Source organism: Pelobates fuscus, chromosome 6 (genome assembly GCF_036172605.1).
Source record: "Pelobates fuscus isolate aPelFus1 chromosome 6, aPelFus1.pri, whole genome shotgun sequence".
In the NCBI taxonomy this organism is placed as follows: domain Eukaryota; kingdom Metazoa; phylum Chordata; class Amphibia; order Anura; family Pelobatidae; genus Pelobates; species Pelobates fuscus.
Genome location: NC_086322.1, coordinates 209173879 through 209462236, shown reverse-complemented (window position 1 = coordinate 209462236; position 288358 = coordinate 209173879). Strand labels below are relative to the sequence as shown.

At 41.3% G+C, this 288358-nt stretch overlaps 5 protein-coding genes across 10 annotated transcripts; 2 read left to right on the top strand and 3 right to left on the bottom strand.

Annotated features, from left to right (window-relative positions):
- Positions 1-62219: 62219 nt before the first annotated feature.
- Positions 62220-68118, bottom strand: LOC134565686 (POU domain, class 5, transcription factor 1.2-like). Its single transcript, XM_063425325.1, has 5 exons — positions 67158-68118; positions 66170-66281; positions 65088-65218; positions 63601-63765; positions 62220-62779 (listed from the first exon to the last, which is right to left on the bottom strand). The coding sequence occupies exons 1-5, from the start codon at positions 67746-67748 to the stop codon at positions 62492-62494; spliced, it is 1287 nt and encodes a 428-aa protein (XP_063281395.1). The 5' UTR covers positions 67749-68118; the 3' UTR covers positions 62220-62491.
- A 63605-nt stretch (positions 68119-131723) lies between these two features.
- STBD1 (starch binding domain 1) lies at positions 131724-139719 on the bottom strand. The gene is made up of 2 exons (XM_063458693.1): positions 138163-139719; positions 131724-133059 (listed from the first exon to the last, which is right to left on the bottom strand). The coding sequence occupies exons 1-2, from the start codon at positions 139667-139669 to the stop codon at positions 132200-132202; spliced, it is 2367 nt and encodes a 788-aa protein (XP_063314763.1). The 5' UTR covers positions 139670-139719; the 3' UTR covers positions 131724-132199.
- A 10978-nt stretch (positions 139720-150697) lies between these two features.
- Positions 150698-186575, bottom strand: FAM47E (family with sequence similarity 47 member E). Of its 2 annotated transcripts, none has more exons than XM_063425323.1 (8): positions 186484-186575; positions 169679-170054; positions 168170-168342; positions 166415-166577; positions 163247-163447; positions 161788-161946; positions 153308-153385; positions 150698-150945 (listed from the first exon to the last, which is right to left on the bottom strand). In XM_063425323.1, exons 1-8 carry the CDS (start codon positions 186537-186539, stop codon positions 150805-150807), a joined length of 1347 nt encoding a protein of 448 aa, XP_063281393.1. In that variant the 5' UTR covers positions 186540-186575; the 3' UTR covers positions 150698-150804. The 2 variants fall into 2 exon arrangements, with proteins under 2 accessions (XP_063281393.1, XP_063281394.1); XM_063425324.1 differs by lacking the exon at positions 186484-186575 and adding an exon at positions 173524-173761.
- Positions 186576-187142: 567 nt separating this feature from the next.
- SCARB2 (scavenger receptor class B member 2) lies at positions 187143-223065 on the top strand. Its single transcript, XM_063458696.1, has 12 exons — positions 187143-187774; positions 203676-203833; positions 204291-204438; positions 206613-206807; positions 207367-207458; positions 209537-209656; positions 210803-210981; positions 213396-213514; positions 218729-218805; positions 219249-219300; positions 220017-220175; positions 222297-223065. Exons 1-12 carry the CDS (start codon positions 187658-187660, stop codon positions 222336-222338), a joined length of 1458 nt encoding a protein of 485 aa, XP_063314766.1. The 5' UTR covers positions 187143-187657; the 3' UTR covers positions 222339-223065.
- A 22589-nt stretch (positions 223066-245654) lies between these two features.
- NUP54 (nucleoporin 54) lies at positions 245655-267725 on the top strand. Of its 5 annotated transcripts, none has more exons than XM_063458690.1 (13): positions 245655-245793; positions 247300-247395; positions 253287-253373; positions 258537-258689; positions 259854-260080; positions 260403-260590; positions 261143-261339; positions 261972-262026; positions 262172-262265; positions 262365-262472; positions 262805-262924; positions 266710-266820; positions 267442-267725. In XM_063458690.1, exons 1-13 carry the CDS (start codon positions 245748-245750, stop codon positions 267568-267570), a joined length of 1611 nt encoding a protein of 536 aa, XP_063314760.1. In that variant the 5' UTR covers positions 245655-245747; the 3' UTR covers positions 267571-267725. The 5 variants fall into 5 exon arrangements, with proteins under 5 accessions (XP_063314760.1, XP_063314759.1, XP_063314758.1 ...); XM_063458689.1 differs by having other exon boundaries at positions 258537-258692; XM_063458688.1 differs by lacking the exon at positions 253287-253373 and adding an exon at positions 249573-249734.
- The last annotated feature ends 20633 nt before the right edge of the window (positions 267726-288358 follow it).

Sequence of the window (288358 nt, the reverse complement as noted above, 5' to 3'; positions counted from 1 at the left end):
GTAAACATTGGTTACTGGCTATGGGGGGGATAATGTATAATAAACACAGGTTACTGGCTATGGGGGGGATAATGTATAATAAACACAGGTTACGGGCTATGGGGGGGATAATGTATAATAAACACAGGTTACTGGCTATGGGAGGGATAATGTATAATAAACACAGGTTACTGGCTATGGGAGGGATAATGTATAATAAACACAGGTTACTGGCTATGGGAGGGATAATGTATAATAAACACAGGTTACTGGCTATGGGGGGGATAATGTATAATAAACACAGGTTACTGGCTATGGAGGGATAATGTATAATAAACACAGGTTACTGGCTATGGGGGGATAATGTATAATAAACACAGGTTACTGGCTATGGAGGGATAATGTATAATAAACACAGGTTACTGGCTATGGGGGGGATAATGTATAATAAACACAGGTTACTGGCTATGGGAGGGATAATGTATAATAAACACAGGTTACTGGCTATGGGGGGATAATGTATAATAAACACAGGTTACTGGCTATGGGTGGGGGATAATGTGTAATAAGCACAGGTTACTGGCTATGGGAGGATAATGTATAATAAACACAGGTTACTGGCTATGGGAGGGATAATGTATAATAAACACGGGTTACTGGTTGTGGGGGGATAATGTATAATAAACACAGGTTACTGGCTATGGGGGAGATAATGTGTAATAAGCACAGGTTACTGGCTATGGGAGGATAATGTATAATAAACACAGGTTACTGGCTATGGGAGGGATAATGTATAATAAACACAGGTTACTGGTTGTGGGGGGATAATGTATAATAAACACAGGTTACTGGCTATGGGGGAGATAATGTATAATAAGCACAGGTTACTGGCTATGGGGGGATAATGTATAATAAACACAGGTTACTGGCTATGGGGGGATAATGTATAATAAACACAGGTTACTGGCTATGGGGGATAATGTATAATAAACACAGGTTACTGGCTATGGAGGATAATGTATAATAAACACACAAAAAAATACAAAAAAATACAAAAAAAAAATGAATGCAGCTTCAGAATTAATCTAAATTGTATGCTGTCTAGGATGTGGGAGGGTCTGGGAGGGAGGGTATGCTGCTGATTGGCTGGAATGTGTCTGCTGACTGTGAGGTACAGGGTCAAAGTTTACTCAATGATGACGAATAGGGGGCGGACCGAACATCGCATATGTTCGCCATCCGTGGCGAACGCGAACACGCTATGTTCGCCAGGAACTATTTTCCAGCGAACCGTTTGGGACATCACTACAAGCAAACTATTAACAGAGTAGGATATCAAAAAAAGTTAAAGGGACACTATAGTCACCTGAACAACTTTAGCTTAATGAAGCAGTTTTGGTGTATAGAACATGCCCCTGCAGCCTCACTGCTCAATCCTCTGCCATTTAGGAGTTAAATCCCTTTGTTTATGAACCCTAGTCCCACCTCCCTGCATGTGACTTGCACAGCCTTCCATAAACACTTCCTGTAAAGAGAGCCCTATGCAGGCTTTCTTTATTGCAAGTTCTGTTTAATTAAGATTTTCTTATCCCCTGCTATGTTAATAGCTTGCTAGACCCTGCAAGAGCCTCCTGTGAGTTCAATTTAGAGATTGAGATACAATTATTTAAGGTAAATTACATCTGTTTGAAAGTGAAACCAGTTTTTTTTCATGCAGGCTCTGTCAATCATAGCCATAGGGGAGGTGTGGCTAGGGCTGCATAAACAGAAACAAAGTGATTTAACTCCTAAATGACAGTGAATTGAGCAGTGAAATTGCAGGGGAATGATCTATACACTAAAACTGCTTTATTTAGCTAAAGTAATTTAGGTGACTATAGTGTCAGACTGTGCAATAAAGGAATTATAAGCATTAGAGTACTCTTTACAGGAAATGTTTAGGGAGGCTGTGTAAGTCACATGTAGGGAGGTGTGACTAGGGCTGTGTAAACAAAGTGATGTAACTCCTAAATGACAGAAAATTGAGTAGTAAAGGTGACTATAGTGTCCCTCTAAACTAATATATATCTATAGCAGTGCATTTCATCTGCTCTGAGCAGGGTTTATAAAAGAAGCTTCTCATTACAAGTGACACTGCAAAAACACCCACTCATTTTCTAGAAGTTGCTCTCATGTAGACCCTATGGAGTAGTATATTGTGTTCATTATGCTATTGTAATGATAGTTTTAATGATATGTGATGTTGCAGGGGAAAGAATACACAGTGCACCTTGCAGCGCTGAACTCTGCTTTGACAGAGGCTCATGATAAGCATGCGCAAGAATGCCAGAAAAATAATGAAAAACTCCATCAGCTAAGTGTATGATTTTATTTTATAATCTCCATAGTTATACCACTACCTGTTTATTGTAATTTCACTTTTAGTACTTTAAGTATCATAACTGCCCAGCCACTTGATAAAAGTTTTCATTTGGTTACTGAGTTTCGGTCAAAATGATAAGGAATGCAATAAAAAAAAAAAAAATTAAACTTATGATAATCTCTTCTAAGTCTTCTTTCTCTCACTATATCACTAGCTACTAGCTCTCTCAAAACAAAACTTGAACGAACACACCCTAACCAACACAATGATTCTAGTTCACTGTCCCACAGTCATCAGGAGATTATGAAAAACTGACGGAAGGTCTTAGATTGGTCTAATTTTGCAGGAAGCTAAATGATTGGCTGACAAAACACCTGCTAGCACTGCATGATGATTGGTCAGTGATTATACTCACAGTATTGGTGAGACAACACTCATTGCTCCACTGTCATTGGCTGCAGTGTCGTGTGCCTGATAACAATTTAACAAATGGAACCGAATGAAAATTTGGAATTGAAACTTTGTTTATGCAGTCATTCGTTAAATATACATTTTGTGTAGTTTTAGACGAAATGACCAAAAACTGAAATTTTAGGTGATTATAACATTTGGCCAAAACCAAATGCACATATCTGAAATATATATTATATGTATGTGTATATATATATATATATATATATATATATATATATATATATATATATACTCTCAATGCATGTTCTTTAAACTGTACCCATCCTCTATAAAGGATTCGTTGCAAGACTGTCGAAAACAACTAAGCTTGGAAAAACAACTGAACAAGCAACTAGAAGATGAAAAGATCACAATTAAGCTAACCAATGAGAAAATCCATAAAGAGATGAGCATGGAAATCCAGAAACTCCAAGATGAGATTAACTCACTGAGAAAAGACAGCGAGCAACAGGTCAGTTGGCATAGGGTATTTCACATTGTGGGAGTCATTCGCTAGGTTAGAATATACAGTATCTCACATTTTTAAAAATATTTTATTATATCTTTTCATGTGACAACTGACAACACTGAAGAAATGACACTCTGCTACAATTTAAAGTAGTAAGTGTACAGCCTGTGTAACAGTGTAAATTTACTATCTCCTCAAAATAACTCAACACACAGCCATTAATTCCTAAACCGTTGGCTACAAAAATGAGTACACCCATAAGTGGAAATGTCCAAATTGGGCCCAATTGGCCATTTTACCTCCCCGGTGTCATGTGACACGTTAGTGTTACAGGATCTCAGGTGTGAATGGGGAGCAGGTGTGTTAAATTTGGTGTTATCGCTCTCACACTCTCTCATACTGATCACTGGAAGTTCAAAATGGCACCTCATGGCAAAGAACTCTCTGAGGAACTGAAAAAAAGAATTGTTGCTCTATGTAAAGATGACCTAGGCTATAAGAAGATTGCCAAGACCCTGAAACTGAGCTGCAGCACAGTGGGCAAGACCATGTTGGTATCACAGGACAGGTTCTACTCAGAACAGGCCTCGCCATGGTCGACCAAAGAAGTCGAGTGTACGTGCTCAGCTTCATATCCAGAGGTTGTCTTTGGGAAATAGATGTACGAGTGCTGCCAACATTGCTGCAGAGGTTGAAGAGGTGGGGGGGTCAGCCTATCAGTGCTCAAACCATACGCTGCACACATTGCATCAAATTGGTCTGCATGGCTGTCGTCCCAAAAGGAAGCCTCTTCTAAAGATGATGCACAAGAAAGACTGCAAACAGTTTGCTGAGGACAAGCAGACTAAGGGCATGGATTACTGGAACCATGTCCTGTGGTCCAATGAGACCAAGATGAACTTCTTTGGTTCAGATGGTGTCAAGCGTGTGTGGCGGCAACCAGGTGAGGAGACTGGGACGCAAGGCAGTATTCCAATATGATATGATAATGACCCCAAATGCACCTCCAAGACGACCTCCAAGAAGCTGAAGGTAAAGGTAATGGACTGGCCAAACATGTCTCCAGACCTAAACCCTATTGAGCATCTGTGGGGCATCCTCAAACGGAAGGTGGGGGAGCGCAACATTTACCAGCTCTGTGATGTTGTCATGGAGCAATGGAAGAGGATTCCAGTGGCAACCTGTGAAACTCTGATGAACTCGATGCCCATGAGGGTTAAGGCAGTGCTGGAAAATAATGGCGGCCACACAAAATATTGACACTTTGGGCCCAATTTGGACATTTCCACTTAGGGGTATATTCACTTTTGTTGCCAATGGTTTAGACATTAATGATTGTGTGTTATTTTGAGGGGACAGCAAATTTACACTGTTATACAGGCTGTATACTTACTACTTTACATTGTAGCAGAGTGTCATTTCTTCAGTGCTGTCACATGAAAAGATGTAATAAAATATTGACAAAAATTTTGTGAGATACTGTACCAAAAACTGATTAGATATTCTGTATGTATTTATTTAACAGTTCTTATATAGTAATCTTATCCAGAGCATTCTGAAAGATTGATCCTAAATAAGGTTACAAACAAAGCTATATATATAATTAGACAGAGATTCTGGTAGAAAAGGAACACTGGTTGCATTGATATTACGTTATCTTTGACATGCGATCAATGCACAGGAATGTTTTGGGGTTTTTTCATGACACAGAGAAATAAATCAGAGTAACAATGAATATAATTTGGAAGTAACTAGTAACTAGAATAATAATCAAACTGCTTCCAGCCATCTGATTAGTCCTTCCTGCTCATATGCCTGACCTCAATAATGACTTCTGTCATTACTAACATTAAAAATAGCAAAGCATTACTCGAATCAAAGCACAGACAGAGCAGCAGCATATCATTTAAACACATATGTTGGGTTTCCCCAAATCCGTGCACTGGTGAGGAGTAGCAGCTTCCCTAATTTCCTCCACTCAATGCCATATAAACCAAGCACACTAACCTGCACACAGGGTGATGACCCCTAAAACCACTGACCTTTTGCCCAAGTTTCCTCTGCTGGTTTTCAGTTCACTACAAATCATACTTTATAGTCATGATATTAATAATCACAAACTGTGTACTTTGTTTTTTTTTGTTTTTTTAGAAGGCAGTTATAATTGAAAAAGAAAAAATTCTGAAAATCACCTCTTCCCAGCTGTCATCAACAAAAGAGCTCCTCGACGAGACTGTTCGGGACCTGCGAGCAAAAAACATCAGCCTGGAGACAGTAGGAAAGGGAGCTACAGATTTGAAAACGCTTTTGGATCAAAAAGAAATAAAGTTAAAACACACTAAGGAGAAATTGAAGAAGCTGCGTTCTCATGCAGAGGCTAAAAAACATGAGCTGGACAACACTAAAACAGATATAGAGAAGATGCAGGAGCTCCAGAATGTTGTAGAGAAGATGAGGGCCAAACTGACTGAAAAAGACCACTTCATAGATGCCCTGCAGCATCAGATAGAGTATCTAGTTCAATCAGTTGGTACGGAAAGGAAGAAAGTTACTGTTTTGCAGACTGAAAATTCCAAGCTACTGGATGAACTGAAGGTAAGATAAATATTATATTGTTATTTTCTTCTCTCTCTCTCTCTTCTTTCTTCTCCTCTTCCTTTTACCCTCCCTTCCTCTTTGCTGTTCTTTTTGTCCCATTTTCTCCGCATCTACTTTCTCTATTACTTAATCTTCAGGTTACTTACTATGGAAAAGTTTAATGAGCTTCAGTTGAGCTCTAGTTCCATTTGACTGGAACCAGTGGCAGATCCAGAGCCTGATCTTGGGAGGGGCGCTTGTAGATTATTTAAAGAAATAATCTGTGCACAATAACCACTACAGCTCTGTGTAGTGGTTATTGTGCCAGGAGTGCAGAGACCTCCTCCCAGAGTAAGTAGTCAAACCGAGGTCCCCTCTCCTTCACTCCCTGCTGGCTGCCAGCACGGTGCCTGCAGACCGTGGAGGGAGATCTCTGAGAGAACTCACAAATCTCATCAGGTCACAATCGAAAAGTAAGAAGACCATGGAGCGCCTCCGGAGCCGGGCATGAAAAGAATGTCTCGCCGCAAGAAACAAGCCAAGATGGCACTGACGACAACCTTGATCAGGCCCAGGGGTCTTTGGCACCAGATACCCCACTTACCCAAGGGCTTATGCAAACTATGCTGGATGACATGTCGAACAAATTACTCACCACCCTGCAAATATCCATCAGGGATTTACGCAGAGACTTGCAAGATCTAGTTATGATAACCTCTGCCATGGAAGACAAGATGGCTGACTATGCTGAAGCACATAATGATTTGGCTAGCAGAGTGGAAGACCTGATGTCTCAAAAGGATGCTTATGAAAGTAAATTAGCAGACATGGAGGATCGGGCCAGACACAACAACCTCTGGATTTGCGGTATAGCCGGAATGGTTTATGTCACTGGACTTGTTACAATTTTGATACCTGATTTATTGACAAGTTTCATTGTTGGATCACTTACATAGAATGACAAGGCCGAAATTTCTACCACATGACACCCCAAGAGATGTTATGGTGCGCATGCACTACTAACATGCGAAAGAAGTAATGCTCAAATCCAGCAGGATACAGAAAGAGTTGTCAAAGCCTTACCATGGAATTAAATTGCTGATATTTCCTCTTCACAAGATCCTTCCATTGGGAACACACCACCTTGTCTATAGGTGGAGATACCCTGTGAAGTTGCTGGTACAACATGATGGCAAAAGTACAGTGATTGCCAAGCCAGACGACGGAGCTCGCACCCATCACCGCTGGGCTATGGAACCGCACACCGCAACCAAAACTTAGCCAAAATCACAGCGAATCTCTCTGATTCTAGCAATTGCATGACCATAAGGTTGTTTTTATGTGATAGTGCTACCTCACCATGGTTTAGTTTGAGTCTGTGATCTTATGTGTTCATCCCTAATATGTTGATGAAAAAGCTCTACAAGGCCTGTAAATAATTCTTAGCCCTGAAGCCTATACTCATAGATATGGCATGGCCTTTGATAGTGGGACTAAAATGCAGTTGTGCTAAAAAGTTTGCATACCCTAGCAGAAATTGTGACATTTTGGCATTGATTTTGAAAATATGACTAATCATGCAAAAAATATATTTTATTGAAGGATAGGGATCATATGAAGCCATTTATGATCACATAGTTTTTTGGCTCCTTTTTAAATCATAATGATAACAGAAATCGCCCAAATGGCCCTGATCAAAATTTTACATACCCTTGAATGTTTGGCTTGTTACAGACACACAAGACAACACTCACAGGTTAAAATGGCAATTAAAGGTAAATTTCCCACAAGTGTGACTTTTTAAATTTCAAATAGTTTCTGTGTAAAAATAGTCAGTGAGTTTGTTAGCTCTGCACTGAGCAGGCTAGATGCTGAGACATAGGGAGCAGAAAAGAACTGTCAACAGACCTGCGTAACCAGATAACTTTATAAAGATGGAAAGGGATATAAAAAGGTATCCAAAGGCTTGAAAATGCCAGTCAGTACTGTTCATTCACTTATTAACAAGTGGAAATTCGGGGATCTCTTGATACCAAGCCAAGGTCAGGTAGACCAAGAAAGATTTCAGCAACAACTGCCAGAAGAATTGTTCAGGATACAAAGAAAAACCAGCAGTAACCTCAGGAGAAATACAGGCTGCTGTGGAAAAAGACGGTGTGGTTGTTTCATTGAGAATAATACGATGATACTTGAACAAAATAGAGCTGCATGGTCGAGTTGCCAGAAAGAAGCTTTTAAAGGCATGCGGAATCTTGTGAAAATTGATGGAAAGATGAATGCAGCATGTTATCAGAAAATACTGGCAGACAATTTGCATTCTTCTGCACAAAGGCTGCGCATGGGACACTCTTGAACTTTCTAGCATGACAATGACCCTAAGCACAAGGTCAAGTTGACCCACCAGTGGTTACAGCAGAAAAAGGTAAAGGTTGTGGAGTGACCATCACAGTCTCCTGACCTTAATATCATTGAGTAACTCTGGGGAGATCTCAACATGTGATTCATGCAAGATGACCATAGGCGTGGGCACAGGGTGTGCCTGGGCACCCTCACACACACAGCAAACGAACAGCACCCTCACAAACACAAAACACCCACACTCAGCACACAAACAGCACCCTCACACAGCACACTAACAGGACCCTAACAAACACTCACACACAAACACCCTCACACACACACAGCACAATACCAGCACCCTCACACACAGCACCTACACACATGCAGCATATATAGAACATGGGGGGGGGGGGTTGCACTCACCTGAACATGCTTAAATGGGGTGCTGCTGGGGGCCATATTATACAATAAACAATACACAAGATCCAGCGCACTCTCCTATCTACTAAACAGCAACTTCAATGTTGACAGATTTTATTAGTTTTTAAAAAAAAAAAAATTTAAAACACCTAGTCTAGGCAAAAAAAAAAAAGAATAAAAAAAAAAAAAGAATGGGGATTTGCAACCCTCCCTGTTACAGGTGCCTCATCTCAGGTCCCTATTTAGCCTTGTACTGCAGAGAGCCTCAGATGGAATTTTTTCCCAAGTAAGTGGGTTAATCTCATAAGAGCAGACATTAGACTGTGAGAGTAGGACCTGCCAAAGATGGGGTACATTGACGTTGTGCCAGGCTTATGCAATGTATGATCATATAATGTAACTAAATCCCCATTCTTTTTTTTTTTTTTATTCTTTTTTTTTTTGCCTAGATTAGGTGTTTTTTTTTAAAAAAAAACTTTTAAAAACGAATAAAATCTGTCAACATTGAAGTTGCTGTTTAGTAGATAGGAGAGTGCACTGGATCTTGTGTATTGTTTATTATATATATATATATATATATATATATATATATATATATATACATACATACATATACATGCGGCGTGTGTTTGTGCTTTATGGTGCACACCCTAATGTAATAGGCTGCGCACGCCTATGAAGATGACCAAAGACTTTGCATGACCTGGAGGCATTTTGTCAAGATGCATGGGCAGCTATACCACCTGCAAGAATTAGGGGCCTTATAGACAGTTTTTACAAAAGACTGTATGCTGTCATTGGTGCTAAAGGGGGCAATACACTGTATTAAGAACTAAGGGTATGAATGTCCTGGTTAAGAGACATTTACTAAGTAGGAAACTTAAATCTCAAGGAGCAGACATAGTGTGCTTGCAAAAGAAACACTTTAAGACAAATGACCATCCGCAAATGTTAACTATGGAGTATCACACACTCACAGACACACAAACATACACTCATACACATAGACATACATTCACAGACAGACACACACACATACACTTACAGACAGATACATACATACATACACACTCACAGACACACACACACTCATAGACACCTACACACACACACACACTCACAGACATGTATTTAACACACTTTGACACAAGTGTTTGCATGACAAGGTCATTTAACAGGCCACGTGTCCTCTAGAATCTCCATTATTATTAGTCTTTATATAGCACAAATACATTGCACAGCATTTGACAATTACAGAAAGGAGATATTTAAAAATATGCAATTGACATACAAAATCTACCAGAGACAAGAGGCGAAGAAGGCCCTTCTTCTGTAGGTAGAGGCTTCAGTAAACTACGCATGTGTACAGTTTTTGGTTGATACTAAAGGAAAATGCAAATTGAAAACAATAACTGCAGTCTAACTAATACTTGTTAAAAAGTTTGTATATATACTATATCCCTGTCAGTGTCAGAATTAATGCCCCCATTAAAGGTCATGAACCATCAGTTGCAATGCATAATTGGGGTATCGTAGATTCATTTTCCCTTCCTCCCTTATGTGGTTCTATATAGCACTCAATGAACATATACATCATATTTTGGAGTCCACATATACTTATACATTGAGGACCAGAGAGCGGTATAGATAAAGAAATCACTTAGTATAAAACAGAGTTACCAAAAAGAAGGTGTTCCATTCACACCCTATACAGTAAACCAAAATGAAACTTGCGTTCCACTGGACCTTTAGCTAACCAACCTTGCAGAGAGAAGTATGTTTGCTCCTTTACTTTGGGTAACCACTGGGTCACACATTTGAAGCAGAACTGACAGAACCCTTGTGATCCCTTAGGTCTCTTATGTCCTCTATTGAGCTCACTGTCACACATGCTTAAGAATACAGTTGGGTTTCTAAATACTATGTGTTTTGATTATTGTTTTCTTTTTAAACATTTGCTTATTTCAGACAAATACTGGGAAGAAAGAGGGAGTAATTCAAGAGTTGGCAATTTCAGCCAGGAAGCTAAAATTGGAAAACGATTGGCAAGTGGCTGAGCTTCAAGACACTCGGTATAACCTTTATAACATGGAAGGTACAGAACAAAACTGTGGTTTAAAGAAGAATGGTCGCATGCCTTGATGGTTTATAATGTAAAGATTTCTGTAAACATTATTGTTGTTATGAGTTGACTCAAAGGACAATCAAATGTTTATAAATTCATGAGCAACCTTAAGGAGATGTGGACTGAGAGATTGCATATATCATTGCATATGCACCAGCACCAGGTAGTGATAAGTGGCTCAGAGCTGAGGAAATTGATGGAATCAGTCCTCCAGCATACTGTAAGACACACTGAGAAAGGAGCACTGTCTGCGTCAGTTCTTTTTGTCTCTGCTCTCTCTTGCTGATTAAATAAGTATGGAGGATACTGGGATGGAATATGTCACGGTGCCTGATCGGCACCTCAGTGTGACCACACCTGATTGATGCAGTCACACTATCACAGTGCCCGATCGGCACCACAGTGTGGCCATGCCTGATTGGCGCGGTCGCACTAAAGGAGAGAGGTTACTCACCTCACCACCAGAGCCTCTCCCTCCATGCAGCTTGTGGATCGGCGGTCGGGTCCAGCGTTGTGAGGGCCGCCGGCCACTGCAAGATGGCGCTAAATAACAACGCCGCCCACAATGATGTCACTAGTGATGTGAATGAGTGCACGGCATCATGTTTTCACCGTGCACACGTTCTGGGATCATGGGACCCAAATTTGCCAATTTAAACCCAAACCTGCAGTTGTTCAGTGCCTTGTCATGGTTTCCATCCTGTTGGTTATCCGAGAACCCGTTCCTGATTCTGATTATTGGTTTTTGATCTTGGCTTGACTTGACTTCCTGTATTTCTGGTATCCCTGACCCTTTGGCTTTGTTCTTTCCGTATTTGTTCCTTTCTGTATTCCTGACCTCGGCTCGTTACTGTTTATTCTATTACGTTAATTCTGACCATTCTAAGGCCCGGTAATATGTTGTTAATGTTTGTATTTGTCACGTGTTTTACTTAATTCTGCGTGTTGGGCCACTGGTGCATCCTGACATTACGACAGGGACATAGACCCTGCAGAGTTAAGTCAACACATGTTGGAATGCTTAAGAAGGCTGGAAGATAATATTCACCGTATGGATCAATTTGCCCAGGCCTTTCAGACATTGATGGCCCGTACTGCCTACCTCCAACCGGAGGATCACCGACCACCTCTAGCTCCTCCTGTTGCTGTTGTACCCATAGTATACAAGGCTCCATCTATATCCCTCTCACCACCCCCTCATTTCAGTGGTAATGATCAGGAATGCTGTGGTTTTCTTAACCAAATCGAGTACCACTTTGAGGCCTTCCCTGGCTCCTTTCCTCCTGATAGATCCAAGATTGGTTATCTGATTAATCAATTGATAGGGAAGGTATTAACCTAGGCAAATCTTTTATGGGAGAGCAACAAATCTATCGCATATGATTATGCTGAATTCCTAGCTAAGTTCAAGTTAACTTTTGAGCCATTAGGTAAAGAAAAGGATGCATAAAAATCCCTCATGCACATAAGACAAGGCAATCGCTCTGTTGCTGATTATGCAATGGAGTTTCGTACCCTTGCCTCAGAGGGGAATTGGACGAACAGTGACCTCGTCACCGCTTTCCCTGAAGGCCTGTTCGATACCATTCTAGATGAGGTTGCTGCCAGAGACTTGCCAGAAAAACTTAACAAGTATATTGTGGCGAAACCAACCTCGCCACTGGGCCCTGGAGAAGCCTGTTTGCTAGCCTCCTACCTGCTGACTATGGCCCCTGGGTTATTTGGGGCATATTGTACTTTATATTGCTGCTACTGGCCCTTTTAAAATCATCGATGGACATATTGGGACTTTTTGGGATTGTGGCGAAACCGACCTCGCCACGTGTCCTTGGAGGGGGCTGATTGCCCGCCTCTTGCCTTTGGACTATAGACCAGACTTTATGGGAATGTGATACCCCAGATAGCTATACCATGGAGCCTATTCATATAATGAAAGACTATGGGAAAGACTTTAGCTCCATGGCAATTGTACTGTGTGAGTAGGATCTGCGCGCTATTCGGTAGTTTTGTGCGCGCAGATCCCAGCTATCTGGGGATAGGTGAAATGTCTGTGTGTTATGTGTAAAAGGTGAATTTATGTATTTTAAAGTGTTTTACTGTCTTTGTGTCCCCATGTGCTTAATGGAGTCTGTCTCTGTGCTGGGAGATAATTGAATTACTTCTCCAGCACAGAGAAGGCCCTGTAAACCTGGAAAGCTAGGGGTTTTAAAAGATACTTTACTAACTTTTGAACCCCTGGTCTGATCCATGCCATTTTTTAATATGTTGTTCCCCTGAATGGATTGATTGTGGATATGTATTTTTATGTGAATGTGATATATGGTTTTGAAGTTACAGATATTGTGTAAAAGTTATGTTTTAACTGTATGAATAATGGGATTATGTGTCACACTAAGGGGAGGGGATGTGTGGGTTGTACCATATCTCGGATTGGTTATTTTATGCCTCCCCCTGGGTGTGGCCTGTATGTGTGAGATGGAAATAAAAGCCAGGCTGGATGAGCCAGTCCAGAGTTCCTGTTTTACCCTCAAAGTGATGTGTCGTCTCATTATTGGGGGAAGGATTTATTGCATGCTGTTCCAGTTGACTGCTAGGAGTACAAGCCTATTTGTATGGTTCCTATTCAATGGTCTACAGCATTCATATGCTTGGGAGAATATAAAGGTTTCTCGGATTCGGTGATTGTGGTGTCTGCCAGAGTGCTTGGAGTCCTCAGGAAGCACTAGGAGCATCCATTAACGGAGGTACTCAGTCGGGGTGCCAGGTGATCCGTTACATTGGTGGCAAGCGGTGGGATGGCGTCCTAGTGTGAGGTAAAGCAGCTCGGAGACACAGTTCGTTTGGAGTTACAAAGTAAGGGTAACGCTAATATTCATACAGCACCCCTGGTCACAGCAAACATGACCTATCGCTTTGAGGGCGACGCGTACCGGGACGAGGTCATGAGACGATTAACCAGATATGGCCCGAATCCTTCAATAGAGGCGGTTATGGCAACCGTGCGCAAGTTGGATGCGGAGAATCGAGCGGCATGGGAATGTGAGTGCCGATTGCGGAGATTGGGCCTGTGGCCAATTGGTCTCTCTGCCCAGCGGCAGTGTGAGTTACAGGGAGCTGAAGGTGTCGTCCTTGCTCCCCAGCGGCAGTCTACGGTTCAGGGAGAGGAGCCTGTTATTCCCTCTCCCCAGCGGCAGCGCAGCTCACCAAGGGGAGACAGTAAGCCCCTCACCAGCGCAGATGGCACCGTGGTCTCTGTGCCCAAGTTACAGGGAGCTGAAGGGGCCGTCCTCCCTCCCCAGCGGCAGTGTGATTTGTTGGGAATTGGGAGCCCAGTCTCCATTCCCCAGCAGCAGAGTTTCCAGCAGGGAAGAGAGAGCCCAGTCTCCTTTCCCCAGCAGCAGGACACTGTATTGGGAGTAGAGACAGTCGGTCTCCCTCCACAGAGTATAGAAGTATGTAGGGGAGAGGAGCTTGCTACCACCTCTCCCCAGCGGCGGATCAGTAAAGTGCAGGGAGAGGAGAGCAGCGTCCTCCCTCCCCAGCGGCAGGCTGAGTTACAGGGGGCAGAGGTAGTTGGTCCTACCCCCCAGCAGCAGCGTGATTTATTGGGAATTGGGAGCCCAGTCTCCATTCCCCAGCGGCAGGCTGAGTTACAGGGGGCAGAGGTAGTTGGTCCTACCCCCCAGCAGCAGCGTGATTTTTTGGGAATAGAGAGCCCAGTCTCCTTTCCCCAGCAGCAGGACACTGCATTGGGAGGAGAGACAGTCAGTCTCCCTCCACAAAGACTGAAAGGATGCGTGGGAGAGGAGATTGTTACCACCTCTCCCCAGCGGCAGAGTGTTCTAATGGGAGAGGAGCTGGTTACCACCTCTCCCCAGCGGCAGCTTAATGTACCAGGGGGAGACTGTAAGCCCCACAACTGTGCAGATGGGACTGTGGTCTCTGCACCTACAGCACAGGGGGTAAGGACAGTCAGTCCTGTCCCCCAGCAACAAGGCTGCTTAGCCAAAGGGGAGACAGCCGGTCTCCCCCTCCAACAGCGGAGCTATGTATCCAAAGGGGAGACAGTCGGTCTCCAGCAGCAGAGCTGTGCAGCTAAAGAGGAGACAGTCGGTCTCCAGCAACCAGGCTCCAACCAGACTACTCCCGTGGTAGTGCTGGCACCAGGACAGAGTAGCGCTGGTCTCTGCCCCCTCAGCAACCCACCAAGGCAGCCTACCAGTCCCCCACACAGCCGTGGTAAGGCACCTGGACATGGACAAGATTCTCCCTTACCCAGGTGTAGTAACCATTTATTGCGGGTGGGCTGTACTGCTGTTTCTGTCTTGTGGGTGGGCTGCTGGACTAACAAGGGCACTGACCGGCAAGAGGTCAGGTACCCTGTTAGTCTGTTTGGAAAAGGGGAGAAATGTGGCGAAACCAACCTCGCCACTGGGCCCTGGAGAAGCCTGTTTGCTAGCCTCCTACCTGCTGACTATGGCCCCTGGGTTATTTGGGGCATATTGTACTTTATATTGCTGCTACTGGCCCTTTTAAAATCATCGATGGACATATTGGGACTTTTTGGGATTGTGGCGAAACCGACCTCGCCACGTGTCCTTGGAGGGGGCTGATTGCCCGCCTCTTGCCTTTGGACTATAGACCAGACTTTATGGGAATGTGATACCCCAGATAGCTATACCATGGAGCCTATTCATATAATGAAAGACTATGGGAAAGACTTTAGCTCCATGGCAATTGTACTGTGTGAGTAGGATCTGCGCGCTATTCGGTAGTTTTGTGCGCGCAGATCCCAGCTATCTGGGGATAGGTGAAATGTCTGTGTGTTATGTGTAAAAGGTGAATTTATGTATTTTAAAGTGTTTTACTGTCTTTGTGTCCCCATGTGCTTAATGGAGTCTGTCTCTGTGCTGGGAGATAATTGAATTACTTCTCCAGCACAGAGAAGGCCCTGTAAACCTGGAAAGCTAGGGGTTTTAAAAGATACTTTACTAACTTTTGAACCCCTGGTCTGATCCATGCCATTTTTTAATATGTTGTTCCCCTGAATGGATTGATTGTGGATATGTATTTTTATGTGAATGTGATATATGGTTTTGAAGTTACAGATATTGTGTAAAAGTTATGTTTTAACTGTATGAATAATGGGATTATGTGTCACACTAAGGAGAGGGGATGTGTGGGTTGTACCATATCTCGGATTGGTTATTTTATGCCTCCCCCTGGGTGTGGCCTGTATGTGTGAGATGGAAATAAAAGCCAGGCTGGATGAGCCAGTCCAGAGTTCCTGTTTTACCCTCAAAGTGATGTGTCGTCTCATTATTGGGGGAAGGATTTATTGCATGCTGTTCCAGTTGACTGCTAGGAGTACAAGCCTATTTGTATGGTTCCTATTCAATGGTCTACAGCATTCATATGCTTGGGAGAATATAAAGGTTTCTCGGATTCGGTGATTGTGGTGTCTGCCAGAGTGCTTGGAGTCCTCAGGAAGCACTAGGAGCATCCATTAACGGAGGTACTCAGTCGGGGTGCCAGGTGATCCGTTACATATATAACTTATATGATACAGATAGATAAAGAAAGGATCAGAAACAAACCAAGAAAAAATAGCACTTTTCTCGCTCCCTGCTTCTCCAACCTTGTTTTCCAAAACCCCCTATTGTAACTGCTGAACCTGAACCTATGCAGTTGGGAGCTATAAGGTTATCTGAAGCAGAGAGACAATTCATGAGGAGTGAGGGTCTGTGTATGTATTGTGGCAAGAAGGAACATATGAGGGTAAATTGCTCAATTCGTCTGGAAAACTCTCGTACCTAAGTACCATTCAGGGACCAGCCTTGGGTGTTATGTATATGTCCCCTACTATGCCTCTTTCAAGACTTCTCCTTTCTGTTACCATTCTGTTACACAACCTTGAGGTCAATTGCAACCTTGGTTTCCAATGGCTAATCAAACATGATCCATGTATAGATTGGAGGAAAGGGGAGATACTAAAGTGGGATGAGGGATGTTGTAACAGATGTTTAACCCCTTAAGGACCAAACTTCTGGAATAAAAGGGAATCATGACATGTCACACATGTCATGTGTCCTTAAGGGGTTAAAACCTATAACTAAAGAATTGGGTACAATCAATGTTCCTACTGCCTCTCCATTGTCCACTACGGTTCCCTCCCAATATGGGGAGGTAATGGAGGTGTTTAACAAGGTATATGCCGATACACTTCCACCGCATAGATCTTGATTGTCCGATAAATCTATTACCTCTATTCTATCTATTATATATACAGGATGCGTTAACTAAGGGTCATATACGCAGCTCCTCTTCCCCAGCAGGAGCAGGGTTTTTCTTTGTTTCTAAAAAAGTGGGCGATCTGCGGCCTTGTATTGATTACAGGGCTCTTAATAAAATCACCATAAGGATGCTTACACTGCACCACTTATTTCATAACTTTTTGACAGATTAGAAGGGGTTAAGATATTTACTAAACTAGATTTAAGGAGCGCTTACAATCTAATTAGAATCAAGGAAGGACATGAATGGAAAACAGCATTTAATACCCATATTGGGCATTATGAAAAACTAGTCATGCCTTTTGGGTTATGTAATGCCCCCGCTGTTTTCCAGGATCTCATCAATGATGTATTGAGAGATTTTATTTATTCCTTCGTGTTAGTATATCTTGATTATATTCTGATATACTCACCTGAGAAAGACATTTACCATGCACAAGTGAAACTAGTTCTACAGACCTTACTCAAGAATGGTCTGTATTGTAAACTAGAAAAAAATCTATTTTATCAGAAAGAGGTACAATTTATTGGCTCTACGATATCTGCCTCAGGATTCAAGATGGATCCCAAGAAACTAGAGACAGTGTTGCAATGGCCTCTACCTCATGGTTTAAAGGCTATCCAAAGGTTCATCGGGTTTTCCAATTATTATCATAGGTTTATTAAAAACTTTCTACGATAATAGCCCCAATCATCAATTTGACACATAAGACGGTTAAAGGTACATTATGGCCAAGAGCAGCCATTAATGCCTTTGAACAACTCAATTCTTCATTTGCTTCAGCCCCTATACTTGCTCATCCTGATCCCAGCAGATCTTTCATATTAGAAGTAGATGCCTCTGAAACAGGGGTTGGTGCCATACTGTCCCAGAGAGAAAGTCATGACAAGCCCCTGTACCCATGTGGCTTCTTTTCTAAAAAGCTATCCCCATTGGAAAGAAATTTTGACATAGGTAACAGAGAGCTATCGGCTACCATATTGGCACTTAAAGAGTGGAGACATATAGTTGAAGGATCCAAAGACCCCCTGATCATCATAACTGATCATAAAAACCTAAAAATGTATAGGGGAGGCTAAAAGAATGTAATTCAGACAGGCTAGATGGTCTCTGTTTCTTTCTCGTTTCAATTATAACATCACTTATATGCCTGGTACTAAGAACATAAAGGCTGATGCATTATCTAGACAGTATGAGACAGAGGAGGAACAGGAGCAAGAGGAAACTCATATTGTTCCTCCTGAATGTATTTTGGCTTCCACTGTCCTTTCTTTTGATACCGGAGAAACTGACGGAAGCCAAGCACAGAGATGGACACAGGTTTCTTCAGGAAGGAAGAGATTCTTTATTCGGTTCACCGATCGGGACTCAGATGGACTAATGTCACCAAAATACAACAAGTTCTGAGCCCCGGACAATAGTGCAGGCTCCTTATATAAGCATGTAACTCCACCCATAAGTAGCTCCACCCACACATTCTCTTACCCAATCAATCGAATAAGAACTAACTTCCTGTTTGACCGCATGGCTTGCCCAGCACAATGGAGGAGGGGAATACTACATCCGGTATTCTCGCACATGATCCGTACACTACTGATCGTATCTTTGCCACGTGCAACCAACCGACCGATACACCAGTATATGCACGTACACATGCCACGTGGTAATCTCGGCCTACTAAATTTATTTTTACCGAGATTCCACCACACTTTGTCCACACCTCTTCTTGATGTCATAATCGTGGCTCAACCTCAGGCACCGAGTAATAAACCTTCAGGTCTCCTGTTTGTTCCTGAGACTGAAAGAAGGACGATTCTTGCTATGTTTCATAATAACGTTACAGCTGGGCATCCAGGTACATGCAAAACCATTTCAGCGGTAACCAGAAAGCTCTGGTGGCCCTCTCTTAACTCTCTCTTATCACTTATGTCAATACTTGCCAGACTTGTGCTGTCTCAAAGGTTCCGCACAAATTGAAATGGGGGTTGTTACAACCTCTGCCTGTGCCTCTCATTCCGTGGTCTCATATAGCCATGGACATCATGGTGGAGTTGTCTGTCTCTAGAGGATATAACACTATACTCATGGTCATAGATCGTTTCTTTAAATGTCCCATTTTGTCCCGCTGAAAAAATTACCTTACTCGCAAGACCTTGCTCAGATTTTTATTAAGGAAATAGTAAGATTACATGGGATTCCTCAAAACATTGTTTCTGACAGAGGTTCTCAGTTCATTTCTCAATTCTGGAAATCTTTTTGTAAAGAATTGGGCATTGACCTGTCTTTTTTTTTCATCGTATCATCCCCGAACTAATGGGGCTGCTGAAATGGCAAATCAGTCTCTGGAAGTATTTCTACGTTGTTTCGTTAACGCTTTCCAGGATAATTGGGTTGACCTCTTGCCCTGGGCAGAATTTGCCCGGAACAACACTACGCATGACTCTTCCAAACTTAGTCCTTTTTATGTTGTATATGGTCTCCACCCTACTATATTACCTTCTGTGTTCTCTGATACAGATATCCCCACTCTGGATTAGCATCTAACCTCTATGAGGAAAACATGGGAACTGGTTCATTCTTCCTTAGCCGACGCTGCGTCCCATTTTAAGCAGCATGTTCATAAGAGACGTAGTGCTGCACCTTCTTATCAAGTAGGGGACAAGGTTTGGCTGTCCACTAGACACATTAGACTCTGGATACCCTCTATGAAGTTCGCTCCTAAATACATTGGTCCTTTCCGTGTTTCACGTAGACTCAATCCGGTGCCGTATGTCCTTGACCTCCCTGCCAACCTTGGAATACCCTGTACTTTTCATGTTTCTTTATTAAAGCCACTTATCTGCAATAGATACAATACTCCTTCCGTGACCTCCCTCCCTTGGTGGTTGCGGGAGAGGAAGAGTACAAAGTCAGTTCTGTTTTAGACTCCAAGTTCTTATGTGGTTCTTTGCAGTATTTGGTGGATTGGAAGGTTTATGCTCCAGAGGAACGCTCATGGGTTCCTGCTGTTGGCATTCATGCTGGACGCCTTCTTCGTTCTTTCCATGCCCAGTACCCTGATAAGCCTGGTCCTGCCCGCCCAGCGGGCGGTCTTTGTGTGGGGGGTAATGTCACGATGCCTGATCGCACCTCAGTGTGTCCGCACCTGACTGGTGTGGTCACACTATCACAGTGCCCGATCGGCACCACAGTGTGGTCACGCCTGATTGGCGTGGTCGCACTAAAGGAGGGATAGGTTACTCACCTCACTGCCAGAGCCTCTCCCTCCATGCAGCTTGTGGATCGGCGGCTGGGTCCAGTGTTTGGAAGGGCCGCTGGTCGCTGCAAGACGGCGCTAAATAATAACGCCACCCACAATGATGTCACTAGTGACGTGAACGTGCGTGCAGTGTTACGTTTTTGACATGCACGCACATTCTGGGGTCATGGGACCCAAATTAGCCAATTGCAGGATTTACTAGGTTATTTAAACCCAAACGTGCAGTTGTTCAGTGCCTTGTTGTGGTTTCCATCCGAGAGCGCGTTCCTGATTCTGATTATTGGTTTTTGATCTTGACTTCCCATATTTCTGGTATCCCTGACCCTTTGGCTTTGTTCTTTCCGTATTTGTTCCTTTCTGTATTCCTGACCTCGGCTCGTTACTGTTTATTCTATTACGTTAATTCCAGCCATTCTAAAGCCCGGTAATAAGTTGTTACAGCTTGTATTTGTTACGTGTTTTACTTAATTCTGCGTGTTGGGCCACTGGTCCATCCTGACAGGATGTCCTAGTTCCGTATTTTCTATCTTGATGGAAAGTACAGAGATAAGGCAGAGAGGCACAAAGAACTGAGCTGGAATGTTCTCTGTAGTTGCAAATCTCATGTTTCACTAAATTGCCAAGGATGAGGTCCAATCCTTGTGCACACACCTTGCACACATCTGCAGTTCTTCTTATATAGATGAGGTATGAACATAAACATCTTGCACGTGCCATATACATTTGTAAAGGCAGAGATCAAATTGTGATCACACTGTGTAAGCAATGTTTTCAGATGTTATGGTCCAAGGAGATCCTCTGCCGTATCTTCTTACACGCAGTTTATATAAGTCACTCTAGCTATAAGCCTGTTTTTTTAGGTGTCTGAAATTTCAAATGTATATGTTGCATGCACAAGTCAATGCCTCCCCTAACAAGTTCAATGAGAAGAGCCACAGATGTGTGCATACACAGTTGGCCAATTACAGTGAATATCACAGTTCACAAAAACTGTAAAGTTATTTTCAATATTTATTGACATGCAAAGTCCATACCTATTACACATATAAACAGAGTAGGCAAAAGTGTAACCCTGCCCCCCATCCTGGACAGGCTAACCACCTGAGTACATGCTCGTGTATGTAATTGAAAACATAATGCACATGTTGTCTGCAAATTTACATAGGATGTTTCTAAGTGCACACAGTCTTAAACAATTTAAACCTCTCCCTAAGCCTGATAATCTGGCCATACATTCTCAGATTCTAAGAACGTGCTAATTCATATTGATAATATTGTCCAAATATTATCCAAAAACGCATAAACCTTGCACAACCACTCTGACATTCTGAGAATATGTAGCAATAAAGACATCTGAACACATAGTAAGACCCCGCAAACACATTTACAGATACACACATATGGACATAAAACTCACAAATGCACAAATGAAGACAAATTGTCATGCCTTAACTACCGGTATTCCTTTGTCTCTTCCGGGTTGACGGAGTTTAGCCACACCCCCTCCTCTGACGCGGTCTCCCCACGCTACATAATGCGACCGCGCCAGATACAAGACGCTGGATTATTAAACAGCGTTACCGCGAAATCAAACCGGCTTAAAGATTTCTCCTACCTCTAATTGTGAACCGAACCGGACTGGAAATCTACAAACCCTCCTTCTCCTCTCCTCGACCACGGCTAGTAACTGGACCTTCCTCATCCTGCTTACAACTTCCCTCCCCGGAGGAGAACTTCGGGAAACCTGATTTTCCACCACTGAGAGCTAAGTCAATTGCTATATCCTTAATAGGAGATTACCTGCTCTCAAACCTGCTACAGCCTGCTCTCAAGTCCGCTAAGCATTTCCTGCTACAGCCTGCTCTCAAGCCTGCTTACCTCGAACTCCAAATCTCATCACTCCTGCTACAACTTCAATTCTATTTTGCTTCCCTTTCCATGAACCTGCAAACTCCAAAGTACTATACTGCATGTATACTAGAAGCTGCTCACTCCGTTTAAAGAAACAGCGAAGTAATTAAAGATACAGTACTTGTATAATCCGTAATTAAAGATACAGTTCCTGTACTGTCCTCTAGTATCCTACTCATCAACCTGAGTTCCAAGGGATCTGCAGTTGTGCTCCATTTAAATACATGTAAGCGTTACACAAATGAATAGCATATGCTCACATGAACGCTCATATAAACACCACACTCAGAAACACTAGTCCCCTCCCCTCCTTACGCAATACTGGGGATGCAGATTTGTGTCATTGACCACTGGGTTTTGTTGAACATTAATAATATTTTCTTTAAAATGCTCTAACTGTACTACTATATGAGATGGAATATGAGGCTGTGAGGCTGTATTGCTGGTGTGGTGAAATTTGACTTCAGAAAATGAGTTTCTCTTTTTGTTTTCTAGCAGCTATTTTATATGTTACTATTTCTGAGAGCTATGCTCTTTGCTCGTAGGTGATATTTATCTCTAACATATATTACATTTTCTTGTCTCCTGGCTAAGTATACCTAATGGTGTACCTTTATTTTTGCAGCTGAATATGCAGTGTTTAAAAGGATGAACCAGATTCAAAATGGCGCTTTTGCGAGGACAAGTGCATCACAGAAAGTTAAAAAAGAGACCTGGAGATAATTGAAACATTGCGTTCAATGGTTTTAGTAATTAAAATGGTTGTTATATATGTATAGGGCTGTTTACATCCATTTTTTTCTAAATATTTTACTCCAAATATAATATTTCAAAACAGAAGCAGAAAATGACAGAAGCCCAGAGAGGCCATGCATTTTTAATATTTCTCTGACATGTTATCTTGAGAAAACAAATTGTTATCTAGAAAAAGCAACTTATTTCCCTTAACCCCTTAAGGACACATGACGTGTGTGACACGTCATGATTCCCTTTTATTCCGGAAGTTTGGTCCTTAAGGGGTTAATATAACACGTTGTTTCCTCAAGAAAATAGAAAAAAAAAGATGAAAATGAAATAGGTCTAAAACATGTTACTTGCGCGCTATTCCAAATTCCTATGTATTTGGGATAGTGCGCAAGTAACTTTTTAATTTGTTTTTTATTGTATGTATTTGTGTACTATAGTCATTGCTGCTGCCCAGGAGTAGTGGGAGTCCGAGTGTAGGGCTAAATTCTGTATATTTGCTTTTGGATTACACAGCCATGTTACAATGCTGCCGTCCAACCCCATGTGTTCCCTATTAAGGGCTAAGGGGACACTATAGTCACCAGAAAAACTACAGCTTATTGAATTTGTTCTGGTGAGTAGAATCATTATCTTCAGGCTTTTTGCTGTAAACACTGTCTTTTCAGAGAAAATGCAGTGTTTACATTATAGCCTAGTGATAACGTCACTGGCCACTCCTCAGATGGCTGTTAGAGATCCCTCCTGTGTCATGGCTGCTTAAAATGCATCCAAACATTCAGTATCTCCACCCTCTGCATGCAGACACTGAATTTTCCTCATAGAGATTCATTGATTCAATTAATCTCTATGAGGAGATGCTGACTGGCCAGGGCTGTGTTTAAATTGTGCTGGCTCTGCCCCTGATCTGCCTCTTTGTCAGTCTCGGCCAATCCTATGGGGAAGCATTGTGATTGGATCAGGCTACCACTTCTGTCAGCAGGCAGTGGGCAGGTCAAAAGGAAACAGGGACAAAGCTTCAGGCTTGAATTCAAGTAAGATTTTACTATATTTAGGGAGGCATGAGTGGGACAGGGGGTCTAGATGTTGGTGTTAACCATATAGGGTCAGGAATACATGTTTGTGTTCCTGACCCTATAGTGCTCCTTTAATAGGTATGTAGAGGGTTATAAAAATACCACCTTTTAGCTTAAAGAAGCAAGGGGAATCATTAGTGTAGGATTCACCTACAAGGTTTTGCCTTTACATGGCAGGTGAGCTTACACTTAAATGGCCATTGGAGTGTTACTAAAAAAAAAACATTTAAATGTACATAGGGGTTTGGGATCGTGCTCAAGTAACTAGTTTCTTTGTTTTTTACTAAAACTCATTTAGACTAAACTCAGCACTATTACTATATTCTAAATGACAATTTATCAGAGTATAATTTCTGGAAAGTGAAACATAAACAAATGCTCTAATTTTCTATAAATCTTCCTCTTCTATACTGAGAGTATTTGCATTCAAAAAAGTAAAGTTTAAAATATCAGTGACACACCTTATTTTCACCTATTGTGATACATAATAAATAATTTGTATACACTGCTAACCACCACTGTCACCCAGATTATTTAGTCTAGGAGGGGGTTGTCATCTGTTTGAAATCAATGTTTTATGCAAAGTGTTAAGTGTCACTGCCACCCAATAAGTGTTTTGCCTTAAGATTCTCCACAACGGTGTAACAAACACTATGGTAGGCATCTCTGGTCCCCATATGTTGATAGCTTACAAATCCCATAATTAGTCCAAGTGCAATAGATGGACAGAGAATCATGAGAGTTGTATTTCAGCAGAAACAGAGGGGGCCAGAATTGAGATGCCTACTCTGTAGAGATAGCATACATTTAACCACGTGTGATCTCTGTGATTGGATGTATGTACCTATATAATTATCCATTCAGAGGTTGCATACATTTATAGACAAGAGGGGACAACTTCTGGTTATAAAATGGTAAGTGTCATATATTAGCATACTAAGGATTAGAAAACAAGAGATCAATGCAATCACGAGACCTCTTTGATTCCTGGGATTCAGCAGCCGTCATTGCTAAATCCACTGTATGAAAAAGTTATAAATGTATCAACAATATGGCTAAATGCCATCATATAGTACAACCTAAAATAGGAAAAACTCACATCAATAATGGTAAATGCCTTGATATTGGTATGTCCTATATTTCCATCATAGGACAGAACATAATAAGCACATATTAAGTAAGTAGAACACAGCAACTATAAATAAAATAGTCAAGAACATTCTCACTGACAAAATGTGGACCTGATTTTGATGGGAATACAATAGTCATGCATATTGGTCTTTTTAGCAGCATTTATTTTTAGAAGAGAATGAGTATATTCCCTACGATTAACCCCTTCAACCGATCACTTTTTGATTAAAACAGTATTACCATAACATTTATTTGATGCAAGGGATGCCTAGCTAGCATATACTATATCATAACATAACAATGTTGTGTATATATTGCTTTTCTGAAAAATTAAAACAAATTAAATTATGTAAATGAACACATTTTAAATTTTTCACTTTTTCGTTAAACCTTTATAAAAGAATATTTGGGGAATAAAAGCTTTATACAGTATACAGTGCTGTTTATCTTGCAATATGTAACACAGGGCCTGAAATGTTATTATGAAAGAAAAAAAATCTTTTTTTTTTTTTTCTCACATACATAGATGCATACAAATATGTGACAAAAAAAGATAAATAAAAATGGTCAGATACCTTGCTTATTGGTATTTGCAAGGACTCTAAAGGTATTACTAGCAGTCGAAATTACTAAAAATTACTACAGAATGTAAATAGTATGTCTGCATTTGAGCATAATGCCCACATTCTTAATGTTAAATAATTAAATTGTAAAATAGAGGTATTTAAAACTGTTCTACAGATCTGTATCAATCTTTGGATTGCTAATGTAATGCTGACAGTGAAATGGTAGAGTCCTAAAAAGTCATCCCTTTGTTGATGGTAAATATTGTTCAAAAGTAAACTTAATAGAAAATATATTTAAAGATACACTATAGTCACTAGAACAACTATAGCTTAATGTAGTTGTTCTGGTGAGTATATTCAGACTCCACGCTCTGAACTTTTCACACAGAGATGCATTGATTCAATACATCTCTATGAGGAGATGCTGATTTGCCAAGCTGGCATTTGGCCCCGCCCCAACCCTGCCTACTTGACTATTTCAACCAATCCAATGCTTTTCCTAATTGGGGAAAGTATTAAATTGGCTGAAATAATCAATTCTGATGATGTCAGACAAGGAAACGGATCAGGGGCGGGGCTGGTGCCAGCAGACATGTTTTATTACCTTTTAAGGGGGGCAAGCCATTTAAAATGGTGATTTTAACACTATAGGGTCAGGAATACATGTTTATGTTCCTGACCCTATAGTGTTCCTTTAAAAATGGATTCCCAATAGTCTATAAACATAAATATAACAAAAATAAACACATTCCTATACTAAATGAAAGAGAAAATACTGTAATACTGCAATAACATTCAAAACAGACATTAAGCATACAGACAGGTTGCTCTCAGTGGGGAATGGCCGTACTGTTTTCAGGAGACTGGCAACTTCTCACACAAACAAATAAGAACAGAAAGGAGTACAAATTTCACATTCAAATGTAAAGGATGCATTTTCTCAAACAGTCCTCATCTGTCAAAAGCGCAGCAATGATGTTTCGCCATCTAGAGGATCAAAAACATAATTGATCCTACTAATCAATTGCACTACAGGACCTGTGACTTTTTGTTACTGGCATCTTATATAATATATTATTCATTGAACTGTTTACTCACTGTCTGCTACCTGCATTGGCCTTTCAACTAGTCTTCACATTTACTTTGTCTTCAAATGAAATTACCTTGGCTTGTCCCTCTCTATAAGATTTAGCTCTATGGCATTAAAAAAAATAAGCTAATATATACCGTGGCGCTAAATAAAGCAGCTGGAACACACTTAGTGGGAATAATCACAAAAAATCCCACAGGAAAGTGAATGCAAACAGTAGAAATAGTGTGCAGCACAGGTATGTGATACCACAGAATAGAGTGTAATACATGCACTGTGGAGGTATATATACCCAGTAAAAGAAAACACACAAATACCCAAATGTATAAACAGAATCAGATATTAACCAGAGATCAGATGCTGGAGGGTTCAATAATATGCCCCTTTTCTGACAGTCTGTTTTCGGGTGGTGGTGTATATAGGCGAAAAATCCAAAAGGTATTCCTCTGTGTGGAGCTTGTTCCTCAAAATGAATGATGTAGAACAGGCACACCAATTACAAAAGCAAATATTCACATTTATTGAACCCTCCAGCATCTGATCTCTGGTTAATATCTGATTCTGTTTATACATTTGGGTATTTGTGTGTTTTCTTTTACTGGTTATATATACTTCCACAGTGCATGTATTAACTCTATTCTGTGGTATCACATACCTGCGCTGCACACTATTTCTACTGTTTGCAGCTCTATGGCATTGGCCAGGTATTTAAACAAAAGTAACGTTACCTGCCCACTGTAATCCCCAATATACATGTACATAATAGAGGATTTTAATTCTACTTAGATAGCAACTAAACTGTACGCTATGCCAGCAATTTTACCACATGACAGGCGGCTTCGTATTTTGCATAATTTTCTTTACTCAAAACTCCAGCAGCACAGATCAATCATCGAATCAGCCAATGAAAACAAAGTAACATTCTCTATATAAGGCCCTGACAGTCCAAACTTCTACTCTTTCTGTGATACTCCTGCTTTGCACTAGTCAGAGTATTTGCTCCTTCTTTTTTCTGTATGATTCGTGTGTATTTCGTTTTACACTTATGGCTTTCATGGTGTTTCCCAAGGTTTCTTATACTCTATGCTGCCCTTCCAGCTGTCATCCCCACTGTTTTGCCTAGCCTGTATGCCCTGTCAAGTTTCTGTACCTTTACTTTGCCATTAGGTTTCTGATATTACTGCCTGTATTTCCCCTGTATTTGGTTGCTTTAGTTTGTCATTAGGCTTCAGGATATTACCCTGTGTATTTTCCGTGTATTTGCTTTGCCTTCTGCCACGGCAGACAGCACCATGCTCGCAGCGCTGTCTACACTTGGGGCTTGCGGGAGTTCTTCCTGCTAGGTATTCTCGGGCGGTGTCCATCTTGAATATTACGAGATTCACGATGGCCATTTTGTTTCTTGTTCTAGTCCATTCGTTTAGTATCTACGGTGTTTTAACAGTAACTAATCTGTACCAGGATACACTATAAGACTTACACTGCTCCATACTGCCTGTCAATACATGGAATCCTCCTGTTACACTGATACCTCTCATTTACTGGTCTGCCTGCACTCCTGGATCTACTGCTACACTGCATACAACTACTACAGGATCTCTCTCAGGTGCTTTCTTTTATTACTACATAAGAAGGATTTATTTGTGCTCTATCAACTGTACAGTTATAATTTCCATTGCGAAGGTTTACCAAACTTACATGTAGAAGTTTACTTACATATAGCTGGCCTGATGGTGCAGTCTGCTTAGTGCAACTGTGTGCATGGGTGAGCCCCCTGCTATACTTGGGAATGCTTCAAACTGGGTTTTTTGCCTTCTTTTAGATCAACAGCAAAAAACAGATGTGAGGAAAGCTGAACTTGATGGACACATGTCTCTTTTCAGCCTATGTAACTATGACATTGGAGGTTCTTCAGCATTACCTTCCTGGGCCTGAAGAAGACAGGAGATTTCCGTCTGGTCATACATTTTCTAGAGTCCCTGGGTTTTGTAGTGAATCTCGATGAAGCTGCTTGAACCCTCTTAAGTCGTATCAAAAATTCAAGATCGACTCAATCTCCTCTGTACCCCTCTTAAAGATTGCGACCATCCGGAAATCCATTCCAGGCAAAAGGGTGCAGTGTCTGCATACGACCAGGGGCGGACTGAGAACCCTCAGGGCCCCCGGGCAAAATAAATCAAGGGCCCCCTTACAGGCCCCACCCATACTCCGCAGCAAGCGCCACCCATGTCCCGCCTCCATGCACCGCCTCCAGCCACACCCTACACAATCTTTAGACACAAGGAACAAAAGTGCAATAATCCCTTCAAGGCCCCAGTAGAGACTACAATTGAGGGCTAATGGGCCATGGAGGGGGGTCTTTCTAGCAGAGGCTATCTGTGTCCTTTAGAGAGTGTCCTTTAGAGAGTGTGTTAGAAAGAATACCCTCCAGGCCCTATTAGAGACTACAATGGAGTCTAATAGGCTTGGAAGGGGGTCTTTCTAACAGAGGCCATCTCAGTGTCCCTGCTGGAAACAGTCGCCTCCCGGCCCCAGTAGAGACTTCAATTGAGGGCTAATGGGCCATGGAGGGGGGGGGGGAATTCTAGCAGAGGCTATCTCAGTGTCCTTTAGAGAGTGTGTTAGAAAGAATTTCCTCCAGGTCCCATTAGAGACTACAATGGAGTCTAATGGGGCCTGGAGGGGGGTCTCTCCAACACTCTGGTTCCTATTCACAATATAGCAACACAACATAGCTCGCTGATACCTAGGCCAAGTTGGCTCCTCTTACCTTAATTACTGTTGCTGGCTGGCAGTCTGTGGGCTTGCTGGAAGGCTGTGGGCTTACTGGCTGCGGCTGGCAGGCTGTGGGCTTGCTGGCAGGCTGTGGGCTTGCTGGCTACTGCCGGCAGGCTGTGGGCTTGCTCGCTGCGGCTGGCAGGCTGTGGCTTGCTGGCTGTGGCTTGCTGGCTGGCAGGCTGTGGCTTGCTGGCTTTAAGCCTAACTGGTGGCCTGTGGGCTGGCTGGCTGGCTACTGGCCAGCCTGTGGGCTGGCTGGCCAGCCTGTGGGCTGGCTGGCTGGCTGGCCGGCCTGTGGGCTGGCTACTGGGGCACTCGTAGATTATTTAAAGAAATAATCCATGCACAATAACCACTACTGCTCTGTGTAGTCGTTATGGTGCCAGGAGGGCCGGGCCCCCCTCCTAGAGTAAGTAGTCAAACCGTTTAAGAACAGTTTGACAACTTACCTGGGGTCTGCTGGGATATGAGGCTGTAGTAGGGTATAGGAGCAGTGGTGCAATGTGTAAGGGGTGCAGTGTGTGTGTGAAAGGTTCAGTGTGTGTGTGAAAGGTTCAGTGTGTGTGAGGGGGTGTAGTGTGTGAATGTGTAGGGTGTGTGGGGCAATGTGTTTACGAGGGGGCTGTGTATGTGTGTGGCAATGTTAGTATGGGGGGCTGTGTGTGTATGGGTGGGCAGTGTATGACAGGGAAGGGGGCAATCGCCCTCCTCTTACTCCCCCCTCCCCCTCTTCTTACCCCCCCTCCCCCTCTTCTTACCCCCTTCTTACTCCCTGTTACAAATGGCTATTTGTAACTGGCCCTTTAAATGAAAAATTGCCCTGCTTCCCTGGATTGTGGAGAAGCCTATTTGCCAGCATCCTGCCTCATGACTATGGCCCCTGGAAGATTGTGCCCCTGAAAATGTATTAACTTTTATTGGTGTGTATGGCCCTTTAAGAACCGTCTTGGGACATATTGTGACTTTGCTGAACAATGCCCCTTTAAGACTATGTCCCCAGACCTGTAAAATAACTTGCCCCTGGCTCTCTCCCACTTGGTTCAGTAAATAGGGCTTACTGGACCAAGTACCACACAGGCGGACCACCCAGAAGTTAAAGTGTGCAGGCAATTTACCTCCCAGGCTGTGAGGTTACTGCAGGTTAATTGCCGAGCGCTGGGTGGCCGCCATTCGGCAGCCGAACACGTGGTGGCGGCCATTTTGGTCATTCGAATGCGGTCAGCGGTGTATGTTAAAGATTCTGTGGAACTAAAATCGTCTACACATTCTGCCGAACACCGCTGACCCTTACCTTCTCCCATACGGAACTTGCAGCTCCAGAGACTAAGTCCCGTTCGAAATGGGACTTAGTCGTTTTTTCGCATGAAATTGACCGACCGCACAGCCCAAATCTATGGAACTGTTTTGGGCAGGAAATTGTGCTTGCGGTCGGTCATAAAGGACTTCCAGCTAACTTTTGATCCACTGGAGGGATTTGGCTGATTTTTGGAAGTGTTTATATCATACAAATCCCCCCAGTAGATAAAAAGTTAGCTGGGAGTCTTTTATGACCGACTGCAAGCACATTTTCCTGCCCAAAACAGTTCCATAGATTTGGGCTGTGCGGTCGGTCTATTTTTCACAGAAAAATGACTAAGTCCCATTCGAATGCATGAACGAGGCCGTTCGTGCATTTAGCTTAGTATAGCAGTGTGTTCAAACTGCCGAACAGGACTTAGTCTCTGCACCTGAAAACGGAGTGTAGGAGAAGGTAAGGGTCAGCGGTGTTCGTTGAAATGTGTAGCCGATTTCAGTTCCATGGATTTGGCTACACATACCGCTGACCTCGTTCGAATGAACAAAGATGGCCGCCGCCACGTGTTCGTTTGTCGAATGGCGGCCACTTTGACTACTTCGGCTGCATCCGAAGTGCCAATTTAAAGCTGCAGAACTGCTCCAATACAATTTAAAGGGGCAGCAAGTCTTTTAAAATCCAATCTGCTAAAATAGTCTTTAACAGGCAATATCTTCCAGGGGCCATAGTCTTAAAGGGGCATTGTTCCCAAAAGTCACAGTATGGCCCCAGGTGGTTCTTAAATGGGCAGCAGCAGCACAACACAAATCCATTATGCCCAAATATTGTATTTAAAGGGCCAAACCTCCCAGGGACCATAAATCACATGGCAAGATAGCAAAATAGAGTCTGCTCTGTTCTGAGTGACTCTGGCAATATACACTTTTAATTTCTATTTTAGCACAAAATGTCTGCCGATATAAATATCCTGACACTGTACATGTCCGACTACTGCGTTACACATGGACAATGTCTTGCCAATCCAGTATATAACCTATCTTGCAACATCACACTATGAACTGAGTACCTCTCAGAAACCTCAAACATTACGTCGGATTGGTACTCTCGTCATTGGTGGGACGGAAGCGACTTGCAGCTATGATAGATAATCTTCCACAAGCTATTCAACTGCAGGGGCCATCTACATGTCAACTTTTTGTCTCATATGTTGGCCGGTTGAACTGTATTTCGGTGCTTTATTGCAGGCTCTATCGACTGGTGCATCTTTTACGGAAATCATGCTTTACAAGATTGGTCTCCCAAAGTTTCCTTTTGGGTCTTTTATTTCCGTACTTCTTCTCATGCTTCCTTCGCTTTACTGTAATCCTAGCGTTAAAAATGCAAAATGCGAAGCCTCCTGTCATGTGGTAAAATTCATAATTGACCTATTTGCCTGTTAATATTGCATAGTACTTGCTTATCGCTGTTATGTTGACATGAATCCATTACCATTACTTTTCACTTATTTCTGTTCTTTTCAGTTTGATCTACGACATCTTTTATCGGCTCTGATCGTCTCTTCGCTACATGCAGAATTTAGTTTTGGAACCATTTTGAATTGGTGTTCAGTTGTTCCATTTACTTTCCTGTTCCAGTTCTATTTGGTTTATAACTACCTCACATCAAAGAAAGATGAGCAAATACTCTGACCAGTGCACAGCAGGAGCAGCACAGAAAGAGGAGAAGTTTGGACTGTCAGGGCCTTATATAGATAATGTTACTTTGTTTTCATTGGTTGATTCTATGATTGATCTGTGTGGCTGGAGTTTTGAGTAAAGAAAGTTATGCAAAATACTCGCCTCCTGTCACTAAAATTAAGATTATAGTTACACTCCATTAGCATAACCTACAATTCACCTTGCTACTTTCAGATAAAAGGCAAAGTCTGTAATGAGACAGAAATTGGTATTCTTATGAACAACCAGAAACTAACCCTAAATATGTTATACTTGTCAATCATTATAACTCCTGTCCTTTGTAATTGGCAGTCAACATAGAGAAAGCATAAAGAGAAGCGGAGAAATGAAACTATGAAACTCCTCATTTGCAATATTTGCCCTAACTTTACCTTGTGCAAAAATTAGAGAGAAACATGAGGTTCGTAGAGTAGCAAAGACAATGGATCAAAGAGAAATTAATTTTGGAATTATCAGTAAAAATGGCTGACACAACATATCAAAAAGGGAAATACTTGGAACAACTCGAGTCAGGTTTTTGTGTACATGTGAAATAGTATATGTATACATTTTCACTGGAAAATACAGAGTTGTATACATGTCTACTCTTTATGTTTGACACAATATGTGCATATTTCTACTTGTAATGTATTGTGTTTGAATCTGTGAGTATAGTGAGTGTATGTAGCTGTGTAAATGCATGCAGGGTTAAAATGAAGTATGAAGTGGTTATGGTAAAGGTGGGGTGAACGTTAGAAAAGATTTAATGCCAGACTTAGATTAGACATTGTATTAAGAGGACTAAAAGTACGAGATGGGTTATAGTTGTGATATAAGGGTGTTTAGAATTATTCTGTTAAGGGTTTGTGTGGGGTTGCATTTAGTACATGATGTGTGTAAATTGCAAGATAAGTTAAAGAGAAGGGTTTGTTTCAGGTTTAGGCTCTGAGTTCTTAACATTAGGACTAAGGAGAGAGTGTGTTTAGGGTTTTGGAAGGATTTCATTTAGGGTTAGGAAAAAGGGTAGTTTAGGGTACAGGCATGTGAAATTGGAAACGTTATTTGCCCACCCTTCTAAGATTGGCATTAGAGCTGCAGGAGATATTATACAGTGTGAATCACTCAGTGCTCTCCTGTCAGGGTACCTGAGGTCTCTACCTCTGGGAGAGGTAGAGACTTAGACGTCTATCCATCCGGACGGTCTGTTTCCCATGTTCCTCGCGGTCCACCCGGTCACATAAACGCCGGCCGCGAGGGAGTCACTTCCTTTTGTAGCATGACGTCCGGAAGTCGACGTCATGACGCCAACCCGGAACGACCTGTCACTCAATTGTTTGGAGACTAATCAGGACTCGTCGGAGGCGTGTCTACCCTTCTGAGCCAGGGTATTTAACAGTGCTTCTCTCATTTGCTCATTGCCCTGTCGTGGTTCTAGCCTGCCTAGTCACACAGTGCTCTGGTATTTTCAGTTATCCCTTTGGTTCCGACCCGGCTTGTTTGACTTACTCTGTTTACCTCTGTTATCCTTGACCCGGCTTGTTCCTCGCTTACCTGTCCTCTCGTTCCCTCGACCTCGGCTTGTCTCTGACCATTCTCTATATTCTCCGTACGTTAGTCCGGCCATTCTAAGGTCCGGTATACATATCCTGTACCTGTTTGTACTCTGCGTGTTGGATCCCTGTCCCGATCCTGACATTACGACAGGGCCAATGGATCCTGCAAGTACAAACAGTCAGCTTGGTCCCTCTGATCCTAGGTTCGAAGCCATGGAACACAGAATGGATCAAATGGCCCTAGCGCTACAGGCGTTATTATCTCGTGCCAATAATCCACCAGAGGAGACACGTACTACTTCTATCTCCCCTATAAGTTCTGGCCTAGAGGTAGCCACTGTAGGTGCCTCCTCCCGCATTACCCCACCAGTACGTTATGGTGGTTCACCTGAGAAGTGTCGTGGTTTTTTAAACCAGATTAGTATCCACTTTGAATTGCAACCTCGTTCCTATCCTACAGATAGGGCAAAGGTTGGATTTATTATCACCTTACTCATTGAGAAAGCTCTGAGATGGGCCAACCCACTATGGGAGAACGATAACCCGTTAGTATATAATTATAATGCCTTTGTAGCTGCCTTTAGAAGAACTTTTGACCCCCTGGTAGAAAGGTCAATGCAGCCAGATTACTGTTGCGCCTGAGACAGGAGAACCGAACACTTGTGGATTATGCACTAGAGTTCAGGTCTCTGGCGTCAGAAGTTAAGTGGAATGAGCAGGCTTATATAGATGTATTTTTGAACGGGCTATCAGACGTAATCCTTGATGAGGTTGCTACTAGAGAACTCCCTGAAAATTTGGAGGATTTAATTTCGTTCATTTCTCGTATTGATGAGCGTTTAAGAGAGAGACAAAACACTCGAGAGAGGAACCTTAGACCTTCCTTTAAATTAGCTCCCGCATTTCAAAGCCCTGATTCCACTACCTCACTGTTTCCTGAACCTATGCAGATAGGCAATACTCGCCTCTCAGAAGAAGTGAGACAGTACAGGAGAAGAGAGGGATTATGCATGTATTGTGGAGTCAGAGGTCACTTACGCCTGAATTGTCCTAATCGCTCGGGAAACGCTCGCACCTAAGTTTCTCTAGAGGACAGGCCTTGGGTGTTTCTATTTTGTCCTCTACTCATAATTATAAAGATCACAGGCTTCTGCTACCAGTTTCTTTAACTTGGGAGAAGGGAGTACTAAAGACTATGGCTTTGATAGATTCCGGAGCTGCTGAGAATTTTATCGACCAAGCCTTTGCTACTAAACACACTATCCCATCCCAGTTAAGGGATACACCCTTGGCCGTTGAGGCCATAGATGGTAGACCTTTACTTGAGCCTGTTATCTCCCGTGAGACCATACCCGTTAACTTAACTGTTGGTATCTTACACGAGGAAAAGTTATCACTTATGCTCATTTCGTCCCCTTCTGTCCCCATAGTCCTGGGGTACCCTTGGTTAAAAAGACATAACCCTATTATCGATTGGGAGTTAGGGGAGATACTCTCATGGGGTCAGGGCTGCCAGGAGAGGTGTTTACGCAGGGTTTCTCCATTGGCTGTAATAAACACACCAGGTACTTCCACTCAGTCTACAGAGAGACAGATACCGTCTCTCTACCAGGACTTAAAAGCAGTATTCGACAAGAAGAATGCTGATACCTTACCTCCACACAGGTCATTTGATTGTAAAATTAAGCTTCTACCTGGTACTATGCCTCCGAGGGGCAATGTATATCCTCTATCCACTCAAGAGAACTCAGTTCTAGAGGAATATATTTGTGAGAATCTAGAAAAAGGATTCATTAGGAGATCCTCTTCTCCCGCCGGGGCTGGTTTTTTTTTCGTTAAAAAGAAGGATGGTACTCTCAGACCTTGTATTGATTACCGAGGTTTGAATAAGATAACCATCAGAAATGCCTATCCGATTCCTTTGATTACCGAGCTGTTTGATGGTTTAAAGGGCTCTAAAATTTTCACCAAGTTAGATCGCAGAGGGGCGTATAACTTGGTGAGAATCCAGCATGGACACGAGTGGATGACAGCGTTCAATACCCGTTATGGTCACTATGAATACACGGTTATGCCATTTGGTCTTTGTAATGCTCCGGCAGTATTTCAGGATTTGATTAATGAAGTTCTTAGGGAGTTTCAACATGATTGTGTTATTGTATACCTGGATGACATACTTATACACTCTAGGGACATTGAGACCCACCACAGACAAGTCAGAAAGGTATTGCACAAACTTCTGCAACATGGCTTATACTGTAAATTGGAGAAATGCAGTTTTGACCAGTCTCAGATAGACTTTCTTGGTTACGTGATTTCTGGGGAAGGCTTTAAGATGGATCCTGACAAACTCCAATCTATTTTAGATTGGCCATTGCCTAAGGGACTCAAGGCGATTCAGAGGTTTATTGGTTTCTCTAATTATTATAGGCGCTTTATTAAGGGATACTCTTCTATTATTGCGCCTATTACCAATATGACCAAACAAGGGGCTGATACTAAGACCTGGTCTACTGAGGCCCTTGTTGCTTTCAAGACTCTCAAAGAACTTTTTGCTTCTGCCCCAATTTTAGTCCATCCTGATACGACTCTGCCGTTCCTACTCGAGGTCGATGCCTCTGAGACGGGAGTAGGTGCTGTTCTGTCACAAAGGTTAGGGGTGGACAAACCGTTACACCCTTGTGGTTTTTTCTCTAAGAAACTATCTGGCCCTGAAAGCAGATATGACATCGGTGACAGGGAACTGTTAGCGGTCATTATGGCTCTAAAGGAGTGGAGACATTTATTAGAAGGGACCTTACATCCTGTTACGATTCTAACGGACCACAAGAACTTGTCCTATATTGGGGAGGCTAAGCGCCTATCCGCCAGGCAAGCTCGCTGGTCCTTATTCCTGACTCACTTCAATTATGTGCTTACTTATAGACCTGGTTCTAAGAACTCTAAAGCCGATGCTTTATCTCGCCAATATGAACCGTCCACTATAGCTGAGCCAGTTCTTTCCTCGATAGTTCCTAAATGTAATATCATCGCTAACACGAATCTCAGGATTCATTCTCCGTTGCTTGCTGAGATCATGAAGTTACAACATCTAGCTCCTAAACAGACTCCTGGGGATAGACACTTCGTTCCTCTTGCTCTCCAACTGGAAGTGTTACGGTGTTTCCACAACAGCAAGGTAGCTGGGCATCCTGGCATTCGCAAGACGTATGCTTTAATCTCCAAAGATTTCTGGTGGCCTGCTTTACGTAAGGATGTTAAGGATTTCATCGGTACGTGTGAGGTCTGTACTAAGACTAAGCAACCTCATACGCTCCCATGTGGATTTTTGCATCCCTTAGAGGTTCCAGAGAAGCCATGGTCCTGTTTAGCTATGGACTTCATTGTCGATTTACCTATCTCTAAAAAACAAACTGTTATCCTCACCGTGGTTGACAGATTCACCAAGATGGCTCACTTCGTTCCTCTGCCTAAACTCCCGTCTTCCCCCGAATTGGCAGAGATATTCGCAAGGGAGATTTTTCGTTTACATGGGATACCCTCCCAAATTGTGTCTGACAGAGGTTCCCAATTTGTTTCCCGTTTTTGGAGGTCCTTCTGCTCTCAACTGGGTATCAAATTGAATTTCTCTTCTGCCTATCATCCTCAGTCTAACGGAGCTGCTGAACGCACCAACCAAAAGATTGAACAATATTTACGTTGTTTTGTTTCTGAACACCAGGACGATTGGGTTGGTTTGATTCCTTGGGCGGAGTTTGCACACAACAATCTCGTTTGTGATTCTACTCATTCAAGCCCCTTCTTCATGAATTATGGCTTTCATCCATCTATTCTTCCCTCGGCTTCTCCTTCCCAAGGGTTACCGTCGGTTGATGTTCATGTTGCCAATTTGAGGAAGTTGTGGGATCAGACTCGACAAATTCTTCTGCACAATTCTATGCTGGTTAAGAAACACGCTGATAAACGTAGAAGGGCGGCTCCGGTGTTTGTTCCAGGTGATAGAGTATGGTTGAGTACAAGAAACATTCGTTTAAAAGTGCCTTCCATGAAGTTCGCTCCTCGTTATATTGGACCTTACAGGGTGCTGACTCGAATTAACCCAGTTGCGTATCGTCTAGCTCTTCCATCTGCCTTACGCATCCCTAACTCATTTCATGTTTCATTGCTGAAACCACTAGTCTGTAACAGATTTTCCTCCACGGTCTCCTCCCCTCGCCCTGTTCAGGTGGAGGGTCAGGAGGAGTATGAGGTTAACGCTATCATCGATTCTCGAATCTCCCGGGGGAGAGTACAATATCTGGTCGATTGGAAGGGATATGGTCCTGAGGAGAGGAGTTGGGTGCCGCAAGAGGATGTTCATGCTCCTCGTCTCCGCAGGGCGTTTCACTTCCGCTTCCCATCTCGTCCCGGTTCATTCCGCCCGGTGGGCGTATCTGAGAGGGGGGGTACTGTCAGGGTACCTGAGGTCTCTACCTCTGGGAGAGGTAGAGACTTAGACGTCTATCCATCCGGACGGTCTGTTTCCCATGTTCCTCGCGGTCCACCCGGTCACATAAACGCCGGCCGCGAGGGAGTCACTTCCTTTTGTAGCATGACGTCCGGAAGTCGACGTCATGACGCCAACCCGGAACGACCTGTCACTCAATTGTTTGGAGACTAATCAGGACTCGTCGGAGGCGTGTCTACCCTTCTGAGCCAGGGTATTTAACAGTGCTTCTCTCATTTGCTCATTGCCCTGTCGTGGTTCTAGCCTGCCTAGTCACACAGTGCTCTGGTATTTTCAGTTATCCCTCTGGTTCCAACCCGGCTTGTTTGACTTACTCTGTTTACCTCTGTTATCCTTGACCCGGCTTGTTCCTCGCTTACCTGTCCTCTCGTTCCCTCGACCTCGGCTTGTCTCTGACCATTCTCTATATTCTCCGTACGTTAGTCCGGCCATTCTAAGGTCCGGTATACGTATCCTGTACCTGTTTGTACTCTGCGTGTTGGATCCCTGTCCCGATCCTGACATCTCCCTGCTTCTCCTGCAAGTTATTTCCGGTGTGAGAGGCTGTAAGTGGGCAAATGGGAAATGATTCCTTCTTCTTCCTATGCAGCCTCACATACAGACACTGGAGGAGCTAGGACAGCACTGTTTTACATCCTCTTTAACTGTTCCTGCAATTCTGTTGTCAAGCATATGAGACTAACTCAACTACAAAGGACAATGGTCAAGGCTACTGGTACTTATCCCCCATCAACAGCCCACCAAAGCTCCAAAAAGGCACTTTATAAGTGGTATGAATAAGGGCCCCCTAGTCTGGGAAATCTTGCCCTGCCCATTGAACACCTTTAAGACCCCTTTGAAATGATTGTGAGTCAGACCTTTTCATTCCATATCAGTGCTTCACCTCACAAATGCTCTTTTGATTAAACGGATACAAATATCCCACAGACAAAATTCTAAATCATGTAAAAATCCTACCCAGAATTGTATAAACTGTTATAACTGCTCAAGTGGGACCAACTCCATATTAATGCCAAGGGTTTTAGAATGGGATATTCAACAAACTCATATAGATCTGATGGCCAGGTGCCCACACACTTTTGGCAATTGAGTTGTTAGTACTCTTACAAGCAATATTAGCTAAAGTGGCTAATACTCTGGCTAGTACTCTTAGCAGGGACAGAGAGGAGTTACTCTGCTCAAAGATAAATGCAGTGTCCAACAAAGGATATGTCAGACCTGGAACCTCCGCAGAAACCTCTGTGTAGTTTATTAGATTCTATTGGCTCTTGTACACATCAATAAGGAAATGAAAAAAAGAAAGAGCTTTTATGAGGTATGTGATCTCATATTTATTACACATATCTGCCTTGTTCACAGTATGGTTTTATTTTTTATTGATTTATTGTAAAATGATTTAATAGACAGTAGATAAATCAATATAAGGAACAGGAAGCAGAGTTTTTGGTCAGTCATACTGTATGAGGCTTTGATTTAATTCCAGAAAATGTGGGTTAATGCAGCATTAATAAAACAGGCGGGGAATGCATTATCCTCACATCATTTGCTAGAAATAGGACAACAGTAGCTACAATAAACTAAACACCCAGGAAGCAAGGAGAAATCAGTAACAATTGGCTATATTTGTATTTTCAATGTATATTTTACAGCAGTACAATCAGTAACAGATTAAATTAATTAGAAGGTCGCAACACGCTAGTGTGCTCACAGAGATACAGTCAGCATTGAAATATATAAATCAAATCCAGAAATTTACGGACCATATAAATAACAATGTATATAGTAATAATTGTAAATTAGTGAATCATGAGTAGGGGGAAGAGGCCTATAAGACAGGTATCACTTTGTGCCAATTCTACCACATTTGGAGGAAGCATTTGTGCTACATGCAGAGGGGTACGGTCAATATATGTGAAGTAGGGGACAAAGGGCACCCTGGTATCTCCAGCAGGAGGGTGATGAATCAGAGTAACTTTTAGCAAGGCATAGAATGCGAGCGAGAGTTTATGTTTCCGTGCATTGAATAGTCTCTTAAATTCTTGCACTAGTGACAAGAGGAGATGAATCTTTAATTACAAAACAAATACATTAACAGTGGTAGTAAGGACATTTTAAGAAGTTTATGTGAGTCCAGAGAGCCTCAAGACTCAAGTGTGCTCTGCATTTGAGTGAATTTTTTTTAAAGTTGTTAGCTTTTATAAACAAATGTGTGGATTTAATACGTTGTGTCAATCAAACATGTACGGAAGCCTAAAGGAAAAGCCAGATTTTTGCCAGCATTTATTTTGTAGAGAAACACTTTACTCTGTAGATAATAGTAGGAGAAGCTTGGGATGTACTGACAATGCAAGTTATAAAATGCTTTCTCAGCATCTAATGCAAGGAAGAGGCTCAGTGTTCTTTTTCAAACTTCACCTGGTTTTACCTGAAGCCTTTCTTTTTGGCACAAAGCCAGCTTGGTCAGAGGCCACTAGCTGGTGCAGTACAGAGTTGTGTAGTGTTAATAGAACTTCGGTTAACACTTTTTTATTCATGACACTTTAGATAAAGCCATTGAATGGTAAAATGCATTACGTGTATCTTAAAATTGTTTTATACAGCTATTTTACTCTATTTTTATACATTATATTATTATTTTTTATCAATAAAAGTACTTTTTTATTGGACCTGTTTGCTGGACTCCTGAACACCTATATATTTGGTGGGGATAATACCACCTATGCCTGTTGGATAGAGCAGTGTTTCCCAACCCAGTCCTCAAGGCACACCTACCAGTCCAGGATTTAAGGATTACCCAGTTTTGTCTAAGGTGTTTTTAGAAAAAAAAGAAAAAACACCCCTTGACAAAACTGGGTAATCCTTAAATATAGGGATAGAGCAATCCTTATATGTTCTACTAAATGTGAGTAGATTTTATCCATTTCATTTTACTTTGCACTCCATAAGGTGTGCACTATTTTGGTTTTGTCTTCCCCTTTTATCTATATAATCGGAGAGAGACCATCACCACCGATATCCAAGAGTGGGGATTATACCACTTCACACAAAATTTGCAGAGACGCTTTCCAGGCCCCGGAACACGTGAGTGCACATCTGTCAGCAATTTTATCCCTATATTATTATTTGATATACTGCACTATATATATTTTTTTATCTCTCTTATATACCTATGAGAGTCACCACAGCCCACTACAAGAGTTTATACTTCACAATATCCGTAGGTGGGGATCATTCCACCAAATGAACATCAGAATAAATTTCATCAAACAGCTAGAATTTAAATACTAATATCACAATCTACAATATTACACAATACAGAAAGCACAGCTACCTGCCTTTTCTCTTTGAAAATGAACCTGTGAGGTAACATCATCAAGATGACATACATGTTTTTTGATGTCATATAAACACAAACAATGTTGCTTAGCAACTGAATTTGGTGACTTAACCCTTTATGGATTCAGACTATTTTCCAACTACAAAACCAACACAAATCCTAGTATTATTTACTTGTTTGTTCAACAAAAATATTCCTCTTTCTCTTTAAGTGTTTTCATACATATAATTTTTAATGCTTAGAGAAGTGGTTCCCAAACTTTTAAGTCACACTTAATATTTCAATATTTTTCCAAGTCAAAACGAAGTTCTAGGTTGCATATCTGTGCAGAGTTGTGGCATATACTGTCACTACAGTATAATATATAGTGTTGGTGTGTGATTGAAGGGGTGCTTGTATATAATTATAGGTTTTTTTATACAGGGTTGTGTTTATATGTAATGTTTGCATTTGATTGCAGGGAGCATTTGTTTTAACATTCCGTCAAACCATTCGCAGAGACCGTTAGTCTGGGGGTGGTAAGGGGAGCTCACAATCTGCTTAATGCCGCAGAGCCTCCAGAGGTGGTGTGTGACCTCGGCGGTGAACTGGGTGCCCGATCCCCCGGGGAAATCCAGTATGAGAGAAGATTCGCATCAGGGCCTCTGCTATCGTTTCTGCATGTATGTTGGTCAGTGCCACCGCCTCTGTGTACCTGGAAGCGTAGTCCACCACCGTCAAGATATATTTCTTGCCGGAGGGACTAGACTTAGCAAAGGGTCCCACCAGGTCTACCGCTATTCGGATAACCGGTTCCTTAATTATAGGGAGAGGGTGGAGTTTGGCTTTGCAAGTATCACACATTTGGCAATACCGCCTAATATCCTGAGAAATCCCAGGCCAAAAGAAATTTTGGGTTAGCCAATATCTGGTTCGGCTCACCCCTAAATGCCCAGATAGCAGGATGTCGTGCGCTATCCGTAGCAGCTCCTGTTGGTACCTCTGGGGTACCACTAACTGCCTAGTGGGGATCAGCTCTGACCCAGCCACTACCCTCTCAGACTCCCTGTATTACAGTCCCTTGTCCCTTATCTCCTTCTAACCCTGCCTGACTAGAGTTGACTCTATCCCTGTATACCTGTAATCTGGGGTGTGTGGTCACCTCTTTCCCAAACTCAGTGGGCGCAGCCCAGGGCAAACACTCTAGGGGCAGGGGTGAATCTCTTACCTGAGCATCTGAGTGTGAGCTGTGGTCTCAGCTGCGGACCTGTTGCCTGGTGATTGCCGGGTACAATTCCTCCGGTGATGCCTGGGGCTCAAAAGCTGACGTAAGCCTCCCCAGGTCATTCCCCAACAGTATTTCGGCTGGCAGCTCCGGCATCAACCCCACATCCATCACTCCAGACCCCACTCCCCAATTCAAGTGTACCCGGGCAGTAGGTAGCTGGTATTCTTCTCCCTAGGCTACCCGTACTGCCACAGTATTCTTGGTGTTTGCAGTTTTAAGCACCAAGTCTCTTTTTACCAAGGTAAGCATGGCTCCTGTATCACGGAACACTTGGACAAGAATGCTGTCTGCCGATGATGTTGGCGCTTATACATGTCGGCCTGTATTGTGTCCGCTTCGTGCAGGACTTCCTAGTGCTTGGCAGTAGTGGGTTGCAGCTCAGGTGGGTGGTGGTGGCCCCGGGATCTATGGAGCCCGGTCTCGGTTCTGGGGGCAATCCCTGCGCATATGCCCCATCTTTTTACAGAGGTGGCACTGGATGTGGTTTTGCGGGTGGAAGCGAGACTGTGGGGCCGTAGCGTTATTAAATTGCCTGGGAGTCGCTACTGGACCAGGAGTTGCTGTTGCGGGTCTGAAGAAGGGTCTGACTGGACCCGTCCCTGCTGTCGGCTGGCATCCAAATATTCATACGTTCCCCTTGCGGCTTCTTTATGTCTGGAGCCAACCCATTAAAAGAATTGCTCCAGTAGCACCAACTGTAACAAGTCCTCCATGGTATGCGCTTTGTTGGCTTTCACCCACCCCAGAACGGCCCGGTGTAGTCGGCAGGCATGAGAATCTTTATCTGCCTTTTTCAGTTTTCTGAAGAGCTTGCGGTATGCCTCTGATGTGATGGTATACCTGGCGAGTATTACTTCCTTTACTCGGCCATAATTTCTTATTTCTTCTTCTGGAACAGTGCGGTAAGCTTCCGCTGCTCTCCCTGACAGTCTGCTTGCCAACAGGGGGATCCAGTCATCAACATCAATTTTGTGTAGGGCACATTGTCTTTCAAAATCCTGTAGGAATGCATCAATATCTAGCTCTGCCTTTACATAGTTTTTAAATGCATTATAGGGTATTTTGGGGTTACCGTCTTGTACCACAGTCACTGTCTGGGTTGTTTCGGGAGTTTGTTGATCCCTTTGCCTTAGCACAAACTCCTGGACCTCCGATATGGTTTGTGAAATAATGTCTGTAGATAGATTTCCCCATAAAAGGACAACCGAAACTGTAACTTCCTTTGAAACTCCGATGGTTCCCGTTCGTGTATCGAACCACTCCATCGGGAACCGAACCGCCGTCCGTTTGGTATTCTGCCATCACTTCAGTAACGAGGGTAGACATTTTCTTGCTGCTTGCTGATATCCCTCTTGCCTCTAGGAGATCCTTTAGCGTGGACCGTTTGAGCTCTGGATTCCAATGCTGCCAACCAAAGTAGCGGAGCCCTAGTCCTAGCAGGGACTCTCCTCCACTGGGTACTCCAAGATATACTCAGGAACAAGCTTTGTGCCTGAAAGATAATTCCCTGTGTAAACTCCTCCAATTATATATCTCTCAAGCACAAAAAAATCCCCAAAATATCCCGTACCGCAATAGTCCCCCAACCATACATAGGAACACCACATTCCCTGATATCCCTGATCTGAGTGATCAACATATCCAAGAATTACTCAGATTGGTTTGGTAAAATGGGAGCAGCATCGTGTGGAAGATTTGACCGGCCAGACATGAGGTGTTAGCCGAAAATAGTTCCAGGAGAATAGGTGCCCTGGACGGTCTCTGTTCGTGAGGTTCCTGTGCAAAAAAAACATACAAGGGAATCTTTCAAGATCGGTACTGTTCGGTACTTTTTATCTCCTGAACGCTGTTTGTGTAGGTGGTTGGGAATAGGAACGGGCAGTGGTCGACAGTTTACCGGTGTTCATGTGAGCTCCAAGCCGAAAATTGTTCTAGGCACTCGATGACCTAGTACCGCTGCCCTCGTTCGGGAGACAAAATGGCCCCATCTTCCCAGCCACGTGTTTGGCTATGCGAAATGGCTGCCACACAGGAGAGCATTCATTAATTTTTTCCCTTGCAGTTTCGCACTTAAGTGGTTGTTCGGGAGACAAATGGATTACGTTCGTATGAAGTTTCCCGAACGGCCAAAGAAGATCCACACAAAATAACCGGCAAAACCCATGAAATGACAGGGGGGAAGATACAGACAGCCAATATAGGGAACAAAAAGTAGCTTGCAAATGTCCATTCCGCTACAGAGAATTCCTGCTTTACTGGATTTGGTAAAGTAGTGGCACGAAGTTCATACTCCGTAAGCATGCGACAGGGCATAGGAGAGGTCTATCTGAGAAAGCTGGATACAGAACTGATTTAGAGGTTTTTGTTCCTTGAGGGATATCAAAGATGACACCCTCTGGAGTAAAGAAACGAGCAACAACATCAAGAGTTCGTACATCAGAAACCCTCTTGCAAGAGATTAAGCAAAAGAGCATTAGCAATTTGGCCGAAAGTTGTTTATCGTCGCTTTTGCCCTTTTCCAAAGTCTAGCTGATTTTCCAACAGGTATAGTACTGTCTCTAGTGTTTTGGAGGAGTGTTTAGCTTCTTTAAGGCCTTGCCGCCAGGTTGAGTAAGAGCAGGTGGGGGTAAAGGTACTGCCGCCTGAGTAGTTGTTGAGCCGATCTCTGCAACAGGGCCTGGGCAAATGTCTGCAAAAGTGAATCAGACATAACCCCCATCGCTGAAGAGTGAATTAAATACTGCATCTCAGCAGAAGCAACAATATCAGCAGATAAATCAGCCTCATCTCCAGAGATAACTAGAGAGGCTTCCAAAGTAACCTGCATGGCTGTTGAAGACTCAGAAGGCACAGAAAGGTCCCTGTCAGACTGCCTCAGAAATATATTGACCAACCTGAGGGAAAATAAAGAAAGAAGAAATGTAAAGTGGAAAGGAAGAGTGAGTGGGCAATTGGTTATCCACACAACTCTTTAAGCCCATGGGCAAAGCATATGCACACCTTCAGTCATTGCTGTGATTATCAGGATGCGCAAGTGGATGGTAACAGATATGGTATTGGGAAAAACAGTATATTAGGCCAAGTACCACCAAACCAAAACACAAACTTATTCAAAATAAAAATGTACATCCCTTTCCTTGTTAGTACCAACTGGATAGAGTGGAGATACTAAAAATCCAAGAACATCACATCTGCACAAAAGACCAAACCTATCACCTCCTCTAGGTGGCATCAAAACCTGTTCTATAGCTTAAAACTGAAGGTTTCCAGAGAATATGACTCCTAGAATGTTTACCAACTGGGGATATGGTATTTTCAACATTAATAGGTCTAATGTGTTCTCTCATGCAAAGCTTTAAAACCCACGCGGTCCTTCCAACATACTGTTTCTGCAAATTAAACATATAATTAGGAAAATAAAATGATCAGAGTTATAACTTAATTTTAAATTCTGCACATGTAAAAGAGTACATAAAGGATGTAGAAATCAAAATATGGTTACATCACTTCAGTGACTTCCACTTTTGAAATTATCTTCTTGATATAACAATATCTCACTCACATTAGTGCTACAAGATATCCTAGGGCAGCGATGGTGAACGTTTTTGAGCCCGAGTGCCCAAACTGCAATACATGCCAACTTTTTTTCCTCAACGTGCCAACACAGCAATTAAACCTGAATACTGAGGTTTACGTTTAGAAAAAACAACTCGCACAGTTGTCCGAACTAATTAACATCTTCTGTTTTAAAAGAACACAACAGAGAGTTCAATTATACAAATTTTAAATAATGATATAAATAGATAAAATTAAGCTTATATTTATTAGTATGTCCAACAAATGCAAAACATACACACAGACTGCTGAACACATTCACACACCGACTGCTTAATACATCCACACCGATACACAGACAGACTGCTAAATACACACACACAGACAGACTGCTAAATACATACACACAGTCCGCTAAATACACACACACACACACACAGCCTGCTGAATACATACACACACACAGTCTGCTGAATACACACACAATCTGCTGAATACACACACACACACATGGGTGCTGTGTGTGTGTGTGGGGGGGGGGCTGTGTGTGTGTGGGAGGGTGCTGCGTGTGTGTGGGTGCTGTGTGTGTGGGGGTGCTGTGTCTGAGGGGTGCTGTTTGTGGGGGGTAAGGGGTTGCTGTGTGGGTGGGGGGTTGGGAGGCTGTGTGGGGGGTTAGGGGTGCTGTGCGTGGTAGGGGGTAGGCAACGCTCCACATAGATTGCTCGCGGGAGGACAGGAGAGCTGCTTCCTAGATCCTTCCCCCTGCTTCTGTGTCCTCCTTACTTTTTTATCTCTTCTTTTATTCCTTAATAAATCATTGGGATATTTAGGTAAAATAATGAATAGGGACTTGCAAAATCAAATATACCATTGTTTAATTATCTATAAATGTTGAATATAGAAAAGCTATTTTTATTAATGGTGCACTCAAGACCCCTAACGCACTTTAGCTTGCTGACGTGATGAATGTGTAAAGAGTGTGTCCTCTTTCTTCACTTTACAAAAAGTGCAAATTTTGTCAAGCAGAAAACTGTCCCTTCCTGGTTTGTTTAACTCAGTGGAACTAAATGCAAGTTGCGAGCAATTTCTCAGATAACCTTTCTTGCAAAGACTTCTCAATGAGCTGTGTTGGGAACTCTGTGATTGGACAACCACAGAAAGTCTGGGCTGGGTTAGAAAGGAAATGGGAGGGGGGGGGGGAAGACTTTGGGCAAGATATCAGAAACTTTTACAAGCTAATATTTTTAATGGACGAGAGGGACACTTTAATTTTGTTATGGGCAAATGCAAATATTGTATTTCTCAAACTATGTACTTTGTCTTTAAGATATATTGCAAACTGACAAGGTGTTAGAAATGGAACACCTCCTCGGCCCCCTGTGACAGGGCTTCTCTCGGCACCCCCCATTTTTGAATACCTGGAGGATCGGCCCGGCACTTAGGGCAGGCGGCTAAAGAGTCACTTGCCCAGCGCTGTGGCCCAGGACAGGGGGTGCCAACCAGGAAATATTCCGGTGAGATCCCCCAGCAGGCCTGCACCCTAGGCAAATGGGATTTGGGACAAAAATTGGGACTATCCCTCCTAAAGAGGGACGCTTGGAGTTATAGTGATGTGCTTGTCTCTGAGCGCAAATACAGGCTACAAGTACTAGTTTAGAGTAAATAAGTCTCCTTAGCACTGTCTCAATCCTTGGGACAGTGAATATGTAAATAATTCATCCTTCTCCCAAATGGTTGGGATAAATCTTATAACATTATCCACCTGGATTCCTGAACCCAAAATTTCTGCTGCCCCTTCTGTTCCTTTCTCATCCTTTGACATTCGCTCCTCCTCTTTCTCCAGACCATTTCTACTACTACCATAGTCATACAACTCCCCACAAGCCAAAACAACCTTGCATGTGGATTGTGGAGACTAAAAAGTAAAAAGTATTTATCTCACTACAAAAACTATTTCAATATAAGAGGGCACTGAATCAGTTGAGAAATGTGAAGGGTCGAAGTGTTCTTTGCTTTTGAAACAGAAAAGGATGTTGCAATATCATGGTAAAATGATGTAAGAATGAGTAAATATAGCAAACGGTTCTGTGTCAAACTCATAGTTCATCATGAGCCAGAATTTGGAAATGTCTTGTTGTCTGGCCAAATGTCAATAATCAGAAAAGGCCACACAGACCGTGTCTCCACTGTTACTTGGACATGTTAGAGGGCTTTGTAATGTCAGCAAAGGGCAAGAATGTATTTGATCCTCATTTCACTAATGTAAAATACAAATGTGGGTGATAAATTCAGGCTTCAGCCCTGGCAGCAGACAGTTGCTAGTTCAGTTACTGTGAAACGTAAGTGGTCCGAAGTATTTTTCCCCATAATTATAAATAGAAGAAAGAAGAGCATTTGATAAGGCATTTAAATTAAATTGTATAAACGGTAAGATATAGATCATTATATTTTTTTAAACTTTGTAAACAAGACCCTTGAGAGTGGATTACAAAAAAAAGAATGTTACATAGATCTTTTATGTTGTCAGACATACTCACAGACATACTCACACACATACTAAGACACACACAGACATACTGACACACACAGAAATGGTGACACACAAGACATACGAGATCCCAACCAAGCTACGGCAGTTTGTGGAGTCTGCGGTGCCTATGGTGACAAGTGCAGTGTTGATGGTCCTTGAGAAGCGCTAGGAGCATCCGTCGGCAGAGGTGTCCGTCACAGTGCGCAAGTAGCTTTTTTTGCCTTTAATTTTTATTATATATAGTTATTTTTGCAATTGACATTAGATGTACAACAGGGACACCCCAATGCAAACCAGCAACATTTAGATTGGGTTGTTTCATTTATGCACATTATTTTACATGAGAACCAGATTCTTCATTTTAAAGGGATAATATAAGTGCCAGATAATACAAAGCTGTATTCCTGACACTATAGCTCCTTCTGCCTCCCCCCTCCCTTGTGTCCCCCTCCTCCCCAGTGGGTAAATAAATTGTAAAAACTCTTTATTTACTTACCTGATTCCAGCACCGATGTCCCTCCGCACTGGGTTGTGGCTCCTCCTCCTCCAACATCCCGTGACGAGCAGGCACTAATGCGCATGGGCGGCAAATGCCACACGTGCATTAGACCTCCCTATAGGAAAGCATTGAATCAATGCTTTCCTCAGGGGAAAAATCTGACACTGGATGTCCTCATGCAGAGTGTGAGTATGCCCAGCGTCACTTACCAGACAAAAGGTCGATTTGAATGCAGGAAGCACCTCCAGTGGCTTTCTGGAAGACATCCACTTGAGGCAGACTTGGAGCTGCAATGTAAACATTGCAGTTTCTCTGGAACTGCAATGTAAACATTGCAATTTCTCTGGAACTGCAATGTTTAACATTGCAGCACTAAGTGCAGTAGGGATACGACACTCAGACCACTTCAATGAGTTGAAGTGGTCTGGGTGCCTATAGTGTCCCTTTAACGTAGCAATCTAAGCTCTATACAACCTACCATGTGCCATGCAGGTGCCATGAGTCTATGGTTTTAAGAAAGACTTTAGTTAAGGTGTTTGACAAAAACATGGACCCCCCTGGCACCCATAGGCTAACCACTCTGCAGTAGTAGAGCAACTAAGACCAAAAAAAAATCCTAAAATTCCTAGCACCTTCTTACATCTCTGTGCAAAAAGATTGCACATTCAGTAAAAGCAGTGTTTGTGAAACATGTATTTGTGTGTGATTTTGAAGATTGCTTGGACTTGGACTCCATGGCACCCATTGTCTATCCACTCTGCAGCAATAGGGCAACTAAGATCAAGATCACTATCTTACGCCTTAATTTTTAGTGTTGAAAAAATTTATATTGCACTGCACTACTTTTGTTTCAAAATGGAAGGTTTGGGGTGAACCTCAGTATATGCCGGTAAAGAAGAGTCTAACTCAAAAAGTTTTTGTATAAATTCATAAAATGTTATGTTCCAAAGAAAAAGACAAACAAACCTATTTATTTATTTAACTATTTTATTATTTATATATATATGTATATATATACATTTACGAAAGGTTCATTGTCAACTGTACAATCTATATACAACTAAATACACAGTCTTAAGGGGAAGTCCAGCGAGTTTTAGATCTAGAGAGAGTTCCTGCAATAAAGGACATGAGGTTGAAAAGTGTTAAAGATGAGGTTGGAAACATAGCAGAATTATATGAAGGTCGTTAACAGAGAGGAAATGCAGCTTGAGAGTTTATTGAGTGGAAGTGGGGTTTGAATAACATGCAGAGGTTAAGGTGTAAAATGATCCTATGGAAATGCATGGAGTTTTTGTTACACCTTGTGTCAGATATGGGGCATTTCAGATGTAGTGGGCAGCAATTGGCGATTCATTTTATATAAGGTGTGAAAAAGAACAAAGAGTTAATAATGATGACATGGGATGGAAGTGGTAGGGTTAAGGCTACAACATTGAACTAAAGTAAGAGTGATCACGATGTGTTAATGCTCGAAAGAGAGGTTTATCTATAAAAAGAGAAAAAAAGAATATGGATATCACATGGTTTACTGAGTATAGTTTCCAGGAGGCATACTTTGCATGGCATGTTGGAGAAATTGTTCGTTTTGGTAATTTATTGCCATATAAGGTGTACGATTTAATCCAGTCATGTCAATTAGGCAGGGTTGTGGTACTGCCACTGGTGGCTTGGCACAGGTTCCTGTGTTAGGAGCTGAACTGGGTTGAGCAAAATTGCCAGATGCTATGGCCTCTTCTTTCAGGCATTTGTTCAGTTCCTTATTTTCCTTCTGACGCCGGTTACAGAACCATGTATTAACAACCTATTGATAAATAACAAAAGGTAATGGGTGGTCAATAAAGGCATTTATCTTATGTGAACGATTCTAATTATTTTATATCATGTGGTCAAATTATTAGCAAATTATTTACATTTAAAGAGACATAATTCACAAGTACCAAGTCTGATTTATGCAGAGCAAAACATTTGGAAAATATTTAATATGTGTAATTAATACACTTTTGTACCAGCAAGAACAATTGCCTCTCGTCCTAGTTAAAACATTTGGGATTATGCATTAAACTGGAATTTTAGACCATAATAGTAGTGTAGAAAAAAAAAACCTTACAAAACTATGGTTTAAATGGCCTCATTGGAAACATGTCCTACTGGCCTTAATTCTAGAGTCTTCATTTACCCAAATAGTGCATGCTGGTATTTAAATCTCTAGAACTCATTGCTCCGTTGCCCTGCCCCCTCCCCGGATCCGCCACTGTTACTATAACAGTTAAGTCAAGGCCAGCCCAAGTTATTGTGCTGCCTAGATCCATGGATGAAATGCTGCCCCCCCACAAAGCCATGCCCATCAAAACTCGCCCACATCCATTATGTTATGCAGTGTGTGTAGTTGATGCAGTGTCTGTGTTTGTGTAGTGGATTCAGAGTGTGTGTTTGTGTAGTGAATATAATGTGTGTAGTAGATGCAGTGTTTGTGTGTATTGTATGCCCATAAAGGCAGTGTTTACATTAAAAAGCCTAGAGGCACAGGCTATAGACACCATAACCACTTTATGCTGTCGTGGTTCTGGTGACTATAGTGTCCCTTTAAATCTGAAGTTTATTTTGAATTCACTCTGAATTCTCACTTTAGTGAATTACTGTAAATTGTAATGTCATAGTAGTTGATCGAAATCTTCTTATCGTTAATACTTACATCATATGTTAGTTGGGTTTCTGTTGAAATGCTTTCGATTTCCACTTTATTGGGATGAGAGAACCGCTTATAATTCTCTTCTAACTTTTGCTTTGTTTTCTCATCAATGAACGTACGTTTTTTTCTTTTTACAGAGTTGTTCGGTTTTTCCCCTCTGTCAACAATCTAGCGGGTTGCAAAACAAAATGCAAATAATAACATGTTAATCACAGAATTAATTTTTTTTTCCAAACTAATAGATTAACAAGTTTTAAAAGAAAAAAAATCCACAATTTCTAATGAGCATATTTCCCAGAGTTAAAGGGGCACTAACACAACAGTACCCCAAGCACCATAGCTACCTGCACACCGAGCATTGATAACACTGCATTCTCATTACCTCCTTTTATCATATCTACTATATCAGCAGTGATTTATTAAAATCACTAGCCATATGCTCATTTCCTACTTCGCAAAATTAAGATATGCTTCTCATTGACATGCCATACACATCCTAAGTGATGATAATAATAGGCTATTAATAATAATAGTGGTTAGAAATAATGGTTATATTGCTATAACTCTGAACTCAGTGTCTCTCTTCAAGCTAAACACTGATCTCTACAGCTCTACATAGAGCTGAAGCCTACAGCATGTAGACTGAACAATGAGTTATCCAACTCTGAAATTCTCATGGCTTAAACAGAGAACTCATCCTGAATCCAAAAACTGAATCCAAATGTCTCGATTTTGGTTAGATTGTCCGTCCTTTGGGTTCCTGTCCAAGTGTCCTGAATTTGTTCCCTGTTGACAGTGTTTGAAATACAGCAGCCACAAAGGCCAAGATTAATTGAAAATGATCTGATCCAATTATAGTTTGTGAAACAAAATTGTTTTTATTTACTAATGTTTTGAGTGCAGTTGTGAAGAGGGGGCTGTCCCTGAGTAGCACAGAGAGAGTGCATTGTTAGATGTGCTTCAGCTGTGTGGAAGCCACTAGGATCATACAGAGTGTGCTTCAGCTGTGTGGAAGCCACTAGGATCATACAGAGTGTGCTTCAGCTGTGTGGAAGCCACTAGGCTGAGGTTCACCCATTGTGGGCCATCTACCTACTTCCCAATCCCATACCTTCCAATGTTGGGAGATATGTGGTTATAGTTATCTTAGGACAATTAATTTCACTGCTGATAATTGTGGAATTTATGATCAACTTGATGTAAATAAATCTTTAGAGTATAAGTCCCTGTACATGCTCTCAAAATTAGAATTTGTTTTACTCACTTCTCGACTAGCTGCATTTGTTTCAACTTCATCGTAAAATCTCTTCAGAACTGGTTTCAGTTTCCGCATATTGGTAAGGGTCAGTTTGACATCCTCAAACTTGGAAATTGTAGTCTGGCTAAAATGTTGATCTGTAACAAAGAATTGTTTGTCGGTTATGTCATAAAAACTTGCTTATTATTTATCACTTAATCAGTTACAATATTAATATTATTGATAATATGAAAATAGCTTTTTTGATTACTTTTTAACCCCTTAAGGACTTAGCCAAATGTACACGGTGTGATCAAAACAAAACGTAAACAAAAACTGGAATTTGCGCTATATGTCTGTTCAGGCGTAATTCGCCTTTTTCATATTATGTGCACCCACACTTAATATATATCATTTTATTCAGGGGAAACAGGGCTTTCATTTAACAAAAATATTTAGGTATGAAACATAATTTAATATGAATAAAATATAAAAAAAATGGGAGAAAATAAGAGTTTTTAAATTTAATGTAGTTCTACATGATATTCTAACTGTGAATGTCATAATACTGTTTGCTTTTACTGCAATAAAATACACATATTAGTATTCAGCGATGTCTCACGTGTAAAACAGTACCCCCTATGTACAGGTTTTATGGTGTTTTGGGAAGTTACAGGGCCAAATATAGCATGTTACATTTTTAATTTTTGTTCACATTGAAATTCGCCAGATTGGTTATGTTGCCTTTGAGACCGTATGGTAGCCCAGGAATAAGAATTACCCCCATGATGGCATACCATTTGCAAAAGTAGACAACCCAAGGTATTGCAAATGTCCAGTCTTTTTTAGTAGCCACTTGGTCACAAACACTGGCCAAAGTTAGTGTTAATATTTGAAAATGCAAAAAACTAATTTGAACGGGGGAGGAGGGAATGGCAATTTTCAAACCAGAGTCTGGTGTTTTATAGTTACACCTCTGGCTTAGAGTGTATTTATCAAACAAAATATATAGAATATGAAATCCATCCATTAATATTTAAAAAAACAATTATTAATAATATGCATTTTAGATAATTATATTTGCTGTAATTAAGATACCAGATTTTCCCTTTAAATATAACTGACTGACTAGATATAAATAATATCTTTCTTAGATTTTTTTTTTAAATTCAATGTATTAGTACCGGTAACTTCTTAGATCTGATCTTACCGTACAAAACTCCTAGTCCGTCCCCAACGTTTTCCTGGGTAAACCCCAACAAATACCTCCGCTTTTTAACATTTTGGGCAAATTGTTTCAGCTCACTCATGCTTGTTGCATCCTGTGAATGTAAGGAACAAGTTTACAACTTTGGGTTAAAGAAAAGATTTTTAATTATTTTGGAAATGTTTAGAGCACAAGAGCTACAAAGGTCCAGATCTCCAGAAAAACATTTTTACTAGTGTTCTGAGTGCAATTATATATCAACCATACAGAAGCTCCAATTACAGGATAGGAAATTAGGGCCAGCATAGATGCATGTACACCCAGATTACAGTAGTCACAGTCTTCTGCTTGGAGCCAACGTTGCCATTGACTTTATGCAGGAGGCTTCTTTGAACTACAATGTTCCATTCTTTATTTATAGATAAAGTAAACCTTATCTCGGATTTGAGTTCATTTTGACAGAAATAAGTTAAAGTATCAGTAGACTATAAAATAGGACATTGTTTCCATATTCAGGCTTCACAAGGAAATCCTGTTGAGCAGCCATAACCCCATTTGTTCTACACCTGCAATAACTATATACTATATAAAAAAAAATACACATTTATTAAGTAAATAGTGAGTCGAACTAAATCGACAAGTTGTGTGAAAAAAATTGGATGAAAGTGGCAAGCTTTAGAAATTCTCTAAATAAGAATATTTGAAAAATTGTTTAAACTTTTCAAAATGTTGGCCTACATTTTTCAGTTGTCAATCCACCACAACGTTATGTTAACTATAAATAATATTAAAAATTAGACATTAAACCAAGCATAACAAATATTTGCATATTCACCACTTTCTACCTTAATGTACTTTTTTAAAAAAAAAAAAAATTTAACTTTTCATTAAATAGTCATGGACAATTTGAGATTTACAAGGAATGTGAACTGATATTCATTTTCTGAATATAACAATAAACTATCTCCAACATTTAGGTTTCCTATTCCATGAGAAATGTTAAAAGTATTTGTTACTAGCTCAAAAATAAACAACATTGCAAAGTAGTCCAAACATGTAGTTAACTAAAGGTACCTCACAGTAAAACAGTGCATGAGTTTGAATTAGTAAGTACTCACCTCAGCATTTGAGACTACTTTTCCAGTGGAGGCCTGTGATATGGTCCTTGTAAGGGTGCAGTTTCCAGTCACAGATATGGTATTTGTAGGAGTGCAGCTTAATGCACTGGATATGGTACTTGTTGGGGTACATCCCAAAGCCCTAGATATGATACTTGTAGGGGCAAAGCTTTCAGGCCTAGATATGGTACTTGTAGGGGTGCCATTCCAAGCACTAGACATGGTACTTCTGGTGGCGAAGCTTCCAGCCCTAGATATGGTACTTGTAGAGGTGACGTTTTCAGCCCTAGATATGGTACTTGTAGGGGTGCCATTCCAAGCACTAGACATCGTACTTCTGGTGGCGAAGCTTCCAGCCCTAGATATGGTACTTGTAGAGGTGACGTTTTCATCCCTAGATATGGTACTTGTAGGTGTGCAGTTTCCAGTCCAAGATATGGTACTTGCAGGGGTGCAGTTAAAAGCCCTAGATAAAGTACTTGTAGGGGTGCAGTTTCCAATCCTAGATATGGTACTTGTAGGGGTGCCATTCCAAGCACCAGATATTGTACTTGTAGGCATGCATCTTTCAGCCCTAGCTAGTGAAGGCTTTTGGTAGTGGTGCATGGGGTAGTTAACTTGCCCCGCATGAGCAGCATAGTACATGACCTGTGGAGAAGTGGGCCGATTCATGCTTACGGGGCTGGTGGCTTGATGGGGAGATACTTGGTTTATGTAGCCAGGAATTTCAAATAGGTTTGGTGGTGGTATCAATGGCTGTCCAGAATTCATTGCGTGGTAAGCATTAGGCTGTGTACTGCTGTTATGGTACTGGGGGACCTGGTTCGTTGTGTTTGTCGTCTGAGGTGGAAACTGCCCGTTATCTTGTTGAAAAAAATCTTCATAGTCAGGTGTAATTTCAGGGTGGGCTTGCATATACCGTGAGCAAGGTGGATAGCCCATGCCAGTAACACCTTGCGTATTTTCTTGATAAGTTTCATATTCAGGTGGATGAACTTGTGGATCACTCCCTTCTTGGTTGGGAAAAAAATATTTGTTTTCCATGGTTCTTGTAATAAACCTCACTGTAGACTAACTAAGCTTTCAGAGAGTTCTTCTTGGAATTCTTCAAATCCCCTGGAGTAGGGTCTGCGCTGGGAGCAGAGCTGCAAGTAAAATCTTTGAAGAAGGCCTCTGGACTAGAGATCAAACTCTAGAAAGCCTTCTATGTGTGTCTCATTCAAACTTTGTCTGGAAACCAAACAAAAGGCTTTTGGTAGAGCAGGTTAGCAGGAAGATGCTAGCAAGAGTTAGGATTGAGAAAAATTTCCTCAAAGGCACTCAAGACAGTGATTCTGAGAGAGTGAGGGGAGCGCTTTAGTAACAGAAGTTAGCTCCACCTCTCTGGTGGGCTTGTTTATTGGCCTTACCTGCTATTGGCTTATTGTCATGAACTATTCCCTCTCCAACCATTATGTAATCTAAATGGCCTCACCTCTCCACCAATCACTAGCCTGTAAACATCTCTTACTTTTTCATTTTATTCTGTCTACCCAGTACTAAACAGTATCTGGATATTTACATTTCAATAGACTGTCTGCCACCTCAGTTTCATCCTATTTATTAGCATATGAAGATGTCTAGTTCAGTGCACACTATTCAAATGAGTATAAATTATGCCTTTAAGGCATGAACCATGTGCCTCATTAAAATGCTAAACTAATTAGTAATTACTACAGGTTGTTTGCAAATATCTCATTGACATAAATCCCATTCTGATTCAAATTACACTGTACTGTCTTCATTTTGATTTACACATCCACTACAAAAACTATTTGTTGTTAGGAGGCCATTTTGAGCCCAGTGGCCATTGAGATGCACAGAATGGCACAATCTAATGTAGTTTTTATAATGGGTATTAAATAGACCTATTAACAATCTATATTGATGAAACAAATGTTTGTAACCATGAAACAACGTTTCTGAGTCACAACTGAATAAAGGTCCATGTCAGCCCTAGGGATGCATACATCTCAACTAGTTATGGAGGTAGAAATGTATGACCATCAGTAATGTTGTACAAATGTGGGGTAATCTGGTCAATAAGGTCAATAACCGAAGGCCCTATATGTGCTACAATAGGTCATGTGTGCAATCAGCTGATTCAACTGTTTCTCTCATGAATAGACTATGAGCCAATTCGAACTTGCCACAACAACTGAGAAAGAAAATGGTGCCTTGGGCTGTTACAATATGTCACTGTGTTTATCACTCTGGATCAATTCTCAGGAAAAGGCACCCCAGAACTTTCAGCCTATCATTCTTGTCTAGCATGGTAGGAATCACACATGATAATATGGAGGTTTGCTAATTATAAGTGAAGCTGGAGAGGGGGAAGTCAATAGGTAAAGGGCAGTGCCTTGTGTTTTATTTTTGTCATACTTTTCCCAAGTTGCTTTACAAAGATAGGGGACAGTGCAAACAGACGTATGCACCATTAGCACTCATTCATTTTCTGAAGCAAATATTAGAACATTTTGGAAAACATATAATACATTTTAAATTAATTTAGATGTCGTGTTATGTCCTTTTTTTCATTAGATCTGACTGTGTGTTAAAATGGTGTAAATATAATGCTTCACCATATAACTATATAAGAACTTACAACAACTGAGCAGCCTCCAGTTGCTTAAATGTACGTAGGGATTTGGGATTGTGCACAAGTAACTTTTTTCTTTTTTTTCTCTTTGTTTTTTATTATATGTTTTGGGGCTGATGTATACTATAGTCATTGCTGCCAACCAGAAGTAATGAGAGTTGGAGCGCAGGACTTATTTTTGTATATGTGTATTTGCTTTTGTATTGCACAAGCATATTATAGTGTTGCCATTCACCCCATATGTTCATTATTGAGGGTTAATAATTGTATAGGGCAGTGGCGGACCTACCATGGCCGTAGGTGTCACAGCTGCGACCGGGCACATAACCCCAAAGGGACCCCTTCGACGTTCAACTGCCTATCAGGTGGCCCATGCTCTTTTGGCCACCCGATGCAATGTATTTCCAAGGCTTTTACCAGTTCAACCGGGCCCCCTGTGTTGAGGTCATCTTGGGAGGATCTAATATAGAGCACGTAAGGGAGGAGAAGGAAAGGAGGGAGTCAGAGTGGGTACTCTGATTCCAATCAGCCTGAGCCAGCCACTGGACCCCAGCTAAGTCACCCTCCTGCACCTAAAAGGTAGGAAACAGGAGGGTGAGTAAAAATTTTGCATGTGTGTGTGTGTTTCTGTATCTGTGTCTGTATATGTATGTGTATCTGTGTCTGTATGTATGTGTGTTTGTATGTATTTATGTATGTGTATCTGTTTGTCTGCATGTGTGTCTGTATGTGTATCTGTATGTCTGTGTATCTGTATGTGAGTGTGTGCCAATATGTATCTTTAAGTGTGTCACTGTTTGTGGCTGTATGAGTGGCATTATGTGCATTTGAATGTTTGTCAGTACGTGTCTGTGTATCTGCATGTGAGTCTATATGAGTGTCAGTGTGTGTCTGTGTATCTGTAAGTGTGTCAGTGTTTGTATCTGAATGTGTGTCATTCTGTGTGTCTGTGTATGTGCATGTGTGTCTGTGTGTATGTGTATCTGTGTAGCTGTATGTGTGTTAGTTTGTGTGTTTGTGTATATACATGTGTGTCAGTGTGTGTATTTGTGCGCCTGTCTCTGTATGTGTGTCTGTGCATCAGCATGTTTGTCCATGTGTGTATCTGTATGTGTTACATGGTGTGGATCTGCATGTATGTTAGTGTGTTTTGTCAGTATATCTGCATGTGAGTCAGTGTACGCACCTGTGTGTCTGTGTAACGGTCACCCCAACACACACACTGTCATCCCCTTACACCCTGCCACACTCACAATAATTCCTCCAATCCTGTCACTTACCCATGCCATACACTCCTCCCATCGCTCTGCCATACTCACCCTATCACACTCACCTTCTCTAACACTGTCACACTTACCCTTCCATTTCTGTCACACTCATTCTCCATCACTCGCCCCTTTTCAGCATGCCACACTCACCCTATCACATTAACGCCTCCAATTCTGTCATACTTATTCCCCCCTACCGTGCCACTCTCACCCACTGGGGCATGAATGTGACACAGTGAGGGGTTGGGGGAAAGGGGAATGAGACGTATGGTGGGGGGCAATTTTAGCACTGGGGCCCAGTGGTTTCTAGTTATGGCTCTGCTTTAGGGGTTTAGAAAAATACCCCTCTGTCTCTCAGAGGTTTTTTTACCTTGCAGCTGGGAACAGCAAGGTGAATTATTAGTGTAGGACTCACCTAAGAGGTTTTGCCTTGATGTGGCAGATAAGCTTACAACTAATGGCCATTGGAGTGATACTAAAAAACCTACAGTTATATAAATGTAAATAGGGATTTGTGATAATGTGTAAGTAACTTTTTTTCCCTTTGATTTTTATTGTATATAATTATTTCTCTAAGTGACATTAGAACAGTGACTCCACTATGTAAACTCACAACACTAACATTGGGTTGTTCCATTTCTGCACATTACTTTACATGGGAACCAGATTCTTCATTTTAATTAATTAATGGCAGATGCAATCTAAGCTTTATATTACCTACAGCTCACTATAGTGATTAAGGTGCCATAATATATGGTTTTAAGACAAACTGTAGATGAGGAGTTATACAAAAACTTGGACTCCATGGCACCCATTGTCTATCCACTCTGCAGCAATAGGGCAACTAAGATCAAGATCACTATCTTACCCCTCATTGTGCAAAGTGATTGCACATTCAGTAAATGCAGTGTTTTTGAAACAAGTATTTGTATGTGGTTTTGAAGATTGCTGTGACCACACATTCTACTTTAGTATCTCTTTTCATGCACTATACCACTTTAAGATGGGTGGTTATAACATTTTATGTTTTATATGTACCGTATATACTTGAGTATAAGACGAGTTTTTCAGCACACCAGCGAGTGAGAGCCCCCCTCCCTGGCCAGCTAACAAGCAGGGAGGGGGGACGAAAAAAAAATATATATATTAATAATAAAAAATAGTAATAAAAAAAAAGTAATAATATAAGAAAAATAATAATATTAAAATAATAATTAATAATAATAAAAAAATGCCCACCCCCCACCAATGCTCTCCATCACACACACACACACACACACACACACACACACTGCATTCATACACACACACACTGCACTCATACACACACACACTGCACTCATACACACACACTGCACTCATACACACTGCACTCATATACACACACTGCACTCATACATACACACACTGCACTCAAACACACACTGCACTCATACACACACTGCACTCATACACACACTGCACTCATACACACACACTGCATTCATACACACTGCACTCATTCACACACTGCATACACACACACACACACACTGCACTGCATTCATACACACACTGCATTTATACACACACACTGCACTCATATACACACTGCATTTATACACACACTGCATTCATACACACACTCACTGCATTCATTATATATACACACTGTAAATAAATATTCAATTAATATAATTTGTTTAGGATCTAATTTTATTTAGAAATTTACCAGTAGCTGCTGTATTTCCCACCCTAGTCTTATATTCGAGTCAATAAGTTTTCCCAGTTTTTTGGGGTAAAATTAGGGGCCTTGGCTTATATTTGGGTCGGCTTATACTCGAGTATATACGATATATCCCTTTGGTATATTGGTATATATTGTAAATTGGTAGATATTTTATGAGCACCATTTTTATATTATTTTAGTGTATCTTTTGCAAGGCTTTGAAGGTTACTGCATGGAATATATTGTTTTTATGATACTTGTATGAGTAATTTTTAGTGTTGAAAATATTTATATTGCACTGCACCACTTTTTTCCCTACACAAAATAGAAGGTTTGGGGTGAACCTCAGTATATGCTGGTAAAGAAGAGTCTAACTCAAAAAAACATTTGTATAAATTCATAAAATGTAATGTTCCAAACCAAGAGACAAACAAACGTATTTATTTATTTAACTATTTTATTATTTATATATATATATATACATATACGAAAGGTTCATTGTCAACTTTACAATCTATATACACAGTCTTAAGGGGAAGTCCAGCGAGTTTGAGGTCTAGAGAGAATTCCTGTAATAAAGGACATGAGGTTGAATGGTAATGAACATTAGGTTAGAAGCATCACAGAAATGTCTTTGACAGAGAGGAAATGCAGCTTGAGAGTTAATAATGATGACACAGAATCAAAGTGGTAGGGTTAAGGCTACAACAGTGAACTGAAGTAAAAGGGATCAAGGTGGGTTAATGTTTGAAAGAAAGGTTTATCTGTAAAAAGAGGAAAATAGAAATATGATTATAACATGGTTAACTGAGTATCGTTTCCAGGAGGCATACTTTGCATGGCATGTTGGATAAATTGTCCATTTTGGTCATTTATTGCCATATAATGTGTACGATTTAATCCAGTCATGTCAATTAGGCAGGGTTGTGGTACTGCCACTGGTGGCTTGGCACAGGTTCCTGTGTTAGGAATTGAAATGGGTTGAGCAAAATTGCCAGATGCTATGGCCTCCTCTTTCAGGCATTTGTTCAGTTCCTTCTTTTCCTGCTGACGCCGGTTACAGAACCATGTATTAACAACCTATTGATAAATAATAAAAGTAATGGGTGGTCAATAAAGGAATTTATCTTATGTGCATGATTCTAATTATTATATATCATGTGGTCAAATTATTAACAAATTATTTACATTTAACCCCTTAAGGACCAAACTTCTGGAATAAAAGGGAATCATGACATGTCACACATGTCATGTGTCCTTAAGGGGTTAAAGAGACATAATTCACAAGTACCAAGTCTGATTTATGCAGAGCAAACCATTTAGGAAATATATAATATGTTAAATTCATACATTGAAATATTCACTTTTGGACCAGCGAGAACATGCTGCCCCCCCTTCCCAAAGCCATGCCCATAAAAACACACCCACATCCATAATGTTATGCAGTGTGTGTAGTGAATGCTGTCTTTGTGTTTGTGTAGTGGATGCAGAGATTGTGTTTGTGTAGTGAATGCAAAGTGTGTAGTGGATGCAGTGTCTGTGTTTGTGTAGTGGATGTAGAGAGTGTGTTTGTGTAGTGGATGCAAAGTGTGTAGTGGATGCAGTGTCTGTGTTTGTGTAGTGGATGCAGGGGATGTGTTTGTGTAGTGAATATTATGTGTGTAGTAGATGCAGTGTTTGTGTGTATTGTATGCCTGTAAAGGCAGTGTTTACATTAAAAGGCCTGAAGGGACAGGCTATAGACACCATAACCACTCTATGCTGTAGTGGTTCTGGTGACTATAGTGTCTCTTTAAATCTGAAGTTCACTTTGAATTCACTCTGAATTCTGACTTTAGTGAATTACTGTTAATTGTAATGTCATAGTAGTTGATCAAAATCTTCTTATCGTTAATACTTACATCACATGTTAGTTCGGTTTCTGTTGAAATGCTTTCGATTTCCACTTTATTGGGATGAGCGAACCGCTTATAATTCTCTTCTAACTTTTTCTTTGTCTTCTCATCAATGAACGTACGTTTTTTTCTTTTTACAGAGTCGTTCGGTTTTCCTCCTCTGTCAACAATCTAGTGGGTTGCAAAAAAATGCAAAGAATAACATGTTAATCACAGAATTTTTTTTCAAACTCATAGATAACAAGTTTGAAACCAAAAATTCCACAATTTGTAATGAGCATATTTCCCAGAGTTAAGGGGGCACTAACACAACAGTACTCCAAGCACCATAGCTACCTGCAAACCGTGCATTGATTACACTGCAGAGGGCTCATTACCTCCTTTTATCATATCTACTATACCAGCAGTGATTTATTAAAATCACTAGCCATATGCTCATTTCCTACTTTGCAAAATTAAGATATGCTTCTCATTGACATGCCATACACATCCTAAGTGATAATAATAATAGGCTACTAATAATAATAGTGGTTAAGAAATCATGGTTATATTGCTATAACTCTGAACTCAGTATCTCTCTTCAAGCTAAACACGGATCTCTGCAGCTCTACATAGAAATAGCAGTGAACTTTGTAGCTCCCTATGTCTATAGTCTTTCTCCTGAAGCCTACAGTACGTAGACTGAACAATGAGTTATCCCACTCTGAAATTCTCATGGCAGGGTTACAGGCCTCCCAAATGTCCCGATTCTGGTTAGATTGTCCCTCCTTTGGGGTCCTGTCCCAGTGTCGCGATTTTGTTCCGTGTTGACAGTGTTTGGAATAAAAAAGCTAAATTTCCTCTTGAAAATGATCTGGCCCAGTTATAGTTTGTGATTCAAAATTGTTATTTATTTACTAGTGTTTACTGTGCAGTTGTGAAGAGGGGACTGTCCCTGTGTAGCACAGAGAGAGTGCATTGTAAGATGTGCTTCAGCTGTGTGTCAACCACTAGGATCATACAGAGTGTGCTTCAGCAGTACTCTCTGCATGGTCTACCACAAGGGGAGGCAACCTTTGGTACTACATCTTCCATAATACCTTACAGCCATAATTCTGTCAAAGCATCATGGGAAATGTAGTCCATCTGGATTGTCAAAGGTTGCCTATCTCGCTCTGCTGGCCATATATACTGTCAGTCAGCTTGGTGTGTTTGACACCAGGCTGACACACCGCTTCAATTGACCAACCCACTCCCTTTAGCAGGCAGACTCATCCATTGTGGACATCGCAAGTGACACAAGTCACTGACAATGACGCTAGGGGCATTCTACGTGCTTCCCAATTCCATATCTCCCAATGTTGGGAGATACGAGGTTATAGCTGTTTTAGTACAAAAAAATTCCACTGCTGATAATTGTGGAATTTTAACAGCAATGACACACTTGATGTAAATAAATCTTTAGAGTATAAGTCCCTGTACATGCTCCCAAAATGAGAAATTGTTTTACTTACTTCTCGAATAGCTGTATTTGTTTCAACTTCATTGTAAAATCTCTCCAGCATTGGTTTCAGTTTCCGCATATTAGTAAGGGTCAGTTGGACAGCCTCAAATCTGGAAATTGTTGTTTGGCTAAATGATTTCTCTGTAACAAAGTAGATGGTTTGTCTGTTATGTGATGTCCAGGTGTTCTGGTTTTAAACAAAACTCTATTATTTATAACTAAATCAATTAAGATAGTAATAATGTTAATATTATTATTAATATGGAAACAGCTTTTTTTCTTTTTAAATTACCTTTTTAGTTCATTATTGACTTATGTTTTTTATATATTTATGTTGACAGCACCCTGACATTGCAACTGCAACCTGAAAAGTCTACAATGAGCATTTTACGCAAACGTGATTCTTTGGTACAATGAAACTGTATCCCAGTGCATGTTTCTATGAGTTTCTTATCTTTGACCTTGCGTTATCTCATATTTCCAAGAGTTGGGCTCATAAATCAAAGACTACTGCATGCCATCAAATTAGGGATAACACCCACATTGAATTTCATTATACCAAAGTGTTGCTGGAAAAAGAAATACATTTGCATTAAATGCCCTCTCTGTGCTTTCTCAAAGGATCAGAGTGAATTAATCACACAAAACTTATAGAATATGATATCCATTCACACATATATATATATAAATATATATGTATGTATATATATATATATATATATATATATGTATATGTATATATATATATGAATATGAATAATGTATCAATAATACATATTTTAGATAATTATACTTTCTGTATTAAAAATACCAGATTTTCCCTTTTAAAATATAAGTTGATTTTTATTTGTGGATTGTTTTAATATTTTTACAAACTGAAAATATAAATATCTTTTATATATATATAGATCCAGAGAACCCCTGCACTCCAACTTCAATAATGAGGAAAAATTACCTGGTGCTCTGGTGGCTAAATAGTACAGGATACAAAATTACCGGCACTCAAGGATTAACAATACTTCAAATCTTCATTTATTTCGAAGACAGAGATCAAATATATATATATTAGTAACTTCTTATATCTGATCTTACTGTATAAAACTCCTAGTCCGTCCCCAACGTTTTCCTGGGTAAGCTTTAATGACTCCCTCAGCTTTTTAACTTTTTGGGCAAATTCTTTCAGCTCACTCATGCTTGATTGATCCTGTGAATGTAAAGAGCAAGTGTTAAACTTGAGGTTTAAGAAAACATTTTTAATTATTCTCCAGAAAAACATGAGCCACACTCATAGTTTGTGATATGAATGAAAGCTCCAATTAGACGATGGGACATTGGGGCCAGCATAGATACATAGACACTCAGATTGCAATAGACTTTATATAGAAGGCTTATTTGAACTACAATTTCCCACTGTTTATTGATAGATAAAGCAGACCTTAACTCAGATTTGAGTTCATTTTGGCAGAAAATAGTTCAAAAAAAGTATCACAAGACAATATAAAATAAGCAATTGTCCACCATATTCAGGCTTCACAAGGAAATCCTAATGGACAGCCATAACCTCATTACAGCCATACCTGCAACAGCTATATTCCAAATAAAATAAAAAGACACATTTATTTAGTAAATAGTGAGTTGAACTAAATCGACAAGTGGAGTAAAAAAATTAGATGAAACTGGCAAGCTTGAAAAATTCTCTAAATAGGAATATCTGAAATATTTTTCCCCTTTTCCAAATGTTGGCCTACATATTTCAGTTGTCAATACACTACAACTTTATGTTTACTATAAATAAAATTAGAATTTAGACATTAAACCAAGCATACCAAATATTTGCATATTCACCACTTTCTACCGCAATGTCCTTTAAAAAAAAATTACTTTTCACTAAACAGCCATTGATACTTTGACAATAAAGCAATAAAGTATCTCCAATATTTAGGTTTCCTATTACATGAGAAATTTGAAAAGTAAATGTTACTAGTCTAAAAATGTTTTTATCAAAGTGGTCCAAACATGTAGTTGGGTGAAGGAACCACACAGTAAAACAGTGCATGAGTTTGGATTAGTAAGTACTCACCTCAACATCTGACACTACACTTCCAGCGGATGCCTGTGACATAGTACTTGTAGGGGTGCAGCTTCCAGCGCAAGATATGGTATTTGTAGGGGAGCAGTTTTCAGCTCTACATAGGGTGCTTGTAGAGGTGCAGCTTTCAGTCCTAGCAAGTGAAGGTTTTTGGTAGTGGTGCATGGGGTAGTTAATTTGCCCCACATTAGCAGCAAAGGAAATGGCCTGTGGGGAAGTGGGCCGATTCATGCTTACAGGACTGGCAGCTTGATGGGGAGATACTTGGTTTATGTAGCCAGGTGTTTCGGATGGGTTTGGTGGTGGTATCCATGGCTGTCCAGAATATTGATAGTAAGCATTAGGCGGTGTAGTGCTGTTATATAACTGGGGGATCTGGTTCATTTTGTTTGTCTTCTGAGGTAGGCACTGCCCGTCATCTTGTTGAATTACTGCATAGTCATAGTTTTGCACATAATGTAAGTTAGGTTGATGGCCCATGTCTGTGATATCGTGCACATATTCTTGATAATGTTCATATCCAGGTGGAAGATGGCGTGAATAAGCCCCTCCTTGGTTGGAATAAAGGTAATTGTTATCCATGGTTCTTGCAGTGAACCTCTCTGTTGGCTAACTGAGCTTTCAGAGAGTTCTTCTTGGGATTCTTCAAGATCGCTGACGTAGGTTCTGCGCTGGGAGCAGAGATGCAGGTAAAATCTTTGAAGAAGGCCTCTGGACTTGAGAAAAAACTCAAGAAAAGCTTGTATGTGTAGGCAGCTTATTCAAACCTTGTCTGGAAACCTGAGAAAAGGCCTGTAGAATGATGGGCTGTGAGAGAGCAGCTTAGCAGGAAGATGCTAGCAAGAGTAGGGATTGAGAAGAATCTCCCCAAAGGCACTGAAGACAGCAACTCTGAGAGAATGAGGGGAGCGCTTCTACAACACAATTTAACCCCACCTACCTGGTGGGCTTGTTTATTGGCATTACCTGTTACTGGCTTATTGTCATTAACTATTCCCTCTGCAACCGTGAGGTAATCTAAACTACTCCCTTCCCCATTGACCTCCTCTCCACCAATCACTAGCCTGTGAACATCTTTTACTTTTTCATTTTATCCTGTCTACCCAGTACTAAACAGTATCTGGATATTTACATTTCAACAGACTGTCTGTCACCTCAGTTTCATTTAATTTATTAGCATATGAAGATGTCTGGTTAAGTGCACACTATTCAAATGAATATACATATTATCCCTTTAAGACATGAACCATGTGCCTCATTAAAATGCTAAACTTATTATTAATTACTACAGGTTGTTTCCAAATATCCCATTAACACAAATCCCATTCAAATTAAAATGACACTGTGTTGTCTTCATTTTGATTTACACATCCACTTAAAAATACTATTTGTTGTTAGGAGGTCATTTTGAGCCCAGTGGCCATTGAGATGCACAGAATGGCACAATCTAATAAAGTTTTTATAATGGGTATTAAATAGACCTATTAACAATCTATATTGATGAAACAAATGTTTGTAAACATGAAACAACGTTTCTGAGTCACAACTGAATAAAGGTCCATGTCAGCCCTAAGAATGCATACATCTCAACTAGTTATGGAGATAGAAATGTATGACCATCAGTAATGTTGTACAAATGTGGGGTAATCTGGTCAATAAGGTCAATAACCGAAGGCCCTATATGTGCTACAATAGGTCATGTGTGCAATCAGCTGATTCAACTGTTTCTCTCATGAATAGACTATGAGCCAATTCGAACTTGCCACAGCAACTGAGAAAGAAAATGGTGCCTTGGGCTGTTACAATATGTCACTGTGTTTATCACTCTGGATCAATTCTCAGGAAAAGGCACCCCAGAACTTTCAGCCTATCATTCTTGTCTAGCATGGTAGGAATCACACATGATAATATGGAGGTTTGCTAATTATAAGTGAAGCTGGAGAGGGGGAAGTCAATAGGTAAAGGGCAGTGCCTTGTGTTTTATTTTTGTCATACTTTTCCCAAGTTGCTTTACAAAGATAGGGGACAGTGCAAACAGACGTATGCACCATTAGCACTCATTCATTTTCTGAAGCAAATATTAGAATATTTTGGATAAAATATAATACATTTTAAATTGATAAACAATGCAGTTTAAATGGAATATTCGTTCTCCAACCATAATCTAATCTAAAAGAGCCAGTACTTTGCCATAAATCTCCTCTCCACCAATCATTAGCCTGTAAAAGTCTTTCACTTTTTCATTTTATTCTGTCTACCCAGTACTAAACATTATCTGGATATCTACATTTCAACAGACTGTCTGCCACCTCATTTTCTCCTATTTATTAGCATATGAAGATGTCTGGTTAAGTGCACACTATTCAAATGAGTATAAATTATGCCTTTAAGACATGAATCATGAGCCTCATTAAAATACTGAACTAATTAGTAATTACTACAGGTTGTTTCCAAATTTACCATTAACATAAATCCCATTCCAATTAAAATGACACTGTACTGTCTTCATTTTGACCTACACACCCCACTTAAAAAAACAAAACTATGTATTTATTATTATTATTATTTTAATTAATTAATCTAGTTAATATTTGTTGATAGGAGGTCATTTGGAACCCAGTGGCCATTGAGTTGCATAGGATGGCTAACACAATCTGTAATTGATTATTATTATTATTATAGGAAAAAAGAGAGAATTCCTAGTATGCCTGGAGGGTACAGATAGAGTAGAACAGTACCCCTACTGGATACTAGTATAGAAAGCAGCAGTCCTGAAATAAAATTTAACTTTTAATAATCAATTTAAAAGTGGTACATGTAAACTAGAAAACAAATACTAGGGACAGAATACTTCAAAAGAGACAGGGCTAGTAGAGCAGGGGAGAAACAGAAGGCTAATCGTTATTGACTTAATCTAATAAACAAAAATAAATGCCACATAAGTGGAATTATTAGTTAGTCCCAGCTGCACTGTAAAGGGGAAGGGGAGAGAGGGGTAAAAAAAGAGATATCCGTGCATACAAATTCCCCAACGTCCCCTCCTGAAGTCTAAGCCCCAATTGAGTCTCAATAGACGAAACTCCTGTCTCCTCAAAGTCTAGTCAGAGTAAACAGCCCTATTCTCTAAGATTCTGTCTCTGCTAAAATCAAATCAAGTATACGATCGAGTGGAGGGTAGAGGGTTGTAAAGTCTTCCAACTATCTATGTCTAGGTAGCTTGTATCTGCCCTGTCTCTCTCCTCCTCCCTCCTCTTTGAAAATTCCCGACGCGCGTTTCGCCGACTTGCGACTCTACCAAGGAGAGTCGCAAGTCGGCGAAACGCGCGTCGGGAATTTTCAAAGAGGAGGGAGGAGGAGAGAGACAGGGCAGATACAAGCTACCTAGACATAGATAGTTGGAAGACTTTACAACCCTCTACCCTCCACTCGATCGTATACTTGATTTGATTTTAGCAGAGACAGAATCTTAGAGAATAGGGCTGTTTACTCTGACTAGACTTTGAGGAGACAGGAGTTTCGTCTATTGAGACTCAATTGGGGCTTAGACTTCAGGAGGGGACGTTGGGGAATTTGTATGCACGGATATCTCTTTTTTTACCCCTCTCTCCCCTTCCCCTTTACAGTGCAGCTGGGACTAACTAATAATTCCACTTATGTGGCATTTATTTTTGTTTATTAGATTAAGTCAATAACGATTAGCCTTCTGTTTCTCCCCTGCTCTACTAGCCCTGTCTCTTTTGAAGTATTCTGTCCCTAGTATTTGTTTTCTAGTTTACATGTACCACTTTTAAATTGATTATTAAAAGTTAAATTTTATTTCAGGACTGCTGCTTTCTATACTAGTATCCAGTAGGGGTACTGTTCTACTCTATCTGTACCCTCCAGGCATACTAGGAATTCTCTCTTTTTTCCTATCATTATTCAGTAGGGGTTACCCCCCAGTCAATTTCAGCAGTCTGACACACTCTCCCTGTTATTTTCATTTTCTTTTTCTAGGCATATGATTATTATTATTATTTCCATTTATATGGCGCCAACAGATTCTGTAGCGCTTTACAATATTATAAGAGGGGGGATTTAGCTTTAAAAAGGACAATTTCAAGAAAACTTCCAGGAATGATAGGTTGAAGAGGACCCTGCTCAAACGAGCTTACAGTCTATAGGATTAAATGGGTAATGTAGTGCAGAGAAAGTAACATCCTACATTTTTATAATTGAACTTTAATATAACTTAGGTAATATCAACAAACACATATTCAGATGTCATGCTATGTCCCTTTTTCCATTAGATCTGGCTGGATGTTAAAATGGTGAAAGTATATTGCTTCAACCAGGCCCGGACTGGCCATCGGGCACACCGGGCAAATGCCCGGTGGGCCGCGGTGGCCATGGGCTGAGGCCGGCAGGGAGATCACAGGATCTCCCCTGCCGGTCTTTGCAGGGCTGGCACTATCCGAGCGCCGGCCCTGCAGTAGTCCATGGCGGGCCGGTGGGGAGATCAGAGATCTTCCTCACCGGCCCAAATACAGTATACTGCGGCCGCCGGCGGGGAGAGAGGGAGGGAGCCAGGAGAGGACCCGGCGGAGCTCCTACTTATAGCTCCGCCGGGTTCCTCTCGCGAGATTCGGAGCGTTGCCATGGCAACGCTCCGGGTCTCGCGAGAGTGAACTCTAGCCTCACAGGCTAGTGTTCACGCACCACTGGACTACCAGGGATGGATGCCTGCAGCAGGATTCCCCCCTCCCAGGCATAAGGTAAGCAGGGAGGGGGGGAAATAATCACACAGGTCACAGCAGCCTCACTTACTCAGACACCCTGCACCCCTAACATACACTGCACCCCTAACACTCACAGCACACACATACACTGCACCCCTAACACTCACAGCACACACACACACACTGCACCCCTAACACTCACAGCACACGCACACACTGCACCCCTAACACTCACAGCACACACACACACACTGCACCCCTAACACTCACAGCACACACACACACACTGCACCCCTAACACTCACAGCACACGCACACACTGCACCCCTAACACTCACAGCACACACACACACACACACACACACTGCACCCCTAACACTCACAGCACACACACACACTGCACCCCTAACACTCATAGCACACGCACACACTGCACCCCTAACACTCACAGCACACGCACACACTGCACCCCTAACACTCACAGCACACACACACTGCACCCCTAACACTCACAGCACACACACACACTGCACCCCTAATACTCACAGCACCCTCACTCACACACACACACACACACTGCACCCCTGACACTTACAGCACCCCTAACACTCACAGCACACACACTGCACCCCTAACACTGTAAAGAAAAAAAGAGCTTTAACCTACATATTTTAACTTTCAGTCCCTTGGAGCAGCCGATAATGACAAAAGGACTAATTATTACCAGACTTTTTCATCAGCCCTCTTCACATTATGTAACTCATATAATGATCTTCCAACCACACATGATCTGTACAGTTTGTAAAGGCACCATAACCACTACAGTGCAATGTATGATGCTTGCTTGTGTCTGGCGCCAGTAGTCATTTTGGAGTTGCTGCCATGATTTTATCACAGCCACACCGTTGACTAAAAGTTTTCTACGGGTTGTGCTATTTTTTTTTTTTTCTGGTTTTTATTTTTTAATTCTTTATAGATTTTAATTGATCTGCTTTGTGGGACAATAAGCTAACCCGTGTGGTGCCACAGGCATAATATACTGTGTGCCAATGTATACAGCCCTGCTGGAGAAAATACAGAGTGAGCATTGCGTTAATACGGAATATCCCTCGTTACGCCCACGTTTATGTGAACCTCAAGCATCATGGGGCTGCAACCTTGCTTTAGGCAGGACAGTCCTGATTTCAGGGTCCTGTCCTGATCTAATTCCCTGGTGGCCCAAATTTGCGTTTTTTTGCGTGGTCCCTGTAGGTTAGAGGCTGGCTGGGATGTGGTGCACTAGCCCTGCATGCTTAATGCCGGGAGGACACCCGGCATTGCACCCCTGACACTCACAGCACCCCTAACACTCACAGCACACACACACACACACACTGCACCCCTAACACTCACAGCACACACACACTGCACCCCTAACACTCACAGCACACACACACACACACACACTGCACCCCTAACACTCACAGCACACACACACACACACACTGCACCCCTAACACTCACAGCGCACACACACACACATCACCCCTAACACTCACAGCACACACACACACTGCTCCCCTGACACTCACAGCACACACACACTGCACCCCTGACACTCACAGCACACACACACACACACTGCACCCCTGACACTCACAGCACACACACACACACACACACTGCACCCCTAGCACTCACAGCACACACACACACACTGCACTCCTAACACTCACAGCACACACACACACTGCACCCCTGACACTCACAGCACACACACACACTGCACCCCTAACACACACAGCACACACACACACTGCACCCCTGACACTCACAGCACCCTCACTCACACACACTGCACCCCTGACACTCACAGCTTCCTCACATGCACACACTGCACCCTCACACACAGCTTCCTCACACGCACATAGCACCCTGATGCAAACACAGCACCCGCTCACACACAGCACACACACACTGCACCCATCACACACACAGCACCCTTACCCACATAGCACCCTCACGCAAACACAGCACCCATCACTCACACACACACACACTACACCCCTCACACACACTGCACTCCTCTCGCACACACACTACACCCCTTACACACACCCTCACACACTGCACAATATGCTTTCCTAGCATTTTTGTCTCCTCGTATCCCAACTATAGAGACACCAGAGACAAATTTCAAGCAAACACAGTGCAAGCATGTTATTAAATTTACTTGTGCTGTGCATAACAAATACAGGGTCTTTTTCTCATGCCAGAGCTCTTCAGCAGAGCTCTGCGCATGGTCTACCTTGGAAGAGCATTGAACCAACATGCTCACTTTGTGATGGGGTGTGCTTGTCATTGGTGATGACAAAACACACCCTATCTGGCCGCGCCCCCTTTTTAGTGGCCCGCTGTAATTAAAAAATGCCCGGGCCGAATTTTCTTCCCAGTCCGGCCTTAGCTTCAACATATTATTATATAAGAACTTACAAAAACTGGCTGCCCTCCAGTTATTTTACTGTATATTTGCTTTCCCTTGTTTTTTATTGGATGTATAGGAGCTGATGTATACTATAGTTATTCCTGCCAATCAGGCGTAGCTGGAGTTTGAGTGCAGGACTTTTGTATATTTATATCTACTTTTGTATCACCCAGCCATAGAACAGTGCTGCCAACCATCCCATGTGTTCCCTATTAAGGGTTAATAAGTGTGTAGGTGTTTAGAAAATTACCCCCTCTGTCTCATTGGAACATTTTTTTACCTTCTAGCTGGGAGCAGGAAGGTGAATGTTAGTGTAGTATTCACCTAAAAGGCTTGCCTTGACATTGCAGGTGAGCTTACACTTAAATGGACATTTGAGTGATACTAAAAAAAAAAAAAACAGTGATTTAAATGTGCATAGGGATTTGGGATAGAACGCAAGTAACAAACAACTTAAATGCAGTAGGACATTATAGAACCATATTTAATTAATGAGGACTGCTTCACACTAAGGGGAGTGACTATAGATGAAAAAATCTAAATATAGACCTGGTCTATCAGGGGATGTAACTTTTGTGTGTTTTTTATGTTTTAAAGGTATTTTGGGGTTTTATAAAAATGTGTGTTTTCTTGTCTGTAGATAATTGAGTTAAAGGGACACTATAGTCACCTGAACAACTTCAGCTTAATGAGGTTGTTCAGGTGAGTGCTACAGCTACCCGGAGCCTTTTTCTTGTAAGCACTGTATTTTCTGAGAAAATGCAGTGTTTACATTGGAAGCTTGGAACACCTCTTGTTGCAGTCAATCAGACGGCCACCAGAGGGACTTCCGAGTTCAGAGGCCCTAAAAAGGCCTCTCGTCCGATGCATTCTGGGTGAATACATCAGACGGGCTATCAGCACACAAAGCACTGTGAACGCGCTTTGTGTGCTGATAGCCTGTCAGCACTGCTGTGGGCGTGGCTTCCTACTCTCCTTCCCCCCCCCCCGGCCCCCACCCCTGGGCGGTGGGTGGGGGCCCTAAAATTAAAAATAAGGGGGGGACCTACTGTCCCCCCCGGCCCCCACCCCTGTGCGGCGGGTGGGGGCCCTAAAATTCACAATAAGGGGGGGCCTACTGTCCCCCCCCCCGGCCCCCACCCCTGTGCAGCGGGTGGGGGCCCTAAAATAAAAAATAAGTGGGGGACATACTGCCCTCCCTGGTCCCCACCCCTGTGCGGTGGGTGGGGGCCCTAAAATTATCAATAAGGGGGGACCTATTGTCCCCCCCGGCCCCCACCCCTGAGCGGCAGGTGGGGGCCCTAAAATTATCAATAGTTTTAGAAAGTGAGCTGAGCTGTCAGTCAGACAGCTCAGCTCGCGAACGCGCATTCCCCACACATGCGCGGTAAAGCGCTCAGGATCTTCATAGGGCGGCTGTCAATGCCGCTCTATGAAGAACGCGATTGGTGCAGCGCAAAGCCGCACATGCGCACCACATCGCGATGACGCTTCTCTCAGTGAAGCGTCCTATTGGGCCCCGCGATTTCGTCATTTTGACGAAAAAGGGGGCGCGGCATGGCTGGGAGCTCGGCGCTGGAACGGAGGTAAGTTTTTAATAGAAAAACACCTCGAAATTGTTTTTTATTAAATGTAAGTTCATATAAAAGCAAGAAGGAAGGCTGGGGGACCCTATGTTGACTATAGAGTCCCTTTAATACGGTACTTGACTCAATTATCTCCCAGGTACATAGGAGGGATTGACCTAGTGTGTATGGGAGTGTCCTGGAGCTGAGTCAATGTGATTGTGTATTTGTTTCTACTGTAGTTTACTCTCAGGTCCAGGGGGGAGTGCCCTTTGCATTGGGACTGTCATAAAAGGCCAAGTGTGGTCCCATTAAAGTCAGTTCACTTCACCCTCAACACGCAACCTCGTCTCGTGATTGTAGGGAACACATATACCTGCTTCGGATTGCTATACTGGCTATAATCACTAGCTCTTGTAAGAGCTACAGAGCTATACCTGCTAGACTCTCTGGAGTAGGAGAGGTCCACCCACTGGAAGCTGGATCCTGGGCTTGGGTCCAGGGTGGGTGGAGGACAGCAAGACCCCAGCTACGGAGGCTAAGGGGCTACGGTGCTTATGGTGTCCAGTGCGGTGCTTATAGTACATCAGGCTACTAGGATGCAGCGATTGGCGGAGGCACCAAGTTGGGGTGCCAGGCGGTCCATCACAGTTAAAATAATAGCTTTTTAGTCATGGAGCTTAAGTAGCACTAGCTATACTGTGCCTTCGTGGGCACCTAATCTTTGAGGTAAACTAACTAACTCTATCTTATTCTGTTCCATGAAAACGGCTCGGTGCTCCCATTCAATAAACGGTCAGTCTAAATATCTGTTAGGTATTGGATTGAATATAGGTATTACTTAGCTATCGCTTCCAGAAGTATAATCTCTGCACACCCATAAAGCTATACCTGCTTCAGATTGCTATACTGGCTATAATCACTAGCTCTTGTAAGCTGTAGCTAAGGGGCTACAGTGCTTATGGTGTCCAGTGCGGTGCTTATAGTACTCCAGGCTACCAGGACGCAGCGATTGGTGGAAGCACCCAGTCGGGGTGCCAGGCGGTCCGTCACAGTTAATATAATAGCTTTTTTTTTTTTTATATTCTTTATTTTTGTTGTGCAGGTAGGTTCATGACAGTATCAAACGCCACAAGAGCGTACTTATATATCTATACAGGCTTAATATTGGCAAGAGTATGTGCACATTTTTTAAAATATATGCAAGATCAATATAACAGGCTTAACAATGGTGAAGTGTTACTGCAATGTAGGTTAGCATGTGTGTGAATTAGGTTGCTTTGCTGTATACTACTGCAGTATTTTGAGTGCTGGAACAAACAAGTCTGCTTAAAAAACTAGGCCGGTGCTTCAATCATAAGGATCAGCAGACCTCAAGAGTATCAGTTAAGTAGATTAGGTAAGTGAGTAGTCTGGCTATACTGGATGGTTAGTACAGTTAACCCCCTTAATCATAGCTGCATTATACATATTAACACAGGACTCCTAGCTTCAGCATCATTAGAATCATTATGGAAATCAAAAGGAGAGGTCTTAGAAAATGCAACACAAGGAAAGAAACATAACATACTTAGAGCTTTGTCAATATGCATGTAGATGTCAGGATAATGGTGACATGGTCAGAGACAGGTTTAGTTACGATCACTGCATGACATGCTTGTCTGGCATTAACTCTTCTAGACATGCAAGATGGAGGATTACGGTCTAATAGAGAGTGGGTGCTTGTGACAGAGTAGATATGCTAGCTAGTATGCGATGCCTCTCTATGCGTGGGACATGTGGGGAGATATTAAAATAAAGGAAAATTAAACACGCTTAACAATTATGTCAACTACATGACTTTGCATTTCTGAGGAGGTCTAACAGGTATACTTATGCCGTATTTACAACTGCTTGGGTGCTCGCTTTAGTTAAGTATCAAGAGGAGCCTGACAGGGAAGAAGGGTCAGGGGAGAGACACAGAGTGGAAGGGGTGTCATAGCATTGGATTATCAATGTTATGGTTCAAACATAGCTGTAGGTTAAACAATGCAGTGAATTCACAGGTGATTTGCTTCAGGGATGTAAATTACTGACTGTGATGGTCTAATAGGTGATCCAGTTCGCAGGTAACCGCAAGGCTGGCATAAACATAAAAAAGTAAAACAGAATTGGGCGGTGAGAAAGTAAACGTAAAAAAAAAGTAAAGAGAGTCTCCAGGGTCCTAAGTAGTGCTGCCGTCAACCGATGCCTTGCGGAGCAGCAATGACGTCCCGGTGTGGTGCTCTATGTCTCGCTTTCGGTGGTCCGAGAGTGCTGGCAGCTGTGTCTTCTGTGGGGTTGTCTGGTTCGTTCATTGGGTCAGTCACAGTCCCGGTTGTAGGTCGTACTTTTGGCTGTAGTTGTGAGCCGCTGCGGGTCCGCTGCAAGTGCTCTGGGGTTGCTGCCTTTTCCGGCATTACCTGTCGGCCATATTGTGCTCTGTTTCTCTGGGGTTGTAGTATCGCCATTGTTTGTAGGTGGTGTGGCCTTTGCTGTTTGCAAGCTTGTGTCGCCTTTTTTCGGGTTGTTGCTCCCGTGCCACTTTTGCCCCCAGCGTGTCTCCGAGCAGCGGCCTTTAATTCAGCCTCTCTCCGTTGCCTGGACGCCTTGGTAGTGGAGTCCGGGAGAACTTCCATGCCCCTTTCCCTGGCCTTCTGTGTCCGACCCCTTGGTGTGCCGTCGGGTGTTGTTGCCGGTTCCGGGGGTCTCTGAAGTGCCTCCAGCTTGGCCCAGAATACTTCAAAAAAGTAGTTGAGTCTGAGCTCGGTTTCGCTGGTGGCGGTGCAGGAGATGGTGGTAAGCGAAGCGTCCGCCATATTTTGGGCCTTAGGTGCGCCGTCTAGACTTCGTGGTCGTTCTGTTTGTGGACGGCTTGTCCGCGGGCTCTTGTGAGGGTGGCCCAGGATAATCCCCGCCGGGCCATAGGGGGGGACGGGGGACGAGGGCTCCTGGCCATGTTTCCAGCCGCTTTTGGTGGCAGGAGAGCGGCCGTCTCTCCCGCGCTTGCCTTGCTTGGAGGCCGTTTCGTGGTATCGGGTGTACGTCTCATGGAATGTCGCTTGATAGGTATCTGTGTATACCTCTCGTTGTGCCCCTACACCGGGTGACCTTTAGTTTTTGTTTAGTCGCTTATTTTCCTTTTTATTCCGTTTAATGTGGTCCCCTGTGCCAGAGCTATGGAGGCTCACGTCCTCTCTGCTCCACGGTCAGTCCCTGCCCCAATATAATAGCTATACTGTGCCTACGTGGGCACCTAATCTTTGAGGTAAACTAACCCAGCTCTATCTTATTATGCTCCATGAAAACGGCTCGGTTCTCCCATTCAGAAAACGGTCAGTCTAAGTATCTGTTAGGTATTGGATTTAATATAGGTATTACTTAGCTATCGCTTTCAGATGTATAACCTGGGCGGCAGCAACGACCACAGTACACATCCGCTCCAATACATATAGTAAAAACAAAGAAAAAAAAGTTTTTACTATATGTATTGGAGCTGATGTGTACTGTGGTCGTTGCTGCCGCCCTGGAGTGATGGGAGTGAGTGCAGGACTTTTCTTTTTGTATTCACTTTTTGTATCACACAGCTAGGTTACAATGCTGCCACCCATCCCATGTGTTCCCTATCAAGGGTTAATAAGTATATAGGGGTGTATATAAGAAATACCCCTTTTTGACTCATTAGAGATATCTTTGCCAGAGGCTCAAGGAAGCGGGGTGAAGGGTCAGAGTAGGACCCGTCTAGGGGGGTCTGCCTTGATGTTCGCAGGTGGGCATTACCTCCTGTGGCCTTTGGAGTAACTAAATTACCTCCATTTGTTTAAATATACATAGGGATTAAGGAGAGAGCACAGGTAACCTTTTTTACCCCTGCCTAGAAAGGCCCACCGGGTGGCCCTCAGTGGATAGGCCACCTGGTGGTTCTCCTTAGTGTGCGGGCCACCGGTTGCGTCGGTGGGCCCATGAGGGAGAAAAATAATTGAGGGCAGTAGGGCCCACAAGGCAGCTGCTTCGGGCCCCCCAAGAGTAACTGGGCCCAGGGTAGTTGCCCAGTTTACCCCGCGTTTAAGACGGCCCTGACAATGGTTGTGAGCAAATGTTTACGTATAGCTCTGAAATTCTTTTTCCTGGTGCCACAATTCCTCAAAAAAGGTTAGGGGTTGTCCCTTAAACCTCAGAACCTTTGCTCTGTAGGCAAAGTCGCTGATTTGCCGATAATGAAAGAAGTCCTGACTGTTTAGTGCATACCTCTCTTTGAGGAAGTCAAGTCTGACAATGTTATTGTCCCATAGAACTAAACTTAGAGAAATAATAAATGGAGATCTCAGAATTGGTATTTTAATGGAACAATATGGCAGTAGTAAAATAAACTTCACTGCACTCAGGTATAGGAAATAGATACAATTTAGCAACTGAGTTATTCACTTTGTTACTTATTCAGTGATTTGTTTTTTGCCAAAATGAATGCAGAAACCAAAGTGTGTCTCTGTCTGCTAATTGAATTAGGGTATCTGTTAGTATAGTAAGGAATTTAGTAATCCCTCTGTGAATATGAATCAGACTCCCATACTCCCTAATTTGATGTACAAGGATGAAAAAAGGATAGTTTATCCCAATAATTGAGTGGGGTCTGATCTTTAACAAATTGTATAGAGGGAGTGATTCACTAAACTATTTGACTAAAATACAGACAACCTACATGGGGATGCTAGGAAATGATTCAACATCTAAATAGATTAAAATAGAAAGTAATGCTGTCTAGAGAGGAGGGGATACGAATGGAGCTGTTAAAGTAGTAGAGTCCACAGTAAGGAGAGAATTGATCTATCGATATAACACATGATAATGATAATATGCTTTGGATTAGTAACAGAGAAATCACCCAATCTGATGATCATCCATCTAAGCTTCACAAGTGCATAGTCTATGCTTTAAAGTCCATGAGTAGAGTTAAATAGTATATCGATTGAGGTCAACAATAACTAAATTATCCAAGTCTCTCAATTCTAACACTTGTAGTCTGGTAAACTTCTATAGCTACCTCTTCCTGCACCTTCATGGGTGCTAAATAATCAGTCACTCCAACAGTGGCGGCTCTAGAATCTGTGAGGCCTTAGGCAAAACTAAAACATGAGGCCCCCACTGACAAAGTTAGTGTTTGGAGGAGGGTTTGTGACAGAACGAGGAGACGTGAGTGTGACAAGATTAAGGCAGGTTAATGTGGCACGATTAGAGTCATTAATGGGACAGGGTGAGTGTGGCAGGGTGAAGAGGGTGAATGGGACAGGCTGATAGAAGATAAGTGTGACAGGGTTGGGGGTGAGTGTGACAGTGTGAGAGAAGGTGAGTCTGACAGGATTGGGCGGGGCGTTAATGTGATACGGTAAGTGTGGCAAAGTGAGGGTGGGTAAGTTTGGTATGGTTGGAGGGGGTGAGAGTGACAGGATTTGGAGGGGTTGATGTGAGTGGGACTGGATGAAGGGGGCTGTGACAGGGTGGGGGGCTGTGACAAGGATGGGGACTGTGACAAGGTAGGGGGGCTGTGAAAAGACCCTACCTGGGAGGGGGGTGACAAGGTGGAGGGGCAATGACAGGGTACGGGGGCTGTGGCAGAGTAGGGGGGCTGTGGAGAGGCTGTGACAGGGTTGGGGAACTGTGGCAAGGCCGAGGGGATGAGACAGGGTGGGGGGGGCTGTGACAGGATTGGGGGGCTGTGACAGGCAATATGGGGCTGTGACAGGGTAGGGGGGCTTTTATATCTTCCCTGGTGGTCCGGTGGATTCCCATGGTGGTCTGGTGGGCTGGTTCTCCGATCTGCAGCCCTGCTGGGTGCAGAGCTGCAGACCACATGATAGGAGTCTCGCGATCTACTGTCAGAGTGTTGCCGTGATAACCTCCAGCTACGCACAGAGCTGCAGACCACATGATAGGAGCCTCGCGATCTACTGTCAGAGTGTTGCCGTGGTAACCTCCAGCTACGCACTGAATGGTTGGGGATTGCAAGACACCTCAGACTGCAGCTCTGTACCTGGTGGAGCTGCCGACAGAAGGCTGTTTTCCCCAGGGCAGACAGTATGGAGGGGCCTCGCACCCGGCAACATATAGGGCAAGCTGCCAGGCCCCCTCCCTGAGTCAAGCCCTCGATTATAGACTGAAGACCTGACAGGTCAGTGTGCCCTGTGGCGATTTAGGCGACCGCAAGGCCCCAGTCATCACAAGGTCTTAGGCGGCCGTCTAAATTGCCTAATTAGAGAGCTGCCTATGCACTCTAATGCTGCTCGGTAGTTTACTTTATAAGAATCCCTTTCCCTCCCCACCCCCTGTTCAGCCTCACAGCATCCCTGTCTAATTCCCTATCTCCCACCAACACCCAAATTACAAAAGGTGAATCAGTGAAAAATTAGTGAATAGTGCAAAGTAAAATTAAAGCAAGTTAACCCGAAGTGCGTTCAGTGCTTTAACAGCACCTTTGTCAGGGGAGAGAGCCGTGGAATAAAAGCTCTCCAGCAATTAGCCTATCACAATCGAGTACTGCCCCCTCAGACTTACATCACTGATGCTGGGGACGGATTATCAGCGTACTCATTGAGTTCGGTAAACTGAGCGGGCAGCTAACTTCCAAGTACCCATTCGACCGAAAACTCAGTTGTTTACATTTTTAACCTATTCAGCCCAATTAATTGCTAATCCTTCTTTGTATATTTTATGTACATGGGATTAGGGCATCATTAGTCCGTTTAATCACCCTTGCTTGTATGTTAATATAGAAAAGAGGTTATATTCACTCAATTTATCATCTAATTTCTGACTAAGAGAAAATTGTTGGGGTCTGCCAATAGATATACTGTGCTTTTTCCCCTCTACTAAATAAAGGAGGACAGTATAAGCTACTGTTAGTGTAACCCACCTGGTCTGAGTCAATCATTGCCTGAAGGAGTGGGTTCAATCTAGCAACCAATATTTTGGTTTCAAGGGCTCCATGTCCTAATTGGGCAGCAATATGATGTTGCTATCATCATCTCTGATGACAGGGGTTCATCCTTCATATCGGCATTAAAGAGCTTGACCAGATGTGGGACAAGGGTATCCCAAAAGGTCTTCTAATACACCCCACTATATCTGTCTGGATATAGTGGCCCTGCAGAGATGAGATAGCCTCAGAAACTTCATCTGTAGTGATGGTGCAGAGCAAGACATTAGCTGTCTTACTCAGGATTGCAGGTAATTGTGACGGTAGTCACATAAACTCTGCCTTTCTCTCTGGCCGCTATTTTAGTAACTATTGGCCTACATTTTCCCCAGAGTTGCTACACCTTGGTCTGGGATTATATGTGGCTGTGCTTGCTGTTGGGAGTTATGGAACAGTATGTTTAGCACCACTTGTGATTTACCAGATATCTCTTTGTCACCCTGTGCCAATTATAGGTGCAGAGTGTATATAATTGTTTATTGCTAAATGTTTTGTGTGCTCTCTTGTCCTGTTGATGCTTTCTACCAGCTAGGCTAGTTTTGAGACGAAATTAAGCTTTGTATATTAGTTCCTTTGGGAACTGAGTGTCCTAGTTGATTTATTCAGGGATCCCAGTAACAGTCTTTGGACCTGTTGGCTGACTGTTTGGTCTCTGTATCCTGGGACAAGTTAAAAAGAGAGTCGAGGGGGCGGCCTGACCTGCATGGCAGTTGGACTCATTCTGAAAGAGCTCCCAACTTAGATAATGATTTACTTGTGTTTATTGCCCCTTGGGGCTCTACTTCTGCAGCTATGTAAGACTTACCACTATCCTGCCATGCCAGATCTCTACAGAAGCAACTGAAATCTGGATTGCTTTTGCAATCCAAGGAGGATGAGGAGAGGTAGTCGCTCTACTGGCTTGCCTGATACTGGACACTGTTGAATCCTACTGCTGACCCCCTTTCCTGGACCAGTGTGTCACGATACTGGGGAACCCAACACGCTAACACACACACAGACACACAAACAGAAAGTGTGCAGTACCGGTCCTTAGAGTGGCCGGGCTAAGCACACACAGAATAGTCAGGAGACAAGCCGAGTAAGGGGAACCAGAAAACAGAATAACGAGAAACAAGCCGAGGTCAAAGGGTAGGAGAAAGTCACAAAGTCAGTATAACAAGCCAGAGAGTACGCAACCAGAAAGCACACGTTCAGAATCAATACTATAAAGCAAAGACCACAACAGGGCACAGATAGACAGGAAAGGTAAGTATTTAAATCCTAGCCTGAATCCTGATTGGCTAACCACCAATCAGTATTAACAAACACACGTGGGGGATATCTATACCCCCCACTGTGTTTGTTGCACTGTAGCTTTAACGCCGGGTCACGTGAGTGACCCCGGCGCTTAGATAATAGTGCCGGCTCCCAGCGTGCAGCGTTAGACATGCTGCAGCTGGGAGGAGGAGAGGAGGACGCGAGCGGCGTGTCAAGAGGAGAGGACGCCGCTCGCTTATCGGTAAGGGGAGAGGGGACTGCGGGCGGCGACGGACCGAGGGTGAGTGCTGCGAGAGGATTGCAGCCTCCCCTCACCGCTGCCCGCGGAGCCCTGACATAACCCCCCCCCTCGAAGACCGCCCAGAGGGCGGGAAGCCGAAGGCTTCAAAGGAAACCGCGCATGAAAGGAGCGGATCAAAGAGGGCGCGTCCAAGTCAGAGACAGAAACCCACGACCGCTCCTCCGGGCCGTAACCCTTCCAATCAACCAGATACTGCAACCGACCTCGAGAGAAACGAGAATCAAGGAGAGCAGCCACCTCATATACGTCACTAGAGACCGCGCGGAGGGCATCGGAACGCCTGAGAGACCCAGAGAACCGATTACAGAGCAAGGGCTTCAAAAGGGAGGTGTGAAAGGTGTTAGGTATGCGCATGGAAGGGGGCAAGGCCAGGGAGTAAGACACAGGATTCACCCTACGCAACACCTTATAGGGACCAAGGAACTTGGGCGCGAACTTCATCGAGGGAACCTTAAGGCGGAGATTCCTAGAGGACAACCAAACCCTATCACCCGGAGCATAAGAAGGAGCCGCACATCTGCGACGATCAGCAAATCTCTTTTGAGTAGCAGCAGCACGACAAAGAGCAGCATGGACCTGATCCCACATCTTCCGTTAGGAGGCGAGGTGCTCGTCCAAAGCGGGCATTCCCTTGTCGGAGAACACACCGGGAAGGACAGCGGGTTGGAACCCATAAGCCACCATAAAAGGACTTACGCCAGTAGAAGAATGAGACACAGTGTTCCTGGCAAACTCAGCCCAGGGAAGGAGATGGGACCAGTTGTCCTGGTGTGCATTCGTGAAACAGCGTAAATACAACTCCACAGACTGATTTGCTCGTTCGGCAGCTCCATTAGATTGCGGATGATAGGAGGAAGCAAACGATAAGGAGACCCCCAACTCAGCACAAAAGCCTCTCCAAAACCGAGAGACAAACTGAGGGCCCCTGTCAGATACGATATCTTGTGGTATACCATGCAAGCGGAACACTTCTTTGGCAAACACCTGAGCCAACTGAACCGCAGAAGGTAGCTTCTTAAGCGGAATGAAGTGCGCCATTTTGGAGAACCTATCCGTTACAGTCAAAATTACTGTCTGCCCATCAGATGAAGGAAGATCCACAATAAAGTCCATGGATAAGTGTGTCCACGGTTTCTTGGGTACAGATAGGGGCATAAGGAGTCCCAGGGGTTTAACATTAGGGGACTTACACTGTGTACAGACACGGCAAGCCTGCACGTAATCTACCACGTCTTTTTTGAGTGAGGGCCACCAAAACTGTTGGAAAAGACCCTTGTAAGTCTTGGTAACCCCTGGATGACCGGCCGTTGTGGCTGTGTGAAATAAAGTTAACAACTTCTTTCTGTCTTTTACTTTCACGTACAGCTTGCCAGTAGGAGTCTCAGAGGGTGCTTGGGATTGGTATGACTTGATACCATCAAGAAAAAGAGACGAGATAACCAAACGGGTAGTAGCTATTATATTAGTTGTGGGTACAATGGGCTCAGGAGTGGAGGTAATAGAATCTACAGGTTCGTACTGGCGGGAGATGGCATCAGCCTTGACATTTCGATAACCAGGCCTGTATGTGATTATGTACTGAAAACGAGAGGATAACCTCTTAGCATCTGCGATATAGGATAGATTTTTATGATCGGTTATAACCAGAATCTTGTGTCTAGCTCCCTCTAACAAGTACCTCCATTCTTTAAATGCCATCACTATAGCTAATAATTCCCTGTTCCCAACGTCGTAATTCTTTTCAGACTCTGACAAGCGTTTTGAAAAGTAACCACAGGGAAGGAGGGGTTCGTCATACGATTGTCTTTGTGACAACACTGCTCCTATACCTGATTCAGAGGCGTCTTCTTCCAGTACAAAGGGAAGGGAAGGATCAGGATGGTGTAACACAGGGGCAGTGGCAAATGCCTTTTTTAGAGTCTCGAAGGCCACAATAGCATTAGGATTCCAAACCCTGGGGTGTAAACCCTTTTTTGTCAGTTTAGTGATAGGGGAAATAATGGATGAGAAGTTTTTAACAAACTTTCTATAATAATTGGCAAACCCTATAAATCGCTGTATTGCCTTAAGTCCTTGGGGAAGGGGCCAGGACAGTATAGCTTCCAATTTTGAAGGATCCATGCTGAATCCTTGTTCAGAAATAACATAACCCAGGAATTGTACAGAAGTTTGGTCGAATAAGCATTTCTCTAATTTACAACAAAGACCGTTCTGCAACAACCTTTTAAGCACCATCCTAACATGAGTATGATCTGTCTCCAAATCCGGAGAATATACCAGTATGTCATCAAGGTAGACTACGGCACAGACATGCAGTAGGTCTCTAAGGACATCGTTTATGAGATCCTGAAATACGGCAGGAGCATTACACAATCCAAAAGGCATGACTAGATACTCGTAATGCCCACTGCGTGTATTGAACGCCGTTTTCCATTCATCGTTCTCCTTGATACGAACAAGGTTATAAGCCCCCCTGAGGTCTAGTTTTGTAAAATATTTTGAACCTTTGACACGATCAAACAACTCCGTAATGAGAGGGATCGGATAGGCATTTTTAATCGTTATATTGTTTAGTGCTCTGTAATCTATACACGGTCTCAAATCGCCCTCCTTTTTCGCCACAAAAAAGAAACCAGCACCAGCCGGAGAGGAGGACCTTCTAATAAAACCTTTAGTTAATGCTTCCCGTATGTACTCCTCCATGACCTGGTTCTCTTTCTCAGAAAGAGGGTAGACCTTACCCCTAGGAGGCATAGTACCCGGTAATAGGTTAATGGCACAGTCATACTCACGGTGTGGAGGTAACTTATCTGCCTCCCTTTTTTCGAAAACCAATGCAAGGTCTGCATATACAGAAGGGACAGAAACAGAAAGTGGTTTAGCTGTGGGCACGTTGAGTAAACAAACGGGACGTACCTGGGCCATACAGTCTCGTTGACAAGATTCCCCCCAGGAGAGTATATCTAAACAACCCCAATCAAGTACTGGGTTGTGTTTAACTAACCAGGGAAAACCCAGAACGATGGTAGCAGTAGGGGAGTCAATTATTTGGAAGGTTAATCGTTCCTTGTGTAAAGCACCCACAGACATAACTATATCTTGGGTTTCATGGGTCACCAGAGGTTTCTCAAGTGGTCTACCATCTATGGCCTCAACGGCCAAGGGTGTGGCCTTTCGGATCAAAGTCAGGGCTGCGGTTTTGGCAAAGTTCTCATCCATAAGGTTGTCTGCCGCACCTGAATCGATCAAGGCTTTGGTTGTTATAGTGGTTTTATTGACCAAAAGAGAAACCGTAATAAACGGTCTGGAGATGGACACATGAGGGGACAAGGTCATAACACCCGAGGCCGACCCCTCTCTGGGCCTTAGGTGCTGTAGTTTCCCTGTAACTTAGGGCAGGTATTACAGTGGTGCCCCCTCTTACCACAATAAAGACATAACCCCTCCCTTCTACGATACGTTCTTTCAGCCTCAGTTAACCCTGTAGCACCCAATTGCATGGGTTCGGGGGATGGTTGCCTAGGAGCGGGTAATGCTAGTAATGCAGTACTGGGTAGAGCAGGTAACACCCGTGTATCCAGCCATCTTTGAGTACGCCTCTCTCTAATACGGTTATCAATAAGGATTACATAGTCTATAACATCATCCAGAAGAACAGGCAGTTCCCTGGATGCTATTTCATCCAGTATGTAAGCGGCCAAACCCTCCTGAAAGGCTGTTACGAGGGCGTCATTATTCCAAACCACTTCAGCTGCTAGAGTGCGGAATTCGATAGTATAATCCGCTACAGATCTGTTACCCTGTCGAACCCTAAGCAGAGCTTTGCCAGCAGAGGCAACCCTACCGGGTTGATCAAACGTGCGTTTGAATGCTGACAAAAAATCTGCAAAGGACATAGGAGACATATTTTCCCACATGGGGTTTGCCCATGCTAAAGCTCTCCCAGACAGGTGGTTTATCAAAAAGGCAATTTTGGACCTGTCGGTGGGATAGGAACGTGGATTCATCACTAAATGGATGTCAATTTGATTGAGGAAACCACGACACAAAGCTGGGTCACCACTATAGTGCTGTGGCGGTGTCATATGGACTACATGAGCAGGAACGGGTACTGGAGTGGCAATGGGTTCGGGCACAGCAGCAGCCGCCTCCTGGACGGCAGGCTGCAAGTGTGCAGTACGAGCCAGTATGGTCTGTAAAGCTTGAGCAAACTGATCCATACGGTGGTCCAAGCCATCCATTCTAGCCTCCTGATTAACTAGGAGCTGGGGTATGTCAGCAGGTTCCATTATGGCCCTGTTGTAATGTCACGATACTGGGGAACCCAACACGCTAACACACACACAGACACACAAACAGAAAGTGTGCAGTACCGGTCCTTAGAGTGGCCGGGCTAAGCACACACAGAATAGTCAGGAGACAAGCCGAGTAAGGGGAACCAGAAAACAGAATAACGAGAAACAAGCCGAGGTCAAAGGGTAGGAGAAAGTCACAAAGTCAGTATAACAAGCCAGAGAGTACGTAACCAGAAAGCACACGTTCAGAATCAATACTATAAAGCAAAGACCACAACAGGGCACAGATAGACAGGAAAGGTAAGTATTTAAATCCTAGCCTGAATCCTGATTGGCTAACCACCAATCAGTATTAACAAACACACGTGGGGGATATCTATACCCCCCACTGTGTTTGTTGCACTGTAGCTTTAATGCCGGGTCACGTGAGTGACCCCGGCGCTTAGATAATAGTGCCGGCTCCCAGCGTGCAGCGTGCCGCTGGGAGGAGGAGAGGAGGACGCGAGCGGCGTGTCAAGAGGAGAGGACGCCGCTCGCTTATCGGTAAGGGGAGAGGGGACCGCGGGCGGCGACGGACCGAGGGTGAGTGCTGCGAGAGGATTGCAGCCTCCCCTCACCGCTGCCCGCGGAGCCCTGACACAGTGGAGTTGATCCTGGTCTACACCCCAGAGGCTCCACTGCCACGCCGAAACCACGCGACACTAACAAGCAGTTATGACCTTACCTCTAAAATGGCAGATGGCCCATGATCATCTGACCCATGTGGTGGGAAGTCGGATGTGGTGAGCAGGTCAACTGAGCTATTTCATTCCTTCTGGGCGAAGCTGGCTGCTCGCATGCGGACTGCAGCTACAGATCTCAAGCTTTACAAGCTATTTTTCCATGTGGTGCTGCTTTTCCTACTCTCCTGTGGGCTATCCGGTCTGATGCAGCAGTCTTTGGTGTGGGACTTTATTTGGCCCCTTTAAGGCATAGGCTGAGGTGCTTTCCTCACCCTTTTTTGCCTCTCATATTATTAGTGGCACTTGTTTTATTTTAAGGTTACATTTATTTTTTTGTTCTTTTATGGAGCATAGTAATGTTTATTAGTATTTGACACATTTTCTCCATGACCTTACATGGGGCCTTCTGGGGTCTTACTCCGTCCTCTGCCATGTTATATAAGTTATCTGCATTACTGTAATTTTAAAAATGGTGCAGTATGTCCGACATGCCAGGTAATGTCTTGTCGATACTTGTTTAAACTACTCTTTGCAATGTCTGTCTTCCCTTTTTATTTGCAATGCACTACATAAATAAAGAATTGTAAAAAAGAGAGCTAGGTCTGTGAATCTTTTTAAAGGCATTAGCTGATTACAGTCTAAGCAGAGGTAGATACCTGCCTGGTTGAAGAGATGAACAAACAAAGGCAGAGGGGGTGATATCTGCCTGGGTGAAGAGAGCTGCAGCTTGGTTGGGTGGAAAGGATCATGAGAGGCCCTAGACAAGCTTTGGCGACTGGGGCTGAAGCATTCCAGTGTCCCTGAAAGCAGTTAGGAAGCAGACTGGGTGGCGGTACGGGATCTTCATCACAGTAACGTTACTGAATTTAAGAATCTACAGGGAGTGCAGAATTATTAGGCAAATTAGTATTTTGACCACATCATCCTCTTTATGCATGTTGTCTTACTCCAAGCTGTATAGGCTCGAAAGCCTACTACCAATTAAGCATATTAGGTGATGTGCATCTCTGTAATGAGAAGGGGTGTGGTCTAATGACATCAACACCCTATATCAGGTGTGCATAATTATTATTCCTTTCCTTTGGCAAAATGGGTCAAAAGAAGGACTTGACAGGCTCAGAAAAGTCAAAAATAGTGAGATATCTTGCAGAGGGATGCAGCACTCTTAAAATTGCAAAGCTTCTGAAGCGTGATCATCGAACAATCAAGCGTTTCATTCAAAATAGTCAACAGGGTCGCAAGAAGCGTGTGGAGAAACCAAGGCGCAAAATAACTGCCCATGAACTGAGAAAAGTCAAGCGTGCAGCTGCCAAGATGCCACTTGCCACCAGTTAGGCCATATTTCAGAGCTGCAACATCACTGGAGTGCCCAAAAGCACAAGGTGTGCAATACTCAGAGACATGGCCAAGGGAAGAAAGGCTGAAAGGCGACCACCACTGAACAAGACACACAAGCTAAAACGTCAAGACTGGGCCAAGAAATATCTCAAGACTGATTTTTCTAAGGTTTTATGGACTGATGAAATGAGAGTGAGTCTTGATGGGCCAGATGGATGGATTGGTAAAGGGCAGAGAGCTCCAGTCCAAATCAGACGCCAGCAAGGTGGAGGTGGAGTACTGGTTTGGGCTGGTATCATCAAAGATGAGCTTATGGGGCCTTTTCGGGTTGAGGATGGAGTCAAGCTCAACTCCCAGTCCTACTGCCAGTTTCTGGAAGACACCTTCTTCAAGCAGTGGTACAGGAAGAAGTCTGCATCCTTCAAGAAAAACATGATTTTCATGCAGGACAATGCTCCATCACACGCGTCCAAGTACTCCACAGCGTGGCTGGCAAGAAAGGGTATAAAAGAAGAAAATCTAATGACATGGCCTCCTTGTTCACCTGATCTGAACCCCATTGAGAACCTGTGGTCCATCATCAAATGTGAGATTTACAAGGAGGGAAAACAGTACACCTCTCTGAACAGTGTCTGGGAGGCTGTGGTTGGTGCTGCACGCAATGTTGATGGTGAACAGATCAAAACACTGACAGAATCCATGGATGGCAGGCTTTTGAGTGTCCTTGCAAAGAAAGGTGGCTATATTGGTCACTGATTTGTTTTTGTTATGTTTTTGAATGTCAGAAATGTATATTTGTGAATGTTGAGATGTTATATTGGTTTCACTGGTAAAAATAAATCATTGAAATGGGTATATATTTGTTTTTGTTAAGTTGCCTAATAATTATGCACAGTAATAGTCACCTGCACACACAGATATCCCCCAAAATAGCTATAACTAAAAACAAACTAAAAACTACTTCCAAAAATATTCAGCTTTGCTATTAATGAGTTTTTTGGGTTGATTGAGAACATGGTTGTTGTTCAATAATAAAATTAATCCTCAAAAATACAACTTGCCTAATCATTCTGCACTCCCTGTATGTTAATCCTCAGTGTGAGCAGCGTTGGCACTAGTATGTGTAGGGGAGTGTTCATATAGGGAGGTACAGTAGTCTCTAAACATTGTGCCTATCCCCTTAGGCAAATTGACTACTTCAGCCCTTTTGACGGTCCAGTTTAGTTCTCTTTCAGGGGTTCTTTCTTGCCAAAACTGTGTCCATCCTATTCGCTTTTTCAAAGTAAAATCTGCAGGCCGGGGGGCGGGGCCAGGACCTGAAACGGAGCGGACGCCATTCTCGCGGGCTCCCACCTTGTAACCCAAAATCCGCCGAAATCTTGGAACCTGCCGGCCATCCGAACCAGAGCACGTCGGAACAGAGTCCAGGCCCACATACCGAACCGGCAGATGCCTTTCCGGTACACTCCGAAGTCCGGGAGTGCAAAACGCAGGCCTAAGGCCTACCACGCGCCAAGCCTGCACGGCCTCGAGCAGCTACTCAGCGGGACATACCTGCAGGGTGATTCCGATCCGGAAAGTGACTTCGAGCCATACAGGCTGGAAACGCCTGAACCCATGGGGAAACGCTCGCAGAAGGCACACATGGGCCCAGGTATGGCACAGGACACCTTGCTCCAGAGGCCAGCACTGCCCAAAGCCGCCACCATGATCCACACTCCTTCGGCCTCACCGGCCCACTCATCAACCCAAACTGACACAGCACTCACAATGCCGGCAAAGACCGCAACAATGGGAGACTCTGATTTTGCCACTAAACAGGACCTACAAAACTGGGTCAAGGACATACAAAAAACGCTAGCTGTTGATGTGGGACGCCTGAAAACCGACATGCACAATGTCAAGGAGCGCGTCCAAACCACGGAGCAAGACATCACGCACCTCAAAGCCAGCATGGCGACCATTCAAGATGCCGTGCATCAACTGCAAACCTCACAACACAGCTTGACGCTACAAATGTCCGCCCTGGAAGACCGAGCCAGGCGAAATCACGTAAAAATAAGGGGTATACCTACAGAGATCCAGGCCGCCGAACTGCCGCACTACGTCCGTAGACTCTTAACCACCATCTTGCCACCGGCAGTTAATCGTAAATTCGGGCTAGACGGCGTATACAGGCTCCCAACCTCATCCAGGATGCCTAACATGCCCACCAGAGATGTCATATTACGATGCGCCTCCACCCACGATAAAGCACAACTCCTGGAGGCAACCAGAGGTAAAACCCCCCTGACCTTTGAAACATCCCAGCTGTCGTTCTACCAAGATCTTACCAGGGCCACGCTACAGTGGCGGAAGACACTATCACACTTGACAAGCCATCTGCGCAACCTGGGAGTGCCCTACAGATGGGGACCACGAAGATCCCTGCTAATCCCCCACAATGAACTCACTCACACGATAACATCGGACTTACCTGCCACCCTACCGCCAGAACCACAGCACGAGTTAGGGGACCCAGCCACCAGCATGCCGTTCGTCCCACGCGAAAGGACAATGTCGAGCCCCCAGACTTGACTACAGCAACCGGAGGACTCACAGGGACCCACGCTACTTGACCGACACTGCTGGGCATAGGGCACTTCTTAACCCTCCCGCATATTAATCTCACCATCATAAAGACCACTGGACTTTTGGGACTAATCGTCCAGTGTTTCTTTCCTGTTTTTCCTCTTTTTTCTTGTTTTCTTGTTTTGTTTGTGTTTCAATCCTAAGTGTAAAGTTTAAATACATAACTCCAGACATGACGAACACAGGATGAGATAAGGCCCTAAGGCCTGCGAAAGGTACCAGCATGCTAACACTCCCCCCCCCCCCAAGGCCCCCCCTGGTTAGGGGTAATACACCACCGTATACCACCATAGACCGCTTCCCATGTAATAAGCTCGCTACCTGACCACGCTATAATACCCTGCAAGTAACACATCGTACACACTCAACCCACTTGTAACCACGCTACTAACATGAGCCTAAACCTTGACTTGTAGGGAATTTCATATTAAGGCTCATAAACCCTGTTAGAATTTCATGCAAAACTCCACAGTGACTAACATCACCCCTCATTCAGTCATGTTAAGTGTAACTGTCAAACGGATATTCACTCTGTTCCCGACTGAGGCGCATATCCCTTCTTTAACTATCTGACAGATTGAAGGGAATGGGCCCGGCTATATTCTCATCGTTTTTTCAGTTATGCCAATGTGCACTATTTTACCACCAATACCTCATTGGAATGGCAGCATACATGCGGCTGACCTAATCTCATTACCGGCTTACATTGTGACCTGCCACACTCCGCATAGATGACCTAATAACATACTTATCGTCTTACCCTTTACTAACCCTGAATATATTAACTTCATCTCATACTTGTCCAGCACGTAACTTGACTTACTGTTCCATGTTTCAGACTGATCCTCACAGGTTTTCCCTAGTTTTACACTCGCATCCTTCGCTTTAACCCCGATGATAACATCACACAGTTCAAAGCTACATGTACAACTGTCGCACCATTCTTGTTGTTGATTTACTGGAAAATTAGCTTGATATAAATTTAACCTGTCGATTTATTCGCCCACAGCAGGCCTACGGGGTTGTAGAGCTTACTGACTCTTTACTTTAATAATCCACCTAGACAGGTGCTGTTTATGGTTATATTTGTTATGCTGTGCTATACCTGTTCTTCACTTTAAAAAAAAAAAATGAGGCTGACGATTCACCATGACAATACGTATTGTGATGTGATATTCCCAACTTGTACAACTTATTACTGTCTTCCCTTCTTCATTATGTACCCTAAACCAAATATGCCTCAATAAAACAAATATTGACAAAAAAAAAAAAAATCTGCAGGCCCACTCTAGATCCCTCGCCATCTAACAAGGCATGTTTAAGAGCTGCCCTCACTACTCTTAGCTTCTCTAATGAACATTTGTGGTGAGCTTCCTGGTGTCTACCTTACGCCTTGTGCAAGGCCTGTTGTAATTCAGGCATCTTTTGCAGTTTGAATACTCTGTTTACTATATGTTAAATGTTTTTCTTTAAAAAGAAAACCATTATTATTATTATACACATATTCTGTAGCACTTTGTAATTATAGAATAGAGATATCTGACAACAAAGAATTCACATACAGAATATTAACAGAAACAAGAGGTTTTCAAATAACTTGCAGATGAGTACCGATGTTTCTAAGACAAACTACAAAATATAACAACACGACAAGAGATAAAAAGGTACTGTGAGTCTATCACAGTACCTCTAAATTTAAGCTAAGTGGGTAATATTTCTGAAAGGCTTTGCCTTTCCTTTAAGGTTATATGTTATACTATAATACATACATTTGTGTGTGGGAAGCACTGATGGCCCCAATTAGTAAACTGTATTCTCTGAAATTATTTCCTAAGCCCTGTGGTTAGTGTTAATTCTTTTTTATGATGTGATCATAATGATAACTCCAAGTCGTCACAAATCTCCTCTGAATCTACTGTTAATTAGATGTAGTATCAGTGGAGAGCTTTCAATAGCAGGTTCTGTAGTTAGTAATGTGCCTTTTAAAGGGTCCTTGAACTACTTCATCTAAATATTATATTTGATAATTGCTTCTCCTTTGGTCCCAACCACTATAATCTGGACTAAATACGTCTGGTAAATCTAATGACTTAACACTCTTGACTTCTCATTTATAACAGTACTTAACACCCTTTAGATAATCCTTTCCTAAGAGTTACGGAAATCTCCCTGGTAATGATATTAGCTCATGAATAGCAAATCCAGCTTTCCATCTGTAGAACTTCTAAAGGACATGGTTTGGTGCTTTCCAAATGTTTGTAGTTTACAGTGAAGGTACTAGGTGATGTTACGTAAATATGAAACACTGTTCTCTTGTAATAAATAGTGGGGTTTTTTTTATTGTTATGCTGCAATAGCTGAATTAAATAAAAGTCTGATAGCTGAGTTTTCAGTTCAACTATTGCGGCCTAAAATATTGCTAACTAATTACTCTACAGGGAGAGGAGAGAACCATGATAAATCATCATGTCTTTGTCCTCTGTCTCATGTGGACCTGGGTAGTCTGGCACTACCATATTTTAATAAATATTATCAGGCAGCAGCTCTCCAGAGGACTCTGGCACGTTTTGCATCACACCAAGTTAAGGACTTGTTTGGAGAGGGATCTATCACTGCCAGAGCTTCCCTGTGCCTCAGTGCTATAGCTACTCTGAGTAGTACGAGTGAAAAAAGAAATAGTATACAAGATAATTACAGATAATAAATCTGCTAAATTGAAAGGGTCCCAGGTGAACCTCACTAACACCCAAAGTAGTAAAACAAGAGACAACAAAGTGGAAACCACATTCAATAAGCATGCAATGTGAAATACAACCTGGAGAATATATCCAGAGTAGAAATATTCTATATAAGAATATTGTGGAATCTAAAATGAAAAAATACAAATCATAGCGTAACACAATATAATTATTATTGTGAAAGTGTGATGCTAGTAGCAAACTCACAAACAGAGATGAAAATCAGGCCTCTCACCCCCTTGGGGTATGTGTAGTAATGGACTTGATAGTAGATCCTGATATATGAATGTCTTCAAAGAAATGGATAAAAAGAGCCATACATGGTGAAGTACATAGAAAAATTACAAAAGATATTTATTGATTGCACTTACAGACATAAAGATGTTCTAGGCATATCTGCACTCTCAGTGAAACTGGATGGCAGTGTAGAAAATGGAACCACAATTCCAATTTGGGCAGCAGAGCAAGCAGAGGAAATGAATAAAATATTAAAAATAAAGAAAACAATTGAGAGTCCAATATCCAACGCGTTTTGTCTGAAATAATATGTAAAGGACTTCTTCAGGGATATGTTGAAAGTCTTGTGTAGAAGGACTTCTTATACCCACAGTAATTCTTCTTAATGCCGTTCACCAGCAGCGTGCGTTCCAACCTGGTGCGCAAAGACGCACTTCCTATGACGTCCATCCGGTATTATGCACATGCGTATAGAAAATCAGAGTTCCAGACGCTCGAACATCGGTCGCGTCATAACGCATGCTATAGAGGTCTAAATACTAAAGAAAAATATACACAACCAGCAATATGTCGCCATACAGACATGAAAGAACAAAAATAAAATAGAATAACGTGAAATCAAAAGATAAATTAAATATAAATGAATTTAAAGAGCATATAAAATATATAAAATGTACAAATAAATACTGAGTAAACAAATAAATATTGAATCAATTAATTAATCCATTGAAAAATTGTTTAGAGTGGATGTATCAATACACCAATCAATTAACTCATATATAAACACCATCTATCTATATGGTGAAAGTAAAAATAATAATAATAATATGTAAAAATACCAAAAGCCACCAATGTACAGATACAGAAATGACAATGTATTATAAATGGGAATGCAGAAAAAAATGGGAGAAAAAGGAGAATTTATACATACAAAATCCAAACAACACATCCAGTGTTCTGAGAGATATATTAAATCAGACCTTGTAAGTCTATTTCAGCATTAAGGCCATGATGTAATGTTTTAAGAGTATATATCCAGAATGCTTTTTGACGAATTAATTCTTGAAGTTTATCCCCTCCTCTACAGCCCAATAAGATGTGTTCTATACCAAAGGCTTGAAAATGTTCCCAACAAAAGAGGGGACATGTATTGCAGTGTCTAGGAACACTATGATAAAATTTTTGATGTTATTAAAATGTTCTAGGAGCCTAATGTGGAGTTTTCGAGTGGTTTTGAGTAGTACTGCAGTGTTTATAGCTGTAACATCTTTTCCACCATACATTAGTTTTGACTTAATGTTGGGGGTAGATCTAATTCTATTGTTACAAACACGGTCATTTATACAAGGACCCCAAGCAACAGCAAATGATCCTGGTGCCTCTGTGCTGGGAGATAATTGAGTGGACTCTCGCTAAACTAATTATCTCCTGGATACCGAGGGCACAAGACAAAAATACTCCCAAAACTTAATAAAACTGACAGGAACCCCAACACATGAAATATCCTCGGATAACTCTGATCCGAGCGCCCATGTTGGCTCGGATCCATGCAAAATTGCGAATTGCCATGGGATAAAGTTTTGACCGGCTTCTAGCAATCTTCATGCCCAAAGGAGTTCCATGATGAATGGGGCTTTGGTCAGTCAAATGTCAGGAGCTTCTGTGGACAAAACAGGGGTGCTTCCCCTGTCTCTCAGGGAGCGATTGTTCCACTTAGTTCCTTGTACCTCCCCTCCAAAAAAAACATTCTCCTGGCTGGTTAGGAAGTGGAGGAAAACGGAGGGGGACGTTGGATAGGAGATGGTATTAGCTGCGGCTGGGTCCTCATGAATCTCTCTGGACTCCTTGTCCAGCCATGGAGAGAGGTTTTCCCGGTTGAGTGGCTTGGAGAGGAGGCTAATGGGAGCCAGGGGAAAATATAGGGGTTAACAAAGGAATACATGTGGTGACAGAGGTGATTTGTCACAGATGGCTTTGGAAGTCTGCTTCCATCTCTGATATGGAATACAGCCTCGGGGTTCCCTGCAGCTCAAAAACCTAGAATTTGGTTTGCATGCACAAAGCTTGTGTTTCTCGACTACCATTGCCCCTAGCACATAACAGAAAGCTTGCCGACTGGTAGCCTAGCGTTTCTAGGTGGGAATGACTTCATCCTGTTTAGTCGGGATGGTTTTAAGCAACTTGCAGAACTTTTAGGGGAGGGACTCACACAACCCTGAAGTCTTTAGCTATGCTGAGTGCTAAAGGGGCCTATTTCTCTCTCTACTTTAACATCACTCTCTAACATTTCTTCTTTCTTCCTTTTATACTTGACTTTGCCATAATTGTCATGATGTAAATTAAGCAATATATCCATAAGAAGTCTAAGTCTAACCAAAGTCTGGCTGGTGGAGGGGTTAAGTTCGAAACCATATGGATGGTGAATCTATGGTAATAGGATGATGATTGGCCACTGTGATGTAAACAGTTACAGTGTGAAACTAACACTGTATTTATGCAACATCCTATGTAAACTTTTAAAACAAAGATTGTAATAAAACAAACAAAGACATCATCTATTCACTAAGGTCCAATTTGTATTGAATTTAAATCAAAATAGTATAGTATAAATAAAAAAACTAAATAAGAATGTAATACTTAAAGCTGGCCTATTTTAGCCTATATTTTTTAATTTTTAAAGTACTAAAATTTGTATTTAAATGAATACACCCCTTTGGATTCCTATCAATTCACAGTTCAGTGAATACCATGTGATAAAATTGCTAATGTCATGATGACCAGGGTCATGTTATTCTTTAAGACGGCTTAGAAGCATTAAAGATTAAACCAGTTATGCTGTTAATGAATTAAGACATAGATTCCATTAAGAGCGTTCACTCTAAAGACCTTGAGAAAAGAAGTGTTCATTTTTAAATAGACAAGCTTATTTTATACTGATCTCCTTCCTATTGCAGAAACATAACTTATGATCAGAAAGGAGAAAAACTGAATTTTAAAAATAGTAATTAACAGAGCAAATTCAATAAAAAAAAAATATGAACTTGGATATTTGCATGCATTTTTTGAAAAGATTTAAACATGTTTCCTATGTATGAAATATAATGAAATGCATCAAATTAGAATTTATGACTAAAATGTATGTTGTTGTTTTGATACCTATATATAATTTTAACATTAAGAGCTATAAGAGTAAAATTTTTGTATTTTTGTTTTTATTTGAAAAGTCGTTATTCACACTAATTAAATAGGTACAGCCACAGAGAACATAGCGTGCGTTTTATACAAAGTATACATGTTTTTGCTCTGTGAAAATGCTGCTTAGTTGGATAAATGTGTTCAAGAGAGGGGACTGACTTGTCACTTTTTATCCCAACACAGAATGTTCGCCAAAGCCCACTTTGCCATATCATGTCTAGAAGGTAGAGCCCTGACTCTCCAAAGGCCGGCAGAGAGATCGAAAGAACTCCCAGTCTTGCCCTGCATACAAATACTATACACAGGTCAAATCGAATCATCCTGAAGATTTTTTTCTCTTAATACTGTATATCTATGCATGCTATGTTTTCCTTTTCACAAATCATTTTGTTAACGAATGCTGTCTACTGTTAATAGTTATCGAACCACATTGTATTGTCCTGAAGATTATTTTCTGCATACTGTATATCTATTCTATACATACTACGTTTGGTTTCTTACGGAACCTTTTGTTAACAATAAAGAAATATTTAACACAAATACTATACACAGGGAGCATGTGGTCTGCTTCTCTGGCAGGTGCAGACCATTAACATTCTGTTGTGGCTGTGGTGCTCTCTGAATGATTCAAAGTGATGCTGACAGGTTACCATGCAACTTTCAGACTAAATCACTGAATAACTGCATGGAGGGGTGGTGCACTTTACATACTCCATCAATTGAAACACCAGGGATGAAATAGCTCCTGTTCCCTGCCCCAAACTAAGCATGGAGGGGTGAATGCTAAGCCAGGGTGAGGCAAATAAAATGATTTGCCGGTATATATAATATTAAAATAAGTAAGAAGGTAGAAAACAAACAGCTTCTCCTAACACAAAATGCAGAGGGACCCATTCTTATCCGCTAAGTAGTCTAGATGTTTCTAGGTAACTGTTTTAGCAATAAGACTTAAGTTAGTCCCCTGTTATCCTACATTACCCAGCAAGGAAAAAGAAAAGATAATTTTTATTGTGAGCAAAAATTTTTTTTAAAAATGCCTAATAATAACTGCCACTGAAATCATTCATCACTCACTAGCAGAATCTAATAGGGCTTTTTCAAAATGTTTTAATTTATATATAATAAGAGGAACAGCCAAGTGAATGGGTAAATAACTCATTGAGGTCAATGGAACCCATTTGGAATGAAAGTGGTATATGCAGAACTCTTTGGATGGACATAATTATTATTATTTAATATTTTTCAAAATATATAAAAAAAAAATGTATATTTTGATATTTGTTTAAATATTGATATATTGTTTTGTACATCTGATGCATTTTTGATATTTTAATATGTTGAAAAAAAAATATGCTAAAAGTTTATCCTAAAATATAACTTATTGGAAACCCTATCAAACAATATTAAATTAAGGCCTCCGACTGCAATGCCAATTCTCATATTCACTAAAGACAAATATGGTCAGAATTCAATCTTCCTAATCAAATAGCACAAGCCAACTGCCACACCAAAATAAATAGATAAAACCGTATGGGAGTCAATAAATACTTGCCACCAATAATAAATATATCACAATAAGAGATGCTTAAATCATTCGTTAAAGCTCCTAGCTGAATTTTTAAATACCAATTTTTCTGATCCCTTAATAAACTTTTCCTATCCATATATGGATTTAAGATACAATTAAAATCCACCAAATATATAATTCTCCCTTGTTTAATGTGATCAACCTTATCAAATATTTTAAGAATAAATTTTGTAGGGGAATGATTTGGTGCATAGACATTAATGATAGTAAAGATTTATAGGATATTAATTTCACAAATTAATATGTGAGATCTACCTTCCGTATCGGCTTCCTGGTGTATGAATTTAAAAGCAACCTTAGCTGAAATAAGCATGGCCACACCTCTTTTCTTAGTATTAGACATAGATGAGGAGAAAAAATATGGGTAATCGTTAGAATTGACCCATTGTATGTCAAAGGAGCACCAATGCGTTTCTTGGACTCCACAAACCATAATTGCCTCTTCTTTTAAAAAACTAAGGAAGATATTTCGCTTCTGGTGTGAATTTAATCCCCTAAGATTTAAATATGTTAATTTTATCAAGTGACCTCCTTACTCCAGCTCCGAAATCCCCCAATAGCAACACCCGAGGACCAAGATGTAAACATCACCATTAAACACATTTTATCAAAACAGCCGCACGTAACAAAAAACATAAAACACCCTTGACCCACTCGCCCAGAGAGAACAGAGTCCTCCCCAATATTGTGCATCACCTTGTATTAGGTGCACACCGACATTAAATGACCGCCTTGGCGGTTAAAAGGAAGTGGTTTTTAATCTTAAACTCCTTGACCCAATTAAGATACCCTTATTTTTCCCTTTTTTTTCCCTTTTTTCCTTCCCTCTTTTAAAAGGCTTGGATTAATAAAGAGAAGTAGAAAGATTATAAATGAGGGTACTCCCTAAAAGAAAAATCCAAAAGGAAGTACAAAAAGGAGGTTAAAGGGGTGGCAAAAAGGGTCTAACCCTGCATTGAGCACAAATAGAAGAAAGTGAGGCGGGATCACCCCGTATCCAAACGAGATAATCCCCCTCAAAACGCCACCCCAATAGAAATCTCTAATAACTTAACAAAAAATAATAAATCAACTTTAATGAAAAAATACTAATTACAATAAAAAGACTAGGAACTCATAATTACATAGGCTCCTGATTTGCTGCAAGAATATAACTATGGCAGCATGTGTCAATAGCATATAAATGTAACAATCTTGCTCTGTACAAAGTAAATTACTAATGGAGACACATGTTGCAAAATATACTAAACTCTGGGATTCCCCTTATCCTGATGTTATTTCTACATGATCTGTCCTCGCTGTCTACAGCTTTCACTTCCAATTGATCAATTCTTCATTCCAGTGTCTTTATTTTTTATTCCATTAGGCTATTTTGTACTAATGAGTGTTCAAGTTTTTCTTCCAAGGAGGAAAATTTAGTATTCAATTTAGATATTTCTTCTTTGAAGGTTATAGACACAGCATAGATTTATTTTTTTAATTTTTTCCAATTGAGCTTCAAGTCATGTGTTTATCTGTTTGACATTGTATTTATCTGTTTGAGACAGACTATTAGGATCATCATCTCCTTGTTTCTCTGAATCCAGTTGGCTCAATCTTAATTAATATTAGCTTAGTATAACAATTCAAGATGTTAAAAAATGTGAAATATTATTTTAGTGCTATTGTTTACAAAATTGAAACAACACCTATATTATTATATCAATATTATTATTATTATTATGATATTTATATAGCGCCATCAAATTCCGCAGCGCTTTACAATAGGTGGACGAACAGACATGTAGTTGTAACCAGACAAGTTGGACACACAGGAACAGAGGGGTTGAGGGCCCTGCTCAATGAGCTTACATGCTAGAGGGAGTGGGGTAAAATGACACAAAAAGGTCAGGATAGTATTAGACTAGTGACAGTTGCAGAAGAGGAATCAGTCAGGAGCTATTAACAGTTTCATTGATACGCTTTTATGAAGAAGTGGGTTTTTAACGATTTTTTGAAGGAGTGGAGACTGGGTGAGCATCTAACGGAGGAGGGAAGAGAGTTCCACAGGAATGGTGCAGCCCTTGAAAAATCTTGAAGGCGAGCATCAGAGGTGGGAGTACGGACAGAAGATAGACGTAAGTCTTCAGCAGATTGTAAGGGCCTAGATGGGACATACTTGTGTATAAGGGAGGATAGATAGGTGGGAGCAGCATTATGTAGAGATTTGAAAGCAAGAACCAGAATTTTTAATTGAGCTCTGTATTTTATAGGAAGCCAAAGTAGGGACAGACAGAAGGGTGAGGCATGGGAGGTGCGGGCTGACAGGAAGATGAGCCTCGCTGCCGCATTCATTATGGACTGTAATGGCGCAGGTTGGGAGCACGTAAGACCACTGAGAAGCGGATTACAGTAGTCAAGGCGAGAAAGGACAGTGGAATGGACCAACACCTTAGTCGCATCTGGGGTTAAGTCGGGGTGGATGCGCGCAATGTTTTTGAGATGGAAATGACAGGATTTGGCGATAGATTGAACATGAGGCTTGAAGGAGAGGTCGGAGTCAAAGAGAACACCTAGGCAGCGAGCCTGCGTCGTGGAGCTGATGGTAGCACCGTTGACTTGGAGGGAGACAGACACAGGAGTAACAACACTTGAGGGAGGAAAGACCAGAATTTCAGTTTTGGTCAAGTTTAGTTAAAGGAAGTGGGCAGCCATCCAGTTAGAAATAGCAGAGAGGCAGTCAGAGACACTAGTCAAGAGGGACGGGGAGAGATCAGGAGAGGACAGGTAGATTTGCGTGTCATCTGCATAGAAATGATATTGGAAGCCAAAGGAGTTAATGAGTTTACCAAGGAAGGCAGTATAGATGGAGAACAGTAGGGGACAGTAGGGAACAGTAGGGGACTGAACCTTGGAGGACACCAACAGAGAGGAGTTGGGGAGAAGAAGCAGAGCCAGCGAAAGAAACACGGAAAGAGCACTGGGAGAGGTAGGAGTAATACGTCTATCTTAATCATTTTTACCCCAACAAATTGGTGTAATAAAAAAAAAAAACTTAGCAACTTTTAGAAATTAAAATAGTATTTGATACTTTTAGAACCATAGCTGAAATAGCCTACAAAACCATCATGAGCTGTACTTCTTCTATTGTATTCGCATTATGTATCATGTGTCTATGTACTATATAGAGAAAAGGATTAGTATCCTGTGTGGTATAATTTTATGCCGTTAGGTTACTTGTGTTTTGAGAGACTTCATTGTTGTAGACAGATAGGAGAATCTTTTCCTTTGCAGTCAACACATGTTATTAGTTGTCAATCGCACATTATATCGATAGCTTCCCCTCCTTTTTTTTTTTAGACCGGACCTCCGTATCTCAAAGTCTTCTTTCTCTTGGTGCACAGCTTGTCTCTACAGTCTTCCCTCTTTTCCACGCTGAAATTGGACCACCTGCATAGCAGTTTCCTTCAGCCGCGTGACATTGCTTACATGCAGCGTCACGTCATCACTCCATACCCTCACCTCCACAGATTTTCTCTTGTATTAAGGTCTACAGGCTGGCCAAGCGCACTCTAGGACCTTAATGTTTCCTCCCCCGATTATTATAGTTACACAGCCAATGGATGAGGGCCGAGGGAGACACTAGGTTCTCATGTTTTAAAGGGACATTATAGTGACCATAACAACTCTAGCTTAAGGAAGCAATACAGTGAGAAAAAAAAAACATTTGATCCCCTGCTGATTTGGAACATTTGTCCACTGATAAAGAAATGATCAGTCTATAATTTTAATGGTAGGTGTATTTTAACAGTGAGAGACAGAATAACAACAAAACAAAAAAACTTCAAAAAAGTTATGAAATGATTTGCATGTCAATGAGTGAAATAAGTATTTGATCCCTTCAACTTAGTGCTTGGTGGCAAAACCCTTGTTGGCAATCACAGAGGTCAGACGTTTCTTGTAGTTGGCCGCCAGGTTTGCACACGTCTCAGGAGGGATTTTGTCTAGCTCCTCTTTGCAGATCCTCTCCAAGTCATTAAGGTTTCAGGGCTGACGTTTGGCAACTCGAACCTTCAGCTCCCTCCACAGATTTTCTATGGGATTAAGGTCTAGAGACTGGCTAGGCCACTCCAGGACCTTAATGTGCTTCTTCTTGAGCCACTCCTTTGTTGCGTTGGCTGTGTGTTTTGGGTCATTGTCATGCTGGAATACCCATCCACTACCCATTTTCAATGGCCTGGCTGAGGGAAGGAGGTTCTCACCCAAGATTTGATGGTACAGGGCCCTGTCCATTGTCCCCTTTGATGCGGTGCAGTTGTCCTGTCCACTTAGCAGAAAAACACCCCCAAAGAATAATGTTTCCACCTCCATGTTTGACGGTGGGGATGGTGTTCTTGGGGTCATAGGCAGCATTCCTCCTCCTCCAAACACAGCGAGTTGAGTTGATGCCAAAGAGCTCGATTTTGGTCTCATTTGACCACAACACTTTCACCCAGTTCTCCTCTGAATTATTCAGATATTCATTGGCAATCTTAAGATGGGCCTGCACATGTGCTTTCTTGAGTAGGGGGACCTTGCGGGCGCTACAGGATTTCAGTCCTTCACGACGAAGTGCGTTACCAATTGTTTTCTTGGTGACTATGATCCCTGCGGCATTGAGATCATTAACAAGATCCTCCTGTAAAGAGTTCCTGTAGCTTTAAGGAATACAATATAGATGTAGTTTGATGAGAACAGTTCCTGTAGCTTTAAGGATGAGACATGCAGATATAGGAATGAGATGAGTTCCTGTAGCTTTAAGGAATACAATATAGATGTAGTTTGATGAGAAGGGTTCCTGTAGCTTTTTTTTGTTTAATTACGGTTTATTGATTTTCAGTTTGGAATATCGAAACAAGGGGTACAGAAGAGAATGGAGGTTAGATACAGGTTGAACATAGTGGGGTTGCATTCAGTTATACATCAGCGGTAAAATGGTCAAACAGTAGTGCTCCTGTAATACCGGAATACCTGTACCGTTGTCGGGCTACTAAACCTGTGGCTGGGGGGGAGATAACAGGGGGTAAGTAGTGGGGCGAGTGGGTAATGGGGAGAGTTGAAAGGGGGGGGGGGTTACCTGTTGCAACTACGCTATTGTGGTGATTCCTTGCGTTACGTCAACCATTGCAGTATGTCCTATTGTGCTATGTTGTGTTGCCTGCTAGCGTGCTGGCTGCTGTGGTTGTAGGCAGCGGGGTTGTGAGGGGGGTTCCCCAATAAGTAAGCCATTTTTCCCAAATCTTGAGATACTTGTCCCTCTTGCCCTGGGACGACCAATGTATGTCCTCTAATTCTCTAGTCCTTTCCACTTGAACTACCCACTGTTCCCTAGTGGGTATTGAAGTTTGACGCCAATACCTGGGTATGAGGGCATTTGCCTCCCCTAGGAGAGTGTGAAGTAGACGTTGTTTATAAGGGTTTAGCTGAGACCGAGGCCACCCTATGAGTATTTGTGAGGGAGATAATTGTGTTCTTAGGGATAGCATTTTCTTTATATCGGGAAGAATTTGGGTCCAGAATGGGCTGATGAGCTTACATCCCCACCAAATGTGTGCCATGTTTCCCTGTGCTGCCTCACATCTCCAACACTGATCGCTAACTGTGGGCCAATAAGAATGGAGCAGTGCTGAGGTTCGGTACCACCTGGTGAGCCTTTTATAGTAAGTCTCTTTACGTGCAACACTAAGTGGGGCTTTTATACCTGACCTCATAACAGATGTCCAGTCGGTAGGGGTCATATGTATGTGAAGTTCCTTCATCCATAGACGCTGAAATGTGTGCGTTGGTGGGTTGCTCGCGTCCAAATGGAGGAGGCAGTAGATGGCTGACAGGGGTCTCTTAGTTTTGTTTCCCTTAGAGCATAAGAGTTCGAATGGCGTTTTAGCCAAGTTCGTCCAGTACGGGAGAACTGAGCCGGTGAGGAAGTGGGTTAATTGGCTCCTGGCCATCGCTTCTAGCATTGTCTGTCGGTTAGCTGGTGTGGGGAAGGTGGTCTGTCGTCAGAATTGCTGCTAGGTCTGGGCAGGGGTTGCCTGTGATTCGGGATAGGGTGATACTGCCGTGGCCATTTTGGAAATCTGGGTTGTTCGCCAATGGGAAGAACGGGGATAGTCCAGGAGACAGACCCCATCCTTCTCTATGTCTTCTCCAGAGTCGAAGTGTGTTGTGGATAAGTGGGTGGCGTGTTGGGGAAAGTTTTGTGAGCTGGCATGTTTGCCAAGGTAGGGTGTGGAGAGGTACTGCCGCAAAACTTTGTTCCAACCCAGACCAGGCTTTAGGTGATTCCACACATATCCATTCCCTAATTCTCGTGAGCTGGGCAGCTACGTAGTATTTGTACATGTGGGGCAACCCCAACCCGCCCTGTCCGGGTGTGGATGTCAAGATGGGGTAAGCTATCCTCGCGGGTTTGTGTCCCCATGTGTATTTCGTTACTAATGTCTTCATGCGCCCGAAGAAGGCAGCTGGGAGGGGTATGGGTAAGGCTTGAAACAGATACAGGACTTTTGGTAAGATCATCATTTTTATTATATTAACGCGTCCCATTAAGGAGAAGTGGGGCATGTCCCATTTTTTAAGGTCACGATCTATAGTGTCCATCAGCTTGGGGAAGTTCTGCGCGTATAGGTCTTTGATCGATGGGGTTAGATTGATTCCCAGGTACGTCAGACCTTTTTGTGACCAGACAAAATCGTGGGATTCATGAATCTGGGCCCGCAGTGACGGCGGTATAGAGATCCCTAGGATCTCGCATTTATCTGTATTAATTTTAAATTCGATAGGGCTCCGAATGTCTCTATTTCCTTCTGTACTTGTGTGAGTGTTTTGAGGGGGTCTGTAAGGGAGAAAAGCACGTCATCTGCGAAAGCAGAGACTTTCACTTCTCCCTCGGGATAGCGGTATCCCCTAATTTTGTCATTATTGCGTACTGCCGTCAGGAACGGTTCTATCGCCAGTACAAACAAAAGGGGTGATAGTGGACATCTCTGGCGAGTGCCGTTGCTAATTTGGAAGGGTGCTGACAGTTGACCATTTACCCTGACCGAGGCCGAGGGGCCCCTGTACAGTGTATGTATCCAGTTTCTCATTCTGGTGCCAAAGCCTAGGTGTTCCAAGACTGCGAATAGGTACGCCCAGTCTACCCTATCGAAGGCCTTTTCAGCATCTATCCCTAGAAGTATTGTAGGGGTATTAGTGGCGTTTGCTCCGTGGATGACACTTAGTATCCGTGTAGTGTTATCTTTGGCCTCAGGGCCAGGCACAAAGCCCGCCTGATCTGAATGGATCAGTGTCAGTAAGAGAGGTTTGATTCGGTTGGCAATTAGTTTGGCGAACAATTTGAGGTCAAGGTTAATAAGGGAGATTGCTACAGCTACAGCATACCTCAGGATTCTTCCCAGGTTTGGGAATGATAGAGATGGATGCGTGCAACATTGGGGGGGGGAGGGAGGTGTCCTGTCGGAGCCCGTTTAACATGGCAAGTAAATGTGGGCCTAAGTCTACAGCTAGGGTCTTGTAATACCTGGCTGTTAGGCCATCTGGGCCGGGGCTTTTGCCCTTGGGCATATCTTTAATGGCTGAGGAGAGCTCCTCTTGAGAAAATGGTGTATCTAGTGCCTGCGCTGATTCTGGTGTACGTTTGTGGGTAATGTTGGCTTTCAGATAGTTTTGGAGGCCGGTGGCGTAAGGTTGTATAGATTATGGTAAAATCCCCTAAATGCCTTTGCTATGTCCTGTGTGGTGTTACATTGCGTCCCCTGGCTATTCTTAATGCAGGCTATAAAGGATTTCTGGTGTTTGGACTTTAGTGCCCTAGCCAACAGTTTCCCGCTCTTATTGCCATGGGCGTAGAAGGTACTTCTCGTTAGCTGGGTTGCCCTGCATGCGCGGAGGGAGAGAAGGGATCTAAGCTCTATCCTGAGATCTGTCAGCTTGTGAAAGATTTCCGGTGTGGGATTTTGTTTGTGCAATGTTTCTTGTGCCTGTATGGCTGCCAATAAGGTGTTCATTTTATGTGCACGTTCCTTCTTGACCCTAGATCCCCATTTGATCAGGATTCCCCCTGATCACCCCTTTGTGTGCTTCCCATACCCATGTGTCCGAGATGTCAGCTGTCAAGTTGTCGAGGAAATAGTTGCGTAGGGTCGTCTGGAGATCCTATATCACTCTCGGGTCATCTAGGAGGGACTCATTGAGTCTCCATTGGGAGTTACTGTCAGGGGAGTCAGGTAGGGAAAGAGTCAGGAAGATCGGGGCATGGTCTGACCAAGTGATGTTACCTATACTTGCTTCTTTTAATATAGGGAGTGATTTGTGGTTTATATGAAACATATCAATTCTAGAGTAGCTTAGGGCGGTTTGGGAGTAGAATGAATAGTCCCTGTCTTGCGGGTGGAGTATTCGCCAACAATCTATCAGCTGGTGTGCGTATAGCGCATTTGCTAAAAGGGTGCGCTGATGTCTTCGTTTATCTATGGCAAGTGTGGTGCTATCTATTGTGTGGTTTATTACCATGTTCCAGTCACCCCCAACTATCACCTCTCCTTCAGCAAAACTTTCTAGTTTGTTCAGGCAGGACCTAGCAAAAGAGCCCTGGTCTGCATTTGGGGCATAGACATTAGCTAGCGTTATCCACGTGCCTTGACATTTCCCCTTGACAAATATGAACCTCCCCCCTGGATCTGTTTTCGTCGTGGTGTCAGTAAGGGCAGCCTTAGCGTTCACCAAAATTGCCACCCCTCTAGATTTGCTTTTCCCAAAGTTGCTGTAATAAGATTGTTGAATATGTTTAGACGGTATCTTATGTTGGGCATCACCCCTATAATGCGTTTCTTGAATAAAGGTGATATCGGCTTTCTGCCTGTCTATTTCTTGGGCCAGCATATTACGCTTCTCCGGGGTATTGAGTCCCCTCACATTGAGGGACATCAGTTTAAGTTGTGCCATCATAAGGATTTGTACGGCTATACTTCTTAGAACGAAGGAGTGTCTACATAGTTAGGTAGGCAACAGTGATGAGGGTCAGGGTAGGTGGGGGTAACCAAAAACTATATACATAGAAACGATGTGTTAGCATCTTATTTACAAGCAGTTGGCGCTACTTTTGGGGACGACTCGGTTGTGTCCACAAGTCGCAACTCAAGCGCCTCTCTGTGGGGGGAGGTGAAACTCAGGCCCTCGTGGCAGCGCCCGATCGGGGGAGGGAAAGTGAGGGAGCATGAGATACCCGTGGGACAGGACTCATGTCCCCATGGGACGGCTATTACCCCATCCCTGTGAATACACCCGGATCCGGGCTTCCTCGGGGCTCCCTGGTGGAGTGTAAAGTCATCTTGGCGGAGCCCTAGTAGCTCGGCTATTAGTTACAGAAAACAAAAAAAAAACAGAAGTAACTGGCGGCAAAACATACATAAATAAATGTAGTTAAATAACTCAATGGCATTGTAAAACTCGGAAACCTGGTTAGGTTTTCAGACATAGGAGCTTAAAAGGATATGCAAGAGAAGCTGTAATGTCCTTCAGGTTGCACCATCACGTATCGTGCTGGACGTCTCGGGGTCCGCTTGGGGTTGTCGCCTCCTTTTTCGTGGTGTTCTCTGCCATTTCGGTTTGTGCTGCTGTGGTGTAGTTGTTAGGTATGCTAATCCGGTCCAATCTTCAATCGCAGCAACGGGTAGACCCAGTGCCCGTTGGGAGTCGGGAACATCCGCTGGTGTGGTGATCGTGTGAGTCCCATTAGAGGTCGTCACGGTCAGAGCATTGGAAAGCTCCACCGAAATTTGAATTGTTTCTCAAGTAGGGCCGCGGTGATCGGCTTAAGGGCCCGCCTGGCCTGCAGGGTAGATGGTGAAACGTCCTAAAAGATAGCGACTGGGGCCCCGTCGAACTTTAATGCTTTGTTCTGTCGGGCTTTGCGAAATATTTCCTCTTTCACAGGGAAGTGGTGGATTCGGCATATTAGGTCACGAGGTTTGTCCCTCGGTAATTGTTTAGGCCTTGCTGCCCTATGGGCTCGGTCAAAGCGTATCACTGTGTCTGCTGGCCTGGCGAGGATCCCATTAAAAAGGGTGGTCAGAACCCTAATAGGGTCTTCTGTGGCGCCCTCTGGGCACTCCAGAATCCCCCTTATCCTCAAGTTGTTTCTTCTTCCCCTGTTATCTAGGTCGTCTAACTTATGTTGGAGGAAGGTTATAGCCTCCTGTTGCTGCGTTTGTGTGGCATGGCATTCCGACCATAGCTGTTCAGATGCTTCCTCTGAGTCTTCCAGGGCCTGTACTCTGTTACCCAGGTGCAGGATATCTGCATTCACAGCCTGCAGTTTTTCACTAAATGATTGCTCCAGCTTCTGGAACATGTCTCTGAGGTCCTTTTTTGATGGCAGTTGGGTGAGCAATGCCCTGATGTCTGTGTCATCCACTGTGCCCTCAGAAGGTGATGGGCTGGGCGGCTGGCTGCCGCGTGTAGCGCTCACGGGCGCCATTTTGTGAGGCTGATGTGTCTCTGCGTTGTCCGTGAAGAACCTCCGCAGGGAGGACTTCGCCGGCGGGTGATCGGTGGCCGGGGTATTCCCCGCGGTGTTGAGGAGTTTCTTAGACGTCATTGCCGCTTAATTTCGCCGGGTGAGGTAAGTTTTATCCCCGATCGGGACGGAGCTCCGCTACTCTGCTGCCAGTTTCGCCGGAGTCAAGGCCACGCCCCGGTTCCTGTAGCTTTAAGGAACGAGACATGTAGATGTAGGAATGTAAAGAGTTCCTGTAGCTTTAAGGAATACAATATATATGTAGTTTGATGAGAAGAGTTCCTGTAGCTTTAAGGATTGAGACATGCAGATATAGGAATGCGATGAGTTCCTGTAGCTTTAAGGAATAAACTATAGATGTAGTTTGATGAGAAGGGTTCCTTTAGCTTTAAGGAACGAGACATGCAGATATAGGAATGCGATTAGTTCCTGTAGCTTTAAGGAATACAATATAGATGTAGTTTGATGAGAAGAGTTCTTGTAGCTTTAAGGAACGAGACATGCAGATATAGGAATGTGATGAGTTTCTGTGGCTTTAAGTAATACAATATAGATGTAGTTTAATAAGAAGGGTTCCTATAGCTTTAAGGAACGAGACATGCAGATGTACGAATGCAAAGAGTTCCTGTAGCTTTAAGGAACACAATATGGAGATAGTTTGATGAGAAAGTTCCTGTAGCTTTAAAGAACACAATATGGATATAGTTTGATGAAAACGTTCCTGTAGCTTTAAGGAACACAATATGGAGATAGTTTGATGAGAAAGTTCCTGTAGCTTTAAAGAACACAATATGGAGATAGTTAGATGAAAACGTTCCTGTAGCTTTAAGGAACACAATATGGAGATAGTTTGATGAGAGAGTTCCTGTAGCTTTAAGGAACACAATATGGAGATAGTTTGATGAGAGAGTTCCTGTAGCTTTAAGGAACACAATATGAAGATAGTTTGATGAGAGAGTTCCTGTAGCTTTAAGGAATACAATATGGAGATAGTTTGATGAGAAAGTTCCTGTAGCTTCAAGGGAACAATATGAAGATAGTTTGATGAGAAGAGTTCTTGTAGCTTTAAGGAATGAGACATGCAGATATAGGAATGTGATGATTTCCTGTAGCTTTAAGGAATACAATATAGATGTAGTTTGATGAGAAGGGTTCCCGTAGCTTTAAGGAACGAGACATGCAGATGTAGGAATGCGATGAGTTCCTGTAGCTTTAAGGAATACAATATATATGTAGTTTGATGTGATGAGTTCCTGTGGCTTTAAGGAATACAATAAAGATGCAGTTTGATGAGAAGGGTTCCTGTAGCTTTAAGGAACGAGACATGGAGATGTAGGAATGCAATGAGTTCCTGTAGCTTTAAGGAACACAATATGGAGATAGTTTGATGAGAAAGTTCCTGTGGCTTTAAGGAACACAATATGGAGATAGTTTGATGAGAAAGTTCCTGTAGCTTTAAGGAACGAGACATGCAGATGTAGGAATCTGATGAGTTCCTGTAGCTTTAAGGAATACAATATAGATGTAGTTTGATGAGAAGAGTTCTTGTAGCTGTAAGGAACAAGACATGCAAACATAGGAATGTGATGAGTTCCTGTGCTTTAAGGAATACAATATAAATGTAGTTTGATGAGAAGGGTCCCTGTAGCTTTAAGGAATGAGACATGCAGATGTAGGAATGTCATGAGTTCCTGTAGCTTTAAGGAATACAATATATATGTAGTTTGATGAGAAGGGTTCCTGTAGCTTTAAGGAACGAGACATGCAGTTGTAGGAATGCGATGAGTTCCTGTTAGACATGGGAAAAAATGTGCATGGGAAAAAGTTTCGGTTCGGCATTCCGAAATTCGGCACTTCGACACTTCGGAACTTCGGCAACTTTGGCACTTCGGCACTTCGGAAATGCGGTAATTTCGGAACTTCGACACTTCGGAAATTCGGGACTTCGAAACGTCTCTTGCAGCCACTTGGTAGATAACTCCCTAATTCCCACGGTATTAGGGAGTTATCTACCAAAAAGGCTGAAAGACATAAATTGGTCTTTCAGCCATATTTACTAATACTAAGTAAAAATTACTATTACCTATAGTCCTCCCCCCCGGCCCCCACCCCTGAGCGGTGGGTGGGGGCCCTAAATTAGAATAAGGGGGAGGACCTAATGTCCTCCCCCTGGCCCCGACCCCTGAGCGGTGGGTGGGAGCCCTTAGAATAAGGGGGAGGGCCTAATGTCCTCCCCCTGGCCCCGACCCCTGAGCGGTGGGTGGGGGCCCTAAATTAGAATAAGGGGGGAGGGCCTAATGTCCTCCCCCTGGCCCTGACCCCTGAGCGGTGGGTGGGGGCCCTAAATACTAATTAGGGGGGGACCTAATGTCTCCCCTGGGTGACTAGGGGTCCCTAAACCCCTAGTCACCCCCCTCCCCCAAAAAATTAACCCCTACCTACCCCCCTCACCCTAAAAATAATGAGGGAGGACCATTTAACTAAGTAACTGTAAAAAAAAAAAACTTACCATTTGATGTTTTCTTCTAAAATCTTCTTTTTTCAGCCCCAAAAAAGGGCAAATAAAAAGCCGTAAGAACCGACGCACTTAAAAAAAATTACACAGCGTGGGAAAATTCCAAATAACTTTCCCACACTGTGTAAAATGACACAGAACACTCTGATTGGTGGATTTCAAACCAACCAATCAGAGTGCTGTGACAGGTAAATGTGAGACTTACCTGTCAGTCTCTTCATTTACCTGTCAGAGCACTCTGATTGGATGGCTTAAACTCACCAATCAGAGTGCTCTGAGCCTGATTGCAGGGCAGGGCAAGGCTTTATAAGCCTTCCCCCACCCCGCAGAGCTTAGTCTGCGTGGAGCCCTCAATGGGTGAAGATGGATTATTTTTTGCGTTCTGTTTTTTGTTTTTTTTGTGTTTTAAGTGCGTCGGTTATTATGGCTTTTTATTTGGCCTTTTTTGGGGCTGAAAAAAGAAGATTTTCGAAGAAAGAAAACATCAAATGGTAAGCTTTATTTTATTTTTTTCAGGTACTTAGTTAAATGGTCCACCCTCATTATTTCTAGGGTGAGGGGGGCAGGTAGGGGTTAATTTTGGGGGGGAAGGGAGTTCCTGTAGCTTTAAGGGATGAAACATGCAGCTGTAGGAATGCAATGAGTTCCTCTAGCTTTAAGGAATACAATATAGATGTAGTTTGATGAGAAGAGTTCTTGTAGCTTTAAGGAACGAGACATGGAGATGTAGGAATGCGATGAGTTCCTGTAGCTTTAAGGAACACAATATGGAGATAGTTTGATGAGAAAGTTCCTGTAGCTTTAAGGAACACAATATGGAGATAGTTTGATGAGAGAGTTCCTGTAGCTTTAAGGAACAAAATGTGAAGATAGTTTGATGAGAGTTGCTGTAGCTTTAAGGAACACGAGTATAAATGTAGTGACTTATTTTTATAAGGAAAGTTCATAAGACGAATCCATATGAATAAGTTCATGTAGTAAATACAATTATAACTTCCAATTAATCTCAGTAGGAAGACACGCAGTGAAAACTGAAGTGCCAATGGAAAGTTAATCATCCAACAATATAACTTGCGTTTATGATGATGAGCTTTACGAAGCAGAGAGAATCCAAAGGTAATCCGAGTCAATTGGAAGCTGAATGGAGATCAGCGGTTACAACAATCCAGGTTCGGTACACGTAATTTGTAGAAAGAGAAAGCTTGTTTGTAGCCGGTCTGATTGATCAGCATTCAGGAACCTTCAAAATAATCAAGCACTTTGAATCTGGTGCAGTTCCTCTAAGTAGCGTGAGGTAGCCGCATCAGAGGAGGCGTGTCAATAGTCAGTGAACCCGGAAGTGTCGGATCACGGCGAAGCCGCTAGTTAAGTTCTGACACTTATGTATATCTCTAGACAGTGCTAGAATGCATACGTATTCTATTTAGCCATACCCTCAATGTTTTTTTTACCATTTGTATTATATATCTTAACTAAGTTTTTTCTGTTTTTTATTCTATACCCTTATGTGTGACGCGATCGGATAAGACGTCACTTCCGCCAACATCATGGGGATCAGCTGAACGAGAAGTAATGACATAAGCCACACCTGCTATTGGTGCAAATCATAAGGCGGGAACCAATAAGGACGAAACCGGCGATTTAAAAGAAGTAGCAAACAAGGAAAGAACTACTCTGATTGAAAAAGCACAAGAACCTGGCAAAACGCGTCTAAGTGAACCAGATACCATTTGTGGACAAGTATTCATATTTATTTTATTTATTTTTAACCAATGTTCTTTAATAATCAAACTTGGATACTTAAGCCCTACTGGTTATTCCTTCCACCTACTTTGGGAAAGAAGGCTTGCCCCCCCTTTAGTGGGCTACAAGTTTTTACACCTAGAGCCCATTTTTTCAGTGACTCTAAGCAAGGTGAGCCGTATATATTATTACTTTTAATTCACTGGATTGTGTTACAAGCTACACCAAGAATTGTATTTTCTCTCTGTGTTTTCTCCTGAGTGTATTTATAAAGAACAGAAGAGGGTCACCTCAACACACCAAGGCATTTGTGGTTTGAGCCAGTCCACTTTTTGTCTCTACACTTGTAAGTTTGACCATTTTATGTTTCTCAAACTCTCCTTTTTTGTACATATTACACTATATATTTTCTTTTCAATTTAAAGCCCAGTCATAAGATTCCATCCTAGTGCTTATACAGGGGTAAGTGTTAATCCTATTTGCACCTTAGCACCACACCATAAGGGTCAAGTAGAGGGTTTTACCTTCTAACTCCTTTCCTTTTTCTCCATTCCAATTTTTGTGGTGGGTTAAGAGATTCCCACATGGGTGTGATAGCAGCTATAATATATGACATTTCTAAATTATTTTTAAGCGCCCTCTTGCACAGAACACTTTTTCACAAAATTGACAAGGTTAATTTGACTGTAGTTTGTTCACTTTCACCTCTTACATAAAAAAGGAAGGTCACATGGATATTAATTTGTTGGATGAGTGGATGACACTGGCTTCTAGCCTTATCAAACATCAATTTATCTGGGACAGTCTAGGTTCACTAAATGCCAATGGAAATCCAGTAGGTATTTAGAATAAATAAAGAAAAGAGTACAAGAATAATCAGATACTGAAAATGTAATAAAACTGGAATGACTAAACAAGAGGCCCTTACTGGTATAAATTTTGGTACACGCACTGTGCATGTGTCTAATAGTTAAAGGACCACTATAGTGCCATACTTGTTTTCTTGGCACTATAGTGCCCTGAGGGTGCCCCCACCCTCAGGGACCCCCTCCCGCCGGGCTCTGGAGAGAGGAAGGGGTTAAACTTACCTCTTTTTCCAGCCCGGACGGGGAGCTTTCCTCCTCCTCTCCTTTTTCCTTGCGACGTCATCGGCTGAATGCGCATGCGCGGCAGCAGCCGCGCGCGCATTCAGCCGGTCGCATAGGAAAGCATTTATAATGCTTTCCTATGGACGCTTGCGTGCTCTCACAGAAGCAAGCGCCTCTAGCGGCTGTCAGTGAGACAGCCACTAGAGGTTTTGGAGGCTGGATTAACCCTCAGTATAAACATAGCAGTTTCTATGAAACTGCTATGTTTATAAAAAAAAAGGGTTAATCCTAGAGGGACCTGGCACCCAGACCACTTCATTAAGCTGAAGTGGTCTGGGTGTCTAGAGTGGTCCTTTAACTAAACGTATAAGCACTGGACTGCAGAGCAGTTTTGTGTGCAGCACATTCTGAGAGGACACAACAAGAAAAGTCGTAAATGTAGGTGTGTAAAATTAGAATAAGGGGGGAGGACCTAATGTCCTCCCCCTGGCCCCGACCCCTGAGCGGTGGGTGGGGGCCCTAAATTAGAATAAGGGGGGAGGGCCTAATGTCCTTCCCCTGGCCCCGACCCCTGAGCGGTGGGTGGGGGCCCTAAATTAGAATGAGGGGGGGACCTAATGTCCTCCCCCCCACCCCTGAGCGGTGGGTGGGGGCCCTAAATTAGAATGAGGGGTATGTCCTTCCCCTGGCCCCCACCCCTGAGCGGTGGGTGGGGGCCCTAAATACTAATTAGGGGGGGACCTATTGTCCTCCTCCCTGGCCGCCAACCCTGAGCGGTGGGTGGGGGCCCTAAATTAGAATAAGGGGGGAGGGCCTAATGTCCTCCCCCTGGCCCCGACCCCTGAGCGGTGGGTGGGGGCCCTAAATTAGAATGAGGGGGGGACCTAATGTCCTTCCCCTTGGCCCCCACCCCTGAGCGGTGGGTGGGGACCCTAAATTAGAATGAGGGGGGAAGACCTAATGTCCTCCCCCCTGGCCCCCACCCCAGAGCGGTGGGTGGGGCCCTAAATTAGAATAAGGGGGGAGGGCCTAATGTCCTCCCCCTGGCCCCGACCCCTGAGCGGTGGGTGGGGTCCCTAAATTAGAATGAGGGGGGACCTTATGTCCTCCCCCCTGGCCCCCACCCCTGAGCTGTGGGTGGGGGCCCTAAATACTATTAGGGGGAGACCTAATGTCCTCCCCCCTGGCCTCCACCCCTGAGCGGAGGGTTGGGGGCCCTAAATACTAATTAGGGGGGGACCTAATGTCCTCCCCCCTGGCCCCCACCCCTGAGCGGCGGGTGGGGGCGCTAAATAAAAAAATTAACCCCCCCTCCCCCGGGTGACTAGGGGTCCCCAAACCCCTAGTCACCCCCCTCCCCAAAAAAATTAACCCCTACCTACCCCCCTCACCCTAAAAATAATGAGGGAGGACCATTTAACTAAGTAACTGTAAAAAAAAAAAAAAAAAAAACTTACCATTTGATGTTTTCTTCTAAAATCTTCTTTTTTCAGCCCCAAAAAAGGCCAAATAAAAAGCCGTAAGAACCGACGCACTTAAAAAAATTACACAGCGTGGGAAAATTCCAAATAACTTCCCTACACTGTGTAAAATGACACAGAACACTCTGATTGGTGGATTTCAAACCAACCAATCAGAGTGCTGTGACAGGTAAATGTAGAGACTTACCTGTCAGTCTCTTCATTTACCTGTCAGAGCACTCTGATTGGATGGCTTAAACCCACCAATCAGAGTGCTCTGAGCCTGATTGCAGGGCAGGGCAAGGCTTTATAAGCCTTCCCCACCATGCAGAGCTTAGTCTGCGTGGAGCCCTTCATGGGTGAAGATGGATTTTGTTTTTTTTGCGTTCTGTTTTTTTTTTGTGGCTTTTTATTTGGCCTTTTTTGGGGCTGAAAAAATAAGATTTTCGAAGAAAGAAAACATCAAATGGTAAGTTTTATTTTATTTTTTTCAGGTACTTAGTTAAATGGTCCACCCTCATTATTTCTAGGGTGAGGGGGGTAGGTAGGGGTTAATGTTTTGGAATGAGACATGCAGCTGTAGGAATGCAATGAGTTCCTGTAGCTTTAAGGAACACAATATGGAGATAGTTTGATGAGAGAGTTCCTGTAGCTTTAAGGAACAAAATGTGAAGATAGTTTGATGAGAGTTCCTGTAGCTTTAAGGAACACAATATGGAGATAGGTTGATGAGAAAGTTCCTGTAGCTTTAAGGAACACGAGTATAAATTTAGTGACTTATTTTTATAAGGAAAGTTCATAAGACGAATCCATATGAATAAGTTCATGTAGTAAATACAATTATAACTTCCAATTAATCTCAGTAGGAAGACACGCAGTGAAAACTGAAGTGCCAATGGAAAGTTAATCATCCAACAATATAACTTGCGTTTATGATGATGAGCTTTACGAAGCAGAGAGAATCCAAAGGTAATCCGAGTCAATTGGAAGCTGAATGGAGATCAGCGGTTACAACAATCTAGGTTCGGTACACGTAATTTGTAGAAAGAGAAAGCTTGTTTGTAGCCGGTCTGATTGATCAGCATTCAGGAACCTTCAAAATAATCAAGCACTTTGAATCTGGTGCAGTTCCTCTAAGTAGCGTGAGGTAGCCGCATCAGAGGAGGCGTGTCAATAGTCAGTGAACCCGGAAGTGTCGGATCACGGCGAAGCCGCTAGTTAAGTTCTGACACTTATGTATATCTCTAAGACAGTGCTAGAATGCATACGTATTCTATTCAGCCATACCCTCAATGGTTTTTTACCATTTGTATTATATATCTTAACTAAGTTTTTTCTGTTTTTTATTCTATACCCTTATGTGTGACGCGATCGGATAAGACGTCACTTCCGCCAACATCATGGGGATCAGCTGAACGAGAAGTAATGACATAAGCCACACCTGCTATTGGTGCAAATCATAAGGCGGGAACCAATAAGGACGAAACCGGCGATTTAAAAGAAGTAGCAAACAAGGAAAGAACTACTCTGATTGAAAAAGCACAAGAACCTGGCAAAACGCGTCTAAGTGAACCAGATACCATTTGTGGACAAGTATTCATATTTATTTTTAACCAATGTTCTTTAATAATCAAACTTGGATACTTAAGCCCTACTGGTTATTCCTTCCACCTACTTTGGGAAAGAAGGCTTGCCCCCCCTTTAGTGGGCTACAAGTTTTTACACCTAGAGCCCATTTTTTCAGTGACTCTAAGCAAGGTGAGCCGTATATATTATTACTTTTAATTCACTGGATTGTGTTACAAGCTACACCAAGAATTGTATTTTCTCTCTGTGTTTTCTCCTGAGTGTATTTATAAAGAACAGAAGAGGGTCACCTCAACACACCAAGGCATTTGTGGTTTGAGCCAGTCCACTTTTTGTCTCTACACTTGTAAGTTTGACCATTTTATGTTTCTCAAACTCTCCTTTTTTGTACATATTACACTATATATTTTCTTTTCAATTTAAAGCCCAGTCATAAGATTCCATCCTAGTGCTTATACAGGGGTAAGTGTTAATCCTATTTGCACCTTAGCACCACACCATAAGGGTCAAGTAGAGGGTTTTACCTTCTAACTCCTTTCCTTTTTCTCCATTCCAATTTTTGTGGTGGGTTAAGAGATTCCCACATGGGTGTGATAGCAGCTATAATATATGACATTTCTAAATTATTTTTAAGCGCCCTCTTGCACAGAACACTTTTTCACAAAATTGACAAGGTTAATTTGACTGTAGTTTGTTCACTTTCACCTCTTACATAAAAAAGGAAGGTCACATGGATATTAATTTGTTGGATGAGTGGATGACACTGGCTTCTAGCCTTATCAAACATCAATTTATCTGGGACAGTCTAGGTTCACTAAATGCCAATGGAAATCCAGTAGGTATTTAGAATAAATAAAGAAAAGAGTACAAGAATAATCAGATACTGAAAATGTAATAAAACTGGAATGACTAAACAAGAGGCCCTTACTGGTATAAATTTTGGTACACGCACTGTGCATGTGTCTAATAGTTAAAGGACCACTATAGTGCCATACTTGTTTTCTTGGCACTATAGTGCCCTGAGGGTGCCCCCACCCTCAGGGACCCCCTCCCGCCGGGCTCTGGAGAGAGGAAGGGGTTAAACTTACCTCTTTTTCCAGCCCGGACGGGGAGCTTTCCTCCTCCTCTCCTTTTTCCTTGCGACGTCATCGGCTGAATGCGCATGCGCGGCAGCAGCCGCGCGCGCATTCAGCCGGTCGCATAGGAAAGCATTTATAATGCTTTCCTATGGACGCTTGCGTGCTCTCACAGAAGCAAGCGCCTCTAGCGGCTGTCAGTGAGACAGCCACTAGAGGTTTTGGAGGCTGGATTAACCCTCAGTATAAACATAGCAGTTTCTATGAAACTGCTATGTTTATAAAAAAAAAGGGTTAATCCTAGAGGGACCTGGCACCCAGACCACTTCATTAAGCTGAAGTGGTCTGGGTGTCTAGAGTGGTCCTTTAACTAAACGTATAAGCACTGGACTGCAGAGCAGTTTTGTGTGCAGCACATTCTGAGAGGACACAACAAGAAAAGTCGTAAATGTAGGTGTGTAAAATTAGAATAAGGGGGGAGGACCTAATGTCCTCCCCCTGGCCCCGACCCCTGAGCGGTGGGTGGGGGCCCTAAATTAGAATAAGGGGGGAGGGCCTAATGTCCTTCCCCTGGCCCCGACCCCTGAGCGGTGGGTGGGGGCCCTAAATTAGAATGAGGGGGGGACCTAATGTCCTCCCCCCCACCCCTGAGCGGTGGGTGGGGGCCCTAAATTAGAATGAGGGGTATGTCCTTCCCCTGGCCCCCACCCCTGAGCGGTGGGTGGGGGCCCTAAATACTAATTAGGGGGGGACCTATTGTCCTCCTCCCTGGCCGCCAACCCTGAGCGGTGGGTGGGGGCCCTAAATTAGAATAAGGGGGGAGGGCCTAATGTCCTCCCCCTGGCCCCGACCCCTGAGCGGTGGGTGGGGGCCCTAAATTAGAATGAGGGGGGGACCTAATGTCCTTCCCCTTGGCCCCCACCCCTGAGCGGTGGGTGGGGACCCTAAATTAGAATGAGGGGGGAAGACCTAATGTCCTCCCCCCTGGCCCCCACCCCAGAGCGGTGGGTGGGGCCCTAAATTAGAATAAGGGGGGAGGGCCTAATGTCCTCCCCCTGGCCCCGACCCCTGAGCGGTGGGTGGGGTCCCTAAATTAGAATGAGGGGGGACCTTATGTCCTCCCCCCTGGCCCCCACCCCTGAGCTGTGGGTGGGGGCCCTAAATACTATTAGGGGGAGACCTAATGTCCTCCCCCCTGGCCTCCACCCCTGAGCGGATGGTTGGGGGCCCTAAATACTAATTAGGGGGGGACCTAATGTCCTCCCCCCTGGCCCCCACCCCTGAGCGGCGGGTGGGGGCGCTAAATAAAAAAATTAACCCCCCCTCCCCCGGGTGACTAGGGGTCCCCAAACCCCTAGTCACCCCCCTCCCCAAAAAAATTAACCCCTACCTACCCCCCTCACCCTAAAAATAATGAGGGAGGACCATTTAACTAAGTAACTGTAAAAAAAAAAAAAAAAAAAACTTACCATTTGATGTTTTCTTCTAAAATCTTCTTTTTTCAGCCCCAAAAAAGGCCAAATAAAAAGCCGTAAGAACCGACGCACTTAAAAAAATTACACAGCGTGGGAAAATTCCAAATAACTTCCCTACACTGTGTAAAATGACACAGAACACTCTGATTGGTGGATTTCAAACCAACCAATCAGAGTGCTGTGACAGGTAAATGTAGAGACTTACCTGTCAGTCTCTTCATTTACCTGTCAGAGCACTCTGATTGGATGGCTTAAACCCACCAATCAGAGTGCTCTGAGCCTGATTGCAGGGCAGGGCAAGGCTTTATAAGCCTTCCCCACCATGCAGAGCTTAGTCTGCGTGGAGCCCTTCATGGGTGAAGATGGATTTTGTTTTTTTTGCGTTCTGTTTTTTTTTTGTGGCTTTTTATTTGGCCTTTTTTGGGGCTGAAAAAATAAGATTTTCGAAGAAAGAAAACATCAAATGGTAAGTTTTATTTTATTTTTTTCAGGTACTTAGTTAAATGGTCCACCCTCATTATTTCTAGGGTGAGGGGGGTAGGTAGGGTTTAATGTTTTGGAATGAGACATGCAGCTGTAGGAATGCAATGAGTTCCTGTAGCTTTAAGGAACACAATATGGAGATAGTTTGATGAGAGAGTTCCTGTAGCTTTAAGGAACAAAATGTGAAGATAGTTTGATGAGAGTTCCTGTAGCTTTAAGGAACACAATATGGAGATAGGTTGATGAGAAAGTTCCTGTAGCTTTAAGGAACACGAGTATAAATTTAGTGACTTATTTTTATAAGGAAAGTTCATAAGACGAATCCATATGAATAAGTTCATGTAGTAAATACAATTATAACTTCCAATTAATCTCAGTAGGAAGACACGCAGTGAAAACTGAAGTGCCAATGGAAAGTTAATCATCCAACAATATAACTTGCGTTTATGATGATGAGCTTTACGAAGCAGAGAGAATCCAAAGGTAATCCGAGTCAATTGGAAGCTGAATGGAGATCAGCGGTTACAACAATCTAGGTTCGGTACACGTAATTTGTAGAAAGAGAAAGCTTGTTTGTAGCCGGTCTGATTGATCAGCATTCAGGAACCTTCAAAATAATCAAGCACTTTGAATCTGGTGCAGTTCCTCTAAGTAGCGTGAGGTAGCCGCATCAGAGGAGGCGTGTCAATAGTCAGTGAACCCGGAAGTGTCGGATCACGGCGAAGCCGCTAGTTAAGTTCTGACACTTATGTATATCTCTAAGACAGTGCTAGAATGCATACGTATTCTATTCAGCCATACCCTCAATGGTTTTTTACCATTTGTATTATATATCTTAACTAAGTTTTTTCTGTTTTTTATTCTATACCCTTATGTGTGACGCGATCGGATAAGACGTCACTTCCGCCAACATCATGGGGATCAGCTGAACGAGAAGTAATGACATAAGCCACACCTGCTATTGGTGCAAATCATAAGGCGGGAACCAATAAGGACGAAACCGGCGATTTAAAAGAAGTAGCAAACAAGGAAAGAACTACTCTGATTGAAAAAGCACAAGAACCTGGCAAAACGCGTCTAAGTGAACCAGATACCATTTGTGGACAAGTATTCATATTTATTTTTAACCAATGTTCTTTAATAATCAAACTTGGATACTTAAGCCCTACTGGTTATTCCTTCCACCTACTTTGGGAAAGAAGGCTTGCCCCCCCTTTAGTGGGCTACAAGTTTTTACACCTAGAGCCCATTTTTTCAGTGACTCTAAGCAAGGTGAGCCGTATATATTATTACTTTTAATTCACTGGATTGTGTTACAAGCTACACCAAGAATTGTATTTTCTCTCTGTGTTTTCTCCTGAGTGTATTTATAAAGAACAGAAGAGGGTCACCTCAACACACCAAGGCATTTGTGGTTTGAGCCAGTCCACTTTTTGTCTCTACACTTGTAAGTTTGACCATTTTATGTTTCTCAAACTCTCCTTTTTTGTACATATTACACTATATATTTTCTTTTCAATTTAAAGCCCAGTCATAAGATTCCATCCTAGTGCTTATACAGGGGTAAGTGTTAATCCTATTTGCACCTTAGCACCACACCATAAGGGTCAAGTAGAGGGTTTTACCTTCTAACTCCTTTCCTTTTTCTCCATTCCAATTTTTGTGGTGGGTTAAGAGATTCCCACATGGGTGTGATAGCAGCTATAATATATGACATTTCTAAATTATTTTTAAGCGCCCTCTTGCACAGAACACTTTTTCACAAAATTGACAAGGTTAATTTGACTGTAGTTTGTTCACTTTCACCTCTTACATAAAAAAGGAAGGTCACATGGATATTAATTTGTTGGATGAGTGGATGACACTGGCTTCTAGCCTTATCAAACATCAATTTATCTGGGACAGTCTAGGTTCACTAAATGCCAATGGAAATCCAGTAGGTATTTAGAATAAATAAAGAAAAGAGTACAAGAATAATCAGATACTGAAAATGTAATAAAACTGGAATGACTAAACAAGAGGCCCTTACTGGTATAAATTTTGGTACACGCACTGTGCATGTGTCTAATAGTTAACTCAACGTATAAGCACTGGACTGCAGAGCAGTTTTGTGTGCAGCACATTCTGAGAGGACACAACAAGAAAAGTCGTAAATGTAGGTGTGTAAAATGCCCCCAATCTTCACTCTAATAGCTGCTAATACTTTTTGTGTGAGATACCTAAAACTGGCCATTAGAAGCCAAAAGTCTAAAATACATATACCAGCAAGTAGCACTCTAAATTTTAAAAAAAATATATATATAAATCAGCAGTGTTGCGGAAGTGAGTTCTGGTCATCGCAAAATCAAATGTTGCAAAACCGCGGGAGGACCCAACTCCCACACAAGGTGGCGGAGACACGCTTTCTAGGGAGAGCTAACCATTGCCACCACCATCCCAGGTTTCTCTACCTGATGTTCGGCCTATTACTGCTGTGACTATGTGCTCCATGATGGCTGAATTTTCAGGTGCTATTCAGGCTAGCATCAAGAATCAGTTCCTGAACCTGGCCTCTGAGACATGAAAAGAAATTCACTATATCGGCCTAGCATTTTATTCATTGTAATAATTGATTTTATAATTTACTTGCTCCTGAGGAAGTCTACATTGTAAGTAGACGAAACGCGTTGAGCTGGTTATTTTAATTCTGCCTGTGATTCCTGTGATCTATCTCTACTTCATACCACCTTGGACAGAGAAACACAGATTTACAGATGGGCGTTTTTACTCCTTACTTCTTGTAAGTGTATTTAATTAAAGTGTGTCTTTTTATACTTTGAAGCATTGCTCTACTATGTCAAGTTCTTTTTTTCTTTGGATCTCAATATCCAAGGGTGCATGCAAACAAAATATCTACTCCAGAAAATTTAAAGAATTATTGACGGGCTTGAATAATTCATACATTTTGTGAGTGCACCATTACTATTAGGGGCCCACATTATTTCACGGTGTTTCCCTATGAGTCTTTTTTGTCTCTGTTTTAACTTTTAGGTGTATCTTGTATTACATATCTGTTTTTGAGGATTTGAGGAATCCTTTGTTACTACCTATGATATAAGGGAAGTAATTACCTTTATTTTAACATTTATTGCTGCACCTGGGTGGTCTATTGGTATATATTATATCTGCGCAACAGACTTCCACCTCAGGTAAGACCCTCACACTGAGGTCCTCCGGAGGCTTTTCTCTAAAGTTAACAATAGTGAATCTTATTATACTGACATATTATGAGAATTATGACATACAACATGAAGGGGCTAAATTCCCCTGTACCCTGTCTACTTTGTCCAGGATCTCAGGAAACACCATACACGCTCACAAAATTCACAAAATATTAACCAACGCAATATCATGCTCTCTCGGTTAACAAATCCAAAGGAGTCTCTTTTTGCATTAGTAAGGAAATAGCTTTTACCTTTCAAAGACATTATATTAACCCCCAAGGGAGATATATCATCTTACTGTATATTATTGGTGATATATCATCACCAATAATATACAGTATACCATGGTTTCTGATAAGTCTGAATGATCTCTCCACTCCATTTTAAACATAATTGACGACTATAAGCAGGGAGGCCTCAACCTTTGCGGGGATTTAAAATGTATCCAATCTGTTACCCAAGATACCTCAGCCACCCTCAGAGGGCGTAGGAAAAAACTTTGGCTACTCAATGCAAAGAATTTTCCAATCTACTCTCCTCCTATGATCTGTATGAAAGGTGGAGAACACTCTATACTGGGGATCGATACTATACGTTCTATTCCAGGGTCCACAATACATATGCACTCCTGGCACAACTTTCTGATCATAAAATAGGGCTTATCTCTTGGTCAGATCATAGCCCAGTATTCCTTGATCTATTTGATTCCAATACAAAGGTAGGGGAACCTTGTGACTAAACAAATCTCTATTAACAGACACTACATTTACATCCACCATAGACAGGGAACTCAAAGATTACTTTACCTGCAATTCTGAGGGAACCACCTGTCACAGTTTGGGCTGCTCATAAGGCAGTAATATGAGGACTGTTCAAAAGACACTCTTCTCAAATTAAGCAACAACACCAAGACACTCTTCTAGACTGTTAAAAACAGATAGCTTTACTCTCCAACCAAACTAAACAACAACCCTCAGACCGTTTAGCTGTGCAGTTTCGGACCTTGTACACACAACTAACTTAAATTAACACGGCCAAAACAACTCAATTCTTACACAAACTCTGGGTGACCTTGTACCATAACATCTGTAAAGCAACAACATTTCTTGCCTCTAGACTCCAAAGTAAACTGCAGGTGTCCAAGATAGCTTGGTATTACTGATTATAGTGGAGGGAAGATCATAAGTCCCCAACAAATTAGTCACCAATTTGCAAACTTCTGCTCAAAGCTATATAACCTATTGGCTGACGGTGTAACACATAACCCAACTGACCAGGACATCCAAGCTTATCTCTCCAAAATGAATCTCCCACTACTTGACCCTGCCCAGTTTGCAGTACTGCTCCAATCAACTACACATCTAAGCTCCTTGATTTAACCCAGAGGCTCCCTCCAGGTAAATCCCCAGGGCAGATGGTCTTCCCAATTCCTATTATAAGAAATTTGCAGAAATTCTAGTTCCACACCTTCTAAAAGTCTTTTACCAAACCACAATCACGGTGTCACTGCCGTTGTAAATGTAACTTGCCACCATAGTCACTATTCCCAAACATGATAAGCCCTCAGACATATGCAAAAATTACAGACCCATATATCTACTTAATACAGATACAAAAATGTATGCAAAAATCTTAGTCAATAGAATGGGTTCTACATTACCTACTATTATCAACGATGGCCAAGCAGGCTAATGGGGAGACAGGGACTAAACTCGCAAATTGACTTTGGTGATGGAGAAACTCATGGGTATTCGCCTGTAGACACAGAGAAAGTTTTTGACCGCCTTGACTGGGCCTGTCTGAGAGAAGTCTTGATGAAGTATGGGCTTCCTCACCAAATAATTTTACAAGTATTTGCGCTATACACCGCCCCCACCGCACAAGTTATGCAAGCAGGCTTTTCTGTTCCCCTTGTCCCCAATGCTGTATGTACTGGCTCTGGAGCCCTTTCTCGAAGACATTAGGGTGCACCCTGTTATACAAGGTATTGCAGTGAGTGGGAAAGTCATCAAAAACAGTGTGTTTGCTGATGATATTCTTATCTACCTTTCCAGCCCGAAGGACTCCCACCCCCTCTAAAAAGCTTGATTCTGGACTATAGCTGAGTATCCTATTACTCCCTAAACACGTGTTAAACACAGGCACGAAGTATGGGACTTCCCTCACATATTACTGAACACTTTAAACATATATACCCCTAGAGTGGAGAAAAGATCCTTTTAAATAACTGGGGTGGGGACGTTCACTAAAAATGCCGTAGATCTTTTCCCCATTATTTGCATTAAAGTCTGGAATCATTGTAAACGTCTTTTAAGCAATTGGGCATCATTATTTTTATCTAGAACAGCGAGAGTGGTGACAATAAAGATGTCGCTTCTGAAAATTATCCATTTCATACTCTCTCAACAGCTTTACCATCTTCCTACTTCAAATCTATACAAAGGACCTATTTAGGTTTGTGTGGGCGGGATCTAGACCCAGAATAACAAATAAACTCCTGCTGGCACCAACCCATCTAGGAGGCTTTGCATTCCCAGATGTGAAGTCTTATTACCATGCTGCTATCCTGGCCTCCGCCCTTCCACATTTCTAATAACTCCCCCCACCACGCAATTGGTCTTGCTTGAGAGAGCCATAGTGAGACCACTAGACCTAGAGAGCTTGATGTGGTTACCGAAGCTCTTTAGACCATCTGCCCTGTTGGCACCCACACAGGTGAAGTTGACTTTGCTGGTGTGGGATATAAATAGATCCAAATTGAGCAACTCTACCTTAATCTCCTTAGAAACTCCAATTATGGCTTACCTATATTGTATCCCTACTTTCCCTGTGAAACAAATGGTGTTTTACACTTATATCACCTAATTACCCAAACTAGGATTAACTGACTTCTTAACCCTGAGGTTGACGTACGACCTCCCACTGACATCACAATTGTCAGACAGCCTGCAACGTAGTGAGCCAACTAAGTTGGGAGTTCAATATAAAGGCTTGCTGATATCCCAGATAATATTCTAAGTGTTGTATTCAACCACTTTTACTCGGTACCTGTGAATTTTATTTCAACAAACTGGTCAACCACTCTTTGTTAACCTTGTTTTATACTACAAAACTGGAACTCTATTACATGTCTTCCTATCATCATGCACAGATTTGGTATTAAGATGTTGCAAATGGCTCTCTATTACCTATGTACGAATTGTTCTGAAATATATTATTTTGTCTACATTGGCTGATTTGCCTCTGTATATACAACATGAGCCTTTGATCTTAATTTGTAATCGGTTACCTCTTATTCTGCTATCAAAATAAAAATAATTTAAAACAATTATCATGCAGGCAATTACAATCCTTTTTACATACAGGTCAGCCACGAGGTGCTTTATTGCCTGACATAAGCCGTGACTTTAATACAAATCTTTTCCCAAGCATTAAACAGCTAATCTCTTCAGTTTGTAAACCGATCTCAATGTGCTACTGGCACCTTTTAAATAATTGCACCCCTTGCTCTGATTCAACACCAGCTCGACAATGGGCTGCGGATCTAAACTGCTCCATCGCCCAAAAACTATGGGATAAAATGATCATGGCAACCAAGAAACTTTGTTGGAACAGCAGAAAAAAATAGTATTGTATAGATCATGGGTAGGCAAACCGGCACTCCAGATGTTTTGGACTCCACCTCCAATTATGCTCTATCAATATGCTGGCCGGTACAGATAGTACATGGTGCCGACGTTCCCTCACTCATCCTCTCTATGCTGGAGACGTGGCCTTGCAGAGGGCAGTATGTTACATGTCTGCTGGCAGTGTACCACATTTACCCGTTGTGTTTTTTTGTGTTTTTTATAATCAACCAATTAATCCTAGAAGTCACAAGACGCACCACTTCCTTTTTTCCTGCTGCACCTACATGAGCAGATACCTATATGTGAACAAAACAGATATTCCATTTCCTCCTGATTGCACAGCACTCTATTGCAATAATCTGGAAAGCCTCAGCAGCTCCAGCTTTCTCCTCTATACTTCTTCCATTGCATAACTGGAGAGCAGTGTTCCCCCAACCCAGTCCTCCTGGACCACCAACAGTTCAGGATTTATGTATTTCCCCATTTTATTCCAATGGAGGTACTGATAAAAACTGGACTGTTGGTGGTCCATGAGGACTGTGTTGAGGAACACTGCTGTAGAGTATACTGAAATCTGCTGTGATGTAAATGTTATTGTTCACAGGCGTTACAGGAAATTAAGACCTAGACTGTCCCAAGCTCAGTCGTCTTTTGATATCACCTGGATGGATGATCTAGTACAATACTTCCCACAGAGAAGCATTGCCATCTGAAGGAACAGGCACAGCAATTACCCTAGTGGCCAAGAAGAGTTGCATAGAGAAATACGATCCCAATGCCTCTCTAAGGGGAGATTTTTTGGTGTTTTGGGTCATTATGACACTGCATGTGAACGCCTTCAGAAAATGAAAGGCATTTTATGGGCAAGTACCTCTAGTTGCGGTCAGACTGGCACACCAACTGACAAGTGTAAGAATCTCCATTTCTCTGTAACAGCAATGCTTCCATTCTCAGAGTGCATGGACTGCTTGTACATTGAGTGATAATGGTTTTGGTGCTTACAGTGACCCTTAAGAGAAAAATAAAATAAAAATAGGTCAGCTATGCTTGTAGTTTTGCTACTCTGGTCTTAAATTTGAAGTTAATTTTGGATTTTCACTCTAGCGAATATCCTTGTATATGTTTCTTGTAGCAGTATACTTGTTTAGATTAACTTTTTCTGACTTGCAGTACGGCTTTACTAGCTTTAACACCAGAAAATTTAAAACTATGCAGATTTGTACTTCCCATTTTATTTAGACACTTCAGGAAAAAAAAACCAAAAAAAAAAAAAAAACAGTATTGAGGGGTAGCTCAAAACTTTAATTTTTCCAACACCATTAAAATGACAGTATTTTTTTTATTAAAATCAAATAAGAGCTTGTTTCTTCAGCTGTAACTTTGGTTTACAGAATCTTATACACACACACACAAAAAAAGGAAGAACAAAAAATTGATTAGAATGCAGGTCTGAAGCCCCAGATATGTTTCAACTCAACTAGTTCACAGATATAACAAACAATGTATATAAAAAAAATATGGAAGTGTGCATTGGGTTCTATCTTCAGTGGCACATTTTCCTAGGATGGAGAGAGGAAAAAAAAAAGCTATTTTTTTTCAATGTGCACAAAACATAGGAATCAAAAACTTTGAGAAAGTATGGAATATCTGAGGTGAAGAAGAAAGCATCAACAAGCTTTCTAACTACTTTATATACTATCTTCAGCCATTAAGCCAAAATGTCCATGAAGTGAACATCCATTTAATTTGTAAATTAATATTTCACTTGACCTTACTCTTCAGTCATTTAACAGAATATGACCATTACAAAGTGCATGACTGTTTAAATTTGTACTTAATGGAACATAAGGATAGGGGTGGGGGGGAAATATAAATAAAAATGTATAAATAGCAGCATTTATTCATGATATTGCAATTTTAAGCTACGACATTTAAGAAAAAACTATTGACCCTGGGCTAAAATATAACTTTCATAATATGGGTCAAAAGGTTGTTTGCCCAACATGTTAACACGCTCTCAATATCCTAGTTGGCCCTGGTAATTATTAAACTAACAATCCTGAATCAGTTGAATAAAGAAGGAAACCCCCTCCTAACTCAGAACATTCCATTCATTGCATGGGGAAAGGTGTTGGTGGAAGAGGAGGATCAAGAGGCCTACTACAGTAAAACTGGGAAGGATATTTTTGGGGGTATGTCACTCAGTGATAGCCCACCACAGGTGAGCATTAACATCATCATGTCCAGTCTTTAAGATTCTGTTGTTACACTCTTCCCAGCGTCTTATCTTCCCATTTTCCACCATCACAAACTTCCACTCCACATTGGTGTCAGAAGGAAGCAGAACAGAATGAGACCAGAAACCATCTTTTTCATAGGTCAGTGGGATATAGTCATCCCAACCACCGAGTTGCTCATGATCACCAGTGACTGCAATGCGTTGAGAGTCCGTGTGAGTGATATAATGCACTTTGAAACCAACATTCACATTCTGTAGCATTGGCTGCACAGCCGCAACCTTCTTCACCTTTACATGATCAGCTTCTGATGGCTTAACGTCTCCGTCAGATAGATTTCCTAGGCCGACAGCATTATCATTTATGTTCAGCCCATGGATTTCAGAAGAATCTTCTTGTTGGTGAGACAAATGGATACAAGTGTTGTCCATCTCTTGTACACCTTTGCTTTTGCAAATATCAATATTCAATAACTCAACAGGTCTAAATTCTTCAGATGTGTTGGCTGACTGGATTGCTTCATGATCTAGTACCTCTCCACACACATCACCATCAGTCATAGCAACACAAGGATCGATAGGAGTTTCAAGACCATTTGTCAAGACATCAGTGATCATGCCACCTTCTGATACTTCAGCAGATTTATACTGGTCTACTTCAATCTTCTCGTGTGTAATAGAATGCCCATTTAACTCCATAGCTTTCTCTTTGTGAGGAGACTCTTTTAGAACTTCACTATTCAACAAATCACTTTGTGTTTCTTCAGCAGTTTCAATACGTTCTGGTTTATATTCTGTCACCTCTTCATCCAGCTCTTCGCCTAGATTGCAAAATAAAATAGAGTTATGCCAGTTAAAATATAAATTAAAATGCCTCAAATTTTAAAATAAAAGTTTGTAAGCCATTGCTTCCTGAATTAGATTTATCATCATATTTCATGCTACAACCAGTTTTACAGAGGCATGTTTTGCAGTTAATTAATAGACAGTATCACTTAGCTAATGTATGTATTAGTCGTCCTTGGTAAGGAAAAAACAAATACACTATAATGCTCTTTAATTTTAATACACATGCTGTGTTTGAAACACTAAGTAAAGCATGTAAATTACATAACTCCTGCAGAGCCATACATGCAGCACACATGTGCTCATACAGACCAAGCTTTAAAATAAATAGTTCTTTATAACAGTGTTCCCCTGCATGTTTAGATTATTGGATCCCTACTTTATAGTTAGATTTGCCTTTTATTCAGGGCCATATGGCCACCACTCCTATTCTGAGATTATCCTAACGGATGATCTCAGGGCAATCCAATGCCTCTCATAGACAAGCCGTGCCCTACTGTGCACAGCAGAAGTCATGCTCACCCAGTTGAATGTTTTCTATAGACCAGAACAGAATCCAGGGCTTATACAGGTGCTATATTCACGGTGTTCTCTTATGGCGAAAAGAAAAACCTTCAACGTTTCAAAGTCTTCAGAAGGAAGTGTGTATAGTTGCTGTCTGACAGCCAGTAGAGGCATTCTTAGCGACAAACGTAAACATTGTGTTTCTCACGAAAAAAAAAGCTGTATGTGTCCCAGTAACCTCAGAATGCAGCAAAATAAATCTATTCCCTCACCTGCTACTCTGCTAATGCATATTATTCACATTCACTTGCCATAGTTTGGTCGGCTATGACAGTCTTAGAGTGCTGGGCTAAACCATTCCCAGTTTATGATTGGTAAGAGTGGTTTATGACCACTTACAAAAGCACACTTCTGTAATGACAGATTATTGCTGGTCTTTTCCCCCCAGTCTTCACTTATCTTCGAATTTCAATTACTGTGTCAATTAAAGGGGTATACCCCCATTTTGACAAAACTGAAACTATGCCACTTGTAAAGTGAATCAAGTGGAGTGTTGCCCAATTATTTCTCCAATGGATTGCATACACGTATCATTGCAATCAGATGCTTTAATAACTTTTTAACTAGTTTTAAATGTACTACAGCTGCCAATATCTTCCAATTTCAGTTAGTAAAGGAATCAAACCCAGTTTAGAAAGCTGGCTTGGAGGAAGGTGAAGTCTACTGATGTCCACATTCCAAATGTAGCCACTGAGTGGACCACATCCAACAGAAGCCCCGCCAGATTTGTTCCCCTATGTATTCCATTAAATGTGCTACTCCAGCAATGAAAACAAAGCATCCAAGCTCCACAAGGTCAAAGAATCTGGGCTCCGTGAGGTCAAACTGAAAACCCATACATTTGCGTGTCTGCAACTAGCCACAACAGCAGAACGCAACCAAACGATCTAGGGGCTTAACGTTTTGCTACCTGCAGCAGTCATATGATGTTCCAGGGGCAAGATAGCCAAGTTTTATACTGCAAAAAGCTGGTGTAGTTTGAACAAAACCCGAACACATGCTCTATATAGAAAATCTGGGTTTCTCAGAGATACAGCTGGTATAGTTATTCTTGGTTTCTGCATAAAACAGAGTGACTTACCATATAAGGAATTTAACATTCCAACTGCTATAAAAAGAAATGCTCAGTCTGTGAACAAGCTAAAGTCAAATCACATTGTTTTGTGTATGAAAAAGCAAGCAAGACACAGGCAAGCAGTATTAACAGAGCATTTAAAATGTAAACATAGTGCAGCGATTATCAGGAATGTTCCGTTGGTTTCCATGGCAACTACTCCACTTTTAGAACACTGTCCCAGAAGTTTCTCATACATACCCTTACTGAGAAAGGGGGTGGAAGGAGTAGCACTTGCTGCAATGGATTAGAAGATACCCTCAAAAAGTCCCGTTTTAAATTAACACTATAGTCACCTAAACAACTTTAGCTTAAGGAAGCAGTTTTTGTGTGGAGATCATGCCACTCAGGTTTTACTACTCAATTCACTGCCATTTAGGAGTTAAATCACGTTTCTGTTTATGCAGCACTTGACACAGCCTGCATTGAAAAAAAAAAAAAAAAAAAAAAAAATCTGGTTTCACTTTCAATCAGATGTAATTTCCCTTAGACAATTGTATCTCTTTCTCTGTATATTGAACTTTAATTACACACAGGTGGCACTTCTTGCAGGGTCTAGCAAGCTATTCACACAGCAGGGGATATGAAAATCCAAATTAAACAGAACTTGCAATAAAGGAAGGATAAACTTTAGATGACTCTTTACAGGAAGTGTTTAGGAAGGCTGTGCAAGTCACATGCGGGAGGTGTGACTAGGGTTCATAAACAAAGGGATTTAACTCCTAAATGGGACAGAATTGAGCAGTGAGACAGCAGGGGCATGTTCTATACACCAAAACTGCTTCATTAAGCTAAAGTTGTTTTGGTGACTATAGTGTTCCTTTAAATCAGATCTCAAACAAGGGGTCCCAAGTCTTATGAAAGGAGGGAAGGGTATTATGGACTATAGCTGTAAGCTTGTCCATAGATAACTCCGTGACCTTGGCAATGACCTCCCTAATTTATGTCCCATCCCAAGGCCATGCTGCAGCGAGGGATGTGGAAGCCACCAAGATGATCTTATTAAATAACTTTTAGGAGTTGTTTGGAAAAACCTTGATTGGGCAGAAAAACAAAATCTACCAGGGGTTCAAATCAAGGAGCTATGGAAGACAGTGGCAAAAAAGGTCCCAATTTCAATTCCAATACAAGGTGACCTTGGGGGGCAGGTCCTCGTGTGTATGCCAGAACCTTGTGTAACCACAATCTCCAACACAGTCTGCTGGCATTTTACCGATCCTCAATACTGCCATCTAAAGAAAATTTTGTACATTTGCTCCTGGGACGCAACACATTGGTTGCTGTACTCACACAGCCTAGTGTGTACAAACATAATTGTAGACAAGAAAAATACTGCCTTTTCGATCAGAACCTTGCAAACAAACTCTCAAATTGGGTAGGTTCTACCTGCACACCCATCCCTCCAAAAGGGAAGATGGCATTTAACACCTGCATGTTCTCAAAGCCTCTAGGATGCATACCAGAGCGAAAAGACCTGTTACAAAACACAGGGGAGAGAGAGAGGATGTTCTAGAATCCAGAGTAAAAACTAGATACCATGGGCATTTCTAAACTTCCTCTTCCTAATTTCTGCATTAGTTTGGCAAGGTGAATGTGCAGTCAGGGGTAGGCAACGTACAGTGCCAAAACAATTTCTTAAAGGACCACTATAGTGCCAGGAAAACTCGTTTTCCTGGCACTATAGTGCCCTGAGGGTGCTTCCACCCTCAGGGTCCTCCTCCCGCCGGGCTCTAGGGGGAGGAAGGGGTTAAACTTACCTCTTTCTCCAGTGCCGGCCGGGGAGCTCTCCTCCTCCTCGGCTGAATGTGCATGCGCGGCAAGCATTTACAATGCTTTCCTATGGACGCTTGCGTCTCACTGTGATTTTCACAGTGAGAAGCACGCAAGTGCCTCTAGCGGACGTCAGTGAGACAGCCACTAGAGGCTGGATTAACCCAAATATAAACATAGCAGTTTCTCTGAAACTGCTATGTTTATAGAAAAAAGGGTTAAACCTAGCTGGACCAGGCACCCAGACCACTTCATTAAGCTGAAGTGGTCTGGGTGCCTTTAGTGGTCCTTTAAAGTTCCTTTATGTGCTAAACAGTGTAGCTGGCTTTCCTGGGGTCCAGTGAGGACCAGACTTGCAAGCTGCACAGCTACTCTACTCAAGTGCGGCTTCCCATGTACAAGTGCTGGGTGGATCACTTTCTCTAAGTGCTGCAATGTGTAAATTTAGGATTGTACCCCACCACCTGCAATCACAGCTCTGTTTGCACAAGCAGATAGCTAAAGTTCCACTGAGACTTCTGATTGGTCAGAGCCTATTTGGCTCTGGCAGCTTTGATTGCCGTGCAAAGGCACCTCGAGTGCCATGCATGGCACACATGCCATAGGTTGCTGACCCCGGGGTAGGTCACATGAGATTTCTGCACAAACTAGCAGCCAAATTTCCCTTGTTTTTTTTTTCATTTTTTTTTTTTAATTTTTTATTTTTTTTAAATTGACATGACATGTCTGGCTGCCTGGGCAAAGCATTTAATTAAATTAACCCATGTGAAGCAACATGCAGATCAGGAAATTCTTCAATAGCATTTACTTTAACTTGCAGAGCATTGACAGTTCCACAATAAAGGGGCCCTATCTATGCCAGACTCCCGCCACACAAAACATTTTATTTTCTGTTCCTTTTTGCAAACCTTTCCTAGTGCTAATAATTCCAGTTTTCAGGATATATTCAAGAAGAAGAACATGGTTCAATACAGGTGTTGGTGATAAGTTATAGGTCTACTTAAAAACATCTTGTTATCCACACATTTTGCAAATGAGACCACATATAAATCAACCTACAAGTCCAACCTTTATAGACATAAAATTTAACTGGTGTAGTTTTAGTCCTTTGAGTACCCACCCACACGTACCCTGGGCTCTTGTATTTATATGTATATAGACACCTAAATCTATATATATTATACATACCTGTAAGTTCCCACACAGTGGCATGATGGACAAATGAGGATACGTTAATGGTTTATTCACTAAACAGTGAACTACAGGGAAAACAATTAAACATTAAATTTTAAAATAGCCAATGTTACTATAAAAAGTAGTGCATTTTCCCAAGTCATTCCAATTCAGTTTGCTATTGAATACAATTCATTGTTTAGTGAATAAACCGCTCAGAATTATAAACACAGCTCATAACAGAGTTTAGCTAGCTAATGACTATGCCAGCAGAAGTTAGCAAGCAATGTCTAGGCAATTATATTGCAGTTAATAGGTCTATCTAGAATGTCAAAATCTTTGAGAGCTTGCAATAATCATCTTTTAGAAGCATTCTTAAAGTAGCAGTACAATTCCAACACAAACATTTGTAACAACAGACAGCAAGGAGTATAGGAGCAGCTGGGGTCACATTTACCTGCTACATGGCAAGTTTCTTGGATTTCTCTAGGGTGCAGTCCCAGCTCTTCATTTTCCAATACAGATTGGGTCTCACCAGTTGCTTCTTGAGCCACAATGGTTGTGTGGAGATCCTGCGATTTGCTCCATGCACTCTCCTGCTGGGACTCCGTTTTTAAGGGGGCACTGAGCTCCTGTAGTCTGCACTTTCCAATTTCCTGCTGGGGTTCTGTGGATAGGGATGTGCTGGGCTCCTGTAACTTGTTCCCTTCATTCGGTTCCTTGGACTCCAGGCTTTGGGATGCCCTGGGCTCCTGGAGCTTGCTCTCTTTGTTCTGTTCCTGGGGGTCAGAGGTTTGGGGTGTGTCAGGTGTATGCAAACTGTTTACATCAACTTCCTGATGGGAATCCAGAGTTTGGGGGATTCTGAGTTCTTGTTGATTGCTCCCCTTCCTATCATGCAGAGACTCCAGAGGTAGGGGTGTTATAATTTCCTGTAGTTTGGTCCCCTCATTATCCTGCAGAGGGGAATTCAGACTATGAGCTGTGCCGAGTTCCTGGTGAGCGTCCACGGTTATGATGAGATTGCTCCCTTCAGTATTCTTCTCGGTGTCCATAGTTAGAGTTGTGCCGAGTTCCTGCTGGTTTCGCTCCTCACTATCCTGCTTTGTGTCCATGCTTGAAGATGTGCTGAGTTCCTGTTGGATTTTGCCCTCTCTAACCTGCTGGGTGTCCATGGTTAGCGTTGTGCCGAGTTCCTGAAGGATGCTCCCCTCACTATCCTGCTTTGTGTCCATGCTTAGAGATTTGCTGAGTTCCGGTTGTATTTTGCCTCCTCCATCCTGCTGGGTGTCCATTGTTAGAGATCTGCCGAGTTCCTGCAGGATGCTCCCCTCTCTATCCTGCTGGGTGTCCATGGTTAGCGTTGTGCCGAGTTCCTGCAGGATGCTCCCCTCTCTATCCTGCTGGGTGTCCATGGTTAGCGTTGTGCCGAGTTCCTGCAGGATGCTCCCCTCACTATCCTGCTTTGTGTCCATGCTTAGAGATGTGCTGAGTTCCTGTTGGCTTTTCCCCTCGTTATCCTGCTGGGGGTCTATGGTTAGAAGTGTGCCAAGTTCCTGCAGATTGCTCCCCTTTCCATCCTGCTGGGTGTCCACGGTTAAAGTTGTGCTGAGTTCTTGATGGCTTTCCCCCTCTACATACTGCTGTGAGTCTAAAGTTTGGGATGTTCCAAGTTCCTGCGGTTTACTTCCCACACATTCCTGCTGGGGCTTCACATTGCTCCCCGCACAGGTGTCCTCACCTTCCTCTGCAATAGCTACCTGCTCTTCCTCCTCCTCCACCACAGGCTGGAGCTGCTTTTCTGGTGACCCTGTTCTTGTCTCCTCTTCCTCCCCTGATCTACCAAACCAAAGCCAAGCGAACAGGGCTGTCAGTATGCCCAGGACCACTGCTGCCCACATGGTGTTATCAGGTCTCCCTGCTGCAGGGCTGAGAGACTGGGAACCCTTCACTGCTTGCACCATCCCTCATCCAGGCAATAACATGAAGAAAGCGGCCGAGGGCCCTCCCATCCCCACCTCTTATCAGACTGGATTAGGAGCAGCTCCACCCATCCACATCTCACTGTGGATCTAATGATGACACAGGGTAATCTCTCTTATATGTCAGCCTGATAGTGCATGTTACCAGTCAGACTGTATCACTCACAGCTTCCTGCTTGTAACAGTAACATATTAACAGGAGCGGTCAGGCAGTTTCTAATTCTTTTTAAGGCACACTCAGCAGGTGATGCATTAAAAGGAAGCTTTGTTGGAACATGCAGCTTTTTTAGTGGCTTCTACTTGCATAGGTAGTTAGATTGTTTATGTACCATGAATGAAACCCAGCAAAGCATTCACTCTATGCATGTACACAACTGCTGTCTAGAATAAAAAGAACCGAGTTACTCCTATACCATAATTAAACCCGTGGGGAATATGGCGTTCCATAGTTTGGCACAGGTAAGCATCACCGTTAAATTATGTGGCTTTTGTAAACTTGCACAAAATGTTCCACTTTTTTTTTTTTTTTTTTATTAAACCTCATGACCTGGAGCACATATGCAGCTGCTGCCTGGTATTAAACAGGAGGCAGACAGAGCTGTACATAATCCCATTTGGCTTCTATTAGGTTGTGTGAGTAGCTTTCATTCATTCATGTTATCTAGTGGGACACTCCAGTCTAGATTTGAACCATCATTTTTAATACAATTTATATAAATAATGCTTTGAAATACATTACAAACAATAAAGACAGTTGTATTTGAAATCCCTGCTTTTGTTTTTGCAAAACTACAGTCTTTGCAGCTCCTGTAATGAAATCCCACCAATGCAGGAAGTGTGTGAGCCAATCACTTGCTTAACTTCCTATATAGCTGGTCATTTTTTTTACTGTAGAAATCAGATGAATTACAACTACCAGTCATTACAGATACAGAATTATTTTTGATGAAAAAAGAGAAACATTGCAGTTCATGACGTACAGGCCCTCTATGGTAAGCTTATACAGCAAAACAAAATTTTGGTTAAAGGAACACTGCTGTAGTTGGTGTGGTGTGGGGACTGCAGGGCTGATGACCGCCCCTACTATTGAGCTTCCATTAGCTCCACTGAGCTAAGCATCAGAGCAAACTCATTAGCTTGCCGTGCTAAGGCTGTTATGAGAAATCACAGGGTCCCATAGACAACCACATTGCGGTATACTGTATGTATGTATGTATCTGTATGTCTGTCAGTATGTATGTATGTATGTCTGTTTCAGTATGTGTGTATCTTTGTGTGTGTGTATCTGTGTCCTTTTTGTACCAGTGCGTGTGTTTGTGTCTATGTTTGTGTATTCCTGTGGGCGGGGTTTGGAGGCGGGCCCTGTGTTAGGGGCCCCAAAATTTCTGATGGCGGGCCCTGGATACGCTCTTATTTAGACTTAAACATACTTACACTGATCAGCCACAACCAAAACCATCTGCCATATATTGTGTAGGTCCCCCTCAAGATGTCAAAACAGCTCTGATGCATTGAGGCATACAATACACAAGACCTCTGAATATGTTCTGTGGTATCTGGCACCAAGACATTAGCAGCAGATCCTTCAAGTCCAGCAAGTTGCCATGTTGAGCTTCCATGGATCGGGTCTGTTATCCCAACAAATCCCACAGTCCACTATACCCATTGATGGCGCTTTCCGTGGTGTACAGGGTTTCATCATGAACACTGACCAGTCTGCAGTTATGCAGTCCCAAATGTAGCAAACTGAGATGCACTGTGTGTTCTGACAAATTTCTCTCATGGCCCGCATTACATGTTTTGGCAATTTCCTAGACGTGCACCAGTTAAATTTTCATTCATACGAAGGAATTCGTACTAAATAGCAATTTTTCACCACTGTTTTGGAGGTGCTCTGAATCTGTTGTCTAGCCATCACTATTTGGCTCTTGTCAAAGTCACACAGGTTTTTTCACTGGCCCATTTTTCCAGCTTCCAACACTTGACATTTAAGAACTATCTCTTCAGTTGGTGCATAATATATCACACACTTTGGCAGGTGCCATTGTAGTGATATAATTAATGTTATTCACTTGTCAATGCTTTTAAAGTTGTGGCTGATCAGTGTAAAAAAAACCAAACATACATTTGCAACATATACACACAAATACTCATTGCCAGACACACACAAAATACACTGCTATATACATGATTGCCAGACATAAACTGCCACACACACACACACACAAACTGTATTTTGCCCAAGGCCTTAGGCGACATTATCCATGGGTGCAGCAACAAAATACCGCCACCAACCCTCACTTCCTCCACCCTGTATTTCACAGCTTTTGCCTCCAATGAGCTTTAATTGCATACAGGAGGCTCCTGCAAGGTCTAGCAAGCTAGTAACATAGTAGCAGATAAGAAATTATAAATTAAACAAATTGCAAAAAAAGAAGTGTAAACATTAGATGACACTTTACAGGAAGTGTTTAGGAAGGCTGTGCAAGTCACATTCAGGAGTTGTGACTAGGGCAGCAATAAAAAAGCGATTTAACTCCTAAATGGCAGATAATTGAGCAGTGAGATTGCCAGTGCATGATCTATACACCAAAACTGCTTCATTAAGGCTAAAGTTGTTTTGGGGACTATAGTGTCCCTTTAAAGAAAAGACCCCACATGGGATAAATTACTGTAACCTAACCTTCATATTCCATCAGCATGTGTGGGTGCCTGTAACATACTTTAAAAAAAGAAACCGATGCAACTTGGTCTGTTCTACACGTGTATGGCTTATGTATGTCTTTAAATAGAAAGCTTGCTTATAATGGTAATTTTACCTGTGACAAATCACCCATGTATATATTCTAAGCAGGAATGCACTCTAACATGACAGAATGAGTATACAAACATGCAACCTCTGCACTATGGTGTCCACAGAATAGAAACACTCAAGAAATAAAAAATAAAAAAAATACTGAATCAGTACTGTTTTAGGGCTCCAAAACATTATATAGGTTTGGTTGCAGGTGTGGGCAGAGGGTATATTAAAAAGGCAGAAAAGTAAGTGAAGAAAATCTCTCACTCACAAAAAACATGTAGCCGCAACTCCAAAATTAAATAAGCATGTGTGGCAGACCTGGTATCATTCCCTGAGGTTGCCAAACAGAATCTTACCTCCCTGTTCGGGAACCAAATAGAACTTGTGTGGTTCCCCTCTTTATTGACTTAGAACACCGACCACCCCTGACTGTTAACCGTAATTAAAAGATTAATTTGAGTGCTTTCCCTGGGTGGCCAATTTGTCTCCCGAACACAGGCAGCGGTACTTGGTCGTCAAGTGCATGGAACTCATTTCGGTCACACTTTCTCACAAACCCCGGTTAAGATGGTACTGCTGCCTGTAAAGTTTCCCGAGCAACTAGATGAACCACGTTCAGGAGATAGGATCTACCTACTGGGGGGAGCATTCGCTACCTAAGTGTCACAGTGTAATACCCCAACACGCAGAAATTAGGATAGCCAGGGACAAGACTAGGAAATAACGTCTTACCGGGACTTAGAATGGCTGGACTAAACGTTTGACAGGGAAAAAGCGTAATCAGAGATGAGCCGAGGTCAAGGTAACGGAGAGACAGCAAAAACAAGAACTAGCCAGAGTCAGGTACACGGTAATCAATCAGATGGGCAAAGATAAATTCAGAGTCAAATACAAAGCCAAGGTCAATATCAGAATAAACAATAGATCAAATAACGCACTAAAGGGTACTGAAACAGAAACCACAATAGGGCAAAGTGGATAGGGCTAGGAAAGTTTAAATATCCTTAACTAACATTTGCTTGGCCCACGTCATGCCCACACCCTCAAAATATGCGTGTGTGGGGGCGTCGTAATGACGTGGGCCAATGGGAGCCTGAATCTAGTTTTGGCTCCCACTGTGCTCCTAGTGCCAGACGGGCCACATGACTGCTCCTTGTGGTCAGGGGGGGAGCGTCCATCAGTGTTCGTACAGGAACCTCCGAACGGAGACAGGCTGCTGTCATAGATTCTCTGGAACTCTTTTGGGTCATTACTTCGTGGCCAGCTGCTAAAAACTTCTCCAGAATAGCGATCTCGCGCCACCGATCCAATCTGAGCACTTTTCGGCATATGCTATTCGGCAATATGAAAATTGTGGGGTTCTTGTAATGTTTTATGTTTTTACAGCGTTTTGTGATATTGTACGTTAGTCCCTGTACCTGAGAGAAAATTGAGTTATCATATTTCCCAGCTCAATAATCTCTCAGACCCAGAGACTCTTGGGCAAAACCCCTGTAAACTTGCTGTAGAGACCCCACTCTATGGGGCCTGTGGATAAAAAGTTGTGTGTGGGCTAATAAAAAAATCAGTTGACTCTGAAAATTGTGTGTCATCCAGTTACTGGGGGAATGGGCTATAACCACTGAACAGCTTTTCCTTCCAGCTCCAGAGGAGATCTTGTATTTTAGGATTGCAGCTCTGCTACAGCATGGATATACTGGTTTCCATCATACTTATAGCAGTTCAATAGGTGCAATAACAGGATTACCTTCTCGGTGCTGGAATCCTCCCAGTAATCAAATGATACTCCACACAGGGCACATTTGTTGATCTGCAATCATAGGAAATCCCCCAGAATACATGAGGAAGAAATCATAGAAAAAATGCACATTTATTAAAGTCAAAAAAAGAAAATACATATGGCAAGATACTAGAACAGCAGTCCTCATGTATGCTGGCTGTATTAGTACAAGTATGTAAAAAATTTAAAAAAAAAAAGGTTATGAGTGAAAGTATGAAGTATAAAAGTTTAAAAAGTCTAAAACCTGAGCAAAGGACCACCCGCAGCTGCAGTACAGAGGGGAGACGACCAAAGACACAGGCCCTATAGAAAGACCAGAGAAGCCATGGATGCGTTTCGCACAACTTTGGGTGCTTTCTCAACCTCTTTTCTAATATTTTGCCATATGTATTTTCTTTTTTGACTGCTGCTGCTCCTGTTTTTTTTCTTTATTGGTTACTTCTTTTAACTTTATCTGTGAACTAAATCAACATGGTTTCTTGGGCTGAAAATAGACATGTGTCCATCAAGTTCAGCCTTCCTCACATTTGTTTTTTGCTGTTGATCTAAAAGAAGGCAAAAAAAAAACCAGTTTGAAGCACTTCCAATTTTGCAACAAACTAGGAAAAAAAATCCTTCTTGACCCCAGAATGGCAGTCAGATTTATCCTTGGATCAAGCAGCTATTAACCTACATATATTGTGTATATATTTTGCAGTACATTGATTGTACCAATTTCACACCATGTTGGTTCATCCAAAACATTTTTATCCATGCAGTTTTTTAGTAATAATAATAATAATAATAATAACTGTGGTTTTTTTTTTTTTTACAATCTTTATGTCTGCAGAGCAGTGGAAAACAGACAAGATGGTAAGTCCCTGCTGCCACTTCCGACGTTCTCTTCAAGGAGATCTACCGTCATGTCCTGAGCCAAGCAATTGTTCGGAAGCACCTTTCCCAGGATAATAACCAGGGCATGTCACCGCCGCCCTCGGTCTTGCATTGTGTGAGCAAGAAGGCTCCAGAGCAGGTAGGTCATGCTGGGGATGCTGGGGTCGATGCCTCAGTAGGCGGGTGGAGTTGTAGCCAGTATGTGGGCCCATACCATTGAGGAGAGCCCAGCGCTGTGTTAACTTCCCATTTCTTCTTCCTTCTCATCCCTCCGGTGGAACGGTGTGATTGCTGCGAGAAGCAGCTTGACGGGCAGGGTGTTTTTTTGGGACTGTGGCTCGTTCCGCAGGGAAGGAGTCGAGTCTCCGCTGATGCAGCTTCACCCAGAATTGCGCACAGACCTGATCAAAGGCTATGAGTATTCATTGCACTGACTTTTGTGGGAGTGTGTCCATTACTGCAGGCCCCAACATGGCAGCCAGTATAGTGATTAGGCCTTGACACTACAAAATGCAGGGCAGCAGGAGAATGTGATAGTGTATCCACCACAACACTCCAGTGGGGACCGGGAAAACCCCCATCGGCCCAAAGGTAGGAGAACAGGGCTCAAGAGTGATAGGCTCCAAGTCAGGGCTGGGGATTGGCCACTTACCAGTCCCCGTTCGAAGCAACAAGCTGCAATTTTAGAAAAGGAGGCAGCCATGATCCTATTTATTGCCAACTCAGGAGGATCAACCCTAATATGTGTGGTACCCAGGGCAGCACATTATTGCAGGGCCCACTGAGCCTCAATTAGGGCTATCTCTGTTAAGGAGACATTTGTCCCTCGTGCTTGAATTTAAGAACCGTGCATTTTCCTGGTGCTTATAGCGCGCTCACTGCTCCAGTGAAACCCAGAACACACCTGATTGCTACTGGATACAGAGGTATGATATTATTGTATACGTCTGTGCCTGATATCTGGCATTGCCTTACTCAAACAGGAGCCATACAAAAAGTATATGATGTAGGGAACTGCACACACTATGTTGTTGCCTCTCAAACACCTGTAGAGATCCAGGGCTAAACAACCCACACTTGGGGCTTCAGCCCCCTAAAGTTCCTCTCTAGCAATGAATCTACTCTCACTGCAGCCACCAGGGAATCCACTCACCTCTCAATGCAAACACAGAAAAATGCACAGATCTCCCACTGCAGCCACCAGACCATCAGGGAAATTCAGACAACTCCCATTGCAACTACCAAAACCACTATGGAAATTCACTTACATCCAACTGCAACCACTGGTCCACTAGCAAAATCCATATACAACCTGGCAAATGACACAAATTGCTTCACAATGCCAGTGTGCAAAAGGGATACATTTTTTTTTTTTTTTTTTTAAATACCCACTGTATGGCTACTACAAATGCTGAGATGAAGCTGCCACCTCCCAAGGGCAGGCCTGCATTGGAAAGTGGCTCACATACAATACATTTAACGTGTACATATGTGCTAAAAATTATCTGACAATTTAAAGGGACACTCCATCACAATAATATATAAAAAGCTTTGTATGAAACGTCTTATTTTCCATTCTTCACATGATTAGAGGGTGACCTGCATTCTCATATAAAGTGCCTCCCTATGCTTCTCTATAAGAAACATCTGATTGGACACATCAAAAGATACAAACTTGGATTATATGAAGCTTCTTTCAAAAATCATTTAGATTTTATTTTTTTGTTATGCTTGGCTTTTTGATCTCAAACACCTAACAGGGAAACGTAGATGTGATGACCCTGATGGTTTAACACAGGGGTCCTCAAACTCCGGCCACCCAGATGTTGCTGAACTACAAATCCCATGATTTTTTGAATTACATACAGGGAGTGCAGAATTATTAGGCAAATGAGTATTTTGACCACATCATCCTCTTTATGCATGTTGTCTTACTCCAAGCTGTATAGGCTCGAAAGCCTACTACCAATTAAGCATATTAGGTGATGTGCATCTCTGTAATGAGAAGGGGTATGGTCTAATGACATCAACACCCTATATCAGGTGTGCATAATTATTAGGCAACTTCCTTTCCTTTGGCAAAATGGGTCAAAAGAAGGACTTGACAGGCTCAGAAAAGTCAAAAATAGTGAGATATCTTGCAGAGGGATGCAGCACTCTTAAAATTGCAAAGCTTCTGAAGCGTGATCATCGAACAATCAAGCGTTTCATTCAAAATGGTCAACAGGGTCGCAAGAAGCGTGTGGAAAAACCAAGGCGCAAAATAACTGCCCATGAACTGAGAAAAGTCAAGCGTGCAGCTGCCAAGATGCCACTTGCCACCAGTTTGGCCATATTTCAGAGCTGCAACATCACTGGAGTGCCCAAAAGCACAAGGTGTGCAATACTCAGAGACATGGCCAAGTTAAGAAAGGCTGAAAGACGACCACCACTGAACAAGACACACAAGCTGAAACGTCAAGACTGGGCCAAGAAATATCTCAAGACTGATTTTTCTAAGGTTTTATGGACTGATGAAATGAGAGTGAGTGTTGATGGGCCAGATGGATGGGCCCGTGGCTGGATTGGTAAAGGGCAGAGAGCTCCAGTCCGACTCAGACGCCAGCAAAGTGGAGGTGGAGTACTGGTTTGGGCTGGTATCATCAAAGATGAGCTTGTGGGGCCTTTTTGGGTTGAGGATGGAGTCAAGCTCAACTCCCAATCCTACTGCCAGTTTCTGGATGACACCTTCTTCAAGCAGTGGTACAGGAAGAAGTCTGCATCCTTCAAGAAAAACATGATTTTCATGCAGGACAATGCTCCATCACACGCGTCCAAGTACTCCACAGCGTGGCTGGCAAGAAAGGGTATAAAAGAAGAAAATCTAATGACATGGCCTCCTTGTTCACCTGATCTGAACCCCATTGAGAACCTGTGGTCCATCATCAAATGTGAGATTTACAAGGAGGGAAAACAGTACACCTCTCTGAACAGTGTCTGGGAGGCTGTGGTTGCTGCTGCACGCAATGTTGATGGTGAACAGATCAAAACACTGACAGAATGCATGGATGGCAGGCTTTTGAGTGTCTTTGCAAAGAAAGGTGGCTATATTGGTCACTGATTTGTTTTTGTTTTGTTTTTGAATGTCAGAAATGTATATTTGTGAATGTTGAGATGTTATATTGGTTTCACTGGTAAAAATAAATAATTGAAATGGGTATATATTTGTTTTTTGTTAAGTTGCCTAATAATTATGCACAGTAATAGTCACCTGCACACACAGATATCCCCCTAAAATAGCTCAAACTAAAAACAAACTAAAAACTACTTCCAAAAATATTCAGCTTTGATATTAATGAGTTTTTTGGGTTCATTGAGAACATGGTTGTTGTTCAATAATAAAATTAATCCTCAAAAATACAACTTGCCTAATAATTCTGCACTCCCTGTAGATAGACAGAGAGTTCAGCAACATAATACATTGGAATATGCTAGCACCCTCTATTGGTTGTATTGTATATTGCTTTCTGGATTGTACACAGATGTATGCAATTTACCTGTTTTTTAAAGCTGGATCATGTGATGTTAAATGTTATCTGACATGTGCTGGGTCTCAGAGCATCAGTTACAAAAGTTGGGTTCATTAGAGAAAAAGAACACAACTGTTGAATCTATTAATTTACAACACAACTTGTTGGAACCTATGCACTAGATATCACATTAAAGGGTCACTAACCACTATAACAACTTTTCATTATTTCAAAAGTTATATTGCACATAAGAACCTGCACCTACTCTCCCCAATGAGAATGACTTATAACTGCAGTAATTTGCCAAAAAAAAAAAAAATCATGTTCGCCACATGTGCATCCTGGACTGATCCCTTTCTCTTCTCGCTACTTGGCACCTTGCATAACCTCTCTGTAGGACGTTTGTCATCAAGCATAATTTACAACAAACAAGACCAAGATTGGCAATGCTGCCATTACGTCTAACTAGGGAGTTTCCCATTTTTGGCTTTTACTGGGTCAGAGTTCTTGTGTGACATTCCTTCACAATATATATTGTATGCACGTACACATTGGTACAATAATTAATCTCTTCTGTGGCCTCTCAAGAGTCCAATTATTTGCACCTTGTTAGCTATGGTAGTTGTAATAGTTTGCATTTTTATGTTTTCTAGTTCATGAGATGGAAGTCTGATTGACCTTGCCCATATTATGCTCCTCATCATTTGTGTTTAGGCAGGCTGGAACACAGGAACACAAGGCTCCCCCTGTGGATGACAGCAGTTGTTACAAGTGTAGACACCATTTTTAAGTTCACATTTTGATCCAGCTTTTGTTCCTCAAATTATGACCAAGTGTCTGCTCACATTCAGCCTGTGTACCTGCCATGTCTAATATACATGCCGTTCCTGCTGAGTTAATGTTTAAAATTCTGTGTGTTCTGTTTTCCTTTTCATTGTTGTTTATTTGCCTACCTTCTGTAATGATTCACGTGGACATTGATAGGCTTCTTTACTGAAGTGGGAATTCAAAGTAAATTTCACATTTAAGACCACAGCAGCTGAACTGAAACTGGCTGAGAGAATTTTTCCAGTTCAGCTATTGTGACCTTAAATTTGATATTAACTTTGAATTCACCTTGAATTCTCAGTTTAGTAAATAGCCGAGAGAGAGAGTTTTCATATTGCTTTGTGGATTATCTGAACACGAATACTGTGACTAGAATTCCTTCATTCGATCCTTTCACAGCCTCACTTATGTGGCAGAGAGCTCTAAACCAGATTCTTGGCACACCTTGAGCAAATTGTTACACAATGTCCACAGCTATAAATGCAGGCTAGTATTTTATGACAGATTGGACGTTCATGAAACTTTTATAATATTTACAAGAGGTGGGTGATAAAACCATAGATATAATGGATGGATGCCAGTTCTCATTACCTGTGAAAAGCAGATCTCCCAGGAAGCTTTGCTCCCTCTTTTAGTCCAGATTTATACCCTTATAAGGGGTATATTATATATTATGCCCTACCATGTCTTAATGACCCGAATACAATGTGCTACTTTAGCATGTAATGGTTATAGTGCCTAGAATGCCCCTTTAAATGATAGAATTAGATATATTCCTCTTAATCTAGAACAAAAAAAAGTATTTTATTTTATTTTAGCTGTCACTTTAAAAATAATCTCTCTTGGCAGAATCTATCTGCTAACCAAACCTTGATGAGTCTAACTTTAAACTTAAGGTGAAACGCTGATGTTGGTGAGAACTACAGGTGAGTTTCTGCTAGGTATATCCCATATTTTCTTTGGTGCACACGCAAATTTATTTTCATCAACTAGTCACTGTTAAACTGAACTAGTGCTATCCCTAACTGCAACTACCTAAAAACACAGCAGTATATAATATATTGTATACAACATTACATTGTTCAATAATAATAATAACAACTCAACAGTCTAAGATAGAAGATTAAAAATGAACAAAAAAACTGAAAAAGAAAAAGATAGAGAAATAGACGTAGTACCCTAGGTATGACCCAAACATTAGTGAATGCATTTGTCTGCATATAGTTTATTTTAGATCATTACATTTGGAAGCATATTTCCAATCTGAATCTTTAAATCTGTATATTTGAGGTTCGCTCTAAGGTTGAGTGACCTATATAGAAAGCTTCTAATTTATGATGCTGTCTTCTTGGGAGGAGGCTGAGCCCATTCTGCGCCAGGTGTTTCTAGAAGAGACTGCTCTGGAGTCCTTTGAGACAACATTTTCTGATGGGCCAGAATCTGTCTTTGAAAATAATTTGGTAAGAAACTAAAATAAAGAGAAAAAAAAGAAATAATTATTTAAGCATAATAGCACATGTTTATCTAATAATAAAAAAAAGGATATTATTATAATAAATAAAATAGATTTTGTGTGGAATACTGAAAGAGAAAAAAAAAGAAAAGAAATCAAAATTAGTTCAAATTGACTAAAAACATAGCTAACTTACAGTTATTTTACTGCCATTTTACCACGGCTATGGGTTATATACTTCACTAATTTCAAGGTGTAAAAACATTAGAAAATGAATCTAAGCATCTTAATAATCATCTAAAGTACTGTGACCAGTTCTTTCTGTAATCTCTAGCATGTAAGCTCATTGAGCAGGGCCCTCAACCCCCTCTGTTCCTGTACGTCCAGTGGTCTGATTATGTGTCTGTTAGTCCACCCATTGTACAGCGCTACGGAATTTGTTGGCGCTATATAAATAATAAAATAATAATAATAATAATAATCTGATCATGTATCACACCAGTACAGTCAGGAGTAACGCTGTAGCAGCTATTGAAAACACATTTTCTATTTTAGGTGAGTGGAAAGGGCAAGCATGCTGGAAGTATCCATTGACTACTGATCTGCTACAAACAGCTTGTCTAACTGGACACCACTCCATCCATACTAAGACTACATATCCATTGCACAGTAATTTACTGATGCTCAAACAGACAGCAGACACCATGCTACCTATCTGCCTCCATGCTACAACCTGCTGATGTACTTAAGTCATGAAAAGAACTGGTTTATATTTGGTGGATTTAAACACGATCCCATGGAAGATCTGCATGGGTTTTGGAGTGAAGGGGCTGAGGTTTAAAATCACAAGTGAAAGTTTGCTGAGCTGAAGTGAAAGTTAACTGAACTGTTTGTATTTGATTTTGAAATTAGTTCCTCAAATAAACATTTCTCTAAAAATTAACTACAAGTTGTATTCTGTTCTAAATTAACTAACAGGAATGTATCTCATTCTACCATTTAAAGGGGCAGTTTAACCATAACCACTACATGCTAAAGTAGGGGATTGTATTCAGGTAATTAAGATGTGGTAGGGCATGGTATAAGGTTATTAAAAAAAAAAAAACAGGACTAGAAAAAGGAGCAAAGTTTCCTGGGGGATCTGCTTTTCAAAGGTAACTAGAATCCATCCAATATATGTATGCTGTATATACTATATAGACTGATCAGTCACAACATTAAAACCTCCTGCTTAATATTGTGTAGGTCCCCCTAGTGCTGTCAAAACAGCTCTCATGCACTGAGGCATGGACTTAGCAGCAGATCTTTGAAGTCCTGTAAGTTGCAAGGTGAGGTCTCTATGGATTGGATTTGTTGTTCCAACACATCTCACAGATGCTCAATTGGATTGAGATCTGGGGAATTTGGAGAAGGCAAGGCAACACCTTTAGCTCTTTGTCGTGTTCCTTAAACCATTCCTGGACATTGTGTGCAGTGGCAGTATCCCTCGGGAAGAGGCAACTGCCATCAGGAAACATGGTCTGCAACAATGTCTATGTAGGTAGTATGAGTCAAAGTAACATCCACATGAATTCCAGGACCCATGAATTCCTGACAGAACATTGCCTAGAGCATAACACTGCCTCCACTGGTCTGCCTTCTTAACATAGTGCATCCTGCTATCATCTCTGCCCCAGGTAAATGTATAGTGGTGGACGCTAGTTATCATAGGCCCTCAGACTGGTCGACTGGCTATGTAGACCCATAGGCAGAACACTGCATTATACTGTGTGTTCTGACACCTTTCCATCATGGCCAGCATTAAGTATTTCTTAAAACACAGTAGCTCTTCTGTGTGATTGGACAAGGCGGGCTAGCATTCGCTCCTCCACATGCATCAATAAGACCTTGGGCACCCATGACCCTGACACAGGCTGTCCTTCCTTGCACCACTTTTGGTAGATACTAACCACTGCACACTGGGAATACCCCACAAGACTTGCCGTTTTGGAGATGCTCTGACCCAGTCATCTAACAATCACTATTTGGCCCTTGTCAAAGTCACTCAGATCTTTTCACTTGCCCATTTTCCTGCTTCCAACACATGAAATTCAAGAACTGACTGTTCACTTGCTGTCCAATACATCCCACCCCATGACAGCTGCCACTGTAACACTATAATCAGTGTTATTCACTTCACCTGTTAGTGGTTTTAATGTTGTGACTGATCAGTGTGTAAATACTGTGTCTAAAGGCATGGTACAAGAGGGTGCAGGGGATTAGTTTTAATAGAAGTCACGCTCAGGCATGAGTACAATTGTAATCCTTACATCAAAGCATCCAATTGTAAAATGGGCATCCAAGCACACAACAACGCAGTATAAGAGACTGCACTCACCTCTGGTTTTCTGTAGCCATTCTTTTCTGTGAACTCTTTAAATGCCATGGTTCCATGAAGTTGTAACAATTCTTCATCCTACAAAATTTATAAAATTGGTATTAATAGAGTTAATTTCAATTTATTAAAAGAACACTCCAAACGCCATAACCATTACAGCCTGCAGCAGTAGTTATGGTGCCAGAAGTGTCCTTATGCTCACACCTCCCCCATTGTAAGTAGTCAAAACATGTTAGCCACAGTTCCCCACTTCCATTATAGCCTTCAGAGAGCTAGACTATCTCTGAGCTAAGCCCAGCAATGCAGAGTTTAGCTCATTGGCTCACAGCGATCAGCTGACACTCTCAGCCAATAAGTTGGGCCTGACCCAGAAGAGCTAAGAGAAGCTTTACAGAAGGAGATTCTGACTCTCCGGTCTGCAGAGAGGAAGGAGGAGTGTCACTCGGTAGACTGCAAGTAAGAAGCCAAGTGACTCTAAAATGGTTTAACTAACAATGGAGGGCACAATAACCAGTAGAGCACACTGCTTGGAGTGGTCCTTTAACCAAGAATTAGTTAGTTTGGAAACAACACAATCAAAGACATTTGGGCCTAACACAAGGCTTTTGTCCAAGTCTTCATAAACAAGTGGATGACAAAACTTGCCATATGTAAATATTAACATTTTATCTCAAATTTATAAAATAAAAGTTAATCTAAATCAGTGTTCCTCATTGTGCTGCTCATGGAGTCGTTAGTGGCCTCACCTACAGATGCCTGCAAGCACCACCACCATCTAAGCCAGGATCAAGTAGAAGACTGGACCAACCCATCTTCTTCCCTCTCCTGTTCCGACAGATGTAATTAGGAGCAGGAAAATAGCACAGACAGAAGAGAGAAGGCTGAGAGGGTCAGTGGTAAAATCTGAAATTTTTATGGAAGCACCTCCCGCCTCCGCTCATTGTTGGTGGATGGGGGCCCTAAGTAATAAAAATGGGGTATCTATTGTTCTCCCCAGCTACCACCTATTGGCAATTTTTTTCTTCAATCTTCTTTTTTCAACCCCCAAAAAAATTCAAGTAAAAATCCAGAAACTCCGTTGAACTAAAAAAAAAAAAAAAAGACCCAAACACAAATACTTTTTTTTTTTAAACATGCAGAAAAAAAAACCCAGCAATAAAAAATAATCCATCTACACCCAGTGAGGGCTCCGCCTATACTGAGCTTTACAGGGCAGGGAGAGGCTTATAAAGCCTTCCCATGCCGAGCAATTTGATTTAGAAGACTGATTGGTTGGCTTAAGCTAACCAATCAGCGTGCTCTGACTTTTAAATTTGGAGCCTTGCAGGTAACCAATCAGGTAAGAATTGGTACAGAAGACACTCGACATGTGTTTCACCCAGCAAACATCACCGAGATCCTCAGGAATGTGTGCAACCAACCAACCAGGGTTGCACTCCTGAGGATCACGGTGATGCTTGCCAAATAAAGCGCACTTTGAGTGCAGTGCAGCAAAGACGATTGTATGACTTGTTCATCGTACATACTTAAAATTTTGTGAGGTTTACCTTTTCAATCAGATGCACACTGGTGGCTGACATATAAGTAGGGACCTATTACCGAGCTTCTAACATGCAGTTAGGGAACAGCCGACCCGTGTGCTCTTTCCTCCAGGGAGTTTAGAGGGATTATGAGTTTGTCTGCTCAGTTGTTATTTATTTATTTTTTATTTTTTTTCACCAGCCTGCCTTTTTACTTTCTTTCTGTATTCCTCGCTATAATTAGGATAAAGCTTTACTTGATAACAGTGACATCTAGTGGACATTTGTAGCCACTGTTGGATTTGTATTTATTACATCGTATATTGTTAAGGACTGATACTTATGGTTGCAACTTTTATATAACAATATGACAATGTATTAAACGTAACTCCTAAATGAATGTCACTTTTCACTGCTCCTATGCTGATAATAGTAGGCATTATGGATTCTGCCATTTAGATTAACATTGATACTTTATACTGGTCCTGGAATATGACGTCATTCCAGCATCACTAAACTGCGTGCGTGAGTGAACAGGAAGACTGAGTTCCAGAGAGAAGATCAGGGAGAGGCCCCGCACCAGCTCCCAAAGGTAGGGAGCAATAAATAAAATGATGTGAGTGTGTAAATGTGTGTGTGTGTGTCTGTCTGCCAGTGTGTGTGTCTGTCAGAGTGTGTGTGTCTGTCAGTGTGTGTTGGTCAGTGTAGCGATGGCGGTGGCTGGACAGTAGAGGACCTGGAGGTGCACGGAGGCACGCACCACCACGTCACATTCTGACGTCACAGGTTTCTAAGGAGTTGCAGGAGGATCCATTTGGATGCGGACGGAGCCATTGAGGGTACACCAGAGGCCGGGCTCCGGAGTCGCATACTGGCAGCGGCAATGTGAGGGGAGTCTGCTTGTTGGCTAATATGGTTTGTTTTTGTTTTTTTGTTTTTTTAAACAAGGGCTGGAGTTTAATAGAGGGGGTTGTTTGGATTTAGTATAAATGGGGGAGGGGAGCTGGGATTTAGTACAGAGGGAGGGACTGGCATTTAGTAGAGGAGGATGCTGTTTGTTTGTGGTTTTTTTTTATATACTGTACTTTTCAAAACAAACCTACATTTCTATGAAAATTTAAGGTTTTGTTTTCTTTGCGGGCCACATAAACTTAAACCTTGTTCATGTGGCCCGTGCTAGCCTTCGAGTTTGACACGCTTGTTGTATATGTTCATGATGAGTAGTTTGTGGTATCGTGTCCCTATGAATGTGGGCTGTGTATGGGGGCTGCTTGTGGAATTGTGTGTGTGGATGGAAATGTCACATAGTGTGTTTGGTGGTGTGTGTATGTGTGGGGCTAGTGTATGTAAAAGCCTGCATGTGGGGTTGTATGCATGTATGTGGATTGTGTGTGGTGTCAGGATATTTATATCGGCAGACATTTTGTGCTATGACAGAAATTAAAATGTATATGGTCAGAGTCACTCTAAACAGACCAGACTCCATTTTGTTATTTTCAAGTTAACAAAGAGACATGAAATTTCTATCCTTTCTGTAAAACTAACCACTTTGCCAGAGCTAAAGGAATGCATAGTATAAACAAATCAAGTAATAAGAAATAAGAACGGGGGATGGACAGACTGTTAGCTAAATGCTAATGGAATATAATCAATTCTAAACCCATTTGTGACAGAGAAGATTAAATAATTAAATTTTACTTTCGATATTGTATAACGTCCCATTGTAGAGGTCATATTTAGTTATAACTGTCATATTAGAAATTATAGCAGAATTTGCCAGACACATAGTCTGAAGAAAGCCCAAAGAAACTCTTGAACTGACAGAAAACTTGAGTTATAGACAACTATAAAGATAAGGTAAATGACGTCAAAATAGCCACCAGGAAAAGTTAACTCTTTCCTGGATAGGAATGTTTAGTGGGACGCGACTGCCCTCTATCGACCAAATACTTAAATTGTTATCTGGAAGGTAACCACACCCCCAGTGTTTCTATTGGTCTATCACCTAGTGAATGTTTCCTTTAAAAGTTAAGACAAAGGGAGAAGTATGCAGAGAAAGCAAAGCAAGGAAGCAAGAGAGTGAGCAGTCGGGGGCAAAGAGTTGGAAGCAGGCTAAGTCAGGAGACAGAGAAAGAGACCCATGACATTCAAATTCCTGAGAATACCTGCTAATCGGATGAAAATATCTACTCAACTGGTAAATATGCTGGATTCATTTAATTAATCTAAATTAATTAAAATTTTCTAATAGCATGATATATGACTGGATAAATCACGATCAGATTTCGATATTTAGAAATCTTAGTTAACTAAGAAGTATATGATTAAACATTCTATTCTGCAGATAGAAAAGATTAATTATGTATTTAATGTGACATATCACATGTTAGCATATCGTGATATTTATCCAGGTGTATTGATTTGCTCTAAGTTAAAATTCAAGTTAAAATTCTGCTTATAGAACATGGTAGATTACTCTTATTGGATGGTTCCAGGAAATGACTAATGAGATGGTTTAAATGTTGTTTTATTTAAAATCACATGAGAATAGATCTTAATTACCTAGGAGGTCTAGCCAGCATTGAAAGGGTTATTCTAACTGTCAGCTAAAGTTTTTATGGCTATTCGCTGGAAGCTTTCTCTGTGTGAAACTTTCACTTTCTTTCTGTGAACCGTCATAAATCTTCTTGACAATTGGCTGTGTTAGCCAGTGAAATGTATTGCCATTGTATTGCATACTATGTTATACTAAATATTCATTGATTATTATCACGCATGTTACATATTATTATTATTTAAATTGTCACAATAAATTGTATCTATTTTCATAACAAATTGGGATTTTATTTATATGGAATACATTTCACTTACACGATAACGATCTTTGGGATCTGAGAATTGAAATAGTGGGCAATTCTCAACTGTTTACTATTATTATCCCATAAATATCCCCACAGTGGGCTGTTCGTATTATTTGTATAAGGGAAGGGGTTATTTAGCATTTCTGTGTATATCTAGCAGTTTGAGTGGCTTCCCTGGAGTCCAGTCGGGACCATGATGGCCAAGTACTGGTCAAGGAAGGAGCTGCAACAGCAGATGCGGGCTGCTCTACTCCAGTGTGGATTCCCATTCACAAATGCTGCAAAGCATAAATTGAGGATTTTCCTTCATAACCTTTTCGTATTAGCAGATATCTGAAGTTTCACTGGGACTCGTGATAGGTCAGACCCAGTTTGACTCTGGTAGCCTTGAGTGCCGTACAAAAGCACCTCGAGTGCTGTGTATAGCACATGTGCCATAGGTTGCCTACCCCCACTCTAATCATTCTATTTTTCAAATGCATTAACTAATCAAATGTTTAAAATTAAAGGTATTTGTTTTTAATCAAAATTTAAAAAGGTTAATTTTTAAATAAAATTAAACCACTTATTTAGGGTTTATTTTCTTTAGGGATAAAGGAGTTTATTATCTCAGTGGAACCATTTCCTTGGGTAGTAAAATCACTGAATGGATGCACTATTTATTACACAGAAAAAAAAGAAAGCTGTTCCAATCTCTTGTGTTAGGCTCAGACTCCCTAGAGGTGCCTCTTGTTGGAGGAGTTGGTGATCGTGAGCAAAGGCCATATTTATACTGCTAGAATTTTATTTATCCTAACTGATAATCAAAAGATGACCTGTAAGTGAGAATTGATGGGAATTCAAAGTGATTTTTTTTTAATCTAAAGTCAAAATAGCAGAAATAGGGGGGGCGGGGCCTGACCAGCATGGCCGACAGACGTGTGCGGGGTGAGCTCCCCACACAAACTCAGCTAAACTGGGCACAAACTATGATGCTATCCCCAAAACAGCAATCAACGAGAATGTACACTACAAATAACCGATGGGGAGCACTACTAGACGACTCTGGAAACTCACCCACCGCTCAGAAGCCAAACGCCACTCCTGAGGCCTACTCAGCCGGAGGGACCTGTGGGGGGAGGAAACGGCCGATCCTCCAACCCGGGACCACCGGGCAAACACAATCAACCCGTTCCCCCCCCCTCTGGACCGGTGGGGGTAATCCCGGTCCCTGCTGGAGAAGAGGCAGCCGAGAATACTGCATCAGAATATGACGCCGCTTCCCGCTCCCGGGCCGCAACCAACATGGGCGACGGAGCAAGGGAACATCCTGAAACTACATGGGAAGCCAACTTTAACGCCACCTTCGACAAGCTATGCGCAGCATTCTGGAGTAGGATAGCTGCACGGGCAAAGCAGACACAGCCCCAGACAGTAACCCTACAAGCGACTAGCCCCACCAAACCAACAAACGCAGCCATGCACATGGACGATGCGGCAGTTCCCGCCATGTGTACTTCTTCTGGGCTGGGTACCCACATGGAGACATCTCTCCAATGCCGGCCATACACCCGGGGAGCCACCCGAGCACCGGAAGCACCCTGGGCCCATGACCCTCAAAACGGGATCTATGGCACGACGGCGCAGGTTCCCTTTAAGGCCTCAGGCCGAAGACTGGTGGCATGCAGACTCCGCGAGACCGTGAGCAACTGGAAACAATCCAAGCCCAGGCACGCCAAAAGTCCTCCTGCCACAGAATAACCAGCTAGAGAAACACCGCTGACCCTTACTCGAGAGTGGGATGGACAAGGTCCCTCATTGCGACCTGATTAACTGATCCCCCAAGACCACCACATTATCCCGCCATGCGGAGTAGGCTGAGGACACTTACCATTGTTTGTGCCTGAACCGGCACGGAGACACGCACAGTGCGCAATAGTCTGCTTGGACCTGGTGAACCTAATTGCAGCGTGTAATATAGCATAGAAATGTGAAGCTTTAGACTCAAACTATAAAAGTGTCATTATTACTACCCAGGCATTATAACCACAGGGGCACTAGAAAAAATGTGTAAATAATAATGTTTTGCATATGCCCAGCATGATATTTAACCCACTGTCTTCCCTTACCTATCAATCTATCCACTCTATGGCTCATAAAAGTCAAAAGTGATGCGGTGTTCGCTAAAACAGAATTCCTGAACCCAGCAGATTTTTCACTCCACATACATAAGTACCACATCCAAGCCATGTTTAAGCCTGAAAGTCACTATATATATATATGTCTTCTACTTAGCACACAGGTTAGAATAGAACCTAATGTTATACCGGTTTGTATCTCGACATGTTAACCTTGCTAGCTACTGCACTCAAAACACCTACTTACCTAACCTGTGATCTACTATTATACTCATTATAAAACTTAACATAGGCGACCTAGCTAAGCAACCAGCATCATTACTTAATTTTATCTCACTCAATCTTCTTTGGACAAATCAACTGTTTAGTTCAGCTGTTAAATATAAAAATTGTGCAAATTATCATGCCACTGTGTACCATGTATGAAACTTGAAATACGCGATTGTGGCGCCTGTTGAAATATTGTGTTTATCTGCACTACTAAAAATAAAGAATTAAAAAAAAAAAAGCAGAAATAGAATCATAACAGACTTAGACAATTTTTCCAATTCAGAAATTTTGCCCTTAAATTTGAAATTCTGTTTGAATTCCCGACAATTCTCATATCAGTAAATAATTAAAAATTCCAGCAATAACCATTTCCAAGAGATACTTATTCACTAAAATCCAAAAGTAGCAAATTGAAATCAGAATGTCAAACTTGAGTCTAAAATGTCTGATTTGGAAAAAATCTCCAGTTCAGCTTGGCTATTTGAATCTAACAGGTCCAGAGGTTAGTGTCAATTAATAGTGTCCATTGTGAAAGTGGATTCATACATAATTAAAAAATCTATAACAAAGCACCACAGCTTCAGAGATGACAGCATTCAACCTGCATTAATGATAATTCAAGACTCAAACTTACATTGTTAATTAGGTCATAAAACAAAATACATTAAAGGAACACTATAGCTTTAGGAATACAAACAAGTATTCCTAACACTATAGTGTCCCATTAACTGTTTCCGCCAACTCCCCCTCCCCCAAATTAAGTAAAAACTTAAGGTTTACTTTACCATTCCTCCCTCACCTTGCTGATCAAAAAAGTACAAGTGCAAAAAGATAGCCACGATTTAGAAGTTGAGTCAGAGCTCCCTCTACTGATGAATCATGTTAAAACATTCTCCTTATGTGAACTAAATCTATAAAATTAGTTATATGACAATATTTTTATTTAAAAAAAAAAAACTTTTAGATAAATACTACCAAAAGTAAAGAGAAGAATAGGTTATGGAAGAATAAAAAAAGAGGTATGACTTTACTTCTGTTACTACACACAGGAGGCCGCTCCAGGCTCTAGCAAGCAATTATCACACTGTACAATAAGGAAAGCTAAAAGGAAATGTCAGCAGTTTTTCAGGAAATGTGTAGAGAGAGTGAGTCACAGGCAGGCAGTGAATGTGTGGCTAGATCTGCACAAACAAAGTCATTTAACTCCTAAACGGCAGAGAAATGTGTAGTGACACTGCAAGGCCATGATCTATACACTATAACTGCTTTATTAAGTGGAGGTTGTTTTTTGTGCTTTGAGTTTTCCCTTTAATAAACTGGACCATAAAGCAAGCTGTATGCAGAGGGAAAGTGGGGCCCGCGACTGTCACCCCCTGATGGCGGCCCTGACTATGCATGCTTATCAGACCTGACTTTCATTCTACATTAATGTTCTTAGACTTTTAGGGAACCATTTCAGAGACAGAACTAGTTTATGGTTCTCATTAAGAACAGTGACTATTGCGCAATATAATAATATAATCACATTGTGCAAGGACAATCCTTGAGAGCAATATCATTTTCATTTTCATCTGACGACAAAAAGAGCTAATAACAATAATATTATTTCTAATAGGTTTTTAAAAAGTATGTAATTATTTTGTCTTTGTACAACGTGTATGATTGTTGGTAATAACCATCTTAGTTTGTAAATACTGACTCTAATGACTCACCTTTTGGCTTAACTTGTTCTTTGAAGCAGGGCTGTTGTCTAGCTCTTCTGAACTTGGGTTCTGTAGTGGTTCATTAATTTTATGTTTTTTCCAGGTTTTGGGATCAAGATACCACGCTCCGTATCTAGATTTAACATAATTAGGATGGTAAGTTGCCTCCTGCAAGAGAGATCCATTTATTAGTAAAATCTCTGCAACATTCAGAAAGAATAGGACCAATGCATATAAATTAGCTGACATATTGACTTAACAGTGAGAAATGCCAAGGGACTTTTTAAGGATTCAGCATTGAGACAGTTAAGAAATTAATCTGTGTAACAGCCACTAATTTCGATAAACACTGCATATATTTTGAGTTGTATTGATTACATCCAAATGCTCATTTTACCCTTGAGGATTAAACACTTCACTAAGAAAATATTTAAAGTTCATTGTTTAGATTTTACATAAACATGCACATACACACATATGTATGCACTTAAATTGCAGCTGGGGGCAAGCCGGGTATGTCCCATTTCCGCTCTGTGATGAGAGAACCCTGTACTGCACAATGTCAATATGTGTGCAGAAAATAAAGTATTCTATTTCAACACTACTCACCATTCTCTAATATCAAAAGCAGTAGTATGAGAGTTAAAAGAACAACGTAAGTACCATAACCACTTCAATATATTTAAGTGGTTATGGCACCTGGAGTCCTTGGGTGCCAGGTCCCGCATCACTATTAAATAATTAACACACTGTTTAGCAAAGATTCTCATTCCCTGGCAGCCTGAATCCCAGCCTCCAATTACGATATGGTGGAGACGGAGCTATGCTTCCACCTGCACCATACCAAGGATTGGGGCAGTGATTGACTGAAAGTACTTAGTTGCTGCTCTCAGACAATCACTATCCGCAATCCCTCATATGGTGTGAAGTGGAGCATAGTTCCGCCTCTGAGGACCAAGAATCCCTAATAAATGGTGTGTAAACCGTTTAATAATGACCTGGTACAGACTTCAGGCACCACAACCAATTCAATAGTTTGCAGTGGTTATGGTGCTTACAGTTTCCCTTTGATATATCTCAGCAGGTGGGCATAAATATGCTGACTCTTTTTTCCTTAACCTAATATACAGGTGTAGGGGGATTTATTTGGGAAAAGACCATATTAGCAAGAAGAGCTAACACAACAGTGACATTAATGTTCTCACAGTCATTGCACAAGATCTAATGTGATTATGGACTGTCTCTCACTGCTTGTGGTGTGCAATCCAGTCTTGTTACAAACCACAGAATAGATGAGACTTGTGACTCATCTCCTTCCATAATAGTCTTAGTGAAGGAAAGCTTTTAAACAGACTAAAATTGTAGGTTTCCAAAGACACTACATATATTATTAACTGGCATTCAGCAATTTTAAATTTAAAACGACTACCTGTGCTCTGTAAAAGGATTTTTTTTTCTTGGGTCTTACCGGAGACTGATGTTGAAGCTTGGAGCGAGAATGTTTTAAAATATTGGGTCGAGGTGTCAGTCCCACAGCCTTTCTTAGCTCTGCAGGGACGTTGCTCAACTCCACCACATGGATTGGTACACTGAGGGCTGGTTTAGTATCAAAGTCACTGGAAAATAGACTGTAGACTGAGGACTCATTGACATTACATGACTCACCACCCTACGAGGAGAGGAAGCAAAGGACTATAACACTGTTCAAATATGAATTACAATAAAATAATGATTTCAGCAAAGCCTAATGCTATTAAAACAGAGTTTTCAGTTCTAAAATTTACAACATTGAACAAAACATTGGAAATCACCTATAACTTGCATTAACATATTTTTCAAGAGAAGCTCAATGTATTTTACATTTATATTAAGTGTTTAGTAAATGACAGTATAATCCAAGTCAGACAAGGCAAAGCCAGGGCGAACATTGCAAATTAAGAAAAGTAAAACATTTTGGTTCCTCTCTGTTTATTTTTTCTATGCTGACTAGTGAACGCCAGGTGGAAAGGATAGAGCTTGTAACAATAACTGGCACGGAGCTATGATGGAGAGGAGGGGATTTCTTTATTTATTATTATTATTATTGCAATTTATATAGCGCCAACAGATTCCGTAGCGCTTTACAATATTATGAGAAGGGATTTAACTATAGATAGGACAATTACAAATAAACTTACAGGAACAATAGGTTGAAGAGGACCCTGCTCGATCGAGCTTACATTTACAAATGCATGTCTGATAAATATAGGGATGGGTAAACTATATTACAAATTCTGGGAAGTGACATTTCCCCTTTAAAAATCAAAACCCAGTGTCATTGGAATGTGTGACTATGTTGTTAAGTGATTTTTTATATAATCCATTACAGCTTTTATAACTTTTATAATTTTGAGCATGATTTTTCTAACTGATATATTTTGCTTGACATTATGAGTACAATTCATGCTGCACCTACGATATCAACCCAATGTAGTGGAAAGCGATGAACCTTTAACTGAACCAAATCTTAATAAACAAAGTTATTTCTTTATTTCTATTGGAGAACAACATAGGTGCACCCATAAGATACTACATATGTATGTTTCTTGCAGGTTGTATGCGGAGAAAGAAAGCTCCTCCTCTTCGCAAATGCGGGCTGCTCTTTGGAGTTAACGCACCTTCTCTTCAGCTCACTGGCCCAGACATCTTCACCTTTTATCCAAAAGGAAATCTTTCCCACAGGTACTAATATGCAGTCATTTAATATGGAAAGATTGATTACACTCCTAATTTGGACCGTGGACGTGTTGCTAACAACTTATGGGATGATCATGTAAATGCTTGATCATAACTCTTCCTTTAACTTAAAGCACAGCCAACAGGAAAAGCATAATATATGCGCTCGGTTTGCTCATCAATAAGTAATCACGGGCTGAGCTCTTCATACTATACACTAATAGCATATAATTGAAACAGGAATGTATAACATCCGTGTACCCTTCATTCAATACTTGTGCTACACAAAACTTGTTTCTAAACTTGTGTGCATAAGGAATTATGCTCATACTAAGGAACATAAGAACATGAATATTACAAGATATTTACTATGCAAACAAAAAAAGGTGGTATTTAATGACAAGAGAATTTCCACCTAATGCACTCACAGCACAGAATACAAATATAATCCATCTAAGGGGGCACGCCATTTAGGATTCCATCGTGAAATGGACATGTCATTGAGAACAGTTCTCTCAATAATCCATTTAAAAGGACATACACCATTTAAAATTCCATACTGAAATAAAAATGTTACTGCAAACTGTATTCACAATAGGCAAACACACTGATCTGGAGATGTGTTTTTTGTGTAGCTTTAGAAGCCTTTCAAGAAAGCAGATTCTTGGTTGGATCGTAGCAAAATATAATAAAACGTGCAGTGCTTAGTATGAACACATTATGTATGTGAAGAACTTCCCAAGTTAATGTTCCCCTTTTTACCGAACGAACTATACTTCCCTTGATTCGGTACTTTATTTCTCTCGAACACTCCCTCCCTGGAAGCTGGCAGCCGATCGCTACCAGGTGCATTTAGCCACAAACCCTCCAGAACTATTTTTGCCCATTCCACCATTCCTTTTCCAGTAACCGTCACCCCCTGTTTTCCCCCCTTTCCCGGCCCGCCAGGAGAGCAGCAATTGGATGGAAGGCACCCTGGGCTATGATGATAAATCGCTCCCTGAGAGCCAGGCGAAGCCTACATTTGTTTGACTGACTGCAAGGACAATCCTCGTGGAACTATTTTGGGCTTTGGCCACGTGTGCGGTCGGTCAGAACTCTACCCCGGTGGCGATTCTACTACACTACGTGGATCTGAACGTTATTTAGACAACTTGGTCTATCTGAGGATATATAATATGTGGGAGTACCTGTCGTTTTTCCTTGTGTTTGGGGGGTTTTACTAGTTGTACCTTGTGTGTCTGGGAGATAATTAGTTAAAGCCTTATCAAACTCACTTATTTCTGGGGGGCTTTTACTGTACATGAATAGGGACCCCATGCTGGGGGCTATGTAAATAACCAGATGACTTGGCCTCAATAAAACCAGTTATTTTTTACCCTTGATCAAGTCTCAGCTGTTTGGGTATGCGACAGGGAGAGAGCGCTATATTCACTGGAGCCTTGTGGGAATGGGGGGGATCTTCAAACAAACGTACCACTCTGGGTACAGACGGTTCGTCACAATGTATCTTAAAGAACAATATGTGTGAAAGTCTTTAGATATATGTATTACAAAAATTAATATAAGTAATTTATTGGTGATGCTAAAACATCATGCACCAAAATATATATATAAACAATTATTTACAAAGAGATGGAATTGATCTTTTATTTGTATATTTAAAAAAAGAGTAATTGCCCTTCCTTTACCATTTTGTTTTCATGCAGGTGTGACTAGATCTTCAAAGACAGAAACCTAAATGGCAGATAATTGAGCAGTGGGACTGCAGGGGTATGATGTATACACCAAAATTGCTTCATTAAGCTGAAGTTGTTAAGGTGTATAAAGTAACACTTTAAGTATGAACAGATGGGTGTGTGGGAAGACAAGTTTTGTAACTACTGAGCTAGATTAGGTGGATGAACTAATAGAAACTTACCAAAGAAGCCACCCAGTCACAGAACTCCTTAGTCGCATGCTTCATATTCTCATTTAATGCTGGAGTCAAGCTTTGATTTGTTCTGAGACTCTTCTCCTCTTTCAACGATTCTTCTTTCTTAGAAAGCCATGTGTATGGATTCTTTTGCCTGGACTGTCCACTTCTACAACGAAACACAAAACACAGATTGAACGGTGTGCTTTGGATCAAGAATGTATTTTGTTCTTTTAAAGTTTAATGTAGTTCTGGTGAGTATAATCAATATCATTTTACTGCAAACAGTGCCTTTTCATTGCCCCCTGGGGACACCTTCAGTGGCCACTCCTCAGATGGCCAGTGGAGCAGCACTGCCATTATCTTTCCTCATAGAGATGCATTGATTCAGTGTATCTCTATGAAGAGTTGCTGACTGGCTAAGCCAGCATTTGGCCCCGTCCACGTCTTGCCTCCTTGCCTATAGTGTTACTATAATAAATACATTAATAAAAAGAGCTCTTTTGAGCATGGTCCTCATCAACTCATTGTTCCTGTAATATTTTGTTATTGTCTCATTTATGATTACATTTCCCTCTTTATAATATTGTTAAACACTGCAGTATATGTTGCCTCTATATAAGTGCCAGTAATAATAATATTCTACAGCAAATATAGAAAGTATCTGAGTTTGTGGGAGGTAATGGAAGTTATGGAACTTAATCTTCCTCAGTAGTTAGAATTCCTCCATAAAAATGAAAGCACTGCCCTTGCAAGTTAGGTGCAACACCAAGATTTATGATACTGATACATCAAGCAGATCAATGAGCACTTAAACTGAGTGATAAGCCCCGACCTTGAATATTATCAACATTACAAGATGCATTAAGTACAACTAATCAACATGTATAGCCATATACAACTATTTAATAGCGAAACCTAGCTACACAGAACAACTTCCTCTGCAAGACATGTTGGCTAAGCTTCCTAAAAGAGATGAAACCCCATCCACATACTCAACAATCTTGGGATATGCACTAATATCAGTGTGCTGTCTTCTCTTTCTGAAGCTGGAGGGACATATTAGAGTTACTCCAAGCTCCATACCTACTTTAGTGCTTTGAAGTGGTAACGGTGCTTGGAGTCTGTATGTGCAGCATTTCAGTTTGAAACACTGCACATAAAGAGTTAAAGCACTATGTTGCCAGAGCTGTTTTGTCAATTCTAAGCAGATTTGTAATCTGGTTCCAGCACACACAGCATGCTCATGACAGACAACCAATGGTGGCACACTCCCACCCACCTCAACCCGTCATCCAGGATGTCCCTCAACCTGCAGTCAAGCAGAGTTTAGTCATTGAAGGATGATTATGCTGCCGGGAGAACTTGGGCTACGGGTGGGATCACAGATACATTTCAGCAGGTTATCTTTATTATTTTTACTTGGGGGAGGGTTAGTTTAATAAAAAAATGGTTTATGGCTGGAGTAAGAGGAATAACCATGCAAATGACAGTTACATCCCCAAAATGTAATATACAGAGTAATTTTAACCCCTTAAGGACCAAACTTCTGGAATAAAAGGGAATCATGACATGTCACACATGTCATGTGTCCTTAAGGGGTTAAAGACAAAAAATACAGTACATACTAGTAAAACCAATCATATAAGAATGGCACATGAATGTCATTTGTTTGTCTTTTCCATTTGCTACAGGTGTATAAGAAATTACCATCAGATTATGGTTAACCTAGCTGGTTGCAACAACACCTATAATACCTACAATGCGGACTGTCTGCTACTTGCGAATGACTTCACACTCAACGCTTCTTGCTGTTCTTTATAGGAAGTGCTGAATTTATCATCTTCCAGCAGATTATCTTCAGCTTTATACGACCCTGCAGCACTTTTCACGCGCATCTCTGGGTCAAGGATATCCACTATCTCCTCAAATAACTTTAAACAAATAGCAAAACAAAAATAAAAAATTAGATAGCGTTTTCCAAAAATACACAAAACTAATTAAACATGTATGTAGTGCTTACAGACATAAACAGAGAAAAAAAATACAAGAAAACAAAAAAATACTACAAGTTGCAAGTTTTGTTCTAACAGCTTTTGTTCTAATTTTACTAAAACTTGATTATTAAATATTATTATCATCATCATTTTATTACACATTGTGAGTCTTGTCCAGACAGCTCTGAACCTAAGGAGTAGTGAAATTTGAGCTTACTATATGTTTAACCAACTAAAAATTCAAAGCAGTTCCATAGCAGCAGTTACAGGTGGTTGTCAACTAAATTTACCATGATGCTCAGGAATCCTGTCCTGCCATGATTTAGTCATCACTGCCTAGACTAGAGGATGGATCATTACACATATTGCACCATCTCTTACAATAAAAATAGTGAGAAAGGCAGTAAGTGTTTGTCCCTTAAAGGCACACTACAGGTATCCAGACCACTTTATCTCATTGAAGTAGTCTGGGTGCAATGTCCCTGTCCCACTCATTCCTGCAATGTAAAACATTGTAGCTTTACTCCGTAAAACGACTCTGGACGTCATCATGCTCTGCATGAGGACGTCCAGCATCAGAGAAAATCCCATGTGAAAGCATTGAGGCAATACTTTAATATGGGTAAGTGAATAAAGGGTTATTCAATCCTTTACAACTTGGGGAGTGGGGCCACGGGGGCTGAGGAACATTTTACTGTTAGAAATACATCTCTGTATTCCTAGCAATAAAGTGATCCTTTAACCTCTTAAGGACCAAACTTCTGGAATAAAAGGGAATCATGACATGTCACACGTGTCATGTGTCCTTAATGGGTTAAGTAAGTTATTAGTGGATGCTGAACAGTTGGGACTAGGAATTCAGACACCATGGTTTTAGTTATATAGTACGCTTTTATTGATTGTTCCATTTTTAAGCCTATGTCATTTTAGTAAGTAAAGCTATTTTAATTGTTTACTATTCTGTAGATCAATGAAGGTGATTTTATTACATTTATTGAAGTGCACTGTTTAATATTTTAATATTGTTGTGCATTTTGGGAGTGCATTACAAGGATGGCACCTGGTGTGTGGGTTAGAGATCGGGTTGGTGTATAAGAATTTTGGTGTTGGTTGGTGTCATTTTATGTTATTGTTTTGATTTTTTTTTTTTTCCATTTCATTTTAGATAATGCTTTAATGAGAATCTGCATAATGTGGCCTGACCACAATGGTTTTCTCAGAGAGTATTGCATTTCGTGGGTGCTTTCATAATCAGTACATGCCCATTTCTTACTTCTGGTGGCACAGCTTCCTCTAGATGAGGGTAGAGAGCCAGTGGGTGCTGCGTTAGACCATATTCTATCTGTGCAATGTACTCTCTGCGAGCCTGCTGCTGGGGGAGAAGTTTGGAGAAGCAGGTTTGTTCTTTTGTGAACCTCTTAATGGGCTTCTTCTCAGCTAAGTCAGTTTCATTGGTAGTATTGTGCAGAACCGGAGATGCTCCTTTGCGAGACGGAATAAAAGAAGTCTCTGCAGTGGAGGGATAGCCGTCTCGAAAATCATCCAATCCTTTAGGAAGGAATGACCAATTGTGACTGTTAAGACCACCAGAGAGTTTCAGCTTAGTTCTGACATCTTTGACGTGTGCTTTATAGAGCCTCTCCTTGTACCTATAAAAAAAAAGCAAAAAATAAATTATACAATGCATGTTAATTTCAAGAGTTTTTTTGATTTCTCATATTTATGACATGATAAGCAAAATATTAATTATCAAGCTTTTACACTGAACGTTCTCTTCTTTTCAAGGATTTTCTGGGCTATAGATGTTGTTACTATCACTGACCAACTCAAACGTGGTGTCACTATCAAGAGAATGAAAAGCTAAATTGACCCTGTCTGATATAGAAACTGCTATTGCCATGTTTAACCCCTTAAGGACACATGACATGTGTGACATGTCATGATTCCCTTTTATTCCAGACGTTTGGTCCTTAAGGGGTTTTAAACAGGTTCTAACTAAGTAATGTATGTCATCTACGGAATTACGCCAAAATAATGATGCAGACTGATAATTTTATGCTATATTTTTTAAAAGAGGTAAGCTAAGTGTAGTGGTTATGGTACAAATATCTGTGGGTGCCACATTTTTTTGTCAAATCATTTGGGGGTAGTTTGGTAAAAACTGGGGCTCTTCCTGTCACCCAGAGACCATCTCCTAACCATCCTAATTTCAGACATTATTAGTGTAAATTCTACCCTTTTTTGGTCTTAATGTTGATTTTGAGTTGTGTCCATTTTTATTCAACAATTTTGCACAATCTCATCTTCAATTTTTTTCTTATATTTAATTACATTTCTTGCTTTTTATATAAAGTTTTTTATCTCATAAAAATTAATAACTATGTGCTTAAACGCAATAACTTTTTTATTTTTATATTTATTCTTATTTTATTTCTTATTGTCTCCTCCACACTCAAAAGTATATCTATTTTTGGTTGAATATGAAGGTTTATACTATACCCATATTCCAATTTATTCTGATATCATTCTTTTATATCAGTACCCTATATTAATATGTATGGGTATTATATTAAATTATTGGTTTAATATTTTGATATAGACCTATGTTTTTTTAATGTATTAATTATGTTTGTGTTTTTTGAGCAACTATAAAGGACTTTTGTTTAGCTCATTTTATCAATTAAGATATCAGAAGCACGGATTTAGAAACCAAATGAGAAAAATGAAGCATGCTGGGATTTGTAGGAACAACTAGAGCCCGGAAGTGATGTATCGGCAAATCAAGCCGAACCGGAAGTAACGCGACGACGCAAAACCGGAAATGAAACCCAGCTGTACAAAAAAAAAATTGTTTTTTTAAAAAGGCGCGAGGAGATGATTTCAAACCGGACACCAGCAGACTTACAGACACAGACTGAGGAAGCCGAAAAGGACGGCGAAACATGTTTCTGACTGAGGAGGATAGAGGATATTTAGTATTTATGCATGCCACTTTTACATGTATTTTATTTTCTGTTTAAATAAATTTTAATTTTAAGCTACTTATATTCCATCTCCTCCTCATATTTGGTATCCGGTTGAGGGAAGTGTCACCTCTTAATTGACACTTATGCCTGCAGTACTTAGAGCCAGTTACTAAAAGGCTCTATAAAAGGTGAGCACTGAGCTTATATATATTTTGCACCATCTGGTTTAAGATAATCTGCACCAGGAAATCTCTCTTGTGCTTTATTTGGAGATACAATCCACAGACAGAGGGAAGAAAGGAACAACCCCTATCCCTATGTGTTACTGCCTACCTTAAAAGGCACGTTGGTCGATGTGTTTAGAGCCTATACCCCTATAAAAGGCTCTTTACAATGTGAGTTTCCCTTTTTTATTTATGTACTTTCCACTAAAAGATTACTTGACAGTACTACTCTATATATCTCTTTTCGTGTTTACTTTACATGCATACCCCGTGTGTACTGTAAGGGATAAGTCCATAAGGAGTACTATTATCACACTTCTTGCGCTGCACTTATATCAAGTTGTTTTGAAGTTTGTTGCATTCTGATTCACTGCTTGGTATTTTGTTTTCTTTTGGTTTCACAATTATAGTGGTTTTGGAGTATCCACTAAAAGTGCACATAGCAGCTACAACAAATAATTCTCACTAAATAACTATTAAGCGCCTTTATTCTAGCCACGTCCATTTTTGTATCTTTCTATAAATTCTAGCCTACTCTGATGGCAGTCACGGGCTGGGAGCTCAAGTATAGGTAAGCACAGTGATCTCAGAATTGATACTGATAATATTTACAAGTGTAAATGTATCAATGCTGAGAGCAGGATGGTCTCTGGATGTCAAGGAGATAATAGATCATGTTTATGGTGTATACAGCGCTTCTGTAACAAATGAGTTAAAGTATATGAAAGGTCAAACGGTCCTTAAGAACCAGAACGCTGCTTAGTAGGCAATATCTAAAAAAAAAAAAAAAAAAAATGGGTAATGGCGTAATCCAGTTATCATACTCTGCCAAACTACATTCATATGAATGACTATATTCTTATTGTATATGTATAAATTAAATTCATTTTAAAAGTATCTTGACAAAGCCATTTAAGAAGCAAAACACAGATTTGGCTATTTATTTTATAAATGTTATTTTCATGTTAAAATGGAACTGTCACTTTTCTGAAAGCTAAAGGGTTACTCTAAGCACCATGACCACTTCAGCGAAAAGCGCTGCACATACAGAGTTAAATAACTTTGCTGCCAGAGTTGTAACTATCTCCCGTAGCGTCATTAAGCTAATGTTAATTCCGTGAGTGACATCACCAGAGGGAAAAAAATCAGGATGTAGGGAGAACTTGGTACTGGTGTTGGGATTCCAGGTAAGTCTATCCTTTATTTTTATACAAGGTGCCAAGGTGCCAGCAAGGATTACTACAATTAAAAACAGTGTTTTACTACATAGAAAGTGGTGTAGTCACACAATACTGGTGCAAATATAAAAGTGAGTCTGATACATTTTATACATAACTTCCTGTGTTTCTTTGATTTCTCCAACAATGACTGTGTTCATATGAATGAAAGGGGTTTATAAGAATTATTGAAATGGAGCCATGTGGAGGTACTTAGCTTCAGTATAGATGAGGATTGCTACATTTAATGTTACAGATTTGTTAAATATAGAGATATGTAAACATAGTATTAAAAATCTTGGGAAGAAGCCTTTTAACAGATAGTCAGATTTTTTTATACCATAAACCTATATAAATCAAATATGCATAGTGTGTTATGAAATAATCTCTGAATATTTTGTGGAGTAAAAATAGACCAACGTCTGTCAACTAAAGATAATTTCTCACTTGATTCAAATTTTGTAAACACCTAATTAATCCAAAACAGTTTTGAATATGGGTTAATTTGAAATGGTTAAGATATGGGCGAATAGTTTTCTTCAAAGTCAAATCCTAAGGAATATATTAATAATGAATATAAAAATGTCAAGCTATTGCTAGCCGATCAAGCAACCATCGGGCCAATTTTGAAAAGTAAAATAAAACGGCAGTCCTCTGAACCCTCATTTAAGCTAATTACATTATATTTATTTTGTCCAAAATTTGACTTACCATGGGAAGCGAGGGCGTGTATCAGTATTCATATCCCATGTACAAGAGACAACTCTGAACACTGAGCGAAAGCTCTAAAATGTCAAGTAAATTGGTTAATCAAATATAATCACTCAGGTTTTACCAATTCCCACTGAGCTATATTAATAATAGAATAGGGCACGAATCAATCAGTAATAGCCGCTGTAAATCTGCATGCCATTGAGGTTTCACAACATTCTATCTCCATGGCAACACTTCCCACCCGCAGCAACCACGCGCTTCTTTAGAACGTCAGCTCCAGACGGAAGTGAGCTCTTTCTAATCGTACAGGGAGAGAGATTCTGCACATCTCATTGTCAGACAGAGACAGCGATCGTGTCTTGGGGGAGGAGAGCTGTGGTCTAACCTGCAGAGGCGCAGTGGAGATTGGTTATAAGGAGGAATTCTGGGGCAAAGTTGTAAAACAAGATCAGTCACCAAGGAAACCAGTGGAATGCTACTTTTAGAACTTTGCCCCAAACTGACACCTTGGTAGTCCCACTCCATTACAATTCATAGTGTGGTTTGATGTAAAAAGTAGTAAGGGTAGTCTTTAAAAGTGAGTAGTATGCTAGGTCCCAATTAGGATTGCCTGCAAGGCACAACAGGGTACGGTGCTGGGTGGGTTTCTTCTGCTCTGCAGGTGGTTTCCTGATACACCGGATTTAGCTTATCTCCTGGCACCATGAGGTTTATGTAGTGCACCACTTTACCTGATCAAGGTAGCAGAGTGGGGTACAGAAGACTAAAGCAGCATTACATGTGCTCAGCAGGGGTTAATTCAGACCAACACATTAAAGCAAAATAATGCATACCATAGTAAGGCACAGAAAATATTATATTAAAAACACAGACTCAGATGTGTGCTGAAAAGACTGTCCGTGTAGACTCCTGCATAGAGGTTCACAAGGGCATCGCAACAGCCGTTACTGATGCCCTTGTGACTGGTAGCAGTGTGTGCAGCAGCTGTGAGCCCTGAATAACCCCCGCAAAGCACATGTGTACCTAGTCAATTGACTAGGTACATTCTTTCAAAATTGTATATGACATTGCTTTTTTTTTTTTTTGCCTGATTTGCTTGCAAAACCTACATGTTTGCTTTCATTTTGCCCCCTCAAAAGTCAATAGAGTTCTGGATCTGATTGATGCAATTTGAAGCCATTTGGGTTAATTTGCGGTTTTGCTAGTGTCAGAATGTGTATGTTTTATAATGAAACACCTTTTCATGCTGCAAGGTGAATTGGCAAATTTAGTACTAATCTCTAAAGCAGTTTTTAGCCAGTGTGCCTCAAGCCACCTCAAAGTATGGGACAAACACCTTGCCTTCAGGGTTGTAAAGGTTGATGCATTCCTTAAAATGTATATATACCCCATTCCTGGTAGGTCTTACTCTAGCGCTCGCGCGTGCGTGTGTAAACACACACATACCGCAAGTATAATTGTAAAGAAACCTGGTATATCCAATACCTATTCGGTAGTTTCCTCCCGAACGGCCAGAGTAGCAGTGAATTATAACTCTCCGTTCGACAAAATAAAATAAGTAATTCCCATACGAATAACAGCTTCCCAAGTAGATTCCCTTAGTAAAGCAGACAGGTACCCAAACATCAGCCAAAGTCTAGATGAAGGGTATAACATAACTGAAGTTTAATGATGCCACACTGGCTTTTATGCAAGTTCCCGTGCAAGGGGACCTCCCACAGGAATCATACAGCCAATCAGAAACAGAGAAATAGTTAAACACTCCCAGTATAAACATATAATTCCCTGCCCTAGACCTGGAGATAATTAAGGCTGATAAAGTAGTAACTTCATTATCTCAAGGCAGAAAAATCACAATTTTACCCAACTTTTAGAACACCCCTTAAAACATAAGGTATCCCCTGATAGCCCTGATCTGGGTGACCAACATATCCAAAAATCACCCAGATCGGTTCAGGGGTTTTCGAATTTCATGGATGTCTTAGTTGACTGGTTACCCACGAGGCTCCTGCCGAAAACAGTTCCACAAGGTTTGGTGTTTTTTGACGGTCTCATTCGAAAAGTCTTAAAAAGTGAATAAATCCACGAACAGTTCCCCCTGGCTCCTAGCAGCGATTGTTCCCCTCATTCGAATGCACAAAAGTACCGAACAGCGCTTTTATTGCTGTTCAGGAAATGAAGATCCTGCGTTCGTGTGTTTGGGACCGGTGTTCGGGAAGTCGAGTGTCCGATTTTAGTTCCAGACACTCGACAATCAAGTCCCGCTGCCTTTGTTCGCACAAACTAGATGGCCGCCGTTTTCTCAGCCAGGTGGCGTTCAACAATACGAACGGCGGCCGCACAGGGAGAGCGCTTAGTTGAGGTACGCTTTGAAGTTAACAAGCCAGGGGGTGGTCTCTGTTCGGTAGTTACAGCTACCGAACGAAGGGAAATAAAATAAACAAAATGACTTGGTGATTTCTTCACAATAATTTTTTTTAATTGTTTATAATCTGTATACACACAAACATCAATATGACACATACATTAATAGACATGTATATATGCATACACTTGAAAATAACACACAAAATGTAACAAGGGTTTCACATTTGTCAAAGGGATATTCAAGAAATCTTTACTTTTAGGAAGTGAAAATCTGAACTGCATAATTTAGCATTTTTTAAAAATTCTCCAACTCAGCTATAGTGACAGCTTGACTATTTCAGCCTAGGTTTTGCAACAAACATTCTTAGTTAGTGAATAACTGCCTGTCTCCCAGTCTTTCATGCCCTGGTATCAAACAATATCCAATAAAGATTGCCCTTATCAGATTTAGGACTAAACAAAACAACATATAGTTAAATTCGACGTGCACCAGAATTCAGTCAATGTTTCACTCCCATTACTGGACTTTTCACAAGCCAGTAGGGTTATGAGGATGAAAGGCTGACTGTAAGATGTTGCACATCTGATTAGAATAAAGCAACTCACCTGTTTATTCTTTTCTATACTGTGAATGTGTACATTCTTATTGATTAAATAATTTTCAAGCTTTTAAGTTTTTTTCCCAACCGTATATCTAATTCAGCTGGCACAAATAATGATAGGGCTAGTATACAAATGTTTCCAGGGCTGCTTTTTATTCAAAGTCAGGCCCTTTCCCCATCCTCCACCCATAGGGTTCTGCAGGGACTTGCTCATCATAAAAACATGGAAGAGAGAGATTAGGTAATGTGGGTGTGTGCCATATAAACAAGACAATCATAAACTAAGATCTGAAGGTAAGCTGGTAAACCTTGAGTCACTTGTCCCCATGCAATGAAATGTGTGGGGGGAGGGGTATTGTGCTTTAACCCCTTAAAGGACCACTCTAGTGCCAGGAAAACACTCGTTTTCCTGGCACTAGAGTGCCCTGAGGGTGCCCCCACCCTCAGGGACCCACTCCCGCCGGGCTCTGGGGGGAGGAAGGGGTTAAACTTACCTCTTTCTCCAGCGCCGGGCGGGGAGCTCTACTCCTCCTCCTCTTCTTCCTCGCAACGTCATCGGCTGAATGCGCATGCGCGGCAGGAGCCGCGCTCGCATTCAGCCGGTCGCATAGGAAAGCATTCATAATGCTTTCCTATGGATGCTTGCGTGCTCTCACTGTGATTTTCACAGTGAGAAGCACGCAAGCGCCTCTAGCGGCTGTCAGTGAGACAGCCACTAGAGGCTCTGGAGGCTGGCTTAACCCTCAGAATAAACATAGCAGTTTCTCTGAAACTGCTATGTTTATAAAAAAAAAGGGTAAAAGCTAGCTGGACCTGGCACCCAGACCACTTCATTAAGCTGAAGTGGTCTGGGTGCCTAGAGTGGTCCTTTAAGGACACATGACGTGTCTGACATGTCATGATTCCCTTTTATTTCAGAAGTTTGGTCCTTAAGGGGTTAACAATGAAAGGCAACATTTCAGCATTACCATCTGAAGACTACAATGTGTCAAATATCAGATATATCACATGCTTTCCAAAAAAACAAACCATAAAGTAGAAGTGTGACATTTCATAGACAACATAACATCAATTTATAATAATGTAACATGTTTTTATATCTAGAAAACGTGTCCATTTAAAAAAAAAAAAAAATTAAAAAAACATTACATTTTAGCTTAACCCCTTAAGGACCAAACCTCTGGAATAAAAGGGAATCATGACATGTCACACATGTCATGTGTCCTTAAGGGGTTAAAGGGCCACTCTGCACCACAAAAGGACTTTAGCTTGCTCAAATGCTTTACATGTGAAGAGTGTGTCCTCTATTTTTCATTTTACAAAAAGTTCAGATTTCAATAGAAATTGGTAATTTTTTAATTAACCTTTACTACATCCAGTCCTGTTACTTCCTGGTTTGTTAAGCTCAGTGGAGCCATGCAAAAACTTCTCATTGAGCTGCATTGGGAAGTCTGTGATTGGACAGCAACAGGAAGTCGGGGTGGGATTAGAATGAGAGGGCTTGTAAACATAGAAACATAGAATGTGACGGCAGATAAGAACCATACAGCCCATCTAGTCTACCCAATCAGGCAAGAGATATGCAGCTTTTACCAGCTCTTTTTAGATATACATAAAATTCAAAAATGTGTAATGAACCCTTTAGGGACTGAGCCAATTGTACAATTTGTGATCAAAATAATCCGTAAACAAAACCTGGAATTTGCGCTATAGGTCTGTTCAACCATGATTCACCTCTTTCATATTATCTCTTATATAGTGATGTCGCGAACACAAAATTTTCGGTTCGCGAACGGGAACCAGGCGAACCGCCATTGACTTCAATGGGCAGGCAAATTTTAAAACCCACAGGGACTCTTTCTGGCCACAAAAGTGATGGGAAAGTTGTTTCAAGAGGACTAACACCTGGACTGTGGCATGCCGGAGGGGGATCCATGGCAAAACTCCCATGGAAAATTACACAGTTGATGCAGAGTCTGGTTTTAATCCATAAAGGGCATAAATCACCTAACATTCCTAAACCACAATGGATATGGATTGACACCTGACATGACATATTGACACCTTGACATATGGATTGACACCTGTCCTCAGAGACCCTGATACACACTGACACAGAGCAGAATAGGGACTGTTCCCCCTACATAGGGTCACCTGGCAGATATGGATTGACACCTATCCTAAGGATCCCTGATACACACTGACACAGAGCAGAATAGGGACTGTTCCCCCTACATAGGGTCACTTGGCAGATATGGATTGACACCTGTCCTCAGAGACCATGATACACACTGACACTGAGCAGAATAGAGACTGTTCCTCCTACATAGGGTCACTTGGCAGATATGGATTGACACAGAGCAGAATAGAGACTGTTCCCCCTACATAGGGTCACTTGGCAGATATGGATTGACACCTGTCCTCAGAGACCTAATTGTGTAATAATGGTAATACTATTACCTATTATATAATATTGGCAGGGGCAAGGAAATTCCCTCTAAATAGATGGGTATAGGCAGAGAGTATGGAGACAGGAGTGATAAAGTGCTGAGCTACTCATTTCCCGTTCCTCCTCCTCAGTGATCTCAATGAAGGTATATTCTTCCCCCCAGCCACGTACAACACCACGGGTACCAGATAGGTGACAACGAGCACCCTGGGATGCCTGTTGTGGTTGGTCTTCCTCCTCCTCCTCAAAGCTACATTCCTCCTCTGACTCCTCTTCCTCACAATCCTCTTCCAGCGTTGCCGCAGGTCCAGCAAGCGATGCTGATAAGGCTGTTTCTGGTGGTGATGGTGACCACAACTCTTCCTCTTCCTCTTCACGCTCATCTACGGCCTGATCCAGCACTCTTCGCAGGGCACGCTCCAGGAAGAAAACAAATGGTATGATGTCGCTGATGGTGTCTTCGGTGCGACTGACTAGGTTTGTCACCTCCTCAAAAGTACGCACGAGCCTACAGGCATTGCGCATGGCAGTAACATGGCAAAAAAATTCCCAGCTCCCCAGAGGCTGTCCTAGCACCCCGGTCATACAAATATTCATGAACGGCTTTTTCTTGTTGGAGCAGGCGGTCGAACATTAGCAGTGTTGAATTCCAACGTGTCGGGCTGTCGCAAATCAAGCGCCTCACTGGCATGTTGTTTCGCCGCTGGATATCTGCAAAGTGCGACATGGCCGTGTAGGAACGCCTGAAATGGCCACACACCTTCCTGGCCTGCTTCAGGACGTCCTGTAAGCCTGTGTACTTATGCACAAAGCGTTGTACGATCAGACTACACACGTGCCATGCACGGCACATGTGTCAACTTGCCCAACTTCAATGCCGCCAACAAATTTGTTCCGTTGTCACAAACCACTTTGCCGATATCCAGTTGCTGCGGAGTCAGCCACTTTTCCACCTGTGCGTTCAGGACGGACAGGAGTGCTTGTCCGGTGTAACTCTCTGCTTTCAAGCAAGTCAAACCCAAGACGGCGTGACACTGCCGTATCCGGGATGTGGAATAGTACCTGGGGAGTTGGGGGGGTGTCGTTGATGCGGAGCAAGACGCAGCAGCAGAAGAGGACTCAGCCGAGGAGGTTATGGAAGAGGATGGAGTAGGAGGAGTAGAGGAGGTGGCAGCAGGCCTGCCTGCAAGTCGTGGCGGTGTCACCAACTCCTCTGCAGAGCCCCGTATTCCATGCTTGGCAGCCGTCAGCAGGTTTACCCAATGCGCAGTGTAGGTGATATACCTGCCCTGACCATGCTTTGCAGACCAAGTATCAGTGGTCAGATGGACCCTTGCCTCAACACTGTGTGCCAGACATGCCATTACTTCCTTTTGCACAATCGAGTACAGGTTGGGGATTGCCTTTTGTGTAAAGAAATTTCGGCCGGGTACCTTCCATTGTGGTATACCAATAGCCATAAATTTTTTGAACGCATCAGACCCTACCAGCTTGTATGGTAAAAGCTGGCGGACTAATAGTTCAGAAAAAACAGCTGTCAGACGCTGGGCAAGGGGGTGACTTTCTGACATTGGCTTCTTACGCTCAAACATGTCCTTGACAGACACCTGACTGTGGGCAGATGAGCGGGAACTGCTCAAGGCGAGAGACGGAGTGGCGGATGGTTGAGAGGGGGCAAGGAGGACAGCAGTGGTTGACGTGGCTGAAGATGCTGGACCAGGAGGAGGATGGCGGCTTTGAGTTTGTGTGCTGCTTGTACTCATGTGTTGATCCCATAGGCGTTTGTGATGTGCGATCATGTGCCTACGCAAAGCAGTTGTACCTAGGTGGGTGTTGGACTTCCCACGACTCAGTTTCTTTTGGCACATGTTGCAAATGGCATCGCTGTGGTCAGAGGCAGACACACAAAAAAATTCCACACTGACGGCATTCTGGTGGTGGACACAGCATGCGTTGATTGGCGTGCTGTCGGGCTGACCCCGGGTGCCGATGCATGCTGTTTGACTGTGCCACTAGCTCCTTGCGACGACCTCCCCCTGCTTCCAACTCGTCTCCTCCTCCTCCTCTCTGTCTCCCCATCTGAACTTTCGCCCTGTTCTTCTTCTTGCCGAGCGGGCACCCACGTGACATCCATGGACGCATCGTCATCATCAACCGCTTCACTTGTATCTGACAACTCAGCAAAGGAAGCAGCAGCGGGTACAACATCATCATCATCCCACCGTACGTCCATGTGTGTAATTCTGCCTGCCTGAGACATATCCCTGTTATCTACATCCTCTTGCAATAATGGTTGCGCATTACTAATTTCTTCAAACGGATGTGTAAATAACTCCTCTGACATACCAAGTTAAGCGGCTGTGGTGCTAGTGTTGGTGGTGGCGGCAGGCGGGTGAGTGGTATCTTGAGATGTGCCCGAAGCTAAGCTGGAGGAGGATGGTGCGTCAAGGTTCCGAGCGGAAGCTGTAGAAGATTGGGTGTCCTGTGTTAGCCAGTCAACTATGTCCTCAGAACTTTTCAAGTTCTGGGTACGTGGCCTCTGAAAACTGGGCATTATTCTAGGGCCAAAGGGAATCACAGCACCATGACCACGATGGCCCCTGCGTTGTGGCCTGCCTCTGTCTGTCATTTTTTTTTGGATTAGTGGTACTATGCGTGCAAGCTACTGTGAGACCAGATATGAGTGGCAATGTGCACTGGCAGAGGTTGGCAGAGTACACGCTGAAGGCCTGACACCCACTTGAAGTACACTGACTGCTATTAGCTTACAGTGAAAAACTATTTTGCTTTTTAAAGGCACGCTATTGTGACACCAGATATGAGTGGCAAAGTGCACGCTGAAGGCCTGATACCCGCTTTAAATACACTGACTGCTGTTAGCTTACAGTGAAAAACTTTTTTGCTTTTTAAAGGCACGCTATCATGACACCAGATATGAGTGGCAACGTGCACTTACAGAGGTTGGCAGAGTACACGCTGAAGGCCTGACACCCAGATGCTTGCAGACAACTAACTGCTATTCAATCTATTACAGTGAAAAAAAATTTTTTTGTTTTTAAATGCAAGCTTAAGCTATTGTGACACCAGATATGAGTGGTGGCACTGGGCAAGTGGGCACAGTATCCACTGTGAGCCTGACACAGAAGCTGGCAGACAACTAACTGCTATTCAATCTATTACAGTGAAAAAATAAATTTTGTTTTTAAATGCAAGCTTAAGCTATTGTAACACCAGATATGAGTGGTGGCACTGGGCATGTGGGCACAGTATCCACTGTGAGCCTGACACAGAATCTGGCAGGCAGGCAACTGCAATTACATTACACAGAAAAAAAAAAGCCGACTGATGTTATAGCCCTAAAAAGGGCTTTTTGGGGTGCTGTTCTTACAGCAGAGATCAGATGAGTCCTTCAGGACTGTAGTGGACACTGAATACCCTAGCCTAGCTATCAATTTCCCTATCAAATGAGCAGCAGCTACACTTTCCCTCCTCTATTTAAGAATGCAGCTTCAGAATGAATCTAAAATGGATGCTGTACAGGAGGTGGGAGGTTCTGGAAGGGAGGGTCTGCTGCTAATTTGCTGGAATGTGTCTGGTGACCGTGAGGCACAGGGTCAAAGTTTACTCAATGATGACGAATAGGGGGCGGATCGAACCGCGCATGTGTTCGCCCGCTGTGGCGAACGCGAACACGCTATGTTCGCCAGGAACTATTCGCCAGCGAATAGACAGCTATTCGCCAGCGAACAGTTCGGTACATCACTACTCTTATATTATCATCTTTGCACACACATTTATTACATATGATTTTGTTCAGGTGAAACAGGGCTTTCATTTAATACCCAATATTTATATATGAATCATAATTTAATATGAATAATGCCTAAAACAAAAAGTGTTAGAAATTAAGAAATGTTGTTATTGTTTAAGTTCTGCATGACATTTTTTCTGTGATTGTCATAATACTGTTTGATTTTACTGCAATAAAATACACATATTTGTATTCAGAAATTTCTTACGAGTACAACAGTACCCCCATGTGCAGGTTTTATGGGTTTTTGTTTTAAACTTACAGAGGTCAAATATAGGGCTTTTCTCTTTTCTATGTTTGCACATTGAAATTTGCCAGATTGGTTTGTTGGTCCTGTGTTGCTTTTGAGACCGTATGGCAGCACAGGAATGAAAAGTAACCCCATCATGGCATACTATTTGTAAAAGCAGAAAACCCAAGGTATTCAAAATAGGATATATCCAGTCTATTTTAGTAGTCAGTCACAAACCCTGGCCAGAGATCATAGTTGGTTTTTGCATTTTTTTACACAAAAACTGCCCTGTCACTGATGATATCATCAGTATAATACATTTTACTGCTCTAACACACTCATGTTTGTGGAGCGTAATGTCTCACAAATACAACAGTACCCACCCCTCAAGTACAGGTTTTGTGGTGTTTTGGAAAGTTTTAGGGTAAAATATTAAATTAGCCAATTTTGAGATGATATGGCAGCCCGGAAATAAAAATTAACCCCACCATGGTATACCAAAAGTAGACAACCCAGTGTATTTAAAATGGGGTATGTCCAGTCTTTTTCTAATAGCCATGGACAAAGTTAGCGTTCATATTTGTTTTTTTAATTTTTTTATACAAAAACTGCACTTTTACTAGTGATATCGTTGTGATAAGTTTTACTGTTTTGAAACACTCATATTTGTGTTCAGTGAAGTCTCCCGGGTAGAACATTAGCCCCCATGTAGAGGTTTTATGATGTTTTGGAAAGTTACAGGGTTAAATATAGGGCTTGCCAAATAAATTCTCTGGACGGTCTGCCTGGGTTGTCAGGCAGGTCTCTCAAGCTATAATTATAATTATGTAAAATTAATAGTTAAATATATATGTAGAATTTATTTGCAATATATATATTGTGAGGAAAGTGTTCTCATAGGACTCAGTAGATGCATTTTCAAACTTTTATTGTGCAACAATTTAGTACACCAAGATAGGGACACTATCTTGGTATACTAAATTGCACTATAAAAGTTTGAAAACGCATCTACTGTGTCCTGTGAGTGCACTTTACTCGGAATATATGTTTTGGCTCAAGTAAGCACCCAGGCAAACACAAGGCCATGAGAGTGAGTCCTAGACCCACGTCGAGAGACACACACTGTATTTTGAGATATATATATATATATATATATATCAAAGTACATTATTAGTTATGTTATGTAATATATTAGTGCTTTAATTATTTTATGATATATATATATATTTTATTATTTAGTTGATATATTTTTACTTTTTTAAGTGCCTGGGGCAAGCAGCTCCATAGACACCAAATGCGGCCATGTGATCATCATGATCACATGGCCCTGGAGGGCTGGAGCTGCTGCAAGGGAGACTGCGTGGGCTGTCATGCAGTCCCCCTGACCGGGATCACCATGGATCACTGGTCCAGATGAGTACAGAGTGGCAGGACGGCGGGAGGACAACTGGGCATACTATGCCGTCCTATGGCATTTAGGCCCACCCCTTTAAGCACAGCATAGTATGCTTGTAGTCCTTTAGGGGTTAAAGAATGCAGACATGTTTTCATTGGGGGTATATCTACTACACAGTGATATACACACACACACCACCCCCTCCCCCCCCTTTTTGAAAAAAGTCCAAGGTGGGGACAAAATTTCAATATTTGTCAGTTGTTTATAATACATTAATTATTATTAGTTGTTGTTGTTTTTTTTTTTTTTTTGCAAAGGCCTTTGAGTGCACCATATTTTGTATGTGTCTCTTGCATTTTAAGATGTGTTTAGAGTTTGGCAATCATAATACACCTCAAAAATAAATAAATACAAAAATTATTATATATATATATATATATATATATATATATATATATATATATATATATATATATATATATATATATATATATATATAGATAGATATATCTCAAAAACCATAAAGGTTTTTGGGTTTTTGCTTTCCAAGCACTGCCAAGACTCAATAAGCAAACCAGTAACCAACCTCATACTGATGATTTGCATTAACTATGAAACAGCTGTCCATGAGTGGTTTACTGTTTTTGCATCTTTTCCTAAGTTGTGTTTCAAAGCTGTTGTATACTGCAAACACAGACTCAAAGGAATCCATGTTTAAAATGGAATGAGGCAAAAATTTAATTCTTTGTTAAACTAATTGGCATATGCCCACCTAGAATCTTTTGCGGTAGTAACATCACTGCAGATTTGTGATTTCTGTGGAAAAAACAAGTCTTATGGCTTGACTGGTGTGCAGATGTTTGTTTAACATTGTATTAACTAATATATATATATATAAATAAAATGTTATTTTGTGTACAGCGATACTGAAAAAATTCTTCTATAATTTCTCATTTATTTAAAAATGAGGTTATATCCCTGCTGCTGCCTTTAAAGGGTTACGCCAAGCATCATAAATTGTAGTGGTCATGGTGCCTGGTGTCTGTATATGCAGTGATTTCCCACGAAACACGGCACATAAGAGGTGCAGCTCCAGCTCTTGTAGTGTCATTGGGGCCTGATTAGCCAGCCTGGAACAAGAGTTCTGGCTGGCAAATGTCAGTTTTGTGCATAGTGGTCAGCCAATAGACGGAACCCTCTCCCCCATGTGCCTCCCTTGTTCTCCTCTCAGCCTATCTTCTGACATCAGAGGAGAAGGATCTGGTTGCAGGGAAGTTTTTGATTGAGAGATAGATACATATATATACACACACACACACATCTGTGCAAACATATACAAGTCAGAAAACATAAATGCAAAACAGAAAAACACAGACTAACTCATGGGATATAGCTCTGAAATGTGTCATATAATGGGAGCCATTCTTAATTATAGTCTCCGCAACAGAATTGATGCATGACCACTGACAGATAACAGTGAAATATATGAAACACTTAACAACAGTGAAACAAATGAGGCAGGTATTCAATATGCTTATGCTCAGTATAGGCTGGTCCAGAATATAATCAACCAACGCAGGGAGGTATCCAACAATGATTGGGAGAAAGACCTGAGGAAGTGTCACCAGCAATGCAACCATGTCATCGGTGATGCCTGTAATGGTTGGTTCCACCTAGACAAGGGGTGGGTGAGGCTGTCCGCCCCTTACTGAGAGGACTGCCTACATGGTTGTAGTGCCCTCTGTACAGCTCAAGCGCATCCAATAATGTCCTCACACTGTGTTGCCGGAGGACAGTTCAGTGGTGTTCCCAGATGGGGACAACAGGGAACTAAAGCAGGAGAGGACCCAGAAATCAAAACTTTCCCACCAAAACCGGGACTGTTGGGAGGCATACCTTTAGGAAGGTGGGGCAGCATTCCCACAGTTTTGTTTCAGAACAAAATTAAATCTATTGCTGTAAGGACTAATGATGTATAACTATGTATTAAAAAAAAAACTTAAATCCCCTCTCCCTCACTTTTATTGGTTGGCAAGGCTATGTTTCTGCTTTGATTATGGTTTTGAGCAGGGCATGATGTCTTATTGGGTCAAGGGTTACCTGAAGAAGACCAGCCAGTGGAGGGGTTGAGGCAGCATCCAACTATATTTAAACATTACCAGCCACCACTTTTCCTGCTGCTTTGGAGAAAATGCTACTGGCAGACATGGAACAAGTGGATTACAGCTTTGAGGGTCCTTTACTGTACATGGTGTCCTGGAAACCGCCTCCTCATCCTCCTCAGCTGAATTAATAATACATAATGACACTTACAATGTAGAAGTGTTAACTTGGATAGCAGTCCTTAGCTGGAACAGGAAAACAAAAAGGAATATACAGGGTAAATGTCATGGTTAGTGCCTGAAAATTGATGGCTGTGTTTCAGACAAAGCTTTGTACATATATATATATATATATATATATATATATATATATATATATATATATAAACGCATTTCACATAACTTCAACACATTACATTATATGACACAAACATCACAATGCTCTTTGAGGCTCAGGCTACAAATGAAGAATACAATAATAAAACCTGTTTGTTTAAGCAATAAACTTGCTACTTTGCATTCTGTCAGTATGTAACCATATGGGCTGGGGAGTGGATCAAGTGACTCTGTACATGCAGTCTGATAATGAGTGCTCTGGCAGAGATGGGGTTATTATAGTACACACAGCACCCGAGCTGAGTTCCCATTACATTCGTCACAGCCCTGCGACTCACACAGGGAAGGAGGAGAAATGAAACTCAGCTGTATTATTGAAGAAACCCATTGCACAACAAGGAGGGAGGGAGCCAGCAGTGCCCGGCAGGACTGACCTATACCCTACATACTCTGCGAGGGTATATATAAAATAGCTTATATCCAGCCTCTTGCAGGGATTGTATGACTACCGGCTGTAACCTTGCAGAAAGAGAAGGGGGCAGGGAGTTGGCACTAATCAGAAAGCACACAGGAGCAGCTCAGACATACAATAATAGACCCCAAGAGGGCACAGTAATTACATTTATAGTAGAGCATTGCCTGGCACACACAGGGTGCACACTGGGAGCTGTGTGTGTTTCCCTCAGGGATTGCTGGATTCAGGGTGTGGGTCTTTGTCCTGGCTCACACAGTGCTCTCTCTCAGTCTCTGGCTGTAGTTGCCTATTCTGCTCACTAGCCAGCCCCAGCCTGACGGTGCCCAGTGCCTGATTTCTGAGTGTCACTGTGTGGGCAGCCATGGCCAGGTGGACGATATATGCGACTGGCACCCTGTCCCTGCTGCTACTCATCGTTAGCATTGCCTTGCTGATTGCTCACACCTTTATGGGCATTGTTGAGGAGAAGATCAAACAGGTGAGATGTTCTATGTGTATCTTGTGTGCAGAGTAATGGTTTCATTAACCACCTACAGCTATTGTTTGTCAGTGTATTCTAGTTGCATGGACCCTCTTTATGCCTAATATCAGTTATATTGTACTAAAGTGTGAGCTGGTCCACGTGGACCCAGTTATAGGTCATTGAATTTTATGTCTGGCTGGATAACTTGGTATTAGTACCCCAACATTGACCAAACAAAGTGCAGGGAAACAATGTACACACTCTTAAAGGGGAACTCCAGACCCCTAAAGAACTATACATTTGCTGTGTGTGTGTGTGTAAAGTGTGTGTCCTCTCATTTTACAAAAACTGCAGATTTCAATAGCAATTAATTAATTAAAATTAAAAGAGGCATACATTACTCAGAGCACCTGCACTGCAAAGATTTATCATTGAGCTACATTGGGAAGTCTGTGATTGGACTGTCACAGAAAGTGTAGGCTGGGGGCAGCAGAGGAGATATGCAGTTTTTGCAAGGTTTATTTTTTATTTTTTAAATTAAGATCTACCCCCAATGAAAACAAAAATGCATAATTACATTTAATGCTTGTTTTCGTTGAGTATATCTACTAAACCGTTTTTTTTTATTTTTTATTATTGCATTTGGATGTGCAACAGAGTTTTAGCCTAGGGTATTTATTCAGGCTATTTTATCACTGTTTAGTTTTTTTCCTTTACACATACCTGAAATTCAGGAGTTCCCAGTGTTTATGTGCAGACTTGTTTGAGAATGAATTACTTATATTTGTACAATGAAGCCAAGATAACTTTACCTAGTGCAGATGGGTCTAACCTGCCACTTTAAGTATTTTTCATGGGTTTATAGACCCTCATCTTCCATATTTTCACATGATTAATTGGATTTAAATGTGTAGCACTAGTGTAATACCTTTGTGACATGGTTCATGCTGTTTGCTGCAATGACAGCTATGTTCCCAGGTCATGTGTGCAGTTTCAGGCATACAAACAAGCACTTAAAGGGACTTTATATTTAAGAACCAGCCCCATATTTATAATGGCATATAAATAATGCATTATTTATTTATTGTAAATGAAGTAAAAATTTATTAAATATATTTCTATAAAGGGTTTCTTGGGGACGATGTAGTGGGCTTACCTACACTTGCAGGCAGATGCCTCCCACACCAGCATTATTCAACCTGAACTATTGATCTTACCCATAAACCTCTGTCCTTTTAGGTGCTTATAGGATAATGAATGAATCCCTCATTCCCAGTTATCACATAAAATGATTGTAACTGCATTACAACAAAAAACAGCCTTACTGGGGCTGTTATCAGTTAATGCATAGCCCAGTTCACTGCACAGTAAGTGGCTCAGCTCTCTCCAGCCATGGGGGAAACTTCCCTATTATTTGTATTGCAAGTACACACTGCATATACATAATGGACAAAATTATCACAAGGCAACCCAAAACTACTGTCATCAGCTGCCTGGTTGACCGTCTTTCCGCTGTCTCTTCTCTATAAGAAACTGTCTAAGCAGTCATGCATAGTGTTTAAACCAGGGGTCCTCAAACTCCGGCCCCCCCAGATGTTGCTGAACTACAACTCCCATGATTCTCTGGCTATGTAATTCAAAGAATCATAGGAGTTGTAGTTCAACAACATCTGGGGGGCCGGAGTTTGAGGACCCCTGGTTTAAACTGATATTGAGTTCCTCCATTTTGCTTAGCTTAGTTTTCTTACCATATCGGGCAAACATAATGAATGCACTAATGTCTATATGTAGATTCCCCATCCCCATACATGAGTGTTGTAGTTCTGCAACAACTAGAAATCTACCTGTTGGCCACCACGATGGTGTAATCAGTAGCTAGGAGTAATTTTAACCCCTTAAGGACCAAACTTCTGGAATAAAAGGGAATCATGACATGTCACACATGTCATGTGTCCTTAAGGGGTTAAGCAGTCTTTGATTTTTTGCTAAGCTCAGAACACTAGCACATTGATGCCAGTTAAAGGAGGTTCTTGGAAGTGAATCACTGCCTAAGTCCCAGCGGAGTATTAGAGACATGGCCTGGCAGTCTAATTAACTCAGTATCCACAGAAACACTCTCTGATAAGTAGTGGAGATTGCTCTGTGACTGGCTCCGGTTTACATGACGTGTGTTTCAGCAAATAAATTGTAGGCAAGAGAGGAGATTTATCAAGGCAAAAACATGTGCTATTCTAAGGAAAGAGTTAAACAACCACAGTGGAAACCAATAGAATGTCTCAGCATTGAACACTTCACACCCAGAATAGCTTATTCCTAAATCTCCCCCCAAAATTGACAGGCCTCACCTGAAGATTATTATACCATTTATCCTGCGATATTTTAAAATAGCAATTAGTTTGATGATTATAGATACCATTTTTATTACATTGTAACTTTGTTTCATATTGTGTTTAATTTTATTCACTAAAGTTCAAATTGTATCAAGTTGAAAAAGTGGCAGCACATTCTGTGACTAGAGCCAAGTTAAAGGATTTTTTCCATATTTTTTTTTTTTCTCTTCATTCAAACTTTAATTTGTTACAACCCAGAGTTTAGTGAATGGCCTGCTTTGTCTCTCTGGGACTTGGTACTTTGTTATAAATAGTTGTAATTGCCATCTTCTGGTGATTGTTACTCTATCTACTTGTGTATCATGAAAATATTCTGCAGTGCTGGAATCTATGAATAAAGCCTAGTTTGACAAACATACAGATACAATAGGATATAGTAGGTTTAGAGTGTCTTAGAAGGGATAGTTTAAAGGGAAACTCCAGTGCCAGGAAAACTATCCGTTTTCCTGGCACTACAGGTCCCCTCTCCCTCCCACCTACCATCCCCGGTTGCAGAAGGGGTGAAAACCCCTTCAATAACTTACCAGAGGCAGCGGTCTCTGCTTCTTCCTCCGCCACTCCTCCCAGTGATTTGCGTCGGCTGGTGGGCGAGACTGATCCCGCCCACCGGCCGGGGAGAGCTAATGCGGCTCATTAGAGCTCCCCATAGGAAAGCATTGAAAATGCTTTTCAATGCTTTCCTATGGGGAAATGAGCGACGCATTAGCTGACGCATTTCCTGTGCTATGGACACAGAAGTGCCCTCTATTGGCTGTCTAGTAGACAGCCACTAGAGGTGGAGTTGTAGAAGTTGAGGGGGTTGTAGAAGTGGGATTGGGCAGGGTTTTTTTAGAAGGGGGACTTGGCATGGGTTTTTGTAGAGGGGGCAGGTGTTTTGTAGAAGGGGGTGGGGGTTAGAAGGTTTTTTTTTTTTAATGCCTACTACTGTTGTATATCTGTTGTATGTATGTGGGTGTGGGTCTGTGATTGTGTGTGTGTGTATGTATGGATGTGACTGTGTGTATAGGTATATGATTGTATGTGCGTGTGGGTCTGTGATTGTATGTGTATTTGTGATTGTGCATATAGTTCTGTGATTGTATGTGTGTCGGTGATTATGTGTGTATAGATTTGTGACTGTGTGCATAGGTCTGTGATTTTCTGTGTGTTTGTGTATCTGTGGTTATATTTGCATACGCATATACATGTGTATGTGTTTAGTAGATAGCTCCCTAATTTGATATCCTTAAATATGCCAATCCCACACAAGGATAACAAACCAGGGAGTTATCTACTAAACAATTGAAATATCAAAATTAAGAAAAGGCTTTTTAAAGATATATTACTTATGTACATTATCTATAATATATATTATATATTTGATGTGTGGCCCAAGACAATTCGTCTGCGCTCAGTGTGGCCCAGGGAAGTGAAAAGGTTGGAAACCCATGGTATAGCGGGTGTAAGATATAGAGAAACACACAAGTAATGTGCACATTTGAGACAAACACTCAAGTGGACATAGAATAGGGTGAATAACATAAGTTGTCATGAAGTCTACAAAGAGACACAGGCAGGGGGGATGGATAACAGTTAGAGGGTATGATAGAGGGTGTAACTTGTGTTGGGGGAGAAAGACCAGTGCATGGAAGTTAAAGAAGTAGGAGACATAAGGGCAACCTTAAAGAAAAAAAAAATAGACACACACACACCAGCATCCTCACAAAGACGCAGATATGAAACACATTGATGCACACACCAGTATACCTATAGATCTATATTCACCCTTCCCACCTACCTGCTTACATCACCTTATGCATTCACATATACACACCGGCACAGCATAACAAAATCTGTTGTTGATGCCACATAACTTGCTGAGTGCCTCTGACTTACACTCGTTCTAGGGCAGGTATGCCAAGAGTTATGCTCCAAATGTGGCATAAAAGCAACCAAAACATAGCAGACAAGGACACTAAGGATGGAAAACAACTCAAATAGCTTGCCTTTGGTGCACCCACACTCAGTTCTCACGTGTCATATCTCCTTACGGCCTTCGCCGCTCCTTATCCCTCTGTAGATGCCGAACCTACCAATCTATCCAGGAACAGAGTGCTGTGGCATTAATCTTTTTGCCTTTTTACCAGGCTACTTATAGAAAAAAACACATACTTTCACGTGGGGCCTTTGCCGTCTGATCACTGATAAGGACAGCAAGATCTATCAACTCAAGCATTGCTGTTCCAGTGGTCCCTGTGATTGTCTGCTGAATCACAGTCTTCATGTGTACAACACAAATTGAATATTGGACTATCAGTTGATCACTGATCATTACACACATAAAGATACACAAACTACACACATATAGACATTACACATAGACAGATACACACACTACACAGACAGATACACACTACACACACACACTACACACACACACAGTTACATACACTACAAACAGATACACACAGATACCTATGCACAGAAACATACACTACACACGGATACACCAGGGTCGGATTAATATAGGGGCTGATGGAGCTGCAGCTCCAGGCCCAGGCCCATGGACCAGGCCCATTGATTTAAAAAAATAAAAATAATAAATACATTTTTTTTTTACAAATTTTTTCTTTTACACACTACCCTTAGGGTTGCCACCTGCCCAATATTTATTTGAGGCTGCCTGGCCGGTACTGATCTTGCAATACAAATGCCGGTAGTTTTCTCAGTATAAACCGAGATTACTCTGCAATACCCAGTAGGGGTCACTGTGTGTGTGGAGAGAGGCAGGGATAGTAAATTACAGCATATACCTGCATCTCTCTACTCACTGATCCGCGGGGAGCAGCTACACAGCACAGAGAGTCCAGACAGCAGCTCCAAGCCTGCAGAGACAGCCTACAGCTCAGAGAAGTGAGGGATGGGGTAAAGGCTGCAGGGAGACATGGGGACACTGAGACACTAGGAGACACTGTGAGACATGGGGACACAGGGAGACCTCTGGGGACGCTGAGACACTTGGGGACACTTGGAGACACAGACACACAGACACACATGGGAACACTGAGACATTAGGGGACGCTGGGAGACATGGGGTTACAGACACCTGGGGACACAGACAGACATGGGGACACTGAGACACTTGGGGACATTGGGAAGCATGGTGACAGTGAGACACTAGGGACACTGGGAGATATGGGGACACAGACACTAGGGACACTGGGAGATATGCGCACACAGACACTAGGGACATTGGGAGACATAGAGACCCTGAGACACTAGTGACACAATGTCCCCAAATGTCTCAGTTTGTCTCCCAGCCAGTGTCCCTAGTATTTCAGTGTTCCCATGTCTCCCAGTGTCCCTAGTGTCTGTGTGCCCATGTCTCCTAGTGTCTGTGTCCCCATGTCTCCCAGTGTTCATAGTGTCCCCATGTCTCCCACTGTCTCCCAGTGTCTGTGTCCCCATGTCTCAGAGTGTCTCCCAGTGTCCCCAAGTGTCTGTGTCCCCTAATGTTCTAGGGGACACTGCTGTTAGGTTGTATGGATTTACTTGAAAGCATGAATAGAGAGAGATTGGCATATTCTAAAAGAATCTGAGTTTTCTTATAGCTGCATCCTATGAGTTTCCCTCCGGCAACATTTACACCAGATACATAATGCTTGAGAGGTATAACTGTTTTAGTGTTTCTGGTCGATAAGATTCTGTACTTAGGCCCCTCATAATTGTCACCAGCAGTCCCACTGGGCTCTTAATCTGACCCTGGGATACATCCATTAAAAAATTGGAGCCACCCAGAAGCTTTTTACCTTCTGCTGGCTGTGGCTGGTGGGAGTTGGGGGCCTGCTCTCCTGGTCTGGCCCCATCCTCACGACTCCCTCCTCCTCCCGCACGGCACAGTCTTGGTGTGTGACCTGGGAGGAAGCGACACACTGTCACTTCCTCCCAGCTCTCCCTGCGGATAGAAGGGGCCCAGTCGCGCTGTTTAAACGCCACAGCGCATGACCGAGCTCATCATTGCACATGTCCAGGGCCACCCGATAGACCTTCACACAGGTTCCTGACCCTTGCGCTGAAGCTGCACCATCGCTATGGGTTGGGAATTCTTGTTTTAGGTGCCGCCCCTGTCAGTGTGCTGCCTGGAGCTGTGACTACACAGCAGTCAATGGACAGGCTGGCCCTGGCTGAGAGTAACTGATTTCAGATCACTTCCTTTTAGCAGTTATGAAGGAGAAACCATGCAGAAGGAGAGCAGCTGTCTGAAACATGTTCCCTTGCCATGTGCCTGGCCATCCGTGTCCCCATTCCACCAGGGAAGTCCCTTTCCTGCTGCTAAATAGTAAGCAAAAAAGATTTTTGCTAAACATGACATCATTGTCATGTATAGTTGTAGTAGTGTGTCCTACAGTTTGTCTCCAGCAGTGTGTGTGTGTGTGCGTGAACCATTGTGTGTGAGTTCAGCAGTGTATGTGGCAATGTGTAACTGTACCCTCGCAGTGTACATTAGAGGGGTGCAACAAATACAAAAATTTTTTGCACGTATACACCGTATAACAGAACCCACATGGGTATTGAAAAACCACAGGAACCCATGGATTCTAAAATGTTATAACCCTCTCTTAAAAAAAACCTGAGGTCACTTACTTTGGGCTCCGCTCCCCCTCTGTGATCACTCCTCCCCGGAGCTGCAGCACCAATACATAACATGGCAACATACACAAAATCAATAAAAACTAAAAAGAAATAGGACCAGCATGCCAAGGGACTTCAAAGTCTTGTATTGGAACAGTTCTGCTAAAAGCCTACTCCTGCTATACAGGATACACCTGTTCTTTCACTCAGCGCTTACTGTTGTAGAATTCAGTGTTAGGAGCATATTTCAAAGTTATACTCCTGACACCATAACCAAGGAGAATTTGTGTGCAGTCCCATTGTTATTTGTTAAATAGTTTTAACCGGATTCTCCAGCATCCAAAGCTTACTGCCTGCCTGAGACATCATAATGAAAATATTTAATTTCCTCATTATCTGTCCGAAATGGTGACATTGTGCAGTGATAGACTCTGAACACTGTCGTATAGGAGGATTGGACTTTAGCTGGTTTGCTGTTAACCCTTCAGGGCCATTGAAATGACATAGGCTCCCTTTATTTAATCCAGTGATTGCTTCTTTGTCAAACTTCTTAAAAGAGAAAACAGCTCCTTAACCGCCAGGTCTGTGTTTCCTGGTTTCTACAAGGGAGCTTGTAGGCTGCACTTTGGGTGGATGCAGTTCTCTTTAAATACTCCCTTGTGGCACTGGATCAAGATGTCAGGGTACCTGCGGTCTCTACCTCCGAAAGAGGTAGAGACTTAGCTGTTCCTCCATCCAGACGGCCTGATGGCTCCCTTTCCCACGGTCTATCCTGTCATGCAAGGCCGGCCGCGAGGGAGTGACTGCCTTTTACAGCATCTAGGCAGGAAGTTGTCATCAGGACACTCCTCCGGAACGACCTGTCACTCAATTGCTGCAGGACCAATCAGGACGCCTCGGAGGCGTGGTTACTGCTCTGAACAGGGTATTTAACAGAGCTTCTTTCATTAGCTCATTGCCCTGTCGTGGTTCTAGCTTGTTCTAGTCACTCAGTGCTTGTGTATTCTATTATCCCTTTTGGTTTTGACCCGGCTTGTTTACCTTACTCTGCTTATCTCTGTTACCCTTGATTCGGCTTGTCTCTCGCTTACCTGTCTTCTGTTACCCTCGACCTCGGCTTGTCTTTGACCATTCTATACTGTACTACTTACGTTAGTACGGCCATTCTAAGGTCCGGTATACGTATCTGGCTACTGTTTGTACTCTGCGTGTTGGATCCCTGTCCCGATCCTGACATTACGACAGGGCCAATGGATCCTGCGAGTACAAACAGTCAGCTTGCCTCTCCTGATCCTAGGTTTGAAGTCATGGATCACAGAATGGATCAGATGGCGCTTGCGCTACAGGCTCTATTATCTCGTGCCAATAACCCACCAGAGGAGATACGTAATACCCCTGTTTCTCCTGTCGGTTCAGGTCTAGAGGTAGCCACAGTGGGTGCTTCTTCTCACATTACCCCCCCAGTACGCTATGCTGGGGCTCCTGAGAAGTGTCGTGGTTTCTTAAACCAAATTAGTATCCATTTTGAATTGCAACCTCGCTCTTATCCTACAGATAGGGCAAAGGTAGGATTTATTATCACCCTACTTATTGAGAAAGCTCTGAGATAGGCCAACCCATTATGGGAGAACGATAACCCATTAGTTTATAACTATAACGCCTTTGTAGTTGCTTTTAGAAGAACATTTGACCCTCCAGGTAGAAAGGTTAATGCAGCCAGATTACTGTTGCGTCTGAGACAGGAGAACCGAACACTGGTGGATTATGCACTAGAGTTCAGGTCTCTGGCGTCAGAGGTCAAGTGGAATGAGCAGGCGTATATGGATGTATTTTTGAATGGCTTATCTGAAGTAATCCTTGATGAGGTTGCTACCAGAGAACTCCCTGAGAATTTAGAGGATTTAATTTCGTTCATCTCTCGTATAGATGAACGTTTAAGAGAGAGACAGAACACTCGAGAGAGGAACCGGAGACCTTCTTTTAGGTTAGCCCCCGCTTTTCCAAGTCCTGACTCCACGGTATCTTTGCTTCCTAAACCTATGCAGATAGGGTATACCCGCCTCTCTGAGGAGGAAAGACAGTACAGGAGAAGAGAGGGTTTGTGTATGTATTGTGGAGCTAAGGGTCATTTACTCTCGAACTGTTCTAACCGCCCGGGAAACGCTCGCACCTAAGTCTCTCTAGAGGACAGGCCTTGGGTGTTTCTATTTTGTCCTCTACTCCTAATTATAAAGATCACAGGCTTCTGCTACCAGTTTCCTTAACTTGCGGGAGGGAAGTAGTAAGGGCTATGGCTTTGATAGATTCCGGTGCTGCTGAGAATTTTATCGACCAAGCCTTTGCTAGTAAAAACAATTTCCCATCCCAGCTTAGGGAGACACCCTTGGCCGTTGAGTCCATAGATGGTAGACCACTACTAGACCCCGTTATCTTTCGTGAGACCATACCCATTGAGTTAAATGTTGGTATCCTACACGTGGAGAATTTATCTCTTCTGCTCATTTCGTCTCCTTCCGTTCCCATAGTTCTGGGGTACCCATGGTTGAAAGAACATAACCCTATTATTGATTGGGAGTTAGGGGAGATACTCTCGTGGGGCCAGGGTTGCCAGGATCGGTGTTTGTGCAAGGTTTCTCCATTAGCTAATATTTTAATTCTTTATTTTTCTTGTGCATAGATTAACATTAAGCGTGAAGAGTCACAATAGCATCAGCAAGCTTGACCATAACATTACAGATTGTGACAGATTAGCTGGCACTTTTTTTGTTTTTTACATGAAAATATCGAACGAGTAGGCATCAAATAAACACGCATTGTTTACGAGTAATAAACAATAGTGGGATGACAGTTAACACATATTAGACATATTGAGTAGGCTGACAATAACGCTGTCAAGGAAGAGGTCTCGTAACATGCTACACTATAATTATTAATACTGTAGCTTAATATGAGCACAATTTTATAAATTTTGCAATAGCTTGACTTTCCAGAGTAGACTAATAGCAAAACTAAGCTAGTATAACTAAAACTAAACAGTTGTAAATGAGAGCAGGGCTGGTCTCCATGCTATTGGCATTGTATCAGCGCCTAGTAGATTATGGGATATGTATGCAATAAAGATGGGCATATAAAATATAAAAACGATGACAATAAGGGAGTAATGCTGGACTTCGAAAAAGTCTGATGAGGGCTTCTCCCGGCACAGCTGCAGTACGTCTCTCAGGTCGCCAGGCCTCCAGCTGTCTTCCCCAGACCGACTCCCGCCCACTGTCCGAGCCCCCCGTGGCGCTGTGGGCACTCAGGAGCAGAAACTGTCCACTTGACCCCCACACCTTGAGTCCGCGGGCCGTCCACTCCCTGCACCTCCCCATAACCACCCAAGACTCATTGAAACGCGTGCCCCAATGTCTCTCCCGGTGCCGGCCACATACTTGGGGCCGGCGCACACCTCTCCCGGCCACCGGTCCACCAGAAGGACTGCGCAGACCCACCCCACAGGGCTCTCAGCATCAGGGACAAGGCTTTCCGGGGACCCCCGACCCAGAAGCCGGGGCACTCACTTCTCCAGTGGGCGGGTAATCAGCGCGGAGGATCCATCCGGCGGTCAGCATTGCCGAAGTCCGCACGAGCCGTCCTGATCCGCTCCTCATGGTGAGTATTTCTCATTGTTACTCCATCTCCAGCCGTACAAAGGTGCATTTCAGCCGGTCCTAAAAGAAGAGGCTCCATAGTAAGCTCCTCCGCTTCTGACTCCATCTCCATCTGCTCAGGTCTGCTGGCGGGCTGTTCTCCAGACAGCTTGTGTCAGTATAGGCGAACGGGTATGTTCCAGCACGGTGCTCCCGTCGTCCGGAGGGCCGTCGCCATGAGGCCGGGATAACCCCCGCCGGCCAAAGGGGGGGAGCAGGGGCCGCACCACCGGTGAGCACTGTTCGTGCAGTCTCAGTCTCTCGCTGTGGGCATCCATGATAGGGTAACCCGACTTCATCGGTCCTCTCTCATGCTGCTTGCATCATGGCTCCCAGCCGCGTGTAGGCCGGGGATGTCGGCATCCCCCTTCCCGGAATGCCTTTGGTGGCCCGCGGGCATCCCACGGAAGCTGGGGTAATGCTCTCCACCATGATTGTGAGTATGTCGGCTTTGGGGCGCTCTGCACCCGCTTTTTGGCCACTTTAAAGTGCTCGGGTCTGGAGCTGAATCTTGTGGCGGCCTGTCCGCCCGGCGGCCCGGCCCCGCCCCCCTCCATTAGCTAATATTAACATACAGGAGAATCCTACTCAGTCCACAGAAAGACAAATACCAGATCTTTACCTAGACTTAAGGGCAGTGTTTGACAAGAAGAATGCCGATTCTTTGCCGCCACACAGGTCATTTGACTGTAAAATTAAGCTTCTACCCGGGACTATGCCTCCGAGGGGCCATGTATATCCTTTGTCTGTTCAGGAAAACTCGGTTCTAGAGGAGTATATTCAGGAGAATTTAGAAAAGGGATTCATCAGGAGGTCTTCTTCTCCGGCCGGGGCGGGGTTCTTTTTCATTAAGAAGAAGGATGGCACGCTGAGACCTTGTATCGATTACCGAGGCTTGAATAAAATAACTGTCAGAAATGCCTATCCTATCCCACTGATTACCGAGTTATTTGATTGTCTTAAGGGCTCCAAAATCTTCACCAAGTTAGATCTCAGAGGGGCTTACAATTTGGTGAGAATCCAGCAAGGTCACGAGTGGATGACGGCGTTCAATACTCGGTATGGCCATTACGAATACACTGTTATGCCATTTGGACTATGCAATGCTCCTGCAGTATTTCAAGAGTTGATTAATGAGGTGCTTAGGGAGTTTCAGCATGATTGTGTTATTGTTTACCTGGACGACATACTAATACACTCTAAGGAGATTGGACAGGTCAGAAAGGTGTTACACAAACTTCTGCAACATGGTTTATACTGCAAATTGGAAAAGTGCAGTTTTGATCAGTCTCAGGTAGACTTTCTTGGGTACGTGATTTCTGGGGAAGGTTTGAAAATGGATCCTGGTAAACTCCAAGCTATTTTAGACTGGCCTTTGCCCAAAGGACTCAAGGCTATCCAAAGGTTTATTGGTTTTTCCAACTACTATAGGCGCTTCATTAAGGGTTACTCCTCTATCATTGCGCCTATTACCAATATGACCAAACAAGGGGCTGATACTAAGTTCTGGTCTGAGGAAGCTCTTGGTGCTTTTAAGACTCTCAAGGAACTTTTTGCCTCAGCTCCCATTCTAGTTCATCCTGATACGACTCTGCCTTTCTTGCTCGAGGTCGATGCTTCTGAGACAGGAGTTGGGGCTGTTCTGTCTCAAAGGTTAGGGGTGGATAAACCGTTACACCCTTGTGGTTTCTTCTCTAAAAAAATTTCTGGGCCTGAGAGCAGATATGACATCGGGGAGAGGGAACTGTTAGCAGTCATTAAGGCTTTAAAGGAGTGGAGACATTTACTGGAAGGGACACTACACCCTGTTACTATCCTAACGGATCATAAGAACTTGTCTTATATTGGGGAGGCTAAGCGCTTGTCCTCCAGGCAGGCTCGCTGGGCTTTGTTCCTCACTCACTTTAATTATGTACTTACGTATAGACCTGGTTCTAAGAACTCTAAAGCCGATGCTTTGTCTCGTCAATATGAACCATCCACTATAACTGAACCACTTCTGTCCTCCATAGTTCCTAAGGGGAATATCATCGCGAACACGAATCTCAGGATTCACTCTCCATTGCTTTCTGAGATCATGAAGTTTCAGCATTTGGCACCCAAACAGACTCCTGGGGATCGACACTTCGTTCCTGCCGCTCTCCAACTGGAGGTGCTACGCTGTCTCCATAACAGCAAGGTGGCTGGGCATCCTGGCATCCGCAAGACTTATGCGCTGGTCTCTAAAGATTTTTGGTGGCCTGACTTACGCAAGGATATTAAAGAATTCATCGGGGCATGTGAATTTTGTACCAAGACCACGCTACCCCATTCGCTTCCATGCGGATTTCTGCACCCTTTAGAGGTTCCTGAAAAGCCTTGGTCCTGCCTGGCAATGGACTTCATTGTTGATTTGCCTATCTCTAAAAAGCAGACTGTCATCCTCACTGTGGTAGACAGATTTACTAAAATGGCTCACTTCATTCCCTTACCTAAACTCCCATCTTCGCCCGAATTAGCGGAGATATTCGCCAGGGAGATTTTCCGTTTGCATGGGATACCTTCCCAAATTGTCTCTGACAGAGGCTCCCAATTTGTTTCCCGTTTTTGGAGATCATTCTGCTCCCAACTAGGCATCAAATTGAATTTCTCCTCTGCCTATCATCCTCAGTCCAATGGAGCTGCTGAACGCACTAACCAAAAAGTTGAACAGTATTTATGTTGTTTCGTTTCAGAACACCAGGACGATTGGGTCGGTTTGATTCCTTGGGCGGAGTTTGCACATAACAATCTCATTTGTGATTCTACGCATTCTAGACCTTTTTTCCTGAATTATGGCTTTCATCCTTCCATCCTTCCTTCGGAGTCTTCTTCTCAAGGGATACCGTCGGTGGATGTTCATGTTGCCAATTTAAGAGAGTTGTGGGATCAAACTCGACAAATTCTTTTGCACAATTCTATGCTGGTTAAAAAACACGCTGACAAACGTAGAAGGGCAGCACCGGTGTTTGTTCCTGGCGATAGAGTATGGTTAAGTACTAGAAACATTCGGTTAAAAGTGCCGTCCATGAAGTTTGCTCCTCGATATATTGGACCTTACAGGGTACTGTCTCAAATTAACCCAGTTGCGTATCATTTAGCGTTGCCTAATGCCTTACGCATTCCTAATTCATTTCATGTTTCCTTGCTAAAACCATTAATATGTAACAGGTTCTCCTCCACGATCGCCCCTCCCCGCTCAGTTCAGGTGGAGGGTCAGGAGGAGTATGAGGTCAATTCCATCGTTGATTCTCGAATCTCCCGGGGGAAACTGCAATATCTGGTCGATTGGAAGGGTTATGGTCCTGAGGAGAGAAGTTGGGTACCTCAGGAGGAGGTGCATGCTCCCCGTCTCCGCAGGGCGTTTCACTCTCGATTCCCTTCTCGCCCTGGTGTATTCCGCCCGGTGGGCGTATCTGAGAGGGGGGGTACTGTCAGGGTACCTGCGGTCTCTACCTCCGAAAGAGGTAGAGACTTAGCTGTTCCTCCATCCAGACGGCCTGATGGCTCCCTTTCCCACGGTCTATCCGGTCATGCAAGGCCGGCCGCGAGGGAGTGACTGCCTTTTACAGCATCTAGGCAGGAAGTTGTCATCAGGACACTCCTCCGGAACGACCTGCCACTCAATTGCTGCAGGACCAATCAGGACGCCTCGGAGGCGTGGTTACTGCTCTGAACAGGGTATTTAACAGCTTCTTTCATTAGCTCATTGCCCTGTCGTGGTTCTAGCTTGTTCTAGTCACTCAGTGCTTGTGTATTCTATTATCCCTTTTGGTTTTGACCCGGCTTGTTTACCTTACTCTGCTTATCTCTGTTACCCTTGATTCGGCTTGTCTCTCGCTTACCTGTCTTCTGTTACCCTCGACCTCGGCTTGTCTTTGACCATTCTATACTGTACTACTTACGTTAGTCCGGCCATTCTAAGGTCCGGTATACGTATCTGGCTACTGTTTGTACTCTGCGTGTTGGATCCCTGTCCCGATCCTGACACAAGAGGAACATTTACAATAATCTGCACCCACCAGAGATGCAGACCACAAATTCCTCCCACTGGACCACCAGGGACCAGATATTAACCCACTGGGCTACCAGGGAATCGTATGATCTGCCCCCCTGTCCAAGGTAAGCAATGGGCAAAACATCATTTTTAAATTGTAGGTAGGATGGAACAATCCCCGCCCCCATAAACCCACACACTACTTATTGATGCACACAGTCACCCCACACACATGCATATTTTGAAATGAACACTACAAATACTATAATCACCATAGCCTACTTTAGTGTTAATGGTGCTAGTAGTACCCTAGTGCACTCCCCGATTAAGCAGCTATACCACTTAAGAACTGTTGGACACCTCTGCCACTGAGCCAGGCCTGGCCATGCAGGGTTGCACTCATTATCTGAAGGTGTTCATTAGTTGACACGATTAGCTTAAACTCTGAGACAGTCCTTCACAGCAGGACTCTGTTCTCGGCGAGACCCCAGTAAGTAATTCTCAAACTGTTCTACACTATTTCTACATGTTAATAAATATTAACGTTCTCTAAAATTCCAAAAGTAAGAAAAGTGGAAGAATTCCTGGATGAAAACCCTAATAAAATGGGGTGCGCACACCTATTGCTAGATTTAAGGAAACTCCAAGCAGCTTATATTCCTTGCATATGTTCTGGGCAAAAGGTTTATCTGCACATAGGGGTTTATCTCTAATAAAAAAAAAAAACGTTGCATTCACATTCACTTTTGTACCAGTTTTCTGCACATAGGCAATTTTCTTATGTATAAAACTGTTACTACAACTTTGTGCCACTTTATTTCCTATTACAGATTTTAGGCTTTTTCTTTTCTCCTACTGATTTTACTATTGATTACATTCACAAAATACAACAAATAATAGTAGTACACATGCCTACCAAACAATTGCCCGGGTTCACTGCAGGCGTCATTGAGGATGTTTGCCTTGGTTGGGAAAGTGTCCACAAGCAGAGCAAATCAGTGATTGCCGAAGGAGGAGAGTGTGTGGACTTGGGAGGAGTGATCACAGAGGGGGAGCGGAGCCCAAAGTAAGTGACCTCAGGTTTTTTTTAAGAGAGGGTTATAACATTTTAGAATCCATGGCTTCCTGTGGTTTTTCAATACCCATTTTACTGATTACCGAAAGCATTTATTTATTTGCAAGAAGCTCTCACAGGAACCTTTTTCTTTCAGGCCACGGTCCTAAAAAATGGAACAGAAGTCTATGAGGATTGGGTCAACCCTCCACCTCCCATATACATGCAATTCTACTTTTATAATGTCTCTAACCCATTGGAGGTTCTATCTGGGGAGGCACCAGTTCTTCAAGAAGTTGGCCCTTATACTTACAGGTAAATATATACAGAAATAATTCTGTTGATTTGTATGGCTGTTTAAAGTTTTATTCATTCAAACAGTTGGGAAGCCCTTGCTTAATTTCAATATATAAAAAATGAATTAAATTGTAGGGTGAGAGGGAGAAGACAGCTATCTCCCCCTTGTAGGTGCTTTGACTGCAAGGGGGAATATTTTTACATCTGTTACAATGGTCAATATGCACAGAATTGACCTACAGATTGCTAACCCAATGACCACTTCTAAAAGCATAAGTGATCATGGTGGTTGGCATAACCCTTTAAAGTAACTCAGAGACATAATGGTCTGAGATATAAAATAATTACTGCTGTCTTTAGATGTTTTTCAACTGTAAGTCTCTGCTGCTATTAAATTGAAAATCTCATCACTATTATTTTATTGATTATATCAATACATGCTTATGTTAGTTTACATTTATTTTGCTCCTATTAGGGAATATCGAATCAGAGAAAATATTGTGTTTCATGAAAATGGCACTACCGTGTCAGCGGTTAATCCAAAAACCTACATATTTGAATCTGACAAGTCTGTGGGAAATCCTCAAACAGACCTGATCCGAACACTGAATATTCCTGTTGTGGTAAGTTGCGCTGAGAGACGTTCGAATAAGAGGAACCTCAAACATATAGCATGTTCTTTTTGGGTCATCATTTATACTTTGTCGAGCCAATTAGATTAGAATTGCATTGGGGTTCTTCATTAATTGGGACATAAGTGACAAGTTTATTTAACATTTTAGGCTAAAATAGCAAAGTTTACATTTTTGCTGATTCAGTATTGTAGCGTGACCTGGGTAACCCGGCTGGTTTTTCTTTCCCCAGTAACTGGATGGGACACAGTTCCAGGGTACAATCTTTTACCCTCTTTATTAGGGCACGCAGCCTTTTATGCACAGACCCCCACAGGGGGTCTCCATCCACACAACAAAATCCCAAGCAGGAGGGGGCAGGGTGACAGATAACCATCTCCCGATACTAACAGGACACAGGGACACACATGAATACACATTACATACAAGGGGGATGGGAAGGGGGTACAGGGTTAAATAATATTGATGAATAGCCCCGGGCCCCACCTAAGATCCCTGCAAAAAGCGGGGCGATTGGATGTACAGAGCCCGAGATATCAGCGTTGAAAGTCTGGGGCTTGAGGCTTTGTACATCCCCAGAATTGGTTCCATGTTGTTGCTTGGTTTAGCCCGGCGAATTCAAACTTCACGCCTAAACCAAGCAACAACCAATCATCTGGAAGTGCGCAAACCAAATTGAGCCAATCAGCGTTCGGGGGAGGAAGAAGTTTTGCCGCCCAATCCGAAGAAAGGGCTTGAAACTCGGCTGCAGCAATCGGTGCTCGGGATGAGAGGGGCTTCGCCGCCCAAACAGAGGAAAGGGAGCAAAACCCTGTTTCAACAGGTGCTTTGGTTGCTTTCATTGGTTGCCGACGTCCTGCAGCGACCAATCAGCGCTCACTCGTGCCGACCATCCAGGAGAATGGCGCAAACCCAGTTTGAATGGACACTCCTTCTCCCATTGGTCAGCACGGACTTCCACGCGGTGAGCGGAGGCCTGCAGCTGCGAGACCAACTCACAGCTCCAGAGATTCCCCGCTGGCATGCGTCCCTCTCTCCGGTGGATACCCACACTTGGGTATCTACAGGAGAGGGCGTTTGCCTGGGCAGCCACGAGCCTAGCCTCGTAGCTCCCAGGTTTGAGGGTGACAAGTGATTATAGCTCCGTTAGCTATCCCTGGCACCGGGATCGAAGACAGTGTACGCAGGCCGGTTCAGTATTCGAATGCTCCCCCTGGTGGATGTTCGGTGATATGAACCAACGGCCACCCAGGGAAAGCACGCGCCGCTCGTTCCCTGGCGGTCTGCGGTTTTCACACCTCGTTAGCGAGGTGTGAACATTCTAAGTAAACGTTCTAAATTGAGTGCCGGGGTGGTCAAAAGGTGTTTTGCAGGATTCATAGTCAAAGCTACAGAGAGGGGAAGATTAAAAAGGGGAAACAGACATTCTAGGAAGGCACATCCACACATATACACAAGGGCAAGTTCTTCACAACTCACAATCTAGTGACTTTCCTGAATGTGTTTGATTTAGTACACTAGAATAGAGGGATAACCTGCCCCAGGATGCCCAGCTTATCATTGACTTCTGGGTTGAACAGAATGTATAGTGATACTGTGGAAATTACACGTTCACATTATCAAGATCAGTGAAGAGGGGCAGTCTCTGGGTGCCAGAGAGAGACTCATTTGTTTGTGATACCAGTCCCAGACAACTTGGAAAAGAAAAAGGATGTTACCCATAGACGTCTGGCAGCATAACCACTTTACTTAGCTGTTGTGATTATATTTTCCCCTTTAAGAGTAATGGGTTAAATCAGACAATACCCATTTAAGTATAAATGAGAATTCAGATTTAGTTCTTTATGGATGTTTTATTTATAGAGCTACTAGAAAGATATACTTATTGGACAGCAGTACGCCTAAATGGATTGTATAATTAAAAATGACCCTGTATGTTTTAAATCTCTGACCAGCAGGAGTTCATTGGCTTTGTTACTCTATCACCAATTCCAATGATCATATAGAATGATTGAAACTGGATTATAAACTCTTAGCCATACTGTGTCTGTTATTAGTTTATACGCAGCCCAGTTCTCTGCTTAATGAACTGGACTGTGCTATGGCTTCCACTGAGCCCTGGTAATATTTGTTCTTTATTCATCTCTTCCCCCTTTTTACATTAGACAATAATGGAAAAGTCCAAAGATAGTCTATCTATATTAAAGCAAACATTTGAAGCGGCACTCAGAATTACAAAAGAGGGAATGTTCATCACTCGTTCGGTTCACGATTTGCTGTGGGGCTACAGGGACCCAGTTCTTGCTATGATTCATGCCCTGTATCAAAATATTAGTGAAGATTTTGGTCTGTTCTACCAGGTAAGCTGTAAGCTTATTTACTGTTCTTAGTTCTTTTTCAACTTATTTATTTTATATCCTGTTAGATATAAATCTCTACTTTGTTACTAGATGACAGGGAACAAATATGTTACTGTCTCTCAGTAAATACCACAATGGATCCACTCACCACATAGGTAAATAAATTTCATCATGATTGCACTGTGTATTGATGAGCAGCATTACAGCCATTCCCATCAGGAATCGGTACATGTGTCATACACACATACACACACATATATATATATATATATATATATATATATATATATATATATATATATATGTCTATCTATCTATCTATCTCTGTATGTGTGTGTATCTATCTCTATCTCTCTGTATCTCTATCTGTGTGTGTGTGTGTGTGTGTGTCTATCTATCTATCTCTATATTTGTGTGTGTGTATATATATATATATATATATATATATATATATATATATATATATTCAATTTCTTTATTATTTTTAAAGGTAGGGGACTGAACCACCAAATTACAAAAGACAATGTAATTGTACTTTTTTTTTTTTTTTAAAAAACAGATGAACGCCACAGGTGATGGTAAATATGAATATCTGAGTGGGTCAGCAGACTACATGGAATTTACCCAGATTCTGGAATGGAGAGGAAGCAAGTAAGAGTATAGCATCTTTCATCTTTGTCCAGAGTCCAGTGGTAAAGATGTTGCCTTCAAGAAAAACTATAATTTAAGTGATTCTCCTGGCTTACCTGTGCCTAAAAAGCACATCATCATTAGCCAACTTTGGTCAGAATCACTAATGGCCATAGACAATGCAGTTCACTGAAAGCTAGTGCATGGTCACAAATGCTGACGTAATGTCCAAACACCAGGTAACTCTAAACATGCTCACAAACATGCTCATTCAAGCGGTGTGTTGTTTTGCAACACTTGTAAACCAGTGGACAATTAGTGCAAAGAACTACAGCCTTTGAGAAAGGCGCTTTTCGTAGCGCAGAAACGCGTTAGGCAGGCAGATAATGATTTTATAACCACGGCACTATTTTTTTGTTCACACTGTTTGGGGTGTTTAGTTAGGGAAGTAGGAGTTGGAGCCTGTATGGAGCGATTTATAGGGAACGTATAACCGTTTTTCATGGCTAAATTTCACTGATGACTGTCTGCTAATGTAGATAGTGTGAGACCAACTGCCATTCTGGTCTTATCTGGACATTCAGTATAGCCAGCACTGGGGCTGGATGGGGTTTTATTACGTGCTGCACTCTCACTATTTAGGATTCCTTTGGACTAACTTACCAGTATATATTTACTAGCTATACTGGTCTAGATCCATGTGTTTGAGGGTTTCTCTAGCATTAGCTACATATTTTCTTCTTGTAGCAAGAGAGTGTTTTCATCTGCAATTAGTAATCAGCATGAGTCACTAGGCAACACTGATTAAAGCAGGATCCTCTAGCATAGCCACTATTGGGGCTCGTATGTCTCTGATTGGCATACTGATTCTGAGGATTTATCTGCATTACTAGTCAGTGCCTGGGTGTCTCTTTAGCTCAAGCTTTGACTACAATTCCTGTCCGCCCTATATTGGGAGTATGTTTATTTGCACCTACTAGTTGACATGAGTTACTATGTAACACTGTTCTAAGCACTATCCTCCAGTGTAGCCACTATAGAGACTTGTATGTCTCTATATTATCATTGGCAATTTTGCACTGAGGATTTATCTGCATATACTAGCCAGTGTGAGTTACAAGTATGCTCTATTTTTAACCCTTATTAGGGTCTGAGTATCTATTTAAACAACAGCTGGTACTATCACTACTGCCTGCCCTTTATTGAGAGGTATTGGTGTCTCTCTCCTTTATATTTTCATTCGGCAGGGTGTATATTTATACAGCTATATACTCCTGTCCATACTCCTCCTATAGCTCCCTGAGCTCCTTATATCTCCCTTCCAGAGTGGGTTATTTATTTGTTATTATTATTTTCGTTCATTATCTCTTTTTTGTTCATGATTTTGTATACCGATTAAATAATTATTAAATTTTAACAGACAACTGAGATCTATATCTCACCAGTGTTTCCTGGACTTTCGGTCCTAGGTTTACACTTCCTTTTCTCTTTTTTCTATACAGTATAAGGGTTATCCCCTACTGAGATATGATCTGGACACACTGAATTTATCCCCGTCAGGGTTTTTTTCTCTTTTTCGTCAATTAGTGCAAAGAAACAAAGAAAATTACCCTTTTAACACTTTATCTGTAGACAAAAAGACACCTCATATCTTACCCAGTGCAACACATAAACACAATATCTACAGAACAAATCTAAAAACGACATAGTGCAGTATTGTCTAAAGTTTAGACTCTAAATAGCACAGCCATGGTTTGCCGTGATGCTTAGACAGTACTGCTCTGTATATTTGTTTGTGTAAATCTGTGGTCTCCAACCCAGTCCTCATGGTGTAGATATTGTGTTTATTTGTCAAAGCATATTTAGAGCTGCACTCTTACAGTGCAAGGGTAAGCCAGGAGATAATTCTAATTTATGTGTGAGCATTCTAAATGAATACACATAGATGAGTTATTACATGCAGTAGTCTATTTTTTACATGCAAAGGTTGGGTTAGGTGGGATTGGGCCACTCAATCGTCAAGTGCGTGAAGGGCTATTAGCTTTGTACCTTTGTCATGCCCTCCTTTAACATTTTAATTTTTCTTTACTGTTTATCAGATCGCTTGAGTGGTGGACATCTGACACGTGTAATATGATTAATGGAACAGATGGTACCTCCTTTCATCCACTGGTAGACAAAGATGACACTATTTACATATTTTCATCAGACCTGTGCAGGTAGGGAGCGTTGTGTACTTGGTTTTGGCTTCAATTACTTTGTTTGGGAACAAAAAGGATGCAAAAAAATTTGACCTAAATATTACAGTGAAGAAAGCATAAAGATTGCCAGAGCACGAATCAAATACCTGTTATGTACCAGTGTTAAGGACAACCCAATCCAATGACTTGGCCTTTCCAGACTTCAATCTTATAATCCCTAGAACTTGTATGGAGATTTAGAGGCAGCTTTCAGGTATAATCCCCCATATATAGACAGTATAACAGATAAATAAGTTGCTAGGCACTTATAACTTTGTTTAAGGATTGGATTTATTAGTAGCCAGAATAAGCCATTTCCCCCCAAAAATATTAAAATATCATATTTTAAAAAAACTATCAAAATATTACAGCCATTTGGAAGGCTTTAAAAACAATATTAAAGTGAAGCCTTTGTTTCTGTAATGTAAGTGTACTGTATTCATAAATGTCTCATTGTTATAGGGTTCATTGTGAACTGACCCTCTCAGCCAATGAATAATGTCCAACCTCATACAAAATTGGTATACTAATGTGGAAGTATAATCTTCCGCATTAGTACAGCTGTGCAGGCCAGAAGAACCTGTGATACTTTGGTACCCTATGTGCAATTTATTTTGTGCTCCTATCCTGACACAAATGTGCATTTATTTAAAAAACTTTTTTTTTGTAATGCAAATAGAAATTTTAATGTAAAGCCATGTGCATATTGTTATTTATCAGAAAAACATTTGTAGAAAAATATTTGAGTACATAATCAGATAAGAGCAGGTTATATGTAACAGAATTAACTCACATTCTTTCATTGATTCACAGAGCATTTTAAATAGCATAATTTGAGCATTCAAATGTGCATTTTGTTTTCTAATTCTATTGTTCATCCAAATCACCAAGTAAACAGAGAACAGGATATTTTATAGGCTATAGGCTGAGATGTAACTCTGGTCTTGAATAGGATGATATTTTAGATCCCCTTTAGTTTACAGTTGCATGATGCTTGAGCTCTCCCTTAGTAAAACATTTGGATAGTTTTTTTTAGTTCACCTTTAGTATTACCGTTACACAGTATTTGAGATCACATTTAGTATTACAACTGGATGGTATATGAGATCACCTTCTCTTTTTCAGAACATTGCCCACAGTTTATGAAAGTAGCAGAACGGTGAAAGATATCCCAGTGTATCGATTTGCTCCTTCCCAGAATACATTTGCCAATGTGTCTGTGAATCCTGATAATGCAGGTTTCTGTGTACCAGCAGGCAATTGCCTTCCATCTGGCCTACTAAATGTCAGCAAATGCAAGCAAGGTATGATATTGCTTAACAACAGAAAATATGATGATGTTTTAACTCATTCACACAAAAATCAATAAGTAGTCTAACATATTATAGTTCAAACTAGTTTTTCACACAGACAGTGAAACTAAAGTTAAGGGAAACCGCCAATCACCATAACCATTACAGTATGCCCTCCTCCCAAGTTAAACAATGTTAGAATGACTTCTTATCTGGCATCTGCTGGGCGCCTATAAAGCTCCTATAAAGAGCTAGAAGCTGATTACTCTCAGCAACTAAGCTAAGCCTTGCACCACTTAGTAGAGAGCTTCTACTTCTCTGTGGGAAATAGTGGAGGCCGGGACTGGACCCCAGGTAACAAGTGAATTTGTTCTGAACCGGTTTGACTCCTTATAATGGAGTATATACACTGATACATGCACACATGTACAAACTATATGCATGCATACACACACTGACACACAAAGACTTGGCCGACATACAGTCACAATGTTTGTCTAACGGTGTATCTGGCTGTGTGCTTTTCTGACTGACTGTATCTGTAAGTCTGGCACTAGGTACATATGTATGTGCCTGATAGTGTGGGTATGAATGTGTGTCTCTGTGTCTGGTAATATATGTGCGTGGGGTGGCTGCTTGTGGCCTTGATTTGTGTTTTGTGTAAATGGCTATGCTGTGTTTTGTGTGCGAAGTAAGGGATACAGAAATTCCAGATGATATTTCAGCCTTGTTGTTCCTCCTCAGTGAGGCACAACTGATACCCCTCCAGGCAAGGTGAGCAAAGGGTCCATGGCTAGTTTACCCCTATACCATAGGGAGAGTAAAAAAAACAGTATGCAAGACAATACTAAGCGCGGAAAACAGCTCAAATAACTTGCCCTTCGGTGGTTAGTTCACAGGCAGGTTTTAGCTCATCTTGTTCCATTACAGAGATAATCTAAACCATTGCCTGTCAAGCTGAACCCACACACAAGGGCAATACGAATCCAAAATGCAAGCTGGTTTCCTCTACACAAGAATTTTAGCACCAACTCTGCTGCATGGGACCCTAAAAAGGGGCATATTGCAAATAACATTTGTATGCATTAAATATACTTTGCTTACAATCTTAAAAGTTGTGTATACACGATTCTGGAGAATGGTTCTATGGTAATTGTGTATATGCGATACCCTTCGTGAAGGGGGTTAATAACTGCAAATCTGTAGGGAGTGATGCTTCATCATTAGATGGGGAAAAGGGGTAAATACTGCTTGAGTTTTCAACCTTTTATATATGCAGAAACATTCCCTTTTCTAATGGCTACAAATGTAGCATAAACATGTTTTACTCGTTTTGATCCTTCCGATGACTTTTTTTTTGCAAAGGCAAACTATTCTGGGCAGCTGATTGTGTTCTGATTCATGGGATGCAAAGCAGAACTGGCACACTTATCATTTAAAGATTCCTCGCCCAGTACCAAACCATCAGTAGACCACCCCCAAATCCCTGATAACAAAAGAAAAGACCAGACACACAAAAAAACACAACACATAGACATTTTAATCCAGATCACAGAGTGACTTTTACAGCCCCTGATAAAGGCCCATTCCTGGGGGTGAAACATTGCCACCCTGATCAGGAAGTGTCTCTGTGTTACATGATTTTGGGTTTGGTCTTTTCTTTTTCTATGCAAAGTGGAACTACTTGCTGTGGGAGAAACACCATGCAGTACTTACAGTTGTGGCTTTGTCGGCTTTGCTGCCGACCTGGAAAAATAAATGAAAATAAACACTCACTACACATCTTACTATACAAATAATTCCCAAATCTGCAGCTCTAAAACACTGCTTCTTTAAATGTGTGTAATGAATGACCAGTAAACCTAAAATTGAGGTACAGGTGTCAGCAGCAGTCTGAGGTGAGATAACAAACTTCTGTATTGATTCAGCAGGAATATCCATCAAACTATCAGGAGTTAAAACCTCCAATAAAAGGAAACGTACACATAGTAATATTAAAAATATAAAATTTATATAAATTTTTAATAAAATGCCAAAATAAAGTCACATGTAAAACATAAAACATTGTTGGTAAGTTTGCTGCTGTGACTCCTGACAGTGCTGGTGTAATATTGTAATTGTAATACGTTGTGACGGTGGGGTTGACTTCAATAAGGAAATTATTGAATTCTAGCTCTTAACTAGTGAGAAGATGAAAATTGCTAATAGATGCTAAAAATAAGCATTAGGGGGTGACAAATAAGGTATTGGTATACTGAGATATGTGAGGAAGGATATTGTCCTAAAGCCTAGAACACTAGTCTCTTCAGATCTGTTATTGTTTTGTGTTTTTTTTTTTGTCTTTATATGTGATATAATTGACTTTGTAAAGGTCAGACCTGGAGAAAAAGACCTCAAATAGAACCAGTGTTTACTTCTTTTAACAGGTGCTCCAATTATACTTTCGTCCCCTCATTTTTACCAAGCTGATGAAAGTATCGTTAAGAGTATAAGCGGCATGAATCCCAAGAAAGAGAATGATGAAACGTTTTTGGATATCAATCCGGTAAGATTGTGTAATAGCGACATTATATTCCACTTTATACAGCGTGTGCCAAAATTCAGAGTAGTGTTTGAGGAGCTAAAAACTTTTTTTTAATTAATGAACCAATTTCAATGATATTACACACAATGAATGATTAACGTATGGTGATTTGACTAGGTACCAAAGCTCCATTTGCCACCATGCACACTCTGACTCTTTAGATTGCATTGTAACCATGTATTTTTAGACATGCTACCATACAAAAGGTAAGTTGTCCAATTTAAAGGACCATGTGTAAACACCATAACAACTCTGCATCATTATTTTGGTGACTCCAATCTGTAAATAACATTTTGATAATGTTCAGCAGGTGCATGTAGTAAAGGCTAGATAAGCTTAACAGCACCCAATAAAAGCAGTATGAGTAACACAGTCAAAGGTAAAAGTTCAATAAAGCTATATCCCGCCATAGTTGCCAAACATGATAGTACATCACAAACAAATGGGAGAACCACACTTTATATTTTTGTCGCTATTGGAAAAAGGAAAAAAGACATGGACAGTTTGGTGGAGGAGTGATGGGGATATGGACCTTTTGTATAGGCAATGAGTGTAAGAAAGAATACGAGATGGGGACAATTTTGGTGGAAAGGGAGGCACAACCAAAGGTTGGCCCCGCACAGCTCCACCTATGGTCTACATATTTCTATTCATGCATTTTCCCACATGATCAGCAATTAAAAAAAAGACAGTTATGTATATTTGCCCAGGGATCTCTCCATGTGGGGAATGGAAGAGGGTGGTTGTGAGGAAAAAAAGTGCAATCCCACCTACTGAGATTCCAGAAATGGATGGTCAGCTGGGTTTCTTGTTTTTAAGCAAGGAGGGAAGTAAATACATTGCACTCTGCTTGAAGAAGAATGCATACTGTTATACGCCAAGTGAAAGACAGAAAGGTCCCTGGTATATTCTTATTCCTTGAATCTTAAATATTTCCATTTTTTTTTTTTATTCTTTATTTTGTCTTGACACAACATGTTACATACATGGACTTGCACGGATTAAACATGAGTTAGCGTGGTTCTACATGGGTTAACAGAAAATAACATGGTTTAATACAATCATTCAACGGACATGCCATGGGATCTCTGGAATCACATTGTGGACATGTTTTCGTGTTGTTAGTTATTATGTGGCTGTTATATATTAACATACATATCTGTAACTCCGGTCTGTGTGACCTATTCGTGTCTTGCTAGTGTTAGGTAAAGTTCGCGCCCTGCCTATGGCAAGTCACAGGTGTTGTTAATGGCTATACAGACGCGAATATTTCCATTTTTTTTGAGGGGGAGAGGGGTTAGGGTGAAGTGGGATTGAAAATATTCCTTTCATAACTGTGCTTTTAAAATCCATGGAAGAAAGGTTATGGTGTTCCTTTGAAAGGAACTGTTTTGCAGTAATAAAAAACTTTCACACTCTTTTTCTGACTTATTGTCATAAGATATAGAAATGATTAATAAACTGACTAAATGTACATGTAACAAAGCCTGGTATGTCCTTTTCACAAAGTCACGCTATTTCCTTCCCTAATTTCCTCCCACCTCAAAACTATGTTAACTAAAGGTTGCACTCAATTTGGCCTTCACTCACATGTTGTTTTACATTTGTCATCAACACATTGTCCGAATTTTAAATTCAAAGGGAAAACTCCAGCTCCAGTTCATTCCAATGTAAATGTATTTTCTACATAAAGCAATTTAAAGAAAATCAAGCAAAATTGCATTAGATTTTAAAAAAATTTAATTCTTTATTTTTGTTGTGGAATAAAGCATCAGTAAGTGAACTATTTAGGCATTTGTAATCCACATTTTGTTTGTGTTTTGTTTTTAGTAAATAAGTGCATTGTGCACAGGCAATAGCCAACAATAGAAAACATGTGATAACAGAACATGTCCTAGGCTAATAAAAAGCATTTGTAAATGAAATAATGCATCACTCTGGGGCCATTGGGAGAATTCTAGAGAGAACTTCTCTGAGCTGTGGTACATGTGGCTCCAGTGTCAGTGGTATGAGCAAGCTGATATTTAGAAGGGGGGAGAGAAAAGGTATAATCCTGACTATAATGTGGGGAGAATATGACCAACGTATGAGGTTACTACCGCAGAAGCTGAATGCCATTATCATGGGTAGTGCTATAATCTGTGTAGACAGGGAATATGTAGCCCTGTCTCGAGGCCACTTTAGCCATGATGCCAACCAACACCACGTCTATCTAGAGGGTGGAGTGATATCCCCTTATTGTGTCTGAGTACTTGCAGTTACATATAAGAAAATAAGTATCAAAAGGAAACCTATAACGAATTAGTTCTACAAATGCAGTGGCTCGGTGAATTGCAAATCTAGGACCTGTGGCATGTGTCAGGCCTGGGATAATGACGTGCATCCTGACTATTCATGCAGCTACTAACAAACCTAAGAATGTGACATACATTTGTCACAATAGGAATAGAAACTTAAGCAATGACTTCTATAGAGAATGGGCCAGAGGGGCACAACACAGAAGGAGTAATTAGCCCATCAGCAATGCCAGATACATACATTTCTGTTGGTTCAGTTGGCCGGGCCCACAGCAGTGGTAGAAGGACCTTCCAGCAGCTTGATTGGGGTGATGTTCTCCACATTCCATTGTATATTCTGAGGTCTGTCCCTTAAATTACCTGCTGGTGGAAGTAAGCCCAGTGTAAGATAGAATTTATGACCTTCTGTTAGAGAATAAAGCTTGTGGATTGTCATATCCATGGTAACATGTAGGAAGTGTGGTTTGCCCCAGTGATATGGAATATTTTTGCCCTGTAGTACTACGAGTGTGTTGCTCGAAGGCCAAAGTGGGTGAATTTCTGATTTCCGCCATAACTGCCATCTTGTCTAGATGTGTGACAAACTGTACTATAACATCTCTGGATGTCTGCAGTGATGGCCGGCCCTGCGTGCAGATCTTGTAGAAGTTGTCTATGAGTATGCGTTTAGCCTGCTCGTGAGGTAGTGAAGTGTTTGTAACAGGCATCTCATAAAATATGTCGGCTCCGTCTGATCCACTGTGTGAGGGATGCCCCTGATTTTAATATTTTTACGGCAGCTGAGATCTTTGTATTCTGCTAGCCACTGCGCCATATTCGAGTGGGACAGCTTAATCTTCAATTTGAATCCTCCCTGTGAGCGTAAACATGTCCTCACGCAGGATCAATAAGTCTGCCTTGAACATAGCACAGATGTAGCATTTTGATATTGCTCTTGATGGCTGGAGTGTTGGCTTCCTCATCTGAGGAAAATGCAGTAGTGGGGATGTCATCCAAGGTACCCTTTCCCCCATACTGTCACCCTCAACCTTTCCCCCCACACTGTAACCCTCAACCTTCCCCCCCACACTGTCACCCTCAACCTTCCCCCCACTCTGTCACCCTCACCTCCCTCCCCATTGTCCCTCTCTCCTCCCCCCCACACTGTCACCCTCCCACACTGTCACCCTCACCTACCCCACATTCACCATCACCTCCCTCCCACACACTATCACCTTCAGCTCCTGTCTCTGTGTATTTGTGTGTCCTTTTGTGTCAGTGTGTGTGTGTGTGTCAGTGTCTGTGTATTGTGTGTAACGTGTCATTGTGTGTGTATTGCTGTGTCAGTCTGGGTATTTGTTTGTCTGTGTATTTGCATATGTGTCAGTGTGTGTCTGTGTGTGTGTGTGTTTCAGTGTTCGTGGAAGTGTATACACTACACAAAAATGCACGCCTACATTCACACACATACTACAGCTGATTGCCATGGTGTGCCAACTCTATGCCTCTAAAACTGATTTCCATGGTGTGCAATTTGTATGCCTAAAGCTGATTGCTATGGTGTGGCAAGGTTATGCATCTAAAGCTGCCATGATGTGCCAAGTTTATTCATTTTTAAAATATGCATTAAAAGCTAGTGGGTCTTGAAAAAAAAAGTCAATAGTGGGTCTCTGCCCATAAAAGTTTTGGAAGCCCTAATTTAGGGCTTGTGTAAGTTGCTTGTGCATTCTTTACCCCGAAGTGCATAACTTTGCATTTTTTTGCATTAAATTTAATCTGAGTGCCCAGTCCCCCAGTCTATCTAAATCCCTCTGAAACAACAGTAATATCTTGCTCACATTGTATTATTTTACAGAGGTTGTGTCATCTGCATTCCATAAACCTTTTCCCATCTAACAGAAACCTTGCCACAATTTCTGTTACACTGTTGCATAGCTCCATTTACAAGTTTTAGTAAACATAGCTGCTGTGAGCCACTATCTCACAGGCTTCTTGATAGAGCAAACCTTTCAGAGGAGGTTGGGACATAAATAATGGGTGCCTCGGCCCCCCTGTTGCTTCGATTAGCTCTACACCTGCATGGCAACATTTGTCACACATGAGGGAGTTGATTACTATGTAGCGTCATGGCATTCTGGCAAGAAACCACACCTTGGGATAAACTAAACTGAAGGACACATGGTACTACAACCTAGCAGTACAGTCAGGGTGGTCCAATGACAACAGCATCTTGCTACATCAGGAAAGGAACAAGTGAAGAATATTTACTTATTGTGCCCAAGTACAGTGTATAAATGTTGCTAGGTTTAGTGGAGGGGAGTACATACAGTCTTTGTAAGCCTCTTTCCGACAGGAATTATACAAGCCCCCTGGATAGCATTTGTGAGGGTCCAGGTGATGCTTCATAATAATCAAATGTTTAACTCAGAAGAACATCTAGAGTGAATTCTCTAGTATGTCCAGAATATAATAGGTTTTATGAGCTAAGTTTATTAACTACTGCCCCTAATATTTAACCCCTTAAGGACACATGACATGTCTGACACGTCATGATTCCCCTTTATTCCAGAAGTTTGGTCCTTAAGGGGTTAAATGAGTTCTATTGTTTTAACAAAATCCATTACTGTATACATGCAATCTCCCAAGCTGTATATATGCAAACATATATTTTAGGAATTGGTCACTTTAAATATTGCATGGGGCTATCTTAATCTAAGTAATTTCCACAAACATATGTGAGGTGTGAATTGTTTTCGCATAAAAAGAAAAAAGTACACCATTTGTCCACCACATATATTCAAATTGCCGTAGACCGGTCCTGTCTTTTACAAAAATTGAAAATATACTTCCAATGTCATTCTGCTTATGGTATTAAAATATTATTTATCTTTTTCTCTAGCTCACTGGTTTATTAATTCAAGCTGCTAAACGAATTCAAATCAATGTTCATGTGAGAAAAATTGAAGGATATGAAGCGTGAGTATTATATACACTTATGTGAAATAATCCGACCTTAAAAAAGATTAAAGGTGGCCACTGTTGAACTAGTACAGCAATAAAGTATGAAGCCAAGTTACTCTCTGACACTACACAGAGGGCAGTTGTAGTGGATTTTACACTACACAGAGGGCTGTGATAGTGCATCATAAAACTAATGTTGATCTGCCCCCTCAGACAGGGCCATGGTAGTGAATGAAAGAATAAGACCTAGAAGAAAAAGGTTGGTGTATATCTTGAATTGGCTACATCAATTAGAACATTGACTTATGTTTATTGTGAAATATCCCTAGGCCCTTCAATGTCAAATACTCAAAAGATGCTCATGTGTAAAATTTGTCTCTTTAGAAACAGTCCAGAAATGTGTAAAAATTAGGAGTGTAAAGTATCTCAATTAAACATTTGCCTTTTTTATTTTCCAGTGTTACACAAAACATACAGACTCTGTATTTCCCTGTGATGCATCTTAATGAGGTAAGAATACCCATAAATTGTCTAGCAGAAGTGTACACACAATTTTTAGTATATCTGCATAGTTGCCAACAGTTCTATATTGGGTACTCTCCCAGCAAATATGGGTCCTAAGGATCTGTACCACATTTTGAAGTCTGCCAGCAGATCATCAAATGTAGGAGGAAGCTGAGCAATAGGGCTTTTCCCAGAGGACTTCAGCCGCCCTCCATGCCTGGTCTGTTTGCAGGGATAGAGGTGGGCTACCCCTTTTGATGGGCAGTCCCACCACTGAATGCCAACTCTGTTTCCTGCTCACCTCTGTCCCGGAAGGTGGGCAGGGAATGTTGTCAGGTATACGTGACCTAGGATGATTTTTTATTTGGTTGTCTCCTTCCCATTATTTTCTTTTTTTCACTAAACTAGTTTTTTTAACTAAAGAGTTTACCTAGTGAAGTGGCAACTGAGTTGCAGACTATAGGAAAAAATTGTAGATTTCAAAAGATTCTCCAACAGTGGCCTATTTTTTATTTTTTTTTACACTCTATTAACATAAGGCCCTAATGCTACACATCGTCCTATACAGTAATAAAGACTAATCAACCTCTGCGCTGTGCGTTAGAAACAGCTCCCTCTCTTCTCTGCTCTCTTTCCTTCTTTTGCACTCCTCTTTTTCTCTCCCCATTTTGTTTTCTCAGAGTCTAAAAGTTACATGCATGTGTTTTTTTTCTTGCCCACAGAGTGTCCTGATTGATGACAAATCTGCAGAGAAACTGTCAAAGATTCTCTTAACTTCCAGAGTCGTATCCAACATCCCCTTCATAATCATGGCGATTGGAATTATATTTGGTATAGTATTTATTGTACTGGTTTGCCGAACAAACCGAGACAGGGAAGAGGTAAGGACCACTGAATCTATTTAAAGAATTCATGATAGTGCTAAGCCTATTAAAATAATAAATAAATAAATCATTTTACAGGTATGAGATTAACCATAGTGGCTGACATGCCAGCCATACTGATGTTTACATATATCTTCATATATCTACACTAAACAAAATTATTAACACAACGCTTTTGTTTTTGCCCCCATTTTTCATGAGCTGAACTCCAAGATCTAAGACTTTTTGTACGTACACAAAAGGCCTATTTCTCCAAATATTGTTCACAAATCTGTCTAAATCTGTGTTAGTGAGCACTTCTCCTTTGCTGAGATAATCCATCCACCTCACGGGTGTGGCAAATCAACATGCTGATCAAAATTCTTAGAGCTTTGAGTTCAGCTAATGAAAAATGGGGGCAAAAACAAAAGTGTTGCGTTTATAATTTTGTTCAGTGTATAATCATATTGGGAAATGCAATAATTCTGAGTAGTCTGTATTCTGTACTCATGGATAAAAGTGATACTAGTTGCTTTGGGTTTTTCCATACATGTTATTGCTCTAAGACAGAGGTCTCCAACTATCACCCACTGGTCCTTACTGGCCCCATCTACATTCTTTGCAGCCTGCAGGGCTGGTTTTTAGGTGTCCAGCATTGTCTATGTGGAATTCTGAGCAAGTCTTGAAAGTGAGGGCTCTTTCGTCTCAAAGGACTCTCCACTGAGGTTTCGTTATACAGTGGTTGTGCGTTAAGTGCGAATGTCATATCCCTGCTTTCCTACCGCACACTGTGTGGCAGATCCTCATTGGACAGTTTTGTGAGAAGTAATGTCTCTCACAGATCCCTCAGGATGGGACTTACATGATTTTCCCTGTATGTATCTGCATGTGCCTATATTTGTGTATGTGTATTTGTGTAACCGTTTATATCTGCCTATATGTGTATCTGCGATTGTGTTGCTATATGTCAAGATGCTATAAAACAAGCAGATCAATACTCCCAGATACACAAACACACATTTTTATACATGTACAACTGCTGTAATAATTGTGTGTGTTTAAGAGGGGGGGGGGGGGGGGGGGCGGGGTTAATGCATCAGGTTTTGTGTTAATGATGGTTAAGGTATGGGTTTATTACAGCAGTTGTACATGTATAAAAATGTGTGTTTGTGTATCTGGGAGTATTGATCTGCTTGTTTTATAGCATCTTGACATATTTATCAGTGTGTGGGTGTTTAAGAGTATGGATCTGTGGCCCCTGCTTTGTGACCAAATCAAATGCAAGAGACTGTCAACAAACAACAAGAACAATTGCAAATGTTGTCTGTGTCTGTTCTTCAGCCTAGTTCACTGCAATTGTGGTTAAGAGAGCAAACTGAAGGTGATTATGTAACCTTCCCTCAGTACCTCCAAAGCTTCCATGTTACCGTAGAAAAAGAACTCTTGGTCACTACATTTTTCTTTGGGTTACTTAACCTGTCTGCCATATGAAATTAGCCCAGGAAACAAAACCTAATTAAAGTTTAGAAGACTATAGTGCACATGTTCCATGTGTGACTAAAAAAAAAAAGCATGAGGGTCATTGTTGTGCTCATATTTTTGCTATTGACATGACCACCATCTTTTCTTGCCACATGCAATAGAATCCACTATGAATTAAACGCACACGTGTGACCCACTCTATATTCTCACACTTGTGATGTTTTAGTAACAGAGCTCCAGTCCTCTATGAGCTGCAGACAGACAATGGAAGAATAGCATCGCTGGCTTTCTGGGGCAGGTATTACATAATTTAAGTTGATGTTGCGGATTTATAATGGTAATTTCTCAAGCTGCCTATGTATTCTATATAAATCGTAAAAAAATAAATTGAAGCTCGGTCAGCTACTTTCCAAACCAAAGTCTCGGGTCTATTGATCTGCATAGTAATAATGTCTGTAAACTGCAAATGAATAAGAATTGCATCATGAAAAGGGCATATTTTATACATTTGTTATTGTGGTTGGAGCATTGTTTAATCATTTATTTATTTATTTTTTTGAATGAAGACCTAGTTAGCTGGGCATTGCCAAGTGTTAAGACATTATTTATAAGGATACTCTAACACATACATCTGTCTTCTCTTTTTAAATGATTTAGGGTTCTGAGGAAGAAAGGGGACCTCTTGTAAGAACATCCTAAAATGCCTGATACACCGCTTATAGACTATGCAAAATAGCCACAACCTGCACTACTACAAGAGATGATGGATGGTCCTTTACACTGCAGATACAGAAATAACTAGTGGACAAGGAAACCGTGGAGTCCTTTCTTAAGCTACATTTGTTTTGTCCTTCACTCTGTATAGTTACAATTAATAAGTATTTTACAGTAATTTGGCATGCTGCAGCCCATGTGCCTCGTTTATTAGATGATGCTTTTAATTTGTTTTACATTTAGGGTATATAGGTTAAGCAATGCAAGATATTTTACATTTGTGTATAGAATAATACTGTGACTATTAAAGGGAAGTTAGTCTGTTCTCCTTAGGAGAGATGGATGGCATGGCTGTAATTAATCTGATAAGAATTGGTCACTAGGATTTCATTACTTTGCCACTAGATCAGGGGTAGGAATCCTTTGGCACTCCAGATGCTGTGGACTAAATCTCCCATGATGCTTTTCTAGCATTATGACTGTAAGAGTATTTGGGAGATGTAGTCCAAAACATCTGGAGTCCACAGGTTACCTAACTCTGCCCTAGATCCTCTTTCGTGGCATGCTTGATCTCAAAGAATGTATTACAGCCAAAACTCTCTTTATAAGTTCCATGATCACAGAAATGAAGGCATTGGCCAATACTCTTTAGAACAGATATGCTCCCATTGTCCTCTCTAGATAAAATCTTCAGCTGTTGTCAGACTTACTGGGATCTTACTGGGACTTACTGGGATCTCTATGATTAAACAGAACATTTTCTTAACCAAAGGGCCAACTCACACTTTATTGAGCTACTAAGAGTTCTGCTGTTATTCGCTTGGACAGTACAATCCCCATCTGTGGATATATGTAGCTCTGTTGTACTTGTCGTCCAATATATATGGAGAAAATAAAGCAGAGAGAGGTCATATGGTGTAGTATTTTTATACACAAGATAAATAATAAAATAAGTGGTATCCTACTTACAATATACAGATAAATTGCCTGCTCTGGTATGGATAGCCTTGGTGGTATTATCCCCACCTGGGATATGCAGGATAAACCAGGAATGCAGGAAAAATGGAGTAGTAAAATAATAAAAGATGATCTTTTAAAATATACTTTATTAATATATAGTAAAAGTAGTGTGTGTGTGTATAGTTACATAGCTGAAAAGAGACTTGCGTCCATCAAGTTCAGCCTTCCTCACATATGTTGTTGCTGTTGATCCAAAAGAAGGCAAAAAACCTAGTCTGAAGTGCTTCCATTTTTGCCACAAACTAGGAAAAAATTCCTTCTTGACCCCAAAATAGCAGCCAGATGCCTCTTCGGATCAAGCAGCTATTACCCCAATAATTAGAAATTATATCCCTGTATGTTATGTTTTTGTAAGTATTTATCCAATTGCAGTTTAAACATCTGTAGTGACTCTAACAAAACCACCTCTTCAGGCAGAGAATTCCATATCCTTATTGCTCTTACTGTATAAAAACCTTTTCTTTGCCTTAGATGAAATCTCCTTTCTTCCAGCCTAAATGTGTGACCTCGTGTCCTATGTATAGCCCTGTTTATGAATAGATTTTCAGAAAAGGTTTGTACTGGCCCCGAATATTTTTGTATAAAGTTATCATATCCCCTCTCAGGCGCCGTTTTTCCAAACTAAACAGATTTAATTTTTGTAACCTTTCTTCAACTAAAATGCTCCATTCCTTTTTATCAATTTTGTAGCTCATCTCTGGACTTTTTCTAGTGCCATGATATCTTTCTTTAGAACAGGCGCCCAAAATTGCACAGCATATTCAAGGTGTGGTCTTACCAGCGATTTATAAAGAGGCAAAATTATATTTTCATCCCAAGAATTTATGCCCCTATTTATACATGACAAAACCTTACTGGCTTTAGCAACTGCAGATTGACATTGCATATTGCTGCCTAATTTGTTGTCTATAACAATTCCCAAATCCTTCTCGTGTGTGGTTATCCCTAATTCACTACCATTTAGTGTGTAAATTGCTTGTGCATTCTTAACCCCGAAGTGCATAACTTTGCATTTCTCTACGTTAAATTTCATCTGCCATTTTAGTGCCCAGTCCCCCAATCTATCCAAATCCCTCTGCAGCAAAGCAATATCCTGCTCACATTTTATTACTTTACAAAGTCATCTGCAAACAATGATACATGGCTTTCAATGCCTATTTCAAGATCATTTATAAATATGTTAAATAGATAAATAAAATAATATTGGGAATAAGAGTAAGAAATCCTTCCAGTACCAACAATTAACACATTTCAACCGGCTGGGCTGTCATTGCATTTCCTGGTTTATCCTGCATATCCCAGGTGGGGATAATACCTCCAAGGCTAAGTATAGCAGAGCAGGCCATTGCTCTGTATATTGTAAGTAGGATACCACTTATTTTATAATTTATCTTGTGTATAGATATACTACACCATAAGACCTCTCTCTGCTTTATTTTCTCCATATATATTGGACGACAAGTACAACAGAGTTACACATATCTACAGACAGGGATAGTATTGTCCAGGCCAATAACAGCAGAGCTCTTAGTAGCTCAATAAAGTGTGAGTTGGCCCTCTATACACTTTTATAAAAAAAAAACATTTAAAATATTGTTACATATTGCACTATTTGTTGTCCCTCTTTTTTTCTTTCGAGGTTATTAAAAGCTTCCAAATACTACTGTACACCAATTCAATAGAAGTATATGTATAACGTTCACTAGGGAACCCTAACACACAGACAGGACAGAGTAGAGAGAATTGCAATACCGATCCTTAGAATGGTCGGGTTATGCAAAAAAAGTCAAAAAACGAGCCAAGGTCGAGTGAAACAGAGAGACGGAATAATGAGAGACAAAGCCAAATATCAGTAACCAGGAAATCAAAATAACAAGTGCAACGCTCAATGGTAAACAAAAGACCACAACAGGGCACTGAGGCAAGGGAGAGGTTAGCTTATTTACACACAGGGTGTGTCTGATTGGCTAATCTCCAATTAATGTTAACCACAACATGTGGGAGGAGTTTCTTCCCTCCCTTGGTCTCTGAGGTCATCACTGTGTGGCTGGTCACATGACCGGGTGCAGCACACATATAAGGAAGCTGCTCTGAAACGTGCAGTGTCAGACACACTGCCAGTCTAGAGACAGGGACCAGATGACGCCGCTCGCTGTGATGAGTTAAGCAAGGTCCTCGCGAGCGGCGCGGGGGCAGGGGACTTGACAATATGTTGATATATGTATTTATATTAACACAAGATTGTGGTACACTTTCCCACCCCATGGGGCGCAGTTTATCACTCTGTTTGACATTTTCTGTATTGTTTGTGAGATCTTGGGAATCCTCACAGATTTACTGCTGCCTTTCTTTGCATTTTTTTGTAGTGAGCACTTATTCTCTGTTACTTTACATTTCATTTTATCTCATTTGCACTCAGCTCTCACTTTTAATCTATTTAGTATTAAACCAATTTTGAGAAACTGAATGAGTGTCCCGGCTTCCAAAAGTGCCACTGCCACTGGAGGTATGGCTAAGACAGAGATTACACACTTATTTTTAGTCATAGAGATTCATACCTGCAATTGCACTGTGATAGGATGCAAGCAGTCAGCTAACACTCTAAACCAATCACAAAAGGGAAAAAAAAAACGATAACTTGACAATTTGTTTATACAGTTTTACAAAGCCCATAATTCTAGCTTAGCGTAACCTTTTTGGATTCATAAATTGGGTACTAAAATGTTTTTCACCATTCTCAAGAAAAGTCATTCTTTCACCAGGCTCAGCCCTTTGATTGCCAAATTCCTAGACTTAGATGATTAGTTTGGGTGAACCTCACTGGACTTGAGTTGATTATCTTGGGAAACCACCAAAACCATTTAGTATTGAACGTACTAAAGTTAATCACATTTATTCTTAGGTTTGGCTTTGACTCTGGTTTTGATAACATTTGATGAGAATGATCAGATTTTTATTTGATTGGTATATGTTTGCTCTAGCAATTTAAGAATAGGTACGTAATCTTGTGTGAACCACTTCTCCCATAATGAACAATAATTTAAGCCTTTATTGACTACACCATACCTTTAAGGAGGTTATGAAGCACAAATAATTGTGACATTACTATCAATGTTAATATGTCTGATGTGACGAGTCAGTAACCAATTAACTGATCCTATCAGAAGCATTTATGACTGTGTTTATCCTTCAATATCAGACTTTGTATCAGATCTAACATATTGCATGGCATGTTTCCTTGCTTTATTTTTTTTTATCCTGTTTTACAACTAAATAAATAAAATATTTGTGATTTTTTTTTACTTGGAAAGTACATTTTTTATAAGGGTAAGAAGGGTATACATGAATCCTAACAGTGTATTTTTCACAAATTAAATGAGAATGGCAAAAATAAGTCAACCTATGACTATGGTTTAGTTGGAGAATGTTATCTATCACCTATTTTTCCCTAAATTGTTCCATTCTGAATTAATTATCAAAAATGTAAGGTTTAGTGAATAACCCTCTAAATTGGGTTTAACCCCTTCAGGACGGAGTCAATAGTACACGTTCTGATCAAAACAAAACGTAAACAAAAACTGGAATTTGCGCTATATGTCTGTTCAACCGTAATTCACCTCTTTCAATTTAAATGCACCCACACTTATTATATATCATTTTGTTCAGGAGAAACAGGGCTTTCATTTCATATAACATATTTATATATGAAACAATTTATTATAAATAAAATTAAAAAAAACTGTGAGAATTTTTTTTTTTTTTAATTTGTAGTTCCGCCTCACATTTTAGCTGTGAATGTCATAATACTGTTAGGTTTTACTGCAACAAAATGCACATATTTGTAATCAGCGATGTCTCACGAGTACAACAGTACCCCCCATTAACAGGTTTTATGGTGTTTTGGAAAGTTACAGGGTCAAATATAGAACGTTCCATTTTCAAATTGAAATTTGGCAGATTAGTAATGTTACCTTTGAGACGGTATGGTAGCCCAGGAATGAGAATTACCCCCATAATGGCATACCATTTGAAAAAGTAGACAACCCAAGGTATTGAGGTATGTTTAGTCTTTTTTTTTTTTTTTTTTTTAATTCTTTATTTTTTGTTGTGCATGAGTTAACAAATTTTCCTGCATCATCACATTAAACAAATGCAGAAAATAGGCATCATTCACAATGAAACATATGACATGAGGTGTTAAACATTTAAAACTATTGCTTTGTTCCATTACGCTGAGTCGGCACATTTTTATGTTGCGATTAAAGTACGTTTAAGACAGCTACACACATGTTTACTAATACAGTTTGGGTTCAAGTTGGTTATGCGTGTCCTAAGAATGCAAGTATTTAGTTTGTGTGGTCAGCATGCGTTATTCAGGTGTGTGCAGCTATGTGAGAGCGTTGGTATGGTATATGCTTGCGAGTCACAAGTGTATGAAAAAAGAAATACACGTAGTATTTGCCAGGCAGGCAGGTTTGGCCTCATTAAATGAGTAGTTGACAGGCTATCTGAGAGTGTGATAGATGAGTACAGTAAGGCATTACACAAGTATGAACAGAATATTATGGGAATGCTAAATCAAAACAGTCGAACAGTGAATATTTCTTTAAAGTCCTACATTGTAAGGGAGTCTCTGTTTAGGAGGCTGCAGTGTGGCATAGACAGCGTCCTCAGCAGCAGAGGCTTTAAGTATGTACCTCAGTGATTTACTGTCAGCCTATGCCCAGCACCGGGGGAGATGTTGGGGATACTTTGGAGTCCTCCTGGGGCATATTATGGTGCAGCGTCGCTGGTTCCAGGGGCTGGCTCATCCGCCCGTCGTTGTGAGGGCCTGCTTCAAAGCTACAGGCAAGTGGAGTCCCCTTCCGATAGTCTGGGGCTCTCCGTGATATCGGGTGGGTCCGGAGCTGTGAGGGAAGCTTGCCAGTTGTTGGTGGCGTTGTGGGTCTCGGCTTCATGCTGTGTCTGTGGGGAGCGTGTAGCTCACTTCGGGTTGGCATCATTGCGCAGCGCGATCTCGCTTGTTTATGTGCAGGCAGGAGGGGTCTCCATCTCCGGCGCCATGTTCTTGGTCTCGTCGGACGGGAGCCCGTGCGGCTGTGGCGGGTATGTGCGGGTTCGCCCTTGGGTGAGTGCACTGACTCTGCGTTCTGTCTCTCTCTGCTTGCCAGTTTTGCCCAGAAGGCGTCGAATAAGGCATCAAGCTTGTACTGGAAGTGGTCCCTTTCAGTGAGGTTGTGGTCACATGTGTCGCCCGCCATTGTATAGGCCTGTGTAGCGAAGGGCTGCCTGTGAGGCTCTGCTTTCAGCACTCGTTGTAGCCCTGCTGCCTGGAGAGGTTGGACCGGGATCACCCCCACCGGTCCTAAGGGGGGGGAGCGGGTAGGCAATGGCTCAGTACCCCCAGCCTTTGGGTAAGGAGAGCGGCCGTCTCTCCCCAGCTCCATCGGCCTTAGGCCGCAGCCTGCCTCCTGAGGTCCAGGATTGCGGGAGAAACTCGGGTCTGGTGTCGGTAAGATTACCGGGGTGCCCCCAGCTTGGGTAGCGTGCCCCGGTCTCATTTCAGGCTTGGTATCAGTGAGTTTTCCCCCTAAAAGTAGCATGTGTTGCGGGAGCTCCTCCGCCATGCGACTATACAGCTTGCAGGTCAGGCCCCGCCCCCCATGTTTAGTCTTTTTTAGTAGCCACTTAGTCACAAACACTGGCCAAAGTTAGCGTTCATATTTGTTTTTGTGTGAAAAAAGCAAAAAACTAAGTGGCTACTAAAAATGACTGGACATACCCCATTTGCAATACCTTGGGTTGTCTACTTTTGCAAATGGTATGCCATCATGGGGGTAATTCTTATTCCTGGGCTACCATACGGTCTCAAAGGCAACATAACTAATCTGGCAAATTTCAATGTCAAAAAAATGAAATGCAAGCCTTATATGTGACTCTCTAACTTTCCAAAACACCATAAAACCTGTATATGGGGGGTACTGTTATTCTCGGGAGATTTCACTAAACACAAATATTAGTGTTTTAAAACAGTAAAACATATTACAACAATAATATAGTCCATAAAATTGCCGTTTGTTTGTAAAAAATGCAAAAAACTTAACTTTTACTTAAAATATCATCGTTGTAATACAATTTACCAGTTTGAAACACTAATATTTGAGTTCAGCAAAGTCTCCCGAGTAAAACAGTACCCCCCATGTACAGGTTTTATGATGTCTTGGAGAGTTACAGGGTCAAATATAGTGCTTGCGAATATAATTCTCTGCACTTTCTCCTTGTGTTGTCAGGTATGTCAATCAAATTTTAATTAATCAAATGACATAATTATGTTAAAAAATTACTTAAATATACACGTAGAATTTTAATATATATGCATTTATAGGTATATATATTCTACGTGTATACTAATGTAATCTTTTATGTAATTATATGTATTTATCTCTATATATATATTTGCGGTTATTTGTATTTTATATATAGATCGATATATATAGAATGTCATTCTAAGTGTATTCTGTTTCCAATATATATATATATTAATAACAAAATACATTTAGAATGAAATTACATATGAATATATAATTTATTTTAAATTTTGTTTCAATATTTTATTTATTTATTTAATTATTTTATTTATTTATTATTGTAATTATACGTATATATAATATATATGTATATATATAATATATATACATATTATATATATGTAACGTCATTCTAAGTGTATTTTAATACTAATATATATACTAATATTAATATTAAAATACATTACGTATGACGTTACATATATATATTATATATATAATATATATAAATATATTATATATATATAAATACTTTTATTTTATTTTAACATGTGTATTTAATTTTGTTTTATACTTTCCTACCAGCAGGGGGACTGTCTAATATTTTAGACAGTCCCCCTGCTGGCAGATCCATAGCCAGCTATAGGGGGCCATGTGATCGCTCTTTGAGAGCGATCACATGGCCCCCGGGGGCCTCATTTGCCGGAGGGGGGCTGCCTGGGCTCTCAGGCAGCCCCCCAGAAGAGGATCGCGGCGGAGGTGAGTACACCTCTGCTCCTGGGGCTGCAAGCCGTTACGGCGTTCTATGCCGCCACAACGGCTTTTAAGCCCTTTAAAGCCGCGACGGCATAGAACGCCGTAACGGCGTTAAGGGGTTAAATAACAATATGTTAGTTTTATTAATCACATAGATACTAAACATTTTTAAACTTCTGACCACCATTACTAAAACTCTACCTGCGATCTGTGTAGATATCTCTATAAAAAGCCAAGACACTATATAACATCTATATATTTGACAAATATCTACTTTGAACTTGGAGTGCAGAAAACCATCAGCAGAAGAAAATAATATACTATCCGGGTTATTTACTTAAAGGACCACTATAGTGCCAGGAAAACAAACTCGTTTTCCTGGCACTATAGTGTTAATAGGTCCCCCCCACCCTCATGGCCCCACTCCCGGCAGGCTGAAGTGGGAGGAAGGGGTTAAAATCTTACCTTTCTCCAGCGCCGGGCTCCCTCGGTGCTGGGGACTCTCCTCCTCCTTCTGACGTCGCGTGTGCATTCAGTCCGTCCATAGGAAAGCATTCTCAATGCTTTCCTATGGATGCTGGCGTCTTCTCACTGTGAAAATCAGTGAGAAGCACGGAAGCGCCTCTAGCGGCTGTCACTGAGACCGCTACTAGAGGCTGTATTAACCCCTTCAGGAAGGAGTCAATAGTGCACGTTCTGATCAAAACAAAACGTAAACAAAAACTAGAATTTGCGCTATATGGCTGTTCACCCGTAGTTCCCCTCTTTCAAATTATATGCACCCACACTTATTATATATCATTTTGTTCAGGAGAAACAGGGCTTTAATTTATCATTAACTATTCATATATGGAACATAATTTATTATGAATAAAATTAAAAAAAAATGTGAGAAAATAAGATTTTTTTTTAAATTTGCATTTCCGTCTGACATTTTAACTGTGAAATGTCATAATACTGTTAGGTTTTACTGCAAAAAAAATGTACATATTTGTAATCAGCGATGTGTCACGAGTACAACAGTACCCCCCATTAACAGGTTTTATGTTGTTTTGGAAAGTTACAGGGTCAAATATAGAACATTCCATTTTCAAATTGAAATTTTTCAGATTAGTAATGTTACCTTTGAGACGGTGTGGTAGCCAGGAATGAGAATTACCCCCATAATGGCATAGCATTTGAAAAAGTAGACAAGCCAAGGTATTGAAAGTGGGGTATGTTTAGTCTTTTTTAGTAGCCACTTAGTCACAAACACTGGCCAAAGTTAGCGTTCATATTTGTTTTTGTGTGAAAAAAACAAAAAAAGAATATTTGGCCAGTGTTTGTGACTAATGGCTACTAAGAAATTACGAATCCAGCCCTCTGAATCTTGTAAAGCCGGCATTCGACCTTAGGACTGGAGAGGACCTGAAGTGGAGGAGAGGGAAGTGTAAAAGGGGATACTACTTCCGGGAGGCGGGGCTTAGGTCGGTGAGTGTTATGTCAGAGTGTGATGATGCGTTTCGCTGATTTGCTCAGCTTCATCAGATCCACCCTTACTCTGACCACAGTCTCTATGTAAGTCCCTCTGGTGGGCGTGGTTGCCCCAAAAGTCTGCAAATAATGCGATATGATCGGCTAAAATGGAAAACACTCTTTTCATAAAGGTGTACAAGCACCTAACCCTAAATGCATAGTGAAAGGGAATGTTAACTAAAATGTAAAAAAATGTCCCAAATGAGAAAACAATATAATTAAAATATCCATAATGGTAAAAAGGCGTGTATATAGAAAAACACACTCTACAAACACACATCAAAACAAAGCATATTAAAAAAAATTATAAATAGCCCCACATTATATTATAATAAGAGTAAATCAGCACACCATTTCATAATAGTACATAGTACATATACCATATCTACTTATGTATATACAGTATCTCTCAAAAGTTAGTACAACCCTCACATTTTTGTAAATATTTTATTATATCTTTTCATGTGACAACACTGAAGAAATGACACTCTGCTACAATGTAAAGTAGTAAGTATACAGCCTGTATAACAGTGTAAATTTGCTGTCCCCTCAAAATAACAACACACAGCCATTAATGTCTAAACCGTTGGCAACAAAAGTGAGTACACCCCTAAGTGGAAATGTCCAAATTGGGCCCAATTAGCCATTTTCCCTCCCCGGTGTCATGTGACTCGTTAGTCTCAGGTGTGAATGGGGAGCAGGTGTGTTAAATTTGGTGTTATTGCTTTAACACTCTCTCATGCTGGTCACTGGAAATTCAACATGGCAACATAGAACTCTCTGAGGATCTGAAAAAAAATAATTGTTGCTCTACATAAAGAGGGCCTAGGCTATAAGAAGATTGCCAACACCCTGAAACTGAGCTGCAGCACGGTGGACAAGACCATATAACGGTTTCACAGGACAGGTTCCACTCAAAACAGGCCTCACCATGGTCAACCAAAGAAGTTAAGGGCACGTGCTCAGCATCATATCCAGAGGCTGTCTTTGGGAAATAGACATATGAGTGCTGCCAGCATTGCTGCAGAGGTTAAAGGGGTGAGGGGGCAGCCTGTCAGTGCTCAGACCATACGCCCCACACTGCATTAAATTGGTCTGCATGGCTGTCGTCCCAGAAGGAAGCCTCTTCTACCGATGATGCACAAGATAGCCCCCAAACAGTTTGCTGAAGATAAGCAGACTTAGGACCTGGATTATTGAAACCATGTCCTGTGGTCCGATGAGACCAAGATAAATGTATATGATTCAGATGGTGTCAAGCGTGTGTGGCGGCAACCAGGTGAGGAGTACAAAGACAATTGTGTCTTCCCTACAGTCAAACATGGTGGTGGGAGTGTCATGGTCTGGACCTGCATGAGTGCTGCCGGCACTGGGGAGCTACATTTCATTGAGGGAACCATGAATGCCAACATGTACTGTGACATACTCCTGCAGAGACCGGGCTGCAGGGCAGTATTCCAACATGATAACGACCCCAAACACACCTCCAAGATGGCCACTACCTTGCTAAAGAAGCTGAAGGTAAAGGTGATGGTCTGGCCAAGCATGTCTCCAGACCTAAACTCTATTGAGCATCTGTAGGGCATCCTCAAACGGAAGGTGGGGGAGCGCAAAATCTCTAAAATCCACCAGCTCTTTGTTGTTATGGAGGATTGGAAGAGGACTCCAGTGGCAACCTGTGAAGCTCTGGTGAACACATTCCCATGAGGGTTAAGGCAGTGCTGGAAAATAATGGTGGCCACACAAAATATTAACACTTTGGGCACAATCTGGACATTTCCACTTAGTGGTGTACTCACTTTTGTTGCCAACGGACATTAATGGCTGTGTGTTGTTATTTTGAGGAGATAGCAAATTTACACTGTTATACAGGCTGTACACTTACTACTTTCTTCAGTGTTGTCACATGAAAAGATATAATAAAATATTTACAAAAATGTGTGGGGTGTACTCATTCTCGTCTAAGGATATATGGTGGTTGGAATGATGGTGATCCTCCAGATGCCAATGCAGGTTAGTGTGGTGTATATATAGGAGGTAAAAAGAACAAAATAAACTCCAATGGTGCAGTAAGTACTGATATATTGGGTAAATAGTTCAAGCCTTTCTATTTCGATTAAGCACTGCCCTTTGTACCTTCACCAAAATCATTGTGAGCCTATTAGCAGATAAGAAAAAATGGTATAGTTATTTTTTACTATTTGGACAGCATTCCTTTTAATTCTATACCATTATCATCTCCGTATCACCATCTTACTAAAGCACGGTTGGAAGATAAATGTAGCCAAGAGCCATCTTGTTCCAATTACTTAAAATGATCTAATTAGGAGCCCTCTTCAACTCCGTCCAAGACAAAGTCCAGCCTTCACAGAACAGAGGAAGATACCAAAATAAAGTCAGCGCAAAACATTATGAGCCTTTTGGGAATCATGTCCTCAACTATAGGGCTGACAAGTTGGGCCTAATGGAAAATGAGACCATTTCAAGATCTTTTCTGAGACAGTTCAAGACAGGCAACATCCTCCCCAAAGTTAGTCACTATTGAAAAACAAAAAAACATATACAAAGGGTTCCCACTAGGAGAAGCTCCTTGGATCAACTTGACAACAGACACCAGCCACTGGGGATGGGGGTGGGGGCTATTTTCAAGATCAGATAGTACAAGGAAAATGGAAAGCATCAGCCTCAGAATTACCATTGAATGTGCTGAAACTTCTAGCCGTCTTTAAAGCCTTAAAGACATTCAAGAATTTCCTTTATCAAAAGGGGGTGAAAGTACGACAATTCTACAGTAATACAGGAAGTGCAGAATTATTAGGCAAGTTGTATTTTTGAGGATTAATTTTATTATTGAACAACAACCATGTTCTCAATGAACCCAAAAAACTCATTAATATCAAAGCTGAATATTTTTGGAAGTAGTTTTTAGTTTGTTTTTAGTTATAGCTATTTTAGGGGGATATCTGTGTGTGCAGGTGACTATTACTGTGCATAATTATTAGGCAACTTAACAAAAACCAAATATATACCCATTTCAATTATTTATTTTTACCAGTGAAACCAATATAACATCTCAACATTCACAAATATACATTTCTGACATTCAAAAACATAAAAACAAATCAGTGACCAATATAGCCACCTTTCTTTGCAAGGACACTCAAAAGCCTGCCATCCATGGATTCTGTCAGTGTTTTGATCTGTTCACCATCAACATTGCGTGCAGCAGCAACCACAGCCTCCCAGACACTGTTCAGAGGTGTACTGTTTTCCCTCCTTGTAAATCTCACATTTGATGATGGACCACAGGTTCTCAGTGGGGTTCAGATCAGGTGAACAAGGAGGCCATGTCATTAGATTTTCTTATTTTATACCCTTTCTTGCCAGCCACGCTGTGGAGTACTTGGACGCGTGTGATGGAGCATTGTCCTGCATGAAAATCATGTTTTTCTTGAAGGATGCAGACTTCTTCCTGTACCACTGCTTGAAGAAGGTGTCTTCCAGAAACTGGCAGTAGGACTGGGAGTTGAGCTTGACTCCATCCTCAACCCGAAAAGGCCCCACAAGCTCATCTTTGATGATACCAGCCCAAACCAGTACTCCACCTCCACCTTGCTGGCGTCTGAGTCGGACTGGAGTTCTCTGCCCTTTACCAATCCATCCATCTGGCCCATCAAGACTCACTCTCATTTCATCAGTCCATAAAACCTTCGAAAAATCAGTCTTGAGATATTTATTGGCCCAGTCTTAACGTTTCAGCTTGTGTGTCTTGTTCAGTGGTGGTCGTTTTTCAGCCTTTCTTACCTTGGCCATGTCTCTGAGTATTGCACACCTTGTGCTTTTGGGCACTCCAGTGATGTTGCAGCTCTGAAATATGGCCAAACTGGTGGCAAGAGTCATCTTGGCAGCTGCACGCTTGACTTTTCTCAGTTCATGGGCAGTTATTTTGCGCCTTGGTTTCTCCACACGCTTCTTGCGACCCTGCTGACTATTTTGAATGAAACGCTTGATTGTTCGATGATCACGCTTCAGAAGCTTTGCAATTTTAAGAGTGCTGCATCCCTCTGCAAGATATCTCACTATTTTTGACTTTTCAGAGCCTGTCAAGTCCTTCTTTTGACCCATTTTGCCAAAGGAAAGGAAGTTGCCTAATAATTATGCACACCTGATATAGGGTGTTGATGTCATTAGACCACACCCCTTCTCATTACAGAGATGCACATCACCTAATATGCTTAATTGGTAGTAGGCTTTCGAGCCTATACAGCTTGGAGTAAGACAACATGCATAAAGAGGATGATGTGGTCAAAATACTCATTTGCCTAATAATTCTGCACTCCCTGTAGTCTACATAAATCACCAAGGAGGTACCAAGAGTCTTTAGCTGGGTCTAATGGTATCTTCAGGGACTAGTGGCGATCTATCTACCAAGCTTAAACAACACAGTGGCAGATTACCTGAGCAGGCAGAAAATAGACCAGGGTGGAGAATGGTCTCTATGTCGCAAAGTCTTTCTAGGCTTAGTAAAGAAATGGGGCCTTCCTCAAAATGATCTTATGGCCAACTCAAGAAACATCAAGGTTCTTTTCCAGGAGCTTTACCCTAAAGCCAGCGAAAGGAATGCGCTATCTTGCAAATGGGGCTTTAGTCTGGGTTGTGCCTTTCCCCAGTATCCCTTTTAGCCCCATTCCTCAGAACACTAAGCCAAGAAAAAGTGACAGTCATCTTTTTAGACCTTGGTTTCCCATGCTACAGAGCATGTGCCTGGAAACTCCATGGGAACTTCCACAAACACCCAGTCTTCTATATCAAGGCCCAGTAAATCATCCAAACCGCTCATCTCTAAATTTGAGGGTATGGAGGTTTAAAGGGAGAGGCTAACCAACAAAGGTTTTTCTCCAGCAGTGGTAAACACAATGATGCAAGCCAGAAAACATTCTACTTCATCCACCTACTACAGGGTATGGGATGCATTTCTTGCCTGGATTCCACCAAAATCTTTGGATGTTCTCAACCCTTGTAAAACATTCTGGACTTCCTACAAGCAGACTTGAAAAAAGGTTTATGCTACAATACCTTGAAAGTATATATCTATGTCCAATGTTAAATTGGCATTTGATTCAGATTGCTAGATTCCTAGATTCCATTCTGCAGTTCTGAAAATACCTCCGTTAGACTTATCTTTTGTTCTAAAAGCACTTTAATCAAACTCTTTCGAACCCATTGAATCCGTTTTTCCTCACTTATTGATTATAAAAACAGTTCTCTTGGTAGAAAAATACAATACATGTGGGAATCAGCTGATATACCTAAAAAATAATAAATAAAAAGAACATAGCATAATATAGTTAGTGGAAATATAATATTCCCTGCTAAAGATTGGACTCACAAGAATTTGAAGTTATATGCGTTCTATCATGGTGCCTCCCCCGATAGTCATAATGCTTTATCAGTGGGTAAGTGTGTTTTATTTTCAATTGCTTCCAGTGCTGACTTTATAAAATCCAGATTGTGGACTGAACCATTATTACTGCTGTGAATATACAAACTATATTATGCTATGTTCTTTTTATTTATTATTTTTTAGGTATATCAGCTGAATCCCATGTGTATTGTATTTTTTGGCTTGTTTAGACGAAACAATATTTGGGAGGTGTTCGGTGGGAAGCTGCTTCTGTTAATTGATAAGTTAATGTTTTTATATCTTTTGTTTTTTGTTGTATTATTTCTCTTGGTAGCCCTGGCCTCAGGCAAGCAAGTATCAGAACTGCAAGTGCTATCCAGAACAGAACCCCTTGCAGTCTTCCACCATAACAGGGTCATCCTAAGAACTGTTCCAGAATTCAGGACTAAAGTCACATCATCTTTTCATGTTAATGAAGACATTTTTTTTTCCATCTTTAAATGCAACCACAAAAGATCCATAGGATTCAGACGACTTATCACCATTAGACCTGTTGAGATGCCTTAAGATGTATGTGGACAGATCATCTAATTGGAAATTCATCCAAAAGACTGTTTGTAAATCCTAATGAGGCAAGAAAGGCACTGCATGCTTCTAGAGAAGTCGATTGATAGTGTCAGCTACAATTTAAGCCTACAAGGCTGCTCAGGTTTCAGTTCCTTATGAACTTAAAGCCCAGTCTATCAAGTCCGTTTCCTCCTCCTGGGTTGTAGCTGCAAAAGTCTCTCCGAACATAATTTGGAGGGCACCCACCTGGTCCTCTATTAATACTTTTATCAGGCATTATTAACTGGATGTTAGATCGGCTTAGCTTGATGAGTTTGGAGAAAGAGTTCTTTCCGTTTCTAATATTGAAGTTATTACTGGTTTGATGTGTTCACGTATGGTTTTCAATACACTATTTGAGCATTAATTTTGTCATTATGTTTTTCTTTCCCTTCCTTTGTATTAGCTTGGGTATTCCCATGTTGTGCTGCCATGGATATGGTCAGGAAAAGAGAAAATGTATTCATACTTACAGTAGTTTTCTTTATAAAACAATAAATAAGGTGCGCTGTGTCTTTAAGACTTAAATTTTATAAAACATTGCAAAACCGTATAATGATTAAAGTGCATATAAATATAACAAAAGTGTCACTGTGCAAAATTTAGTGATGAGCACTCCTTTGCCAAAGTGCTTTAAGTGAAAAGATATGTAGAAAACACTTACAACAGTGTCTTGTTAGAATTGCAGGCAACATTGTACCATCCATGCTAATACTCAAAGATAAAAACACAGAAAAAAAACATAGTGCAATCTTTTATAAAATATTGTAAGAGTAAAAAGTAAAGAAGCACTTACAAATAGAGAGCAGGTAGGGAACCACATGCTCGCACTAGCTTTCACAAAAAGGTGATCCCCGTTTGCTAATTAGCTATAGACAGGCTATAACTTTTCTCAGCTTACCACAACAGATGGACTAACCTCCGCGCATACTTCACTAACCTATACCATTACCCTCTTCAATCTTTACGTCAGCGCACACGCGCAAAATTAAACAGCTAAATGGAGGTCATACACTAACGTAGTAAGCCTCTGCGTAGGCTAACTTTGAATACATATGCTTATTTGCTTAACGACTGCCTCTAATAACACTGTAAGAATTACCAATAGTATAGGACTTAACTTTAATAGACCTGCTATAACTACTACTTGAGCCTCGTGAAAGCAAAAGTGCACTGTTTACTACCTGCATTGAAATAATTTGTATGACTTCTGATACGATTTTAGTACAACGCACCATTTCAAGCCTCGCAGGCCGCGTAACTGGGCAGTATAACTATTTGTCATAAGCATGTTAACGCGTTAGACATGTATAATCCTGCAAAATATATGCCAAATTATATTGTATTGTTGGGCACTCACTCTGATTCATATGCCTCTGCGTAGGCAACCACATGCTATAATTCCGCACTGTACTCATCTTCAAAGTAAAATAAAACATACCGTATATACTCGAGTATAAGCCGACCCGAATATAAGCCGAGGCCCCTAATTTTTCCCCAAAAAACTGGGAAAACTTATTGACTCGAGTATAAGACTAGGGTGGGAAATGCAGCAGCTACTGGTAAATTTCTAAATAAAATTAGATCCTAAAAAAAATATATTAATTGAATATTTATTTACAGTGTGTGTATAATGAATGCAGTGTGTGCGTATGAGTGCAGCGTGTGTGTGTATGAGTGCAGCGTGTGTGTATGAGTGCAGCGTGTGTATGAATGCAGTGTGTGTGTGTATGAATGCAGTGTGTGTGTGTATGAATGCAGTGTGTGTGAGTGCAGTGTGTGTGTGTATGAGTGCAGTGTGTGTATGAGTGCAGTGTGTGTATGAATGCAGTGTGTATGAATGCAGTGTATGAATGCAGTGTGTGCAGGGCCGGTGCAAGGATATTTGCCCCCCCCCCATATGTCCTGACCTCCCCTCCTCCTCCCTCAGTGGTCCTTACCTCCCCACCCCCGTGTTCCTTCACCCCCCTCCCCCAGTGGTCCTGACTCACCCCTCCCCTAGTGGTCCTTACCCTCCCCTCCCCTAGTGGTCCTTACTTCCCCCTCCCCTCCCCTAGTGGTCCTTACTTCCCCCTCCCCTCCCCTAGTGGTCCTTACTTCCCCCTCCCCTCCCCTAGTGGTCCTTACTTCCCCCTCCCCTCCCATAGTGGTCCTTATCCCCCCCTCCCTCCCATAGTGGTCCTTATCCCCCCTCCCTCCCATAGTGGTCCTTATCCCCCTCCCTCCCATAGTGGTCCTTATCCCCCCCCTCCCTCCCATAGTGGTCCTTATCCCCCCCTCCCTCCCATAGTGGTCCTTATCCCCCCCCTCCCTCCCATAGTGGTCCTTATCCCCCCCCTCCCTCCCATAGTGTTCCTTTTCTCCCCCCCTCCCTCCCATAGTGGTCCTTATCCCCCCCCTCCCTCCCATAGTGGTCCTTATCCCCCCCCTCCCTCCCATAGTGGTCCTTATCCCCCCCTCCCTCCCATAGTGGTCCTTATCCCCCCCTCCCTCCCTCCCATAGTGGTCCTTATCCCCCCCTCCCTCCCATAGTGGTCCTTATCCCCCCCTCCCTCCCATAGTGGTCCTTATCCCCCCCTCCCTCCCATAGTGGTCCTTATCCCCCCCCTCCCTCCCATAGTGGTCCTTATCCCCCCCCTCCCTCCCATAGTGGTCCTTATCCCACCCCCTCCCTCCCATAGTGGTCCTTATCCCACCCCCTCCCTCCCATAGTGGTCCTTATCCCACCCCCTCCCTCCCATAGTGGTCCTTATACCCCCCCCTCCCATAGTGGTCCTTATACCCCCCCCCCCCTCCCACAGTGGTCCTTATACCCCCTTTTTTAATTATTATTATTATTATTTTTTATTATTTCTTATTTTATTTATATTTTTATTTTTTTTTCGTCCCCCCTCCCTGCTTGATATATGGCAGGGAGGGGGGCTCTCCTTCCCTGGTGGTCCAGTGGCAGTTCAGTGGGGGGGGAGAGGGGGGCTGGCAGAGCTGTAACTTACCTGTTCTGCAGCTCCTGTCAGCTCTCTCCTCCTCTGCGCCGTCCGTGCAGCTCCTTCTATCAGCTCACACTGTAAGTCTCGCGAACTTACACTGGGAGCTGACCGAGGTGCTGAACGGACGGCGCGGAGGAGGAGAGAGCTGACAGGAGAGGTAAGTTACAGCTCTGCCAGCCCCCCTCTCCCCCAGTCTGTATTATGGCAATGTAAATTGCCATAATACAGACCTTGACTCGAGTATAAGCCGAGTTGGGGTTTTTTCAGCCCAAAAAATGGGCTGAAAAACTCGGCTTATACTCGAGTATATACGGTATTTAAAACAAATAGAGAGCAGATGAGCCTGCTCTAACTTTCAGCGTGTTTAGACCTCAAATAGGGTCAGTGATGCCCATTGGCCCTAATCAAACATTCACACACCCTTGAATGTTTGGACTTGTTACAGACACAAATTGCAATCAGTGTCTGTGTATAAATAGTCATTGAGTTTGTAAGCGCTCATGAGGATGCACTGAGCAGGCTAGATACTGAGCCATGGAGAGCAGAAAAGAACTGTCAAAAGACCTGCGTCACAAGGTAATAGAACTTTATAAAGATGGAAAAGATATAAAAAGATATCCAAATCTTGAAAATGACAGTACTGTTCAATCACTTATTAAGAAGTGGAAAATTCAGGGATCTCTTGATACCAAGCCAAGATCAGGTAGACCAAGAAAGATTTCAGCCACAACTGCCAGAAGAATTGTTCAGGACACAAATAAAAACCCACCAATAACCCCAGAAGAAATACAGGCTGCTCTGGAAAAAGACGGTGTGGTTGTTTCAAGGAGCACAATATGACGATACTTGAACAAAAATGATCTGCATAGTCAGGTTGCCAGAAATAAGCATTTACTGCGCCAATGCCACAAAAAAGCCAGGTCACAATATGCCCGACAACACCTTGACACGCCTCACAGCTTCTGGCACACTGTAATTTGGAGTGACAAGACCAAAATAAAGCTTTATGGTCACAACGATAAGCGCTATGTTTGGAGAAGGGTCAACAAGGCCTATAATGAAAAGAATACCATCCTCACTGTGAAGCATGGTGGGGATGGTATTCACCTAAGCATGGTGGTGGCTCAACTATGTTTTGGGGGGGGTGAGCTCTGAAGGCACGGGGAATCTTGTGAAAATTCATGACAAGATGAATGCAGCATGTTATCAAAAATACCAGCAGACAATTTGCATTCTTCTGCAAAAAGGCTGCACATGGGATGCTCTTGGACTTTCCAGCATTACAATGACCTTAAGAACAAGTTGGCCCTCCAGTGGTTACAGCAGAAAAAGGTGAAGGTTTTGGAGTGGCCATCACAGTCTCCTGACCTTAAAGGGATTCTCCAGTGCTAGGAAAACATATTAGCTTTCCTGGCACTGCAGTGCCCCTCTCCCTCCCACCCCCCATCCCAAGTTGCTGAAGGGGTTAAAACCCCTTCAGTGACTCACCGGAGTCCAGCGCCGATGTCCCTCGGCACTGGTCAGGCTCCGCCTACTCTCCTCCCCCACAGACGCCAGCCGGCGGGGGAGACCTAATGCGCGGCGATGCCCGCGCACTAGACCTCCCCATAGGAAAGCATTATTCAATGCTTTCCTATGGGGATTTTGGCGACGCTGGAGTTCCTCACATAGAGTGAGGACGTCCAACGTCGCTTAAAACACTTTTCGTGTTCTGTCTGACAGCCACTAGAGGAGGACTTAACCCTGCAAGGTAATTGTTGCAGTTTATAAAAACAATAATTACACTTGCAGGGTTAAGGCTAGTGGGAGTTGGCGCCCAGACCACTCCTATGGGCAGAAGTGGTCTGGGTGCCTGGAGTGTGCCTTTAATATCATCGAGACACTCTGGGGAGATCTCAAATGTGTGGTTCATGCAAGACTACCAAAGACTTTGCATGACCTGGAGGCATTTTGCAAAGAAGGATGGGCAGCTATACTACCTGTATGAATTAGGGGCCTCATAGACAACTATTACAAAAAACTGCACGTGGTCATTGATGCTGAAGGGGGTAATACCCTGTATTAAAAACTAAGTGTATGCAGATTTTTTAACAGGTGTCATTTTATTTTTTCTTTGTTGCCATGTTCTGTTTTAGGATTGTGCCATTCTGTGGTTCAAATATTATTATGAAAAGTTTTCAATGTACAGTATATTTGGGAATATATTAGTTTTCAATCTGAGAAATAAAGGGGTTGATTTCTTAAAGGACTACTATAGTGCCAGGAAAACAAACTTGTTTTCCTGGCACTATAATGTCATTAGGTCCCCCCCACCCTCAGGGCCCTCCTCCCGCTTTCGCCAGCGCCAGGCTCCCTCGGCACTGGTGACCTCACTTCCCCCTGCCGACGTCAGTTCCGAATGAGCATGCACAGCAAGAACCACACGCAAATTCAAACTGCCCATAGGAAAGCATTACTCAATGCTTTCCTATGAACATCTAGCGTCTTCTCACTGTGAGAATCGTGGAAGTGCCTCTAGCGGCTGTCAGTGAGACAGCCACTAGAGGCTGAATTAAACCTCAGTGAAACATGGCAGTTTCTCTGAAACTGCGATGTTTACAGCAGGCAGAGTTAACACTAGAGGGACCTGGCACCCAGACCACTTCATTGAGCTGAAGTGGTCTGGGTGCCTATAGTGGTCCTTTACGGGGACTGTTTAAACCCAAATTCTGATTGTTATTTAAACCCAATCTGTTTTTCATGTTCATTAACCCCTTAAGACCGGAGGGCGTACAATTACGTCCTTTTTTAAGCGGCTCTAAACGCCGCCGGGCGTAATTGTATGCTCTCCGTTTTTTTTTTTTTACTTACCCGGTCGCCGGCAATCGCGGTTGGGGGAACTCCCAGGGAGCCCCCCGCGGCACGTCCGCCCTCTTCAGCCCCCCCGGGCCATGTGAGAGTAAGGTCCTTGCGAGGACCTCACAATCACATGGCCGGGATAGCTGGCTGCAGCAATGCCAGCAGGGGGACTGCCTGCTGGCTGGAAATCAAATTAAAATAAATTAAATAAGTGTAAAAAAAAAAAATATATATATATACTTAGATCATTATTATATATATATGATCTAAGGATATATATACACATATCCACACACACACACACAATGTCTAGGTGTATTTTAATATTAATATATATATAATTATATATATATATATTAATATCAAATTACACGTAGACTGATACTGATTAAATATATATATAATTATTGTTATATATATATATATATATATTTATAATGTAAAAAAATATGTAAATACGTAAAAAAAAAATTAAAAATAAAATATAAAAAAATATATAGATGTGTTTTATTTCGTTCTAACTGTATTGTGATATTAATATATATATATTTATATCAAAATACACGAAGAACGAAATAATATATATCTATATACATAAATATATACGTATATATCACTATATATATACCTATATATAAATAAAAAATATTAAAAAAAATATATATATATATACATATATTAATTTTACACATATATTTATGTAATAATTTTACATAATTAGGTATCCTAATTAATTACAATTAGCGGGACCTGGACAACCCATGCCGAAAATATAGGGAATTTAATTTGCTAGCACTATATTTAACCCTATAACTTTCCAAAACACCATAAAACCTGTACATGGGGGGTACTGTTTTACTCGGGAGACTTCGCTGAACACAAATATTAGTGTTTCAAAACAGTAAAATGTATTGCAACGATGATATCGCCAGTAAAAGTGACGTTTTTTGCATTTTTCACGCACAAACAGCACTTACACGGACGATATTATTGCTGCAATACTTTTTACTGTTTTGAAACACAAATATTTGTGTTCAGCGAAGTCTCCCGAGTACAACAGTACCCCTCATGTACAGGTTTTATGCAGTACACTGTTTTTATGCAGTAAAAGCAAACAGTATTGACATTGACAGTTGACAGTTAAAATGTCATGTAGAACTAAAAAAAATCTTATTTTCTCCCATTTTTTTTCATATTAAATTATGTTTCATAGCTAAATATTTGATATTAAATGAAAGCCCTGTTTTCCCTGAATAAAATTATATATAATAAGGGGGGTGCATTTAATATGAAAGAGGTGAATTACGGTTGGACAGACATATAGCGCAAATGCCAGGTTTTGTTTACATTTTGTTTCGTTCACAATTTGTACATTTGGCTGCGGTCTTAAGGGGTTAAAAGTTATATTATTTAAAAAAATATATATGTTTTAAGATAGAGTGAAGGGTGTAGATCTGTGCTACACCATTTAAGAAAATATTTATTTAAAAAAATAATTATATATATATATATATATATATATATATATATATATATATAAAGCACAAGAGAGATGTACTCAAGGTAATTGAATGAAAAGTAATCCTGTCTTTGATAGCTTAAAATTTGAATAAACAGAAAATACAATAAAAGGAGTAATGGAGGTCCACACTAGTAGCCCAATAATTCAAGACACGTTTTGCCCGGTTGATTCCTCAGTTGGAATCTTGGTGAGTCTGCTGAGCTCCTTTCCCCATGTGCGGTGGAACGCACTTCCTTCTTCCTGTTTCTGTCCGCATGGATGCTCCGATGGGAACAGCTGTTGGTCTGGGCGCGTGCGCACTACGTTAGGCAGCCGTGCGTGACCTCTTGAGATATGTGTGTGAACCTTACGTCGCTCCGCCTTCCCCTGGCCGTCCTCGCGCTGCTCGCTAGCTGGGGATTTTGAAAGTGTCAGCGCGGCGGCCTTACACTGCCTGTCATGGCCTTCAGCTTCGGCTCCACCGCGGGGACTGCGGCCAACCAAGGTGAGACCCCATCACACCCGCCCGGGCCAGGAGCGTGACTGCCGTGTGTGAGCAGATAAGGGCCGGGCTGCGACACGAGGCCATGCATAGACCGGGGAGAGTCCTGGCTGGCTGGGGGGCCCCTGGGAGGGTCTGACCGAGAGCCTTTCACTGCTCACTCCTGATCCGAGTCCCCATTGTGTGAATGACTTTTTTCTTTTCTTTTGCACAGTATCGAATTTAGCAAGTCCAGGACTCCTTGTTCTGGTTAAAGGGACACCCCAGGCACCCAGACCACTTCTGCTCATTGGAGTGGTCTGGGTGCCAACTCCCACTACTCCTAACCCTGCAAGTGTAATTATTGCAGTTTTTTATTAACTGCAATAATTACCTTGCAGGGTTAACTCCACCTCTAGTGGCTGTCTACTAGACAGCCACTAGAGGTCACTTCCTCCTTCATAGCACAGGAAACCTGTGCTAGAGTGTCGCTGGACGTCCTCACGCTGTGTGAGGACCTCCAGCGTCACTCATTTCCCCATAGGAAAGCATTGCAATTATTTTATAATGCTTTCCTATGGGGAGCGCTAATGCGCATGCGCATTAGGTCTCCTTGGCGAGTGGGCGGGATCTGTCTCGCCCACCGGCTGACGCAATGCGGAGGAGGAGGCAGCGACGAGGGACATCGTCGCTGCCTCAGGTAAGTCACTGAAGAGGGTTTTACCCCTTCAGTAACCGGGGATTGGTGGGTGGGAGGGAGAGGGACCCTCCAGTGCCAGGAAAACAGATTGTTTTCCTGGCACTGAAGATTCCCTTTAAGGATGCCCCAGTGATGCTATTTAATGACGCTGCCTGTGTTGGAGTTACACCTCCATCAGCAAAGTGGTGAAAATCTAAAATGTTCAGCAGTTCACAGTGAAATGCTGCAAACACAGACTCCGAGCAGACCACTTCAAATCACTGAAGTGGTCATGGTGCTTGGAGTAACCCTTTCAAGGGAGGAGGAATTAGGCAGAGGAGGATTAGAGTGGAGACTGACAAGTAAGTGAATTACTTTAAATTGTCAATATACTTCAATATAACTTGTTAAAATATACATCAAGGCTTCATATACACTAAACAACATTTTTGGTGAAAGTTGTCCCTGAGCAGAAGATCCACTCATCACAAAGAATGAATGGATCTTCCTTATAAATTGATTGCAACCTTTGTCTGTTTAGAAACTACAACTTCCGTGATACTTTTTATTCTACAGACATTCTAAATGCATACAAAGCATCATGGGCGTTGTAGTTCTACAACATCTTGGAACCTACCTTTTGGGCACCCCTGCTCTAATGCTTATTTACAAGTCACTGCCGTTCCAAGCCACTCTGAGCTAAGCATTAGTTCTGGGTACTCATTGAACCACCAACTTTACATTGAAGCTAATATGGTACAGGGAGGGAGTAACCTTTTAACTATGGAACTCACAATACGTGTTTTTATGTTTGACAAACTTTCTTACATATTCTGTCTCTATTTCTTTAGGTACAGGATTCTCTTTGGGCACTTTTACTCCCAAAACAACTGCATCAGGTTTTGGTTTTGGCACAGCCACCACTACTGCATCAACTGGTTTTGGAGGTAAGAATAGATAAAGGCTTTGGTCATTTGGAAATTATGTAAGCAGATAGATTTTTGTGATAGTTTTACCCTCTAGAATGATTGCTGTTCTAGTTTTGTGGTACATCATTAGAAATACTTCATGCAAGTTTGTCATGTCTTATACAATTAGGTGCTTTTTAATTACAAATAACACATAGCTTTTAGCATGCTATGCCCTTCCTCCACTTAGAAACTTCATGTTTATATGAAAGCATGGCTTGTGAATTACCTTGTTTATAGTTTTAGAAATTCTGACCTCCTAACCCAAACCCTTGATTGTAAAACGGAGGAGAGAGAAAGGTAGTGCCAGGAGTATTTTGTGAATTATTATATGTATATAATCTATATTTTAAAAAAATATATAAAGTTATTGTAAAATAGAATATAAAATACAATACAGAGTGCAAATATAAATGTCCACAATGGAAACAATTCCACTTGCAAGGGAACAGTCAAGTGTTAACAGAGGTAGTTTTCTTATTGGTAATTACGGGTAAGACGTGGCTTGGAATCCGTTTGTGCATATAAGACAATAGAAGAAAAATCCCAATGGTACAGTATGTATATATAAAACTAGCGGAGTAAACGGTAATATAGATTCTACTCACATTTACCAGAACTATGATCAGCTCTAGTTATGACAGCGTATTATACCCACTTCTAGAATATATGGGTAGGTGTGGTTCTCAGATCTCCCAACAGAATAACATCAAAGGGAACCAGACCAATGAAAAACAAAAATAGAACGGAATATAGTGCTCTCTGTATATGTAAAGCCAGGAGTACAAAAAAATAATAATTAATAATAATAATAATAAAAAATATATTACTCAAATTTGGTTGAGCAAACTTACTTCTCGATGGATAGGGTGCAGGTGGCTTGATTCTTTGGTGAGGTCCTCACTGGAGTAGATAAGCAGGATGCTGGGCAAGTTAAAATTAAATTAAAATTATTAAAGGAAAGGAAATATGACACAAATATAGTGAAAAAATAGCCAATATCTTTTGATTAACATAAATTAGAAAAGATTCTACAATGCATTTCGCCATACATGGCTTTATCAAGTATAGATAGTAAGCTTGGCAGACAGAGGTTTATATAGGAAGTGACAGTCAAAACAATTTTAAATTTTGGCACCAAAATGAGACAGTACAAACAAACAAATTTTCAATTGTATAAAAACATCTTTCATTTATATGTATTATAAGGGCATAGTCCAACTTAAATGTAAAAATAGAGCTTTAAACTAAAAAGCCAGGCTGCAGTTGATCATGTGACTCGCGACTCCAGTTTCGCGTCATGTGATTTGCCTTATGGTTTATGGAAATGTAGGCTGGCACTACGGTGCATCTCTGCGCACACAAAAAAAACCCTACGTCACGGTGGGTCTTTGTGCATCTCGCAGGGGCACTAACACATGTGGTTCATCTTTGTGCATTACACATGCACCACTGAGGGAGGTGCATGCGGGGCTGTCCTCGGATCGTGTGTTGTAGCGCACTGTGTGCGCCTGCGATATCTGCACACTGGAACGCCCAAATAAATGGAAGGTCCAGAGGCTGGGACGCTACGTGTTTAGGCAGTGTTAGATTTAGGGAAATATTAACGGCCATATTGGTGTAATGAAAAATAACAGAAATAAAAGATAAGTAAAGAAAAAATAAAAGTATATAAATAAACATAAATTATAAAATATATACATTTATTTTATTGCTATGGAATGATATTTGCTGCTTTAGTGCACATTTGCAATGCTTCTTCATTTACAGACAAATCAGTGGAAGAATGCTTTAGCGTTCCACCATTTAGTAAATGCATCCCCTAAATCCTGACATTAGCGTATCACCAACTCTGTCAATTCTCTGTCACTTTGCTTGCTGCCTGTCTCCCTACTTTATCTTATCTACTTTTTGGCACATTTGAAAAGTATTTTCCTTGTTATTTTGTTTTTACATTTGTGTATTGCAAACTTCAAAATAACACACTTGTTTACGGTAGGGTGACATTGCAGCATATATGCATTATCTTTTTGTGCTAATTATATACCACAAACATACACAATGATTTGTGTAATTTAGCAATATTTGCTTCTTTTCCTTTTTCTAAGCTTGTTTCTAACTCTTACCAACTTTTCTTCATGCTTCCCATGCATCAGGATTTGGAGGGCTTGACTCTGCGACCTCCAGCAACAGTGGGTTTAACTTTGGGGGGTTCGGGCTAGCTGCCAATCCCACATTAAACTTTAATGTTGGAAATTTCAGTGTTGCAACTGCTCCAGCACCACCCTTCAATTTTGGTAACAGCCTGGCAAATGCAGGTAGAGATAAATGAATATATGTGATGTTTGTCATCAAATATTCAGTGCAGTGGTCCACGAATATCCTGTAAATAGTTAATGGTGTTAGAAGCTGTAGCAGTTTCTAGGTTTTCTTTATGGCAGTACAATTTTAATGTTTTGTCCTTTCACTATATATATGTTATAATATATGATTTTCTGTATTGTAAGCAATAAAAGCTAACTTAGTTTTATTTTTTGACAAAATAAGTCCTAGGACTAAAGCGTTTGCTCAATCTACTTGTTCTGATAGGTAGGTGGTAGTGAACCTAAAAATTACCAAAGGAAAATTGTAGCTTGCTTTATCAAAAAATCAAACTAAAACTGAGACAACCTCACGAGGCCATGCTTCGTTACCGAAAAGGCAGTGCTTACACTGCTGAGCCTACAAGGTCAATCACTTTGTTCCAGAACCACTATGTTAAACTGTAGTGCCTAAAGTGCCCCTTTAAAAACTTGTCTTTGGGAATATAGTGTGGAGTGGGATAAGTAATGTTGTGTGTAGGTTATGCATAGTGTGAGGTGGGATAAGGAGGAAGTGTGTATTTGTGTAGTGTATGTAGATGATGTAGTGTGTGTTTGTATAGGGTGTGTATGAAACATGTTGTGTGGGATATGGATGTAGGGAACACACTATAGTGTGGTATAGGGATGTAGTTTGTAAGGCACCTAGTGTGGCTGATTGTAAGACCTCTTTAAAGTGGCCAATTATATACAAATATTATATAATTTGAGGGTATGTTTTATTTATACTTGGTATTTTCTATGATTACACTGGGCATTTCATTTTTATAGCCATTTCAGCACAACTTTTTGGATATTGTAAATCACATTATATCAAGCAGATTTTAATGGAACATTCTGTGACATTGTAACTAAGAACTTTGTTCTTCGTTCGCTGGTGATGCCCCCGCATCTCTATAGACCAGGGGCGGGGAACCTTCTGCCCTCCAGATGTTGTAGACTACATCTCCCTTGATGCTTTGCTAGCATTATTGCTGTAAGAGCATTATGGGAGATGTAGTCCAAAACATCTGGAGGGCAGAAGTTTCCTTAGAAAACATGTCCTTTGGATTGGATGTATTGTGCATTACAGTCTTCCTACATATGTCTATTGGACTAGCGAGTGCACAGTTTATGAAATGATGAAAATTTTTGATACTATGTTATCAGGCAAATCATTTGTAAATCGCTTTAATTGGAAATATGCATAGATTTTGCTGGTCAATTAAATGCTTCATTTATCACACATACGTGACGAGTAGTTCAAATCTGTTTTATTATCAGCACCAGTTATTCTTGGACCACTGTACTTTTTATCACAAACATTCCACCAATCTGTTACCATCCTGAATTTCAGTCACTTAAAGGGAGTGTTCACCTTTTTCATTTGTTTGTGCAATACAGGTTGATTTGTTTCATTTGTTAATGTATTGTTTAAATAGTTTTTTGTTGAAAACTCCTCTGCATGTGCTATTGCTAACAACAATATTCATTCTTCCATCTTGCTACATGTTGTCAGCCAAGCAAATAACCATGAAATACATTTGTGGTTATTTGTATAATTAATATATGCAGTGTTAAAATTGTGGGCAGGTTTATTTCATTAACCTACCCTAAACAAGTGAGTATAGTGTTTGCATGTCTGTCTGCCCATTCCAATATCTTGGATTTTAATGAATTCATTTATTTATTTATTTTTAGATAGTTTAAACAGGGTTTCTACTAACCCGCCTAAAACATGCTCATCCCGTCACTGTTGTCTAGGTTGGATGAAATTAACTTTGATAATGCGAAATTATTAATTTTGTGTTCTCAAGGTTGCTCAGGTTGGGTTATCCCTGGGCTTGGAGGCAAGCCCCTGTTTATATCAAAACTGAAACTACTGGATATTGTCTGTATCCAAAATAACCACTACAGCTTGCTCAAATTATTGGGAGCGAGGGGGAGGGAGCGAGGGGTGTGTGTCTAAATAGTGCCTTGAGAAGCGAAGCTGTACTGGTGCTTCATGCACTTAAATATTGTATCTTGCTCATTAGCATGTGTGTAACTCTTCATTTTTGTGCTTGTGCCAATAGCAAATAATATACAATAATCTACTAACTGTCAATTGGTGATGGCAACAGGTGGCTGGGGTGTGCTTCAATAAGTGTCACTGTTGAGAAGGTTTGAGAGGGATGTATATACATGGTGATCATGCACCAAACTCTTCTGTGATTTTCTGGTAAAAGGAACACTATGGCACTAGGTACAAAAACCTGTACAGATACCCCCAACATGTGCCTTAAAAAAATCTATGAAATTAAAGTTTTACTCACTATTTTTCAACACGAAGACTCCCTCTGCGCTGCTCATCTACTCGCCTCCTGCAATGTCATGGAAGAGGCAGTAAAATACTCCTCGTAGAAGAGCATTGGGGACCTGATCGTGTGCACATCTAACCTTTTCCTATGGGAATGCATTGTATGTAATGCTACAAGCTTCGGAGTCACAAAGCACCTCAAGTTGCTGTCAGTACGACCGCGACTAGCTGTGGATTTTACATTGCAAAGTAAACAAGGCAGTTTGCAAAACACTTTTTTTACATTTATTTTTTATTATATATATATATATATATTTATTTTGCAGGGTTAAAAGGATAGGACCAATTCATTGAGATTAAGTGGTCTGGATGACTTTCATGTCTCTTTAACCTTTTTACTACTATTAGAGAGCAATACATAGTTTTTCAGCTTTGTGCAGGTAAGTTTATTCAGTGGAAAGTTTATGGAATCGGTCGGTTTAGACTGATCTATAAAAGGTGAGAGTGATATAATTGAAATAGCTAGTTAGATTGTAAATTTAGTTGTTGGGTATCTGACTGTTGATAAGCTTATGTGTGGTGGTCAGGATACATATACTTGTTGGTACAGTGATTGAATATTTGTGATTTTCTCCTAATGGGTGTTTAGTTTCCCCTATAATAAGTACTTGTATATCCTTTTTGGAGTAGTTTCATTATGCTGATACCCTTCCAAATTAGACATGGACAGTTGGTAAACTGTGATGGACATGTCATATTTGCACTGTAATTTCCCCAAAAGAGACTGGGGCTACATGTCTAGTGGAAAAGTGGTGAAATTATAAACACAAAAATAATCCTGGATTGTTTACATGTGACAAATGTATGCTTTTGTCCATATTTATTTAGAATAGGTTGTTTTGGAGTGTCCGTTTAATGGAGAGTATGCATGGCAACATCTTATGGTTGTTTTTTTGTCAACAACTGTTCTGTTATCTCTTCCTCTTACCATCTCTCTGTACTGGGATAATTGATGTCTGCAAACTTCACACCTGCAGTTTACTGGAGGACTGACTAAAAGACCAGCTAATTTAACTATTTATATAGATTATCCTTTTCACGCAAGTTCTATTTTTGGCTCTCCTGCAATATATATCCGTTTTTACCTTCAACGTGCTCATGGAAATAGGCAAAAACCATGCCCATTTTATTTCCAGTTTTGCTACATATTTTCATTGTTCTCTTTTCTTGAGGTGGTTTTGGAGGTTTTGGTAGCACGACAACTACAGCTTCAGCACCTGCATTTAGCTTTTCTGCTCCTACTAATTCAGGCACTACAGGTAAGTCAGAACTAAGGGGAAAGTGTTACTTCCAATTGTAATTATATTAAAATTAAGGTTTTTCTTTTCTTTGCTTGTTTTACATTTGGATATATTCCTTTTTCCTGTTGTAAATAAACATTGCTGTGTTCACCTGGTTTTTCTATAAGTTTGCTTTGAGGATTTGGTGACATGACTGCATTAGAGTGGCCAATATAAACTCTCCAGTCCCTATCGTCGTAGAAAACAGCCAGAAAAGTACATGAATGGAATTCTTTGTAACATAGAATGTGACGGCAGATAAGAACCATTCGGCCCATCTAGTCTGCCCAATTTTCTAAATACTGTCATTAGTCTCTAGCCTTATCTTATAGTAAGGATAGCCTTATGCCTATCCCACGCATGCTTAAACTCCTTTACGGTGTTAACCTCTACCACTTCAGCTGGAAGGCTATTCCATGCATCCACTACCCTCTCAGTAAAGTAATACTTCCTGGTATTATTTTTAAACCTTTGTCCCTCTAATTTAAGACTGTCCTCTTGTTGTGGTAGTTTTTCTTCTTTTAAATATAGTCTCCTCATTTACTGTGTTGATTCCCTTTATGTATTTAAATGTTTCTATCATATCCCCCCTGTCTCGTCTTTCCTCCAAGCTATACATGTTAAGATCCTTTAACCTTTCCTGGTAAGTTTTATCCTGCAATCCATGAACCAGTTTAGTAGCCCTTCTCTGAACTCTCTTTAAGGTACAGTACTGCAAGTGAGGTCTCACCAGTGTTCTGAACAATGGCATGAGCACTTCCCCTCTTTCTACTGCTAATACCTCTCCCTATACAACCAAGCATTCTGCTAGCATTTCCTGCTGCTCTGTTACATTGTCTGCCTACCTTTAAGTCATCAGAAATAATCACCCCTAAATCCCTTTCCTCAGATGTTGAGGTTAGGACTCTATCAAATATTCTATACTCTGCCCTTGGGTTTTTACGTCCAAGATGCATTATCTTGCACTTATCCACATTAAATGTCAGTTGCCACAACTCTGACCATTTTTCTAGTTTACCTAAATCATTAGCCATTTGGCTTATCCCTCCTGGAACATCAACCCTGTTACATATCTTAGTATCATCAGCAAAAAGACATACCTTACCATCAAGACCTTCTGCCATATCACTAATAAAAATATTAGAGAATAGGTCCAAGTACAGATCCCTGAGGTACCCCACTGGTGACAAGCCCAAGCTTCGAATATACTCCATTGACTACAACCCTCTGTTGCCTGTCACTCAGCCACTGCCTCACCCATTCAACAATATTGGAATCCAAACTTAAAGATTACAGTTTATTGATAAGCCTTCTATGTGCAACAGTGTCAAAAGCCTTACTGAAATCTAGGTAAGCAATGTCTACTGCACCACCCTGATCTATAATTTTAGTTACCCAATCAAAAAAATCAATAAGATTAGTTTGGCATGATCTCCCTGAAGTAAACCCATGTTGTCTCTGATCTTGAAATCCATGTGTTTTTAGATGTTCAACAATCCTATCCTTTAACATTGTTTCCATCACTTTCCCCACTACTGAAGTAAGGCTTACTGGCCTATAGTTGCCCGACTCCTCCCTATTACCTTTCTTGTGAATGGGCACAACATTCGCCAACTTCCAATCTTCTGGGACTACTCCTGTTATCAATGATTGGTTAAATAAATCTGTTAATGGTTTTGCTAGTACACCACTGAGCTCTTTTAATAGCTTTGGGTGTATTCCATCAGGTCCCATTGACTTATTTGTCTTTACTTTTGACAGTTGAAATAGAACCTCTACCTCTGTAAACTCACGTGCAATAAATAACTAATTTATCCTTTTTCTTAATTGAGGTCCCTCTCCTTCATTTTCATCTGTAAATACCAAACAAAAATATTAATTGAGGCAGTCAGCTAGACCTTTATCCTCTTCTACATACCTTCCTTCTTTTGTTTTTAATCTAACTAATCCTTGTTTTACTTTTCTTTTCTCATTTATGTATCTAAAAAAGTTTTGTCCCCCTTTTTTACTGACTGTTCTATTTTCTCTTCTGTGTGTGATTTTGGAAACTCTTATAACTTGCTTAGCCTCTTTCTGCCTAATCTTATAGATCATTCTGTCTTCCTCACTCTGTTTTTTTTTTTTTTATAATTACTGAATGCTAACTTTTTGTTTTTTTTACTATTTTGGCCACATCTGCGGAGTACCACAGTGGTTTCTTGAATTTTTTGCTTTTACTGACAAGCCTAATGCAATTTTCTGTTGCCTTCAGTAGTGCAACTTTTAAATAATCCCATTTCTCTTGGACGCCATTTAAATTGCTCCAGTCTGATAATGACTCCTTTTACACATATTCTAATTTTAGAAAAGTCTGTTTTTCTAAAGCATAAAACTTTTGTTTTTGTATGGTGTGACTCAGTCACTGTTCTTATATTAAACCACACTGACTGATGATCACTGGATCCTAAACTTTCACCTACAGTAATATCGGATACCAAATCTCCATTTGTTAACACTAAATCTAGTATGGCCGCTTTACGAGTTGGCTCCTCAACGACTTGTTTTAGAGACAATCCCAGTAGGGAGTTTAGAATATGTGTGCTCCTGGCACAAGCAGCTATTTTTGTTTTCCAATTCACATCAGGAAGATTAAAGTCACCCATGATGAAAACTTCCCCCTTCATTGTCATTTTAGCTATTTCCTCAACTAGTAGATTATCTAACTCTTCAATTTGTCCTGGGGGCCTATAAATCACACCTACACAAATTACTGTGTGATTACCAAATTCTAACAACCCAAACGGACTCTATGTTCGCCTCACTAACTTTTTATTAGGCTTGATTTTATGCTATCAGGGCCACCCCTCCCCCTTTCCTGCCTTCCCTGTCTTTTCTATATAAAGAGTACCGTACCCTGGTATTGCTATGTCCCAGTCATTTTTCTCATTATACCATGTCTCAGTAACAGCGACTAAATCTACACTATCAGTTGCCATTATTGCCACAAGTTCATGGATCGTATTCCCTAAACTGCGAGCATTTGTAGACATGACTCTAAGCTTATCATTTTTTAACCTACTTGCTACAGGCACCTTCTGTCCTTGTTTTGGGGGACAATTGGATTGATGTTTTATCACCCTTTTGCCCCCCCCCCCCCCCACCCCCTCCTAGTTTAAATACATCCTAGCAAAACCTCTGAACTTCTCACTGAGAACATTTGTTCCCTTTTGAGAAAGATGCAAACCATCTTTTTTGTACAGTTTATTTCCATTCCAAACAGAGCTACCATGAGAAATAAAGCCAAATCCTTGCTCCCGACACCATTTACCAAGCCACAAGTTAAAGTCCCTAATACGCATCCGCCTGTCGTTCTGAGTGTTATGCACAGGCAGAACTTCAGAGAATGACAGTGTGGAAGCAACCTGCTGTATATCATTGGCAAAAACACTAAAAACTTCCTTAACCTCTGAAACCTCATTGCAAGCCAAGTCATTTGTCCCTAGATGGACAAGTACATCCAATTTCCCTTCCTGCTTTGCTCGCTTAACAATATTACTGATACGTCTCCTGTCTCTGTGAGCAGTAGCTCCGGGAAGACACCTCACAAGACCACCATTGTCCATCTCCACACCTCTTATGATGGAATCCCCCAACAAAAACTGCTTTCTATTAGGCCTCACCAAAGTCTCCACAACACCACTAGCCTCAGTGCCTCTCTCCACAACACCACTAGCCTCAGTGCCTCTCTCCACAACACCACTAGCCTCAGTGCCTCTCTCCACAACACCACTAGCCTCAGTGCCTCTCTCCACAACACCATGTATTTATTTTTAAAGGGACACCAGTCACCTGAACAACTTCAGCTTAATGAGGTTGTTCAGGTGAGAACAATGGCTTCCTGCAGCCCTTTTCATGTAAACACTGTATTTTCTGAGAAAATACAGTGTTTACTTTGGAAGCTAGGAACACCTCCAGTGGCAGTCACTCAGACGGCCACCAAAAGGAACTTCCGAGTTAAGTGCTGCCTAATTCGCATTCATCACGTTTGATTTCTTCATGCTTGGCTGACATCAGACGTGCTACCAGGACAAAGGAGGCACTGTGAATGCGCTTCCTGTGTCCTGTAGTAACCCTGAGCCTGTCAGCAATCAGAGCGGACAGTGTGAGAGATAAGGATCTCCTGCACACTGCATTGGCTTGGGCTGACAGGCAGGAGACCGAGCAGGAGGATCTACTGACTTCAAATAGTAAGTAAACTTATTTTAAAAATTGTGAGTGTGTTTAACAATATTTAATTACAATGTGTGTGTAGAGGTATCTCTATATAATGTTTGCATATAAACTTTTGGCTTAGAAGGGGTGTGGGCTGAGATGCGAACGCGCACATGCGCGGCAGAGCGCTCAGTTAATTTATAGAGCCAGCATTCAATGCCGCTCTATGAAGAACCCATTGAGAGAAGCGTCTGAGCCCTGCTATTTTGTCGGTTTGATGGAAAAGGGGGCGTGGCCTGCCGAGGAGCTTGGCACTAGAACGGAGGTAAGTTTTTATAAGAGAAAAAGCACTCGGATTTGGCAAAATAATATAAAAGCAAGAAAGAAGGCATTGGGACCTGTCTTTCTTGCTTTTATATGCTCCTTTAATATCTAAAATAAAGCCCTCTCATTCTCTTTTAATCTCACTGTGTGGGCAACTTACCACGTTACCCAAGTAACAACCATTAACGTGTTGATGAGCCCAGAACAACCAGTGGGGTGCCTGACATGTCATGGTGTTAAACTCCCTCTAGAATTCCATGATAGCAGGGATCTCCTGTAAGTGCTGTTGCTGGTTGTATCTTTATAGAGATGTTCAGCAACCTGACAGTCTGAGTCCTGCTGGGGCAATAGCTATGAAAGCTGACCATGACTGTTTTTGCTTTTTTTTTTCTCCACTGTGCTTACATGATCAAGATGTGAGTCTGCCTATTCATTAAACGTGGACGAAAACCTTATAGACAAACCTTCATTTACTGTACTACATCATATATGGTGCTCACAAAATTTCCCAGATGTTTCTCATAAGATACATTTGTGTGTCTTTTTTTTCTTTCCCCATCAAAATATACGTTTGGCGTTTATTCTGTCATTAAATACCAATTTTCATGAACCTGCCATTTCCAACAGGGCTGTTCGGCGCTGCACAGAACAAAGGTTTTGGTTTTAATACTGGTTTTGGCGCAACTGCAACAAATACAGGACTGGGTGCAGGTCTAGGAACCGGTTTAGGATTTGGATTCAACACTCAACAGCAGCAGCAGCAGCAGCAACAACAACAGAGTGGTTAGTATGAAAATGGTGTTTTGGCTTGTAATTTTCTGATAGTTCCGGTCTGTCAAGTTTGTCGTTGGAATTAAAGGCAGTACTAACTTGTTTATGTTGATTATATCAACATTTCCAGTCAACCTGATCAATATCGGAAGTTGGTTATATCAGTATTTTATTTTATTATTTGTACCAAATTAAACTTCAGACTATATACTTCAGACTATTATACTTCAGACACTAGCACCTTTATAGTGACTGTAAGGCTCTACCTTGTCTTATGTTTGTATTACATTCAAGGCAATTCATTTGCAATATAGTTTCGTTTGTGATGCAATTAATCACGCATGGAAAAAGAAAATTCAATCTTTATTCTGTATTTACATTTACAGTGAAAGATAAGACTGAATCGTTGATCTTTCAGGAAGCCTGTCACTCCAAACATATATATTAATATATATGTATATTTTTTTTTCTTAATGCAGTCTTAAAGTTGTTCTTCAAGCTTTTTAATAGTTAATAGAAGAACGCTCAGAGCTTTTTAAAATAAAGTTTACTTGCCTTAATCCAGCACGTTGTTCCGCACACCCCCTTCTGACATCACGTGAGCCATATAGAGGTCCAGTCAAAAGCTTTTCATACAGAATCCTTTGATTGGACCCTTTTACTAGCTCTAGGTGGGTGCTCTGAGCTGTGGAGGGAAACGAGAAGGTAAGGCAGGTGGTTAAGAATAATAACTGAGGGGCTTGGGAGGAGGGAGGGAAGAGAAGAGAATCTCCATTGCAGGCTTAGCCTGCAAGAGAGATGCAGTTCCATGCGTTGCCTATGTGCAGTGAACGCTAACAACATGCAAATTTCGCACAGAATTGATATTATGTAGCCCATTTCTGGGCTACCTAAGTCATGTGTGCTGGGGATGCACAATATCTCTGGATGTGCAGTGTTTCAAACAGAAACACTGCATATCCATACTCCTACCACCTTGACCTCTTCAAAAAGCAAAAGTGGTTGGAGTAACCCTTTAAAAACTGGTTTGCCATCATTGTATATAGTAGTGATGGGCATCCATGCGTCAATGGCACTATGCAGGTTCCTGTGAGGGAATAGACCATCCCTGTCGCCCATTGCATATACAGATTGTTATACCATTTTTTTTCTTCTTCTTCTTTTTCATTGCAGGACTTGGTGGTCTGTTCAGCCAGCCTGTTCAGAACAATGCTCAATCCAACCAGCTGATAAACACTGCAAGTGCACTTTCTGCACCTACCTTACTTGGAGATGAGAGGGATGCCATTTTAGCAAAATGGAATCAGCTTCAAGCTTTTTGGGGAACAGGCAAAGGATATTTCCACAACAACATACCTCCTGTAGAGTTCACACAAGAAAATCCATTTTGTAGATTTAAGGTAATTGGGCACTTATGTAAATTAAGATTTGTGTTAGACACTTGCCAATACTTTGTTAGACTTTGTATTCCAATCAATGTGTCTGTTGGTTCTATTTGCACATTTAACCTCGGTATGGCAATTGAACAGGTTATTTATGGTAATATACAGTTTGCTTTTTTCCAGATCATTGCATTTAATGCTACCTAAATTTTCTATTATATTAATTACATAAATTACTATGCTTTATTTTGCAAACCATGTATTATTTTGTTTCCATTTACTTACTGATACCTTGTAATGGAATATATTAAGTTCCTTCTAATGGATTATTTCTGTGCAGGCCGTTGGTTTTAGTTGCATACCTAATAACAAAGAAGAAGATGGCTTGGTGGCATTTGTGTTTAACAAAAAGGAGTCAGATCTAAGAGCTCAGCAGCAGCAGTTGGTTGAAAATCTTCATAAAGTCCTTGGAGGGAACCAAACACTCACTGTGAATGTAGAAGGTGTTAAAACGATGCCTGATGACCAGTAAGTAGTACAATCAGTTTTATACTTCATGTAAACTAGTTACTGTGTTGGACAAAAGGACTTGTATTTTCATAATGCTGCTCTTGATTGGATGTTTAGACCATGTCATCTGGCATTCAGATAACGGTCTACATAGTACTGATGCTATTGTTTAATGTACTCATACAGACAATTTTACTTTGCATATAAATACGCTCTCAGGGTTTCAAAGTAAACTCGCAGGTCTTGGTAAATGGGCTGGGTTTCTGCCCTGCCAAATGGTGTTCTTGCTCTCACAACTAGACTTTCTGAGGCCCAGGCTCTGTTGGAAGACCCAGCTCGCTTATCTTACATGACTCTCAACTCTCCTAATCACGTACATTTCACTTAATTCATTTTTAAATATTGTTGAAATAAGATTTGTGAGTTAACATATTCTATTTGCTGACACAACAATTAGAATGAATGTCTTTCTTTGCAATGTCTTTTTGATTTCTTAATTGGTTCTAAGTCTATGTACAAACTCTGGACTGTATATAAACGTGATTTATTGTCTTTTTTTCCCCCCCCTAGAACTGAAGTTGTAATCTATGTTGTCGAAAGATCTCCAAATGGCACGTCTAGGAGAGTACCAGCCACTACATTGCACAATTATTTTGAACAAGTAAATGTTAAAGCTAACCTGCAACAGCTGGGAGTCACGCTTACCATGGCCCGAACTGAGCTTTCACCAGCACAGATAAAGCAACTTTTACAGAACCCACCTGCAGGTCAGTATTGTCAGTAGTGACCTTGCTGTTAGTAATGCTGTGAGCTTTTCAGCAAAATGGTATGACCTGTGTTTTCTGAACTGTGCAATGCTTTTTTCTTTTTTTTTGGTTTTGTTTTTTTATACCCCAGTTGGATGGCAATTGTAATCCAAGCTAAAATGGCTTAGTTGCCTCCATAACTAAAACAGGTCACTGTTAGTCTATCATCCAGATTTGACAGTATTGATATTGGTAATGCATTGTACATCCTGCATTATTATTACCAGGGCAAGTCTTTGGATGCTGGGGACAACCCTGGTTTCTTTTCTTTATTTTCTGACTTATTACCTGCAGCATATTACTTTTACATACTAACTGGCAGAACTTTTCATATGCTACTCAGTTTGTACAGGGTGGGGGAGGAAGATGGGAAATCTGATGACAATGTATAACTTAACTCAAGTTGAATTCCTTTGACATTTTAAAATTTATGCTAGAAATTAAACATTTGGACTCAGTCTTGGTTTGATAGGAATAGAAATTAATTTCCATTCCTGCCTTTTGATGAGATTTGCTAGCATCAAAAGTGTTTATACGCTTAAATTCAGTATAAATCGGGAAACACTGTTTTGATTTACTTATTTATTTTTTAGGTGTTGATCCAATTATTTGGGAACAAGCCAAGGTGGATAATCCAGATCCAGAGAAGTAAGTACATATTGGTTTTATAGTATTTAGTTCAAATATCTTCTCACCAAGTCGCACAGTGCTTAAGGGTTACAGGCAAAGTAACATACAAGTTAGGCAGCCAACTGCTTGTAAATATTGTGGTATGTGCTTTACTTTAACACAGATTGATTCCTGTCCCAATGGTGAGCTTCAAGGAGCTTCTACGCAGACTTAAGGTTCAGGATCAGATGACAAAGCAACACCAGTCCAGATTAGATGTAAGATTTGAATTTAGTTGTGTTCCATTCATCTCTCCCGAAAAGGTAGTAAAAGCATTGTAGTTTCAGCCTCTATTAACACTATTCTTCTCAATGTAGATAATATCTGAAGACATTAGTGAACTGCAGAAAAATCAAGCAACAACAATGGCCAAAATTGCACAATATAAAAGAAAATTAATGGAGCTTTCACATAGAGTTCTCCAGGTAAATCTTCTATAATTTTATATTGTTGATCCAAAATGTATTCTGTTCTATAATCAGGCTTAAGCATAAGAAAATGGACTAAATGTTTGTGTGCACAGATTACCATGTAGTTAGGCATAAATGTGGGCAGATTTTATCGATTTTTGTAGATTCCATCTACCAACTTCGTTCTGTTTTTAGTTGTTTATTTTCTCTACATAACCAGTGTGGGATGTTCTTGAAGATGCACTTAGATGTTTTGTTACCTTCTTTATATAAAACATGTTTAGAAGATTTACATAAAAATCACATAAATGTTGAGTTAAATGATTGATGACATTTTTATATCGTAGGTTCTAATTAAGCAAGAGATTCAAAGAAAGAGCGGCTTTGCTATACAGGCTGAAGAGGAACAGCTCCGTGTGCAGTTGGATACAATCCAAAGTGAACTTAATGCTCCGACACAGTTCAAGGTATGGTCGCAACATGTTCCAGTTTATACTGAAAGCCAATGGTCTTTGTTTGCTTGCTGTTTGTTTTTATTTGTATGGTAAACCACATAGAGGCATTTCAGAAATTACAGTCTTGCCTCTTGTGGTACTAAATTTAAGGGTGTAACCTTGCTTTGTATGCATGATAAGTACTCTATTATTGTCAATTGCTCAGCAGTTTGTCATTATTTATCAACTTGGTTTCATCAAAGCAAGTGAGACCTACAATAACAGTAGCTGTTGAGGGTCTTCATACTAAATAAAGTAGGGTAATATGTGCTTTTGTCTGTTTTCCAGTAGGATTTTATGCAACTTAATGAGAGTAGAATTATTACCCTGGGCATTGATGTGAAAGGTTACCATTGTCAATTTTGCCCCTGCAGTCTCGCTGCTCAAGTCTATTCCATTTAGGGGTTCAATCACTGTTTATGCACCCCTTGCTACTGATGTAGATTAATTTAGAAATAAACAAATATGTTTAAATGTCTATCTGTTCCTGTCCAAATCTGAGATGATTAAATTGCGTATACGCAGAAGTAAGCTCACACTGACACATGGAGTTCAGGTTAAAAGCACTTCAGAAAATTTAATGCCATCTGGTTGGAAAACAGTTATGCAGACCTTTTTAAAGGCAAAATGACATCATCATTGAATATCAGATAATAACAAATAAACATCATTAATTGGATTAAATGTTATGTGACTATATCAGTGTCCACCCATCAATATTATTAATTGGCTCAGGGGTTTGAGTGACTAGCTGGGTGTCCTCCCACCGGGAGGTGGTATTGTTCTGGACAAGGGTGTGGACAGAAGGCTCAGGCGCCATTTTTCCCAGCATGAGTTTTACTCGGTGGAAAGGGGGGCTTGAGCGTCATTTTACACAGTCAGTGATGTCAGGTCTTGTGGTCAGGTGCAAGGTTCTTTTATGAATAGAACATTTCATTAGTACAGTGTATGTCTTTATAGAAAATACAGTCTCTGTTCATTGTATTAAATGTACTGGGAAATTCTGTCATGTAATGTAGTTTAAGATGAAGAATCTGTCAGGTAATGAGGACAAAATGGAGGGTTTGTCACAGTGTGAGGTTAAAATGGAGTTAGTACAATAATTCAGTACAAGTTCAATAAAGATTTTTAATAATTCTACATCACTACACTTTCCATGGCTGTGACTTTTACAGCCTTCCTACACACTACCTGATTTAAATTTTTTTAATTTTTTTAAAAAAGATTATTTTATTGCACGCCGTGTTTTTTATTTAAACTTTCGTACCTCCTTTTCCAATAGCCTATTAGAGCCCACAGCAGCTTCCGGCCTGTAATTAAAATCAATTCATACACCAGGCAATAAGAACTTCTAAAGTAAACACTGTGCTTTAAGATCTGATGGTCAATGAAACTGTTTCTTTCATGTTGGCCCTGTAAGCCACAGCCAAGAAAGTTATGGCAAGGACTGCATAAACAGAAACAAAAGTGATTGGACTCCTAAATGGCAGAAAAATAGCCAATGAGACTGCAGGGGCATAGTCTATAAACCAAAACTGCTTCATTAAGCTAAATGCCAAAAAATACTTGTATGCGTTACCTGTATATCTCAAGTTGGCTTTTGGGTGTTCCTTTTTGGATTAGAAGCTCAGTCATGTTTAAACATGACCTTGTCCATCTAAAACCACTCCTATCTTCTTTGTAATAATTGTTTTCCTTTTTTTTTTTATACCTCATTATTTTTATCATTAATATAATATTGTTCTATTATTCTCATTTTTATTTATTTTTCATTATAGTGATTTTTATATTTTTTTATTTTATTGCTATATTAAAATTTTTCTTTTTATATTTATTTGTATTTTTATCTATTTTAAGTATTACTTTGATTTTTATTTTCATTTTTTGTAAATACTATGGATTTACTCATTTTCATTTCTCATATTTTATATAATTTTTTTAGAGGAAGATATGCTACTGTCTACAGATGGACATGACTATAAGATTATCTTACACTGAACAAAGTTTTATAAACGCAACACTTGTTTTTGCCCCCATTTTTCATGAGCTGAACTCTTTTTCTATGTACACAAGCCCTATTTTTCTCAAATATTGTTCACAAATATGCACTTCTCCTTTGCGAGATAATCCATCCATCTCACAGGTGTGGCATATCAAGATGCTGATAAGACAGCATGATTATTGCAAAGGTGTGCCTTAGACTGGCCACAATAAAAGGCCACTCTAAAATGTGCAGTTTTACTGTATTGGGGAGGTCCTGGGCATGTCCGAAAACCAGTCATTATTTGGTGTGATGTTCAGCTGTATCCCATTTTGCTATAATTTCTATGTTTACGCAACTATCCCAAATTTCCAAGCTTGACGTGAAAATGAACACAGATGGGCTATATTGGTGCTTAGAGAATCCATTTAAGTCTTCAAGGACCCATGTTAGGTGATGCCTTATTATCATGACAGTACTGACATTCATATCAGTCCTGAAGGAATTTGTGTAAGGCATTCAGTGGATATACTACATTAACATGGTAGCTAGAATATTTTTCTTAAATTCAGTTATATTAAGCTCTTCATCCTTTCTTTTTCTCATCATCCATAAACAGGCAGTATATGTCCCATTATTCTCTGCTTCTCACATGCTTTAGTTACCTATTCTTTAAAGGTAGTATTACATAACTTTTAATTACAATTCCTCAGGATAGACTGCAGTATATTTTGTACAGTGACTCCTTCAGTGCTTTATATCAGGTGGAGAGTAATCTAGGAAAAAAGGAATATATTTAGTGTATTTGGATTACAGTAACAACTGCAATAGCAGTAATGAGTGAGTTATTAATTTAATAGCCGATTAGCAGTATACATTTGGAAAAAGTTAAATGATGTCTCCATCCACATAAACGGTTGTCATGGTAGGGAAATACAGCCATATTGTTTTTCTTTTTAGGTCCATTGATTGTTATGCATGGTTGTGTTAATGTCCATTGTACTGGACTAGGTGCAACTATAGTACACTTTGTTTCCTCATGGTGTTATACCCCACAAAGACTGCAATGCAAACTAAACCTTGACATTTTAGAAGATCTGGAGTGCAGAGTCCCAAGTAAAGTTTCTATAAGCTTTTGTCCATTCTCAGAGTTCTCATATTCTTTATTTTTTGTTGCAATGCATTCGCTTGGCTCTCCCAAAGTTAAAAGGGTAATTCAGACGTGGACCATGTGCTCACTGTGCCCAGAGGGGTATGAGCTACACATTACTGACGAGGGCCAAAGAAGGCTGAAACAATCGTCTGGGGTTACTGTATCTCTCGTGAAGAGATAATTTACCAGCATTTTGATTTTGGGCTGCCCTCATGGGTGGGATCAGTCTGATGTGCTTTGGAATATGTCCCCTCTGTAATGGCACAAGTGAGCAAAAACAATTTTGATACCTGAGCGTGGATCTACTGAAGGGCAAGTTAATGAGTTTCTCTAAGCTTTAGTCCATTCTCAGAGTTCACATTCTTTACCTTTCTTAAATAATTACATTTTGTATTGGTAAATGGTGCAATATACTAATACACAGTTCAGTATTAATTTTACATTTTATGGATTAATGAAGCTGTTCTCAAAGAATAGATTGGCTGCTTTATTGGCGCCATGTGTTGTGCGTTTCATTTGTTTTCTATAGTTTGTGGGTGTTTTAACACAGTGTGGAAATTTTTATTTTATGTGCGTTTAGTACAAAATGGAGTGCCGTTTTAAGAATTGCTTTTTTATTTTCAGGGGAGGCTAAATGAACTTATGTCTCAAATCAGAATGCAAAATCACTTTGGAGCAGTAAGATCCGAAGAAAAATATTATGTAGATGGAGATCTCCTGAGAGAAATCAAACAAGTGAGTCATTACTTAGAGCTTTGCAATTGTTCAAATTGTGTTTCTGTACTAATGAATTATGTTGGGTTCCAAATTCATGAATATATGACATGTTTAGCAGTATTCAGGACCATAATAATGTGTACCTCGCAGCCTTCTAGAATAAAAATACCCATGAGTTTAAAAAAACAAAAAAAAAAAACAAACTTTTCTGGGTAAAGTTTTTCGCTGTGGTAGGGGATTGGGTTATATTCTTTTTACCACAAGATTCTTATTGTTCCCTTCCCTAAATTGAAAACCTGTAAAGTACCATATATTCCTATAAATGTGTTTTTATAGAATATTGTTTTTTATAAGAATTTAAATAAAAATATATGGATGTATAGAGAGTGAGTTTTCATAAATTACATAATCCTGCCACAACACAATAACAGGTTAGGTTGCCAAAGTGGGACCTGCCAAAAATGGGAGTACATTGGCTTGTGCAATGTATGATCATATACTATAACTAAACAACTTTCAGTGTGTAAGCCGGATCCCAGCAGTGTGTGTTTATTTTTCCATTAAAATTTTGGTACTGTATGTAAATGTAAAAAGCCCTGATTTCATACACTGAAATTTTTTTTTCCTTTTAATTTCTAGCACTTAAAACAACAGCAAGAAGGACTAAGTCACTTAATTGGAATTATCAAAGATGACCTGGAAGATATAAAGCTCATTGAACATGGACTGAATGACAATATTCATATTCGAGGAGGAATGTTCAGTTGACCAGGCAGCACTAATTACTTTTAGCTGAATATCTGAAACATACATATTGTCATTCAAGCTTTAAGAAGAACTCTCTCTACAATAGACTGATTGGATTACTGTAGTCTTCTTGCAATGCCATAATGCAAATAAAACCGCACTTATTTGCAATTTAACTAGATTTTGAGTAGTGTTTGAAAATGCGTCAGATATTCTGACCGGGTGGAAACAATTTATGCTCTGTGTGTTTTATCTGGCTTCTATATCTATTAACTTTGTGGACTTGAGTTGTGGCTTTTGAAAGAACACTTTTGTAAAGCAGCCTATGGTATAGAGGGTGGATGCAAGATAAATCTCCAGCTGTGATTTAAAGAATTTCCTATTCAGGGACTGGTAAACTTATATAAGAAATATGACTTTTCGAAGTTTAGTTATTGATATTTTGCAAGAACATCTGTAATATTAATGACTTCATGACTTTTTAATATTAAAATCTGTGATATATGTGCTATAGTAGTTTTCTGACTAATAGTTCCTATAAATAAATATTTTTCTTAATATGTGTGTTGAGCATTTAATATAAAATACTTTTTTTTTTTATTATTTTCTTTATCAAGTTCAATACACAATTAGTACATTTGAATTCCCTTTGTGTTGGTTTTTACATATTATTACATACAAAGATTATAATACATTCAATATTTGATATGTTTTATAAAGAGAAAAAATAGAAACCCTCCAACTAACCCCCATCCCTCTGCTGTTGACCGGAGAGTACCACTCAATTTTTTTTAAATTAAAACAATCTTTCAGTAATTTTGTCATGATCTGCTGTTTCCTAACATCCAAGAATCATCCCAATCATATAGAATTCTTTTTTTTTCTTTTTGAATTCATAACCCTCTCTACATCTTTAATTGGTGTATTAAATGACTCTACTTCTTGCCAAAGTGGAGTGTCAGTTGTCCTCCATATAACACTTTTTTAAATTTTTGTTATCATTATTATAATATGAAAACAAATCTTAATGTAAATATTTTTTTTCCTAGTGTTATTGGCATTATAGCCAGGTATAGAAACATGGAATGTGATGGCGGTTAAGAACCATTTAGCCCATCTAGTCTCCCCAATTTTCTAAATACTTTCATTAGTCCCTGGCCTTATCTTATAGTTAGGATAGCCTAATGCATATCCCACGCATGCTTAAACTCCTTCTCTGTGTTAACCTCTACCACTTCAATTGGAAGGCTAATCCATGCATCAACTACCCTCTCAGTAAAGTAATACTTCCTGATATGTTTAAAGGACCACTCTAGGCACCCAGACCACTTCAGCTTAATGAAGTGATCTGGGTGCCAGGTCCAGCTAGGGTTAACCCATTTTTTTTATAAACATAGCAGTTTCAGAGAAACTGCTATGTTTATAAATGGGTTAATCCAGCCCTCAAATCCTCTAGTGGCTGTCTCACTGACAGCCGCTAGAGGCGCTTGCGTGATTCTCACTGTGAAAATCACAGTGAGAGCACGCAAGCGTCCATAGGAAAGCATTGATAATGCTTTCCTATGAGACCGGCTGAATGCGAGCGCAGCTCTTGCCGCGCGTGCGCATTCAGCCGAATGGGAGGAGAGTCGGAGGAGAAGAGCTCCCCGCCCGGCGCTGGAGAAAGGTAAGTTTTAACCCCTTTCCTCTCCCCAGAGCCTGGCGGGAGGGGGTACCTGAGGGTGGCACTATAGTGGTACTTTAAACCTTTGCCCCTCTAATTTAGGACTATGTCCTCTTGTGGTTTTTCTTTTAAATATAGTCCCCTCCTTTACTGTGTTGATTCCTTTTATGTATTTAACCCCTTAAGGACTGGACTTTTTTTGCGATGTTGTACATTTGCGACCAGGCATCTTTTTGACACTTTTGTGGTGTTAGTGTTTAGCTGTAATTTTCCGCTCTCTCATTTACTGTTCCCATTCAAATTATATATTGTTTTTTTCAGGACAAAAGGGGCTTTCTTTACATACCATTATTTATATAATCTCATGTAATTTAATTTTAAAAATATGATGACAATTTTAAAAAAAATACACGTTTTTTTGAATTTTATGTGAAAAATCTTTTACTCATCTACAAAAGCGAATGAAAAAAACTGCTAAATAGATTCAAAATGTTGTCCTGAGTTCAAAAATACCCCGTGTTTACATGCTTTTTGCTATTTTTTTGCCTGTTATAGGGCTATAAGTACAAGTAGGATATTGCGGTTTCAAAACATACATTTTTAAAATGTATCAATAGTGACGTAACACTATTATCTGTCATAAATTGCTAAATATCACCCCACATGTACATATTTTTTTAAAAGTAGACAACCCAGGGTATTCAATATGGGGTATGTCCAGACTTTTTTAGTAGCCACTTAGTCGCAAACACTGGCCAAAGTTAGCGTTCATATTTGTTTGTGTGTGAAAAAAGTAAAAAACTAAATTGAACGCTAATTTTGGCCAGTGTTTGTGACTAAGTGGTTACTAAAAAAGACTGGACATACCCCATTTGCAATACCTTGGGTTGTCTTCTTTTGCAAATGGTATGCCATCATGGGGGTAATTCTCATTCCTGGGCTACCATATGCTCTCAAAGGCAACGTAACCAACCTGGCCATTTTCAATGTAAAAATATTTGACCTATATATTTGACCCTGTAACTTTCAAAAACGCTATAAAACCTGTACATGGGGGGTCCTGTTCTACTCAGGAGACTTTGCTGAACACAAATATTAGTGTTTAAAAACTGGAAAATGTATCACAACAATTATAGCATCAGTAAAAGTGCTGTTTGTGTGTGAAAAATGCAAAAAAAGTCACTTTCACTGACAATATCATCGCTGTGATATGTTTTACTGTTTTGAATCACTAATATTTGTGTTCAGCTAAGTCTCCCGAGTAAAACAGTACCCCCCATGTACAGGTTTTAGGGTGTCGTAGAACGTTACAGGGTAAAATACAGTGATAGCAAATTAAATTCTCTGGACTTTCGGCCTCGGTTGGCAGGCAGGTCCCTTAAATTGCAATCAATAAAATAACTTAATTATGTAAAAATATTACCTAAATACGCACGTAGAATTTAAATATATATGCATATTTATATATTTGAAGTCTACGTGTATATTTATATAATTATTTATGTAATTTTGTATATCGACATATGAATAGTTCGCATTCTTTTTATTTATTTAAATATACATAGATATATATACAATTTCATTCTAAGTGTATTTTGATATAAATATATATATATTAATATCAAAATACAGTTAGAATAAAATTTCGTATAGATATATAATTTTTTTTCAATTTTTTATTATTATTTTTAATTTTTTTAATTTAATTTAAATTATTTATTATTCGTATTTTATAATAATATATATATACAATATATATAGTTATTATATATATTATATATATACGTGTGCAAATTAATTATAAGTGTATTTTTATATTAATATATGTACATATTAATATAAAAATACACTTAGCATGACATTATATATATGATATATAGACATATATTATATAGGTATAATATATGTCTATATATCATATATATACACATATATAATAATATTTTTTTTTTTATTAACTATAACTTATAAATTTTTTTATGATTTTACAGTTGCAGGGAGACTGCCTGTCAGCACAGACAGTCCCCCTGCAGGCAGAGTCTAGGACACCTATTGTGACCATGTGGTCGCCCTGTTGGGCGATCACATGGCCCCAGGGGTCCTAAACCGCCATGGGGAGCCTGTCTGGGCTGCAGGCAGTCTCCCCACAACGGGAGCACCGCCGATCGCCGCCGGGGGAACGACGGCGATCGGGTAAGTACATTTTAAATTTAGGACGGTTCAGGACCGTCGTCGGTCGGCAACGCAAAAATGCCGATGACGGTCCTGAACCGTCCTGCGTCCTCAAGGGGTTAAACATGCTTTCCATTACTTTCCCCACTACTGAAGTAAGGCTTACTGGCCTATAGTTGCCCAACTTCTCCCTATTACCTTTCTTGTGAATGGGCACAACATTCGCTAACTTCAAATCTTCTGAAACTACTCTTTAATAATTGGTAAAATAAATCCGGTAATGATTTTGCTAGTACACCACTAAGCTCTTTTATTTTATTTTTTAAATTTTTTTTTGGGTTGTGCATGGGTTAACAATCACATCTGCACAGCCACAACAGCTGGCGCAGTCTGAGCAAAGGTATATCAATTAACATAGATGTGGCTTCAAATACTGACACTTTTTTTTTTTTATTTATAAGAAAGGTATATGCAGTTAGTTACAAAGATCTACACATATCATATCATACAGTCTAGTTTAAGCTAAACTAGCTAGGTTGGCATGCGTAAAAATTGTGAGATGCTATGTGGCCGGCTGTAAGCTATGCTATAGAGAAGTGTATCTAGTACAAGGTCGATCCACTTCCACAGATCATGAAAACAAACAGAAAGGTTGAACAGAAGGAGAAAGATTTTAGATGTTGAGTGATACCTCTGGATCAAACTGCCGCCTAGGAGAATACTGCGGGTCAGATATTTACGGGTGGGGTGTAACTAGGCTACTGTGCGTGGAAGGAGATAAACACATTGCAGTGAGTTTTTACGCCTGACTGTGGCAATATTGTATGTGGGTGGCGATTTAGGTTAGATTCAGAAGGGGGGGAGGGGGGTGAAACTACGGTCGATAGCCCACTTGTTCAGGGGTGTGTAGTATATACACCTGCATTTTGTGGTAATACTACTATTTAAAACTGTAGAACCATTTAAGCAACTGGGGTAACCTGGTGCATTGCGGCATATTGGTTGGCATGCTTCAGGTAGTCCCTGCAACATTATGATCGTACTTGGGTCCGCGTGGGACGAAGGGGGGGTCACCCTTTCTGGGTTCCATCAGTCATTAAACATGATTTGGGCAGAAAGGCAGTTGAATATTATATACGAGGGGATCAAAATATCTCTGAGGAACTAGGCAACTTTATTCTCACTTCTATCACTTTCATACTGGAGCACAATTGTTTTATGTTTGACAATTTGTTTTATTTACAGATCACAGGCACTGCCATGGGGACCAGGTTCGCTCCCAGCTATGCCAACATCTACATGAGAAGATGGGAAGAACTTACGGTGTGGGCTTGGCATGGATGGGGTCGAGACCTGGTCCTGTGGCGGAGATATATAGACGATGTTCTTATTATTTGGCTAGTATCAAAACACTTGTTTTCTAAGTTTGCTGAGTTTTTGAATACCAACACATATATTTTAAAATTCACCCCCAAATGCCATCATAGTGAAATACATTTTTTGGATGTGACCCTTTCAAACAAAAACATGGACATAGTTTCCAAATGTTATTTTAAAACAACAGATGGGAATAGCTATGTTCACAGGCAAAGTTGCCACCATGAGCCTTGGCTCTGAGGCATCGCTAAAAGCCAACTTACAAGGTTCAAACGTAATTGTACCACTTTGGACAATTTGTCATGCCTTAATTATGGTATCCTCTTACTTCCTGGTTCCACGGAGCTTAGCCACACCTCTTTATGACACGGTCTCCCTATTTAATCCGACCGCACCAGCTGATCGACGCTGGATTATTGAACTACGTTCCGTACTCACGAACCGGCTGCAAGATCGTTGTGAAAGCCCTCTGTTACCGGACCGGACTGGAAGACTTCAAGTTCCCTTCACCTTTCCTCATCCACGACTAAAGCTGAACTCTCTCCATTCAGGATAAACCGCCTATGAGGAGATCTCGGGAACCAGTGTTCTATGTGCCGGAAGCTAAGTAAAACCTCTGTGATAAGCGTTGCATCTCAAAGCTGTTATTTCTTGTCTCCAAGGTCCTTCGTTAAAACAAACCCGTTACAGCTAACTTCAACTCATACTTTGTCTCAGTTAGCTGCATCTGTCTTGCTTTAGTTAAAGTCTATGGAACAGCTATTGTAACTTCTTTCACCTAAATCATTAATACTACTAAAGGACTATTTCTGATTCAGTGTCTGCTAATGACTACTGTTTACTACTTAAAGCTACAGTGCCTATAATTGTGGACTTCAGTTATCGTTTACTATTTAAAGCTACAGTGCCTATAATTGTGGACTTCAGTTATCGTTTACTACTTAAAGCTACAGTGCCTATAATTGTGGACTTCAGTTATCGTTTACTACTTAAAGCTACAGTGCCTATAATTGTGGACTTCAGTTATCGTTTACTACTTAAAGCTACAGTGCCTATAATTGTGGACTTCAGTTATCGTTTATTACTTAAAGCTACAGTACCTGTAAATTGGAATTAAAGTCAATACCTTTTACTTTTTATAATAAATATTCAAACTATAAGAAATCTGCAGTTGTGTTCCTTCATAACAAATGTTTAGACGTGACAGAATAATCCAGCCATTGTAATGGATCCAGCAGATTTCGATTCTACTATAACTACGCTGAATCAAAGAGTTGATACACTAGCCCAAGGTGTGCAAGACCTGCAAGTTACTAACGAAAGAATTCTCACTTATGTCAGAGATCTACAAACTCATACTCCTCATACTATTCTGCACTCGGCTAGTGATCCTGCTGTATGTAACCCTGAAAAGTTCTCTGGAGATCGTTCAAAATACAGGGAGTTCATCAACACCTGCAAATTATTAATTGCTTTGAAACCTAGATCTTATCCTACAGAAAGAACCAAAGTTTGTTCGGTTATTTCCTTTCTAAGAGGTGAACCTATGTCATGGGCCCATTCCTTTCTGGAAAACGATGACCCCATCTTAGACTCACTGGATGAATTTTTTGAAGCCATGTCTCTTCTCTATGAAGATCCTAACAAACAAGCTACAGCTGATTTAACAATCAGAACTCTACAACAAAGAAATAGACCCGTTGAAGATTACATTGCTGAATTTAAAAGATGGGCAGTAGAAACGCAATGGAATGACATCACATTGCGCAACCAATTTCGAATTGGTTTATCTGAAGCTGTAAAAGATGAACTATCTAGAACAGAACTCCCTACTACTTTGATCGCTCTAATTCACTTATCAATCAGCATTGACAGAAGATTAAGAGAAAGAAAGGCAGAAAAAGCCCTTTTACATTCTAAAGACCGTAAACCTTTTAATCCCTCAAAAGCTCCAGAAAATACTTCCTTACCAAGTGAACCTATGGAAATAGGGGTAATAAGAAGTCCTCTCACTCCTGCAGAGAAGAACCGAAGACGTCAATTAAACCTATGCATGTATTGTGCCTCTCAAGATCATCTGGTTTCTGATTGTCCCTTATTAAAACGGACAAAGGCCGGTAGGCAAGCCTATACCTCTGCGATCTTCAGTGCACTCCTCTCAACACCGCCCACTCCGTTCACACCTATATCCCTTGTATTACAGTGGGATAAGGTGAGAATTGTTACTGAAGCTATCATCGATTCAGGTGCAAATGGAGTATTCATCGATTCAACCTTTGTAACAAAGAATAAAATTCCTTGTGTTCGAAAAACCATTTCTGTTCCTATTAAAGTGATTGACAGCTCCTTTATCTCCTCGGGACCGATTCTTCATGAAACCATCCCTCTAAAGGTAACCACCAATCATATTCATACTGAATTTCTAGTATTTGATGTTATTCCATCACCTCTCTATCCCGTTATAATAGGGATCAACTGGTTAAGGAACCACAACCCTCAAATTTCTTGGTCTCCTTTCTCTCTCACCTTTAACTCACATTATTGTAAAGAAACATGTTTACAGCAAATTCCTATTCTTCAGATCTCCAAAGAACCAACCATACCTTCTTGTTATTCAGACTTTTCAGATGTCTTCAGTAAAAAAGAAGCTGAAACGCTCCCACCTCATCGTTCCTACGATTGTCCTATAGACCTCATACCTGGTGCCCCAGTACCTTTTGGGCACATCTACCCTCTCTCTGAGGCTGAATTGCAAATTCTCAAAGAATATCTAGATGAAAATCTACGGAAAGGGTTCATTAGACCCTCTAGTTCACCTGCTGCCTCAAGTATGTTTTTTGTAAGAAACAAAGACCAGACTATACGTCCTATCATTGATTACAGAGCCTTAAACAAAATAACAGTTAAAAATCGTTATCCTCTTCCCCTCATCAATGAACTGGTTGAACGATTGAAAACTGCTACCATCTACACTAAGCTTGACCTTCGCGGGGCATATAATCTCATGAGGATAAAGGCTAATGATGAATGGAAAACTGCTTTCCGAACAAGATATGGCCTCTTCGAATATCTGGTGATGCCTTTTGGCCTCTGCAACGCCCCTGCAACTTTTCAACATTTCATAAATGATATCTTTAGAGACCTATTGGACGTCTGTGTCATCATTTATTTAGATGATATTCTCATATACTCCAACACTCCTGAGGAACATAGAAAACATGTCAGATGGGTGTTATCCAGACTCAGAACTCACAAATTATTCGCTAAACCCGAAAAATGTATTTTTCACGTCAAAGAAATAACCTTCTTAGGTTATGTTATCTCCCCTCATTCAATAGGTATGGATAATTCAAAAGTCGATTGTATCATCAACTGGCCTGTTCCCTCTACAGTAAAAGAATTACAGCGATTTCTAGGGTTCGGCAACTTCTACAGAAAATTTATTAAAAACTATTCTGAGATAGCTCACCCACTCAATCAACTTAACAGTAAAAAACATCCCTTCGATTGGAATGAGAAGGCTCAAACTGCCTTCAATGAATTAAAGGGAAAGTTTACAACAGCTCCTATTCTTCAACTTCCAAATCCTTCATATCTTTATGTCCTTGAAACGGATGCTTCAGAAATTGCAATTGGAGCTGTCCTTTCTCAACACAAAACTCCTCAAGAACCTCTTCATCCTGTCGCCTTCTTCTCACGATCATTATCTCCTGCCGAAAAGAATTATCCTACAGGAGAAAAAGAATTATTAAGTATCAAAGTGGCTTTAGAAACCTGGAGACACCTTCTTGAAGGCGCTCAGAACTCTTTAATCATATATACTGACCATAAAAATCTCGAATATCTTCACTCCAATAAAACACTGTCTGCTCGACAAGTAAGATGGAATCTCTTTTTTTCCCGGTTCAACTTCCAAATCGTCTTTAGACCTGGGTCTAGAAACAAAAAGGCTGATGCCCTTTCCAGGATCCATAAAGACACTAAAATTGAACCTCCTTCGCCTAAAGTCATTGGAATCTTATCTTCTCTTATTGATGACATTAAAGATCTCAGTGAAGATGCTCTTGAACTTCCTAAATCAATTAAATTATCCAAGAAAAACGGTCTCTACTATTTTAAAGACCGGATTTATGTACCTCCCTCTTTCAGAATTAAAGTACTCGAATTTATTCATGATTCTCCTCTGGCAGGTCATCCAGGTATAAAAAAGACCCTTGAATTGTCTAAAAGATACTATTGGTGGCCTCGTCAAGACCAAACTATTGAATCTTATGTCAAATCTTGTTCTGTATGCCAAAGATCAAAACATGTCCATCATCAACCATTCGGTCAATTATTGAATTTACCAATTCCTGAACGACCTTGGCAATCCATTTCTATGGATTTCTTGGTAGAATTACCTCCTTCTCATCATCATACCACCATTTTAGTGGTAGTAGACCGCTTCACGAAAATGTCTCATTTCATTCCTTTAAAGAAGTTACCCTCATCCTCTGAACTTTCGAAAATATTTCTTGATAACATAGTTAAACTTCACGGACTGCCAGACGAAATCATTTCAGACCGAGGAACTCAATTTACCTCCAAATTCTGGAATGCATTATGTGCCACTCTTCATATCCAACGTAAACTATCATCTGCATATCATCCTCAAACAGATGGACAAACTGAAAGAGTCAACCAATGCTTAGAACAATATCTACGATGTTATTGCTCTCACTTACAAGACGATTGGATAACTTGGTTACCTATGGCAGAATTCGCATACAATAACTCTTTTCATACCAGCAGTAAAATGACTAAATTTCTATCCAATTATGGATTTCATCCTTCCTCATTTCCTGCTCAGACAGTTTCTTCATCTAATCTCTCCGATTCGAATCAAATCTCTCATATGTCCTCTTTATTCAAGAAATTGCATGAGAATCTAGAATTGGCCTCCTCCAATCAAAATAAGTTTTTTGATACAAAAAGACAACCTTCACCTTCTTATAAAATCGGTGATCTTGTCTGGCTTTCCTCAAAGAACATCTCTACAAATCGTCCATCAAAGAAGTTAAGTTCTCTTTTTCTTGGTCCTTTTCCAATAATATCGGTTATCAACCGTAATGTTGTTAAATTGAAACTTCCACCAACTTTAAAGCTACATCCTGTTTTTCATGTGTCCTTGTTGAAGCCTCATCATCCTGACCCTTTCCAAAGAAATGTCACTACTTCTCCTGATCCCATATTGGTCCAGGGTGAAGAAGAATACGAAATTCAAAGTATACTGGATTCAAGGATCCATCGTGGCTCCTTACAATACCTCATCAGATGGAAAGGATATGGAATTGATGAAGATACATGGGAAAACTCCTCTGTCGTTCATGCTGACAAATTAATTTCCAAATTTCACAAGCGTTACCCTTCTAAGCCAAGTCAATAGCACCCAGAGGTTGCTCATTAAGGAGGGGATACTGTCATGCCTTAATTATGGTATCCTCTTACTTCCTGGTTCCACGGAGCTTAGCCACACCTCTTTATGACACGGTCTCCCTATTTAATCCGACCGCACCAGCTGATCGACGCTGGATTATTGAACTACGTTCCGTACTCACGAACCGGCTGCAAGATCGTTGTGAAAGCCCTCTGTTACCGGACCGGACTGGAAGACTTCAAGTTCCCTTCACCTTTCCTCATCCACGACTAAAGCTGAACTCTCTCCATTCAGGATAAACCGCCTATGAGGAGATCTCGGGAACCAGTGTTCTATGTGCCGGAAGCTAAGTAAAACCTCTGTGATAAGCGTTGCATCTCAAAGCTGTTATTTCCTGTCTCCAAGGTCCTTCGTTAAAACAAACCCGTTACAGCTAACTTCAACTCATACTTTGTCTCAGTTAGCTGCATCTGTCTTGCTTCAGTTAAAGTCTATGGAACAGCTATTGTAACTTCTTTCACCTAAATCATTAATACTACTAAAGGACTCTTTCTGATTCAGTGTCTGCTAATGACTACTGTTTACTACTTAAAGCTACAGTGCCTATAATTGTGGACTTCAGTTATCGTTTACTATTTAAAGCTACAGTGCCTATAATTGTGGACTTCAGTTATCGTTTACTACTTAAAGCTACAGTGCCTATAATTGTGGACTTCAGTTATCGTTTACTACTTAAAGCTACAGTGCCTATAATTGTGGACTTCAGTTATCGTTTACTACTTAAAGCTACAGTGCCTATAATTGTGGACTTCAGTTATCATTTATTACTTAAAGCTACAGTACCTGTAAATTGGAATTAAAGTCAATACCTTTTACTTTTTATAATAAATATTCAAACTATAAGAAATCTGCAGTTGTGTTCCTTCATAACAAATGTTTAGACGTGACACAATTATTATCAACAAGCTGCCATTATAAAAGATAAATAAACAAAGAAAGGTTATAAAAAACACCATATTGAAATAGAGATCAAAAGGATTGCAGAGATAGATAGAAATGAATTAATGATGGACAGACCAAGACACCTTAACAATAAAAAAAACGAAATTCGAACATACCTTTACTAGATATAACACTGATCATTTTAAAATTAAACGAGCAATATCAAAATATTGGCCTATCCTCCGAGAGGTAAATATAGACCACCCAGGTGCAATAAATGTATAATACAAAAAGATAATTACTCTTTGGTTAGGTATGTGAAAGGATTCCTCTCAATCCTCAATATAAGCGAAAAAACAAGAAATACCTAAACATATAAACAGAGAAAGCAAAAAAAGGACTCATAGGGTAATAACATTGATTACAATGAAATCCTTATTTAAATGTTGCACTCGCAAAATGAGGGAATATTCAGGCTCATCAACAGTGTGGACAATCCCACGGATCCATCGTTATTCAAATATCCATTAATGCATGTAAAAGATATAAACAGACATAGTACAGCGCTGATTTAAAAATATTCATACGCTTAGTTGCACTTACAATATACAAGAGGTTCAAGAGCCCATCAATATAACTCTGTGTTCTTCGGTCTTAGTGATGTAGAAAAGAGGAAGGGATCTTCACAAATATACTTGGCAAAAAAAAACATATATATTTAAAACAAAATATTAAAATATAAACTCTACATGTTTCGTCTAGTAATCTAGACTTCTTCAGGAGTAAAAAGTCATGTAGTCAGGGCCACCATCAGGGGGTGACAACCATAACAGTTGTCACTGGCCCGGCGGCCCTGGGGGGCCCGGCCGCCCGGGCCCCACCGGGTAGCCCACACACTTAGGGCCACCCGATGAGCCCCCTCCTTCAGGGCCCCTTTAAAAAAAAAAAAAAAAGCAGCCGCAAGTGCTGCTGGGAGGAAGTGGTCACTTCCTCCCAGCTCACTCCGCGCGGGAGGAGCGCGCGCCCAGCCGTGAAGAGGGAGAGCCAGGCAGTGAAGAGGGAGCCGCGCCGACTCCCATCATCCCCAGCCACCCTCCTGCAAAGAAAAGGTAAGAGACAGGAGGGTGGCTGGAAAATGAGCTGTGTGTGCATGTATGTATGTCTGTGTATGTCTGTGTCTGTCTGTATGTGTGTGTCTGTATGCATGAATGTATGTCTGTCTGTATGCATGCATGTATGTCTATGTATGTATGTCTGTCTGTATGCATGTATGTATGTCTGCATGCATGTATGTCTGTGTGTCTGTATGCATGTATGTGTATGTATGTCTGTCTGTCTGTCGGTATGTGTATGCCTGTATGTCTGTCTGTCTGTCTGTATGCATGTATGTCTGTATGCATGTATGTCTATGTATGTATGTCTGGATGCATGTCTGTGTGTATGTCTGTATGTATGTCTGTGTGTATGTCTATGTCTGTCTGACTGCATGCATGTATGTTTGTGTATGTCTGTATGCATGTATGCATGTATGTCTATGTATGTATATATGTATGTATGTATGTATGTCTGTATATCAGTATGAATGTATGTCTGCATATCATTATGAACGTAGGTCTGTGTGTAAGTGTGTATGGATGTCTGTATGCATGTATCAATAAAGAGAAAAAATGATAGGGTAGATACAAAGCTTCACAAAACTCATGCAAAGCATTGGAAATAGTCCTATAAATGGCCTACCTCAGAGCTACAAAGTTGGGGTAACCCAGAAAAGATACACAAAAAAGGAGACCCTTGAAACAAGGGGATCCTGAAAAGCAGCTCTGGACACAGAAAAGGCACTTGAATGCCAGGTAACAGGAAAGGAAGAGAGAAATAATGGGTGGGGGGAAAGGGAGAGAAAGTAACACTACACAGTCCCCCGAACCTCCTTAATGTACAGCTTCCTAAATATAGGAGCAATTAAATGCCCACCATAAGCAATGGGGAAAAAAGGAGGGTCCCAACTCTCATAATGCTGCCTAAGAAAATCTACTCGTGGATAACAACCACCAGGACCAAAGGCAGGCTGTCCTAGAAACCTGAATAACCTGGATAGCTCAAGAGATCACCACATACTAACTGCCTAAGTGCTACCTAAAAAGTGAAAATAAACATAAAAAAGAAAAGAAAAAGAAAGCGCTCAACGCGCGTTTCAGCGTGGATACACGCCGTCGTCAGGAGCAAGTCAAACACTGTGTGCACACAAGCCTCTTAAATACCTGTAAAGTCAGGGCGAAATGCCCTGCAGCTGATCAAGCATATGGGGGGCGTGAGTGAGTATCATTCAGTCCTCTAAAGCTGGTATACCGATTGGGCAATATCTGCGGTTGCGTAGAAACTGCTCAACCCTTGAAGACTTCAAAACTAAAGCTGTTAGTCTAGGGAAATCTTTCAAAGATAAAGGGTACCCCAATAGAGTACTAAAAAGGGCATATTCAAGGGCATTAAATTCCGATAGAAGAGACCTTCTTAAGGATAAAAGTTCATCAACAAGTCATCAAATTCGCTGTATCGGAACTTTTGATGCAGGTTGGCATACAATGCTATCAATTCTCGGCAGATATTGGCCAATCCTGACATCAGACGCTCAGTTAAAATCAGTGATCTCTCCATTTCCGTCAGTTACAGCCCGGAGGGGAAAAAACTTTAGGGATTTATTGGTACCTAGCCATTTTGGACCACTCGGTAATTCAACCAAACCATACCTTCCTAAGGGCACATATAGGTGTGGACAATGTAGTGCCTGCCAGTATATAGCTAAAGAAACTAGGATTTTCTCGGATAGCTCGAATCATGACTTCCATTCAGTACAATCCTTTTATAATTGTCGTACGGAGGGAGTTATCTACCTTCTGACATGCTCCTGTGGAATTAAATATGTCGGAAAGACTTTCCGCCCTTTCAAATTCCGCATTAGGGAACATGTAAATTCCGTCAGAAGGAGATTGGAAACCCCCATTTCTAGACATGCTAACTCATCAAGTAGGATACGTTTTATGGGTATAGAACTAATACCTCAGACCCAACGTAAAGGGGATTGGGATCGCAAACTAAAACAAAGGGAGTCCTACTGGATTTACAAATTAAAAACACTTTCTCCTCGGGGACTTAACAAAGGTTTTTCGTTCACATCATTCTTATAGAATTAAGGTTACTTTACATCCACGGTCAATAGGCTTGAAACCCATCTGACTAACCTTATTTTAATTTGCTGTCTGTAAATTTGTTAATATGTAAATAATAAAAGTTTTTTGTTTTTGTTCTCATGAACACACTGTGTATAGCTCCACCGGCCTTTCCTGATTATACAGCGCTTCCTATTGACTATCTCTTTAAATCATGATGGCTCTTCTACACTTGCAGTTTAGATTACCTTGAAATAATTTCCTTCTCTCTAGTCCCATTATTACTGACACTTGAGCAATCTACGGATACTCCTCAGTATGTAATAGTAAATGAGAGTCTATTTTCGATCAGCGGAGATATGAGATTGTCTCCTATACCACTCTGATCCTTATCTTATAGGCTCCCCTTGACAGTACATTAAGATATTTCTCTCACTTGCAAGTTCATCACTTTAATATATTTTTTAGTCCTGAAGTGTGAGGAGGTTGAAACTCTCGACCCTTCACTCTCAGGTACTTAACAATTTACCATATATTAGCCATCCAAAACACCTTTTTAGGTGCTTGAGTTACATGTCATTTTATCGAGCATTTCTTACACTGACCGATCTGCTGAGGGGGGAAGGCGTAGGACAGAGTCCCGCCCCTCATGGGGACTGATTGGGCTCAAACCATTCCCCCACTCGAACAGACCGGCCCGTGATAGAATAGGCGTGACGGGCATCTAGCCACTCACTTTACCTCCCTCCCCCCTGTCCAATCTTGACGGACGTGCTAGTCGTCCTATGACCAGCGTCAGAGTTCGAGAGGCGGCAAGAAGGGGGAGTGACGGACCTCGTTGGATCAACTTTGATTGATCCACACATTAACCAATGTATAGCCGTAGGAGGTTATGACGCGGAGAGGAGGCAAGGTGACTGAATGTTACTCACTCACGCCCCCCATATGCTTGATCAGCTGCAGGGCATTTCGCCCTGACTTTACAGGTATTTAAGAGGCTTGTGTGCACACAGTGTTTGACTTGCTCCTGACGACGGCGTGTATCCACGCTGAAACGCGCGTCGAGCGCTTTCTTTTTCTTTTCTTTTTTATGTTTATTTTCACTTTTTAGGTAGCACTTAGGCAGTTAGTATGTGGTGATCTCTTGAGCTATCCAGGTTATTCAGATTTCTAGGACAGCCTGCCTTTGGTCCTGGTGGTTGTTATCCACGAGTAGATTTTCTTAGGCAGCATTATGAGAGTTGGGACCCTCCTTTTTTCCCCATTGCTTATGGTGGGCATTTAATTGCTCCTATATTTAGGAAGCTGTACATTAAGGAGGTTCGGGGGACTGTGTAGTGTTACTTTCTCTCCCTTTCCCCCCACCCATTATTTCTCTCTTCCTTTCCTGTTACCTGGCATTCAAGTGCCTTTTCTGTGTCCAGAGCTGCTTTTCAGGATCCCCTTGTTTCAAGGGTCTCCCTTTTTTCTGTATGCATGTATGTCTGTCAGTATGTCTGTATATATGCATGTATGTCAGTCTGTATGTCTGTATGTCTGTATGCCATTATGAATGTATGTCTGTGTATGTCTGTATGCCATTATGAATGTATGTGTGTATGGATGTCAGTGTCTGTATGTATGAATGTGTGTGTGTGTGTATGTATGGATGTCGGTGTCTGTATGTATGTATGTGTCTTTATGTCCTCTTGCATGTGTGTCTGTATGTATGTTAGTATGTGTCTGTCTGTCACTATGTATGCCTGTGTGTATGTCTCAGTATGTGTGTGTCAGTATGTATGCCTGTATGCGTGTATGTCTGTTTCAGTATGTGTGTCTGTTAGTATGTACCTGTGTCCTTTTGTATCAGTGTGTGCGTTTGTGTCTGTGTGTGGACCCAGTGGGCGGTATTTGGAGGCGGGCCCCAGACCCTGAGCTGAGTTAGGGGCCCCAAAATTTCTGGTGGGCGGCCCTGCATGTAGTACATACAGTAATACACAAATCAAATGCTATAAACATTCTTAAAAAAAAACATATTTAAAAGTCCCTCTCACATGTATCTTTTCATCTAATCAGCCTGTTTCCTCACATCTGTTTCTGGTCGGTCGGTCAGTCGGTCGGTAAGTGCCAGCCTTACAAGGAGTTCCGGCAGATGTCCGTTGAACGCACATGCATTCCACCGATCAGGAAGTAGTGGATCCTGTTCGGTGAATGGTGATGTCGTCAGTAGTGTGCGGCTGGAACGCATATGTGTTCCAAATCTTCCCTTCGATTCTTCATAAGTGTATGGCAATGAGTCCTCAATATACATATAATAATCAAATCAAAGCCAAAAAATAAAAGAAGTTATTGGCCAATCATATGTATCTGCAAAGGTGTTTATACACATCTACAAATATGTCTATTATATATACAGAATTTCAGAGAGTATACTTCTATATAACACTACCCTCAGCATGATATAGAAAACCCAATTGATTAAAAAGGCAAAGAGAAAAGAAAAGATATAAGGAATGCAAAAAATAAAAATACATAAAAATGAAAAAGTTAATAAACTAAAATATGTGAATAAAGAAGATAATGAAAAATTCATAAAAAACTAATCTAATCAAAATCCACATTCAATCCCAATGGGTAAAAGTGTTTTTTAATCTGTGTATCCAGATACCTCCCTTTGCCTTAACTTATTCATTAAATCTAGCCATTCATCCTTTGGTCCTTCTACTGCAGAACACAGAGGTCTAAAAGGGTAGTTGTGCAGGCCCATTGTGTATCTGGGCAAAGCTCAAATCTGCAACAATTTTAAATCGGGCAGTTGCGGATTTGGCTCGTGCTGACTTCTGCACATCTGCTCAATTTGTTACAGGTCACATACCAAAACCATGTGCCTTAACCGTCTGTACCCAAAACAATGTCTGCTCGAAGTTAGCATCGACAACTTGGCGTATTATCTCCGAACACACCCATCCCGTCAGTTGACTTTTTGGTTCAAGGTTTCACAGACAGTTTCCACACTGGCCTAGTAACACTCCCTACTGGTATTCACGAATGTCAGAACCTACAGTCCGCTCTACTCGACCCCCTCAACACTGACGTATTACTCAAGAAAGAGTTGGACAACAGATTGATTATATGCCCTTTCTCACATTCACCTTTCTCGTGCTGGCGTACCAACCCTATAGGCATAGCCACAGGGAAATCTAACAATAAAAACATCTATTTTATCTATTTATCTGCCCCACATTCATTGCCTACTCCAAGCCTTAATTCACTGATTCCCTACGAAGAGTTTTCCTTGCACTACGCTACAGTGGACGATGCCATCCATGCCATACTAAAGGCAGGGGTTGGTGCTTGGTTGGGAAAAACAGACATTTCCAATGATTAAGCTTTTACCCATACACCCATCACTGTGGTATATGCATGGTATAAGATGAAGAGATAGGTATTACTTTGCCACTCGTCTGACATTTGGTGCTAAGAGTAGTCCCAAGTTGTTTGACTTGTTAGCCGATACTCTATGTGGGCTTCTTCTCAATATCTGTGATTGCCCTTCAGTCATACATTACTTAGTTAACTTTCTCACAATCGAGGACCCCCACACTACCGCTATTAGCATTCAAAAGACGATGGCTCTTTTTTCATCCCTGAAGGTTCCACTTTCACGGGAAAAAAACTGTAGGTCCTTCCACCAAAGTTTTCTTCCTGGGTATTGAACTAGACGGTTAAATTACAAGCAAGTTTACCGATAGAGAAGGAACAGCATATCAGGGAAACTGTGGAATGTTTTCTTGCCAAGAACAAGTGTACTAGAGTAGAACTACAATCTTTACTAAGCACTTTGAACTTTGCTATAAGAATTATTCCACAGGGTCGGGCATTTATTTTCCGATTGCTGTGCCTTCTTCCCCATCTTTATACAGACAATAATTACACGTCTTTGGATATGCACGCCAGAGCAGATTTACACATGTGGCTCAGGTTCTTGTCCCATTGGAATGGGAAAGCAATGTTCATTCCCCCCATCTCGGATCATTCCCCCTTAGTCTGCACCGATGCCGCAGCCCACACAGGGTTTGCAGGATCTATGGTGACTCCTAGTTCAGAGACTCATGGCCAGTCGAGATCCTTGGTCTATCCTCATTCCACACAACTTCAGCTTTGTTTGAAGTCTGTGGCCGCCTCTAAGGCCTGGGGATATCAGTGGAAGGGGAAAGCAGTTAGATGTTTTTCTGACAATAAAGCAGCCTGTGACATCATTAACAAAGGCAGATCCTCATCCCTCACTATCATGAGACTCATTAGACAGCTCACATGGTAAAAAAATAAAGCATGGTTAATAAAGCTGCTGATGCATTATCTTGAGTTAATTTTCAGGACTTCTTCAAAGTACACACAACCGCCAACAACACCCCTACCAACACCCCCTTGTTCTGAGACTTAATTTTGACTCACTTTTGCTGCCAACGGTTTAGACATTAATGGCTGTGTGTTGAGTTATTTTGAGGGGACAGCAAATTTACACTGTTATACACGCTGTACACTTACTACTTTACATTGTAGCAGAGTGTCATGTCTTCAGTGTTGTCACATTAAAATTTATAATAACATATTTACAAAAATGTGAGGGGTGTACTCACTTTTGTGAGATACCGTATATATATATATACATAGTTAATACAAATCTGCAGTGATGTTACAACCGCAAAGTATTCTGCAAATTAGTTTAACAAAGAATCACATTTTTGCCTCATTCCATTTTAAACATGGATTCCTTTTAAGCAAACCAGTAACCAACCTCATGCAGATGAGTTGCATTAACAACGAAACAGCTGTCCATGAGTGGTTGACTGGTTTTGCATCTTTTCCTAAGTTGTGTTCCAAGCAGTTGTATACTGCAAACACAGATTAAAAGGAATCCATGTTTAAAATGGAATGAGGCAAAAATGTGATTCTTTGTTAAACTAATTTGCATATGCACACCCAGAATCCTTTGTGGTTGTAACATCACTGCAGATTTGAAACTTCTGTGGGAAAAGCCTTATGGCTTGACTGGTGTGCAGATTTTTGTTTAACATTGTATTAACTATCCACAGACTTCAGGTGGAAGGGGTTTTCAAACACAATTTTTCCCCACCATAACCTATTTGGATTTTGCTATATATATATATATGTATGTATATATAACGGTTATACAAAGGTGGCTGCACTCACGGTCTTCAAATAAAATTCTCAATGCTTTTTAAGGTCTCATCTAATACCTCTTTTTTCAAGAAGTCACAATTTGTGGTTTGCTGGTACGCTACCCCTCTACGTCCTTATATTCTCTTATCATGCCCTTGTTTAGGGTCAAAGAATTGACTGATAAGGGTCAGGTGCTAGACTTTGTTAACTTAAAAATAGCTGGTCTCGCGAGGCCAACTCCCCACCTCAACACAGAGGTTTCGTCCAATCGGCCCATATCATAGGTAGCCTCACATCACCCACCTTTTGGTTTTATAGTTAGGGCCTCACCTGTCATGACCACACGTTTTGAATCTTTTACTGTCACCAAGAGGCCAATACCCTGCCACAACGTTCAGCGGCTTGAGCCTCACGGGCCAAATCTTAGATAGAGCATCTCTTCTGCTGCTTGGCAACCAGCTACAATCGTGCTGGGACATGGTAATCAGTTATTCTAGTTGTATGTCTTCGTATGTTTGAGTATGTCTCAGGGAGCCAATCTAGGTAAAGATTTATCAAGGTCAGGGCTGCCCATCAGGTAGATCACTAGATGTTGTAGAACTACAACTTCCATGATGCTTTGTCATTCTAAATAATTGATGCAATTTCCCGGGTGGTTTTCCCAATTACCAACCCTCTTAGCAGCAAGATATACAAACAGAAATTTGGGATTCAGCTATGCATCTAAAATAAGGATAAAACAAATAACACATAATGAAGTATGTCAGAATATAAATAAACTTTGTGCTGTCCTTCCTCGCCTCCTAGTCACCAACAGGATGCCCAGAGGTCAGTAGCAAGGTAAAATCCACTTCTTGCAGACATTTTTAATAATTTGTTGTTGTTTTTTTAAAATAATGTGTACGCAATAAA

Bases quoted from the DNA above. Each gene is read 5' to 3' on its own strand.
- LOC134565686 (XM_063425325.1), bottom strand. From the start codon at position 67,748: ATGGATAACAATTACCTTTATTCCAACCAAGGAGGGGCTTATTCACGC. The intron at 66,282-67,157 runs GTGAGTACTTAC...TTACATTCACAG, and splicing joins GTGTAGTGTCAGATGTTGAG to GATCAATCAAGCATGAGTGA. The intron at 65,219-66,169 runs GTAAGATCAGAT...ACTTTGTTACAG, and splicing joins CGGACTAGGAGTTTTATACA to AGAAATCATTTAGCCAAACA.
- STBD1 (XM_063458693.1), bottom strand. From the start codon at position 139,669: ATGGTGCAAGCAGTGAAGGGTTCCCAGTCTCTCAGCCCTGCAGCAGGG. The intron at 133,060-138,162 runs GTAAATGTGACC...TTTGCAATCTAG, and splicing joins AGAAACTTGCCATGTAGCAG to GCGAAGAGCTGGATGAAGAG.
- FAM47E (XM_063425323.1), bottom strand. From the start codon at position 186,539: ATGTTTAAATATAGTTGGATGCTGCCTCAACCCCTCCACTGGCTGGTC. The intron at 168,343-169,678 runs GTAAGAAATGGG...ATTTGTTTAAAG, and splicing joins AGGAAGCTGTGCCACCAGAA to TTATTTGAGGAGATAGTGGA. The intron at 150,946-153,307 runs GTGAGTGCAGTC...TCTTTATTTTAG, and splicing joins ATGGCTACAGAAAACCAGAG to TTTCTTACCAAATTATTTTC.
- SCARB2 (XM_063458696.1), top strand. From the start codon at position 187,658: ATGGCCAGGTGGACGATATATGCGACTGGCACCCTGTCCCTGCTGCTA. The intron at 210,982-213,395 runs GTATGATATTGC...TTCTTTTAACAG, and splicing joins TGTCAGCAAATGCAAGCAAG to GTGCTCCAATTATACTTTCG. The intron at 219,301-220,016 runs GTAAGAATACCC...TCTTGCCCACAG, and splicing joins CTGTGATGCATCTTAATGAG to AGTGTCCTGATTGATGACAA.
- NUP54 (XM_063458686.1), top strand. From the start codon at position 245,748: ATGGCCTTCAGCTTCGGCTCCACCGCGGGGACTGCGGCCAACCAAG. The intron at 247,396-249,572 runs GTAAGAATAGAT...CCCATGCATCAG, and splicing joins TGCATCAACTGGTTTTGGAG to GATTTGGAGGGCTTGACTCT. The intron at 262,473-262,804 runs GTAAATCTTCTA...TTTATATCGTAG, and splicing joins TTTCACATAGAGTTCTCCAG to GTTCTAATTAAGCAAGAGAT.